The sequence below is a fragment of the Macaca fascicularis genome, chromosome 5 (assembly GCF_037993035.2).
Source record: "Macaca fascicularis isolate 582-1 chromosome 5, T2T-MFA8v1.1".
NCBI lineage: Eukaryota > Metazoa > Chordata > Mammalia > Primates > Cercopithecidae > Macaca > Macaca fascicularis.
Window position 1 is genome coordinate 148,624,027 of NC_088379.1, and position 288,358 is coordinate 148,912,384.

The 288,358-nt window shown below is 38.2% G+C and overlaps 2 protein-coding genes and 1 pseudogene across 3 annotated transcripts; 2 read left to right on the forward strand and 1 right to left on the reverse strand.

Moving 5' to 3' along the window:
- Nucleotides 1–324: 324 nt before the first annotated feature.
- Nucleotides 325–41,510, forward strand: SMARCA5 (SNF2 related chromatin remodeling ATPase 5). Its single transcript, XM_005555991.5, has 24 exons — nucleotides 325–724; nucleotides 4,025–4,099; nucleotides 8,381–8,547; nucleotides 11,263–11,363; nucleotides 12,348–12,448; nucleotides 13,179–13,358; nucleotides 14,779–14,934; nucleotides 15,500–15,631; nucleotides 17,415–17,483; nucleotides 21,448–21,557; nucleotides 23,050–23,276; nucleotides 25,478–25,599; nucleotides 25,672–25,824; nucleotides 27,220–27,352; nucleotides 30,312–30,460; nucleotides 30,654–30,773; nucleotides 31,533–31,643; nucleotides 32,260–32,373; nucleotides 32,711–32,833; nucleotides 33,576–33,708; nucleotides 34,183–34,301; nucleotides 34,768–34,980; nucleotides 37,130–37,237; nucleotides 40,257–41,510. Exons 1-24 carry the CDS (start codon nucleotides 548–550, stop codon nucleotides 40,320–40,322), a joined length of 3,159 nt encoding a protein of 1,052 aa, XP_005556048.1. The 5' UTR covers nucleotides 325–547; the 3' UTR covers nucleotides 40,323–41,510.
- A 5,035-nt stretch (nucleotides 41,511–46,545) lies between these two features.
- On the forward strand, nucleotides 46,546–47,225 carry LOC135970820 (beta-glucuronidase pseudogene; annotated as a pseudogene).
- A 29,602-nt stretch (nucleotides 47,226–76,827) lies between these two features.
- On the reverse strand, nucleotides 76,828–191,748 carry FREM3 (FRAS1 related extracellular matrix 3). Of its 2 annotated transcripts, XM_005555992.5 has the most exons (8): nucleotides 186,032–191,748; nucleotides 183,702–183,791; nucleotides 119,896–120,042; nucleotides 116,396–116,626; nucleotides 113,337–113,462; nucleotides 103,542–103,790; nucleotides 85,057–85,206; nucleotides 76,828–77,377 (listed from the first exon to the last, which is right to left on the reverse strand). In XM_005555992.5, exons 1-8 carry the CDS (start codon nucleotides 191,220–191,222, stop codon nucleotides 77,136–77,138), a joined length of 6,426 nt encoding a protein of 2,141 aa, XP_005556049.3. In that variant the 5' UTR covers nucleotides 191,223–191,748; the 3' UTR covers nucleotides 76,828–77,135. The 2 variants fall into 2 exon arrangements, with proteins under 2 accessions (XP_005556049.3, XP_065401613.1); XM_065545541.2 differs by lacking the exon at nucleotides 85,057–85,206.
- Nucleotides 191,749–288,358: the final 96,610 nt, after the last annotated feature.

Consider the following 288,358-nt stretch of genomic DNA (forward strand, 5'->3'; position numbering starts at 1 on the left):
GTGAGGAGGAGGGGCCAAGGGTAAGGAGGACAGTATGAGCATGCGCACTCAGTACCCAGTCAGTGAACCAATAAGGAATCTCGCGAGGGTTGAAAGTCGGTGGCGTAGGTAGTCGTCCTGGATGCTGGCGAGATAGACGATATCTGCCAGAGGAAGAGGAGGAGGAGGCGGCGAAGCGTTTTCCCAGCCTCAGTCTCTGTTTCGTTTTCCTTTTCCCTTCCCCCAACCCTCCGCCCTTCTCTAAATCAGCCCGCCTTCCTTGACCTCAGTGACCCGTCTGGCCCCGCCCATCCTCGTCGACGTGATTCCCGCCGTGAGGTAAGCGCCGGTGGAACCTAGAGCCCCGCGGAAGAGCAGAACGTCTGGGAGTGTGTAGCTCCTGGGCCCGGCTCAGGCCCGTCGCGGAGGCGCGGCGCGGGGGAGCGCTCGGGTGGGAGTCTCGCTCCTCCACCAGTTTATTGCGACGTAGCCACCCGGGCCTAGGCCTCCCCGTCCATCCCCGCCGGACTCGGCCTCTGGCAGCAGCGGGTGACGCAGACGGAACATCATGTCGTCCGCGGCCGAGCCTCCGCCACCCCCGCCTCCCGAGAGCGCGCCTTCCAAGCCCGCAGCCTCGACCGCCAGCGGCGGGAGCAACAGCAGCAACAAAGGCGGCCCCGAGGGCGTCGCTGCGCAGGCGGTTGCGTCTGCGGCCAGCGCGGGTCCCGCAGACGCCGAGATGGAGGTGAGGGCAGCTTGCGGCGTGGGGAGCGGGCGCAGCGGGGAGGAGGAGCTGGCTCCCTCGCCGGATCGTGGCGATCGGACGCAGAGCCGGGCTTCTCTCTCTGCACCAGACTCAGCTTCACACCCTGTGGATACGAAATGATGCTCTCACCCTTGCTCCCTTGTTCTTAACCTATTGGAGCCAAGCAAAATGGATTTCCGGCTCCTCACATTGAAATTATTTGTCTCTTTCGTGAATCTTGACAAATCTTTGAATGCTCTCAATGAACAGATGTTCTTGGTTACCGTGGCCCAGGGGGACCCATCTTTTTTTCGCACTAGACTCCCATAATTCCCTCTCCTACCTCTGAATGTGGTTTTTAGTTTCCACCAAACTTCGGGGAAGGGCGAGGAGATGACCCCTTAGGAGCGGGATGCACGGGCAGGGTGAAGGAGGCATTTAAAAGCAGCGCGTCCGAGGACTTGGGCCTCTTTTTCTTCTTCCCGGTCTTTGCGGGGGCGGTATCTGTTCTGGGCAGAAACAATGGCGAGAGCTGGATGGCCGAGTGCGCAGTGGGGATAAGCGGGGCGCAGCTGCTTCTGTGAAGGGAGAGGAAGCCCCTCCCAGGCACTGTTCCACTGGAAGGGAAGCAACCAAGGCAGCAGCAGCTGTCTCGGATCCCCCATCGAATTTAGGGGGGATGAGTAAGTGTAGGAATGAATTAGAGAACCAGGCGCAGTTGATTGGCTCTCAGTCCGGCACTTTTTCTCTTTTTGGCGTCTCGCCTTAAAAAAAAAAAAAAATTAGTACCACTCGGCTCCCGAGACTTCTGGGTTTGGGTTGTCCAGAGGATGCTGACGGTACTTAGGGGGCTGGAAAGATGGGGAAGCTGCCAGGCGGGTAAATTGGATATGCCTCCAGGCTTTGCAATATCTGGGGAAAAAGTAATTGCTCCTTCCAATTGTTATTCTTGGCCTTCGACCTGTTTTGAAATATTTTGTAAGTCGGAGCCCAAAGATTTCTGGGATTTTCCTATCCTTAGAATGAAGGTAATACTGCTCCGAAGATGAGTCTTGACGCACAATCGTTGTACAGTGGGGAAATGGGAGCGTAGTTTACCATTGAGGCATTTGGCACAGTAGTTTTATTTGGGTAGCTGGGGTTAGGTAACATTAATGTTAGTAATCTTTTAAAGAACTTTTAGTGTGAGGGTAGGTTTAGTGACATAGGAACTCCTGATGGTTCCTGTAGTTTTGAGTGATTAGGATAAGATTTCTTTCAAATTAAAATATATTCAGTGTTGCCTTTTTTCCCCTTAAGGAAATGGTTCTCTTGGGTTACCAGGGCTCTTTAACTTGAATTCGGTTCCAAGGCTTAAGGGGTTTGACACAAAGCAATTGTGTGTAAATGTGCAGTTCTGGACAAAAATCTGTTCATAGTTATCCTCAGCCTCTCAAAGGGGGGTCTGCCATCCAAACTTTGGAAAAATAAATTTTCACCAGAGGTCTTGTTAATATCTGAATACAGTAATTTTAAGCCAAAAGCAAGTCAACTTTTTTGACTTGAAGTTGTTATTTTAAATGAAAATTGATTTTAAGTTTAAATGTGAGTATAGATGATGTCACTACCGTATTAAATTAGTGATATTTTCATTTGCCAGATGGGGAATTTGAGTTCTGCTAGGTAGAACCTGTGATAAAACTCAGGTCTGCCTTTAAAAGTGAGCCTTTTCCCACCCATCTTACTCTGCCGTGTTCTTACCAAAAAAACGTATTTGGCAGTTCAATTTATTGAATAACATAGTTATTTTTACCTTCCTAGTATAGAAGTATTAGGAATTTTTTTTTTATCCATCTTATCACTGACTCATTTTGTTGTTGTTGTTGACAGTGTGATTTTTTTGTCTTAAAATGCACCGTCAGTTTCCTGTTCAGAATCACTGCAATTCATGATCAAAACTAAGTTTGAGCACACATGCCTAATATATGTCACAACTTAATCTGTTTTGCACTTGGAAAATGAATATTTTATAAATGACTTTTTCTTGTTTGGAAGTATGATCTAAGGTGTTTTTCTAAAATCACAGAATAAACTCAGCATTCATGAATTTTGTGTGTGTGTGTGTGTGTGTGTGTGTGTGTGTGTGTGTGTGTGGCAAAGCTGATTTTCCCAGAAATAGCCTGCCTATGTATTCAGTTACTTTTTTTCTTTTTGCATGATACTAACAGGTCAATGGAGCAACTTGTTTTTTAGTTATCCTTTTGGCAATGTGGAACTCTTCTGTGTTCATCCTCATCTTTATTGACTAGATTGATATGCCAATAATGATGATGTCAAAATGCCTGGAAGTCAGGTTTTTTGGTTTTTTTTTTTTAAACTGTGGAAGAAATAATGACTACCGTTGGAAAGCACATTTTATTTTTGTAGGTTGCATTTCATGACATTTTGGAATTTTGTAAACGACTGGGTAGGTGGCTTTGTCACTTATATATGGAGACCAGAGATTTATGAAGAGCATAGGGTCACACAAGTGCCAAGGGTCTTAACAATGAAGTTAGACTTCACTTAAGGTCATTTTACCTTTTATTCCAGTACCATACCAGGTCTCCTCCCCACAACCTCTTGGTCACAGATAGTTTTATTATAGTATGTATTGCTAAGCATAGATTTGTGCATCATTAGTGAAGATTATACTTCTGCCAATTTTTTTTAGTGGATGAATAGAACTTTGCAGTGTAGAAGTTGTTGATTTTGTTGCTTGTCACATATGAATGTCAGGATAAATACATTTGCAAGAGTAACATTTATTACTAGTTTAGGACTCAGACTGTAGTTAGAGTATTCAGTGTAGGCTGGGAGAAAAAGTTTTTGTAATATTCCAGATGGAAATCAGGGTAACTAATCCTGATTTCTTTGTATACATTTGTGTAGTAGCACAGTAGATACTGTAGTTTTGTGACAAAAAGGGAACTTTCCCCCATATTTTATACTGTTTAATTTGGTTTCATGGTTATTACAGAAAAGAGAAACAGATTGGCTTGTATTAAATGTAGTTTTCTTTTAGGATGATGAAGATAATTTTGTGTTCTAATCTTGGCAACAATCATACAGTTTATATAGGTTAAATAGGTTGTTATCCCCATAGTATCTAATATCATTTTATCAGTTTTTCTGTTAGTTTAGATGACAACCATTTAAGTTTCTAGGAAGTTTGAGGTGAGAATATATTATTAGAGATGTGGTTTGGGCAGAAATTGGTCTATAATGGTAATGTTTACTATTTTTGAAGACCAATTCTATTTAATGTTTTCTTTCTACCAGGAAGTATTTGATGATGCATCACCTGGAAAGCAAAAAGAAATCCAAGAACCAGATCCTACCTATGAAGAAAAAATGGTATGTTCTAGGCTTATGAATAGAGTCTGTAAAGAAAACTTTTTATTAGGTGATTAAATGTACTAAACGTCTATCTTAGTCCATTTTGTGTTACAACAGTACCACAGACTGGGTAATTTATAAAGAAAGGAAATTTATTTCTTAGAGTTCTGGAAGTTGGGAAGTCCAAGGTCAAGGCCAGCATTTGCTGAGGGCCTTCTTGCAGTGTCATTGTATGGGGGAAGGCCAAGAGAAGAGAGCAAGACAGGACTGAGCTTTCTTTTATAACAAGCCCATTGGTGATAACCTTCTCCTGAGATAATGACAGTAATCTTTTCCTAATCACCTCTTATTAGGCCCTACCTCCCAACACTGTTGCACTGGAGATTAAATTACAACGTGGGAGATTTGGAGGGGGACACAGTCAAACCATAGCAACATCTGTTCAATTTTATAATTAGGGCACAGATATCCATTTGAAGTATGTGTAATGTGGAATACTATAACTTCCATATCTTGTGTGTCTATGTAAACCAAATGGAAGTATTGTATGAATTAACATAATATGATGTTATTATCTGGTTATGTTAACAACACCTTTGAAAATTTAACCTTGAAAGTGAGGTGACCAGAATAGTTACTCAATGTATGTTTATTCTGCACCTGGCTAGCATTATACTCTGCTAGTTACCAAAAAAAGAAATATGCTCCTTGCTCACAGCATTTTTACATTATAGATGCGATCTTTACAAAAAGAACATGACATTGTACTGGAATCATTCAAGTCCCAGTTCACATTCCGTATCGTCTAAGAAACTTCTCAAAACTATGACTTGACTTAAACAGTACCTACACAGAACTTTAAATTTAAATTCAGTTTTAATAATAGTAGTAGTGGCTAACAGTGAATGTATGCCGTATCTGGCCCTGTTCTGAATGCTTTATATGAATTAAACTCATTTAATTGTATTGAAATCTTAAAAAAGTTAAAATAACAATGTATTAAATAAGAATACCACTACACAGTGTGCTCCTGTAGGGTAAGAACAGTGTCTTAATCTTTCTGTCTTCAGTACCCAGAACAATATCTGGCACATAGCTGATCTTACGTATTTTTTAAAACATACTTTTTTCTTGTCCTTTGACTTTCTCTTCCAAATCAGTAAATATTTTTGAATCTCTTAAATAACTTCAAAATCTTAAAATTATGATGTATATTCTATGGGCATATAATACTATGTAAATTATAAATGATTTATCTTTAGGTTTGATTTGTTACGTAGTTTACATATGTATATATGTAACTGTCACCTTTTTTGCTATCAAACTTAGAGAAAAAATAGATTTGCCTCTGTTTTTTAAAGTGAATACGATTTTGAATACAGTCTACATATTTTAATACTGCTTTAACTTTTTATAGTTTAGATTCTGACACTATGCCAGTGAATCTAATTGCCAATTCTGAGGCTTAGTTTTAGTTTCTTGATTTGTGCTTGATATTGTTGACCATTCCTCAAAAATCTTGACTTGCCTTGAAAGACGTTTTTTCCCTTGATAATATCCTCTTTGCTTTTTTATTCCTTTGTCTTTCCTTATTAAAATTTGAATGTTTCTTCCTAGACAGTTTGATTCTTACTGGTTTTTACCTGGTATCTTTAAACTGAATATTTTCAAATACTTAACCTCTAGCCCAGAAGCCTGTAATCAATATTTTCATTTACTTTAAAATCCTATTCATACCTCTTACTTGAGAATATCCAAAACTGTATTCATAATTTTTACTTAACATACCTTAGCGTTACCTCAGTGAATGAAAGCTCCTCTTCAGGTGTACTCAAGATGTCCATGACATTACTGCATACTTTTTAATAATAAGTTTACTTACAAGTTTATTCTCTTTTCCATATCACCCTCGTTCATTATTTTTCTATTATTGCATAGATTATTTTGTGCTTCTTTATTTGCCCCCTTTCTTATGATCTGGCCCCTTCCGAGTTTCTTTTTTGTTTGTTTTTTTTTGAGACGGAGTCTCGCTCTATCGCCCAGGCTGGAGTGCAGTGGCCGGATCTCAGCTCACTGCAAGCTCCGCCTCCCGGGTTCACGCCATTCTCCTGCCTCACCCTCCCGAGTAGCTGGGACTACAGGTGCCCGCCACCTCGCCCGGCTAGTTTTTTGTATTTTTTTTAGTAGAGATGGGGTTTCACCGTGTTAGCCAGGATGTTCTCGATCTCCTGACCTTGTGATCCGCCCGTCTCGGCCTCCCAAAGTGCTGGGATTACAGGCTTGAGCCACCGCGCCCGGCCCCCTTCCGAGTTTCTTAACATTTTTGCAAAGTATTATTTGGGACACAAATTTGACTGTGAAATGGAGGTTTTTCAGTGGTTTTCTACAATGCTTTTCGTTTTCTTAGTGGCCTTTATTGGAACTTTTCTCATTTCTTCCAGGTTTTTCAGTCTCCCAGCATCATTTCGTTTTTTGACATCATGATCTTCACCTGAACAGTTTTTTCCTAAGCAAACTCCCTTGTCATCTGCTAGTTCCTAACCATAGATAAGTTCACTATCCACTCTTCATTCTTGAACCCAGAATGCTGAGTACTACTTCAGAAAACTAAATACTAGTGCTGATCGGTGTCAGAATAAGTTTATGGTTTTTATTTTCTTGGACTTTGAGTATTTATTGCCTGTCAATCTCATTTAGCCATTCTAAAATGTGCCCACTCTGATCAGTCTTCCTTCTCCATTTCTCCCATGCCCTCATTTTCAGTCTTCCTCCACAAAGAATTGCAGGCCTGTCTTTATTTTCTTTCTCTTTTCAAACATATGTATAGCCTCTGCTGTCCTACCTCATTTCTTCCTCTCTCAGAGAAAGAAGCTAATCCAAAGCTATTCACTTTAATTTCCATTTGATTTTGTAATTGATTTCTTCCAGGTTGCTAATCATTCTCTCTTGTTTATGCTTTTTAGGTTCTGTTAGTTTTTCTCCCTCAAGACATTTCAGTTTTAACCTTTTAATTCTCTCAAACAGTTTGTCTTGATTCCAGACATAATCACAATAATTATTTTTTCAGTCCAAACATCTTCTAGATGCATGCTCTTGGCTTATCTTTCATTATCTATAAATTAAGAAATGTAATTATGTAAAATTTGGATTCACATATGTATCTTGTTCAGTACTGTAAAAACAGTCCGTAATCTTGGGAAACATAAATAGCGGAGGCTTGTCATCTGTAGGACATTACAGGGGTTCTAGCATGTTCACAGTCTTGTTATTATGCAGATTCATTTGCTGCTGTGACTGCCATTTGTGACCCAATGAAACACTATAACCATGTGCCTTCCTAATAGCAAGTTGGGTTTCAGTTTTTACATTGGTGTGACCTTAAAAAATGATTGTGTTCCTTTTAAAAATACATGGTTGTTACAACATTATGGCATTTGGATACTTCTTGTGTTTTTAGGCAAATGTCTTTTTGTAATTCATTCCCAAACTGACATTTTAGACATTTATAGATGGAGATGTTGAGTAGTTGGTTTCCCTGTTTATTGAGCTTTTCTTGTCTTGCTTCTCCTTTGTTTCATCAAACTATTATTGTTTCTGTATAAAGGCTGCCTGATGGCTCTCAATTTCATTATTTTTATGAAAATTTGTCTTCAAGACTCTTAAGGGTTTTTTTTTTTTTTACCCAAGTAAATGTCTTCCATTCTCTTGGTTTTATAAAAATAGGGAACATTCAAAGGGGCAGATGGCAGATACAAAAGGAAGGAATAGTATCAAGCCCAATATCATTTTAAAATTTGTCACATTTTTTCCAGCTTGTGAATAAATTCACTGTGTTGCACAATGCCTCTTAATATTTTAAAAATTGTTCCAATCAACTATATTGAAGTATAATTGACATAAAATAATTTTAAGTTTGCAATTCAATGAGTTTTAGCAAATATTTATTTAAATACTGTCACAATCATGATGCAGAGTAGTTCCATCATCCCCAAAAAGTTTGCTCCTGTTCCTTTGTAATCAGTTCTTGCTCCCACCTTCTTGCCACTTCTGATCTGCTTTCTATCACTAGTTAGCATTTCATTTAAGTGGAATCATACAGCATGTAGTCTTTTGTGTTTGGCTTCTTTCACTTTGCATAGTGCTTTTGAAACTCATCCATGTTGTTGCATGTATCTGTAGTTCCTTTTTTTTTTTTTTTTTTTTTTTGCTGAGTTCATTGTATGGAGGCATGCTGAAACTTTTTGATTTCTGAAGTTTTAATTGATACTCTGATAAAATGTATCTTAAATTTTTTTCCAGCAAACTGACCGGGCAAATAGATTCGAGTATTTATTAAAGCAGACAGAACTGTTTGCACATTTCATTCAGCCTGCTGCTCAGAAGACTCCAACTTCACCTTTGAAGATGAAACCAGGACGCCCACGAATAAAAAAAGATGAGAAGCAGAACTTACTATCAGTTGGCGAGTGAGTAATAGTTCCAACTTCATAGTTCAACCAAACTTATTTTTGATTGTCTTCAGTAGAAGCATAAAATCACTATGATAAATAACTTAAAAAATTATTTTAGTGCCATTATTTATTTGGCCCTGCTTGGCTTGGCATGATTTAGCCATAAGTGCATAAGTATATAAAAATATGCATATTGGTTAGAGCACAGTGGCTCTTGCCTGTAATCCCAGCATTTTGGGACGCCAAGGTGGGAGGATTGCTTGAGTTCGGGAGTGTGAGAGCAGCCTGGGCAACGTAGGGAGATCCCATCTCTACCAAAAAAAAGAACAGTAAAACTGTATAACGTCTTATTTTTTGTAGCATTACATAGTTTATGAATTGTAACAATCATATGGAGTATGGAATTTAGATGTCATGTCATTCCTCAGAGAGGAACCAAATGCAGAGGTTAAGTGGCTTGTTTAATATCACATTGAAAAATGATCCAGACTTGAATTTGAATCTGACTTGGGTGTGCTCTAGGCTCCTCCATCACATACAGATGTTGACGATATTTTATCTAAAGTATGGTGTATGGGATATTGTGATGACTTACATCACAGCAGCTTGTTTAAACTTTTTGTTACATACTTAGTTGTTTTTATATAAATTGAAGTGTCAGGTTGTATGCCATCCTTTGGTGGTGGTTGAAAGTAATTCTTAGATGTTGAATTTGGAAATTCTCTAGAATTTTTGTCCTGGTTGGATAAATAAGATGTTTAATTAGTAATAGTAGATTTAGGGCAGTCTTGGCTCCCTGAAATGGCTTTGTGTAAAATTCCCAAAGTGAAAACTGTGATCAGTAATTAAAATACAAAAGATTGTCTAAAATATCAACAAGGTTAAATTCACTACACAGTTTGTTGAAAGGAAAGTACGAGCTTCATCTTGAAGGGGTTATCGTTGTAAGCATAATACCTTTTATTTGGGGTATTCCACTCATTCAGTATATCTTATTTCTCATCCATTGTGACCAAAACACTATTTTAATACTTCTTAAAATATTTCAGACTTCAGAAGTTTGCAGATATTTAAATATCATTAGTGTCATGGTGTGAAACTGGAAACTAATGAATATTGTTATGGGATAGTCAATATGATGTCTCGAAAAGAAACACTTCTGTTATTCTTTTCTATTTTATTATTATCCTAATTTATCTTTTTTATAAGATAAAAAAGATTCTATTGGAAATACATAATACATTGTTCAGCTTGATGTATTAAATGGTGTTATTGGGGAAAAAGAGTCCTAGTTAACAGATTTCTTTACTCTTCAAACCATTTTAAATGGGAAGCTAATTTACCTAAAGTAATGAGGGTGATAGTATTGTCTTTGAGTATCAGGAATACATTTTTAAAAATCTTTTTGTTGTTTGTTTATATTGAGACAGAGTCTTACTCTGTGACCCAGGCTGGAGTGCAGTGGTGTGATCTCAGTTCACTGCAACTTGTGCCTCTGGGGTTGAAGCGATTCTTGTACCTCAGCTGGGATAACAGGCTCACGCCACCAAGCCCAGCTCATTTTTGTATTTTTAGTAGAGATGGGGTTTCACCGTGTTGGCCAGGCTAGTCTCGAACTTCTGACCTCAAGTGATCCACCCACCTCGGCCTCCTAAAGTGTTGGGATTACAGGCATGAGCCACTGTGCCTGGCCAGGAATACATTGTTTGTTTTTTTTTAAGGCATTCACAATTATATTCAGTTTTTAACAATAAATGACAACTCACCTTTTAAGTTTTACAACTGTAATAAGCATTTTGAGAGTAACTATAAAGGATATTTTATAAAAATGTTAAAATTATCTCCCAGTTTATGGAGAATAAATTGGGGATGGAAGTAGATCTTTGTACTCAATTTCATAGGCTCAGAATGCAGAGAAGTACAAGGAATAACAGACTAGGATGTACTGATTATGATTAGAAGCATATATAACAAACAAGAAGGCCCTTGAATTTCTGAGGAATGCTTCTATCTTGGAAGGCCAGTTATCCTTTTACCAAGCATGTAGTTTTGGTAGAAATGAAGTTACAAATTAGATTCAGGGGTCTCAGTAGGGGCATAACCTGCCTTTTTCTAAATAAGATGAAAATATTTGTTGAAAGTGTCAGAATTGGGGAGTAAGTATTAATAGTTTTATTGAACCGAGCCCTTTAGAGATTAATTGGCAGTATTAAAACTTGAGAAAATCAGTTTTTAAGGGGGTATGTCTGATTCTCTTAGGATGTAGAATTTAGATGTGTATTTAAAAATATTTTTGATTAATCCCTGGTCACTGCTTAAATTTCTGAGTCCTCATGGTGCCCCTTTTGCTCAAAGTTGCAGTTTTAAACATGTGGTTTCTGGAACTTTTTTTCCTTTGGCAGAAAGATTTTTAAAAAGGTACACTTTAAAATTCAAGTATTGAGATTTTCTGATTACATAGTTCTTGAAATTTGACTATCACATTTGAGTTTATTGGGTTCTGGTTAATCTATAGTACTGCTGTATTTTAATAACTAATGTATATTTTAAATAATTATCTGAAATGTTGGAGATTTAAATTTACTCATATTTTCTACTGTGCACTGGTTGATGCCTATTAGAAATTTAATTTTGTGGAATCTTGGTCAGCCACTTGACTATGATGTTGAAATAGTAGCTGATAATTAAAACCAAAACTCAAATCAGGTAATTTTGTTTTCTTCTTAACAGTTACCGACACCGTAGAACAGAGCAGGAGGAGGATGAAGAACTACTAACAGAAAGCTCCAAAGCAACCAATGTTTGCACTCGATTTGAAGACTCTCCATCATGTATGTTAAACACAGTTTTTTTTTAAAAATTGCCCTTTGAGACATCCTTTGGTTAATGTTTTAGATTTGTGTAGGCTACTATCTGTGAAGCAGATTTTTAGTAATCTTAGATGTTTATTGGTTGTGAAATAAACTTCAGATTTTGATGGAGATGAGAGCATATTATAGGACAGTAGTGCTATGTTTCAAAGTTACATAAAATGTCATTGTGTTTGTTATTGCCCTGAAGTATATGTAAAACTAGGGATCATTTTGCTTTATATTTGTCCCAGATAAGAAAACTAATTTATTTTTAAAAAGGTACTTCATGAACACATCTGCTTAGTTATTTTCTGATGTTTTTATATTAATTTGTTTTAATATTTTGTGAAATGTATTTGTTTGTTGGTTAACTTTTTATCCTCAAGTGTTTTTCAAAAGGAAATGGGGGGTACGCTGTGTACATATTAAAAAAGAAAAATCAGGTGACTGTTATGTATATTTGGTAATTATTCTGGGGAGCAAAATAAGTAGTATACCCTGAAAGAGAGCACATTGGAATGTATAAGATATATTGGAAAAGTAACTTAGGAATTTCCTATTTCCTTTTTTTATTAGAAAGAAAATAAAATCTGCAGATAACCTGTATCTGGTCTTTATGAAAGCTGAAAATACTTGGTTAGGAATACTTGGGTTGTCATTAAAAAGACAAGAGGCCAAAGAGTCTCTTGGACCAGTATATGGGTAACATAAGAACTGAGTTGTTGGAGTGGGTACTCTGATTCCTGCAGTCATGTTTCCCGTACTTGGTTATCTTCCATGTCCAGCGTATCTACTTCAGACCATGGCAGCTACCTCTAGTAGTTTGGAACTTGCAGAGTTCCTATTCTTCAAGAATCCCTTAGTAATGAAAATGAAGTCAGTATATATGTGTAGGCCCAGATGAAGAGATTGCCTTGTATTTCTTGTCTTAAAATGCATATTGTGCTTTTCTTTTATTCTTAGATGTAAAATGGGGTAAACTGAGAGATTATCAGGTCCGAGGATTAAACTGGCTCATTTCTTTGTATGAGAATGGCATCAATGGTATCCTTGCAGATGAAATGGTATGTGTTGGTAGATTTTTTGAAGGGTATGTTTTGTATTTAAAATATCTTATACATTAAATTGACAAAAGTTTCTTACAGTCTACAACTGTTAGCAAATGGATCCTCTCTGGAACTAGTGTAAGCAGCTTGCCTTAATTGCGTGTGATCTGTATTTTAATTGTGAGAAATTTCCATCTGTGAAAATATAATAAATTTAAAAACAATACATTTGAGAAACATGTTTTTGGATGACTTTTATAGTACACTGATTTATTTCCTTCCAGTTCTGTAAAACACAAGTGAGGTCATTAGTTGTTTATAAATGATAAGAATTTTTTCCAGGTGGTAGCTTGTACAATTCTTATAAAACATTTTATCTTTTGTTAACTGCTAGTTATGTAATGAATGTTTTAAAAAGTTTCCTTATTGCTATAGTGCTAAAACGTTTAATTGGTTGGAGAAAGTATGAAGTCAAAAGAAACGTGTTTCAATGCTAGCTGTGCTAGATGGCTTTGGGAATGTCACTTCAACTGGGCCTTATGCGGGTGATAATAATACCTCCTTTAGAGACTTGTGAAGATTATATGACATAACACAAACTTTGACATATGTTAAGTTTTTGCCATTTATTAACTATTATAAATATGTGGCATTTCTCTTAAATATTTATCTCTGTTTGTTGGGAGGTATAATTTTGAAATAATGTTTTTGTTTTTCATTGCTTCATGGTTATTTTGAAATCTTTTAGGGCCTAGGAAAGACTCTTCAAACAATTTCTCTTCTTGGGTACATGAAACATTACAGAAACATTCCTGGTCCTCATATGGTTTTGGTTCCTAAGTCTACATTACACAACTGGATGAGTGAATTCAAGAGATGGGTACCAACACTTAGATCTGTTTGTTTGATAGGAGATAAAGAACAAAGAGTAAGTTTCTAGTATTTCATTACATTTTTGATGCTAAAATAATTTGAATTCAGGCTTGAGTATGGGTATAATGGGAGGAAGGATAAAAGAGACGGGATCTTCGCAAATATTAGTATTTACAAATGTAGCATCATCTTGGTGGATAAAAAACAGCACTTCGGGAGGTCGAGGCAGGCGGATCATGAGGTCAGGAGATCGATACCATCCTGGCTAACACAGTGAAACCCTGTTTCTACTAAAAACATAAAAAATTAACGGTGTGGTGGCACGCGTGGCCTGTAGTCCCAGCTACTTGGGAGGCTGAGGCAGGAGAATCTCTTGAACCTGGGAAGTAGAGGTTGCAGTGAGCCGAGATGGCGCCACTGCACTGCAGTTTGGGCGATAGAGCAAGGCTTCATCTCAAAAAAAAAGAAAAAAAAAAAAAAAGAAAATCATACTGGAAAGAAGACACTAGAAACTGTAGAAAGCTGTAAGAATATATAGTGTTTCCCTTTTGGGAGTGGTTGTATAAAATCAGTGGTTTTGCTCTCATTAGAAGTATTTTCTCGTTTTTAAAAGATGTTTTGAAATGTGAGTTGGTTGGAAATTTAAGGAGCCACATTTTTAGATGAACGTGTGTAGTGGTAATAGTCACAGAATTACGGTTTTTAAAGACAGTTGAGTCATATATAGTTATTTGGTGATTTATTATGATAACTAACAAAATAAGTTAAAATTTCGATCAGTTAACAACATCCTTGTGGGAAGAAGAGATGGAAATAATAACATTAGTATATAAAGCTCAGATTTGGAAATTTATTCAGACTCTGCTGAATAGCTGTGTACTTGTTTTTTATTTCCCGTTCGTTTACCTGTGAGTGAGAAGTCTAGATTTTTTTCTTTCCTTTTCTAGTTACGTTGGGTATTTTAAGTTATCAATTTTTGTTTGTTTGTTTGGGAGCCCAGAGAGTGGTAATTACTTAATAACCACTCTTTGCTTCAGTTTTCTTACCTTTAAAATAATACTATTAGGAATGTGTTAATACATTTATAAACCTGAAAGGAATGCAGATGCCTACTACTGCTAACTATCTTTCCGCCCTGTTCCTTTCTTTATGTTAAAACCTCCCTCTTTTTTGTCTAAACCTGTCTCCTAAGGATTTCCATATCTAGTGGAATTGCAGAAAGCCATTTTAAGTGTCTATTGAATTTTGCACGGGTTAACTTTGTCAGTTTTTAAAAATTTAATGGTTCTGACATTTAAATGATTAATGATGTTACTTTAGTGTTAAGAAAGCTGATTCTAAACATTTGCATAATATAGCTACTCTACTCCTTTTTAATATTCCCACCTCCTTTTACATATTAGATTACTTGTCATCAGTAAATTTAATGTGTGGTTTATTCCTGTGTGATGTAATTTTTTTCTCTTGTTACACAGGCTGCTTTTGTCAGAGACGTTTTATTACCAGGAGAATGGGACGTATGTGTAACATCTTATGAAATGCTTATTAAAGAGAAGTCTGTGTTCAAAAAATTTAATTGGAGATACTTAGTAATAGATGAAGCTCACAGGATCAAAAATGAAAAATCTAAGGTAATTTGATACTTAGATGTGAACAGCCTTCATGTAAGAATTTGATTGAAGTACAGATTTTTTTTTCGTCTAACTTTGAGTTATGAGATACACGTGCAGAACGTACAGGTTTGTTACGTAGGTATGCATGTGCCATGGCGGTTTGCTGCACCTAGCAACCTATCATCTAGGTTTTAAGACCCGCGTGCATTAGATATTTGTCGTAATGCTCTCCCTCTGCTTTCTCCCCACTCCCCAGCAGGCCCTGGTGTGTGATGTTCCCTTCCCTGTGTGCATGTGTTCTCATTGTTCACCACCCACTTATGAGTGAGAACATGCAGTGTTTGGTTTTCTGTTCCTGTGTTAGTTTGCTGAGAACGATGACTTCCAACTTCATCCATGTCCTTGCGGAGGACATGAACTCATTCTCTTTTATGATTGCATACTGTTCCCTGATACATATGTGCCGTATTTTCTTTATCCAGTCTATCATTGATGGGCATTTGGGTTGGTTCCAGGTCTTTGCTGTTGTAAATAATGTAATATGCAGAATATTCTAATGGTGTATTTGGTTCTTTTCTTTCAGTTGTCAGAAATAGTGAGGGAATTCAAGACTACAAATAGACTATTATTGACTGGAACACCTCTTCAGAACAACTTGCATGAGCTGTGGTCACTTCTTAACTTTCTGTTGCCAGATGTGTTTAATTCAGCGGATGTAAGTATTTCCTGATGCTTTCTGGTAATAATAATATTTTGCTTAATGCTATATATTTTTGTAATAAAAGTGGCCTGTCTTTTAGCGTGGCTTGAGATTATTATTATTTTTTTATGCTTTTATTTGTATAGTTAGCCTGGTGTTATCTCCTAGGTTGTCTCTGTATAATGGGAATTTACTTTTGTGCCTTTAGTTTCAATCTTACTTTATTATTATTATTATTTTATATTTTTTTGAGACATAGTCTCACTCTGTCATACAGACTGAAGTGCAGTGGTGCGATCTTGGCTCACTGCAACCTCCACCTCTGGAATTTGGGTGATTCTTGTGCCTCAGCCTTCCCAATAGCTGAGATTACAGGTGTGTGTCACCACGCCTGGCTAGTTTTTGTATTTTTTGTAGGGATGAGGTTTTGCCATGTTGTCCAGGTTAGTCTCAAGCTCCTGGCCTCAAGTGATCTGCCTGTCTCGGCCTCCCGAAATGCTGGGGTTATAGGCGTGAGCCACCACGCCAGGCCTCAGTCTACTTTAAATCATTGTTTTCTCTATCTGAAATGGCATAAATTGTCACTTCTATTTGGTAAGTCATGTTAGCCTGATTTTGTTTCAGTGGCTCTAGGTTGACTGGTTATGGTTTTAAGGTGCTGCGACTGGTTATGGTTTTAAGGTGCTGCTCAAGGTATTCCTGAAGTGATTTGTATACCTCACATTGCTTATGTTTTAAGTGCCAAGGGTGACTGTCAAATTTAGTGAAATCCGTCTGGCTTTTCTTTTACTATAGTCTAACAAACAAATATAACCTAATCTTTATGGATTATTTGTAGTCATAGAAATGATAGCAGTCGTTAATTAGCTATTTGAACTGTTCATAGTAATATAATAGCTATGTCAAGAGTTTTTGCTATTAGAAATTGCAGTTTTGTTTTGTTTTTTTTGCTGGACCAGCGTTTATTTTTGAAACTTTGTTTGCATAGCTGGCATCTTGTGTGTGTTGGAGGGATTTGAAGAGCACCACGTTAGTATATTTTTCTACAGTTAAGTTATAAAAAGGTATTAATTTTGTTTTTTTCTGTTGAAGATTATTTTGAAAGAATAGTGATTTTGTGTTGTAAAAAGATATTTAATCAAACTCGAAAAGCAGTTTTAGTTTCGATTTTACATATTTCGATGTTCTTGAGATAATTCCTTTTTTCTCACTACATTGACACTTTCATTTACTTTAGTTAAAGCAGTGAATTCTAAGATTATGTTTACTCAAAAACAAAGCACATATATAATACATATTTTCAAGAGATGAGGTTAGAGAAACTGTCCTTGTATCCTAACCAAATATTAATGAAATGCTGGTAATTTCAATTTCATTTAGTAAGTTTGATTAAAATTGACATTGTTCTGTAAACTGGTATTTGAGAAGTCTGAATGGTCTTAGAGAACAAACTATAAAATGTTTTAATTTTCAAGCTTTTATGAAAATTGAAAGATATTTTTCAAGAATATTAATTTTCTAATTCTATAGAACTTGCTTTCCAAGTTATCTTTTTACTGTGAAACTTGTTATTTTGATGTTTTTGAGAAGAATATTTAGAAGGTAGTGTGATTTCTGATCTACTTGTTTTAAAATTTGTTGATAACAGTGACACAGGAGAAATGGGGTTGGACTAAGTGTTTTTTTTTGGTGGGTTACAATTAAAATTACTAATTCTAGTAATCATTTCTGTATCTGGTATTATAGGGTATTTATTAATATTATCTTTGATCTGAGTATTTTTTTTTTGTTAATCTAGGACTTTGATTCCTGGTTTGATACAAACAACTGCCTTGGGGATCAAAAACTAGTTGAGAGGCTTCATATGGTAAGTATTTTGGAGTAGTGTTAAAGCATATTTCTGATGGGAAAAAGGATAAAGGTTTAAATTAGTAGATTATTTTCCTGCTCATAAAAAGCTCAATGGCTTAAGAATCAGATCTGCTTGAATTCTGACACTTAACTGTTACATCTTACAATCAATGTAGGGGATGATGTGTGGTTGTTCAGTGTTAGAACCTAGAGTGGAATCCTGACTTAAGGGAAAAAGTAATCTCTTACAGTTATACAAAGTACAGTGGGGGAAAGAAGAATTGCATAATAATTAATATAGACAAGTTTTTGTTGTTGTTTGATCTTGGCTCACTGAAATCTCTGCTTCCCAGGCTCAAGCAGTTTCTCCCCACTCAGCGTCTAGAGTAGCTGGGATTACAGACACTCGCCACCATGCCCAGCTAATTTTTGTATTTTTTGCAGAGACGGTGTTTCACCATGTTGCCCAGGCTAGTCTCGAACTTCTGAACTCAAGTTATCAACCTGCCTCCCAAAGTGTTGAGATTACAGGCATGAGCCACCACGCCTGGCCTTATAGACAAGTTTTTAAAGCTTAGTTCAATTAACATTCCGTAGAAGAATCTAACAGGTTCACTTTTGAAAGGGCGAAAGATCCATCTGTTTTTTCTTAAATCTAGTGACATTGTGTGTAAGCAGCTGCCTTGCATAATGAGCAGAGTTGGTATGTTTTTGCTTTGCTGTGTAGCTTTGTTTTTACGTACAGCTTCCTGGGACGGTTCACAGGTAAAAGTTGGTAGGTAGAGAAACTTCTCTAACAGACCCCAAATTAAAATACCCTGGTCAGCAGGTTAAAGCAGGAGCTTGTAAGAATGTTATATAAAGCCCTTAATGACCTAACTCAGGAATTTTCAGCCTCCTTTGACATTTTGGTCTGGGTATATCTTTGAGAGGGGTAAGGAGAGAGGGGAGAACGTGATTGTCCTGTGTGGTGTTGTATGTTTAATAGCATCCCTGACACTTCTACTCACTAGATGGCAGTAGTAACATTCCTCCAGTTGTGACAACCAAAAATTTCTCGACATTGCAAATGTCCCCGGGGGAACAAAATTGTGCCCTTCCATGACCTAACCTTTTTAACGTTCTTTGGCATCTGTTTTACTTAATATATTGAGCTTTAATTTGATAGATTGCTGACCCCACTGTCAGTTTTCTGTAAACATTGTGGTAATTTTAATCTATTTTTGCTTATCATTTTTGCTACATCTAGAATCCTTTTTCCTGGTCTCTTTACTAATACCTAGTCCAAGACTCAGTGACATCACCTCCACTGAACCAGCCAGGCTGAGGCTGGCCTAGTCATCTGTGTATTCCATCTTTAACAATCTGAGCACCCTAACGTTATAGGACTTTGCAGAGGATATTGAGATGATTCACAAGTGTTTTCTATACTGGATTGCAAGCACAAAGGCAGGAAGCGCATATTTATTTGTCTTTGTATACCTGGCACAATGCCTAGTTAGAGTGGATATTTGAGCAGGGAAAAAAAATTAAGTTCATAATTGTTCAAATATTTCATTATAAAGTACTTTAAAATTCTTAAATACTGAGCGTTTTGTTAAATATTTGAAGGTAGTAATTTCCTAGCTACCTTTATTTCAATTCAGATGGCATTCATGCGTCTGAGCACTCTCTTCGTGTTTACTTAGACCAAGGATTGTGGAGTGTATATGTAATCTTGGGGGTAGAAAAGGAGGCAGAAGAACATGATTTTTTTCATGCATTTTTTTTCCCCTTATTCTTCTGCTCTTGGCTTTCCTGTAGTAAATACGTAGGTACATCTAGGTAAAGCAAACAAATAACCCACAGAGCAGAATCAACCAGATTTGGAAACTGTTTTGTTCAAAGGGTATTTTGAAAATGCTTATGAAGTCAGGGAGAAGAGGTCTTGTAGCTCCCTCTCTATTTTCTCCTGCTCTTTACTTTGAAGTTTCTACAGTAGTACCTGTGGTCTCATAATGAAAGGAAGGTTTAGAAGTCAGTATGGATATGCTTAGGAATGAGATAACTCTTATTTGATGCGTTAGTTATCTAATGCTGCAAAAGAACCCCTTATTCCCTCCACCCCCCAAAAACACCTTAACCCCCCTTTAGGGGTAAATAAGACTCCCTTATTTCCCCCACCCCCAAAATACTTAATAGTTTATTAACAACCCTAGAATTTATGGGTTGACCGGGTGGTTTCTTTGTGGGTTACACCTGGGTTTATCCAGTTAGATTTATTTAGCTGGACAATGCCAGAAGAGAACCATTTGGAGCTGAAGGTCTTCACTTACACATCTGGCAGTTGTTGGCACCTGTCAACTAGGGCTAAACTAGCTTTTCTACATGGTGATATTAGAGAGATGTTGATGATACTTTCCCCAGTGATATCTAATTTGTTTTGTGATATAGTCACTGTTTTTAAAAACCAGTGTAGATAGAAGAGAGGTACAAAAAAGTGTATCTTTAGTTGTATAGTTAATTTTAAAACTTACTGTTTTATGAAAATGAGTGAACTACTACTACATATAACGTGGAAATGTCTCATTGTTTAATAAAAGAAACCAGATATAAATGGGTGCTTATTGAGTGAGTCCATGTATATAAAGTTAAAAATGATAGGCGAAATTAATTTATGGTGTCTAAAAGTAAGAATATTGCTTACCCTTGGGAAGGAGAAGAGGGAATAGTGACTGGAAGGGACACAAAAATGATTTCTAGAGTGTTCTATTTAGGTAATAACATGGGTACTTTTACAGTACTTGAATAAAATTTCTAGAACTGTACACTCATGATTTATTGAAGTGTATACTTGTATATTCCTTCCGTAAGTTAGGACAGTAAGTTTAAAGACCAACCATAAAAGAGATCTTAATGAGACCCTTGCCCATTCTTAAGCAATGTTAGACAGTCTGCATGCAAGTAACTAGTTTTAGACCTGAAAGGCAGCGAATTGTTGAAAACATCATTTTAAAAATTTACTACTGTTTTTAGTATTTTATGGTAGTATAACAGGTACATACTCATTATGTATACAGGCACATCTCATTACGCTTTGCAGTGCCTCACAGATACTGTATTTTTAAGAAAAATTTACTTTTCAAAACAAATAGATGGTTTGTGGCAATCGTGTGTCAAGGAAGTCTATCAACACCATTTTCTCAAGGCATGTGTTTACTCTGTTTTTAAAGCAATAATGTGTTGCTTTAAATAATGTATCACATTTTTAAAGTAATAATGTATTTTTAAACTAAGGGATGTACTTTTTTTAAGACATAATGCTATTGCACACTTAATAGTGTAAATGTAACTCTCAGGTACACTGGGAAATGTGACTTGCTTTATTGAGGTAGTCTGGAACTGAGCCTACAATATCTCTGAGGTATGCCTGTATTGAATAAGTAATGATCTTGTATTATTACCCTTCAGGAACCCTGTAGTAATAAATTATATACAGTTAGCCCTTCATATCCGTAGGTTCCACATCCATAGATTCAATCAACTATGGATTGGAAATATTTGCCCCCAAAAAAGATAAAAATAAAATGGATGGTTCCATCTATGTTAAAGATACTGACCTTTTCCTTGTCATTATTCCCTAAACAGTATAGTGTAACAAGTATTTACATAGCATTTACATTCTATTAACTGTTATTACAAGTAATCTAGAGATGATTTAAAGTATATGGAAGGATGTTTGTAGGTTATATGCAGATACTACATTTTATATAATGGACTCGAGCATTTGTGACTTTTGATATTCAAAGGGAAGGGGAGGGGAACTAGTCTCCCAGAGATACTGAGATATGACTGTATTTGCAGGAAGAAGTCCTAAGAAATCACTTGATACTCATAAAGAGAAATTTCTTTTTCATATATTTTATATACAATTCTAAGATGCTGAAATATGACCTTATGTGTAATATTGGTATTACCTATTTATTTTTGTCCTTTTTAAGGTTTTGCGTCCATTCCTGCTTCGTCGAATTAAGGCTGATGTTGAAAAGAGTTTGCCTCCAAAGAAGGAAGTAAAAATCTATGTGGGCCTCAGCAAAATGCAAAGGGAGTGGTATGTGTTCTCAGATGTAGTTGATAGCACTATTGATTCTTCCCTAAATTTCATTTGTATTTTGTTTTCCTCATTTGTGTTTTCATGGAATTGCAGTTTGCTGGATTGAACTCAACCTGAAAAGAGGTTTCTCGTCATGTAGTAGAGGTCTTGCTCATTAAGCTCATTATAGAAAATTTTGAACTTACTAGATGACAGAATCAGGATGGAAGGCTTATAAATCCAAAATTAAAATTGGGATTTAAATCAATGGGTTTCATATGAAGCCATCTATTTGGGTTTTTTACGAAGGAAACTGTGATAGCACAGTGTGGGAGATACACAGTTCACTTAGTAGTTCATAAATACTAGGTCAGCAGTGTAAAGTGGCTGCAGAAGAAGATACTGTTATGTAAGTTTTGTGTTCAAAGGAGGGGAAATAAATTTACCCTTTTCTTTAGTGGTCTCATTATATTTCATGTATATTTAAGTGCATACTTAAATTTTGATAAGTATTTGCAAGAGACCAGAGTTGTTTGGTTAAAGGACTTAATATCATATAGAGAACTGGGCATGTTATCTGGGTAAGAGGTTATCTGTAGAAGGTGGTCGGTCCTAAATGTCCTCAAAACTTTTGAAAGAGTAGCAGATACTAGGCTTAGCTTGGATGGCTCTAAAACAGAACTAAAATGAGTCAATGCTAAGAGAAGACAAATATTTTTTAGTTAAACATTTGAGTGAACTTTATATCAGAATTGAGATGGAAAGATCTGCCTTGTTGTTTAAGCATAGATTGCTTAGGCTACTTATTTTGTTCAAAGGATCCAAGGCTCTAAAACTTTAGTGCTTAGACAAATTACTCATTCTTTCATAACAATGTCTAAATTCTTAGTATACATTCAAGGCTTTTTATAATCTGGCCTTAGCTTATGGCTGTAGTAGCTTCACAGACCTACCTCACAGACATAGCTCCCTCCCCCTATGTATTTATATATATATGTAAATCACGTTGTATTCATATTATTCTCATCATCATGCCTTACCATTTCATTAGTCTTCTTGTCTTCTCAGATGTTAGGGTTCTTACCTAAATACTGCACTAGCTATGGGGTATATAAAAATCGAATAGTGGCACTTTCTGTTGCAAAAAACTACAAACTAAAATTATGTTTAAAACTTACATTTTTTAAAGTTTTGCTTTATTACTTAAAGATATAATATCTTACTGCTTTGTTTTAATTCTACCCAAGGGAACTGTTTTTGTACTTTTAAAATAATATCCTCAAGGCCCAAGGCATAAGTGTGAACATTATAACACTATGTACAATAAAGAAAAATGGAAGCAAAAAGAAAGAGGTTACAGATGTTAAATTCCTAACCATCCCTAGAAGTTGATGAGTAGTTTCTTACAGATATTTGGGGGTTCAGGTGGGGAAGGGGATTAAGTATGTAAAGTGGCAGGGGTTGATCAAGGAACATTTAAGCTCTAAAAATATTTTTCTTCTTTGAATAGGTATACTCGGATATTAATGAAGGATATAGATATACTCAACTCAGCAGGCAAGATGGACAAAATGAGGTTATTGAACATCCTGATGCAGTTGAGAAAGTGCTGTAATCATCCATATCTCTTTGATGGAGCGGAACCTGGTCCACCTTATACAACAGATATGCATCTAGTAACCAACAGTGGCAAAATGGTGGTTTTAGACAAGCTGCTCCCTAAGTTAAAAGAACAAGGTATCTATTACCCGTATCAAATTATCAAAACTGTTTTAAAATGCTCATGTTAAAACAAAGGAGCACTATACTTTGAAATGACTGCTCTGATGCTTTCTAAAGTTGAAGTGTAGAACATTAAAAAAACCTATTCATTATCTGAGCTCTAACCCCCACTCCTGATTTTAGGCCTTAAGTCTCTTAGAAGGTAAGCAATAGTTAGAGCAACCATACTCCCTTGATTTTGGAAAGAGTTTACACTTTATATATACTTCCCTAGAAATTACAGCTTTCTGTCATAAAATGTGAAGATTGCACCTCCCTCCCACACATGGTTCCCAGATCCATTGTTAGACAGTGGTGGTGTGTTCATGATATTGTTTTTTAATTATTTATGTGGGGTTTTAATTAGGTACCATGTACATGGACCTGAAACATTTTTATCTATAGTATGTTGACTTTTTATATGAAAAGGGGTATGTCGGCCGGGCGCGGTGGCTCAAGCCTGTAATCCCAGCACTTTGGGAGGCCGAGACGAGTGGATCACGAGGTCAGGAGATCGAGACCATCCTGGCTAACATGGTGAAACCCCGTCTCTACTAAAAAAAATACAAAAAAAAAAAAAAAACTAGCCGGGCGAGGTGGCGGGCGCCTGTAGTCCCAGCTACTCGGGAGGCTGAGGCAGGAGAATGGCGTAAACCCGGGAGGCGGAGCTTGCAGTGAGCTGAGATCGGGCCACTGCACTCCAGCCTGGGCGACAGAGCAACACTCCGTCTCAAAAAAAAAAAAAAAAAAAGAAAAGGGGTATGTCTGTGGTGTGTGTTTGGGTATATTTAAATTACACGAATGTAGAAAGAACTTAGAAGCCAGCTTCCAATTTTAACTAATAAAAAATGTTTTTAGTCTACTATACTTTTCCTCCTCCCAGATTATTTGAAGCAAACGCCAGACACTATAGCATTTCATAAATTATTATCTGTCTCTTAAAGATAAGAAATATCACTGATACAGTATTAAGTATACAGATTCAAGTTTGTTTGTTTCTCTCTGTATTTTAATAAGAATGACAGTTGTACCAGTAGATGAATCTCCTCTATGATACTATCAAAAGCATATTGTAAGAGTTGTCAGTGAATGGGTTTACTTTTTCCTTTTTATACCTTTTTTGTAGAGATAGATTTTTAAAAAATGCTTTCCTTGAAAGCAAAGTAATTAAAGGAATTGAATTGGTGGAGAGGAGTGGCAGGAACTTGGTGGGAATATTCAGATATTAATGTAAAGTATATTAAACTCTGCAAGGAAAATGGAGACTATTAAATGTTCTCATGTTGCAGTACTTTTTGGAAGGCTGAGGTGGGCAGATCATTTTAGGTCAGGAGTTCAAGACCAGCCTGGCCAACATGGTGAAACTCCATCTCTACCAAAAATACAAAAAATTTAGCTGGGCGTGGTGGCATGCACCTGTAGTCCCAGTTACTTGGGAGGCTGAGGCAGATGAATCACTTGAACCTGGGAGGCAGAACTGAGATGGCGCCACTGCACTCCAGCCTGGGTGTCAGAGCGAGACTCCGTCTCAAAAAAAAAAAAAAATATTCTTACACATTTGAGGTGCAGGAACGTGTGACAACAGCAGATTGTCAGCCTCCACTTATAAGACGGGATCATTTCATAATCATTACTTTTCAAAATGATCCTTTGTCTTGATGCATTCTACTGAAAGTATTATGTAGTTGCCTAAAGAAGTGGAAGGCAGTCAGATAGTTTGAATCACGTCAGATAAGTGAAGGATAGTCATTGTAGATATATGAGGTACATATTATGGTCCTTTGATCTGGAATGGGTCTTCAGAACCAGGTTGAAACCTGGAGTATTAGGTGTGTGTTGGGGGTTTGGGGAGTCATACGCATTGAAGAGGAGTTGTGGAGTAGTGGAAGGTTATTTTTAAACATACGTGAGGTAACAAGATAATGATTATCTTACCCTTTGAGATGGGAAAGCCTTCCAGACCAGAGGCAAATATGCTTTTCTGTACAAATGTTATCCTTTTTTATTTGTGCCATGGTGAGAAAAAAGTGGGAAATGACTGACTGGGATGATAATGTGTAGATTTTTTTGCCCCCTTGTAACCAAGTAGGTAACTTTGGAATTATAATTGGTTAGTCTTACTTTTGGTTACCCTTAAATTTTTCTACTTTTGAATATATTAATATATTCACTAACAGGTTCACGAGTATTAATCTTCAGTCAAATGACAAGGGTATTGGACATTTTGGAAGATTATTGCATGTGGAGAAATTATGAGTACTGCAGGTTGGATGGTCAGACGCCCCATGATGAGAGACAAGTGAGTAAAATTTGGGGAGGGAGATAAAAAAGAATCATAAATTTTTTGACAATCATTTTATTTTATCCGTAGGACTCCATCAATGCATACAATGAACCAAACAGCACAAAGTTTGTTTTCATGTTAAGCACACGTGCTGGTGGTCTTGGCATCAATCTTGCGACTGCTGATGTAGTAATTTTGTATGATTCTGATTGGAATCCCCAAGTAGATCTTCAGGCTATGGTAAGAGATAACAAATAAATGTATTCTGTGCTTAGTAGATGAATTAGTTAGGGTGAGGTAATTCTTCAGATACCAGTGACTTAACCCAATAGAATTTTATTTTTCTCCAATCCAGTGGTTCAGTGAGAGTATATTGAGTTGATGTTCCATCTAAATAAGGGTATTTCCATCTCAGAGATCTGCCATATCTTAGGACCCTGGAGTCCTCTGCTATATCCTCTGCATCCTATTGGCAGAAGGGGGAAAGGATAGAGTTGGGGATTTTCCAGGAAATTTATGGGTCAGACCTTGAAAGAGCCTCCTTGTCTCTCCACCCTCTTGATCAGACAATTGGACAGAACTCATCATGTAGCATAACTGACTGCAAGGGGATTGGTAAATTATATTGTTGTTGTATCATAGGACGAAAGAGAATTGAGTTTGATGAGCAACTAGCCTGTCTGCCACTTTAGATATTTAAAAGATACACCTGTGTGAAAGTACCAGTCAGATCAGGAATATTATTTTTAGATTGAGAGAATTGATACTGCAGATTGGCCTGACCCGTGATACTGGTGACCATAAACCCAACTGTAATTAGTCACTTTCTTTCTTTCTTTTTTTTTTTTTTGAGACAGAGTCTCACTCTGTTGCCCAGGCTGGAGCACAAGGTCCGCCTTCCGGGTTCACACTGTTCTCCTGCCTCAGTCTTCCAAGTAGCTGGGATTACAGGTGTGCACCACCACGCCTGGCTAATTTTGTATTTTTATTAGAGATAGGGTTTCACCATGTTGGTCAGGCTGGTCTTGAACTCCTCACCTTCAGGTGATCCCCCCACCTCGGCCTTCGAAAGTGCTGGGATTACAGGAGTGAGCTACTGTGCCCAGCCCGTTAGTCACTTTCATCTTGTGCTCTTACTAAGGTTGACTGGGGAAAATTGTCCGATTATTAGAAATAAAGGAGTTTTTTAGGAATGTAGTTAGCAAAAGTGAAACAGAAATTCCTATTCAAACTAGTTTGACTACTTGTATTTAGTTAATTGGGTAATATTTAAAGATTAGAATTTTTATGTTTGATAAGTTCATTGTTTCATGTCACTTTTTTGCCTGATACAGTAACAATTTGGGTTTGATATAGATAGAAAAACATTTTGAATTTAAACCTAGGGAAAAAGACTTAAAATCTTTTCTCATCAGACTTAAAAATTATAATTTTGTATATTGTTTGGAGACATTGTGTGTGTTTTATCTCTGTAACCTAGCAGAATTCATCTGATTCTTACAGATTCATTGTTACTACAAATTTTTAAAAGTTTTATACTTCAGAATATTTTAATTTTGTTTCTCAATGTACCCATTTCAGTGTTATTTATGTGACTTTTAAACTCAATTCAAAATAACATGGTAATTTATTTAGGACCGAGCACATAGAATTGGACAGACCAAGACAGTCAGGGTGTTCCGCTTTATAACTGATAACACTGTAGAAGAAAGAATAGTAGAACGTGCTGAGATGAAACTCAGACTGGATTCAATAGTCATTCAACAAGGTAAGCCATGGAACTTTAAAACTTTACCAAGCTGGATTGACACAACCTGTTTTTGTTTGAACATCGTCTTAGAAGATTCTTGTTACTAAGCATCCATTGAGTCAAGCTTGCAGCCAGTAGAGATTACTTGTATTGCAAATACAGTAAACTTTAGTTTTGTCCTTAAGATTTATTTGGGCTCAGGACAATTGAGTTTTGAATAATGACTCTGCCAGTTAGCAGTTCTCTCTCGTTACATGAACCCATTTCCTCATCTGTTAAGTGGGGATAAAAATACACTTAAGGATTTTAAAGGATTAAAGGGGATAATGTATATAAGATATCTGATATTCAGTGTGGTGGTTAATGATTTATATGTACTAATTACTCTTGATTACTGTGGGGAATACTGAAGAAATAAAAATCAAAGAGCCTGATTTTATTCTTTTTTCTTGTCTGCAACTTATTGAGTACCCACCAGATGCTAGGCACTGTTCTTGGTGTTGAGAATTCAGTGGTAAATGGAACATTCAAGTATTCTTACTTTAAAAGAGTTTACAATTTAGTTGGGAGGGCAGATGAAGTAAACAAGGTATAAGTAGGAGTAGGGGGTGAGAGTGGGATTTTATTTTGAATCGATTGAAGGAAACTTAAGTTCTCATTCCAGATCAACTTTTAAGGATGACATAGTTTATGTTTTCATGAAACTTACTGTAAAGTTGATGATGGGAAATATAAAATTCAAGAAAAGGGGTGGGAAACTTAATAACTTCAAATGTTCATTAGTTTCCTTTGTAACTGCATTGTGAGCATATATTTACTATCTGTCTAAAAAGCTGAAAGGCATATTGTTACATTGTTTACTGATTATGTAGGTGTCTTGATTTTGTCAGTCTCTTATTTCCATGTAAGAGAGTATTTTTCATGTCTTTGGTATCCCTAATGCTATTGCATACCTAAAGACAATAAATTATTGCTTATTTTTACAAATTGTTTCCGTTAATAAAGTGTTTACTTTGTGCCAGGCAGTGTGAACATTTCATTTTCTCCTTTAGTCTTCATGCCAACTTGAGATGTTAGCATCAGAGGTAAAGGCTTTTGAGAGGTTAAATTACTTGTTCATTGTACATACAGCTGGGAAGTGACTCAAGGGGACCAAGAACTTTGTTAACTATTAAGTATTTAATTAGGAAGGCCTTTGGGGGCTTCTCGAGGCTACCAACCCATGAGGTTATCTCATGGGTGATAAAATGGCTAATGTTTTATTTTTCTTCACACATCTGTGTGTTTTGAAAAACACCTGCCATGTGCTTCTTGTTCTCAGTTATTTTCATCCATTAAACACTTTTTTTTGAGGTGGAGTTTTGCTCTTGTTACTCAGGCTGGAGTGCAATGGCACGATCTTGGCTCACTGCAACCTCCACTTCCTGGGTTCAAGCAATTCTCCTGCCTCAGCCTCCTGAGTAGCTGGGTTTACAGATGCCCACCACCAGTGGTGCTTGGCTAATTTTTTTGTATTTTTAGTAGAGACAGGGTTTCACTTTGTTGGCCAGGCTGGTCTCAAACTCCTGACCTCAGGTGATCCACCTCAGCCTCCCAAAGTGCTGGATTACAGGTGTGAGCCACCACGCCTGTCTGAAACACTTTTTTTTTAAAGATTAAAAAACCTTAATTGATTCATAAATTTAGAAATCTTGAGGTTTTTTACTTCATATTTACTGTGGCAATTTTTGGAGCAAACCTTCAGGCTAATAGCTTTCTTGTGCCATTTGTAGACATGTTAGTCAAACAGCAAGCCTTAAGTACATACCTCTGTGTTACTGTTTTTTATTTGAGGAACATAATTGAAAATGAGAGTACACAAGCACTTTACATCTGAAGGTTCCCTCTCTGCCCAACTTGGAAGTAGCTTGTATAAGCATGAGACCATTTTGGTAGCAATGGCAGCATCCAATCCAAAGAAACGTACTTTCTGGATATTGCCTCACTTTCAAAGTCACAGATGTTTGGTTGTATATTCTGTTATGGGCCCCAAACCATGATACAAGTATTTAAAGAAGTTGTTGAAAACTTGGATCTTTTTCCACTTAATTACAAGTTGGTTGGCGTATAAAAATCAAAGCTTTGTTTAGATGTATGTGAGTGACCCTTGAGGTGGGTGAAAACAAGTCTTTCTGGGTTTTTGTTTTTGTTTTTATGTCTGTATTTTTGAAAACACAAATTACAAGGTTGTCCAAATTCCTGCCAACTGAAAATCTTTAGTAATTTATTAATGATGAGTTTCTTTGATGATCCAGATACATTTTCTCACCAGGTGTGGTAGTGCATGCCTTTAGTCCTAGCTACTTGGGAAGCTGAGATAGGAGGATGGCTTGAGCAGGGAGTTGAAGGCTGCAGTGACTATGGTCCTGTCATTGCACTCCAGCCTAAGCAACAGAGCAAGACTGCATCTCAAAGAAATAAACAAATAAAATAAGTTTTTAGGAGTTCCAGTTCTTCTGGAAGTTTTCTTTAAAAAGAAACTGATGTTACATATTTCAGTTCTGTGTAAAGTTTGGCCTGTGGGAAGGATTTTTCACTTTTCTAAGGAGAAAAAGCTGATTTGAGGAGTATTAGTAATAACACCTTTCTGCTCATCAGAAACTTGTGTAATACATAATGCTTCCATCTGTTGAAACTTGTAGGTTTTTGAAAACTTCATCATATGCAGCTTTCACAAAAGATATTTCATTGACACAGTATACAGTAGGGTTCATTATATAATATATCAGCTTTAGGAATGTTTTGTAGCTTACCAACTGAAAATTTGGCATTAAATTTAGTGCAAAAATGAAAATTATCAGATGTGAATAAACAGTAAACAGAAATGATTGACATTTGAGACAGAATTATAAGGCATTAAACCTTACATTTAGAATTTCAAGTTTCCAGTAAAATAAAGTCTGTTCAGTTAACATTATACAACACAATCTTTTTTCAGGGAGGCTTGTGGATCAGAATCTGAACAAAATTGGGAAAGATGAAATGCTTCAAATGATTAGACATGGGGCAACACATGTGTTTGCTTCAAAGGAAAGTGAGATCACTGATGAAGATATTGATGGTATTTTGGAAAGAGGTGCAAAGAAGGTGAGATGTAGATTAAATAATGCTTTTAATATAGAATGTTTTAGACCAGAAACAGGAAATATTTGTTACATTGATAAATAATTTTATTTCCCTAACAAAAAAGCTTTTGTGTACCTGAAGTTAATTTATTTTGACTGCAGGTTTCATGCTTTCTTTGTTGTGAATCTAAGAAGTTGATTGTTTTGTTCTCTAGACTGCAGAGATGAATGAAAAGCTCTCCAAGATGGGCGAAAGCTCACTTAGAAACTTTACAATGGATACAGAGTCGAGTGTTTATAACTTCGAAGGAGAAGACTATAGGGAAAAACAAAAGGTAATTTAGAAATAGGTTTGGGTTACATGAAAGCTTTATTTTACTGGAAACCTGGAATTTTAAGTGTTACTGTAATGTCTTGTAATTTTGCTTAAAACAGCAGTCATTTTTGCTTATTCACATCTGAATATTTTCATCATTATGTAAAATTTAATGCCAGTTTTTCAGTTGGGAAGCTCTGAAATATTTTTAAAGTTTTTGTAATGAAGTTTGTGGTGTATGTTTACAGTGAAATATATTCTTGTATGAGATGAATAGTAATGTGGGATGGCAACCTGATTCATTTTATTTTAAACAGCAGAAGTGGCTGGTAATAAACGGAAAATTTTCCTAACTTCGTAAGTAATACTTGGTAATATAGAGATAAATTGAAAAATACCGATAGAGTATAAGAAAAAAATAATTCTACCCAATGTTTTTCGTGTTAACATTTAGGTCTATATCTTCAGAATTTTTTCTAGGCTAATTTGTGTCTACACTTTTCTCCTAGTTTAGATTTATACGAAACAGTCAGTAGCGTTTCTCCCTCATTTAACAGTTGTTCCTTTAAGCAAGAAATACTGAATGCTTACACTGTTGACTGGACACTGTCTCATGTGTTAATTATATACATAATATTGAGCAAAGTATCATATTCCCCACCCTCATAGCTTATAGCCTAGGATTTTGTGAATATCTTTCCATTTACAAACATCCTTCTTGATGATGATTTGTTACTGTGGAATAAGTCGGTGATCTGAGTTGTTTCCCATGTTCTAGATTGCATTCACAGAATGGATTGAACCACCTAAACGAGAAAGAAAAGCCAACTATGCTGTTGATGCATATTTCAGGGAAGCTCTTCGTGTTAGTGAACCTAAAGCACCCAAGGTGAGTTGACTGACACAGCATAAAAATATCTAAAAGTTTTGAAAATGTAATTTTTTTCTTATATTCTTTGGAAAAGATTGATAATTACATTTTGTGTTTCTTTTTTTTTTTGAGACAGAGTCTTGCTCTGTTACCAGGAGTGCAGTGGCGCAATCTCAACTCACTGCAACCCTCCACCTCCCGGGTTCAAGCAATTCTCCTTCCTCAGCCTCTTGAGTAGCTGGGACTACAGGCGCCCACCACCACCCCTGGCTAATTTTTGTAATTTTAGTAGCTATGGGGTTTTACCATGTTGGCCAGGATGGTCTTGATCTTTTGACCTCGTGATCTGCCTGCCTTGGCCTCCCAAAGTGTTGGGATTACAGGCGTGAGCCACCGCCTCTGGCCTACATTCTGTATTTCTTTGGAGTGTACTCCCTTCTGTTTTTAGTTATCATTTTTAAAAAATTAATTTTGAATCTGTGCATTTAAAATTAAGATATCAATTCAGTTTTATTGAAAGATGCATTCAGTTACTTGCAGAATTGGCTCTCATGGTTTCTGAAGTGAGGACTAAGAATACATTTAAAACAAAATTTCTTTTTTATGGATAACACTTATTTTTATTTTTCTTTAGGCTCCTCGACCTCCAAAACAACCCAACGTTCAGGATTTCCAGTTTTTTCCTCCACGTTTATTTGAGTTACTGGAAAAAGAAATTCTGTTTTACAGAAAAACTATTGGGTACAAGGTAATTGAAATTATCCACCTTTCTGTTCATTCCTATCCAGAAATTACGGAAAGTATAAACATTAGTTATAAATATTTAATTTGGACCTAGTGGGAAAAATAATTGCTTTAGCCTAACCTAGTTGTATATGTGAAATATGTAAACTTGGGTCTGTTATTCTTTAAAAAGAAAAAATAAGACTTCATGACTAATCTAGTTTGTTTTTAATGTCATAAATGCAATGTATCAGTGTATTTTCTCTCCTGGTTGAATTGAAACTTGTGAAATGTCAGTTAGTTGGTTTATCACATGCTCTTTAAAATTTACTGATTTAATGGCATAGGAAAATATCTTTTAGGTACCTCGAAATCCTGAGCTGCCTAATGCAGCACAGGCACAAAAAGAAGAACAGCTTAAAATTGATGAAGCTGAATCCCTTAATGATGAAGAGCTAGAGGAAAAAGAGAAGCTTCTAACACAGGTATAGCCTTTAATCAGTACAAACTTTAGTAACAGTTTGTTGTAAAGGACTGTGTTAGGTTATGTTGGGGCATACACATAAATAAGTTTGTGCTTTTAAAGATGGAATAATTGGAGACAATTATGGGCATGTGGATATAAATGCTCCGTTTGATTGTCACTAGTTGAGGTAGTTGAGAAGACTATGGATTTTATTACTTTGGCCTCGGTAGAGTGGGTATCCTTTTTATCACCTTACTTTGAATGTTCCCATCTTTCCTATGAATTTTCCACATTGCTACCCAGTCACCATTTTCAATTATAAATCTTGGCTTGGTATTTTTTAAACATCCTTTGGTGTTCATCAAGGTCTTTCAGAATCTGGCCTTTGACTTACCTTTAAAGCTTTATTTTCCTTCCATTTTTCTACTTGCTCATATTTTTGCCCTTTATGTTTTTCACTCTTTCTGGCCAACTGCTAATAATCCTTCAAAGCTCAGTGAAACTGTCACCTTTTCATACAGTGTTCCTTACTCTCTCCCACTCATATTTAATTGCTTGGGTATTTGAGCAATGTATAATGTGTTGTCAAAAGTGTACATTTATGTACACGAAAAGTTACCACTCTAAAAGAACTTAATAAATAAACTAGCAGCAATTGAAAATTTGTTTTTGTAATATTTAGAAGGATTGCTAAAGTTTTCATAGCATGTTTTCCAGTTTAATGTGCTGTGATTAAATATTTTGTTTCTGTTCCTGTGAAGGGATTTACCAATTGGAATAAGAGAGATTTTAATCAGTTTATCAAGGCTAATGAGAAGTGGGGTCGTGATGATATTGAAAATATAGCAAGAGAAGTAGAAGGCAAAACTCCAGAAGAAGTCATTGAATATTCAGGTAATAATTTTAACCAGGCTGTTGGAGTTTAGTAAGAGCTGTTGGAAGGTTCTTGTTTTCTTACTCTGAATTATGTTGTGATTAACTAATTTTGTCACAACGTAATTAGTACCTTCGTTATTTTTTACAAATTAGAAAATGTCCCCTTCCCAAAAATAGCGTAATGGTTTCCTTTTAAAAAATTTTTTAACCCTAGCTAACTCTAGCTACAGCAGAGAAAATCAGAATAAGTCACTGGATAATTGCCCTTGCATTTTTATCTTAATTTCTCTCCATAACTTCAAGTATTATGTGCTGTGTTTCCTGAAGTCTGTTGTATTATCAGGTTAATATGTGAGGGTATGCTGTGGTGAGTCTGCTTAGAATAGCAGAAATTTAAGAATTAGAAGATAAATAATCTAGTTGATCCCATTTTTGTTTACACTAAAGAAATAAAAATATAAATGATTTGTTTACTTTGTCCAATTTTTACAGCTGTGTTCTGGGAAAGGTGCAATGAGCTCCAGGACATAGAGAAGATTATGGCTCAGATTGAAAGGGGAGAGGCGAGAATTCAAAGAAGAATAAGCATCAAGAAAGCACTTGACACAAAGGTAATTTGCTTGTTAATAAGTTAGGGTAGTTAATAAAATAACTCGTAGCTGAGAGTTACTTTTATATAGTGTGTTGTAGTCAGTGATACAGTCACTTAGAGAGTGACTTTTTATAAAATGAAAAGAGGTAAGGGTTCACAATTTAAAATTTCTTTGAGTAGCATTCAAATATGGTGCTGTCAACAGAATTTACCTATATGCTAGACTAATAGATCTGAGTCAGAGGCACTAAGATTAGCTTTTTACTAAGTAGAATCAGAAAGTCTTAGTCTGTATTTCTCTTTATAATAATAATAAAGACTATAAAGGTCTTTCAGGACAAGGGTTATATAAAGCAATTGAGGTGCTCTGGATAAAAAATTCTGATTTGAAATGCAACATTTCAGCTAATTATACTAAAGCTGCGTTTGAAATACAGATTATATAGCGTTTGTATTTTATATAATACAAAATCTGACTTTCATAGATTGGACGGTACAAAGCACCTTTTCATCAGCTGAGAATATCATACGGTACTAACAAAGGAAAAAACTATACTGAAGAAGAAGATCGTTTTCTGATTTGTATGCTTCACAAACTTGGATTTGACAAAGAAAATGTTTATGATGAATTACGACAGTGTATTCGCAACTCTCCTCAGTTCAGATTTGACTGGTTTCTTAAGTCCAGAACTGCAATGGTGAGTGCTCAGGGCTTTTTTGTGTACTATAGCCAAGTTCAGAGTAAGTGTCATCTTTGGTATTCTTTAAGGTGACCTTAAAAAAATCTATGAAGTAGACATTTGTTACAATATTGTTAGTATCATAAAACCTAATAGCAGGGATAACTTACAAGTTTATTGATCCCATCCTGTAATGTCTTACATCTTTAAACGTCACTATATGGTAAGACTAGCTTTTCAAGTTCTAAGTGGGAGGAAGTATCAGTTTCAACTTCTGAGTGTTACGACTTTTTGGTTTTTCAAACGAACATATTTCTATAAAGAAAAATGGTCCTTGCATTCAGGCATCTGCATACCAGAATGCTGAGTCTGGATTATTTTAAGATGGCTTATTGTAGTAAACACTATTTTTGTACTGATTTAATGCTAGGTTTTGTTTTTATTCCCAATGTCTGGCTAACCATTTCTGACCAAATAGCCCCATTTCTAATAACCTAAAATTTGAATACAGAAAAGTTTAGCTTTGATGGATTGCTCCTTTTCTTCCTTATTTCACCATCATTGAACTTTGAGCTTCAACTTGTTTTCTGCCAGATGAGGATAATGCTAATAAGTTCTGTAGTCTTAAGTTTGGGATATTCTGGGATAAACAAAGTTTAAACATCTTTTTGTTTATAGTAAGATTTCTCTGTATGTTTAAAGTAAAATGTCACTTTGTAAGACAGTGGATAGTAAGCAGTATTTTCGTGTTTGACCACTGAAATTTTTATTTCACTAGACATCACTATTTTGTGATACCCAGGTTTGGGAAATGTACTAAACTTAAATACATGAAGCTACTTTGAAGATAAAACACTGTGTAAATATATAATTAGAGAAAAGATCCAGTTGCTGAAAGCTTATTTCTTAAGTGGGAACAGTTATAGAGTTAATAAAGAATAATTTTATAGTGATTGTAACAAGACAGTGCCATGTTAATTTACCTAGTACAGTACCATAATTTAAAACTCTGTTACTTCTTAACATGTTCCATGTTAAGATGCACAAAAAATGATAATGTACTTTTCTATCTCTATATACTATTTCTAAGCCTTGTGTGGTGTATTCTATAGAGTAGTATTTTATTTTATTTTTTTTATTTTTTATTTATTTATTTTTTTTTTTGAGACGGAGTCTTGCTCTGTCGCCCGGGCTGGAGTGCAGTGGCCGAATCTCAGCTCACTGCAAGCTCCGCCTCCCAGGTTTACGCCATTCTCCTGCCTCAGCCTCCCGAGTAGCTGGGACTACAGGCGCCCCACCTCGCCCGGCTAGTTTTTTGTATTTTTTAGTAGAGACGGGGTTTCACCGTGTTAGCCAGGATGGTCTCGATCTCCTGACCTCGTGATCCGCCCGTCTCGGCCTCCCAAAGTGCTGGGATTACAGGCTTGAGCCACCGCGCCTGGCCAGAGTAGTATTTTAAAATTATTTTACTGTAGTTGTGTGTGTAGTAGTATCACTTACTATAAGAAAAAAATAATTTTGCCCTATAAGAAAGGGAGCTGCTAACCATGCTAGCCATGCAAATGGACTTCTCTTTCTTTCAGGGTTATCTGCTACTTCTAGGTTATACTTTAAATCTTTTCTGGAGACTGTATGTCCAGTTTGCCAGAGAGAGATGAGGTAGAACTCATCGTAGACTTCCATGGCTGGTTTTCCAAAATTGGGAAAGGTGCCATGTGATTGATTGACCACCATAATTCTAGTGATACTTTGAAGGGAAAGATTATACACACCTGTTAAAGTTCTTGTTTTTGACCCTCACATACGTACGCTATTAATCTATTTAAGTTTTGGATATGAGTAGCACAGTACTTATCAGACATAAACACTAAGTAGCAGTATTGCATATGTTATGAGATGTTCATTTTTATTGCTTTAATTCCTAAGCGAAGGAAGAATTTTTGAAGAACACACAGTAGTTTGGCTTTAAAGAATGGAGTAAAAACATTATTTACAAATATCTTGCTTTTAATCTTCATAGCATGAATTGTGTATGAAAATCGTTTTTTTTTAAATTAGGGTATATTAGTGGTTTTATACTATCCTATTAAAACATACTTTGTTTTAAAATTGAAATCATGAAACTTGTAGATGGAAAGTACATGTACTCTGTTTGTTTATAATTTAGGAGCTCCAGAGGAGATGTAATACCTTAATTACTTTGATTGAAAGAGAAAACATGGAACTAGAAGAAAAGGAGAAGGCAGAGAAAAAGAAACGAGGACCAAAGCCTTCAGTAAGTATTCATGAATATGTAAATATGTGGATAATGTAAATTTCTCCTTTCTAAGTATTTAACACTGCTTGGCTGTCATTGATGTGTTAGTCCCTGTTGTGCACCCCATCCATTGCCTTTAATTTTTTTTTTTCCCTTAAGGGGGAACCCAAAGTCATAATTTGAGATTCTTCCACTTTCAAATTTAAGTAGTGGTATTACATTTTTTATTTTTAGTTGTTATGAGTAGGTATATGTATTTATAGGTTACGTGAGATATTTTGATACAGGCATGCAATAAGTAATAAGGACATCGGGGTAAATGGGGTATTATCATCTCCAGCATTTATCCTCTGTTACAATTTAACTCTTAGTTATTTTAAAATGTATAATTAAATTATTTATTGCTGTAGTCACCCTGTTGTGCTATCAAATACTAGGTCTTAAGTCATTCTTTGTATTTATTTATATCCATTAGCCAGCCCCACTTTCCCCCACCCCACTACCTTTCTCAGCCTCTGATATCCATCCTTGTACTCTCTGTCTCCATGAGTTTAAATTATTATAATTTTTAGCTCCCACAGATAAGTGAGAATATGCCAAGTTTGTCTTTCTGTGCCTCGCTTATTTCACTTAACATAATAAACTCTGATTCCATCCATGTTGTTGCAAATTATAGGGTCTCATTGCTTATGGTTGAATAGTATTCTGTTGTGTATACATACCATGTTTTCTTTATCCATTTGTCTGTTGATGGACACTTAGGTTGTTTCCAAATCATGGCTACTGTGAATAGTGCTGCAGTAAACATGAGAGTGCAGATATCTCTTTGATACACTGATTTTTTGGGGGGTGTATACCTAGGAGTGGGATTAGTGTATTGTAGGGTAACTATATTTGTAGTTTTTTGAGGTACCTCCAAATTGTTTTCACAGTGATTTGCATTCCCACCAACAGTATATGAGGGTTCCCTTTTCTTCACATTCTTGTCAGCATTTGTTATTGCCTGACTTTTGGATAAAAGCCATTTTAACTGGGGTGAGATGTTACCTTATTGTAGTTTTGATTTGCATTTCTCTGATGATCAGTGATATTGAATAGCTTTTAATATGCTTGTTTGCTATTTGTATGTCTTCCTTTGATAAACATATGTTCAGATCTTTTGCCTATTTTTAAATTGGACTGTTAGGATTTTTTTCAGTAAAGTTGTTTGAGCTCTTAAATATTCTGGTTATTAATCCTTTGACAAATGGGTAGTTTGCAGATATTTTCTCCCATTCTGTGGGATGTCTCTTCACTTTGTTGATTGTTTCCTTTGCTGTGCAGAAGCTTTTTAACTTAATGTGATCCCATTTGTCCATTTTTGCTTTGGTTGCCTGTGGGGTATTATTCAAGAAATCTTTGCCCAGTCCAGTGTTCTGGAGAGTTTTCCCAATGTTTTCTTGTAGTTTCATAGTTTGAGGCCTTGGAGTTAACTCTTTAATACATTTTGTTTTGATTTTTGTATATGATTAGGGATGGGGTCAGGTTTCATTCTTCTGTTTGTGGGTATCCAATTTTCCCATTACCATTTATTGAAGAGACTGTCCTTTCTCCAGTGTATATTCTTGGTACCTTTGTCAAAAATGAGTTCCCTGTAGATATATGGACTTATCTCTGGATTCTCTGTTCTTTTCCACTGTTGCACTGATCTATGTATCTGTTTCTATACCAGCACCATGCTGTTTTGGTTACTATAGCTCTGTGCTGTAAGTTAAGTCAGGTAATGTGATTCTTCCAGTTGTATTCCTTTTGCTTAGGGTGGGTTTGGCTATTTCTGAGTGTTTTGTGGTTCCATATAAATTTTAGTGGTTTTTTTTTTTTCTATTTCAGTGAAGAATGCCATTGGTATTTTGATAAGGATTGCATTGAATCTGTGGATTGCTTTGGGTGGTATGGACATTTTAACAGTACTGAATTTTCTAATCCATGAACAGGGAATATCTATTTTTTTGTGTCTTCAATTTCTTACATCAGTGTTTTGTAGTTTATCGTAGAGATCTTTCGCTTCTTTGATTAATTCCTGGGTATTTTATTTCATATGTAGTTACTACTTTTTATTTTTCACATTTTTCACTGTTGGCATAGAAATGCTACTGTTTGTTGTATGTTGATTTTGTATCCTGCAGTGTCACTGAATTTGTTTATGAGTTCTAATAGTTTTTTGATGGAGTGTTTAGGTTTTTCCAAATGTAAGATTATGTCATTTACAAATAGGGCAATTTGACTTCTTTGTTTCCAATTTAGATGTCCTTTATTTCTTTCTCTCGTCTGATTGCTGTAACTAGGACTTCCTTGAAATACTTAAAAAGTACAAATTTAGCTTGACTGGGTTGTGTGGGAAAAAATCACATCTTGATGATATGGTAGTCCTTAATACGGGGCTTCATAAAAATCTGGGAATGTATGTCTCGTAAATGCCAAGTGTGTACACATCTCATTGGGAATACAAGTTATAATTTTAGAATAGGAAACATTGGAAAAGCAGTGGTATTATGACTTTTACTGTTAGTCTCTAAGCTTTGATTGATTGTTTCAGTGATGTTTTAGCAACGTGAAGGCAAATACTTTAAGGGAAAAAATGTTATTTAATAATAGTTAATTTAATAAAAAATGGTTACTTTATAAAGTCATGAGTAAATGAATATCTCTGGATAATATTTCATATTTATGTAACTGCCTTTTAAAAACTCAGGTGTTTCTTATTACTCTTTTGGGAAGTGTGCATTTATTTGATGCTGATTTACTACTGTTAATTGTGCATTATTTTTATAATGTCATTATTAACATTAAACTTTTTTATTCTGTAAGTAAAATAAGTAGGTAAGATTATTTCGAGGCTTTATAGTTTGCTTTGAAAGATTTATATAGCCTGGGAGAAAAATCTCATATACCTATTACTTTGTAGTAGTTGTTATTACTAAAGTGTTATAATGTGTCTGCAACTATATTTCATGTTTATATGAGTCTTGTGAAAAGTAATCCTTTTGTCTGTTTGTAGACACAGAAACGTAAAATGGATGGAGCACCTGACGGTCGAGGAAGAAAAAAGAAGCTGAAACTATGAATATGTTTTTGTTTCATAATCACTAACTTTAAACCAGTAGTTCTTTAATTTACGGGTCTTCATAAGATGTACTGTACAATGCTCAATTGTTATGTCATTTAAAGACATCAGGTTCATCTGTTTACTGAGCTAGAAACATAGTATGTAGTTTCACTTTTTTAAATGCAACAGCTGTGCTGAAATTTTTTTATCATTAACACTTGAAGTAATAAAATAGGCTTCATTTATTACTAAGTGTTTCATTTGATTTATTTTTCTGTTGTAGTTCCATTTGTGAAGATTGTGACTTTTTGTTTATTAGCTATAATTTCTATACTTGTAAGGTTTAAAAACAAGTTAAAAAGAAAATTGCAAATAACATTTGTCCCTTTCAGTCTTCATTTAGTTGTATAATTATTTTAATTCACTTTGCCTTTGCAGAAATTTGGGTATTTTCTTTGTAGTGCTATTGAGTCTCATCTGGAAAGATTATATAAATTGCATTCTCCTTGCTTATGTGGGTAGAATGGGAAGAGAAGGCAAGACAAAGTATACTTAAATTCTATGCATATTTCTGTTATGCTTTCTGTTTTTTTAGTTGATTCTGAAATGAATACGCCCTATTCTTTTGAAAGAATGGCCTTTTAGTTGTATAGCCAAAGACATTTAGTATTTTCCGGTTCCTTAAGGTATTACTGTACCATTTTGTAAAAGGAATATTATTATTATTATTTTTAATTATTTGGTAAATATTTTGTCATATGACCTTCTGAAGCAGCCACAACTTAGATAATGTCAGAACTAAGGTGATTTTTTTTTTTTAATTTTGAAAGAACCAGCCAAAATGAGGTGTGAATTTGTCATACTGTTACATTGAAATTGGTAACAAAATGTATCCCCTCCCATTTTGAGTTTTAGGGTAAATGAAAATTTTATTGTATTTTAAAGTAATTTCTAAGTGTTAGCAAGACTGACTGTAATTCCAGTTTCTGTTTTCTATGGACAGACTTGATAAACTGGAGACCCTAAAGCAGGAATACCCAAATTATAGTGTCAGGATTTTAGCTGTACCAGAGGCCTTTATGTGCTACACATAATTTGTATAAAATTTTATATGTGCAGATTGGGTACATAAACAGTTCTCCATTTTTCTAAGGGAATGCAATAAATGTAGCATCGTGAATAAATATAACTTTTATAATCTGTAAAGTGGTCTTTCCATTTCTTTAATTTTTTTCTCAATTTTTATTCACTTTTTCCTTTAGGACACATTTCCCTTAATTGGATATCTTTCCCTTAAATTTCTATTAGTAGTAGTTTTCATCTGCCCACATGTAATTGAAGATTTTTAAAAAAATTTGATACCTGCAGTATTACTAATACTGCTTAATTTCTTGAAATGTGGAATTGCTGCTGTTAATGTCAAGCAAAACGTAGTGTTAAATTGTAATTTGAATTTAGTGCTCCCTCAAAATTAACTTTTTAAATACTGTGTTAGATTCTTAACAGTTAAAGGTCTAATACATGTGTGAGGAATGGTTACCTTTTTCATGAAAGGAAGAATTTGTACGAGTTATGACCTCAGTTTGGAAGAAATTGAAAAAATGTAAGGCTGAAGAAAACTTAAACGGAGGTCACAAAAGTGATGTTTTCAAGAAGAGAAACTGGGAGGGAGATACACAGGGGAAATGCAAAATGAATCAAGTGTAGTGCTAGCCCTGAATGCTTAGGGACTCAAATGGAAACTGTGTGAAGGGAAACTAACTCGAAAAAAGCGTGAACTAGCTAGGCCCTGCCACAGTGTTTGACCGAGTTCACAAATCTGTTTTAACCTGTCGCTTCCCTGTCACCTCTGGCTTTCCTCTCCTGCTAAGCTTTGTTTCCTGGCAGTGATTAAAATCTTCTGTCAGTGCCACAGCTACTACTGCTGCTGGAACTGCCATAGCCACCTTGGTATCATGGTATGGCAAGGTATTGGCCTCTACCACCATAGGGGCCAGAGCTTCTGCCTCCAAAGTTTCCTCCCTTCATGGGTCCAAAATTTGAAGACTGATTGTTGCCATTGCCAAAATCATTGTAGCTTCCACCACCTCAAAAATTGCTTCCATCATTACCATATGTATTATAGCAATCCCCACTGCCACCATATCCACCACGACCACCATGGCTGCCACCAAAGCTACCACGATCACAGAACTTGATGGCTGTATTTGTGACTAATTATATAATAGATTAGTCTCTGTTCTGTGGAAAGTGTAAAGCATTCCAACACACGGCTTCAATGCAGAATTTTTTGTTTTGTTTTGTACCCATGCTGTTGATTGCTAAATGTTTTAATAGTCTAGTCATGATACTGAATAAATGTCTTTTTTTTTTTAATTTAACAAAGCATGAAAGATTGCTTAATTGTACATCTGACAAAGTGCTGGCGGCTCTTATAAAGTATAATTACTATTACTACCTTTTAAGAGACAGGGTCTTGCTCTGTCACCCAGGCTGGAGTGCAGTGGTGCGATCACAGCTCACTGCAACCTCAAACTTCAGGGCCCAAGTGGTCCTCCCACCTCAGCTTCCCAAGTAGCTAGGACTACAGATGTGCACCACCATGCCCAGCTAAGTTTTTTTAGTTTTTGTAGAGATGGGGCCTTGCTATGTTGCCCGGTCACGTCTCAAATGCCGACCTCAGGCACTCCTCCCTCTTGCCTCTCCCTCCCAAAGTGCTGGGATTACAGGTGTGAGCCTACATTCGGAAGTGCTGGGATCACAGGTGTGAGCCTACACCACACCTGGCCTACATTTTAATTTTTTCATAAAGTTGAGAGAAGCAAATCCTAAGCATAGAGTACAGGTTGAGCATCCCTAATCAAAAAATCGAAAATCGGAAATGCTCCAAAATTGGAATGCTCAAAGGAAATCCTTATTAGGACATTTCTGATTTTTGGATTAGGGATGCTGAACTGATAAGTATAATGCAAGTATTCTAAAGTCTGGACAATGCTAAAAACTGCTGGTTACAAGCATTTCAGATAAGGATTGCTCAATTTGCCCTTTGAGTATTTAATATATGCTGTTTGTTTAAACTGATCAGGATTTAATTACATAAATGATCTTTGGCTTAGTGCCTTTCTTAAAAATTTCAATTTTAAAAAGCATTATGAAACACCCCTGTGGTTTTTCAGAAAAAATTGAGTGAAAAAGAAATTTCATCTTGTTCTATCCCTTTTAATCTAAAAACAAATCTTTTTGAAAGAATGTGCTACTATATTTCAAGCCAGTTGTTTTGGAGTAGAACATTGCTAAAAAAACAGGTACTAAGGAGGGTAATTTAAACAAAGTAGATTAATGACACAAGGATTGATGAACTCATAAATCCTAATGAATGGAATGCTAGAAGACATGTATTAACAGTAGAAACTTTGAGGTACATAGCTGTTACCAAAATATATCCTTGCTTGTTGGAATCTGACGTGAAGATCAAAGGTGATGGCATCCCACAGATGACAGATAATGGGCAAAATATATTCTTGGTGTGGAGCAGTGCTGCCGAATTAACTTCCCTGTGTACATCCCAGAATCATTTTGGATCTGCTAAGGTTTTTATTAGAATGATTTAATAGGCTTTTGCAGGATTAACTTCACAGTAGTTACCAGAAAAGGCTATGCTACAAGAATGAAAATTGAAGAACAAAGACCGAAATGATATGATTCTAAATGAAAAAAATAAAGAAGTGGAATAGTTTCTCCAAAGGCATAGGAGGCAAAGCATTGTTTCAGAAGTGGACTGGCACCTCACCTGAGATACTCAAGACTGGCAACATGGGTCTTCATTCTTTGTTATCACTGAGGTTGTGTCCTGAGAGATTTCCCTAGCTCTAATGACAGATTTTGGCGGGGGGGGGGGGGGGGGGGCGGGTAATGAGGCTATGAGAAGATTGAGGATCTAGGTGCTTGCCTCTAATTCTACAGCATAAAGGTGTGTCGCTCTTATCTCTAGGACACCAATATTTTTAATGTTGCATATCATGTATCTCCAGTACGAGAAGAAAGTTTATCAGAATTTAGTTAATGTTGGAAACTTTGTAATACAAACAATGTAAACACTACATTGACAAAAATATTAATAATTATGCATATAGTTTGCTTACTATAGAAATTCTTGTTTTTGATGTTGGATACAACCCAAAGGAGTTTTTATGTATAGAGATGGTGAATAAATTGGGAAAAGAAATAGAGATAAGCAGAGATTATTTCATTTCGTTAAACTTTTGAAGTCCTAATTTAGTTCATGTGATTATTTGTAAATTTTTCTTTATTAGTCTTCCTCAATCATTGAAGAACCCAGGATTCAAATACAATACTTAATGGAAACACTTTTTCATCCCTAACTAAATCCTGCCCTGAAAGCAGAATTCACTGTGAAATCTGAGATGAAACCCCAGGGCTATTATGCTGGCCAGTGGAAGGTTGGTTCACCCCTCAAGAGGTGACATTAGGGTGGTCTGCAGACATCACTGGAGTGGACAAAGAGATGCCTGGGCGGCTGGGGAAAGGATAGATCATAGACAACAGCAGCCTCTTTCTAGAGCTCAGTTGCAATAAACACCACGGTTACTCATCAGACACACTAAGTTCTACTTCTTCCCGTATTTCAAAACTCTAGAGAATTCTAGCGTGGACTAAGCACTGCTTCTGTAGACCATGGGTATTTCTCCATGGCTGTTTGAATTTTGGGGAAAGCTTCTGTGTCTCATGCAGACTAGTGATTTTTGAGACAGAATCTTACTCTTGTCACCCAGGTTGGAGTGCAGTGGTGCGATCTAGGCTCACCACAACTTCTGCAACCTCCGCCACCCGGGTTCAAGCAATTCTGGCTCAGCCTTCTGGATAGCTGGGACTACAGGCATGCACCACCACACCTGGCCACTTATTGCATTTTTAGTAGAGAGAGGGTTTCACTATGTTGGCCAGGCTGGTCTCGAACTCCTGGCCTCAAATGATCTGCCTGCCTCGACCTCCCAAATGTTGAGATTACAGGTGTGAGCCACTGCATCTGGCCTGATGCAGAGGGATAATTTCTTGAGCGAGGCAGTGCTGTTGTCTAGAAGCAAGGCTTAGCTGGGTGAGACAGTACTAGCTGCCTTCAGAAGAGGATCTCTGCCCTGAAGTTTACCACCAGCCTGCTTTCCTTGATGCGCATGCTGGCTGGGTGTAGGGATGCTGAGTGGAGGGAAAAAGAAGAATATAGATGATACAGATTTACTGTGCAAAGGCGGAGTTCTTACCGGCTCTTCCTCACAAACAGGCTGGTGATTAGCTGACTTTCAGACTCCTTTCTACAAGGTGGCGAGGGGCCATCTGGTCATCCTAGCTTTGCAAGGAATAACTTTTTTTTTTTCTTTCATTTTGTATTCCCTTTAATCCCAGTAGATGGATAGGTCTGCTTTCCTAGTATGCTTTCCAGTTGTAGAAAGGTCTTTTCTCTGGTTACTGGCTTTCCCCCAGCCCCCTATTTTTTGTGCTCCCCCTCTTCCCCAGTCACCTCTTTCCCTGGGAGCAAACTTGAGAAAATTAATGGCACAGGTCTTGCAGAATACTCCTACCAATCTAAGTGCTGCAGATGCCACAGTGCTTTCTTACCCATAATAGTCATAAGTTAGAGGGAGCTCCTTCAAGAGCACGCTGAGTTTAGTTTCTTCATAGCAGGAATTAATCTTAAAAAAATTATCTTTGGGCTCCTTATTGTACCTGGACAGTACTGGGACTGGGTGCTTGATAAGAGAATGAATAGTTTAGGTAGTTACAGTGAAACCACAGGCACCTGTAGAGGTCTCCCCAGGCTCACCTTGAAGCTCTGATTGGAGGCTGCAGACGAATGGCGGTGTTATGAACAAAGGTGAGCTGCAGCTCCCACTGCAGGTCAAACGCTGCCAGCTACCAGCTGCAGCTGGGAGTGAAAGACTAGAATACAGAGAGGCACAGGCAGTCACTTAGGACGGGGCCGGGTTTAACCTGAACAGTGGTGCTAGAAGGTCAGAGTCTTCTAGGTATGTGTTGGAAACATCCTTGATTGTCTAGCACCAAGACTTTTAAACACAGGGGAACAAATCATCCCTTTGGGTATTTGTAATTGTTCCTCAGTTCAAATCTCTTGGTTTTTAAAAAATACTTTTCCTCGGCGCGACCGGTGCATCACGTCGCGCGCGACCAGTCCGCAGGGCTCCTCCTGCGCTGCTCATAGCCCGGCAGACGGCGGCCCAGCGGAGGAGCGGAAAGCATGGTCTGGGGGGCGGCGGACGCCTGGTCGGCGCTCTGGCCACTGTTGTGGGGCTGCGTGCTGGCGCTGCAGGGCGGGATGCTGTGTCCGAGAGGCCGTCGCAGGAGCGCAAGAAGCTGGACGGCCTCTGGAGGAGCTTCTGCGCCGACTTCTTCGACAACCGGTGCCGTGGCTTCTAGGAGCAGTGGTATCCGCGTCTGCTGCGAGAGTCGGACCCCATCCTGGACATGCCGGTTCCCTCCAGCTTCAACGACATTGGCCAGGACTGGCGGCTGCGGCATTTTCTAGGCCAGACGTGGTACGAACGGGAGGTGACCCTGCCAGAGCAATGGACCCAGGACCTGCACACAAGAGTGGTGCTGAGGATTGGCAGTGCCCACTCCTATGCCATTGCGTGGGTGAATGGGGTCGACGCGCTAGAGCATGAGGGGTCTACCTCTCCTTCGACACCGACATCAGCAGCTTGTTCCAGGTGGGGCCGCTGCCCTCCCACCTCCGCATCACTATCACCATAAACAATATGCTCACCCCCTCCACCCTGCCACCAGGGACCATCCTCGACATGGCCGACACCTCCACGTAGGTACCATCCTGCCTCCACCGCAGGCGCCCACCTTCCTGCCCCATCCCGTGGGGCATTACATTAGGGTAATGTAAGAACATATCAGTGACTTACAAATTTTGTAAGTAATTAAGACATTTTCAGTGAGAAGTATGGAGCTGAATATTTACATGAACCCTTCAAAAAGTGATAGTTAATAGAATAAATGAAAATAACAGGAGTGACTTTGTTGAAAGAAGACAAAATAGTCAAGGAAGTGATAGAGGATACAAAAGAAAGATGAAAACTTACATTCATTTAATGTCTACCATATGCCAAAGACAATATTATTATTTAGTTTTTATAACCACAACATTTGGTGGATATGATGACTTCCATTATATAGGTTAGGAAAGTAAAGCTTAGAGGTTTGTGAACCCACTAGTTTGAAGTTGTGTAGCGAATAGGTGGCTGAGTGAGAATTCAAAACTGGAACAGATTTGCTTGATCCAGAATGGTATGACTTTATTTTCCATGCATTTTATTCTACATTGTACTGCCTGTAAAGTGGCAGTCAGTTATGGGAGGAGACCCAGAATGTCACAAGTTTTGAAAGCTGTTGTGGAAAATTTGGAAAGAGGCATTGGTTTTAATGACTGATACAGGTGAGTGAAGAATGACCTTGGAGAGAACAGTTTTCTTCAATGGCATGGTAATGTTCAAAACAGAATTTGATGGTAAAAAAATGTAGAACCAGTGTGTGTAGACTCATCGATGGAAAAGTTTATTTGTAAAATATCAGAGGAAAATTGTAATATAGTTTGTCCATTCAAACCCCACCCCCCCCACCACAAAGTCCAGATTCTTACTACATTCTTTGATGTAGCCAATATACAGCAGTTGAGTTCAATTTTGGCCCCTGTTTATGTGTATGCCAAAGAAAAATAACAATCCTAAATATATGCCACTTAAACAAGAGGATGTGATTATACTATGAAACACTTTTGACCATAGGAATATAGCAGTGCTAAGGCAAGATAGGTCTTAACTCTTGCTGTGATTTGCTGCCATTGTTTGCCAAAGGTCTAGCACCCATCTTTAGAGGAAAGTCAATAAATTAGTGCTCAGCTGGTGGGATGAATTCCTGAATCACTGTTGGCTCTAGCAGTTTCTTCAGATCAATTTTATAGTTTCTTTAAAACTAGAAAATTAGTTCTCAGAATGGCACTTGGCCACCCAATGTGTATAATGCAATTACTCAACCAGCTGCTTGAAAGCAAGGGGCAACAGAGAAGTCAGCTACTGGCTGACCTCAGGCAACAGGAATTTTGATGATACTCCTTGGTCAAATCCTTCATTTAACATACATTTATATAGAACCTTTCTGTCAGGCACCATTCTAGGTACCATAGATACAACAATAAAGAGAACTGACAAAACCTCAGCCTTCATGGAGTTTATATGCTAACACATATGCATAAACAAACACATATAAAAATCCAGAAAGTCATTACTGCTGTGAAGACAAACAACACAGAGTAAGCAGATACTGATATTGGGTTGTTGCCTTAGGGTGGTCAGCAAAATTGTTTCCAGGGAAGTGACATTTGGATGAAAAACCGAATAATGTAAGAGAGTTAACCATCAAGTATCTGTGTGAAGATCTTTAGGAGGAGTGGGGGAACAGCAAGTGCAAAAGCCCTGTGATGGGAAAGTGCTTGTTATGTTTGAAGAACAGCAGTAAGACACCATGGCTGGAGTGTAGTGGGGGAGGGAGAGAGAGGTGGGAAATAATAATGGAGACTTAGTGAGGGCCACATCATGTGAATAGAGCTTTTGCAATCCTGTAGACAGGAAATATGTTTTGATTTTTCCCTAAGTCCACAAAATAGTTTATGATAGAAAGCCATCGAAAGATTGAAAACAGGGGAGTATTATCTGTAACCTCAGTTGCTGTTCCATGCAGGCATAGGAAAGAATAATGCTTCCTTGCTCCATATCTATTGCTGAAACAGTTCTCCATGATCTCTTTAGTCTGAGGACAAATTACATTTTTCTGGTTACAAGACAGAGGGCATATGTCATCCTAGGCATTGAGATTGGGAAATATCAAGCATGCATGTGACTGCCAAGTATTAAAACCCATTTTCTGATGACCACTAGGATTCCAGGTATCAGCCCATAAAGTGAGCTTTTTCTGAGAAGAATGAAAGATGGCAGGCAGAAATGATTGAGCTAGTAAAGAGGACTGAGGCTTATTGTTAAAGTCTGGGACCCAAAAATGTCAGGGTTCAAAGTGATCAATTTGGAAAATAAAGAGATTTGGACCCTCCTCTGAAACCAGGGAGTAGGGAATATGTGGAGTCAGAATGTAACTGCAAATTCTGGAGAAACTGTGGAAGCAGCATTTTGTAGGAGGGTGGGGGAAACAACACCCTCAACTAGTATTCCTACCTTCTGGTAAATCTATAACTTTACCTCTGCCAGTCAATAAAACGTTTCATGTTTTGGTACATTTAAATAAATACTTTTCCTCTTTCTATTACTTAAATTTCACCTTAGAGCTTGATGTTGGCACCCAATGACAGCATGTACGGACACATTTTTCTACTGTGTGGTTAACTCTGCTTGGTATCTGACTTGTTACAGATCTTCTTGTTAGATACATATCTTTAGGAACAGAATTAATCTTTTTTCCATTTTAGAGGCCAGAAAACCCATGAAGAAAGGTAATAAGAAATTTGAATCCTGTTTATATTATACATTATTGAAGGTAATCTTCAAGGTAGCCTCTCCCTTCACAAGTCCAGAGGTCTAGGAGGAAAGATGATTTCGGGAACCAAGCCTGGAGCCCCTCATTACCCTGTACAGAGTCAGGACACTGTTCCCCGAATCCTAGCTGCTTTGGCTCCAGCCTCAGCTCAAAGGGCCCCAGATACTGCTTGGGCAACTGCTCTGGAGAGCACAAGCCATAAGCCTTGTAGGCTTCCACATGGTGTTAGTTCTGCAGGCGGGCAGAAGGCAAGAGTGGTGGAGCCTTGGCAACTTTCCTGTAGATTGCAGAGGATATAGTGGAAAGACTGGGTGCCCAGGAAAAAGCCTCCTGCAGGAGTCGAGGCCCTGTAGAAAGACTCTATAGGGCAGTGCTGAGGTGAAATATGGGGTTGAAGCCCCCCATGGAGAGTCCTCACCGAGGCACTACTAGTGGAGCTGTAGGAACAGGCCACTACCTTCCAGATCCCAGAATGGAAGAGCCAGCTATACCTTCAGCCTTGAAAAGCCGCAGGCATTCGACTCCAACCCATGAAGGCAGCCGTGTGAGCTGCACCCAGCAGGGTCATAGGGGTGGGGCTGCCCAAGACCTTGGGGGCACATCCCTCGCACCAGTGTGGCCTGGATGTGGGACATGGAGCCAAGGGAGATTATTTTGGAGCTTTAAGGTTTAATGTCTGCTCTACTGGATTGCAGATTTCTGTGGAACCTGTTGCCCCTTATTTTTGGCCTATTTCTCGATTTTGGAATGGAAATATTTATCAATCTTTATTTCATCATCGTATCTTGGAAGAACATAACTTTTTTTTTTTATTTTTCAAGGTAATATTCTCAATATTATTTATTATTTATTGATAGCACATGACTTCAAGAGAGTTAACACATTTAAGTTTAAAAAATGATTTGCTTATAAGTAAAAAATAGAATGTAACATACAGAATAGAAATCTATATAGAGAAAATCATATACAGTAAAGATAACTGAATTAATTTAAAAAGGCACATAATGAATAACAAGTACTACTTTTAAAAAGAATGTTTATGCTTTTGGTTAAATATTATAGTGAATGTATTTTTATTACTTTTCCAGAATTATGAATAAATAATACCCCATCATATTTATCATTTTCTAAAATTATGTTTTATATTCTAGAATAATTTTTATGTCAGGCAATTCTGTCTTTCTATACCTGTCTTTGTATCCCTTGCTATACAATTCTATCTTTCATATCAGATGAAAGATTAAATTTATCTAAAGCCATGTCTACACAGGTTCAAGATAGATAGATATTTGATATTTGTGTAGTTAATTACTGAAGATAACCTATATTCTTCCAGGCTGTATTTCACTTTGTCCCTTCTGTTTTCACCTAAATATTGAGGGAAGAAAATTACTTTTTGGCAGATAACCATTTTCCTCCAGGTTTTTAATCTAAAGGTGGTTATATGCTAAAGACAATATGATATTAAGAAAGCACAATGTGTCATGTTCTTACTCAAATGCGAAACCTTTTCTTAATGGAATGAAAATATGTAAACTAAATATATAGTTTCTGAGACCTGAAGATTATAACTTTTTAAATGTATTTCAGTCTAAAAGGTTAGGATCCCATGTATAAACATGGCAGTGCATAAGACACAACTGAGAGGCGAACTGCTATACTATATAGAATTGTTAGCAGTTCTTGTGGCTGGTGTATGCTTCAGAAAAAGATCAGTAAGTTACCACACTTTTCTTGCAAAATTGTATATAAATTAACCTGATAATCCTTTTATACCAAATCGTGGTTACTAAATATTGCTATTCTGTAAAAGTACCTAGGAATCATTATTTTCAACACTATCACCCCAGAAACAGTAAGAGAAACAGGAAAGTGGTAGGAGAGAATGAAAGGCCTTATTAGTCATTGAAATTATAAGTGTTCTTTTATGTTGTTAATGTGGACATTGTAATTATAACTCAGTATTTTCTTTAGGTCCCTGACTCATTGTTCTTCACTCACTCTTACTAGGACCTCTGGAAGATATAATTTATCCTATTTAAGTGAGCAGGATTTCCCCCTCTAGACATACTTTATAAGCATTTTCTCATTAGAAAACCAGATGTGCTATAACAGTAGTTTGATTTGCTCTTTACAATATCAACAGATACTACTTGTTTTTGTTTGTTTGTTTGTTTGTTTTTTGTTTTTGTAGAGACAGGGTTTCATCATGTTGATCAGGCTGGTTTCGAACTCCTGACCTCGTGATCCGCCCACCTTGGCCTCCCACAGCGCTGGGATTACAGGTGTGAGTCACCATGCTCAGGTCATTTTTGTTTTCTTATTTCAATAGTTTTGGAGGAACAGGTGCTGGTTGGTTGGATGAAAAAGTTCTTTAGTGATGATTTCTGAGATTTTTGTGCACCTGTCACCCAAGCAGTGTACACTGTACCCAAGGTGTACTCTTTTATCCCTCACCCCCCTTCCCACCCTTCCCCTAAGTCCCCAGAGTCCATTATGTCACTCTTATATATGCCTTTGCATCCTCATAGCTTAGCTCTCATTTACAAGTGAGAACATATGATGTTTGGTTTTCCATTCCTGAGTTACTTCACTTAGAATTATGGTCTCCAATTCTATCCAGGTTGCTGTGAATGCCATAATTTCATTCTTTTTTAGGGCTGAGCAGTATTCCATGGTATCTGTATACCACATTTTCTTTATCCACTCATTGGTTGATGGGCATTTAGGCAAGTTCCATATTTTTGCAATTGTGAATTGTGCTGCTATAAACATGCATGTTCAAGTGTCTTTTTCATATAATGATTTCTTTTCCTCTAAGTAGATACCCAAGACTGGGATTGCTGAATCAAACAGTAGTTCTACTTTTCACCACATCCACACCAACATCTGTTATTTTTTGATTTTTTAATTATGGCCATTCTTGCGGGAGTAAGGTGGTATCGCATTGTGGTTTTGATTTGCATTTGCCTGATCATTAGTGATGTTGAGCATTTTTTCCCATGTTGGCCATTTGTATATCTTCTTTTGAGAATTGTCTATTCATGTCCTTAGTCCACTTTTTGACAGGAGTATTTTTTTTTTCCCTTGGGGCTGTTTACTCTGCTATTTCTTTGCTCTGCAGAAGTTTTTTAGTTTAATTAGGTCCTACCTATTTATCTTTCTATTTGTTGCATTTGCTTTTGGGTTTTTGGCTTAAGCCAATGTCTAGAAGAGTTTTTTTGATGTTATTTTCTAGAATTTTTATGATTTCAGGTCTTAGATTTAAGTTCTTTTCCTGTTTTTCTTTTTGTTGTTGTTTTTTTTCTTGAGACAGAGTCTCGCTTTGTCACCCAGGTTGGAGTGCAGTGGCACAATCTCAGCTCACTGCAAGCTCCACCTCCCAGGTTCATGCCATTCTCCTGCCTCAGCCTCCCTAGTAGCTGGGACTATAGGTGCCTGACACCACGCCCAGCTAATTTTTTGTATTTTTTTTAGTAGAGATGAGGTTTCACCGTGTTGGCCAGGATGGTCTCAATCTCCTGACCTCATGATCCACCCGCCTTGGCCTCCCAAAGTGCTGAGATTACAGGCATGAGCCACCACGCCCAGCCAGATTTAAGTTCTTGATCAATCTTGAGTTAATTTTTGTATAAGGTGAGAGATAAGGATCCAGTTTCATTCTCCTACTTGTGGCTTGTCAATTATCCTAGCACCATTTGTTGAATAGGGTGTCCTTTCCCCACTTCGTTTTTGTTTGCTTTGTTGAAAATCAGTTGGCTGTAAGTATTTGGCTTTATTTCTGGGTTCTCTATTCTGTTCCATTGGTCTACAAGCCTATTTTTATACCACTACCATGCTGTTTTGGTAACTATATCCTTGTACTATAGTTTAAAATCAGGTAATGTGATATGTCCAGATCTGTTCTTTTTGCTTAGTCTTGCTTTGACTATGTGGGCTCTTTTTTGGTTCCATATGAATTTTAGGATTGTTTTTTCTAGTTCTGTGAGGAATGATGATGGTATTTCTATGGGAATTGCATTGAATTTGTAAGTTGCTTTTGGCAGTATGATCATTTTCACAATATTGATTCTTCAAATCCATGAGCATGGAATGTGTTTCTATTTGTTTGTATCATCTACAATTTCTTTTAGCAGTGTTTTGTAGTTTTCCTTGTAGAGATCTTTCATCTCCTTGGTAGGTATATTCCTAAGTATTTTATGATTTTTTTTTTTTTTTTGTGGCTATTGTAAAGGGGGTTGAGTTCTTGATTTGATTCTCAGCTTGGTCATTGTTGGTGTATAATAGCAGTGGTACTGATTTGTGTATATTGATTTTCTATCCTGAAACTTTACTGAATTCATTGATCAGATCTAGGAGGTTTTTGCATGAGTCTCTAGGGTTTTTTAGGTATATGATCATATCATTGGTGAACAGTGACAGCTTGACTTCCTCTTTACCGATTTGGTTGCCCTTTATTTCTCTTGTCTGATTCCTCTGGCTAGACTTACAGTACTATGTTGAATAGAAATGGAACAGAAATGGTGAAAGTAGTCATCTTTGTCTTGTTCCAGTTCTCAGGTGGAATGATTTCAACTTTTCCCCATTCAGTATAATGTTGGCTGTGGGTTTATAATAGATGGCTTTTATTACTTTGAGGTATGTCCCTTTCATACCGATTTTGCGGAGGGTTTTGATCATAAAGGGATGCTGGGTTTTGTCAAATGCTTTTTCTGCATCTGTTGAGATGATCACATGATTTTTGTTTTTATTTCTCATAACTTGTTTTTGATCGTACAGGCTTATAGATGGAAGGAACTTTCCTTGAGTCTCAGATTGGACTTTTAAAATTTATTATTATTATTATTATTTGAGAAAGGGTCTCACTTGGTCTCCCAGGCTGGAATGCAGTGGCACGATCTCAGCTCATTGAAGCTTCTTCCTCCTAGTTGCAAGTGATACTCTTGCCTCAGCCTCCCAAGTAGCTGGAATTACAGGTGTATGCCACCATACCTCACTAATTTTTATATTTTTAGTAGAGACAGATTTCACCATGTTGCCCAGGCTGGTCTCGAACTCCTGACCTCAAGTGTTCTGCCCACCTTGACCTCTCAAAGTGCTGGAAATACAGTTGTGAGCCACCATGCTCAGTCTCAGATTGGACTTTTAAGCTGATGCTTGGAGTGAGTTAAAATTTTGGTGGACTATTGGGAAGGGATGATTCTTTTTTGCAGTGTGAGAAGGTCATTAGATTTGGGAGGGAAGGGGTAGAATGATATAGTTTGGATATTGGTTCCCTCCAAATCTCATGTTTAAATTTGGTCCCCAGTGCTGAAGGCAGGGTTTGGTTGAAGGTGTCTGGGTTATGGGGCGGATACTTCAAGAGTGGCTTGGTGCATTTCTTACAGAATGAATGAGTTCTTGTTCTGTTTTTTCACAGGAGAGCTGGTTGTTTAAAAGAGTGTGGCACCTCCATCCCCTTTGTTCCTTTCTTGCCATGTGACACACCAGCTCCCCTTCACCTCCTGCCATGGTTGAAAGCTTTCTGAGGCCTCACCAGAAACAGATGCTGGTACCATGCTTCCTGTACAGCCTGCAGAATTGTGAGCCAAATAAACTTTTCTTTATAAATTACCCAGCTTCGGGTATTCCTTTAGAGCAACACAAATGGAATAAGACAGCAATTTTCAAAGCTTTATACATTTGGCTGTATGTCTGTTTTCTCTTCTATAGCTGTCTAACCTGCTTCTTATTTGCCCCAAAGGAGGATATAGAGAAACTTTGGGCTCATGTTAATGCTCATAGGTACATGTCAGTAATGATACTTCTGGATCAGGTGAGGCTATCCATTGACTTTTACACTTGAACCCATCAGAAAGCTTTACTACTGTGTTAGTCCATTCTCATGCTGCTAATGAAGACATACCTGAGACTGGGTAATTTATGAAGGAAGGAGTTTAATGGACTCATGTTCCACATGTCTGGGAAGGCCTAACAATCATGGTGTAAGGCGAATGAGGAGCAAATTCATGTCTTACATGGCAACAGGCAAGAGAACTTGTACAAGGGAACTCCCATTTATAAACCCACCAGATCTTGTAAGACTTATTCACTACCGTGAGAATAGTTGGGGGAAACTGCCCCCATGATTTAATTATCTCCACCTGGCCCCGTCCTTGACACATGAGGATCATTACAATTCATGATGAGATGTGGGTGGGGACACAGCCAAACCGTGTCATTCTACCCATGGCCTCTCCCAAATCTCATGTCCTCACATTTGAAAAACAATCATGCCTTACCAACAATCCCCCAAAATCTTAGCTCCCTTCAGCATTAACTCAAAAGTCCACAGTCCAAAGTAATCGCCCTTGACACATGGGGATTACTACAATTCAAAGTGAGATTTGAGTGGGAACACAGCCAATCCATAGCAACTATCAACATTAAATCACTTTTAAAAAGGTGCCAAGAAATCTGATACTTTGCTTTACATTTAAAAGAAGAAGATAAGAAGTCTAAAAAGGCTTTAGGAAAAATCTTTCAAATCACCCTCCATTAGGTGGAGTAAGCACGGGGCTAGCTAGCAGCCAGGAGAATAGAGTTATCGTCTCAGCCCTATCACAGCCAATGTGATGCTGGGAAAAATAATTTGCTGCATGGAACAGGAGCTCATCTATTTTTTTTTTTTTTTTTTTTTTTTTTTTTTTTTTGAGACAGGGTCTCAACTAGGCTGGCTGGAGTGCAATGACACAATCATAACTCACTGCAGTCTTGAACTCCCAGGCTCAAGAGATGCTCTTGCCTCAGCCTCCCAAGTAGCCAGGACTACAGGTGTACAACACCACACTCAGCTAATTTTTACATTTTTTTTGTAGAGATGGGGTCTTGGTTTGTAGCCCTGGCTGTTACTGAACTCCTGGCTTCAAGCCATCCTTCTCCCTTGGCCTCCCAAGGTGCTGGGATTACAAGTGTGAATCACAACACTCAGCTAGGGGCTCATCATTTTAAAGCACTTTTGCTTGTACATTTCAGTTGAATCAACTCAAGCCTCTGTTTCCTCAGGTTCCATGATTCTTTGTATAATTCTATACTTACCAGCTATGAGTATAAGCACATCAACAAATCACAGGTACTTCAATTCACGCTTTTATGGCAAGATGTGGAAGAAATGTAAAATTAGGAGTCAGGTGATGTGGGCTCGAATCTTAGCTCCACCCCTTGATACCTGAATGACTCAGGAGTATTTTTGTTTCTATTATGGGATATTAATAAACACCTCATATTGGACAAAGGATGATTAAATGAGAAAAGGATATGAAGGCATCTTGTAAATTCCAAGTAAGGAAACTGTTGACAGTGAATATGATGGTATCTAAAGCTCCATTTGAAATTTCAGATGTGGAGCTGCCTCTTCAATTACTTGATTTATCTGGAGTTCATTCACATTTACACTCACATTTAGGATTGCTCTAAGCCTTTAATGGATTATTCTCTCCCCAGTTAATGAGTATGGATTGCTGCTCTGCTCCAGCTGTCCCCCACCATCCATCCCTATCAGTCCTCCTGTCAGAAGCATACCTGGCCATCAGTGCCAAAGGAGCCACTGGAGCACACTCAGTCAGCAGTTTGGGCATGTCATAATATCTGCTGAATTCACAGGGGCAGGCCTCCAGGTTGAGGTTCTAGTGAAAGCAAAGGGTACCATCAGGTCTTAGGGAGGTACTGCACTGTTGTGGGGGGCTCTGCCTGGGCACTTCCAGGTGCTTGGCGTGCTTTGTGGTGAAGCCATCCTTGGTGTGGAGCTTGCTGTCACCACAAGATTGGAGCACTGGGTTTGCCCACATGGGAGGAATCTCAAATATACTTAGTGTCTGCCCAAGAGAAGGAAGCTCAGGTATATTTAGTGTCTACCATGGCCTGCCATCAGGGCTGAGAGGGAGCTCAAAATTGGCAAGAGGCCATGCGGACATGACAGGCAGCATTCTGGGAACCCAGGGAGACAAGCTGCCTAGGGCAGAGCTTGGGGATGGGGTGACTGGGTCCTACTTGTACCTTCAGTTGTTACAGGGGCCTGAGGCATGGCCCTGAGGTCCCCCTTCTCCTCACAGAGAATGCATGCTTGTGCCTTTTGTCTTGTGGTAACACCTATCATTCATGTGTGGTATCATCACAGTGATTTTGATAAAATTGAGGTAAACAGTATCATCGGGCACCATATATTGAATCTTGGCTGAGAAAGGCTCAGCTCCCACTGTGTCAGACAGATGAGACTGACAGAAACCTGGGACAACAGATGCTAATGAAAACATAAGGGACTGGCCATTCCAGGATAATAAGAATAAAACAAGGAACAGTAATTACAGTTGGCTGAGTGCCTAGTGAACACTAGTGTACATATATCATCATATTGATTCTCAATAATCCTGTGAAGGAGATATTCTCATTTTGCAGGCGAAAAACTGAGTCCTTGACACAATTATCTCTGTAAATTATTGACTTCTATATTATAAGGGAAAAAGACTTGGAATAAATTGATTAATAATAATCAATTACTGATTTTTGAGATATCAATGTACTTCTCTCAAAAAGCTCCTTGTTCAAATGTGGCCTAATTTCTTGTTGCTTCAACAAGGTGAAAACATATGGAGCTCTTCCTTCAATGGTTGTGCTTAGGAGACCCTCTGATGAGATTTATTTTAGTCCTTGGAAGATGTAATTGTGGACATAAAAAATCATAAACACACACACATGCACACAACACATATTTAGTGAAATTACTTCATATTTGTTAACTATTATGTTAAAAAATACAATACATTTTTACTTATTCAGAATGGCCTAAGAAAATAAAGAAGTGGAAGCTCAAGTATACTTAGTGTCTACCATGGCCAGCCAGCCGGGGAGAGCTGAGGCGGGGTCTGGACCCAGTGAAAAACATTCATTAGGGCTAATGAATGTTAGCACAGGCTTCCTCCTCACTGGGAGCCCCACTCCATTCTGCTCTGACTTGGGCCCTGTCTCACCAGTGGGGTGTTCTGTCTTAGAAAAGGTTGCTGTCGACCTCACTCAGCGACACTAGGAGTGCATTCTATGAGGGGATGTGCCTATACCTTTGCTTTAACATTCTTTGAATGAGTATAAGAGTTGCTTAATTTCAAAGTTCTTCCTTAGTTAGTATATTTCTTGTAGCATTATGTCTATGTAAGTTAAGCACTTCTGTTCAAAACAGATACTTTTACAATTCAAGATGCCTCTTAATATGCATATTATATATTATGTAATATATTAAAATATACATGAGATATATATTGATTCAGATATTGTAAGAGCAATAAAAATTATCCATAAGAAGGCACTTATGGATCTTACAGTACTTGGGGGACATCATTACATTTGCTTTTTATTATGGCACAATACAATATCGAGGACCAGAGTGATCCGGAAAGAACTGGAGCTTTAGAATGAGACAAATCCAATGTGATAAAATGGTCACGGTGCTTAATCCAGGGAAGTATATATATATGATTTTTATTACATTTTGTTACATTTAAAATATTTAAAATGTATGAAATTAATGGGGGTATGGTGGAGAAGGTAAGCTCTTGTGATGATTCATAACTTCCTATCATACTTTTTTCTTGTCGATGCTCTATTGTAGAATCAAAGGACATAGCTTTGTAAAAAGTCCAACATATTTGTGCTTGCTCTGAATTAAAATTCATTTGATCTACTGTAGTGTCAATATATGCCATAATACCGAGAATGGAGGAGTCTGAGGCCCTGGTCCATCAACTGACGGCGTGAACTTCACGTCAAGAAGTGAGATTGGTGAATAAGTGAAGACAAAAGGAAAATTGGAGATACAGCTGCATATATGGACCCTGCTCTGAAAATACTCTTTAAAGGTATAAAGATTCTTATTAACAAATTTTATTTGTTCTTTATCTGATCATTATTTTATTTTGATTTATAGAGGAATATATAGAGGGGGATATCTATCTATAAAGACACACACGCTTATGTGTGTATATATAAATATATATGTGTGTGTGTGTGTGTGTATATATATATATAGAGAGAGAATATATATATATTCTCTAGTCATGCTCCAAATTTGGAGTCTTTTTCTATAGTCTTGAAATTATTAGTGCGATATTGTGATATAATAAGAAATATCATTTAAGGTCTTTGTTCCTGATTCCTGTCATAGAGCTAGTAAAACCTTTGGAATTTCTGAGTGATAGAAGTAAGTGGAGAGTCTTTTGCTATTCCTAATACACCCCTGTTAACCATATATGAGTTTATGCTAATGAGGTGACTCTTATTTTTTCTTTTTTTTATACTTTAAGTTCTAGGGTACATGTGCACAACATGCAGGTTTGTTACATATGTATACATGTGCCATGTTGGTGTGCTGCACCCATTAACTCATCATTTACATTAGGTATATCTCTTAATGCTATCCCTCCCCCCAACTCCCTCCCCACAATAGGACCCGGTGTGTGATGCTCCCCTTCCTGTGTGCAAGTGATCTCATTGTTCAGTTCCCATCTATGAGTGAGAACATGCGGTATTTGGTTTTCTGTTCTTGCGATAGTTTGCTGAGAATGATGGTTTCCAGCTGCATCCGTGTCCCTACAAAGGACATGAACTCATCCTTTTTTATGGCTGCATAGTATTCCATGGTGTATATGTGCCACATTTTCTTTCTTTTTTTTTTTTTTTAAATTTATTTATTATTATTATGCTTTAAGTTGTAGGGTACATGTGCATAACGTGCAGGTTTGTTACATATGTATACTTGTGCCATGTTGGTGTGCTGCACCCATCAACTCGTCATTTACATCAGGTATAACTCCCAATGCAATCCCTCCCCCCTCCCCCCTCCCCATGATAGGCCCCGGTGTGTGATGTTCCCCTTCCTGAGTCCAAGTGATCTCATTGTTCAGTTCCCACCTATGAGTGAGAACATGCGGTGTTTGGTTTTCTGTTCTTGTGATAGTTTGCTGAGAATGATGGTTTCCAGCTGCATCCATGTCCCTACAAAGGACACAAACTCATCCTTTTTTATGGCTGCATAGTATTCCATGGTGTATATGTGCCACATTTTCTTAATCCAATCTGTCACTGATGGACATTTGGGTTGATTCCAAGTCTTTGCTATTGTGAATAGTGCTGCAATAAACATACGTGTGCATGTGTCTTTATAGCAGCATAATTTATAATCCTTTGGGTATATACCCAGTAATGGGATGGCTGGGTCATATGGTACATCTAGTTCTAGATCCTTGAGGAATCGCCATACTGTTTTCCATAATGGTTGAACTAGTTTACAATCCCACCAACAGTGTAAAAGTGTTCCTATTTCTCCACATCCTCTCCAGCACCTGTTGTTTCCTGACTTTTGAATGATCGCCATTCTAACTGGTGTGAGATGGTATCTCATTGTGGTTTTGATTTGCATTTCTCTGATGGCCAGTGATGATGAGCATTTTTTCATGTGTCTGTTGGCTGTATGAATGTCTTCTTTTGAGAAGTGTCTGTTCATATCCTTTGCCCACTTTTTGATGGGGTTGTTTGTTTTTTTCTTGTAAATTTGACTGGGTTCTTTACAGGTTCTGGATATTAGCCCTTTGTCAGATATGTAGATTGCAAAAATTTTCTCCCATTCTGTAGGTTGCCTGTTCACTCTGATGGTAGTTTCTTTTGCTGTGCAGAAGCTCTTTAGTTTAATGAGATCCCATTTGTCAATTTTGGCTTTTGCTGCTGTTGCTTTTGGTGTTTTAGACATGAAGTCCTTGCCCATGACTATGTCCTGAATGGTATTACCTAGGTTTTCTTATAGGAGTTTTATGGTTTTAGATCTAACATTTAAGTCTCTAATCCATCTTGAATTAAATTTTCGTATAAGGAGTAAGGAAAGGATCCAGTTTCAGCTTTCTACTTATGGCTAGCCAATTTTCCCAGCACCATTTATTAAATAGGGAATCCTTTCCCCATTTCTTGTTTCTCTCAGGTTTGTCAAAGATCAGATGGCTGTAGAAGTGTGGTATTATTTCTGAGGACTCTGTTCTGTTCCATTGGTCTATATCTCTGTTTTGGTACCAGTACCATGCTGTTTTGGTTACTGTAGCCTTGTAGTATAGTTTGAAGTCAGGTAGTGTGATGCCTCCAGCTTTGTTCTTTTGACTTAGGATTGTCTTGGAGACACGGGCTCTTTTTTGGTTCCATATGAACTTTAAAGCAGTTTTTTCCAATTCTGTGAAGAAACTCATTGGTAGCTTGATGTGGATGGCATTGAATCTATAAATTACCTTGGGCAGTATGGCCATTTTCACGATATTGATTCTTCCTATCCATGAGCATGGTATGTTCTTCCATTTGTTTGTGTCCTCTTTTATTTCACTGAGCAGTGGTTTGTAGTTCTCCTTGAAGAGGTCCTCTACATCCCTTGTAAGTTGGATTCCTATTCTCTTTGAAGCAATTGTGAATGGAAATTCATTCCTGATTTGGCTCTCTGTTTGTCTGTTACTGGTGTATAAGAATGCTTGTGATTTTTGCACATTAATTTTGTATCCTGAGACTTTGCTGAAGTTGCTTATCAGCTTAAGGAGATTTTGGGCTGAGACAATGGGGTTTTCTAAATATACAATCATGTCATCTGCAAACAGGGACAATTTGACTTCTTCTTTTCCTAACTGAATACCCTTGATTTCTTTCTCTTGCCTAATTGCCCTAGCCAGAACTTCCAACACTATGTTGAATAGGAGTGGTGAGAGAGGGCATCCCTGTCTTGTGCCAGTTTTCAAAGGGAATGCTTCCAGTTTTTGCCCATTCAGTATGATATTGGCTGTGGGTTTATGAATAGCTCTTATTATTTTGAGGTACGTTCCATCAATACCGAATTTATTGAGCGTTTTTAGCATGAAGGGCTGTTGAATTTTGTCAAAAGCCTTTTCTGCATCTATTGAGATAATCATGTGGTTCTTGTCTTTGGTTCTGTTTATATGCTGGATTATGTGTATTGATTTGCGAATGTTGAACCAGCCTTGCATCCCAGGGATGAAGCCCACTTGATCATGGTGGATAAGCTTTTTGATGTGTTGCTGAATCCGGTTTGAAAGTATTTTATTGAGGATTTATGCATCGATGTTCATCAGGGATATTGGTCTAAAATTCTCTTTTTTTGTTGTATCTCTGCCAGGCTTTGGTATCAGGATGATGTTGGCCTCATAAAATGAGTTAGGAAGGATTCCCTCTTTTTCTATTGATTGGAATAGTTTCAGAAGGAATGGTACCAACTCCTCCTTGTACCTCTGGTAGAATTCAGCTGTGAATCCATCTGGTCCTGGACTTTTTTTGGTTGGTAGGCTATTAATTGTTGCCTCAATTTCAGAGCCTGCTATTGGTCTATTCAGGGATTCAACTTCTTCCTGGTTTAGTCTTGGGAGAGTGTAAGTGTCCAGGAAATTATCCATTTCTTCTAGATTTTCCAGTTTATTTGCGTAGAGGTGTTTATAGTATTCTCTGATGGTAGTTTGTATTTCTGTGGGGTCGGTGGTGATATCCCCTTTATCATTTTTAATTGCGTCGATTTGATTCTTCTCTCTTTTCTTCTTTATTAGTCTAGCTAGCGGTCTGTCAATTTTGTTGATCTTTTCAAAAAACCAACTCCTGGATTCATTGATTTTTTGGAGGGTTTTTTGTGTCTCTATCTCCTTCAGTTCTGCTCTGATCTTAGTTATTTCTTGCCTTCTGCTAGCTTTCGAATGTGTTTGCTCTTGCTTCTCTAGTTCTTTTAATTGCGATGTTAGAGTGTCAATTTTAGATCTTTCCTGCTTTCTCTTGTGGGCATTTAGTGCTATAAATTTCCCTCTACACACTGCTTTAAATGTGTCCCAGAGATTCTGGTATGTTGTATCTTTGTTCTCATTGGTTTCAAAGAACATCTTTATTTCTGCCTTCATTTTGTTATGTACCCAGTAGTCATTCAGGAGCAGGTTGTTCAGTTTCCATGTACTTGAGCGGTTTTGATTGAGTTTCTTAGTCCTGAGTTCTAGTTTGATTGCACTGTGGTCTGAGAGACAGTTTGTTATAATTTCTGTTCTTGTACCTTTGCTGAGGAGTGCTTTACTTCCAATTACGTGGTCAATTTTGGAGTAAGTACGATGTGGTGCTGAGAAGAATGTATATTCTGTTGATTTGGGGTGGAGAGTTCTATAGATGTCTATTAGGTCTGCTTGCTGCAGAGATGAGTTCAATTCCTGGATATCCTTGTTAACTTTCTGTCTCGTTGATCTGTCTAATGTTGACAGTGGAGTGTTGAAGTCTCCCATTATTATTGTATGGGAGTCTAAGTCTCTTTGTAAGTCTCTAAGGACTTGCTTTATGAATCTGGGTGCTCCTGTATTGGGTGCATATATATTTAGGATAGTTAGCTCTTCCTGTTGAATTGATCCCTTTACCATTATGTAATGGCCTTCTTTGTCTCTTTTGATCTTTGATGGTTTAAAGTTTGTTTTATCAGAGACTAGTATTGCAACCCCTGCTTTTTTTTGTTCTCCATTTGCTTGGTAAATCTTCCTCCATCCCTTTATTTTGAGCCTATGTATGTCTCTGCATGTGAGATGGGTCTCCTGAATACAGCAGACTGATGGGTCTTGACTCTTTATCCAGTTTGCCAGTCTGTGTCTTTAATTGGAGCATTTAGTCCATTTACATTTAAGGTTAATATTGTTATGTGTGAACTTGATCCTGCCATTATGATATTAACTGGTTATTTTGCTCGTTAGTTGATGCAGTTTCTTCCTAGCCTCGATGGTCTTTACATTTTGGCATGTTTTTGCAATGGCTGGTACCGGTTGTTCCTTTCCATGTTTAGTGCTTCCTTCAGGGTCTCTTGTAAGGCAGGCCTAGTGGTGACAAAATCTCTAAGCATTTGCTTATCTGAAAGGATTTTATTTCTCCTTCACTTATGAAACTTAGTTTGGCTGGATATGAAATTCTGGGTTGAAAATTCTTTTCTTTAAGAATGTTGAATATTGGCCCCCACTCTCTTCTGGCTTGTAGAGTTTCTGCTGAGAGATCTGCTGTTAGTCTGATGGGCTTCCCTTTGTGGGTAACCCGAGCTTTCTCTCGGGCTGCCCTTAGGATTTTTTCCTTCATTTCAACTTTGGTGAATCTGGCAATTATGTGTCTTGGAGTTGCTCTTCTCGAGGAGTATCTTCGTGGCGTTCTCTGTATTTCCTGGATTTGAATGTTGGCCTGCCCTACTAGGTTGGGGAAGTTCTCCTGGATGATATCCTGAAGAGTGTTTTCCAACTTGGTTCCATTTTCCCCCTCACTTTCAGGCACCCCAATCAGACGTAGATTTGGTCTTTTTACATAATCCCGTACTTCTTGCAGGCTTTGTTCATTTCTTTTTCTTCTTTTTTCTTTTGGTTTCTCTTCTCGCTTCATTTCATTCATTTGATCCTCAATCGCTGATACTCTTTCTTCCAGTTGATCGAGTCGGTTACTGAAGCTTGTGCATTTGTCACGTATTTCTCGTGTCATGGTTTTCATCTCTTTCATTTCGTTTAGGACCTTCTCTGCATTAATTACTCTAGCCATCAATTCTTCCACTTTTTTTTCAAGATTTTTAGTTTCTTTGCGCTGGGTACGTAATTCCTCCTTTAGCTCTGAGAAATTTGATGGACTGAAGCCTTCTTCTCTCATCTCGTCAAAGTCATTCTCCGTCCAGCTTTGATCCATTGCTGGCGATGAGCTGCGCTCCTTTGCCTGGGGAGATGCGCTCTTATTTTTTGAATTTCCAGCTTTTCTGCCCTGCTTTTTCCCCATCTTTGTGGTTTTATCTGCCTCTGGTCTTTGATGATGGTGATGTACTGATGGGGTTTTGGTGTAGGTGTCCTTCCTGTTTGATAGTTTTCCTTCTAACAGTCAGGACCCTCAGCTGTAGGTCTGTTGGAGATTGCTTGAGGTCCACTCCAGACCCTGTTTGCCTGGGTATCAGCAGCAGAGGCTGCAGAAGATAGAATATTTCTGAACAGCGAGTGTACCTGTCTGATTCTTGCTTTGGGAGCTTCCTCTCAGGGGTGTACTCCACCCTGTGAGGTGTGGGGTGTCAGACTGCCCCTAGTGGGGGATGTCTCCCAGTTAGGCTACTCAGGGGTCAGGGACCCACTTGAGCAGGGAGTCTGTCCCTTCTCAGATCTCAACCTCCGTGTTGGGAGATCCACTGCTCTCTTCAAAGCTGTCAGACAGAGTCGTTTGCGTCTGCAGAGGTTTCTGCTACATTTGTTATTGTTTACTGTGCCCTGTTCCCAGAGGTGGAGTCTACAGAGACAGGCAGGTTTCCTTGAGCTGCTGTGAGCTCCACCCAATTCGAGCTTCCCAGCGGCTTTGTTTACCTACTTAAGCCTCAGCAATGGCAGGCGCCCCTCCCCCAGCCTCGCTGCTGCCTTGCCGGTAGATCACAGACTGCTGTGCTAGCAATGAGGGAGGCTCCGTGGGTGTGGGACCCTCCTGGCCGGGTGTGGGATATGATCTCCTGGTGTGCCTGTTTGCTTAAAGCACAGTATTGGGGTGGGAGTTACCCGATTTTCCAGGTGTTGTGTGTCTCAGTTCCCCTGGCTAGGAAAAGGGATTCCCTTCCCCCTTGCGCTTCCCAGGTGAGGCAATGCCTCGCCCTGCTTCAGCTCTCGCTGGTCGGGCTCCAGCAGCTGACCAGCACCGATCGTCCGGCACTCCCCAGTGAGATGAACCCAGTACCTCAGTTGAAAATGCAGAAATCACTGGTCTTCTGTGTCGCTCGCGCTGGGAGTTGGAGACTGGAGCTGTTCCTATTCGGCCATCTTGCACACATACCATGTGCCACATTTTCTTAATCCAGTCTGTCACTGATGGACATTTGGGTTGATTCCAAGTCTTTGCTATTGTGAATAGTACCACAGTTAACATACATGTGCATGTGTCTTTATAGCAGCATGACTTATAATCCTTTGGGTATATCCCCAGTAATGGGATGGCTGGGTCAAATGATATTTCTAGTTCTACATTCTTGAGGAATCGCCATACTGTTTTCCACAATGGATGAACTAGTTTACAGTCCCACCAACAGTGTAAAAGTGTTTCTATTTCTCCACATCCTCACCAGCACCTGTTGTTTCCTGACTTTTTAATGATTGCCATTCTAACTGGTGTGAGATGGTATCTCATTGTGGTTTTGATTTGCATTTCTCTGATGGCCAGTGATGATGAGCATTTTTTCATGTGTCTGTTGGCTGTATGAATGTCTTCTTTTGAGAAGTGTCTGTTCATATCCTTTGCCCACTTTTTGATGGGATTGTTTGTTTTTTTCTTGTAAATTTGACTGAGTTCTTTATAGGTTCTGGATATTAGCCCTTTGTCAGATATGTAGATTGCAAAAATTTTCTCCCATTCTGTAGGTTGCCTGTTCACTCTGATGGTAGTTTCTTTTGCTGTGCAGAAGCTCTTTAGTTTAATGAGATCCCATTTGTCAATTTTGGCTTTTGTTGCTGTTGCTTTTGGTGTTTTAGACATGAAGTCCTTGCCCATGACTATGTCCTGAATGGTATTACCTAGGTTTTCTTATAGGAGTTTTATGGTTTTAGATCTAACATTTAAGTCTCTAATCCATCTTGAATTAAATTTTCGTATAAGGAGTAAGGAAAGGATCCAGTTTCAGCTTTCTACTTATGGCTAGCCATTTTTCCCAGCACCATTTATTAAATAGGGGATCCTTTCCCCATTTCTTGTTTCTCTCAGGTTTGTCAAAGATCAGATGGCTGTAGATGTTTGGTATTATTTCTGAGGGCTCTGTTCTGTTCCATTGGTCTATATCTCTGTTTTGGTACCAGTACCATGCTGTTTTGGTTACTGTAGCCTTGTAGTATAGTTTGAAGTCAGGTAGCATGATGCCTCCAGCTTCGTTCTTTTGACTTAGGATTCTCTTGGCAATGCGGGCTCTTTTTTGGTTCCATATGAACTTTAAAGCAGTTTTTTCCAATTCTGTGAAGAAAGTCATTGGTAGTTTAATGGGGATGGCATTGAATCTATAAATTACCTTGGGCAGTATGGCCATTTTCACGATATTGGTTCTTCCTATCCATGAGCATGGTATGTTCTTCCATTTGTTTGTGTCCTCTTTTATTTCACTGAGCAGTGGTTTGTAGTTCTCCTTGAAGAGGTCCTTTACATCCCTTGTAAGTTGGATTCCTAGGTATTTTATTCTCTTTGAAGCTATTGTGAATGGGAGTTCATTCATGATTTGGCTCTCTGTTTGTCTGTTACTGGTGTATAAGAATGCTTGTGATTTTTTCACATTGATTTTGTATCCTGAGACTTTGCTGAAGTTGCTTATCAACTTAAGGAGATTTTGGGCTGAGACAATGGGGTTTTCTAAATATACAATCATGTCATCTGCAAACAGGGGCAATATGACTTCATCTTTTCCTAACAGAATACCCTTGATTTCTTTCTCTTGCCTGATTGCCCTAGCCAGAACTTCCAACACTATGTTGAATCGGAGTGGTAAGAGAGGGTATCCCTGTCTTGTTCCAGTTTTCAAAGGGAATGCTTCCAGTTTTTGCCCATTCAGTATGATATTGGCTGTGGGTTTGTCATAAATAGCTCTTATTATTTTGAGATACTTTCCATCAATACCAAATTTATTGAGCGTTTTTAACATGAAGGAATGTTGAATTTTATCAAGACCTTTTCTGCATCTATTGAGAGAATCATGTGGTTTTTGTCTTTGGTTCTGTTTATATGCTGGATTACGTTTATTGATTTGCATGTGTTCAACCAGCCTTGCATCCCAGGGATTAAGCCCACTTGATCATGGTGGATAAGCTTTTTGATGTGCTGCTGGATTCGGTTTGTCAGTATTTTATTGAGGATTTTTGCATCGATGTTCATCAGGGATATTGGTCTAAAATTCTCTTTTTTTTTTTTGTATCTCTGTCAGGCTTTGGTATCAGGATGATGTTGGCCTCGTAAAATGAGTTGGGAGGATTCCTTCTTTTTCTATTGATTGGAATAGTTTCAGAAGGAATGGTACCAGCTCCTCCTTGTACCTCTGGTAAAATTCGGCTGTGAATCAATCTGGTCCTGGACTTTTTTTGGTTGGTAGGCTATTAATTATTGCCTCAATTTCAGAGCCTGTTATTGGTCTATTCAGGGATTCAACTTCTTCCTGGTTTAGTCTTGGGAGAGTGTAAGTGTCCAGGAAATTATCCATTTCTTCTAGGTTTTGTAGTTTATTTGCATAGAGGTGTTTATAGTATTCTCTGATGGTAGTTTGTATTTCTGTGGGTCGATGGTGATATCCCCTTTATCATTTTTTATTACATCTATTTGATTCTTCTCTCTTTTCTTCTTTATTAGTCTTGCTAGTAGTCTGTCAATTTTGTTGATCTTTTCAAAAAACCAGCTCCTGGATTCACTGATTTTTTGGAGGGTTTTTTTGTGTCTCTATTTCCTTCAGTTCTGTTCGGATCTTAGTTATTTCTTACCTTCTGCTATCTTTTGAATGTGTTTGCTCTTGCTTCTCTTGTTCTTTTAATTGTGATGTTAGAGTGTCAGTGTTAGATCTTTCCTGCTTTCTCTTGTGGGCATTTAGTGCTATAAATTTCCCTCTACACACTGCTTTAAATGTGTCCCAGAGATTCTGGTATGTTGTATCTTTGTTCTCATTGGTTTCAAAGAACATCTTTATTTCTGCCTTCATTTTGTTATGTACCCAGTAGTCATTCAGGAGCAGGTTGTTCAGTTTCCATGTACTTGAGCGGTTTTGGTTGAGTTTCTTAATCCTGAGTTCTAGTTTAATTGCACTGTGGTCTGAGAGACAGTTTGTTATAATTTCTGTTCTTGTACATTTGCTGAGGAGTGCTTTACTTCCAACCATGTGGTCAATTTTGGAAATAGTGCGATGTGGTGCTGAGAAGAATGTATATTCTGTTGATTTCGGGTGGAGAGTTCTGTAGATGTCTATTAGGTCTGCCTGGTGCAGAGTTGAGTTTAAATCCTGGATATCCTTATTAACTTTCTGTCTTGTTGATCTGTCTAACGTTGACAGAGGGGTGTTAAAGTCTCCTATTATTATTGTATGGGAGTCTAAGTCTCTTTATAAGTCTCTAAGGACTTGCTTTATGAATCTGGGTGCTCCTGTATTGGGTACATATATATTTAGGATAGTTAGCTCTTTCTGATGAATTGATACCTTTACCATTATGTAGTGGCCTTCTTTGTCTCTTTTGATCTTTGATGGTCTAAAGTCTGTTTTATCAGAGACTAGGATTGCAACCCCTGCTTTTTTTTGTTTTCCATTTGCTTGGTAGATCTTCCTCCATCCCTTTGTTTTGAGCCTATGTGTGTCTCTGCATATGAGATGGGTCTTCTCAATACAGCAAACTGATGGGTCTTGACTCTTTATCCAATTTGCCAGTCTGTGTCTTTTAATTGAACCATTTAGTCCATTTATTTTTAAGGTTAATATTGTTATGTGTGAACTTGATCCTGTCATTATGATATTAGCTGGTTACTTTGCTCGCTAGTTGATACAGTTTCTTCCTAGCATCGATGGACTTTACATTTTGACATGTTTTTGCAATGGCTGGTACCTGTTGTTCCTTTCCATGTTTAGTGCTTCCTTCAGGATCTCTTGTAGTGCAGGCCTGGTGGTGACAAAATCTCTCAGCATTTGCTTGTCTGTAAAGGATTTTATTTCTCCTTCACTTCTGAAGCTTAGTTTGGCTGGATATGAAATTCTGGGTTTAAAATTCTTTTCTTTAAGAATGTTGAATATTGGCCCCTACTCTCTTCTGGCTGGTAGAGTTTCTGCTGGGAGATCCGCTGTTAGTTTGATGGGCTTCCCTTTGTGGATAACCCGACCTTTCTCTCTGGCTGCCCTTAACATTTTTTCCTTCATTTCATCTTTGGTGAATCTGACAATTATGTGTCTTGGAGTTGCTCTTCTCTAGGACTATCTTTGTGGCATTCTTGGTATTTCCTGAATTTGAATGTTGGCCTGCCTTGCTAGGTTGGGGAAGTTCTCCAGTAATATCCTGAAGAATGTTTTCCAAGTTGGTTCCATTCTCCCCATCTCTTTCAGGTACACCAATCAGATGTAGATTTGGTCTTTTCACATAGTGCCATACTTCTTGGAGGCTTTGTTTATTTCTTTTTACTCTTTTTTCTCCACACTTCTCTTCATGCTTCATTTCATTCATTTGATCTTCAATCGCTGATACTCTTTCTTCCAGTTGATCGAGTCGGTTACTGAAGCTTGTGCATTTGTCACGTATTTCTCGTGTTATGGTTTTCATCTCTATCAGTTCTTTTAATGTCATCTCTGCAATGATTATTCTAGTTATCCATTCATCCATTCTTTTTTCAAGGTTTTTAGTTTCTTTGTGCTGGTTACGTAATTCCTCCTTTAGCTCTGAGAAGTTTGATCGACTGAAGCCTTCTTCTCTCAACTCATTAAAGTCATTCTCCGTCCAGCTTTGTTCCCTTGCTGGCGATGAGCTGCATTCCTTTGGAGGGGGAGATGTGCTCTGATTTTTTGAATTTCCAGCTTTTCTGCACTGCTTTTCCCCCATCTTTGTGGTTTTATCTGCCTTTGCTCTTTGATGATGGTGCTCTTTACTGATGGGGTTTTGGTGTGGGTGTCCTTTCTGTGTGTTAGTTTTCCTTTTAACAGTCAGGACTCTCAGCTGTACATCTGTTGCAGTTTGCTTGAGGTCCACTCCAGACCCTGTTTGCCTGGGTGTCAGCAGAGGAGGCTGCAGAAGATAGAATATTGCTACCCAAATAAGTGTTGCTGTCTGATTCTTGCTCTGGAAGCTTTGTCTCAGGGGTGTACCTCGCTGTGTGAGGTGTGAGGTGTCGGTCTGTACCTAGTGGGGGATGTCTCCCAGTTAGGCTACTCAGGGGTCAGGGACCCACTTGAGCAGGCAGTCTGTCCGTTCTCAGATCCCAGCCTCTGTGCTGGGAGATCTACTGCTCTCTTCAAAGCTATCAGACAGGGGCATTTACCTCTGCCAAGGTTTCTGCTGCTTTTTGTTTAGCTATGCCCTGTCCCCAGAGGAGGAGTCTACAGAGGCAGGCTGGCCTCCTTGAGCTGCGGTGGGCTCCACCCAATTCGAGCTTCCCAGTGGCTTTGTTTACCCACTTAAGCCTCAGCAATGGCGGGCGCCCCTCCCCCAGCCTCACTGCCGCCTTGCAGTCAGATCTCAGACTGCTGTGCTAGCAATGAGGGAGGCTCTGTGGGCGTGGGACCCTCTGGGCCAGGTGTGGGATATAATCTCCTGATGTGCCGTTTGCTAAGACTCTTGGTAAAGCACAGTATTAGGGTGGGAGTTACCCGATTTTCCAGGTGTTGTGTGTCTCAATTTCCCTCGGCTAGGAAAAGGGATTCCCTTCCCCCTTGTGCTTCCCAGGTGAGGTGACGCCTTGCCCTGCTTCAGCTCTCGCTAGTTGAGCTGTACCAGCTGACCAGCACCGATTGTCCAGCACTCCCCAGTGAGATGAACCCAGTACCTCAGTTGAAAATGCAGAAATCACCCGTCTTCTGTGTCAGTCACGCTGGGAGCTGGAGGCTGGAGCCGTTCTTATTTGGCCATCTTGGGCATGCCCTATGAGGTGAAGGATGGGCTGCTTGCCCGAGGAGCCAGCCATGTGATTACAGGGCTGGAAATTTCAGTTCCACTTCCCAACTTCGAGGGAGGCAAGAAGAGCTGGAGATTAAGTCAATCACCAATGACCAATGATTTAATAAATCATGCCTATAAAATAGAGTCTCCATAAAAACCCTAAATGACAGGGTTTTGAGAGATTCCAAGTCAGTGAATGCATCCACATGGTAGGAGGGTGGTGCATCCCAAACTCCAGGGGACAGAAGCTCCTGTGCTCAGGACTCTTTGGGACCTTGCCCTATGTACCTCTTCATCTGGCTGTTCATTTCTTTTCTTTTTTTTCCTTTTTCTTTTTTTGAGATGGACTCTTGCTCTCTCACACAAGCTAGAGTGCAGTGGCGCAATGTTGGCTCACTGCACCCTCTGTCTCCTGGGTTCAAATGATTCTCCTGCCTCAGCTTCCCACATAGCTGGGATTACAGGCACATGCTACCACACCCGGCTAATTTTTGTATTTTTACTAGAGACAGGGTTTCACTGTGTTGGCCAGGCTGGTCTCAAGCTTCTAACCTCAAGTGGTCTACCCACCTTGGCCTCCCAAAGTTCTGGGATTACAGGTGTAAGACATTGAGCCTGGCCCATCTGATTGTTCATTTCTATCTATTGTAATATCCTTTATAATAAACCAGTAATAGTAAAGTGTTTCCCTGAGTTCTGTGCTGTTATTGCAAATTATCAAAGCTGACAGGTGATTATGGGCATCTCCAATTTGCAGCCAAGTTGTTCAGAAGTATGGTGTCTGAAGTGGGGCAGTCTTGAGGGACAGAGCCCTTCGCCTGTGGGGTCTGATGCTAACTCCAGGTAGGAATCGTAGGGTACCCAGTTGGTATCCCAAGAGTGGGAGAATTGGTTATTGGTGTGGGAAGAACCCACACATTTCATGTAAGAAATGTTGTGAATAGAGGAATAGAATCAGAGTTTTATCTTTGTTTTGTTGTTTTGTTTTGTTTGAGACAGGGTCTTTCTCTGCTGCCCAGGCTGGAGTGCAGTGGCTCACTGCAGCCTCAAACTTCTGGGTTCAAGTAATCCTCTCACCTCAGCCTCACAAGAAGCAGGGACTACAGGCTCAGGCCATCACACCTGGCTAATTTTTTGTTTTCTATAGGGACAGGGTCTCACCGTGTTGCAGTGGCTTGTCTCAAACTCCTGGGCTCACGCAGTCTTCTCGCATTGGCCTCCCAGTGTGCTGAGATTACACCAGCAATGTGTGAGCCACCATGCCCAGGCAAGGAATACTTTTTATTTCATTAGATTTCTTAATTATTACATTATTGGTAGATTAGGCTAATGCCGGACTGCCTACAGCTTCTTTCTAAATATAGGTCTACTAAAGCCTCAGATTGGAATTCCCATTGCTTTCAGGACATTGTATATTTGCTGATGCTGCTTCCAAGTATTACCTCTGTCAGATGAACCACATTATGTCTTCAGGACAGGGCCTTGAATCTGTACAGAAAGATCCCCTCACAGCAGACACTGAGTGTCGCCTCTGTCTGTATTCTCTGAGCGTGCTTTCTAGTGTTCTTCATTTTACTTCGTTGCCAATACCAGCAAACTCTCCTGATCTCTCCCTGCCTGTGGTACTAGTTTCCTATGGCTGCTAAAACAAATTACTATAAACTTGATGGCTTAAAAAAAACAGAAATTTCTCCTAGTTCTGGAGTTTAGAAGTCCAAAATCAGTATTACTGGAACAAAGCCTAGGTGTTGGCAGGGCTGTGCTGCCTCCAGCAGGAGAATCTACTTCTTGCCTGCCAGCTTCCAATGGCTGCTGGCCTTCCATGGCTTGTAGCCCCCTCACTCCAATCTCTGCCTTTCATAGTCACATTGCATCCTCCTCTTCTGTATGTAACCTCCATCTCACGTCCTCTTATGAGGACTCTTGTGATTACATTTAGGGCCCATTCAGGATAATCTTCCTATCTCAAGATCCTTAATTACACGTGCAAAGATGCTTTTTCTATATAAGGTAAAATCCATAGGTTCCAGGGATTAGGACAAGTCAGCACTAAACATTCCTGCAGGGACTCTATGAGACTTCATCGCAAATTGTGATAATAATAACAGAATGAGGTCATTATAATCTGTTTAATTTCCTTAATTTCATAAATAGCAACAACTTCCTAATGAGCACATATATTTACCGATAAATAACTTTAGAGTACATTCACAAAAAAAATGACTGATAATCTCATTACCCTAATAGAAAGTTATTACCATTTCCAGGCATTTTCTTTTAGTGTTTTCCATATGTTTAAGGATTGCAATAGCCACATGGTTGTGGATACTCTAGAATTCATACTATTCTATCACGTAGATATCCTATAATTCAGTTAACCATTTCCTGAGTACTGGGCTGCTTATAATTATTTATTATTATAAATAAGGTTAGGAGCAGCAACATTGTGCTGCCTTAGTGACGAACACATTTTTGAATGCTTAGTTGGCAGAAAACCAACTGTGGAGTCATCAGTGTTGGGTTGCTCCCCATAGTTCAGTCTCCTGGGCTGAGCCCTGGTGGGTACAGCATTTCACCAAGGACCTATGGCTGGTGTCTCTGCTCCAGTAAATGATGGCCCTTAGCTGCCTCTTTCATTCACCCTGTCAGTGGACCCCTTAAATTGGGCCCTGGGTACTGAAATAAAATATACAACACATTTCCATTTAAAGTTTACACAAGAATAGCAACATCTAGTATATCTCCATTACACTTTCCAGCTCTGAGAAAACTAAAATATTAAGTGAGAAAAAAATATTTAATTTTTCTATAAAAATGTTAGCCTAGGGAAGAGTATATAAGGGATGACAAATGAGCCCAATTTTCAATAGTGTGCAATTCCATTCTTGGTAGGAAATCAGGTATTTTTTCACTCTTTCAGGACACTAGATTACTTTCATTACTGAACTGTAGAATATGCTGTAAGTCATAACTAGAATATACCAGGTTTTATCCTAGAAGCCTAAAAAATGTAATTTTGCTTCTCTGGCACGTCTTAATGGGTAGAAACTGGGAATGAAACAGACTTTATAAAAAGCACTGTTTGTGATATCCTCCCTCCAAAAATATGAATGCCTAAACACTGCATTCATCTGAATGTACCTAAGTAACAAAAAATACAGTGAGAAAGAAAAAGAGTGATTTTCTGGAAAACACTGAAAGAATGGAAATAATTTCGAGTTCAAAACAGATTCCTCCATAACGCTGACAATGTGTATTTCCCCTGGGCACACACGTACTCAGCAGGAAATTAAATTGTGGCTTTATCTGGGGCCCGAACCAGGGCATCTGTGGGGTCTCTTAGGTATATCTGAGAGTTATCTTGGTCCATGTGTAGTTTTTCTATTACTTTTTTTCTAACGCATGTGAAGGGGACATATCTCTTTGACCTGAAGAAGCAGCCCAATAACTATTTGTTGAATTTGAGTTTAAAAGATTTTTGACTCTGGGAGTTGGGCAAATTGCAAGGTGAGGGAGGGTGATTTTCTGTTGGTGGATATGCACTCAGACAGGAATCAGACAGAACTGGAAGAGATCTTAACAGAAATCGAGTCCAAATTTCTCATTTTACAGAGCGAGAAGTGAGGTCAAGAGTTATAAGGTAGTTTGGAAAAATATTTTCTCTGATTGGGAAAATGAAAGTCTAGCAAAGAAGCAAAACCTGGGCTAACAGTAGACAAGGGCTTCTTGGCCTATATATGCAGACTGTATTACAGTCAAGAGCCTTGTCATCCCCATTCAACATTTGGAAAACATGCATCTGGGAATGGTTTCTATCATACACTATGTTGGCTTGAGAATAAGTTAATGTCTGAAACACAAATTTTAAAAAAAGACTTGCACAAGAAATACCTAAAAAGTAATGATGGGGCACAAAGATGTGGTTTCAAAATAATTTGGGAACTTTGGTTTATGTGGTATTAGCCATATCTATATATATTGTCAATTTAACATTAGTTAAGAACTAACTGGGCAGTTTGTGAACTACGCAAATCTTCAACTCTTCTTTCTTCTCCTTTCTACTACTTACATTTTCATCACTTTACTGTTTATTATCCTTTTTTTTTTTTTTTTTTGCAAAAGAGTGCAAAGGAATAAAGAGTTGAAAAATATTCCTACCAAGTAGTTCTGATAAAGAGTTGTGAAGAAAAATTGAAGAATTCACTAAAAGAACTTTATATATGGAGAGACAGTTGAAAAGTGTTTCATATGCGGCATCAATCAGTAAAGAGAGGTTAATCTTTTGATTTTAACTTTTGATTTAATTGATCACAGTGGATTTCTTGCTTGCCTCAGAAACAAAGTAAAACAAAATAGAAAAAGAACATGAATACGGTCTAATTCTTTGTGGGCTCAATGTTTTCTATGTATATATATTTCTATTTCCATGCAGTCACATAAATTACATTTCCACATATCACCAGAATATAACACCAATGATGGTACAATATCACTGATATCCCAGAATTGCTAAGATCTATAAACAGTAGAGTTTCATTCTGTTGTTAGGAGACATATCTTGACTCTTTTTTTTCCCTCTTAAAGTCTTTCAATCAAAGGAACTACAAGCACTCTGCTTACAGTCAGTGATGGTATCCTTGATGAAAACAGTAGTTTTATTTGGTTCTCCAAGCACTGCACCGATAGGCATCTGAAGAACTAACTCAAACTTCTCTGGGCCTTCCAAGGTGGGCTGTCCCAGGTCATCAAGGATGGTCACGCGGAATGTCTGCATGCGCACGCCTGGAGCAAAGTCCAGATTTCGGCTGATGCCAACATAATCTGTTCCAGCTAGTGGAAGAGGAAAAGGCACTAGTGAGACAGCAGAATTTGTCATAAGTTTTCCTTCAGAGAAAAATGATCATCATCAACTCTGCGGCATTCTCCTTTGTACCCAGCACTCTCAGGATCATATATTTTGGGTTTGATCCCCAGTAGGGGGAACTTCCATATTCTGCCAAATGCCTTGTAGGCCCTTGTGCCATGCCCACCTGCCATCCTCACCAGGGCTTTACACGTCTAGACCAGGCACATCACCTTCCAACTACTTCCACCAAGATTCTGCCAATTGATGGAAGGATCTCTGAAGGTAGCTTCAATTTGAAATGAAAGGATGTGCCTTTTTAATTTTTAATCTTGAAGATAAATATGATACATTTTATTTTGATTAGGTTTCACTCATTCGCTTTTGCCAGACATCTGTTTTAATCTCACAACATTCTGCTCAATGTTATGAAGCCGTGAAGTTCTGCCATTCTCTGCGTTGTTATTAATCATTTTTTCAAGCTGGTCCACCTCACCATACAGCTTCTTTGAGACTTATTTGGAAAGCCATTAAATGTAATGATTGTAACATATGATAATCAATGGAATTAAATAGAAGCCCCTGAGTGATATAAATATAAAAATAAATAGAGGAACAGAATATTTATATTGTCTCAAGGTACTCCTCCATAAAATATTAATTGCAAAGGAAAAAAGGGAATATAATGAGGAACCCTGGCAGATACTACCTTCCCCAAGTGACCAAAGTTAACACCACCATAATGGGACAAATGGAAACTGTGTGCCATTTGACAGAATACAATGAAAGGATAGTATCATCTTTGTGATATTCCTGCTGAAAATGCATTACCTGAATCTAATGATGAAAAACCATCAGACAAACCCAAATTTGGAAGACATTCTATATAGTATAATAACTGGGTTATAATCTTCAAAAACATCAAGGTGTTGAGAGGACTGTTGTAGACTGAAGAAAACAAAAGCAGACATGACAGCTAAATATAATGCGTGATTTAGAACTGGATTCTTTTGCTGTAAAGAATGATTTGAGGACAACTGTTGAAATTTGAATGAGGTCTGAGTAGATTATGGAAGTGTATCAAGTTAATTTCTCAGTTTATGCTTGTTTTGTGGTTATACAAGAGAACGTCTTTGAAGGAATTACATTGTAAGTTTTTGGAGACATGGTTCCAAACTTACTCTCAATAGTTGATGAAAAAGAAAAGTATCTCATTCTACTTGTTACTCTTCTGTAAGTTTGAGATTACTCCAAAAATTTTTCTAAAAGGCACCAAATAGTGACATTAAGAAAACAAAACAGAGCCGGGCCCGGTGGATCATTCCTGTAATCCCAGCACTTTGGGAGGCCGAGGCGAGCAGATCACTTGAGGTCAGGAGTTCCAGACCAGCCTGGCCAAAATGGTGAAACCCATTTCTACTAAAAGTACAAAAATTAGCAGGGCATGGTGGTGAGTGCCTGTAGTTACAGCTACTTAGGAGGCTGAGGCTCAAGAATCAATTGAACCTGGGAAGCAGAGGTTTCAGTAAACTGAGATCACGTCACTGTACTCCAGCCTGGGTGACAGAGCGAGAGCCTGTCTCAGAAACAAAAACAAAAGCAAGGTTATAGTGAAAATTACTAAGGCAGGAGAGTAATGGATAAGGTTTTGTAACTCATGGACTTCGACTCAAATCTTGGTTTATTGCTTACTTATACTAATTCTTTAACTTCTTTGAGTCTCAGTTTCTTTTCTTCAACTGCAAAATGGGGATAATGATAGCTACCTTATAAGGTTTATTGTGAAGATTATAGATAGTAGAGCAAGGATGCTAACACAATATCTGGCAAATAGTAGGCATTAAGAACACAGAAGTTATAATTATTAATGTAACAAGGTATATCTTATACATATATACATAAGATTAATATAGTTAACTAACCTGAGCAGATATCAACTATTTTGTAGGTTCAATAGATTATCAAGTATAAACCTTACTTCTACAACTGTACTTGTTAAACCCATGAATCACCACCCCAAGCATGAACATTACTTCTATTAGTTCATCCCTACCAGAGAGCTAGCAGAGGCATCATTACTTTTATGCCAAGAGGTTTATTGAAAGGAATCTAAATTTCTCTTTCAAACCACAAGCAAAGAAGTCCACCTAACCAAATTGGTTTCTTCACTCTTGTTTTCATGGATACACACAGAGTGATAAATGACCCTGTCTGAAAACTTAAAAAAGAATGAAAGAAAGGGGAGAGGAGTGGCAAGATGGCTAACTAGAAGCAGCTAGTGTGTGCCGCTCTCATGGAGAGGACAGAGAGTGGTGAATAAACACACAAGCTCTGCAGCTGGATTATCCAGGTGGACAGGTTGAGACTCATCAAGGAAGCAACATGACCCACAGAGAACAGAGAAGAGTGAGACAGGACAGCTGCCACCTAGGACTGGGGCGAAGCCAGGGGAGGATCCCCACCGTGGGTAAATGGTGAGTGAGAGCTTCCTGGGACCCACAGTTCTTCCATGAGCTTTTGCAACCCTGGGCTCTGGAAATCCCCCATGACCACCCCCACCACTGGCGCCTGCAGACAGACACAGGGAACCGTGCGCAGACTGGGCAGAGCTAAGGCTCAGACACGCATGGAGTCCCAGGGCCCCTGGGAACCCTAAGCTCCTGCTGCCTCACATGCCCCCAGGATAGGGGCTGAATCCACAGAGCTGAAGAGCAGATGGACTATACACCTTGCCTCCACTGAACTCACTAAACAAAGCCCACTGGCTTGGGACCCCAGTGTGGCCACTTGAGCTTACAGGCTGGTAGCAGCCCTGTATTTCCTTGGGATGGAGATCCCAGTGGTAGCAGGCAGGCCTGTTGGTTTTGCCGGTTTGCAGCTCTGGCCCCTGCAGTCTTCAGGCTCTGGAGAGAGCAAAAAGATTGAGAACTAATGTAACCCCCAGCACAGCACAGCTGCCTTATGGAGAAATAGACTGTTTTCCCCATGAGTCCTGCCTCTGCTACCTCTTACTGGGCAGGGCCTCCCGACCTGGGACGCCGGCCACCCCAGCCCCACCTAGGCTCTTGGCTGGTAGCAGCTCTGCACTTCCTTGGGACAGAGCTCCCAGAAGTAGCAGTGCCACCATTTTTGCTGCTCCACAACCCCCACTCCTGCTGAGCTCAGGCTTGGGAGGGAGCAAAGAGATTCAGGACTAACTCAGGCCTCCAGCCCAATGCAGCAGCCTTACAGAAAAGTGCCCAGGCTGTTCTCCATGTGAGTCCCTGCCACTGTTACTCCTCACTGGGCAGGGCCTCTCGACCTGGGAATCCAGCACAGCCACCTTGTCCCCACCTGAACACTTTAATCATTGGTGGCTCTGCATTTCTCTGGGGAGGAAATCCCAAAGACAATGCAAAACCTCTCTGCCATTGCAGCTGCAGTTGTACTGCCCTTACTGCCCTCAGGCTGGGGAAGGAACAAAGGGCTGGTCAAGTTACCAGCACCTCCAGCATGCCACAAACACCATACGGAGAGGAGCTCAGTTTCTCTTTCCTGGGAGCCTCTACTGTTCACCAGGCAGGGCCCTCAGCTCAGGACTGGCTGAGCGGCTGCCCTGCCCCTGGCTGAGCATTCCCACTGGTAGTGGCTCTGTGTCTTCCTGGGCTGGAGCTCCCAGTGGCAACTCACAGCCCCTCTGCCACTGCCACTGCAGTGGTTCTGCCAGTGCTGCCCTCAGACTGGGGAAGGAACAAAGAGTCTGAGGGCTTTACTCCCACCTCTACCTTTCCAGTTGCCATATGGAGAGGAGCCAAGTCTGTTTTCCCTGTGAGCCGCCGACCTTCTGCTCTTCACCAAACAGGTCTCCTGGCTCAAGCCCACAGCACAGCTGCACTACCTCCTGACTGAACATTTCCATTGGCAGTGGCTCTGCATTTCTCTGGGGTGGAGCTCCCAGAGGCAACTGAAAGTTCTTCTGTTACTGCCACTGTAGTGGTACTGCCCTTGCTGCCCCCAGACAGACAAGAAGAGGAACAAAGATTCTGAGTGCTTTACTCACACCTCCAGCTCTTAACTGCCCTAAGGAGAAGAGGCCAGTCTGTCCTCCCTGTGAGCCTCCTGCATCCCCTGCTCATCACCAGGCAGGCCCTCCCCAGTCCCCCAAGCTTGGGCTCAGAATGCAGTCACTCTGATTGTAGTAGCTCTGTGTTTCTCTGGGGTGGAGCTCCAAGAGACAAGTGGAAAACCCTCTGCCATTACCACGGCTAAAGGTCCCTGTCCTCATCGCCCCCAAGCAGGAGAGGACATGTAAAACCTGAGCTTGCCTCAGGGCTGTGGTATATAGCTTAGGAATGCAAAGTCAGGATCTGCAGCCAGCACTCAAGTAAGAGAGGAGCCCACACTGTTAGAGTGCTGAGAGGGAACATGGCTGCAAATGCACAAAGGAGCCATTTGGCTGACAGCCTGCCTACCAGCCATTACACTTACACACCATCTTCTAGATCACAGCCCAAATTTCAAAACCAACAATACTGTGCATATAACACCCTGTGAAACCAAGGACAAGAATTCAGCTACAAATGAAGACCCTGAACAAAGCCTTGGCCCTCTGAAAACATACAGAAACAAAGTCAACTGACTATACTAAAATTACATCACAGTTAAAGGAATATAAGCTCACACAGATGAGAAAGAACCAGCATAATAACTCTGGCAACTCAAAAAGCCATAGGGTCTTCCTTCCTCCAAATGACTGCACTAGTTCCCTGGCAATGGTTCTTAACCAGGCTGAAATGACTGAAATGACAGATATAGAATTCAGAATATGGTTAGGAATAACGATAATTGACATTCAGGTGAAAATCAAAACCAATCCAAGGAATCTAGGGATAACAATAAAATGATGTAATAACTGAAAGATGAAATGAAGAAAGAACCAACAAATTTGATAAAGCTGAAAATATACTACAAGAATTTCATAATACAATTGAAAATATTTATTATTTTTAAATTAATTAATTTAATTTTTTTTTTTTTTTTTTTTTTGAGACAGGGTCGAACTCTGTTACCCAGACTGGAATGTATGGCTCACCACAGCCTCAACTTCCTGGGCTCAGGGGCTCAGGTGATCTTCCCACTTCAGCCTTCCAAGTAGCTTGGACTACAGGTGCATGCCGCCATGCCTGGCTAATTTTTTTGTATTTTTTGAAGAGATGGGGTTTTGCCATGTTGCCCAGGTTGGTCTTGAACTCCTGGGCTCAAGCAATCCCCCTGCCTAGGCCTCCAAAAGTGCTAGGATTAGAGATGAGAGCTACTGTGCTGGGCCAATTGCAAGTATTATCAACAGAATTGACCAAGCTGAGGAAGGAACCTCATAGCAAAAAGGTTCTCTGAATGAACACAATCAAAAAGAGAAAAGAATAAAAAAGAATGTGCAAAACTTCTTAGAAATATGGGATTATGTAAAGAGACAAAATCTATGACTCATTGGCATCCCTAAAAGAGAGGAAGAGAAACCAAACAACTTGGAAAATATATTTGAAGATATTGTCCATGCAAATTTCCCCAACTTCACTAGAGAGGCCAATATTCAAATTCAGGAAATGCAGAGAACCCTGCAAGATACTGTATAAGACAACTATCCCCAAGACACATAGTCATCAGATTTTCCAAGGTTGACATGAAAGACAAAAATATTAAAGGCAGCTAAAGAGAAGAGAAAGGCAGCAAAGAGAACCTCATCAGGCTAATGGCAGACCTTTCAGCAGAAACTCTACAGGCCAGAAGAGATTGGGGGCCTATATTCAGCATTATTAAAAAAAAAAGAAACTCAGCCAAGAATTTTATATCCAGCTTCATCAAAAAAGGAGAAATAAGATCTTTACAGACAAGAAAATATTAAGGGAATTCATTACCATCAGACCTGCCTTACAGGAGGTTTTAAAGGAGCACTAAATATGGAAACATAAGACCGCTATGGCCACCACAAAAACATACTTAAGTACGTAGACCATTGATACTATAAAGCAACTACACAACTGAGTCTGCATAATAAACCAGCTAACAACAAGACGACAGCATTAAATCCTCACATATCAATATTAACCTTGAATGTAAACAGGCTAAATGACCCAATTAAAAGACCATAGAGTTGCAAGTTAGATAAAGAAGAAAGATCCAACCATATGCTGTCTTCAAAAGACCCATCTCACATGCAATGACAGTCATAGGTTCAAAATAAAAGGATGGAGAAAAATCTACCAAACAAACGGAAAACAAAAAAAGCAGGGGTTGCTATTCTAATTTCAGACACAACAGACTTTAAGCCAACAGTGATTAAAAAAAAAAAAGACAAAGACAGGCATTATATAATGGTAAAAGGTTTAATTCAACAAGAAGACTTAACTATCCTGAATAATATTTATGTGCCCAACAGAGGAGTATCCTGATTCATAAAACAAGTCCTTAAAGATCTATGAAGAGACTATAATCATACAATAATATTGGAACCATACAATAATAGAGGGAGACTTCAACACCCTATTGACAGCATTAGACAGACCATCAAGGCAGAAAAGTAACAAAGGTATTTGGGACCTGAATTTGACACTTGACCAAATGGACCTAATAGACATTTATGGAACTCTGCACCCGGAACTAACAGAATATACATTCTTCTCTTCTGCACATAGCACATACTCTAAAATCGACTACACCATTGGCCATAAAAATTATTAGCAAATTCAAAAAATTCAGAAGTATACCAACCACATTCTCAGACTATATAACAATAAAAATAGAAACCAATACCATGAACATCACTCAAAACCATACAATTACATGGAAATTAAACAGCCTGCTACTGAATGACTTCTTGGTAAACAATGTAATTAAGGCAGAAATCAAGAAATTTTTTGAAACCAATGAGAACAAAGATACAACATACCAGAACTTCTGGGACACAGCTAAAGCAGTAGTAAGAGGAAAGTTTATAGTGCTAAATGCTCACATCAAAAAGTTAGAAAGATGTAAAAGTAACAACCTAACACCACACCAAAAGGTCACAACTGGAAATGAGAAAATGTGGGCATCAATGTACATAGAAGTGTCCTTTTCTTTTCCTGTTGGGTCCTGTTCTTTTTCTGATAAAGCACCTGACAGGTATTCTACAGGAAATGGTATCTAGAATTGTGCCATGCTGTCAGCTAGGCCTTGGTCATCCATGTCAGGAAATGCAAAGGTGAGCAGGGCATGAACACATGCTGTTTGAAGCTAAGGCAAATGCCTGAGTCTGAAGTGGAAACCTCCTACCCTTCAAAGGTCTAATATGTGATGGGATTCTTCCAGGAGCTTGGACTTGCTTGGCCATTATGGGGGTAATTTCATCTGAAATATTATTTATGAGCAGCTTAAGTATCTATAAATATTCTGAACTTTGGAAAAATTAATTTGAGCCCATGACAAGCAAGTGGGTAATAAATGAATCATAAAGGCTGCTGTTTGAATAACGTATTTATTTCATAACTAGCAGAAGTCATTACATATACAAACCACCTACGTGCTGAAACCAGAGAAACTTTCATTCAGAGTCCATCAACAAAGACTAAGCGTGCTTACACTTAACAGACTAGATCCCACCATAAACATGTATCCTGATAATGATATGTTCTTTGTGTGGCCCTCTCACCTTCTGCTGACTCCTGCTCTGACTTTCTGGAACGCACGATGATGGATGATGGTTGGGAAAGATCAGTGCCTCTTCTCCAAACACAAACCTCCACATAGCCAGCACTTTCATTGACGTGATATTCAGCATCCCCAAAGTGCAGGACAGGTTCTAGAGAGGCAAAAAAAGATAAACTAAGAATGCTTCAGCTTGCCTGGTGTACTGTCTCCTTTGGCCCTGTGTGAGCCTGGGCATTTGTCATAATTGTCAGACATGACGGATCCCATAGGTCTTGTTTTTTTATATAGCTCAGGGAGAACAAAAACAAAAACACACAAAAAACCACATCAGAGTCACATGCCATGACTTTGACTCCAGGAAATGCCATGAGATGAAGTCAGTTGGGATGCTATTCATTTTTCTAAGAACTTTCCATTACATAGAAGAGATTTTCCTACTAGGGAAAATTGGCCAATCAGCTGTAACTCAGGCAAGTGTGCTATTGTTTGGGAAAAGATGGTGGAGAAGTTAGAGAGGCTTTTTTGGCAGGGAGAAAATTGCTCTTCTTGTGGAAGGACAGTTGAGCCAGAATTTTGAGTTTGATCACGATGGCTATGGCTTTTCTTAGGGCATTTGCTGATTACAGGGACAGATGGAAATCCTGGGGCAGTGAATGAGGGGGAGGAGAGATCCTGTTAGCTGAGATGCCAGAAGCACTTCCCCAAGAGGCCAAGAAGTGGCTTCATAGAAAAAGAAGGCTGAAGCAGACCAACCAGCACAGACACCAGGCTTCAGCGGTGGGTAGAAGGGGATTGTACATCTTCTAAAAGGAGGAAGAGGTTGACAATGCGAATGTTGCTTTGGCCAAGCAAATACACCTATCCATACCCCGTTTGCTCTGTTCTAAAAAGTAGCTATGAACTTAGGTGATTATTTAAAGCATATACAAGACTTAGCTGTAACAGTACCTACTATATGTACTGTCATGAAAAAAGTTTTGAGATGAATGCTTTTGTTGGTTGTGACATCTGGAGGCAAAAAATGTAAATATTAGGAAGCAGATTCATCATGGAGGGACGACCCCTTGAGCTTGTCGAATGGAAAATTAGTTATGGAGATGACACCTTTGCAAACATATTGCAATGCATCAGGAGCATATCTGAATTTAAATTCAAATTTTGGAGGCTAGAAATCAGATTTAGTAAATATTTGCTTCAAGGTGTATTTTAGTAGATCTCTTAACTGCTGAGGGAGTAGTAGTAGTAAAAATGCTGAAAGCTTTCCCATGGCATACAAGACCTCTCCCAATCTGATTTGAGTCCATTTTTTCTGGAATCATCTGGTGCCGTACCCCACTCTGTGGCTTGTGTCCCGGTTATGCCAAAGAGCTCCCAATACACTGAACACAGCATGCATTTATGAGCCTCCATCTTTGTTGGTGTTGTTCTCTGAGCTGGAATGTGCCAATTTGGCAAATGCCTACTCATTTTTTTAAGGCTTTGATAAAGAGTTGCCTTCTCTGGGAAGCCATATTTATTTCCTCAAGAAATAATCATTCTTCACTCTGTGCTTCCCTAACATTTCAAATAGTTCTATAACTGTAGTAATGGAACACACTTGCAATTTGCTCACCTCAGGCATACAGCAGGCAGATGGCCTGCACTCAGAAAAGGGTGGTGGAGTCATTCTTTCTTTTCTTTTTAATGAACATGTAGTAATTGTACATATTTATGGGGTACATAGTGGTGTTTTGATATATTTATGGCATAGTGATCAGGGCAGGGTAATGTGCATATCCCCTTCTTTCTTCTCTTACCAATAACTTTCTCCTCATTATTGCTAATGGGTGTTTCTGATGCCTCCACGGTTGGGACAGGACAGAAGGCGGAGAGGCAGGAGTAGCAGAAAAGTTATTTCTTGAACACTTTCATGGATGTCAGTACTCTTTGGTCTCGGAAGATGGAAGAAAAGCTGATTCTGTTTATCATGGACACTTTTGCAGGTTCTTTGGCGATCTCTCACTCCCACAGTTGGGTATCTCTTATCTGCAGTTCTCTTGATCAGGATGAAACAGCTATATTCTGGCTGGTGACTTAATCATTCCTCAACCTATTTAGCATTTGGCAGTACCTCTGTTCAGCCTCTAGATGGCACCTTTGGACGCGACCTAAGACAAGTTCATTCCGGCTCACTCTTGTATGCATGGCTAACATGTGGTCCATGCCAACCTTCCTGCATCCTCTGCCTTGATAAACTCCAGGAATACTGCTTAACCCCAATGCAGTCCCTCTCTTTTGTTCATCCACCAAAGCAGCCAACCAGTTTATCTCCCACATTGAGATTTTCCAGGCAGAGCCAGATCCCAGTTCACTGGGTTCTCCACATTGCAGGTGGCACGCATACCTCCCAAATGGTCTCCTTCGAGCCCCCTCTCTTGATTTAGCATCTCTTTAAAGTGCAAAAATGTTAAATACATTCTAACATGCTGTCCTGTGTTTTTATCAGAGCCTTATGAACTGTTCTCAAGGTCAGGGACCATATTCTATATGCCCTTGTATTTTTAGTGATGCAGTGGCTAGCATATTGACAAAGTCTCAAAAATTCGTCAAATGGACAGTTTTAACTCTCTTCTGATATATTTTGAACTTATTAAAAAGTTTTTTGAAAAAAAAGTCTGGACAAAGTTACCTGCATTTTTAGCAGAGGAATTATATTGTGTGGCATTGGGGAAGGGCAAGAAGTGAGAAAAGTAAAAAAACATTTGCATCAGTTATACTGTTGTTCAGAGAAAAAAATGTCAGAACTCAAGCCTCTGAATACACTAAGATATAAGACATAAGAGGAGGATAGTGACACTTGGAAAAAATGTCATGAAATTATTTCTAGATGCTCTAGGTATTGAGTATCAGGAGATCTGTCAGAATAGAGAAAATAGCTCCTCCATGTAGCACAGAAGAGTTTCCAAGTACTCTTTACCTTAGCTCTGTCTGAGAAACTGAGATGGTAGCAGTGATTCTAAAGGATGGGCAATTAGGAGAGTATGATGCTTTGACCACACCATATTTATGTTAAATGGATTCCACAGCCATAGATGAGTTTTAATCTCCTTTAAGAGAGAATGTCCTTTACATGAGAATAGGAAAAATAAATACGATGTCAGAAATTAAGCTCTCAGAGAGATAAGATTATCATTTAAAATGAGTTCAGTGTTCATATTCAGAGACATTTAATGCCAAGTTTTGCAGGTGAGGTAACAGAAACAATGTTGGTAAACTGAGAAACCATACAGAACAGAATGGATACCAACAGATGGAAGATAGAAAAATATTTTTCCAGTTGCCTCAGGATAGAAAACAGGTTCTAGAAACAGACTGGTAGGCTTAATCTTTAGAAAAATTCTAGAACTGCTTATTTAAACAGGTTTTGAATTCTGAGAAAAGAAATATAATGCCCATTGGTTAGTATTGGTTCTTTAATATCAGATTTGGCAAAGTCAATTCAATGTTTTTTCAAAAAAATATTTTTTAGTTCAGTTCAATAAACATTTATTGAGCATCCCCTATGTGCTGTAAGCATGGTGCTAGTTACTGGGAATGTAAAGAGATATACAGTCTTGTTTTCGAGATATTTTTGGTATAACAGGGCCTCCACACCAGTTCCTTCTTTAGCAGAAGGGGGCCAGGCACGGTGGCTCATGCCTGTAATCCTAGCACTTTGGGAGGCCGAGGCAGGTGATCACGAGATCAGGAGATCGAGACCATCCTGGCTAACACGGTGAAACCCCGTCTCTACTAAAAATACAAAAAAATTAGCCGGGCGAGGTGGCGGGCGCCTGTAGTCCCAGCTACTCCGAAGGCTGAGGCAGAAGAATGGCGTGAACCCGGGAGGCGGAGCTTGCAGTGAGCTGAGATCGCGCCACTGCTCCAGCCTGGGCAACAGAGCGACACTCCGTCTCAAAAAAAAAAAAAAAAAAAAAAGAAAAAAGAAACTGCCTTTGAGGCTCAGGAGTCCTGGAGAAAATAAGGTGCTATGTCTTTAAAAATTAATGAGAATTGACCAATGAGAGAGGTGGGAAAAATAGGTAGAGTGGCTAGTAAGAACAAAGACACATAAGCATGAAAAACATCTAGCATTTAGGAAGGGATGCAAGAACTCGTTTATTGGTAGTGTGTAAGGTGAGAACAGAGGAATGGTTGGAATGAATTTAGAGAGAAAGAGAATCATTTTAGGTAGATGGCACGTGACATTTTAGATTGGATAGAATGTGGAAACCAATTTTAGGCAGTGAAAAGGTGTTTGGGTTTTTGTTTTCTGTATATCTGTCCAGTGTCAGTGTGGGCCATGAATTTAGGAGGAATTAGTGTAACCCATTAGAAAGGTATTGCAATTATTCATGTGAGACATGATGATGATACTACTAGTAGGCAGTAGTATTAGTGATGGAGTGGAAGAGGTGAATGTAAGAAGTGCCCCGAACAGCACACAGTGACTAATGCAGCGGCTTCTAGGATGCCCTGCAAATTTCTAGTGTTTGTGGGTGGGAGTGGGAGGCACTAGCTCAGCTGGGAATAAAGCAGGTGGAACAGTGTTGACTGAGGGTAAGAGAAAGAAAGATGATGAGTTTGATTATAGGTGTGTTGAATTTGAGTGGCCTGTGGTGCATTTAAGTAGATATTTCGGAAAAACCCTTTCATGCATGAATCTAGAGTTCAAAAATCAAGCCTCACAGTGGCTCATGCCTGTAATTCCGGCACTTTGGGAGGCTGAGGAGGGGGGATCACTTGAGACCAGGAGTTCGAGACCAGCCTGGGAAACATAGCGAGATCCCATCTCTACAAAAGAATAAATAATTAGCTGGGTGTGGTGCACATGCCTGTAGTCCCAGCTTTGTGGGAGGCTGAGGTGGGAGGATCACTTGAGCCCAGGAGATTGAGGCTGCAGTGAGCCATGACTGTACCATTGCACAGCAGTCTGAGCAAAAGAGCGAGACTCTGTTTCAAAAAATAAAAAATCAAGCTAGGGCCGGAGATAAGATTTGGAAGTCTTAAGCATACAGATTGGGGTTAATCCTATATTAGATGGTATGATCGTCTACTATGGCTGAATAAAAAGAGGATCATAGCGGAGAGCATCAACCCTTGGGGAGAAAGACCGAGTGACAGGAGCCCCAAAAAGAGACCAAAAACAAACAGATGGAAAAATAAGCAAACAAGCAAAAACAAACAAGCAAAAAATAGTTGGCAAGATGGAGAGAGAGGAGTGTGAAACAGGAAAATCAAGAGTAAAGAATTTTGAGAAGAATGAGTGGTCACAACGTCAAACTCAGCAAGCATATCCAGAAAGATACATGTAAGCCAACAGTGGATGTCAATGGCAAAATCCTAAAACACATCATATGAAACTTTCAGCTGCATAAAGGAAATTAACTAGAGTGCCCATATGAAAGAAGATAGAAAATCTACTCAGGAAGACCTGCTTAGATAAGCACAGTTTTTATGCCAGTATCTTATAATTTTGACTACTGTTGCTTTGTAAATATTTTGAAATCAGGAAATGTGATGCTTCCAGTTCTGCTCTTCTTTCTCAGAACTGTTTTGGCTTTTAAAATCAATAAATAAATTCAGTACAGATGGAAAATACAAATCAACATACAAAAATCACTAGCATTTCTTTACACTAATAACAAACTCTCTGAAAAGAAAATTAGGAAAACAACCCCATTTACATTCAAATACTATCAGAATAAAACACTTAGGCATAAACTTAACTAAGGCAGGGAAAGACTTGTGCACTGCACTGAAAACTACAAAACATTGATAAAATAATTAAGAAGACATACATATGGAAAGACATCCTGTGTTCATTAAAATATCCATTCTACTGAAGGCCATCTATAGATTCAAATACCATAAACTGAGTAACTTATAAACAACAGAAATTTATCACAGCTCTGGAGACTTGGAAGTCTAAGATCAAAGCATTGGCAGATTCAGCATCTGGTAATGGTCCACCTTCTAATTCATAGATGTTGCCTTCTTGCTATACACTTACACGACAAAAGAGGTGAGGAGTCTCTTTTAGGTCTCTTACATAAGGGAACTAGTACTGTTCGTGAGGGCTCTGCCCTCATAATCTAATCACCTTCCAGAGTCCACACCTCCTAATGCTATCATCTTGGAGGTTAGAATTTCAGCATATAAATTTGGGGGAGACACAAACATTCCGTACACTGCAGTGGCCCTCAGCATCTAGAGTATGGTGGGTTACATCAGTGGTCTGAGGCAGGTAGACAGAAGCCAGTGACTTGGGAAGGCCTCAGTAAAAATCAGAACATTTATGTGTGGTTACATCCTTTTCTTCCCTGCCCAGGTACAAGCTGTAATATCAGCTTGGAGCTGTTTTCTTTTCCCCTGCCCACTCACTTTGCACTGAGCTGGAGGCTGCAGCTGTGGCATGTGCTAGCTTGCTATTACGAACTCTAGTTTTGTTCTCAGTAGTAGCTTCTGGCCATCTATGGTATGTGAGGTTGTTAGTGCTCAGTGAGAGGTGACACAGAAGCCAGTGTTTTGTGCATGCCCCAGAAAAGTCAAGGCATTAGAGGTATGGTGCTTCTCTTCTCCTCCTTCCTCAAAGAAAAGCTTGGAGCTCCCAATTGTATGGCACTGTGCTTATCTTGCCCTTGATATAGGACTATGGGCTCAGAAGCACCTTATCTGAAGAGAGAAATATAACTTGGGGAACTACTTAAAAATCTAGTGGTTAGTCTTCACATTTTCTGAGTCATGCTGGCATCCAGCATGAGCTGGAGAATAGTCTGTGCCCTGGAGCAGAGGCATCAGAATTTTTAAAGAAGCCCTTAAATCTTTCCAACTGGTTGTAGTGGTCTTATTAAATCTGACAGTGGCTAGCATAAAAAGGAACAAAGTAATGGCATTTGCAGCAACCTGGATGGAATTGGAGACCATTATTCTAAGTGAAGTAACTCAGGAATGGAAAAGTAAACATCATTTTGTTCTCACTTATAAGTGGGAGCTAAGCTATGAGGACTTTAAGGATACAATGGACTTTGGGGACTCAGGAAAAAGGGTGGGAGGTGGGTGAGGGATAAAAGAATACTCATTGGGTACAGTGTACACTGTTTGGGCGATGGGTGCACCAAAATCTCAAAAATCACCTCTAAAGATCTTATTTATGTAACCAAACACCACCTGTTCCCCAAAACCCTATTGATATAATAAAAGAAATGACAAATGCATTAGTTTAGACCTTAACCTTGTGTGCTTTCTATATAAAAAATAAAAAAGTTGTTTTGAACTTTGCAGTTGCCATTTAAACTATAATATGCTGTCAGCATAATGAGTCTAACAGTCAAATAATCCTAGGTCTACTTCTCCCAAGGTTACCTTCAAATATAAAAGTTGCGAAACTTCATAAAAAGATCTGACAATGGTTAGGAGAATATAATCCATTTTCTTTAAGATTCAGCATAAAACCTAAAATAAATGTAACATAACTAACAAATATGAACTGTATGTGATTAAATATCTTGTTTACTAAATACTAAATGCAGAAGAGCTTAAGATATCACAGAGGCTGAAAAGACCACGCACAGCCAACATCTCTGCCTGATAACTACTTTTTATCAGTGCTATCATTTCTATCTCAAGCAGGGGTGGTCACTGGTCACTTCATTCTGGGAATGCTCTTTTCTCCTTTCTGTTTCTAAAGTTTTTTTTTGTTTGTTTGTTTGAGATGTTGGGTAATGGCCTCTAAAATATTTTCTTTCATTAACTTTAAACTAAAAAATAAGGTCCAAAATTAAAATTATGATATTTTAAAAACCTGTAGCAATTGTTTTATTATACAACTAGCCCTAGAAAGCATAATGGTTCTATTTCTTCTGAACAGTTTCCTGGGTTTTTACAGCATAGCAATATATGCCTTTCACATTTTAAAAACTTTTATGTGTTGAAGTTTATCTTGGTCTATAACCATATTTTCAAAAAGTTGAATGTGCTGATATCACCAAAATGACACTTCGTTTATGCACAATTTTTTCCTTACAATGTTTTCTTAAATCTGTCAACATTCTGTTAGATGCCAAGACACTAAACTAGCTGGTAATATTTGTAGGCAAATTTTATGCAAGTTTTCCAAATCCTACTGCCTCAGGACAAAATATATAACCCTCTGTGAAACTGGACGATTCTTTTTGTGGCAGGTTACTAGAGTTTTCAAATCACGTACTAAAAATTGAAAGAAAGTCTTTAGTAGTTGAGCGGAGATAGTATAAAGTGCTTATACATAGGACAGACACATTTTTCAATTTTATCTTGCCCTTGATACAGGTCCAGTGGAAGTTAGGTTCTAAAGCCAGGTGAATAAATGTGAAGTTGCCATTCATTCAGTCAGCAAACATTTATTAGGCGGATACCATGGCCTCCACTCTCATGGAGCTGATGCTTTTATAATGGCTGTCTTGGCAGTGTGGGCCAGGGAGTCTGTTGTCCCTGGCCTGGGGTAATGTTAGTCTGTGGTTGCTCCTATACTTTTTCTTTTCTTTGTCTTACTCCATGATAGTTGTCCTTATAAAAGTATTTCTTCAGGTGATCCATTTGACAGGGGATATTCAATCTCTGCTTAAGGAAGCTAACATTTCCTGGAGTCCAGCAAAATAGAATAAAATTCCCCAGCTCCATCTGGAAAAAAAAAAAACTTGCCCTTGAACAACTTGGGTACATCTTCAGGTTGCTAGATATTGTGTCATCACTTGGCCTAAATGAAAACATGCTTTCGTTACAAGATGATGTATTTGACTCTCCTCAAAAGGAAGCATTATTGGTATCTAACATGTGCCTAGACTGGTAAACTGTATGTAAAATCCTAAACCTGGGAAATGAACGTGTGCTTTTCCCAGTATTTTCTCAAATAGTCACTGTTGAAGGACACATGTTTTATTTCTGACTGAAATGACAACTAAACTACTGCTGGAGACACACCACACGCAGGAATTTGACAGGTGGCTAATGCTTAGAAACTCAAATTAACAGAATTATCATTTTATGTCATTATTCTTTAAAAATTATAATTATGTGGGGAGTGCACTAATAACGCTTGTGGTTGCTTCCTCAAGGCCAAAATAAAATGATACCATTCAAAGGGATCATTAGACTCACGAGTGGCAAAATCTGAATATCTCTAGGGTAGGGACTAAAGCAGAAGTATCTCCCACAAAAGTCATACACTGACAGCTGCCAAATGAGTGCCCCATGGGGGACTTGAAGATGGGAGGAAGTCACACCTCAGAATGTTACAAACCAATACCTGCTCAAAATATCATTAACTCTGACAGGAGATTCTGTCAGAGTTAAATATCATTAACCCTGGAGATTGAGCTGTTTTAGGGCACTCAGTAGACTCAAGCTTGGGCTTAAAGGAATGTGACCAAGTGTAACTTCAGTAGAGTCAGGCTGGGTTAGCATGGTTACATCTGCAGCATGGCCGACTGTTTTGTGCTGTATTTAAAGGAAAATGGCTTTAGCTGAAGTTAGCTCTGCATGAAACCTAGAAAAGAGCAAGCAGCCAAAAGAAGGAAAAATGGGTTACCTGTTTCTAGCCATCTTAAGACGAAAGGTACTCTGACCTTGGATGTTTACTCTTCAGGACCCTCAGCATTTATTTGCCCAGGATGGAGATGGCTGTATTGGCTTGATGGGGTTTCTCAGATCCCATCATCATCAGTTTCCTGCTTATGAAGTGGTTGCCCCGTAGAGCCTCCTTTAAGGAGAGAATCTATTAACCAGGGGACTCTGCTTTTCAGTTTTCTTTGACTTTGGTTTTCACTGTAATTTATAATTTGTCATTTTGGCACATACATCATGTCTCTTGTGGGTCTGCATCCTGTCTCTGTGCCCACAGACAAAATTGAGCTTCTAGACCTCTGACTCTGTCAGGCCATGGACTGCAGTGACGAACCAAGGAACTGCTTCTACATGGCTGGGAGACATCTAGGTAGTTTTAGAAATCTGAAAAGAGTGTTACATCACTTTGCTTTGTAAAGAGATTGTGCAATGTACATCATCTTATGAATATCTAACCTTAAAATGATTTTGATATGTTTTCTCAGATTTCTAGGATAAAAATCAGTGGCAATCAGCTGTTATTGTTTGTCTCATTTCTTTTCTCCCAGTTGTCTCTGACTGTGATGACCTCATATGTGAAATGCCAAATGCAGTCTGCACTTTAGACATAGTTGATCAATTTAATACATTCTGTAGCCTCAGTAGAATGACATATTTCTGAATGAGGAATGCCAGATAAAGGAACAACTTAATGAGAATATGTTGATTCAGAAATAATTTGTATATTATCTATATGAGAAAGAAAAAAAACCTTTTTATCTGAGAAATGTTAGTCCCTTTAAGTTATCCAGCCCAGAGAGGCATTTAAAATGTAACACCTGTCACATCCCACTCCCCCTTGAGCTAAATAATATACTTCTTGAAGTCACTTGCTATGGGGACTCTAAGCAGCCATAAAATGTCATACACCCTATAATTCAACAGTGTATAGCCAACCACCAACCAATGTTATTTCTGTAAACCAATGAGAATTCCTGACAAACAACTTTTTGTAATTGCCTTCTGATACAGTTTGGATATTTTTTCCTTCCAAATCTCTTGCTGAAATGTGATCCTCAGTGTTGGAGGTGAGGCCAGGTGGAAAGTGTTTGGGTCGGGGGTTGGCTCTCTCATGAACATCTTGGTGCCATCCTCAAAGTAATGGGTGAGTTCTTGCTGTATGAGTACCCACATGATCTGATTGTTTAAAGAGCCTGGCACCTCCTCCCCTCTCTCTGTTGCTTCTCTCTTGCCATGTGATCTGCACATGCCAGCGCCCCTTCCCCTTCTGCCAGGAGTGGACCTTCCTAAGGCCTTCACCAGAAGCAGATGTTGGCACCATGTTTCCTACAGTCCACAGAACCGTGGCCCAAATAAACCTTTTTTCTTTATAAATTACCCAGCCTCAGGACTCCTTTATAGCAACACAAATGGACTAAGACACTCCATCTCCTGATTTGCTCCTTTTTCTCTAAAAACTTGAGCCTCTTCTTCACTCTCTGGAACACTCTCCAGGGCAACCTGGACGTTGTCCCGGGCTGCAGTCCTTAACCTTGGCTCGGATAAACTCTATATTAATTTTGCCTCAACTTCTTCCTTTTAGGTGAACATATTCAGGATACTAATAAAATACTTAAAAGTTATCTATTTTTCATTAATTATTAATATCTTAAGTGATAAAAATAAGGGCAGATCTCAAATCTCAGGGGTGCTGAGAACTTAAGAGCACAACCAAAATCACTTAGGAAGCTCCTGAAAGGTAACTGGAAGCCAAAACTTGAGAACTTGCCTCCTTTTAAAATTAAATAATATTAATAATTTTAATTAATAATATTATCAATATTTTAATTTTAATAATTATTAATAAATAATTATTTAATAATTAATCATTAATTAATTAATATGTAATATTAATATATAATATATATGATTAATATATAATGTTAATTAATATATAATATATATGATTACTCTATAATATTAATTAATATATAATATATAATATATAATATTAATAATATTAAATAATATTTAGTGTGACTTCATGAACAAATCACACAGATGACCATGTATGTGGATTCTAGCATTACATTTTAAGCTTTGCAATGTGCTTGATCCTCAATAAATGTTACAGAATCTGAATGCAAGTTCCCACAATCCAGTAATTATAAATAATGATTTGCTCAGATAAGTATATAGCAATTCAGATTGTGAATTCACTGAACTATGAATCTTCCATCATTATTTCTGTGCATATTTTTTTCCTCCATTAAGAAGGCTTAATTCATTCAAGGATAATCTAATTAAAGATCGAATTGGGTAGGATAGAAGGCAGAGATAGACTTCGTAGTCCTGTACTAAGCAAGTGGCAGGTCACTACGAATGTCTCTTGAATGAATTATCTACCTGTTAAGAGTCTACTAAAACCATTTCAAATAACATTGTAAATTAATCATTGGATCATATACTGGATTTTGTGTAATTTTCTTCCTTTCTCTGTTTTTTCCTTCTTTTTTATATTTAATACTGGAAATTTTCTCAAGTTCTCTTCTGAACATTGGAGGATTTAAAACTACCAAGTTTTAAGTAAAAATTAAGTAGGAATATGGCAGGGCGCAAGGGTATAATATTTCTTCAAGAAATAGATATTAAGACTTCTACTTGTTTTTACATATCCCTGTATAAATAACTACTCTCACAGTTAAGTACAATGTAGCTCATCTTATTAACTTTATTGTTCACCTGATGGCTTTGTTATTCATACAATGCTGTGGCACTAACAAAATTCAAGTGTTTTGGTTTCATTTTTGGAATTTAATTAGTGTTATTCTATTGTTTCAGTGGCCACTATGATTCGCAGATGTAACTTTACTATTTGAAATATAAACAACAGAGTCAAAGAGAGAGAAAAATGTAGCCAAAGTGGTTTGCCAGGATATGCACTGGATTAATTAAGAAAGTGGTGATTACAAAGAAAGCCATTTACATTCTTTATTCTCTTCCTTCCTCTGACTTTCATGTGCAGCCAATAAAGACACTATCATTTCAAATTCCTACCACTTAACTCCAAATACTGAGAGGCAAATAATTTACTACTTTATAAGTGAGCAAAAAGTCTCCTTTTATTATCTTACAATGTTTATTTACTTGCTACTTCATAAACAAAGTGGTAATTTAATGCCATTTCTATTTTTCTGAAAAGTCAAGCATACCCAAATGTGTTCTTGGGTAAGTTACTTATACTGGCTCATGGTTCTTTTTTCCCTTATGGCCATTTTTCATTTCTACACAGACATTTGCTCAGCCTATGAGATGACTGGCAGAATGTGCCAGCCCCTTTTATTTCAGATTTTTGTTCACTTATTAAGTAGCACGTTGTTTGCATCTCTTTCTTCAAAATTTTTACCGATGAACAATTGGATTCTTTGTTCAGTTGTACACACACAGCCAGCAGGTCTCCACATAAAATGAGACAATGCTACAGAGCCCACAGTATTTAAACAGGATCAAGGTACATTACAAAATCCTGTTGTTCACCTGTGTGGAGACAGCCAACATCAAAGGGCTGGCATCTGCTCCAAAGTATCTACTTTTTGACTATGTGCATATGAAAACATGTTCTTCAAGGGTTTGCTTGCTAAATGGTACCTGTGAAATTACTATATTATGGAATATAGTAACTTTTTTTTTTTTTTTTTTTTGCAAACACTTGAAAAAAGCTGCAACCCTTTTAAACTAACAATGGGGTCAAACTTTGGTGACTGGTGATTTCCTGTGGGTTTTGAACATGAAGGTAGCTTTTCGTTATCAGAAACACTAGATGGCCACCAGTATCACTGCAGTTAGTAACTTTAAAAGGAAGAAAATATTATTTGTGGAAGATTTGGCCATTTCTTAGGGGTAAATGCATCCTACAACCATATCACTGAAGGATCATAGTAGAGTGCAAAAGAGTTATGGACTCAGAGGCAGAAATCTGGGCTTTAACTGACTGGGCAAATTGGAAAAACCACTTAGTGCATTTAGCCTCAACAATGAGGAGGCTGAACCACATGATCTCTAGGTCCTTTTTTATTTCTAAGATTTCATGCTTCTATGAATCTAGAAGGATTTTTATCTATTTCTTGTCCTTAGCAAGATTTACATACAAACAACTTAGGTAATATTATATTGTATATTCTCTTCTTAGAAGTATTCCAAAAATTATCTCTCCACTGTATATTTTGATAGCTATAACTTTACCAGAAAAATTTTCTTAAGTTTGAACCTGAGTTGCAATGGCTGAAAGTTATTATTAATATCCTTTATTTAGTCTCTAGGAAAACTCCAGAATAGTGTTCCCCCCTCGATTATATAATGGTTGTATTCTTTACTGCTGCATCCTCTGTGCCTAGCAGAGTTCCTGACACATGGTAGGGGCTCAACAAATGCTTTTGGAACTATATACATTAATAAACAAGTAGTTCTTCATAAATGTAAAGCATGAGGATTATTATTAATCCTACTGAATAAAAGAATTGGCCTATGGCATTCCTGCACAGTCTTGAATTGCATTCTTGATATCTCCTCATTTATGACTTTGCTCAAGCTGTTTCCTCCACCTGAAATGCTATTGTCCTTCCTATCTCTATCCTCAAGTTCCACCTACCCATCCAGACACAGCACAAATGGTACTTTTTTTCTTGAGTTCTTCCAGCTAGAAGAAATCTCTGCTTTTTCTTGATTCCCTTTGTCCTTCATCTGAGCCTTCCTTGCCTTAATCACTTTTTACCTTGCTCTGCAGTTGGTTCACAGTGTTGCTAGAAGAGGAATTGAAGATTTAGGAAAAGGACATGCAGTCAGAAGGGGGAACTCAATGATTAAGAGTTAGGTTGAGCATCCTTGACTTACACTCAAATGTTCAATACTCTTGCAGGATTATGAGTGTAGAAGAGAAGGCTGTATTTGCTTAATGACAAGAAGAGATCATCTTTTCATTTCATTTCCACACCAGTCACTAAATTTTCTAATTATAAACTGGTTTCTTATATAGATGTTTCCTCCAGAAACAATACTGATGGCATTAATTTCCTTTTGTTGCTGTAATAAATTACCACAAATTTAGTGGCTTAAAACAACAAAAATTTATTCTACTACAGTTCTGCAAGTCAGAAGTCTAACTAAAATAAAGGGTGTTGACAGGGCTGTGTTCTAACTGGAGGCTTCAGGAGGAAATCCATCTCCTTGCCTTTTCTAGCTTCTACAGGCTGCCTGCATTCCTCAGCTTGTCATCCTTTCCTCCAGCTTCAAAGTGCATCACTCCAACCTCTGGTTTCAGTCATCAGCTTCCCTTTTTCTCTGTGATTCTCTTGCCTCTCTCTTATAAGGACCCTGCTGATTACTCTGGGATCACTTGGGTAACTCAGGAAAATCTCTCCATCTCAACAGCCTTAACTTAATCAGATATGCAAAGTCCCTTTTGCCATGTAAGGTAACACATTCACACTTTTGGTGGTTAGAATGTGGATATCTTTGGGGTCCATTATGCAGCCTATATTAATGACCAAAGAGTTTGGATGTCTGCTCTTTTGACAGCCATTCACTTGTTATTATATAAACACTAATATTTTGGTTAAGGAGCTCTCTCATTCTTTTGTAAGGTGGTCCCCAGAGTCACTTGAGTTCTGAGCATACCAACAAAGTCATATAATGTCACCTCACCTGAATCCCATTAAATTGCTTGTTTAGATTTCATATATGTTGGGTGCTTTATGCCTGTCTCTAGTTTTTGTAGTTTTCAAGTAAGCTCTGGTGTTTGAGCCTATTCTAATTGTTAGGTAAAGAGCTTGCAGAAAACATACTTCTTTTTTTTTTTTTTTTTTTTTTTTTTTGAGACGGAGTCTTACTCTGTCGCCCAGGCTGGGGTGCAGTTGCTGGATCTCAGCTCACTGCAAGCTCCACCTCCCGGGTTTACGCCATTCTCCTGCCTCAGCCTCCTGAGTAGCTGGGACTACAGGCGCCCGCCACCTTGCCCGGCTAGTTTTTTGTATTTTTTAGTAGAGATGGGGTTTCACCGTGTTAGCCAGGATGGTCTCGATCTCCTGACCTCGTGATCCACCCGTCTCGGCCTCCCAAAGTGCTGGTATTACAGGCTTGAGCCACCGTGCCCGGCCAAAAACATACTTCTTATTGAGGAAGAAGAGATAGAATAATTGAAGGTCAGACAACCTCATCGTGTTTGCTTAAAATTTTCAGGATAGTTTTAAAAGAAATTTCCTTCTAATTATCTGGGTAAAATCATATAATACACTTGCTTATCAAAATGTAACTCAATATGTGCTTGCAAAATGTTAGAGCATGTCCAGCGTATAGACATATCACTTCAGTTATATGTCTTCTGGCACTTAGCTTGGAAAGAATAGCATGAATCAAACAGGGGTAGGCCTTGGAAAAATAAAAGTCAAAATGGATAGCTTAAAACGCGAGACCATTCAAGTTCTTGCTTCACTAATTAACTCCCTTTTTTACTTGTTTAGAGCAAAACTTTGACATATATTTTTCTAAGTTCATGACAAAATTTTAATGGAAAAACTCAGCCTACAGGATGCATCATTTTTGTGTATTGGTGGTGTTTATTAACTAATGCCTTCTTCTTAGAATGACTTAAGAATCATAGAATTATGGAGTGAAAGGGTTCCTAGAGACAACCTAATCAATCCCCTTATTTCATGATTGGGAAACAGAGCCCCAGATAGCTTGACGTAGCCAAGGTTACCCAGAGAGAGTGTGTCTCAGGCTTAGAAGCCAAGTCTCCAGGCCCCCAGCGCAAGCTTTTCTGACTCTGTTGTTCCACTTTTGATTCTCTTCCTTTTCTCTACCATTTCCTTCATTGTGTACCTTGACCTATTACTAGCTCCAGTAGAGAAGAATAACGGAGACTGTTCTGACGCCAATCTTTCTGGCTAAGAAAAGGTGTGGTAGTGAAGGGAAAAGAGATTTGAAGCTATGTGTTTACAAATTTCAACTTTTCATGTTAATTCTTCATCATCATGGAAAAGCAAGCATTGATTATAAAAAGAAGGATATACTGTGAAGTAGACTATGTAGAAAAATGTTAAATAACTTTCTCTTTCTCCCTTCTCACTCTGCCTGGCTAACACCTTCTTGGTCTGTAGTACTCGGTGTAGGTAAATCTTTCCTAACGGCTTGGTAAGAGATAGTCACTTTAGCAATATCCTAATCGTAGCCCTGTAATTAAAAAAAAATTCTAATCTTTTAAGCAGGCTTCAGAAACCACATAATGCCATGTCATCATTTTTTTTCTTTCAGAGTGTCCTCATTTCTCAATTTGTTTTCCATATTAATCAACTAGACTTGACCATGTAGGGATTTTTCAGATGTCTCAACCAGACAAATTTACTCAGATTCTACTTCTCTTCTGTTGGCAAATCAGCAGATACTTTTTATAAGATAATGTGAGTAGCGTTTCTCTTTCCAAAACAACTTCTTTCTAATGAAACTGGAAAATCAAGGCTAATTTTCCTATTGGACACTTCTTCCTATCTCTTTGGTTTAACAGAAAATATATACAATTATACATTTCCATAAAGGAATATATTGAAAATTTATTCAAATTATTTTAAGAAAAACAATCTTTGTTTTAATTCCAATGAAGAAATTTTTGAAAAGTACATGATGAAGAAAGCATGGATCTCAGGGCCTATCCTTATCCTTAGCTCTTGATACTTGTAAAGATGTGTTTCAGAACTGAAATTAGTCCTTGAAAATTCTTTTTTCTTTATAATGGAGCAAAACTAGTCTACTGAAAATTTCAGAGATGTGGTCCACAGGGTGAAATATTCCCAAGCAAAGCCATTTAGGAGATTAAACAACAAACAAACAAACAAAAGGCCACTTTCAATCTTGCTCATATTTTCCCTTGTTCTATGGTTGTTATGAAGACATAATTTTAAACAGAACACAATAGTACATGATAAATTTACCGTACCTACCTGGAGAGTATAAACTGTTCAAACTTTACAAATCTGTGTTTATCTCTTGGCACAGCTCTCAGTTTAATGGAAGCTTTGTGATGCATCCATAAAGCAGTCACATTAATTTTGGGTCTGTAATAACAGCCCAGCCTAACCCTTCTTAGATCTGAGCTCAGCAGCTCACAGCCACTCAAATCCTGACAGAAGCATGGTTGAGAGATGAAGCAGTCAAACTAATTTGAGAGTAGTAATAAAACAGTCTGATCCTGGCCCTGTCTTTATTACCATTTTCTGTTAAAAGTGCTCCTTATAGAAAGGGCAGGTGAGACCTAGGAAAATCATACTGGGCTTGATACTTTATGTCGTGTCTGGGAGGGGAGGGTTGGTGTTTAGGAATGAGGTGCCCCTCTCTTCTCTGGCTAAATTTCAGCTGGGATCCCCAGGGACTGGAGCAAACGCCCTGCTAGGTAACCATAAAAAGAGGTCCAGATGCTGACACACTGGGCTCCATCTTATCCTTGTGCTGCTTAACAACTCATGCACTTGCTGTGAGGGATGATCCTTGTGCTGCTAAGATGAAGGTCCTCTTGGGGTAGTCCTGGTTGGGTAATTAGACACTTGACTTAGGTCCTCTCCCTGGCTTCCTTCTAAGTCTTAGGTCACCTCCTTGGGCTGTGCTTTTTCTTTTGTCAAGTTAAGTCATACCCAAATATTTAATCTTCCTGCATGGCTGTTTTGTCATTGGTGTTGGTGATGTCTATGTATTTGAAGAGCTACTCACAGTTTTTGGAGATAAAAGAACATCGAATATTCTTTTAAAAGATAATTTAAGCTACATTGGCCTTTCAACTGTTGGGGGAAAGTGTGAGAAGGCAGCCACTGCCAAAGGTTGGGAAGCAAGAAATGGACTTACCATCATAACGATCAGCCAGAATAGTGACCTTAGTGGTGGGGAATCTGGCTCCCAGCTGTCCTCCCACTGGCAGCCTCAGTGAAACACTGAAGGATTCCTCCTCTTCATAAAGGGAGTCATCAATGATCAGGATCCGGCAGGTCTTCTGTGTCTCGTTCTTGTCAAAGTGGAGGATGCTGGTGTGGTCTTCTGGACGTGAGATGTAATCAGAGAATAACACTGTGGAAGAAATCGTACCTGTGGCAGAACCTACAGCAATGTGAGAAGGAACAGGGAAGTTGAGAAGAAATGGAATTCCAAACAAGAAGCCTGTTTGTTTTCTTTAACGCATTTTTAGATAATAGCTATCTGAATGATCCAACACACTTACCTCTTATGCTCACAAATATTAATATTGTAAGAAGAAAGCTTTTGGAATAGACTGTGGTATTTTGACATGATCTAGATTTAGCAATTTTTAAATAGAGTATATTGAATAAGGTTTGTTTATATTAGGGGCTAAACAAACAGGATCACAGGATGCTAGGGCTGGCTTAGCTCAATTGTTTCATATTACAGATGAGAAAACTGAGGTGTAGTGAAATTAGGACTAGAGAATCCACAGCATGAAAATAGTATAGATTTTTTTCCTGCTGTGCTCTACCCACAGTGGCATAGCTGTGAGCAGCATCTATGTAATCTGATCATCACACACCCTAACTAGAGTTCTTTGTATCACACCATAATAGAGCCAGAAAATTATATCTTATTTTACAAGGAGTGCAAGATTGATTAGAGGATTTCAGTTTAGAATCAGTGTGTTTTAAATGTTATTTTAATAATTTACTTACATTAAGATTCATCAACGTAAATGCACAGTTTGAAGAGTTTTGACAAATGCATATAATCATGTGACCACCACCACAATCATAAAACGTTTTTATCCATCCACAAAAGTTGACTTGTGTTTCTTGCAATCCATCTCCTTCCCTGTCTCTCAGGCCTTGGAAATCACAAATCTGCTTTGCGTCATTATAGATTTATTTGCCTTTATGAGAAATTTCATACAAATGAAGCATATGTTTTGATTCTTTCATTTAGCACAATGCTTTTGAGATTCATCCATGTACCGTGACATGTTTTCCCTTTTATTGCTGACTACTGTTTCCCACTGTGTGGCTATACCACAGTTTGGTTATCCATTTACTGGTTGATAATTTGGGTTATTTCTAGTTCTTGGCAATTGTGAGTAATGCTTCTATGAATATTCAAGTACGAGTCTTTGAGTGGGTATATATGGGTTGGTGCAAAAGCAATTGCGGTTTTCCCATTACTTTTAATAGCAATAACCACAATTACTTTTGCACAACCCCCCAATTTTTTTTTCTAGAATACTTAGGAGTAGGATTCCTAGGTTTTGATGCATTTTTGCAGTTTTAAAACAGTAACACATAGGCTTAGGGCTAAAAGACTGAAAAGTATTCTTTGTAATTTAAATGATTTAGGCAGACCAGATTTAGGCAGAACAAAGACTACGAAATAGTAACCTATTATACCAGATAGGAAGTTTTTGAAAAGTATAAATATTTCCCACCATACCTCACTTTAATAAGAAGCGATAAGGAGATGATAGTGAGATTCTGAACTGGATGCTCCAGTCTTGTAAGAGTCTTTCTTGCTTATAGCTATGGTACATGCATATATGCATGATGACCCCAATGCCCACTGTCATCTAAACATCAGTACAAGTTGGTGTCCATCACTGCATGTTGCCTGTATAGATCTAAGTTGCTAAAACATGACAGTGGTCTCCAACTGACTTCAGATGCTTTGCTCGAAAGGGCACTGACTCACAAAGTATTTCAGAATGTTTTTTTATTTGAAAGAACAAAAATTTTAGAATTATTCGGAAGTAACAAATGGACTGTTTTGTTATTCTGGAATCATAAAAATTGTTAGAGCTGGCGAGTTGATGAGAATAAAATGTGTTTGCTAGGTCAGAGGGCAGAAACTGATCAAAATGGACAGGCACAAGGGGGACTATCACTTGGTGGGGAGGCTAGCTGAGTTTCAGTGGTAGTCTATGCTTTGAAACCTTATTATTTCATGAGATTCCTTCTCTGGGGAAACCTATGCATGAAAAAGTTCTCCACACTCAAGTCAACCAGGATAGGCTGGCTCTTGGGATGTGAGACATAGCGCTATCACTGAATGCCTAAGACAGGCACTCTCCAGTTAAATGGGGAAAGAGATAAGTGGCTAGCAATATAGAAAGGCTCTCAAGATGAGATGATACACTGTCAGGGAGACTTTCTGTGTTCTCCGGCACACAGACAAAGGGAAAAGGTCTTAAGCTCTTACAACAATCTGATTAAATAGCAAACAACTTTTGGAATGTCTTTTTAAAGAGCCAGATGTTTAAAAAGAACTATACCTTGGAGAACACAGTTCTCAATTTTGCCTAGCCATCAAGTGTGCATTATGCTGGCTGACAGGCAATATGACAAAGAACCTTGTCAGAAACTGCATGTTAACTCCTCGAGAAAAATGTCAAAAGCAGATACTGTACACACTAGACTTGCATGGTAACTAACACTGTCTTCACCGAATACAACTATCTGTATTAAACCTCTTTCTCAATATATACCACCTAACGAATATTCAAATAATGATTTATTTGTAGTTCATGAAACAAAAGCAATTGAGATTTTTTCTTTTTCTGTTAAATTTTTTTTTATATTTGACCAATCCACTGGTCAACATAGATATGACATTTAAGTAGGTTGATTTCTGGGTTAAATGAAAGACTGAAATATAATACTTCTTGAAAATCATTTGGCAATTGAACTTTTCTAAAGCAGAAATCAAGACAATATGTTTTAGCAAGATTTTTAAACAAGAGCTGGTGAAAAAAGTTGTCTAAGTAAATTGTATTTAATAAAAAAATTCAGTTGATCTAAGTGGAACATTCCTTTTAGGATTCTAGAAAATTTACTTTGGGCAACTCTTTCAGCAGTTATATTCAATAGTTAAGAATGTGAATACTGACATTCATTTACGTAAAAAACAAACAATATTTTATCTGTAGCAAGTTAAGAATCCTCAGGACTGGAAAAATTCTGTTCTGAAAACATCAAGTATATTCTGAGATAAAAGATAAGGTCCCTGGCGATGGTCTGTATATATCCCATATTTAACAGTGAAGAGGCTTCAAGGGGTATAAATGTATGATTTCCAGGTTGGTATCAAAGACACTTATTGGGTCTCAAGCCTTGTTTGGGTGGCTTGACCAGTGGTAGTGCATAGCATCTTTGTGAGAAATATTACAGAAGATTCATTTTTTTGCAGGGGTAGATTATGAGGCATGATGGATGACAGTTTTAATGGGTATGGGTTTAGTTCTCCAAAATTAAGGGTTAGAACCAAAGACTCATTTCATGTTAACCTAGGAGTTCCCTCCCTTAGCATGGCGATGTGCTCTCCAAACAAGGCACATGAAAGCTGATTTGCAATAATTGCTGATTTTTGTTGTATTAATATTCCCACCATAGCCAACTTCAACTATCAATGTGAAGTCACTGAGCACAGAGTAGGGAAGAGGTACACAGATTCAGCTTTTAGGAGCAGTTACTGGCTGGATCCAGCATACCACTCTATCCATGATGATGATGGCATCGATTTTCTCTGTCCAGGCCTCCCTCACCTCACTGGCAGCCTGAGAATTTGTGAAGTTACTTTACAAATTAATTATTTATTTACAAAAGAGTATTTATGGCTCAGTCTCTGTGGCTACATATTACACTTGCTTTACAAAAATCATAAATGTTAAAATCAGAGAGAAAGTCCTATTAATGCACTACACTAAAGGGTAATTAAATCATTATATTATGCTGTTTGATTATGAGGTGGCCAGGGCATTTTATCAATGAGAAAATTGAGGCAGAGAATGCCCCATGATAGCCAAGGAGTCAAAGACCCATCTCCTGACAGTCAGCCTGGGGCATTTTTTACTTTCTCACATTGTCTTTAGTTATTTGATGACTTGATTATAAATTCTTTTAAACACACGATTTTCTTTTAATATGTACATTTTAATAGGACAGCAAGACAAGCAATTTTTAAAGCACTCTTTAAAGTGCAGCAGCTAACAGCTGGTTGGAGCAGGAGGCTTTTGGAGCCCCAGGCACAAGTCACTTCATGCCCCAGGAGTGCTGATGATTCAAGGGAGATGGGAGAACCAGAGGAGAGAGGAGGAGGGTAGCAAAGGCTTGACTGGAGCATCCTGGGAGCATCTATCTAGAGGGGACTTTGGGACTTTTGTTTCCAGCAGACTGGCCAGTCAGGTACTCTGGGATGCCTGTACATTAAAAAACAACTAGAAAAAATAATGATTCTGGCTTTTCTGTTCTCATAGGAAGTAGGGAATATCGTCGAGTGTAAAAAAAAAACAAAACCCACAAACAAAACAAAATTGAAATTAAAAATACCTAAAACGAACCGTAAAAACCCTCCCCCAACCTGAAATCCCATAACCCCACAGAAGGGATTCTCATTCAGAAGGTGGTATCCCCCCAAGAGCAAGTGCACTATCACCATTGCAGGTGGAGACAGGGCTTAGGCACAGGGCACCTCACAGAGCTGACCCGGAAGCTATGGTTACGCCTGAGGATACAGGGCTGCAGGAGTGTGTCTGGAGCAGTAGTACCCTCTGAATCCTGGAAAGCGAAGCAAACTTTTCTTGGAGGAAAACATTTTCAAGCGAAGCCCTCAGATCTTTCACAGATTCAGATCAAATACATGTAAGATTTTAGATGCATAGAAAAAAAAATCTCTACAAAGACGACTTTTAGATGAAAAACAAACTTCTTAACAATGGAAGCCAGAATATGCTGGAATAATAACTTTAAAATGCTGGGAGAGAATTACTGCCAACCTAGAATTTCGAGACTGGAGTTGAAATAAAGACAGGTTCTGATAAACAGAAAATGGTGAGAGTTTACCCCCAGAAAACCTGCAGTAAGGGAACTTTTAAACCATGTGATTTGTACTTCAGGAACAGAAAATGATAATCCCCGCAAACTGTCTGAGATGCAAAGTATAACCTCTATAACCTATGAACACACCTACAACTAAATAAATCAACACAGAGAATCTTTTTTAAAAGGAAAGAAAGAAGAAAGTCTTTCACCTGGACATGCTTGGAACCCTTTAAGAATTAGCCGCTTTTGGCCGGGCGTGGTGGCTCATGCCTGTAATCCCAGAACTCTGGGAGGCTGAGGCGGACGGATCATGAGATCAGGAGATCGAGACCATCCTGGCTAACACGGTCAAACCCCGTCTTTACTAAAAAAAAAAAAAATAAAAAAATAAAAAAAAAATAGCCGGGCGTGGTGGCGGGCGCCTGTAGCCCCAGCTACATGGGAGGCTGAGGCCGGAGAACGGTATGAACCCAGGAGGCGGAGCTTGCAGTGAACTGAGATTGCACCACTGCACTCCAGCCGGGGCAACAGAACGAGACTCCGTCTCAAAAAAAAAAAAAAAAAAAAAAAAAAAAAAAAAAAAAGAATTATCTGCTTTCTACCTCCATCTTAGGAGATGACCCAGAGAAAAAGTCCAATCAGAGAAGTGGGGCGGGGTCCATGGCTTGTGGTTTACTACGCAGTTCTTTTTTAACTGGGTAGAGTAGTTGAAAACCTCAACATATTTGACTTGGGCCTGACCAAAAACCACAGGATGATTCAATGCTGTTCCTACTCATTTGGTTTTCGGTTCTGTGGTTTGCTCTTCATTGGCTGTTCCTTCCAAGAAGGCAATTTTTTAACAAGAGAGTGACTAATGAGAAGAAAAAGATGAATGAGATTTTTCTTAAGAATGAAACAGGGCCAAGAAATGTCTAATTTGCAAGTCTTTACTTAAAGAATCTTTGTGCTTAAAACATTTCATTATAGAGCAATAGTTTTGAGTTGGGCTGATTTTACCTGCTGGGGACACTTGGCAATGTCTGGTGACATTTTTGGGGGTCACAGATGGAAGTGGGGGATGCATCTAGATGCTAGATACTTGCGTCTAGTATATAGAGAGCAGGGATGCTGCTTAACATTTTACAAAGCACAGGACAGCCCCCACAATAAATACTTATTCAAAACATTAATGGTGCCAAGGTTGAGAAGAGGAACAAGAATAAATTCTCCTCTGCCCTGGAAGACAGAGGATTTGGCAGTAAACAGATTATTTTAAGATATTTAAAACCACTACAAGGACAAACCTTTGTAATGCATCTTCAAGATCTTCATGTTTGTTGCATTTGGCTATATATCCAGAGACAGCCTTATTGCCTGTTCTTTAACTAAGATTTCCTCTTGAAAGCACCAGATATAGCCAGCTCCATATAATGTTAGCAACTCTTGTGTTTAAGCTAGTTTTCCTCTGTTTGGGAAGGAAAAAGTGAAGAGGAGAAAAAACAAGCTAGGTGAGGTACTCCTTGAGGCCTTTCTCCTTAGCTAGCTGATCACTGAAAGGATGTGCCAAATTCTTTCTTCCACTGGTGCACTGGGGCTCTAGTTTGGGTTTTGCAATAATGGGCAAGTGCGTGGGAGCTAGGGGGTGTGGTTGAGGCTGGACAGACTAGCTATTATAGAAAGTGTACTCATGCTTTGCTCTGGGCTTCAAGCTGGGCTTCTTCTTGTATTAGTGGCATATTCTCTGTCTACAACCAAAGTGTCCAGCAGACAATGGTGCTAAGGTCTCTTAGATGTGAATGAAAGAGATGAGATGGTGAACAGCCCAGTTGGATAGATCATATGTCATTGCTAAGCTGGAAGAATTCACCGAGGGTCTGTCTGTTCTTCCCTCGGGAAGAGCTATGCTGCAGAAGGACCATCCAAATGAATAGGGAGGCTCAGAGTGTCTGGCAGGGAGTCAGCTATGATGAGGCGGTGCCGCTTCCCCACGTGGGAGGGCTACACCTAACTTTAGCTTCTCATAGGATTCCCTTATGTAATCCAACTTCCCACATGATTTCCAGATGTGAAAGCTGGCATGCCTGGAAAACTCCCTGCATGGCTGGTGCACAACTCAGACTGCTTGACACCTGAGCCTTGACCCCCAGATCCCCACATAAGAAGGTATTTTCATGTTTGTGGTTAAAAAAAAGAAAGGAAAAAGAAAAAATAGGATATTACAGGGTCGGGGCCCTTCCTGGAACACTAAGCCACTGTATGCATGGTAGCATCTTGACTCTTGCATACCTCTTGCTGGAACTGAAACTGAGGGCTAAGCTGATTAAGTTTGCCAAATTTAACCTGCCTTGCTTGCTTTTAACAGCTTACTTATCGCTTATCTTAAAACTCCCTTTAGCAGCCAAGTAGGGTGGCACACACCTGTAGTCCCAGCACCTTAGGAAGCCAAATCAGGAGAATCGCTTGAGGCCAGGAGTTTGAGACCAGCCTGGGCAATATAACGAGAACTTCGTCTCTACAAAAAAATTTAAAAATTAGCCATGCATATTGGTTGGTGCCTGTAGTCCCAGCTACTCCAGAGGCTGAGGTGGAAGGATGGCTTGAGCCTAGGAGTTTGATCCTGCAGTGAGCTGTGATGGAGTCACTGCACTCCAGCCTGGGTGATAGAGTGAGACCCTGTCTCAAAATCCTCCCTCCACCTACCAAGAAACCAACAACAAAAAGCTCCCACTTGCAAATCACTTAGCCAAACAATACATAACTAAACTCCCACTAGCATCCTTATAGATAACATCTCTGACTGGGGCACTAGAGTAATGTTGCTTAAATTGTTTTTCAGGAACTAGGGGGCAGCTCTTGTCCATTTCAAGCTGTTGAGACCACTGACCCTTTAACTGGGCCTGCTCCAGTGCCCAAAGAGTGATCTTCTTATGTCAGAGGGTCAAAAGCTGTAACCTCAGATTATGCTAACACTGCCATTTTGTGCATACGTGTCCTATGAAGAACCATGTAGCTTGATTAGTTTTGCACAGAAGCCCCAATTGCCTCACTTTTCCTACTTGCCAATCACCTTTCCCCATGCTTTAGAAGACCCTGCTTTCTATTCCATAAGTACTCCCAAACCCTCTTTTCAAAGAGATGAATTTGATTCGTTCTCTTGTATCTTTGTATGGTGGCCTTGTGAAGGAAATTGTTTTCTCTTTTGCAAAACTTGTCACCACAGTGATTGGCTTGCTATGCACAAGCAGAATGAACCTGGCCAGTAACAGAATTACAAACATGAATGTTGTAAATCTTCTTATACTCATATCGTGTGCCATTGTGGTATTTGTCCTCACCTACTCACCATGTATAGGATGAAAGTTCAATTCGGTTACTTAAACTCTCTGGAAGTCATGTTAAGGTAAATGTTTAACAATTACTTATTTTCACAAATAAAATGAACATGAGCTACATACACAGTGCAATGGAAAGCAGACTCATGCTTTGTATGTTACTAATAATTCACAAATACTAAACATGGCTACAGGTAAGTGAAGGAGGCAACTAGTTTTACGCTGTGTTTTGCTGGGGATCTCAAGGTCCTACCATTAAAGTTTCCATCTACCAAGGTACTGCCTGCCCCTGCTAAATGATTAGCGCCCCATCAGTGTTTACAAACAGTGTTGTGGGGGTATTACTTAAAAAACAAAAAAACAAAAAACAAAAAACAAAAACATTGTTTGGGAGAGGAAGAAAAGCTGGAGGAATAAATTCTCTCTTGCTGACATATCAACAAGTAGGAGCATTGATTTTGAGAGACTGAATATACAGAGGGACAATGGCCATACCATACATAAAAAGAGAACTCCGACCCACAGCTGCAGCAATGAGTCCAGGAAGCCAAGCCACCACCTCTGTAGCAATCAGCAATCAAATGGTCAAGACTTACTCAATAACTGCCAGTTTCCCTGATTTCTGCTCCCACTTCTAATTTAAGACCAAGCAGAGAGAGCCAAATATGCCCTCCTAACCAATCATATAGGATGCCTGCTTCTACTGGGCCAGTCTCCAGATTCCCAGGCCAACAGCTTCCAATCAGGGCATACCTGATACCTTTCCTTTTTCCACTATAAAGCTTTCTCATGCTTCTGCCTGCTGGCGAGTCTCTGCCACATGCAAGTGATGGTGGCTGACATACTACAGCAAGCTCTAAATAAATAGCCTTTTCTTGTTGTCATTTGAGTGGTCTTCATTTATTTCCGCAATTTTAGTTTTCTACATAGTTACTAATGAGATGTTAGAGAATATGATCCTGAGGGGATGAGACATGAGACAGCTAAATCTGGCTGTATAGAGGTGGTCAAAAAGAATGGAACCTTGTTTTGGTTGCAAAGATGCCTGAATTCATGGTGGGGGGTTATCTGTGGTTGTGAGATAGGGAGAGAGGAGGAGAAGAGAAACTGAGTAGTATATACAGACTATTTTATAATATTGCCCAGAGGCAATACTATTACAAATAAGAATCTTTAATTTATAATTTTTTGACCAGCATATATAAACTCTTTTGACACAAGATGTCTCATCTGACTTTCACAAATGTCTCATTTGACTAGCCCCTTTGTGGGTTAGTTAAAATAGTTATTTTAATCCCAATTTTGAATAAAGTGTTATCCCTGGTTGAGGAGACCGGCTAAGAACAGTAGGGCACCTGCACAGAGTCAGCAAAGGGGGTTCGCAGCAGGGCGTGCATGATGAGGGGCCCACACATCCAGCATCTTAACTCTGCTTTGCTCACCCCCTGTGCTACTCCCAGCATTACCACAGTCCTGTTCTCATCATCTTATTCCTGCAAACAGGACCCCACAGAGCCTCATACCTTGACGTGTGGAGCAAATGACGATTAGTTCCTGGCTTGCATCTCCAGATCGTCTTACTGGAATCAAAAGTTCCCCAACGTCCTCTTCTATTTTGTATTCTGCCTCTGGAATATAAACTGTTGATTCTAGAAAAGACAGCAGAAGACTTTTCACCAAGATTTAGATTTGATCGGTGATATTTGAACACACCTGAGCAGAAATGTACAAAGTCTTTGACCCTTATATTTTCCAACAAGATTAACTGCATTAAATGTAGTGAGAATGGGAAACATTATTTATTATTGAGTGGAGCTGGAGAGGCAGTGGAATTGGGTTTAGGAGACCTCTTTTGAAAGGTTAAAAAGGATAGCCAGCATTAAAAAGGAAAACAAAAATCCTGCAGCAATTTCATGTCTTTTTTTTCTTCTGAGATCAAAGTTTAAGTCTTCTCAGTGGAGATCACATATTTCTGTCCTTGCTTTACTTTTACTGTTTATTTTAAAATATTTTAACAATGAAGTAATCTAATTCATTAATGAAGAAAACTGTTTTCATGCTTCATTCAACAAACTGCTTATTTAATATTTATTAAGCAGACACTGTGCTGGTCATTTAATAGGCTGAGAAAAATAAACTACAGGTCCTTCCCTCAATTTTAAAGATCATATTACTGCTGAAATTTACTGAGTTGTGTATATGTGCACACACGTTTGTGTGTGTGTATGTGTGTGTGTGCATACACCTAGACATCATCGAAACATTCACTGAAATATCCATATGAATATAGGTCATGTCTTGTTGATGGGATTATGTGTATTATTTTGGTGGGGAGAGATTTTAGATGTTTTCTAAGGCTTTTTATTAAGCATGCATTGTGCAATTAAAATATAGGTGTTTGTTTACAAATAAAATTTTAGAGGAGGTTGTTCCAACTCATAGTGTGAAGTGGATAACTGCAGTAACTATCTATGAAACCACATTTTATTTCCTCAGTTCTTTTCCTTATGTTATATATACACCTAGATTCTTCCTTTTAGTGATGCAAGCTAAAAGGGAAAAGATTGTAGGCAATCATATATGCATACGTATTTTTTTGAGACAGGATCTTGTTCTGTCACCCAGGCTGGAGGAGTGCAATTTCGTGATCTCAGCTCACTGAAACCTTTGCCTCCTGAGTTCAAGCAATTCTCATGCCTCAGCCTCTTGAGTAGCTGGGATTACAGGCATGCGCTACCAGGTCTGGCTAAATTTTGTATTTTTAATTGAGACGGGGTTTCACCACGTTGGCCAGGCTGGTCTCGAACTCCTGGACTCAAGTGATCTGCCTGTCTCAGCCTCCCAAAGTGCTGAGATTACAGGAATGAGCCACTGCACCCAGCTGGCAATCACCATTTTTTTTTTTTTCATTTTGGAACTATTACTAAATGATAATTCAGAATTCAATGTTAAATTATCTAGCTATTATATATTAATTTTTTTCTTTTTTACTTTTCTGCCTACATTAGCTTCAACAGATACAAGTATCAACCTCCAGGAAGACACTGACCCTGAGGCACAGGGAGAAAAGACCAGTGATAATTTTCTTTCCTCCATTTTACCTATATGGTAGTCTACTATCTTGACATCTTTCAATTCAAAACGTTGGCATCATGGAAGAAGCTAAAAGTAAATTAAAGTTATCAATGTCGTATGAAAAAAATTGATACAATAGGACTAAGTTATTCAGTCATGCCCTCTGTTTTTTCCAATCTGGAAAGCCTGTTTCTATCTGCTCTTCTAATCAAAATCCCATTTATTTTTCAAGATTCAGCTCAAACCCTGCCTCTTTCATAAGCCTTAATTACTTGGGACCATGATGACCTATATTCTTCTCCTTGAACTCTTAGTGTTTCTCCCATGTGTCTTACATTTACTTCATAACTGATTCATGTATCGAAGTGTTGTTCTCAACAAAACTGGTCTGATACCTTGTTCATTAGGTGGTGGGGGCAATGTTTTCTACTTCTTTTGTACCTGCCAAAGTGCAGAGCATATGAACACTACTTCTCAAATTATGTTTTAAGAAAACTGGAACTTAGAGATTTTAAAAGACATTCCTTGGAGATGATGAAAAAAAAAAATCCACAGTTCAAACTAACAAAACTAAACTAAACTAAATCGGTTTCCTTATAGGAGAGTTTCTCAGAATCTTAAATATGCTAACATGAATTATGATGCCTAAAAAGAGGGATGAAGTTTGAAATAGTTCCTAGACTTGTTTGACCATGGAAAGCTTTCCATCCCCTGTAGATGTCTATTACACTAACGTTCTCTTATGTAGTTCAGAGCATGTTAATGCAGGGATTCTTCACTGCGTCTTGTGGAACTTAAGGCCTGCTCCCTGGTTGTAAGCTACGCACTTCCAGGTGCTACATGACCTCTTTTAACTACTGTGTGTAATCAATGTACTTAATTAAAATTCAAAGATGAACACTAATCCCCACCCCCCTTTAGGGAATATTCTTCTACTTCCAAAAAAGGGGCAGCAAGCAGTATAATTACTGCTTAGATTTTTTTTTCCTTTTAATTTATCTGGGGAGATATTTGCTGAAAGAATGAATCCATAAAATGAACCAATGAATTCAAGGACATTATGTACAATAATAACAGAACTTCAGGGAACACATGTTGAAACAAATGAGTTGGCTCCAGGAGCCACATCTAGGACAATGGATATCTAAGTTCTCATTTAATCTGGCTGTGAAAAGATGGTGGCCCTGGAATGAACCCTGAGGATTAGCCATCTGGGAGCAGAGCTGCTTGGTACCTATGGTGTGTAGAAAGCCTGCAGTAAGATCTTGTATATATATTACAGGAATGCTGGTACAGATCCTCCTCATTTTAATCCTCCTGTATTCTCTTTCAAAAATCCTGAGAGCAAACGAAAAATTATTGTCTATAAAGTAACTTACTTCACTTTAAATCCTAAATGGATATGAACACATCTAGTGGCTTACAGAGCCTGAGGGAAGTGTGAATGCTGGAAATGGAGCCAAGAACCTGTACTGGTTAATAAAGCAAATCAATCAGTATCACATACCATCTCCAGGGTCCACAATTTCAACCGTTGCCATTTCAGGAAACTCCAGTACAGCCATGAGAGGTTCCGACAGAATGATCTGGAAGGTCTCTGAAGTCTCATATTCATTGTCAGGTATGATTCTCACCCTCCATGTGGCTGTAGTCTGTCCAGGATTGAATTGGACCTGTTTATTGGTCTTCCATTTGAAATCTTTGTCTCTTTTTGCAGTTTCATCTTTGGTACCAATGCCTGAATAAAAATAAAAAAACCTATAAATATAAAGTCAAGTGACTGAAGGCATAGTCTCCTTTCAAAGTGGTTTCTATTGTTAACAAAAGTAGATAACATAGAAATTGTTTCTTTTAATGCTCCCAAAAGACACCTGTAAATGATCTTTCTTGGCTAAGAGAGTATAAGTAAGCAGAATTGAATAGAATTGAGAAGAAAACATGGAAAGGGGATTGACAGAAAGAACAGAGAACAGTCTTATTTAACTTATTTATTCTAGCACATGCTTATGGAGATCCTCTGATGTGCCAAACTCTACCAGATGCTGGGGATTCAGAGATGAATAAAAAATTGTCCCAGCCCCCAGAAAGTTCATAGTCTCAAGAGAAAGATAGTAGAATATGAGCTCTATGGAGGTAGAGATCTTTGACCTTGTGTTCACTGATGAATTCCTGGGAATTAGGACAGTACATGGCATGTAGTAGGTATTCAATAAAAAATTTTTGAGTGAACATTTTGTATCTGATAATTTCAATTTCTGCAGTCTTTGGAAGAATGACCCCAAAGGTTGTTTTCTCTTGCTGATTCTTACTCATGGCGTCTTGTTTCCTCATATGTTTAGTGATTTTTTGATTGTAAGAGAATGCTTAGGAATTTTTCAGGCAATTAGTGCAATGTTGGTGAAAATGGAGAGAGGTGAGAGATTTGAGCTCTGTTAGGAAATAGTAATTAGTAACTTACTGAAGATACTAAACAACAACAACAACAAAATAGTGTTAAAATATCCAATGTGAGATACAATGATGAAAGATGCTATCCCATCAAGACTAAACAGACCTTCTTCTTAACCCAAAGTGTTCAAGCAGCATTCTAATATTGTTTGGTCTTGATTTTAACACACCAAGAAAACAATACCCCTGCCTCACCACTGTAGGTCTCAATATAAGGGTTAGTTACATTCTGCAGTTGTGTGGATGTGTGAAATCAAATACGGTAACTTGACACCAGCTCTGGTGAAAACTTGATATAAAATAAGATTAATAGCCCCCTCATGCAATTCCTTGGCCTCATTCTCAAATAATCTGAAACCTTGTAAAAGATACATGAAGCTATAGAGCCTGAAAATAATTTCAAAGGTAGGATAGCTCGTGTTGCCTTTGCAAATCTGCTGAAGAAAGCCTGCATTAATATCAATTTTGTGACCGAGAGTGAATGTTCAGTATTTAGGAAGAGCCTCCTTTGGCCACATGTTGGAAGTGGAGAACATAAAGAAGAGTGAATGGTATCCTCAGCCAAAGCTTAGATAGAGCTAAGTGGCGCTGCTATAGGAATGAAGCAGGCACATGGCGTTTACTTAATGTTTGGTGAACATTGTCTCTGTGTGAAGTGCTGAGGATGTCACACAGAATTAGGCACAGCCACCACTACCCTCAAGAGGTTTTCAATTTTGGAAGAGGCAAACAGATAAACAGGTGATTTTAATTGTGTTTGATGAGTGCCACGGAATGGTATTTATCACTTATTGAGCATTGGCGGTATGCCAAGAACCGTGCTAGATTGATTTATAATCATTATTACAAATTCCCCTTAAACACATCGTGAGGTGGATAATTTACTTACACGTAAGGAAACTGAACTCTTTTGAAAGTCACAAAAAAGAGTAAGTGACAGAGCAGGAGGTCAAACTCTACCATTTTGTTTTTTTCTTCTGGATCTTGTGGTTCGACTATTAGCCTGGGGTGGAGTAAGCGGGGGCATCAGGAGGACTTTCTGGATTGTCTGAGTGAGATGCTTTAGAGGTTCCTGTCTGTGATGTTGAGTAGTATTGTGCTTTTAAAGAGTATTTACCAAACAAAAGGCCTGGCTGTAGTTTACTTAACAACAAATATTGGTGACTACCATATGCCCCATGCTGTTCTTGAGGTTGGACATAACCCAAGATGTAGTTCCTGACCTTATAAAGCTGAAATCTACTTGGGAAGACAAATAGACACATGATCCATGCCAATTATGGTAAGTGCTATGAAGAACCATACAGCAGTGCATGGAGATAGAGTATGGCAGGGGTGCTGCTTTGGACAGGGTGGCCAGAAGGATTTCCAAAGGGTTCAGTTAGGGCAAACATTGAAATGGTTCTGAGCAGATGAACTTTTTTTTCTTGGGTCAGGATATAAAAATGCTTCTTGACATTTTAACCCAAACTCACAAGAAGGCCTTGAGATAAAGAATTGTGGAAGTAGGGCCTGACAAGAGGAGGGAGGCATATTTCAGCTGACATTCCTGGCAGCGAGTTCTACCATGTGTTGATGTAGTAACCTGGAATGTAGGCCGAGGCTGAGGGCCACCCAGAAATCAGGGTGCTCTTTGGCTGACCCCTTCTCCTAGGAGAACAGTCCTATTTTAGGAGCTCTGGGCCTGGAGCGGAGACTAGGGAAAGTCTGCCTTTTCTTGATTGCTTGTTTTCTCCCCAGCTCATTTCTTCCCTGGCTTCTCTCCAACAGTTTTGATATACTGCCTGAGCTCTGGGGTCCTGCATGTCAGGGAAACTCAATGCTTATTTATAAAATGAAGACAATATACTCCTATCTGTCTTCTTAATAGATTATGTAAATAAAGGCAAAATGATCTCTGAAAGTTCTGGCAGCTAAAGATGTTATGAAAATGCAATGCCTTATTAGAACAACTACTGTTAATTATTAATGATGATAATGAGATATATTATGCACGCACTATGTATGTGTTTACTCCAAGAAGACATATTTCTGTACTAGGTCCTTGTAGAACATAAAGAAATTCGACATAGTACATGTCCTCAAGGAATTTATAACCTACTAGCAAGGTTAAAACAATTATACATAATCAAAAGAAATATATAGAACTAAACACAGTAATGGATCATGTACTCATAAATAATTTTTCAAAAGAAATAGCTAGAACTAAGGCTAAAAATATATGCTTAAAACAACTTTGAAGGAAATTGAGTGACTTGAAGATTGTGGGATGGCTATGAACTGTCTTAATTTTCCTGGGGACTGGTGAGTTATAAAAGAGAGAAAGATGTAACTTGCTAGAAAGAGAAAAACAGGGAAAGGATGATAAAAATTGATATATATCTAAGCCCCATAACTCACATGGAGCAAAAACCAACGCATAATTTCACAGACACTTTTTTAGAGATTTCTCCAAACCAGTTATTTATTCTCTTTCAGTATACTTTCTTATAATTAGGTTTAGTCCTAGATTTCATGTTTCCATGACGTTTTACCAACAACCAATCCAAAGTTACTTACTGATAAATGATGTTTCTCCAAGGTATCCTCTGCGTGTAAGTGTCACTTCTAAGAATGTGGAGTCTTCATCCACAATATAGTACTCTTTCTCCAAACAAATCCAAGCCCAGTTTAGATGGAAAGGTTGATTTGTTAGTTTATTTCCTCCTGTAATTGATAGGGGCAAAGGAAAAGTCAGCTGGAGTATTTGATGGCAAAAGTCAATGATCAAGGTGTGCATTTTGCTTCTGAAATCAGGGGTTTCAAAACATACTCTTGTTTTATTTTATTTTATTTTTTTGGTGGAGAGAGGAAATGTTCTTTGCTTTGCTAGAGGATGTCATGAGCGTCATCTTAACCCCTATTCCCCCTGCTTAATCTAGAGGGAGCCAGATGCCTCCTGTTCCCAAAGGGTCTTGTGCATCAGGGTTCCAAAGAGCCAGAGCTTGGTAGTTTTAAATTCAGGTCATACTCAACACCTCTATCCTTTTCTCCCTGCCTGTCTTGTTCACTTCCACTCTCTCTGCCTCCTCAATTTTTTCTCTGCCCTTAACTTACTCGTTTGTATTATTTGAGCATCCATTTGATCTCATATTAGTCTGGAAGTTCCTTGAAGATAATACCGACATTATATTTACTTATTTTATCACTTTCAGGACATAGTATGATGCATTGAACCTATACACTCTAACGTTTAAAAACTACCCATGAAGAGGACAATAGACAAGGGATATAAGAGCTCTATCTTATTTCCTCTTGTCCACACCAAGTCACTGGCCTCTTTCTGAAAGATCAACCCAGCCCCTTATTGTGGCTGTGTAAGGTTTGTGTATTGGTAGCAAGAGAAGGTCTCCCTCATCTGTGGAGTGGTTGCTGCAAATAATCACCTCTGAAAAGATGTTGAAGTAGAAATCTTTATGACTGAGTTTCAACTGATGGGCCAGTATGATAGATATCAGATACCAAAGTGACTGTGTATGAACTTTATCAAATAGAGCTTTACTAACCAGTGCCACAGTTACTGGACCCCTTAATCAGATCAAGCATATCAAAATGGGGCAGCGTGTGGAAAAGAAAAAGAATTTGTGAAGAGAATACTTTAGAAAAAGCTGATGCTCTGGTGGAAATCCCTATTATGACCAAAAAGGATATGGGTATGAGATGGGGCTACAGCCTTGACCTTCAGCCTACAGGGCTTCAGGGAACCTCCTGGAGGGCTTGACATCTCCTTCTACAGTTGGAGTCTATGTGACTTACTCATTTCCAAAAAAGATTGGCAGGGTAAAGGAGTGAGTGGAGAACGCTGCATTGGGAAGCAATAGAGTAGCTGTGAAGAGCAGGACAAAGAAAGCAGGTGTATGGACTAGAGGTGGGTCATCCGCCCAATAGGGCCAGTTAAGGAGGCAACAGGATTTCCGCAGAAAGGAAGCTGGGAGCCAACCACCAGATTCCCATGGGTTGCACAGGTGGTAAGAGACAAGGAGGCTCCAAAGATAGGAATCTTCAAGGAACCCATGAAAACACTAAGTAAAGGGGTCCCCCTTTAAAGGGCTGCCACCCAGGGACCTCCAAGAGCAGATGGCAGTGATACTCTCTATACTAGACTGTGCTCTGCCTACCTTATCTCCTCTCTCTCTAGAGTCAACCTGGGAAGAGCAAGGCCTTGGTAGTAAGGGAGGGGAACCATGAGCATGGAAAGAGGGAAGCTGGCCTCAGCCCTCCTTCGCACTGCAGGTTCTGATCTATAGTTGCAAAGAAGGATCAGTAGAAAACAAGCACTGAGATTTAATCCTACTTGGGCTTACAGGAACTCACTGATGTGTAACTGCAAGATAAATGTGTATGTTGATTTTCATGTTTACTCTCTGTAGTTTTCTCTCTCTTTAAAAAATAACATTATTGATACTATTGTGGATATTCTGATAAATACAGAAAAATGTAAGACAAATAAGACAAATAAACGTGCCCCAAATCCTACTGCTATTTTTTAAAAAACCATATTGTTTACAGTTAGAAAACACTTTAACTATTTATGTATGTAGTCCTTTAGATTTTGAAATCCTGTGTCTTGGTAATAGTTTATATTTACTTTTTTTGTGTCTTTTTCAAAGTTCTTTTATATACTGTCACATGTTTTATTCTACAAACCCATTACAGAGTATGGCAAATATTAGTCTCAATTTATAACTGGACAAACAGTTTCAGGAGGATGAGGCAATTTGACCAGGTCCCCACAGGTGAGTGGTGAGGCCAGTTTTGCAGTCTGCTACTCCAGTGCTCTGTCTTTCACTCTGAGCTGCCATTCCTATGGGTTAGGGATCAATGCAATGCAAACACTTCAAAAGCAAAGTAGGAAAAATCGATTGCAGATCAGACCCTCTGAATAAAAACATGCACAGTGAGAAGGGTTTAACAATTAGAGACAGAAACGTTTCCAGATTCCAAACAGCTAATTTGTAGTCTTGTGATGAAGAGCACAGGTTCCTGAGTCACATGGACCCAGGTTCTAAGCCTGCCACTTATGAGCCATTTGATCATGAGCAAATTATGGGTCTTCAGTTTCTTCATCAGTAAATGTGATAATAGCATTATGTGCTCGATCGGATTGTTGTGAGAATCAAAGAAAATAATGCTACCAAATGCCTGGCACAAACGAGGTGCTCAATAAATGTGGGTTCTAATCATCATGGTTTTAAAACAGCAGAGGATTGATTTACGCCAGGCTATATTGCTTCTTTTGACTTTGCTTTCACTGCTGACTGGTTAATACATCTTTTAACAAGTGGCTAGTTTCATTGGAACAGCCTGTGTTAGAACTTGAAACTCTTCTTTTATTATAACATTTTTCTTTTTAAAGCACTTTCCTGTCACATTTCATATTCCTTTGCAATCTGCCTATATTTTGCCTGCCCCCATACCAAACAACACTATTGTTACATTTTGTTGAAATTTTAGTATGCCTTGGGCAAGTTAAGAAAATATGAAAGCATCATCCTCTTCAAGCATGAGCTCCTTAGTCACTGTAACCTGATATCACTGGCTAATCAATGCTTTCTGTGACCACATGCTTGCTGTTAGGCACCATATCAATTCACTTCCTAGAGAAATGAGAAATATAAACATGGTCTGGGATAAATAAGAAATATTCTATGTTTCAAAACATTTAAGGGGAACCTACTTTAAATCAAGTATGTTAGGAGAAAGAGGCTGGTAGGAATTGTTTCTAGTTCTAGATGGATCCAAGAAGGTGAAGACCATCTACAGATGTTTTAAAGCTCTATTTATTATTATTCCTTAAAAACATTAACCTTAGAAATAAAGAAATTAATAGCTAAGGAACAACTCAATGGGGTTTTGGCCTAAAGATACCAGTGGCTAAAATGTAGTAAGTACATGTATTGGCCAGAAAAAAGACTGTCTATCAGAAGTCAAAATAATTAATGGTGATGCTAGAGCAGAAGAGAGTTTTCATTAAAGTATTTTCTCTTTCCCCTTCTCTATAAAGCAACACAAATCAGAGATAAATGGCTCCCTGATGTATTGGTCATATCCTACAAATTGATCCCAAATACTAACTTCTTGCTCTCTGCTAAAAATGTTATTTTATTCCAATTAAATGCAAATTTGTGCCAAAGACAATACTATTTGATTCTGGGGCTGGCTTAGTTCCTAATGCTTAAATCTTGAAGGAGCTACCATTGCAATTGCCAGTTTACTACAGACATAAACATCCGGAAAAGCTGTGTTATTGTAATGCTGTATTTATTTATTTAGACAGAGTCTTGCTCTGTCACCCAGGCTGGAGTGCAGTAACGCCGTCTCAGCTCACTGCAACCTCCACCTCCCAGGTTCAAGTGATTCTTCTGCCTCAGCCTCCTGAGTAACTGAGATTACAGGCAAACATTACCACGCCTGGCTAATTCTAAATAGTAGAGATAATATTTATACATTTTTATTTCCCTAGTGTGGGCATTGACCTTCAGGATTCTCTAATCCAACTAGAAAATAAGACGTGTATATGAAACTGTTAAATTACAACACAAGGGCAATATGATTGTGGATAGAAATGAATGGAGCAAAATAAGTAGAAAGGAAGACTTCCTGGGATGACTGGGCTAGGAGAGATGGGTAGAATTCTTTCTGCAGAGAAAGAGGGGCCATTTTAATATGGAGGGAGAAGAAGGTAGACTTAGGGGAAGCAGAATGAAGGAAACTTACACGGGGCATGGTATGTTCTTGAAAATTTGTAACAGTATTCTTTAGTAAAATGTACTGTTTCTAAGGCATGACAAGACCACTTCAGAATAGATTCAGGAAGATTTCTGATTGTCAAAATACATACATGCATTTACCACAAAAAGAGTAATTCTGGTAACCTAAAAACATTTCAGGCATCCTTTCAGTTTGTTTGGCTTGATAATTAATAAAAAATGTGTTAATGCACTCCAGAATTCTCTTGTAGGTCTAAGTTATAGTCTAGGTTTCTGAAGGAGGATTGATGAAAAGTTATAATTAATTAATTAAATCATCCATTCAGTTATTCCACCAATATTTATTGAATACCTGTTATATGCTATTGACTCTTGTAAGTGTTGAGGATAGAACAGTGAAATCAAAAAAATCCTTGTTCTTGTGTAGCTTACTTTCCAGTGGGCCAATAAGCAAATAATGTATAATATAGTTGATGGTGAAAGTGCTATGCAAAAATCAGGATAGTTGGATAAAGCATAACTGGGAGAATCAGAAGGTGATATTTTATATAGAGTGGTTAGAAAAGGCTTTTCTAAAGGGGTAGTATTTGATTAGAGAATGGGAGAAAGAATATTTCAGTCAGAGGGAAAACAAACACAACAATAAATATTTCCATATTTTAAAACTAATCAATATTCTGTCATGACCAAAGGCTACTTGGTCTCCATTCCCTTCTGGTGCCCTTTTTATTCCTATGAATCAGTACCTATTAGTCAGTACTTAAGAAGGTGGACTGGCTTTTTCTGGCCAGTAGTATTCATTAGGTCACATGATTTTGTTTTGTAACTATTCTGCAGCTTTTGAACTTCCTGTCCATAATTGGAGGATTTAGGATTTGATGAGTCCCATCTCCTATAGCAGGGGTGTCCAATCTTTTGGCTTCCCTGGGCCACATTGGAAGAAGAAGAATTATCTTAGGTCACACATAAAATACACTACACTAATGATAGTTGATGAGCTAAAAAAGTGACAAAAAAACTCATGTTTTGAGAAAGTTTACGAATTTGTGTTGGACCACATTCAAATCCATCCTGGACTGCATGTAGCCCATAGGCCATGGGTTGGACAAGCCTGATCTACTGGAAAGAATTAGAAAATATCATTATGCAGCCTCTCTAACAGCTAGGGCATAAGCTTGTGACTTAGGCTCTGCCAATGTAGCTTGAGACTTTGATTTAAAAGTGTACGATATGAGGAGGCTGCAGGTCAACTGCATAGAGCCCATATTGGTGAGGGTTGCAGTGGAGGCACTTGGTTTTCATGGACATTGGGAGCAGAGATCTAGTGTCCAGGGACAACTGTACCTAGTGGCAATGGTCATCCACAGAGTGCTGTTGGCATTCTTTCTTGCTGCATGTCCTGTCATTCTGTCTCTCTGGCCTCCTAGAGATACTACTAAAGCTTATTACTATGCCATAATAAGTTTCTTTATTTAAATAGCAACGGTATTTAATAGGACTTAAATAGCAATTGTAGGTTTGCAACTAGGAAAATTCTCTTGTAGATCTAAGTTATATTCTAGGTTTCTGAAGGATGATTGATGAAATATTATAATTGACTAAGCCATCCATTCAATTATTGCATAAATATTTATTGATCATCTGGCATATGCTGTTCCCTCTTCTAAGTGTTGAGGACAGAACAATGAAAACAACAAAATCCCACAGCAATGAACTTATTTTTGTCTTAGTTGGGTTTGTAAAGGAATAAGAAGACATTGAATAGTGAAAGTGAAAATGATTAGCATAATGCCTGGCATGCACTAGGCACTCAAGACACTGGGCCCATTAAGGTTATACTGATATCAATGCAATGCATACATTTTAATGGACACACAGGAGAAAATAAGTACAAATTGCTGTTTTGGAATGCATAAATCAATTATTCACAGAGAACTGTTTATTTGCTCATTTACACAATATGCAATTACTTTGAAGTCAAACCATACATCAGGCACAGTGCTAAGGGTTTTAGATAAAAAGACATGTCAGGTAGGAGCTCTTCAGAGAGGATGTTGACAGGCTTCATGAAATAATAAGAGCTTAAGTATTAAACAGTGACAGTGGAAAGGGAAAAGATGGGTTAAAGAAAAATGAAGTAAGAACCATCAGGCTGTAGGAGATGACCAGCTCTGAGAGTTACGGGGACTGTAAAAAATGACTCATAGAGCCCAAACAGGGCAGCTGGAGGAGTTGTGTAGGTACAGTAGTATGGCAGTATAGATATAGCAATAGCCGATTTAGAGAAGCCAGGAAGGAAGATAGCTTGGGAGTTTGGTTTTAATTTGGCTTTGATGTGATGGTAAGAAGTCCAAGTGCAAAAAGCTCATCAGATATTTGGATATATGGGACAAAGTTTTGGGGACAGCCAAAGGCAAGACATGTAAATTCAGGAGTAGTTATTATGCAGGAAGTTTCTGAGAGAGAGGCTGAAAGTCGGGTTTCTGAAAGTTTAACAATAGAGAGCTAAATATATATTGTACAATCTTTGTATTTTGTTAGGCATTACTCTCAAAGGATCTAGGCAATTGTGGAGTTGCATAAGAAGATTTATAGCGAGTGGGACCCCAGCTGCGTATCTGTCATAAGATACCCCGGGGACTCTGAATTAGCTGATTCAGCCACCACCCTTTTCCACCCTCTCTCAGACCTGCTACTGGGGTCTTGATGGACAGCTGGCCACCCCTGGACTTTGATACTCCAAGCCAGAAGCAAGCTGGAGGAAAGGGCTGCGTCTTCATGACACATCCTGCCTCCTCATGTGTGGCTCTGACTGAGAGTCCCCTTCTGGCTGTGCATAATCACTTGCTGGAGAAAGGGTGTGAGAGGAAGGAAATGAAATATTAGAAAGGGAGAAGGTGGTCTGGGCCAGGGAAACCCTGCTAAGACGGAGACTCCTCGTGTGAGGGTCAGTTACAGGCTCCCTGAATTCTGAAGTCAGGGAATTGTGAGGGGGTATGGAGTGGGGGATGTCACTGTGGTCCTTCCAAATGGAGGCCAGAGAGATCATTGCCTAGACCTTAGCTATGCCCCCACAGGCTTCAGTTGGGAGCACTCATCGTCCTCCCTCAGACCCAGCAGCAGGCCGTCAGCCAGATGATGCATTAACAATTGTATTCTGTGTATGAGAGGTGGTTTAATGTGTAATAAATAAGAGTGCAGATTCTGGAGTGTATGAAAACCCAATTTATGTAAGTCAGGGACTTTGTGTAGCGGACACTATGCAAAAATCATGAGGGAGATGCTGTAGAAAAAGAGAACCAAGAACTAAACTTTGAGGACAGTTGCATTTGGAAACCAGTGAAGAAAAAGAAATCAGTTACAGAATAGAAAATAAGAAATTTTTGAATTAGTTTTATCACAATGTGGAAGTCTGGTATAAAATGATCACCTAGAAGTAAAAAAGAATAGCTTGAAGCGTAAGTATAATTTTCACATCAAAGCATGACACTTTGTTATTTGCTAAATTAAGCTGTTGTAGCTATGTATCTAGTTATACTCTAGTGCGTGATTTCCCATCTCAGTACTACTGACATTATGGGCTGGATAATTCCCTTGTGACGGCAGCCCTGTGCATTGCAGAATGCTCAGCAACGTCCCTGGCCTTTACCTCCTAGATACCAACAGCATTCCCTCCCTGCTCCTCCTCATCCTCAATTGTGACAATCAAAACTATCTTTAGACATTGCCAAATGTCCCCTGGGGGGGAAATCACCATTGATTCAGAACTACTGGTGTAGGTGAAATGAAATAATTTTACTAAATCTGATACAAATCTTCATATATCTCACATACCTGTGTTTTACAAGAATGATAAAACATTTTAGATTTGAATTTGGCATAGAAAATCAAACACTCTCTGTTGAATTCAGAAGGTAGTCTTAGCATTGCCTAAATTAATCCAAGGAAAATCATAATATAAAACTATTTTCCATGTGAGAATATTAGAGTTTACAAGTCATGAAGAAGAGCCATTTAGTGGGGTTTGATTTACCATCATACTTTTTTCAGACAGTATTTTAAAGTGGAAGCATCAGGTTGTCAAGTTCAGTTGGCGAGACCTGACAATCTGTTCACTCACATAGTAGCTCTCTGGCCTTAGGCAACTTCTCATCTGCTCCCTCATCTGTAAAGTGGGAGTAAAAGAGGTGCAAAGAAGTACTGTGTGTGAGAGACCTCAGAGGCAGGGGAGTGCAGGACAAATATCATCTTTATAACTTAAGCTTTTATTATTAAATTCCTTTCTTCACATCAAAAAACAGTAGAAAAAATTGTTTTTTTTTTTTTTAAAAAAACTACATAGAATAAAATTGATGCCCTAATGTTCTAAAAAAAATAAAGAAAGGAAAACATATAACCTCATACTGGGAAATGAGAGTAAAGAGGGACCAACATGTACCAAATGCCCATTATGAGGCAAACATTAGACTGGACACTGGGCAGCCTGACCAAAAAAAAAAAAAAAAAAAAAAAAAAAAAAAGATGGAGAGATGGTCAAGCTGAAGGAGACAGGAGTCAGTAGACAGGCTCTGATAGGACCAGCCAGGATGAGAAAATGATTTGAGTGTACAGTAAAGTGAAGAAAAATAGAAATTTGAGGAAAAGAAATGGCTTAGAAAGTGACTATTAAAGTAATACTAGAGCAAAACACCCAACTGCAGATTTTATAACTTACCAAAATGTGAAGAGTATAATGACATTTATGTTTTCACAATTATTTCCCATTGGGTTAAAAAATATGGGAAAAAGACATCAAGTATTTTACCTAAATACTATATTTAGGAAGACTTAATTTTGATATAACTTAATTACTAATTCTAATTTCTAATATAATCTCCTCTTTTAAAAATGCAATAATTTAAAAAATAAACACAAAAATAAAAACAAAATAAAAAATATGATATACCACTAAAGAAATTTTGAAAATCCATTTAATAAATGCTGACTCTCAAATAGGTAAAGTCATTTACCAAATGATAAAGTGGCAGTCATTGTCAAATGTTAAATGTTTATAACTTGAAGTTGGAAAAAATTTTAGTTGACTAGGATATTCTATCTTAGGTGCTTAAAAAATTAAAAGAAAAATTAACATTATATATACTTATGTTTTCTAATACTTCATAGATTTTTAAATAGCTTCATTGTCATAAGCATTTAGCTTCTACAGCTCACACTGTAATATCATTTTAAAGTGTATTTGAATTCCATAAGAACCCACTCATCATGCATTTGGAAACAATACCTTTACTTAGCAATTGTCGCATAGTGTCAGTTAGTATCATTGTCATTTGGAAAATGCTTTACAGTGAGAAATGTGTTACTCTGACTTGTGACTTCACATGCACAGGTCCAGTTACATGTCTATAGATAATAAATAAAATGGTCTTTTTTTTTCCAGTAGAGCTATACATTTAAGGAAAAGAAAGTAACCTGGAATAGAAGAATTGGCAAATTAGGTAACAGAAAAAGCCAAATTGTATATCAGCTAGGTCTCCATTTTCTTCCTCTGGCTATCTCCCATGTTCCTGGATCTGTTGGTAGCAATTTAAAAAATGTGTCTTTTTGGTTGAAATTTGCTCTATGCCCTTCCCAAATAAGGGTATTATTCCACTTGATTGTCTACTTCCATTTCTCAGGCTTTTGCTTAATTCAATTCTATTTATTCAACTGTTTCCCAGGTCTCCCTGATTGTGCCCTCTTAGTGCTTCAGGGTGCCACCACCCACATCCTGGAGCTTAGAGGGATAGGTGGCCCTCTTTTTGGAGTCTCCAACATTACAGGCTCATATCCATTCTCTTGTTGAGGAACAATAGACTATTTCGTGAAACCATACAAAATAGCCCATAGGTTTTTCAGAAAAGAGGGAAAAACCAAAAGAACAGCAAAGAGATGAGATTTCTGTGGTCCTTTTCCTAGTTGTATTCTCCTAAGCTGCAGAGATGCTACTCACAGACAATGCTCTTAAATCCACCGCTGCAATCTTTGGACATGTAGGACAGGTGGTAGAGGGAGAGGTGTTTGTGCTCATGTGGTTGGTGGGTGGGGAGAGCAGAAGGTGGCAGGTATCAAGCCTGCTAGCTCTAATTCTGTTCACTGAGAGGTGTTTGGTGTATTCTTTTTGGAGATGTCCCCAAACTGTCTTGATAATATATTCGGCTCTCCGTTTTGGAGAATAAAAACCCAACATGTAGTGCTATGTATAACAATACAAGTTTTTCATGCCCTTTTTCTCCTTCTTAAAATAGTGTTCTTCAATATAAGAACAGTAGAAACAGTGTGAAATAATAAAGACCCCAATCTTTTCTTAGATTCTTTTGCACGCCTCAATAGGGACACCACATTCTGCTTTTGACACAAAATAAAACTACTCAAAGAAGTCTCAAAGCAAGACATTAGTTTTTAAAAACAGTTGTATTAGCAGAAGCTTTCAATTAGTAGCAAAGTAGAAATACGCTGCATGCCCACATGGGCCATCTCTTTTTGGGAGTTGAGGCTCCACATGGCTTAACTGGAAGGCAGAAGACATTGTACCTTCTTCTCAGGAGGATGCAGGATTTAAGGAGGAGGTTGAAACAAACTCTTTCTTCCAGAAATGTAATATGATATAGTTAGTATAACAACTTATTTAGAGATCAAAAAATCATGCTAATTTTCGGATACAATTTTGAGTCCAGAGCAAGTGACTGTGTACTTTCATGTACTGAACTAGAGGGTCCTCTTCTCCTTTTGAATCTCACTCTGTTTTCTTGCCCTTCCCTATTCGTGGTAAAGACTATGTTTGATCCCTATGCTCTAGGGCCAGGGACACCAGGGTTTGCTGTGTCCTTAGCAATCTAGCAATTAAACATACTGTCCAGAACATAGTCTTGATTTATCGTTATTGAGAAGACACAGATACAGCGTATTGCGACTCTGCTTGTAGACTAAATAGGGCTCTGAGGCAGTGAAAGGAAATGTGGCCATCAGCATCACAGAGAGCTCATGACTGCCCAGGTGAGTGCCACACCCAAGTACGTCATCTGTCCTTGGTATCACTTATTTCATAGTTGATCTTGTGATTGCTGTGTGAAATAATTTACGTTTGCTTTCAAAATATTAATATGGTGGTATCTTAAATTTTTTCTTCCAGTGATTCTTACCTTTTGTGCTATATAAGGATCCTTCTGTGCCATTACAAGGATCAAATATGAAGATAGATGTGGAAGTTTTAGAAAACAGAATATTCCTAAACCTAAGTTTGCAGAGTTCTCAGTAAGAAGAGAACAGTTCTTCACCCGCAGAAATCATAGAAAGAGATAGCATTTGGGAGGGAATCAGTAATGAGTCCTTCTATTAGATTGATCCAGAGGAAATTGTTATTTTCTTCAGGTCAAAAATGGGTGAATGTTCAGCAATTTCAAATAGTTCAACTTGACATATGAGTGGTGCAAGGTGTCGTGGGAACAAAATTGGACTGAGTGAGGAGATCTGGGCTGGAGTCTTGGCAACACCACTAACTAAAGGTGTGGTCCTGGATGAATCGCTTACTTCTCAGGGCGACCTTTCCCCACCTCTCAGATGAGGGAGTGAAATTAGAACCTTTCTGAGTTCCTTTTCAGGTTTAACATTCTGTGACTCTTTCTGTACCCCTCAGCATGTGGCACCATTACAGAAATCCAGAAAACAGATTAACTTATTATGTCCCATTTTGGAGAAACAATAATATTACTCAGCAAAAGTTGTTGTAACTTGATATATTAAGTGAGCTTTAAGCTTCCTGGAGGTCTAAGCAGTGTGAGGAGGGTGAACTCCCCAGAAGGCATACAAATGGTCTGGGTACAGAAGTGCACTGGCAAATTTAGAGGTGTAATCTTAACATTGACTGCATATTATCACCAAGTCTTTTCATATCCATTATCTCATGTGCAAATCCAATCCTTACAACAACTTTCAAGAGTGGGAACAGTCATACTCGACATTTGACAAATGGAGTACCTGCAGTTCAGTAACTGTGCCTTTCCTGAGGTCACAATGCTAGTAAAAAAATGTAAAAATAGGCAAAACTCTCTACAGCCTGGATCCTTTCTACCTCTCCATTGTCTCCTACCTCTCTTACTGACTTTGGAGCACACAGGCCAGCGATACCAAGTTCTCATGCTGTTTCACAGCTCTGAAAACTCTTATTCATCCTTGAAGGCCCCGTTTGAATGTTGCTCCTCAATGAAGCTTCCCTGGGTAATGGTTTATCTCTGCTACCCTTGCACATACTTCCTTTTTGCAGTTCTCAGGCTTCTGTAGTTAATTGTCTACATATCGGTCTCTTTCCAGATTTGGAGCTGATTGCTCCAAATTACTCCAAGTGTCTTTTCACTTTGGAGTTCCTAGTACACAAGCACAGTTCTTGGCAATTGACAGGGGCTTAATCAATATCTGTTGAATGACAATGCTTTCTGGAGAAAAAAATGACCTAAATGTAGACTTAAAGAAGAATAGAATGAGCACTGCTAATAATTTAACCTATGTATAGTTTGTAAATGTATTACTTTTATTATCTTGTTACATAACTATGTAGATAATGGGTTAAAAATTTCTGGTAACCAGCCTGACCAACATGGAGAAACCCTGTCTCTACTAAAAATACAAAATTAGCTGGGCATGGTGGCACATGCCTGTAATCCCAGCTACTTGGGAGTCTGAGGCAGGAGAATCACTTGAACCCAGGAGGTGGAGGTTGTGGTGAGCCGAGATTGTGCCATTGCACTCCAGCCTGGGCAACAAGAGTAAAACTTGGTCTCAAAAAAAAAAAAAAAAATTCTGGTAATATAGTATAAAACCATTTTTTTTCTAGTTAGCAAGAGCCAGTACCTTTACTCAGGCTTTTAGATTCTTAGCTTAGAGTTTCTACAAAATACTGTATGTACAGCCAGGCTGTGAACCAATCTTTAAGTATAAGGGTCGAAGATGGCCGAATAGGAACAGCTCCAGTCTCCAACTCCCAGCGCGAGCGACACAGAAGACCGGTGATTTCTGCATTTTCAACTGAGGTACTGGGTTCATCTCACTGGGGAGTGCCGGACGATCGGTGCTGGTCAGCTGCTGCAGTCCGACCAGCGAGAGCTGAAGCAGGGCGAGGCATTGCCTCACCTGGGAAGCGCAAGGGGGAAGGGAATCCCTTTTCCTAGCCAGGGGAACTGAGACACACAACACCTGGAAAATCGGGTAACTCCCACCCCAATACTGCGCTTTAAGCAAACAGGCACACCAGGAGATCATATCCCACACCTGGCCGGGAGGGTCCCACACCCACGGAGCCTCCCTCATTGCTAGCACAGCAGTCTGCTATATCACGGCAAGGCAGCAGCGAGGCTGGGGGAGGGGCGCCCGCCATTGCTGAGGCTTAAGTAGGTAAACAAAGCTGCTGGGAAGCTCGAACTGGGTGGAGCTCACAGCAGCTCAAGGAAACCTGCCTGTCTCTGTAGACTCCACCTCTGGGGACAGGGCACAGTAAACAATAACAAACGTAGCAGAAACCTCTGCAGACGCAAACGACTCTGTCTGACAGCTTTGAAGAGAGCAGTGGATCTCCCAACACGGAGGTTGAGATCTGAGAAGGGACAGAATCCCTGCTCAAGTGGGTCCCTGACCCCTGAGTAGCCTAACTGGGAGACATCCCCCACTAGGGGCAGTCTGACACCCCACACCTCACAGGGTGGAGTACACCCCTGAGAGGAAGCTTCCAAAGCAAGAATCAGACAGGTACACTCGCTGTTCAGAAATATTCTATCTTCTGCAGCCTCTGCTGCTGATACCCAGGCAAACAGGGTCTGGAGTGGACCTCAAGCAATCTCCAACAGACCTACAGCTGAGGGTCCTGACTGTTAGAAGGAAAACTATCAAACAGGAAGGACACCTACACCAAAACCCCATCAGTACATCACCATCATCAAAGACCAGAGGCAGATAAAACCACAAAGATGGGGAAAAAGCAGGGCAGAAAAGCTGGAAATTCAAAAAATAAGAGCGCATCTCCCCCGGCAAAGGAGCGCAGCTCATCGCCAGCAACGGATCAAAGCTGGACGGAGAATGACTTTGACGAGACGAGAGAAGAAGGCTTCAGTCCATCAAATTTCTCAGAGCTAAAGGAGGAATTACGTACCCAGCGCAAAGAAACTAAAAATCTTGAAAAAAAAAGTGGAAGAATTGATGGCTAGAGTAATTAATGCAGAGAAGGTCATAAACGAAATGAAAGAGATGAAAACCATGACACGAGAAATACGTGACAAATGCACAAGCTTCAGTAACCGATACGATCAACTGGAAGAAAGAGTATCTGCCATTGAGGATCAAATGAATGAAATGAAGCGAGAAGAGAAACCAAAAGAAAAAAGAAGAAAAAGAAATGAACAAAGCCTGCAAGAAGTATGGGATTATGTAAAAAGACCAAATCTACGTCTGATTGGGGTGCCTGAAAGTGAGGGGGAAAATGGAACCAAGCTGGAAACACTCTTCAGGATATCATCCAGGAGAACTTCCCCAACCTAGTAGGGCAGGCCAACATTCAAATCCAGGAAATACAGAGAACGCCACAAAGATACTCCTCGAGAAGAGCAACTCCAAGACACATAATTGCCAGATTCACCAAAGTTGAAATGAAGGAAAAAATCTTAAGGGCAGCCAGAGAGAAAGGTCGGGTTACCCACAAAGGGAAGCCCATCAGACTAACAGCAGATCTCTCAGCAGAAACTCTCCAAGCCAGAAGAGAGTGGGGGCCAATATTCAACATTCTTAAAGAAAAGAATTTTCAACCCAGAATTTCATATCCAGCCAAACTAAGTTTCATAAGTGAAGGAGAAATAAAATCCTTTACAGATAAGCAAATGCTTAGAGATTTTGTCACCACTAGGCCTGCCTTACAAGAGACCCTGAAGGAAGCACTAAACATGGAAAGGAACAACCGGTACCAGCCATTGCAAAAACATGCCAAAATGTAAAGACCATCGAGGCTAGGAAGAAACTGCATCAACTAACGAGCAAAATAACCAGTTAATATCATAATGGCAGGATCAAGTTCACACATAACAATCTTAACCTTAAATATAAATGGACTAAATGCTCCAATTAAAAGACACAGACTGGCAAACTGGATAAAGAGTCAAGACCCATCAGTCTGCTGTATTCAGGAGACCCATCTCACATGCAGAGACATACATAGGCTCAAAATAAAGGGATGGAGGAAGATTTACCAAGCAAATGGAGAACAAAAAAAAGCGGGGGTTGCAATACTAGTCTCTGATAAAACAGACTTTAAACCATCAAAGATCAAAAGAGACAAAGAAGGCCATTACATAATGGTAAAGGGATCAATTCAACAGGAAGAGCTAACTATCCTAAATATATATGCACCCAATACAGGAGCACCCAGATTCATAAAGCAAGTCCTTAGAGACTTACAAAGAGACTTAGACTCCCATACAATAATAATGGGAGACTTCAACACTCGACTGTCAACATTAGACAGATCAACGAGACAGAAAGTTAACAAGGATATCCAGGAATTGAACTCATCTCTGCAGCAAGCAGACCTAATAGACATCTATAGACCTCTCCACCCCAAATCAACAGAATATACATTCTTCTCAGCACCACATCGTACTTACTCCAAAATTGACCACGTAATTGGAAGTAAAGCACTCCTCAGCAAATGTACAAGAACAGAAATTATAACAAACTGTCTCTCAGACCACAGTGCAATCAAACTAGAACTCAGGACTAAGAAACTCAATCAAAACCGCTCAACTACATGGAAACTGAACAACCTGCTCCTGAATGACTACTGGGTACATAACGAAATGAAGGCAGAAATAAAGATGTTCTTTGAAACCAATGAGAACAAAGATACAACATACCAGAATCTCTGGGACACATTTAAAGCAGTGTGTAGAGGGAAATTTATAGCACTAAATGCCCACAAGAGAAAGCAGGAAAGATCTAAAATTGACACTCTAACATCACAATTAAAAGAACTAGAGAAGCAAGAGCAAACACATTCGAAAGCTAGCAGAAGGCTAGAAATAACTAAGATCAGAGCAGAACTGAAGGAGATAGAGACACAAAAAACTCTCCAAAAAATCAATGAATCCAGGAGTTGGTTATTTGAAAAGATCAACAAAATTGACAGACCACTAGCAAGACTAATAAAGAAGAAAAGAGAGAAGAATCAAATCGACGCAATTAAAAATGATAAAGGGGATATCACCACCGACCCCACAGAAATACAAACTACCATCAGAGAATACTATAAACACCTCTACGCAAATAAACTGGAAAATCTAGAAGAAATGGATAATTTCCTGGACACTTACACTCTTCCAAGACTAAACCAGGAAGAAGTTGAATCCCTGAATAGACCAATAGCAGGCTCTGAAATTGAGGCAATAATTAATAGCCTACCAACCAAAAAAAGTCCAGGACCAGATGGATTCACAGCTGAATTCTACCAGAGGTACAAGGAGGAGTTGGTACCATTCCTTCTGAAACTATTCCAATCAATAGAAAAAGAGGGAATCCTCCCTAACTCATTTTATGAGGCCAACATCATCCTGATACCAAAGCCTGGCAGAGACACAACAAAAAAAGAGAATTTTAGACCAATATCCCTGATGAACATCGATGCAAAAATCCTCAATAAAATACTGGCAAACCGGATTCAGCAACACATCAAAAAGCTTATCCACCATGATCAAGTGGGCTTCATCCCTGGGATGCAAGGCTGGTTCAACATTCGCAAATCAATAAACATAATCCAGCATATAAACAGAACCAAAGACAAAAACCACATGATTATCTCAATAGATGCAGAAAAGGCTTTTGACAAAATTCAACAGCACTTCATGCTAAAAACGCTCAATAAATTCGGTATTGATGGAACGTACCACAAAATAATAAGAGCTATTTATGACAAACCCACAGCCAATATCATACTGAATGGGCAAAAACTGGAAAAATTCCCTTTGAAAACTGGCACAAGACAGGGATGCCCTCTCTCACCACTCCTATTCAACATAGTGTTGGAAGTTCTGGCTAGGGCAATTAGGCAAGAGAAAGAAATCAAGGGTATTCAGTTAGGAAAAGAAGAAGTCAAATTGTCCCTGTTTGCAGATGACATGATTGTATATTTAGAAAACCCCATTGTCTCAGCCCAAAATCTCCTTAAGCTGATAAGCAACTTCAGCAAAGTCTCAGGATACAAAATTAATGTGCAAAAATCACAAGCATTCTTATACACCAGTAACAGACAAACAGAGAGCCAAATCAGGAATGAACTTCCATTCACAATTGCTTCAAAGAGAATAAAATACCTAGGAATCCAACTTACAAGGGATGTAAAGGACCTCTTCAAGGAGAACTACAAACCACTGCTCAGTGAAATAAAAGAGGACACAAACAAATGGAAGAACATACCATGGTCATGGATAGGAAGAATCAATATCGTGAAAATGGCCATACTGCCCAAGGTAATTTATAGATTCAATGCCATCCCCATTAAGCTACCAATGAGTTTCTTCACAGAATTGGAAAAAACTGCTTTAAAGTTCATATGGAACCAAAAAGGAGCCCGCATCTCCAAGACAATCCTAAGTCAAAAGAACAAAGCTGGAGGCATCATGCTACCTGACTTCAAACTATACTACAAGGCTACAGTAACCAAAACAGCATGGTGCTGGTACCAAAACAGAGATATACACCAATGGAACAGAACAGAGTCCGCAGAAATAATACCACACATCTACAGCCATCTGATCTTTGACAAACCTGAGAGAAACAAGAAATGGGGAAAGGATTCCCTATTTAATAAATGGTGCTGGGAAAATTGGCTAGCCATAAGTAGAAAGCTGAAACTGGATCCTTTCCTTACTCCTTATGCGAAAATTAATTCAAGATGGATTAGAGACTTAAATGTTAGACCTAATACCATAAAAATCCTAGAGGAAAACCTAGGTATTACCATTCAGGACATAGGCATGGGCAAAGACTTCATGTCTAAAACACCAAAAGCAATGGTAGCAAAAGCCAAAATTGACAAATGGGATCTCATTAAATTAAAGAGCTTCTGCACAGCAAAAGAAACTACCATCAGAGTGAACAGGCAACCTACAGAATGGGAGAAAATTTTTGCAATCTACTCATCTGACAAAGGGCTAATATCCAGAACCTACAAAGAACTTAAACAAATTTACAAGAAAAAAACAAACAACCCCATCAAAAAGTGGGCAAAGGATATGAACAGACATTTCTCAAAAGAAGACATTCATACAGCCAACAGACACATGAAAAAATGCTCATCATCACTGGCCATCAGAGAAATGCAAATCAAAACCACAATGAGATACCATCTCACACCAGTTAGAATGGCGATCATTAAAAAGTCAGGAAACAACAGGTGCTGGAGAGGATGTGGAGAAATAGGAACACTTTTACACTGTTGGTGGGATTGTAAACTAGTTCAACCATTGTGGAAAACAGTATGGCGATTCCTCAAGGATCTAGAACTAGATGTACCATATGACCCAGCCATCCCATTACTGGGTATATACTCAAAGGATTATAAATTATGCTGCTATAAAGACACATGCACACGTATGTTTATTGCAGCACTATTCACAATAGCAAAGACTTGGAATCAACCCAAATGTCCATCAGTGACAGATTGGATTAAGAAAATGTGGCACATATACACCATGGAATACTATGCAGCCATCAAAAAGGATGAGTTTGCGTCCTTTGTAGGGACATGGATGCAGCTGGAAACCATCATTCTTAGCAAACTATCACAAGAACAGAAAACCAAACACCGCATGTTCTCACTCATAGGTGGGAACTGAACAATGAGATCACTTGGACTCAGGAAGGGGAACATCACACACAGGGGCCTATCATGGGGAGGGGGGAGGGGGGAGGGATTGCATTGGGAGTTATACCTGATGTAAATGATGAGTAGTTGGGTGCAGCACACCAACATGGCACAAGTATACTTATGTAACAAACCTGCACGTTATGCACATGTACCCTACAACTTAAAGTATAATAATAATAAATAAATTAAAAAAAAAAAGTATAAGGGTCTTATTCTAGAACAATGTTTAAAAAAAATGATAAAAATGATTTACATGTCCATAGTATATATTATTTAACTTTTTATTCTAAATCTAGCATTCTCATGTTCTATAAATTGATCATGTCACATTGGTCATATAGAGTTGTACTTGATTGGCATTGAAATTAGATAGTATAATAAATAAAAACAAATATTTCCTGAAAGCCATAATGCACTGCACATCTTAGAAACACCTGGTCCCAATCAAACCAAGCCCCTTTACTTCCTTATACACACAGGAGACAGCCCAAGTGTGTTTTTGCTAATGTCAGTAAAATAGGAAGTGTAAAAGCCAGAAATACTTATTTTTCTAAGAACACAAAGATAAATGTTACATCCCTACACGGCTTATGCACACAGTGTACTCAAAGGAGAAATAAGATGATTCCAAGAGCAATTTGATTCATAGATGTGAGGAAAAGGGAAGCCACCTGAAGGTCTACATGAAAAAAAGGAGATAAAAAAGAAGCCTTGTAGAGGCATAAAAATGAAGTTCTACTGATCACAGACTAAGTTTTAGAACCAAGTGTATTCACTAACAATTGTGAGTTTGGCTGAACCTTGGATCTATCTAACAAATCCTTAAGTGAATGGGGGATGGATGACCTCTGGTTGAGACTTCTTTTTGAGGTTTGATAAAACAATAATCAGGGAGGAAAGGTTGGAAGTTAAGTAAACCACAGCACAGCTCTGTAATCATAATCTCCATCGTTAGTCCACACATTGCAAAAATAGCCAAACCAGAGATGTAACAGATGTCATTAGCCAAGTTCTTGGCCAACACTTATCAGGCTAAGGATACAAGCTGAGCTTTTCTTTTCAGGGGAAGCATTCCATTTGCCAGAAATTCCTTCCTGCCAGACCACAAATCAACAATTGTCAGATAAATAAGAAGCTTCCACTTAACTTACAAACTCTTGGGTAAAATATTCCTTTTTCTAGAAATAAAAATGCCCTTTACACAGCATAAGCCATAAATGATCCCAAAGTGTTCCACTAAAGCAATAAACTGTCAAATTCATAAATCTTATATACCCTTAAGGAAAACAGAACTGAGTCTGTTAGGCATCATTTTGAATTATGCTACAGAGAGAGGCAAACATTTTAAAGATGGCAGAATAGTCATAGATGGCAGACTAAACTTGGATACTACCTTCAGTCATGTTAAACAGAAATTCAGTTCAAAAACCATTTATAATACCTAGAAAGAAGCTTACCCCAAAAGGTGTAAGACCTCTACACTGAAAACTATAAAACATTGTTGAAGAAATTGAAGAAGACACAAACAAATGGAAATATATCCTGTGTTTCTGGATTGTAAGTATTAGTATTGTTAAAATGGCCATACTACCCAAAGCAATTTACAGATTTAATACAATCCCTGTCAAAATGCCAATGACATTCTTCACAGAAGAGATAACAATAATATAATTTATATAGTGAGTAGCCGAATAATCCTGAGCTTAAATAACAAATTTGGAGGCACCGCACTACCTGATCTCAAAATACACTACAAAGCTATAGTAACCAAAACAGCATAGTACTGGCATAAAAACAGACACATAGACCAATTAAACAGAATAGAGATCCAAGAAATAAATTCGTGCACCTGCAGCCAACTTATTTTTAGCAAAGGTAACAAGAACACACATCGAGGAAAAGGGCCTCTTCCATAAATGGTGCTGGGAAAATTGGATAGCCAAATGCAGAAGAATGAGGCTAGACCTCTATTTCTTATCATGTACAAAAGCAACTCAAAATGGATTAAAGAATTAAGTGTAAAACTCAAAACTATGCAACTACTGGGAGAAAACATAGGGGATAAACTTCGTAACATTGGGCTGGGAAAGGATTTTTTAAAATGAGGCCTTAAAAGTACAGGCAATGAAAGCAAAAATAGACAAATGGAATAATACCAAACTAACATGCTTTTGCACAGCAAAGGAAACAATCTACACAATGGTAGGAAGTGTTTGCAAACTACACATCTGACAAGGAGTTAATATATAGAATATATAAGGAATCTAACAGCAAAAAAACACAAACAAGCAAACAAACAAAATAATCCAGAAAACAATGGGCAAAAGACCGTAATAAACATTTCTCAAAAGAAGATACACAAATGGCCAACAGGTATATGAAAAAGTGTTTAACATCACTAATTATCAGGGAAATGCAAATCAAAATCACAATGGGATAACACGTCACTCCAGTTAGGATGGCTATTATCAAAAAGACAAAAGTCAACAAGTGTTGGTGAGGATACAGAGAAAAGGGAACACTTACACACTGCTGGTAGGAATATAAAGTAGTACAGCAATGATGGGAAACAGTATTTTGGAAGTTCCTCAGAAAATTAACAATAGAACTACCAAAGAATCCAGTAATCCCACTGCTGGGTATATATCCAAAGGAAATAAAATCAATATGCTGAAGAGGTATCTGCACTCCAGTGTTTATTGCAACACTATTTACAATAGCCAAGATATTGGATCAGTGTAAGTGTCCAACAACAGGTGAACGGATAAAGAAAATGTGGTATAGAAACACAATGTTTATATTATATAATATATAAAGTATATAAATATAAACACAATCATAGAAAAGAGGAAAAATGTTGTCATTTACAACAATATGAATGAATCTGGAGTACATCATGTTAAATGAAATAAGCCAGACACAGAAATGCAAATACTGCACAGTCTCATTCATGGGATTTTTTTTAAAAAAGTTCATGTGGTAGAAACAGAGAGCAGAACAGTGGTTACCAGAGATTGGGGAAGACAGTTGGGACGGGAGGATGAGGAGAGGCTGGTCAACAGGTAGAAAGTTACAATAAGGTAGGATAAATAAGTTCTGGTATTCTGTTGCACAGTAGGGTGACTATGGTAAATGGTAAGGTATTGCATGCTACCAAATAACTAGAAGAGAGGCTTTTGAATGTTCTCACCACAAAGAAATGAGAAACTCATGAGGTGATGGATATGCTAATCACCTTGATTCGATCAGTATTTAACCCATACATTATGGAATTATCAAATTGTACCCTATAAATATGTACAAGTACAGCATATCAATTACAAATTATTTAAAATATATTTTATTAAAATGAAAATAGTTTTGGGGACTTCGGATTGTATATACTGTTTTATGAATTATGCTGCTGCATAATTTAACATAGGATACTGTTAAATGATGATCAGGAGCATCCAAACACAGACAGAAATTGACAAGGGAACAATCCAGGCACTTGGTCTCTGTAACTTTCTGTTAATCTTATTCCCCTCCTGCTCTGCATGTGTGTGTGTGTGTGTGTGTGTGTGCATTTGCACTCGTATTTCTTTTCCCAAGGCCCCTTTCTCTTTATTTTATCTTGCCCTTCTCCGTATATCTGCATCATCATCTTCTTTTTTTTTTCTGAGATGGAGTCTCGCTCTGTTGCCCAGGCTGCAGTGCAGTGGCGTGATCTCCCCTCACTGCAAGCTCCGCCCCCCAGGTTCACGCCATTCTCCTGCCTCAGCCTCCCGAGTAGCTGGGACTACAGGTGCCGCCCAGGCGTGGCTAATTTTTTTGTATTTTTAGTAGAGATGGGGTTTCACCGTGTTAGCCAGGTTGGTCTCAATCTCCTGACATCGTCATCCACCCGCCTCAGCCTCCCAAAGTGATAATCTTATTTCTACTTCTTTGTCTTTATGCATACGTGAGCTCTTTCCAGTTTCCAGAAGGTCATTTAGTTTTTGTATATACTATCTTTAAAAAATCTAAAATATAGAGAATGAGTACCTAATAATCAGCATCCACAAAGAGATATCTCAATGTATCTGTTTCCTTTACCATGTCTCTAGAGTCAAACCTTGTAGATCCCTGGAAATTTGTGATAAAATCTCAAGGTAATGCTTCACTTCCACATCTTTAATTGAACACAGACACAAAAATGGGCATGATCTCTGAGGTTGTTTCCAGTCTTTAGATCTATAACTTTGAGTATAGTAATAATTATAATAATAGTTTCTATAATTTTACCTTTTTGAAAAATAAGAAAAGGCAAGTTCAACCTACAAAGCATGTAACTTTTTACTTAGAGTTTATAAGGAAAATAAATATTTTCTCACTAAGAACATATAAGCTTTACAGTACAAGCTGTACAACAAAAATATGACTGCCCTGGCAAGCCAAGGTCCTCTGCCCAGCCATAGAGGTTCCATAGTTATATTAGAGTAGGTGGCCTTTTGGTTTCCCAAGGAAAGTCCAGGCAGAAGTTATAGGTTGAGGATTAAAATGCACTATTTCTCCTCAAATCTATCCTTTCCAAAATTATTATTATCATAATTTTTGATTCTGGCCTTCTTTCTATGTATTAATAATGGGTGATAAATCAAACTGGGGATAAGCATCACTAATGAAAAGATAACTATTTCTTAAGTGAAGACATATGAATCTTCTTTACTCATGCAGCTTGTACATGTGAGAGTCCAGCGGGTTTGTGGCCCACCTTAACAGAAGAGGAACTGTGTCCTCTGTGAGGATGGTGAGATAATCAGTGAAAGCCTAGGGGCTTTGCTAGTGCAGGGCGAAGACATTCATGGTCTGTAGAACTGTTTCGTAGCTCTTGCAAACTCTCTACTTGTGCCTGAGAAAAAGAGGCACCAATTTACTCTGATTGAATTTTCATTCAGGGTATCTCTACTTGCTTCAAGAATGGTGGCAACTTTTTGATGGAATAGTCACTGGGATAGTTAATTTCATGTGTCAATGCAGCTAGGCTATGGTGCTCAGTCTAGATGTTGCTGTGACGGTATTTGGATATGCGATTAACATTTATAATTAGTTAACTTTAAGTAAAGCAGATTATCCTCCATAATGTTGGTGGGCCTCATTCAATCAGTTAAGAGCCTTATGAGCAAAGACTAAGGTTTCCCCAGTAAGCAATCATACCTCATGACTGAAACATAGAAACCTTGCCTTACTTTCCTTCCTGCTGGCTTGTCCTGCAGATTTCAGACTCAAGACTGTAACATCAACTCTTAACTGAATTTCTAGCCTTTCCTATAGATTTTGTATCTGCTAGCCCCCACAACTGTGTCAGCCAGTAAATATCTATGTTTTATCTGTCTATCTATCAATGTATCTACTTATCTATCAATATATTGGTTCTTTTTCTGATTCTCTGGAGAATCCCAGCTAATATAGCTACTATGATATTCACCCCTTGCCTTTTTCTCTTCCTCTGTGAAAGTGCTAGATACAGGCATCTTATGAAATCTCGTATCTTAATTGCTTTTAATTTTTATTTACATGTTTGGACCCTGTCTTCATGTTTTGTTTGTTTTAATTCAGTAAGGAGCATTTTGTATGTAGCCTTTGCAACAAAAACCCTTTGTAGGGGGAGATTTGCCCCTTCCTCAGTGAGAGAGATGAAGTATTTTAATGTTAGCTAATTTGCCTAAAGCACTTTCATGAAGATTTAAGCTCAGATCCTTCACTGGAGAATACAGAATAATAACAAAAAAAGAAATCCTCTACATTTATAAAAGTTGCCCAACATTTAAAATTGTTGGAAAATATGAGGAAGAATAAGACATACAACATGAAAGCTTAAGAATGTTTTACATAAAATACACCAAACATTCATTCAAAGATCCTTCAGAGGAAAACCTGAGTTGCAAAATTGATGCATTAGCAAACATACTTAAGGTATTAGGACATGCTGTATTTTCATGTACTAAGGATTAGTTGGTTTTCTTTTTTTTACAGACAGAGTCTGATATGATTTCGTTCTGTGTCCCCATCCAATCTCATCTTGGATTGTAATAACCCCACGTGTCAAGGGCAGGACAAGGGGGAGATAATTGAATCATGGGGGCACTTTCTGCCATGCTGGTCTTGTGATAATGAATGAGTTCTCACAAGATCTGATGGTTTTACAAGGGGCTTCCCCTTTCTCTCAGCACTCACTTCTCCTTCATGCCACCAAGTGAAGAAGGACATGTTTGCTTCCCCTTCCACCATAATTGTAAATTTCTTGAGGCCTCCCCAGCCCTGCAGAACTGTGAATCAATTAAACCTCTATCAGTTATAAATTATCCAGTCTCAGGCAGTTCTTCGTAGAAGCATGAGAACAGACTAATACAGTAAATTTGATACTACAGATAGTGGGATGCTTCTATAAAGATACCCAAAAATGCAGAAGTGACTTTGGAACTGGGCAACTGGCAGAGGTTGGAAGTTTGTAGGGCTCAGGAGAATATAGGAAAATGTTGAAAAGTTTAGAACTTCCTAGAGACTTGGAGGGCTCAGAAGAAGACAGGAAAGTGTGGGAAAGTTTTGAACTTACTAGAGACTTGTTGAATGGCTTTGACTAAAATGTTGATAGTGATACGGACAACTAAGTCCAGGTTGAAGTGGTCTCAGATGGAGATGAGGAACTTGTTGGGAATTGAAATAAAGGTGATTCTTGTTATGCTTTAGCAAAGAGACTGGTGGCACTTTGCCCCTGCCCTAGAGATCTGTGGAACTTTGAACTTCGGAGATATGATTTAGGGTATCTGGCAGAAGAAGTTTCTATGTGGCAAAGCATTCAAGAGGAAACAGACTAGAAAACTTTGGAAAATTTGCAGTCTGACAATGTGATAGAAAAGAAAAATCCATTTTCTGGGGAGAAATTCAAGCCTGCTGCATAAATTTGTATAAGTAATGAGGAGCCAAATGTTAATCACCAAGACAATGGGGAAACATGTCTCCAGGTCATATCAGAGAACTTCGTGGCAGCCCCTCCCATCACAGGTCCAGAGGCCTAGGGGCCAAAAATTGTTTTGTGGGATGGGCCCAGGGCCTTGCTGCTTTGTGCAGTCTTGGGACTTGGTGCCCCGTGTACTAGCTGCTTGAACTCCAACTATGGCTAAAAGGAGCCAATGTACAGCTCAGGCCATTGCTTCAGAGGGTGCAAGCCCTAAGCCTTGGTGGCTTACATATAGTGTTGGGCTTGTGGGTGCACTGAAGTCAAGAATTGATGTTTGGGAACCTCTGCCTAGATTTCAGAGGATGTATGGAAGTGCCTGGATGTCCAGGCAGAAGTTTGCTGCACATGTGGAGCCCTATGGAGAACCCCTTTTAGGGCAATGCAGAAGGGAAATGTGGGGTTGGAGCCCCCACACAGAGTACCCACTGGGACACTGCCTGGTGAAGTGGTGAGAAGAGGGCCACCATCCTCCAGTCCCCAGAATGGTAGATCCACCAACAGCTTACACTGTGTGCCTGGAAAAGCTGTAGATACTCAATGCCAACCCATGAAAGCAGCTGGAAAGGGGGCTGTACCCTGCAAAGCCACAGGGCGGAGCTGTCAAAGGCCATGGGAGCCCACCTCTTGAATCAGCATGACCTGGATGTGAGATATAGAGTTAAAGGAGATCATTTCGGAGCTTTAAGATTTGACTGCCCTGCTGGATTTTGGAATTGCATGGGGCCTGTAGCCCCTTTGTTTTGTCCAATTTCCCTCATTTGGAACAGGTGTATTTACCTAATGCCTGTACTCCCATTGTATCTAGGAAGTAACTAATTTGCTTTTGATTTTACAGGCTCTTAGGCAGAACGGATTTGCCTTGTCTCAGATGAGACTTTGGACTTGGACTTTTGGGTTAATTCTGGAATGAGTTAAAACTTTAGGGAACTGTTGGAAAGGCATGATTTTGTTTTGAAATGTGAGGACATGGCATTTGGGAGGGGCCAGGGGTAGAGTGAAATGATTTGGCTCTGTGTACCTACACCTTGAATTGTAATAATCCCCATGTGTCCAGGGCAGGACCAGGTGGAGATAAGTGAATCATGGGGGCAGTTTCTGCCATGCTGTTTTCATGATGGTGAGTTAGTTCTCATGAGATCTGATGGCTTTACAAGGGACTTTACCCTTTGCTCGGCAGTCACTTCTCCTTCCTGCCACTAAGTGAAGAAGGATGTGTTTGCTTCCCTTTATGCTATGATTTGTTTTCTGAGGCCTCCCCAGCCCTCTGGAACTGTAAGTCAATTAAACTTCTATTTTTTGTAAATTACCCAGTCGTGGGCAGTTCTTCATAGCAGTGTGAGAATGGACTAATACAGAGTCCTGTTCACCTGCGCAGGCTGGAGTGCAATGGTGTGACCATAGCTCAATGCAGCCTCAAACTCCTGGGCTCAAGCTGTCTTCTGCCTCAGCTTCCTGAAGATCTGAGACTACATGTGTGCACCACCACACCCAGCTAATTAAAACATTAAAAAAATAGAGATGGGGTCTTGCTATGTTGCCTAGGCTGGTCTCAAACTCCTGACCTCACGTGATCCTCCTGTCTTGGCTTCCAAAAGCACTGGGATTGCAGGTATAAACTACCAAACCTGGCCAGCTTTTTTTCTTTAACTGAAATTCCATGGCTTGAAAAACTTAATTTTATAAAATAAAGCCAATTTAATTTTAATAAGGATAGTAGAACAGAGAATATCATTTACCAAAAATGTTTATATGAATAAGATTCCATATCTGTTAAATTTCACTATAAAGTTTTAACTGGATTCTATTGCAGTCATAGATTCTGCCTTACCCGTATGGAAATCCTGAAAGCATCATCAACTCTTCATCATCACTAAGTTCTCCTTTGTCACACATGCTCCACACCTTATGTTCTTCTCACCTTGTGCATCAGACAACATTTGGATCAGTGCTTCGGCTTTCTGGAAACCTCTGCATTCCTCCTGATTCCATTACAGACTGCACAGACTCTTGTTTGTTTTTCCTTTGTGAAAATTAAATATGCTCATACCAACCCAGGGAAAGAAAAATGTTAACCTGGGAGTGTTAATAAGATCCTTCACAAGGTTGAAATTTCTCTTTAGGCATTAGTAATACCTATTGACTACATTTTTGATGATAGGTAGACCTTCCTGGAAGAGTTGAAGATATTCATGGCTTTCAGTGGGACTTTCTTCCTTGGCTTGGACTACTTGCCTTAGAAAGCTGTATACAACTTTTTTTCTCACCTTGTCTGTCATTGCAAATGAAACTATATTTGCATTACAGGCTTTGCAAATGAGACTCTATGTACTTGCTACAATGGTACTAGATAACAGAATTGCAGATTATTTATGAAAAATTAAGGTCTGTTGACACACTGGTTAACACCTTCTGTTTCCTCTGAATGAATGTTTCAGGACCAGTTGAGAACCCTTTGCATTAAATTTAAGAACAAATCAATTGGTTGTTCAAATTGAATAAACCAGTCTGTGACATCTACTCTCACAGTTTGGGTTTGGCAAAACAGGAGTTTAGCTGGGGAGCATTCTATAAATATTAGTTATGCTGTTTCTATCTTTGTTCCCATTCATTGCTTTTGTCATGTCAATTGTTAACAAAATCATAAATGCTATGCACAGTCAGCATTCCACCAGTTCATACATCTGATGATTCTATAGCAAAAGAAGTCTGAAACAACACTGAAAAGACACTAATAGTGTGTGAAATCCTCTCTTCAAACCAAGGTAGTAGTGTAGAACTAAACATCTGATAATTTGCCTATCTTATTGTACGCATGTTGTTTTGCTTGAATAGATGAAAACCAATAGAAGGCACTGTAAAAGCAGTTTTCATTCACAAAGCTCTTGTTCAGGAGATATAAAAACTGGATGCTATATTTGCCCTTCCCCACAGCTGGTTCTAACCAGCCATACCTTATAAATGACAATGAACTTTCAGCCAAAGATGATCAATGACTGTGGTATCTAAAACACTCACCAGGCCCAGTTGAAGAGTCTTCTGTGAATGGTGAACATGGAACTGGCACTTATTTACTTATTTATTTATCATAGAGAATTTGCTCTGTCACCCAGGCTGGAGTGCAGTGGCACGCTGATAGCTTACTGCAGCCTTGGACTCCTGGGTCCAAGCTGTCTGCCCACCTCAGCTTCCTGAGTAACTGGAACTGTAGACACATGCCAACATGACCAGCCAATTTTTAAAAGTTTCTGTAGAAACTCTCCACCCCAAATCAACAGAATATACATTCTTCTCAGCACCACATTGTACTTATTCCAAAACTGACCACATAGTTGGAAGTAAAGCACTCCTCAGCAAATGTAAAAGAACAGAAATTATAACAAACTGTCTCTCAGACCACAGTGCAATCAAACTAGAACTCAGGACTAAGAAACTCAATCAAAACCGCTCAACTACATGGAAACTGAACAATCTGCTCCTGAATGATTACCGGGTACATAACGAAATGAAGGCAGAAATAAAGATGTTCTTTGAAATCAATGAGAACAAAGAAATGAAATACCAGAATCTCTGGGACATATTTAAAGCAGTGTGTTGAGGGAAATTTATAGCACTAAATGCCCACAAGAGAAAGCAGGAAAGATCTAAAACTGACACCCTAACATCACAATTAAAAAAACTAGAGAAGCAAGAGCAAACACATTCAAAAGCTAGCAGAAGGCAAGAAATAACTAAGATCAGAGCAGAACTGAAGGTGATAGAGACACAAAAAAAGCCTTTCAAAAAATCAATGAATCCAGGAGCTCGTTTTTTGAAAAGATCAACAAAATTGGTAGACTTCTAGCAAGACTAATGAAGAAGAAAATAGAGAAGAATCAAATAGATGTAATAAAAAATGATAAAGGGGATGTCACCACTGACCCCACAGAAATACAAACTACCATCAGAGAATACTATAAACACCTCTATGCAAATAAACTACAAAACCTAGAAGAAATGGAAAAATTCCTGGACACATACACTCTCCCAAGACGAAACCAGGAAGAAGTTGAATCCCTGAATAGACCAATAGCAGGATCTGAAATTGAGGCAATAATTAATAGCCTACCAACCAAAAAAAGTCCAGGACCAGATGGATTCACAGCCAAATTCTACTAGAGGTACAAGGAGGAGCTGGTACCATTCCTTTTGAAGCTATTACAATCAATAGAAAAAGAGGGAGTCCCCCCTAACTCATTTTATGAGGTCAACATCATTCTGATACTAAAGCCTGGCAGAGACACAACAAAAAAAGAGAATTTTAGACCAATATCCCTGATGAACATCGATGCAAAAATCCTCAATAAAGTACTGGCAAACCGAATCCAGCAGCACATCAAAAGGCTTATCCACCATGATCAAGTGGGCTTCATCTCTGGGATGCAAGGCTGGTTCAGCATATGCAAATCAATAAATGTAATCCAGCATATAAACAGAACCAAAGACAAAAACCACATGATTATCTCAATAGATGCAGAAAAGGCCTTTGACAAAATTCAACAGTCCTTCATGCTAAAAACTCTCAATAAATTCGGTATTGATGGAACGTATCTCAAAATAATAAGAGCTATTTATGATAAATCCACAGCCAATATCATACTGAATGGGCAAAAACTGGAAGCATTCCCCTTGGAAACTGGTACAAGACAGGGATGCCCTCTCTCACCACTCCTATTCAACATAGTGTTGGAAGTTCTGGCCAGGGCGATCAGGCCAGAGAAAGAAATAAAGGGTATTCAGTTAGGAAAAGAAGAAGTCAAATTGTCCCTGTTTGCAGATGACATGATTGTATATTTAGAAAACCCCATTGTCTCAGCCCAAAATCTCCTTAAGCTGATAAGCAACTTCAGCAAAGTCTCAGGATACAAAATCAATGTGCAAAAATCGCAAGCATTCTTATACACCAGTAACAGACAAACAGAGAGCCAAATCAGGAATGAACTTCCATTCACAATTGCTTCAAAGAGAATAAAATACCTAGGAATCCAACTTACAAGGGATGTAAAGGACCTCTTCAAGGAGAGCTACAAAGCACTGCTCAGTGAAATAAAAGAGGACGCAAAGAAATGGAAGAACATACCATGCTCATGGATAGGAAGAATCAATAATGTGAAAATGACCATACTGCCCAAGGTAATTTATAGATTCAATGCCATCCCCATTAAGCTACCAATGACTTTCTTAACAGAATTGGAAAAAACTGCTTTAAAGTTCATTTGGAACCAAAAAAGAGCCCGCATTGCCAAGACAATCCTAAGCCAAAAGAACAAAGCTGGAGGCATCATGCTACCTGACTTCAAACTATACTACAAGGCTACAGTAATCAAAACAGCATGGTGCTGGTACCAAAACAGAGATATACACCAATGGAACAGAACAGAGCCCTCAGGAATAATACCACACATCTACAACCATCTGATCTTTGACGAACCTGACAAAAACAAGAAATGGGGAAAGGATTCCCTATTTAATAAATGGTGCTGGGAAAACTGGCTAGCCATAAGTAGAAAGCTGAAACTGGATCCCTTCTTTATACCATATACAAAAATTAATTCAAGATGGATTAGAGACTTAAATGTTAGACCTAAAACCATAAAAACCCTAGAAGAAAACCTAAGCAATACCATTCAGGACATAGGCATGGACAAGGACTTTATGTCTGAAACACCAAAAACAATGGCAACAAAAGCCAAAATTGACAAATGGGATCTAATTAAACTAAAGAGCTTCTGCACAGCAAAAGAAACTACCTTCAGAGTGAACAGGCAACCTACAGCATGGGAGAAAATTTCTGCAATCTGCTCATCTGACAAAGGGCTAATATCCAGAACCTACAAAGAACTCAAACAAATTTACAAGAAAAAAACAAACAATCCCATCAAACGGTGGGCAAAGGATATGAACAGACAATTCTCAAAAGAAGACATTTATGCAGCCAACAGACACATGAAAAAATGCTCATCACCACTAACCATCAGAGAAATGCAAATCAAAACCACAATGAGATACCACCTCACACCAGTTAGAATGGCAATCATTAAAAAGTCAGGAAACAACAGGTGCTGGAGAAGATGTGGAGTAACAGGAACACTTTTACACTGTTAGTGGGACTGTAAACTAGTTCAACCATTGTGGAAGACATTGTGGCGATTCCTCAAGGATCTAGAACTAGAAATACCATTTGACCCAGCCATCCTATTACTGGGTATATACCCAAAGGATTACAAATCATGCTGCTATAAAGACACATGCACACGTATGTTTATTGCAGCACTATTCACAATAGCAAAGACTTGGAATCAACCCAAATGTCCATCAGTGACAGACTGGATTAAGAAAATGTGACACATATACACCATGGAATACTATGCAGCCATAAAAAAGGATGACCTCATGTCCTTTGTAGGGACATGGATGCAACTGGAAACCATCATTCTGAGCAAACTATCACAAGAACAGAAAACCAAACACCGCATGTTCTCACTCATAGGTGAGAACTGAACAATGAGAACGCTTGGACACAGGAAGGGGAACATCACACACTGGGGCCTGTTGTGGGGTGGGGGAAGGGGGGAGGGATAGCATTAGGAGATATACCTAATGTAAATGACGAGTTAATGGGTGCAGCACACCAACATGGCACATGTATACATATGTAACAAACCTGCACATTGTGCACATGTACCCTAGAACATAAAGGATAAAAAAAAAAGTTGAACCAATTCCACAAATCATAAATACTATTTAAAAAAAAAAAAGTTTCTGTAGAAACGACAGCTTTCCATGTTGCCCAGGCTGATCTTGAACCGCTGGCCTTAAGCTATCCTCCTTCCTTGGCCTCTCAAAGTGCTAGGATTGCAGGTATGAGCCACCACAGCCAATATGGGATTTGTTTTAATCATTTATATCAATACTGTGGATTCATCCCACTCTCTCCAGTGTACAGGCGTCAGTCCTTACTTAGCATAATCACAATAGACTTTTCTTTTCTCGAGATATAGTCCCTGACCTCTCATCTTCAGAGAACTACTCTGAATTTTTTCAATGATGCGATTATCTTCCTGGCAAGTGAACAAACTCAGTGCTCATTTATTTGATCACTGTAGTGGTCTAGGTGTTCCTTTTAATGATATTCATATGTTTCTATTTTACTTACTATTTAAATATGGGATAGTAATTCTATTTGGTTTTAGTCAGACAAGTAATATATCTACAGAGTGCTAACCAGGACTTAAGAAACAATGGGATTCCTGAGTGGTTTTAAAAACACATATCTCCCTGCTTTTTTAAATGGTTGCTCATTTTACCAGAAATGTCACAGAATCTATAAACAAATAGTTAATGCTGGTCTATCAGATGATTTCTCTAACTACCATTTGCTAAATCTCGTCAGCATTTGGCTTGTTGTACAATAATCAAGCAAGATAGAGGCTTCTGATTTCCTATGAATTCAATAGGAACTCAGGATGGGTGGAAAGAGATTACAAAAGACTGAAATCCCAATTCTTAAATATTGAAAGGTTTCAGATAAGATGATTCAGAGTTTCACTGGTGAGCACTCCAGGGCCCTTGATGGGGACATGGAAATGCACACACAGAACAAAATGCTGGCGTCTGGAGGGCCTTAGAATTCATTTGCACTATCTGCTCCTTCCTCAACAGATGGTAACTTTGCTCTAATTTCAGTGGGTGCAGATTAGTAAAGCGGTCAGCTGAAATGCTATAAGTTGGTTTCTTTTATTAATAAGTTAATCTGACCCTCAAAACGAGTTGGCCTACACACTCCCATATTAGTTGAAATTGTGCAAATCCAATGTGGACATCAGGAAATCCTAATCCTTTAACCTGTGAGAAAATAATAAAGCCCACCCTTAAGTCATTTCTACTTCTTAATAGATGGAAAGAGAGAGGGAAGTAAAGATGACATAAGGTCACTTTCATATAAAATAATCAGTTATGTGCTGGATGGAATAGTGTACTTTAATTCAGCATTACTATTATTTCTTTTCAATGGACTCATTCTTGGAGCTGCATTTTTTGTAATATCTGAAGAACCAATAGTTCAAAAGATTCTTCTGTATGTTGTATTTCTGCACAAGTCCCTAGCTGTGAATAATATCTTACCATTTTGTGCTTAATGTTACATGCTGCCAGTTTCCTCCCTGTTCATTTGGTTTTCCTGGTGTGTCCTAAAGATATAACTTTAAAAGTAACTCAACTATTCACTCAAATGGTCTTTTTCCTTTCTTTTTTTTTTTTTTTGAGATGGAGTCTCGCTCTGTCGCCCAGGCTGGAGTGCAGTGGCCGGATCTCAGCTCACTGCAAGCTCCGCCTCCCGGGTTTATGCCATTCTCCTGCCTCAGCCTCCCGAGTAGTTGGGACTACAGGCGCCCGCCAACTCACCCGGCTAGTTTTTTATATTTTTTAGTAGAGACGGGGTTTCACCGTGTTAGCCAGGATGGTCTCGATCTCCTGACCTCGTGATCCACCCGTCTCGGCCTCCCAAAGTGCTGGGATTACAGGCTTGAGCCACCGCGCCTGGCCATTCCTTTCTTAAAAAAAGAATAATACATAAAGAGTTTAAAAATTCTTAACTAGCAATAGAAATGAAAGTGGCAAATGAAATGGAATATAGAAAAAAATCCCATTCAGTCCTTTTGGGTCTTGTGAGTCGGGTAAATTGAGGGGAAGACTGCATGCTTTCCTGCCTTTCCTCTTTCTGTTTTTTCAGACAGGGTCTGGCTCTGTTGCCCAGGCTGGAGTACAATGCGATCTCAGCTCACTGCCACCTTCGCCTCCTAGGCTTAAACCATCCTCCTGCCTCAGCCTCCTGAGTAGCTGGGATTACAGTTGCACGCCTCCATGCCCAGCTAATTTTTGTATTTTTATAGAGATGGGGTTTTGCCATGCTGGCCAGGCTAGTCTTGAACTCCTGAGGTCAAGTGATCTGCCTGCCTCAGCCTTCCTAAGTGCTAGGATATGGGCCTTTTCTGCCTTCTCTTAATGGCAACATGCAGAACTTGGAGAAAAAAGCTGTACAAGTTTTTGATACCAGAATGCAGCAAATAATAGGGCTTGACTCTATTTTTTTATGTTTTGGGCAAACTCTAAAAGGCATAAAGGAGCAACACAAACACAAATGGCTCTGATGTAATTATTAGAGAGTGGTTCCTATTTTGTATTGCCATGTAAAAATTGCCATGACTTTAGCAGCTGAAAAAACATATATCTCACAGCTTCAGTGAGTCAGAAGTCCAGGCCCAGTTTAGCTAGAGCCCCTGCTGGGGGACTCAAAAGACTGAAGTCAAGGTGTTAACCACACTGCATTCTCATCTAGAGTCTCAGATAGGAAAGAATCTACTTCCAAGTTCATTTAGATTTTTGGCAGAATTCACTTACTTGTGGTCATTCAACAGCGTCTTACTGGTTTTGACTGGAGGCTGCCCTTAGCTTTTAGAGGCTTCCTGCAGTTCCGTGTCATGTGGATCTTTTAACAGGTAGTTCATATCGTGGTTGATTCCTTCTTTAAGGTCAATAGAGACTCTCTCTAGTGTGTGCCAGCCAGCCAGAGATGCACATACACACATACACACAGGTATGTACATGTGTAAATCTAAACATAGAAGTGGTATCCATCACCTTTGACATATTCTATTGATTAGAAGCAAGTCACAGGTCCCACCTACACTCAAGGACGAGAGGTTATACAAGAAGTATACACGGGACTTATCTTAACATTTTGCCAACCATTGTTTCCAACTTGGCTGCACATTAGAATTGCCGGAGAAGTTACTCAAAACACTGATGTCCAGTATTTACTCCAGACAAATTAAATTAGAGCGTTTAGATGGTTGGGCCCAGATTTGTATTTTTAAAAAACTTCCCAGGTAATGTAATTATAAAACAAATACTTCCACAAGGACCATGTGTGCCTATTCAGTAATTCTGGAATTAGGGAACTCTTCTTTTGATTACCAGTATAAAACATGAGAAAAAAATTTTAAAATTAAGCTCTTTTTAGTAGGAGGTTCATAAAGTGAGAATTCTTAAACAAGCAAAACAATATTAGGCAGTTGAACTAATACCTTTAGGAGGACTACTGGTCTAAATCCAGTACAACAAACCAAGGGATCTTTCTATTTTTTTTTAATTTAAAAAAAATTTTTATTTTTGAGACTGAGTCTCACTCTGTCACCTAGGCTGGAATGCAGTGGTGCGAACTGAGCTCACTGCAACTTGTGCCTGCTGGGTTCAAGTGATTCTCCTGCCTCAGCCTACTGAATAGCTGGGATTACCGGTTTGTGTCACCATGACCGGCTAATTTTTGTATTTTTAGTGGAGACAGCGTTTCACCAAGTTGATCAGGCTGATCTTGAACTCCTGGCCTCAAGTTATCCGCCTGCCTTGGCCTCCCAAAGTGCTGGCATTACAGGTATGAACCAGCATGCCAGGTCCAAAGTAAAAAATCTTTTTGTCTAAAATTTAACATTAATAACTTGGAGTGTAATAAAAGAAGTTTTTGAAATGAGTGAGACATATCTGCTAGGAAAGAATTTTCATGTAAAGTGCACTTAGGAAACAAGACTCAGTAAAAAAGATTCACTAAATGCTCTGGAGAAAATGATTGTTGGTAAGAATAAAAAGAAGCACTAAACCAGAATGAATCCAACTCCTTCCCATCTTCTTGCTGCACTTGTTTTCCACTAAATGTATTTTATATATTTTGCTACGTTTTGCAAGTTTTTCCTAAGCAACTCTGACTAAAGCAATGATATCTACTAATCTGGAGGGGCCCCATTTTTTTTTTTTTTTGACATTTGGAATTCTTGGCTAAGGAAAGGGAAGACTCATCTTTCCTGAACTTGTCATGCAATGACTCTTAAACTGTATTTGCAAACTTGTGTTCATTCTATTATGTGATGCTACTTTGTGGTGAACTGTAAAGTAAGAGCATGTTAGACCCAGTAAGGAAACAAATTAGAGTTGAAGACAGTGAGCAAATGAAGGAATCAGAGTAAGCATGGAGGAGCACATGGCTGGCAGGAACAGTCGAAGTGGAGCTGTTTCCTCCATTCTCCATTTCCACACCAGGATGCCCAGGCAGGTAAGTGAGGACAGAGGCGTGGGGGTCAGGGAGGGGTGCAAGGCAGCAGAAAGGATCTGTGTTTTGCATAGAAATCTGTCAGAAATCCCTTCCAGATATCTTCATTATACTGTGCACCAGTATTCTCCTCCTTAGGACTTTTTTTCCCTGACAAATAAATTCAGGAGAGGGAAAAATTGAAGCTGTAAAGGCAAAAATCAATTTAAAGCATGAAAGGTGAAATTATGTAGAAAAATCTCACCCTTTTATGCCTAGTTAATCACAGAAAATGTGTCTGCCAGCCTGAAGCCATTTTATCAGAAAGTAGCCCAGGTGAAACAGGGAAATAACATTGCCAGGCTCAACTTGGCTACACACGACAAAATGAGAGAAGAAAAACATTGCAGGTGAACAAAACTGTATTCAGTGGTTAATAAAATTAGAATGTTTTACACCTAGAGAGTACCCTGTCATGAATCTCTTCTCAGTACTCTAAAGCTAACATTGGAGATGATTTCTAATGGATAGTTTTGGTCAATTTACAATTCAACTTGTGAAACAAAAGGCAGCATCTTTTAATGTAGCATCTCTTAACTGCCAGCTCCATATGGCTCCTTGAGGAAATACCATGTAAATTATTTTGAATTCGTATCAAAAACCATGTGAAAAAAATAAATTCATTTCATCAGTGCTTCTCAAACCTTACAGCCAATACCCTAAGGGCAAATCGGAGTGAACCTGTCCCTACAAGGGGCAAGGACCAGGGGCCCGGGGCATAGCTAGAGGCTATGAGCTTTGAAGTCACAGCGATAGCTTAAAAATTCACTGTGAATTTTGTATTCAGTTTCATCGGTGTTTGTATTAATATGAAAGTAAAACTCCTCAGAGGATATGTAATAAATTTATCAAATTTTCCACATTCCCTAGCTCATAGGCATAACCCCCGTATTAGATGACCGATATTACTTACAACAAGTGTTATTGAAGTTGTGAAGTCTCTTAAGAAAACAGATCTCAGGCATAGGTTATTGAATTTGTCTAATGCATTGCAGTAAAAATTTCTTACCCCACAGTAATTATAAATTTGGAAACAAGTAATTCATGCATAATTAGATAAACACCAAAGCCTAAATATGTTTTCAAAAGATATCCAATTGCTTTCCTATCAGTTGCCCCTCATTACTCCTCTTTCTACTGAAATAAAGAGTTCCCCAGGCAGTGATGACAGCAGATATCAGGTCCTGAGTTCTAAAAACCGAGGGAAAATCTTTCATTTCTAGGTGTATACTCAAGAGAAATACCTCCATGCAAAATTTATATGCACACAGAAACTTGTTTGTATGAACGTTCAGATAGCACTAGTCGCAACAGCCCCAAAATGGAAACATCCAAATGTCTATCAATTGATGAATGGGTAAATAAAAAGCACTACCACATACACATACAATAGAATATTATTTGGCCATAAAAAGTAATGAAGTACTGATAAATGCTACAACATAAACCTTGAAAACATTATGCTAAGTGACAGAAACCGGACAAAAGACTACATATGGCGAGATTCTATTTATGTGAAAGGACCAAATAGACAAATCTTTACAGAGAGAAAGTAGATGAGTGGTTGCTAAGGCCCAGAGTAGGGAGATGGGTGGGGGAAATGGAAGTGACTGTATGAACTTTATTTTTGGGGAGAATAAACTGTTCTACAATTAGATTGTGGTGATGGTTGCATAATCCTGTGACTATACTAAAAACCATTCAATTGCACACTTTAAATGGGTAAATTGGATAAGATGTGAGTTTTTCTTCAATAAAACTGGTAAAAATATGACATTAAGTATGTATTTTCATGTAAATGAATAGATTTTATTTTAAAAAAACGCAAACAAAAAAAGGAAAAACTAAGGGGGAAGGCAAAGCCCAGGAGTGTCTGATTGTTTACATTCAACAACATAGAACATAAAATAATGAAGGAAATTGTTTAGGGTTTTACATACTTTCTGCTCTTTGCATCAATGGCATGAGAAAAAAATCCCAAGCATTGTTTATGCATTCACATTCACAAAATGAAATTTAATAGGAAATGCTAGAATTATTTCGTATCTTTCCTGACCATTGCAGCAAATAAATCACATTTTACCATTTCCTAGTCATACTCAATTAAACTGTTTCTGTAACACATTCATATTTATCAAGTAACCTATTAATCACATATGTACTTGTTTGTATAATAATAGTTTCTCAGAAAGCCTAAGCTTTCTTTTCTCCATAAAGTAGGTTAATGGTGACTGAAAATTTTTCTTAAAATGCTTTCCATAAGAATAATCCACCTAGACCTACTGAGATCATGCTGAATATTCAATGGAACAGTCAATAGCATTTTTAGAATTTTAGGACTGGAAGGGCCTTTGGAGATGAGCTGTTCAACCTCTTCATTTTGCAAGTCAGGACCTTAGATCCCAGAGCCAGCAAGCAGAAGAGCTGGGACTGACCCTTAAGTCTCCTGATTCCTAGGCCTGTATTTATTTACTTACCTAAATGATAATTCATGATAGTAATGATGATATTGCAGAAGGTTTTAAACAGTTACTGGAACAGTGATCTGAATTATAGCACTTTTCAGTTGTACAGTGGTTAACAGTTTATAAAAGACTTCCACATACATAATTTTATTAGTGCTCCATCACACCATATGAGCCAGGCAGGAATTAGCATCTCTATTTTAGAATTAGCTAACTTTTAGAGATGCTAATTTTAGGTTAAAAAAGGTTCTAGGATTTGCCCAAAGCCATAGGGATAGTAAGTGTTAGATATGGAATGAGAACTTCATACCCAACACTTCCCAAGCTAAACTCATTATTCTCTGCCACCATGTCACTCAGGACCCATGCCAGAAATCTGGGTGCTCCTCCTGACTTCCTCTCTTTACCTCCTCAAGTTCAATAACTGTCATTTCCAACTCCTACACATTTATTTAATAAAAAATCAATCCACTTCTCTCCACTCTTGTTGCCACCACCTAAGTTTCTACTAACATCAATCTCACCTTATTTTACTGCCATCTCCTCCTTTCTAGTTTTGTCTCTACCTGCACAATCTAGTCTTCGTAGTGCAAACAAAGTTATGTGTGCAAAGCACATTGTGAGTACTGTGGTCTGAACATTTGTGTCCCCCTCAAATTCAGATGTTAAAATTCTAACCCCAAAGGTGATTGTATTAGGAGACATGGCCTTTGGGAGGGGACTTGGTCATGAAGGCTCTGCCCTTACAAATGGGATTAGTCCTCTTATAAAAGAGGCCAGAAAGAGACTCCACCCCTTCTACAGCATGAGGACACAGTAAGAATTTGCCATCTGTGAACCATGAAACAGGCCTTCACCAGATACCAAATCTGTTGGCACCATGATCTTGGGCTTCCCAGTCTCCAGAATGGTGAGAAATACATTCCTGCTGTTTAAAAGTCATCTAATTTGTGGTGTTTTGTTACAGCAGCCTGAATGGACTGAGAGAGTGAGCATGTCACCCACCACCTTGTCTAAACCTTTGCTGTTTCCTCAGTGTCCTCACGGTGAAGTCTATCGACATCAGTTAGAACAAGCTTTGAATGTGGCCCAACAAAAATTTGTAAAGTTTCTTAAAACATTATGAGAATTTCTTTTAAACTCATCAGCTATCATTATCATTAATATATTTTATGTGTGGCCCAAGACAATTCTTCCTCTTCTGAAGTGGCCCAGAAAAGCCAAAAGATTGTCACCCCTGATTTAGAATATCCTTCATGGTCTGGAGCGTGCTCATTACTTCAACTCTGGCCGCAGCCTCTGCAGTCAGGTTTACAAAGTCACAGTGAATTCAGGCAGTGCCCCAAATCTCCTTTGCTCTTCCTCTTTCTCCCTTTATACATCTCTTTCACTTGGCTAACTCCTACTCATTCAGGTCTCAGGTTATATGGGAAGCTTTCCTTGAGTCCTCAAAGACGAATAAGGTGCCTTACTTACTTATTCTCATAGTAACTGAAGCTTACTCTTACCATAGCATTTACTCTGCCTTGTTAACTTATCTCCCATTAGACTGTAAGTTCTTGAGAGCAAGGATTGTGTCTTTTTCTGTGTCATATCCCAGTTGCCTAGCATATAAGAGGTACTTAATAAGTATTTGTTAATTATAAAATAATGCTACAGTAAATTCAGAATAGTATTAGGCCATTTCTGAAATTCAGCCCAAGTTCAAGGTAGGTGTTCACATATTGAGGACAATCCTATTCTGAATCCTAAACACTTAAGTTGGGCAAGAGGTTAAACTATTTTCTTATTATAAAACACAAGATTTAAGTGTCTTTATAAAAGACACAGTAATGCTAACCATAATGAATTTTGAGATGTTTAAATTGAATACAGTTCTATGCAAGAGATGCAAATTGTTTCCCCTCTACCTTTTCAGAACTCCAGTAGAAGTTGATTGATTAAATCAACCATGTTTCAAGAACTATCTGGATTTCAAAGTGTACTCATCTAACTAGCCCTTACGTTCTAGGATATCAAAGGCCTGATTTATCATAATTACCCACTGAATTGCATATTATGTTTTCTCAACATGTTTATTGTTAAAGATATTTCTTACATTATCAATCCAGCACATTTTGTTCTGAAAGCATTTTTCATTTTAGTCATTAGTCTAGCTTATTTGTACTAACCTTCTAAGATCATGCAAAATCACTATTTTTATAATGATTGCTCTTCTTAGTTTCATTCTTTAAATACCTGCCAGGGTTTTACAAATTTAAATTATTTTGTCTTAGATAAAACAGAAGATAGGTGCAGAAGTTCTTGAACATTTTTGTGCCATGGAGTACGCTGGCAGTCTGGGAAAGCCTACGATCCCCTTCATAGAACAATATTTCCACATGCATAAAAGAAAATGCATAGGATATGCAAAAAAATTATATTACAACACAATTATTAGAATATTAAAAAAACTCTGCAACTGCTATGGAAAACAGTTTGGCAATTTCTAAAAAAGCTAAACATACAATTGCTTAATGATATCCAGAAATTCTACACTTAGGTATATATCCAAGGGAACTGAAATCAAGGACTCAAAGATACTTGTATGCCAGTGTTCACTGCAGCATTTTTCACAATAGCCAAAAGGTAGCAATAACCCAAATGTCCATCAACAGATGAGTGGATAGAAAAATATGATATGTATATACAATGGAATATTATTCAACATAAAATGAAGTGATGATGCATGTTAAAACATGGATGAACCTTGAAGACAATATGCTAAGTGAAATAAGTGAGACACAAAAGGAAAAATATTGTATAATTCCACTTATATGAAATATCTAGAAAGGTAAATTCATAGAGACATAAAGTGGATTAGAGGTTACCAGAGGCTGGAGAAAGGGGGAAGATTACTGTTCAATAGATAAAGGGTTCCTGTTTGGAGTGATGGAAGGTTTTGAAAACAGTAATGACAGTTGCACAACATTGTAAATGTAATTGATGACACCGAATTGCATACCTAAGAATGGTTAAAATTACAAAATTTATGTTATATATATTTTACCACAATGTAAAAAAATGTATAATATACTAAAAACCATTGAATTATAGACTTTAAATGGGCAAATTGCGTGGTATATGAATTATATCTCAATAAAACTGTTAAAAAATTTGAATAAAATTATTACCAAAATTTAAAGTAATAATGACTCTGAAGAATATTTTGACATCTCTGCAATACCTGTAATTTGATATTAAAGTATCTGTAATTTGATATTTCTAATAGTTGCAAAGTCACAAGTAATGCTAGTAGCATTTTTGTTACCAGCATATATTTATAATTGGAGGAATACTATATTTTATGTGGAAGTTACTAAAATTAACAGAAAATTTAAATTCCATTTCACCACTATATTCTATATACAGATCTCTTAGATTAAGATCTATAGATTTATTCTACTGAAAATAAACTACTTAAGGAAAAAATTGATTTATCTTTTCTCTCTTTAATCTATCTGTATAAATAATTTTGTCAACTGAGAATCTAATGCTGGGCAGTGTTTATTAAATTAACATTGCATAGTAATTCAAACTACTTTAAAAAAAGGAACTGGGAAATCGATTACAAGTCTTCCCTCAAATAATCATTTAACTCCAACATTATATCAGTGGCTTGAAAAGACTAGAAAGTCATTGTCTCAAGAAACTCATTTTCTTTTCTCCCAGTTCCTTGCCAACTGGCACATATTCCGCTTTGTTTTAATCAGAGGAAGTAGAGACCACATGCCATTTTCAATCCATCATAACTTTTTCAGTTGAGTAACTCAGTTGGCTCTCCTAAGCAAGAATGCTTCCAGCTGTAACCCTGCCAGAACTACAAAATGTCTGCCCCGAGTAGGGTTTAGTGCCTTCCCCGATAAGTACAGAGGATGTCTAGCTGCTTGAAACTCACTGTGTGAATGAGATATTTTACCTAGCTAGTCTCAAAGGAAATTCAATTTTCCTCTCTTTAGTAGAATTTTCTTAGTTTTCTGATGTTCTTAGCTTTTTTTGAGTAAACATCATAACAAGTCATTCTGTTTCAGAGAATTTATACTTATAAAAATAACAAATTCCACACCTTCTTCAGTGCATTTATTAGATATGACGATAGATATAGTAAAAGTTGCTTATTATAACTTATGAAACTACTTTAAAAATAAATTGTTATCTTATGAAAACACTCTTTAGTAAATAGATGAAAGTGTTTTATATTTTCTAAACACTATTTTGCAGAATGAAAGATAAGGCACTAAGTAATGTAAATAAAGTCCCAGGTGGAGTATTACTACTGGGCTGGAAAATAACTCAAGAACCAGAGAACACAATGAACACGATGAGTATCCAGAGCTCATTCTTCAAGCTGGGCCAGATAAATAAAAAGCAAATGAAGAGAAGATGGAAGTAGAGGTAGAAAGAAGAAAAAAGTAAAAACAAAGAACTGGAACCTCAATGGCATCACTAACAATGATCTGGAGGCCCTAAACCTTCCTCTGTTTTTGCCACACTGCATAACAATACATTCCTATATTCACTTTCTTAAACAACTGTCAAAAAATAAAAGCAAAAGCAGAACATTCTGTTTGCATGTCTATATCTAATAACACACCTAACTAATAAAACACTGTGATCCTTGATTACTTGATTGGCACATCCTCGCCCTTAATGTTGGCTTGTTTGGCTTCAGTTCATGAAAGGGCTGAAATTATATTGCCACTGACTTTCCAGTTTGGTGCTATTGCTAGGGCATGGGCCTCTGAAAACCTGACAAGGTTAGATACCAGGTGTGCCTTCCATGTTTTACTATATGGTCTCCTTCTAATGAGGCCAGGGTTTGATATCTACTCCGTGCTTCATACATATATTTTGTTTCTCTGCCAATTTTTCATAAACATAGGCTAAAAGAAAGTGTGCAAGTGGGCATAAGCATAGTCATTCCTACTTTTTTGTAAATTACGTTAGAAAAACCTGAATCATTCTCATACATGGATACAGCCCAGTATATCTGTGCCTTGATAGGAAATTGTAAGCAAATGGCTCAGAAGCTCAACTTAGTTGAAGCTCAATTAGAATGCAATCTATAGGTAGTTTTTCTATTAAAAAATACCATCTTCAGTTCAGCAGACACTGAAGAATGCCTGTCTTCTGTGACTCCAGACAATGAAGAGTATACAGTGAAGTCATTTACATATTGAAACTGATTTTTGGTTTCTAAAAGTGGCAGTGGTTTCATTCAGTTGTTTGTGCTACTTGCTTATTCAGAGGCAAAAACTCAGAGGAGTGGCTTTATTTTCTCTAAAATAAAAATGAATCTAAGACTGAGAGGCCCATGAACCAGCAAAAATAATCACATTAGGAACTAGGATGCTTTATGAATTCTCTACACAGATCATAACTCTATTCTTAGCTGTGCTTTTAATTCATAATTAATGGATTAATAATTAATTTCTTTAGAGACAGGGTCTAGCTCTGTCACTTAGGCTGGAGTGCAATGGCTTGGTCATAGCTGACTACAGCCTTGAAATCTTGGGCTCACTTGATCCTTTTGCCTTAGGTCCCTGAGTAGCTTGGACTACAGGCGTGAACCACCATGCCTGGCTATTTTTTAAAACAAGTTTCTTTTTTTGGTGGAGACAGGGTCATCCTTTGTTGCCCAGGCTGGTCTCGAACTCTTGGCCTCAAGTGATTCTCCCACTTTGGCCTACTTTGGGATTATAGGCATGAGTCACTATGCCCGGTCCCTAACTCTTCATTCAATTTTATATGAAGTTTTACATACCACAAATAAATGTATTCAACTGCTTTTTTAGTTCAGAAAACAAAAAACAAAAACCAAAAACCCAAGTCACCTAAGGACTTGTCTGTGTGCATGTATTGTATACAAACGTCAGCTTCCAGATGTTTGCCTATAGTTTTTGCTTTAAATTAAATATCTTTTGCATTCTACAGAAACATGTTTTTTATATATATATATATATTTTTTTTTTTTTTTTTTTAATTTCATCTTTTATTTTCGACATAGGGGGTACATGTGTAACTTTGTTACGTGGGTATATTGCAGCCAGATAGTGAGCATAGTACCCAATAGGAAGTTTTTCAACCCACACTCTGCTCCCTTCCTCCCCTCTCAAGTAGTCCACTCTGTCTATTGTTACAAGAACTATGTAATTTTTAAAGTAAGAGTAGATGAACACATTTAAAGATAATTTTGATATTGACTTAATTTCAAAGGGATTAGAATTTTGTGATTTTCCTGTCCTTCCCTGTGACTGCCTAGAATGTAACCATTCACTCAATCTCATCAAAATTTAGTTTCTTCATCTAAAAAATAGAGGATGATATCTATCTCCTGATGGTATTGTGGAGATTCACTGAGAAATTAGGTACATCTAGCACAATACCTGGGATGAGATATGTGTTCAGTAAATGCTGAACTTGAATTTGAGAATGAAGAATTAGAAATATCCTGAAAAATGAAGTATTTTACTTTACTACCAATAGGAAAGATACATGCTAACTAGCCATTCCAAATGAGTAAAAATATTTTTCTCTTTTGAAGAGTTGTATATACATGCCTCATATATTAATATACACACATGTACTTGTTTATTTATAATTATCTACTTACTAGGCACATGTGTGTGTACATGGAATTTAAGACTTTATCCTGAGGTTGAAGTTATATTTTAAATTTATCTGTGAATTGATTATTTAATAACCTGTTTACATAAAGCAAGACAAAAACAGCTTTGACTTTTCAAGCAATAAACTCTTTTTTCAAGCAAAATGATGTTTTTAAAATTGATGTATGTGGTAATCAGGATATTTAGCAACTGGAAAATGAAAGGCAAGAAATACACAATAATGCAATCTAAAAGACACAATCTGTGAATATAGTAGGTATTGATTTGCTAGTTGAGAATGTTTCAAAAAATCATTCATAATATTCTTTTTCTTTCCAAAATAGTTTTTGATTAGCCAGGTTTTCTGAAGTGTGATTATTTTCTTATATCAGAGCTTTCTTAGGTTTTTACATGATCACACCTCCTAAAAAGCCTAGGAGTACTACGGGAGACTGGGGCTTATTTCATCCCTTTGTCTTCGACTGTAAAAGACAGCTGCCACCAAAATGGCCATTTTAGAGGCCTACTCTCAGGGGCACATTCTCTTTCTCAGGGATGTTACTTGCTGAGCAAAAGAATTCAGTGATATTTCTCCTATTTGCTTTTGAAAGAAGAGAAATATGGCTCTGTTCCGCCTGGCTCACCGGCAGTCAGAGTTTAAGGTTATCTCCCTTCTTCCCCGAACATTGCTGTTATCCTGTTCTTTTTTCAAGGTGCCCAGATTTCATACTGTTCAAGCACACATGCTCTACAAACAATTTGTGCAGTTAATGCAATCATCACAGGGTCCTGAGGCGACATACATCCTCCTGAGCTTATGAAGATGATGGTATTAAGAGATTAAAGTAAAGACAGGCATAGGAAATCCACAAGGGTATTGATTGGGGAAGTGATAAGTGTCCATGAAATCTTCACAATTTATGTTCAGAGATTGCAGTAAAGACAGGCGTAAGAAATTATAAAAGTATTAATTTGGGGAACTAATAAATGTCCATGAAATCTTCACAATTATGTTCTTCTGCCATGACTTCAGCTGGTCCCTCCGTTTGGGGTCCCTGACTTCCTGCAACATACACCGACTTTCTATTTTTATACATGGAATTGCATGATTAAAAAAATAAATTATAGTGAAAAAATAAGCCTGTGTTTCATTTTTATGGAGAGAAGCATGAACACAAATGTTTTCATGCAAATACTAAAAGATAAAGAGACCAAAGCTATTTTTCTTTGAAGCTATTTGTTCTGGTTCAGAAACTCCACAATATATTCATTTATTATTTTCAAAAAGTCTCCCTCCAAATCATCCACAATGATAATCAATATTACTTCAAAAATCACAATTAAATATTGAGCCTCTACAAATCACAAAATGAACTTGAAATTCAATAATTTTTTCATTATTTTGACTGTTTCTTCTTTTATTCAACCAATATGATTTGATCACTTATTATATGTCAGGGAGGCATTTCAATTCCAACATAGATTATGATTAGGAGTATATGATTTGATTGACTATGTCTAACCAGATTATCTCCCTCTCCTCTTTAACTCATATACACAGCCTGAGATATAATTCTAAACAGCATTCTCTTACAAAAAGATAAATATTTATGCTATAGATAAATAAAATATAAATGAGTTCATCTATCATACTTCCAGTTTTTAAAAAATTAATGGGAGATGTAGTTACAGCTACAGCTATGTGTACTAGTTAGACACACACTTATACATATTTGTTTATATAAAAGCAATTTTTTCTCTCTGGAATAGGACTACAGATGGGGGCAGGAAAGAAAACTTTTGTTTTTTAGACTCTTCTGCACTAAAATTCTCATTTTATTTGTGTATATATTATTTTTATTTTTTAAGAGTATGGTGAAAACCACAGGGATGTTTCAGAATAAAATACAGAACTGAGATAATCATCTGGAAATCATCCCACTTTTGACTCAATATCTAAAAAACTTTCACCTCAAAACCCCATTTAATTGTCTATGTGGAAACTAGGTGTGAAGAATTCTAACTGTTAAAAATTAAAATTGATACATCAGAAATGCAGCTACTTTGTAAAAGTATGGGCAAGTCTACATCACACAAAATGAATGTGTGGGCAGGATCTAAAATTAGAAGATTTAAAGCCATTGGTTCCTACATTCTGAATGAGATTTTATAGTCAAGCACTGGGGATGGATGTAGAATATTTGATAAAATGCTGAGACGACACCCAGCTCTGTTATGTGACATACAGTGGGCAAGGTTCCCCTCTCTCTCACTATGCATCACTATGCATTGTCACTGCATAGTGATGTTTGGCATTCCACTGGCTAGCGAGCTAGAAATGTGTACTCAGAGCAGCAGTATATCTTCAGGCAGTTCAGTGTAAGTGTAGACTTGATTCTAAATTGCAGACTTAATCCTTACAAGTTCAGCATAAATAACCTCAAAACCCCAAAGGTAAAGAATCCACCATAGTTCAACCCCTCTAAAGCCAAAGAAGCAAGAATGCTGACAACTCAGTTTACTATTCAAGGAGTTTCTTGGAACATCTACCAGCAAGAGATTCTGTTTGTTTGGTTGTTTCTTTGCTCATACTATTTTTACTTCTAAGGATTAAAAGCTAATCTTGGAATAAACTGCTGTCATACTTTAGACCTCAACCACATGTCTGTCTTGGCATCTTTGTATGAAAAAGTCTATGTTTGAAGCAACTATGGAATTTAGGAAAATGCTAGAATGTTTTAGACATTCAAATATTCAGGTTAAATCAATATTTCTGGTGCTAAGAAAAAGTATGCAAGCATGTACCACAGTCAGCTGAGATTAAAAGTTCAAAACAACATTGAAAATGAAAGAGAAAAATGCCTTTTATTAGATAACAACTTAATTAAACTTCAGTATAGTCATAAAATGAAATATACACTGTTTAAAAAGAATAAGGCAGCTTAGGTAAATCCATTTGTGCTAGTTTATTATATATATGATGAACTATATTTCGAGTAATATATTAAGAACATATTTTAAGTAGATGCGAGTAAGGTTTAGACACAAACATAAAAAATCTCTTTTGCATGTATAAAAAGGATGCACATATATATATTCTGCTTTGTGAATAATTTTCTTTCTGTAAGAAAACGTAAGAAATAATTTCTCTTTTGGAAAAGGAATTAGGTGTCAATGCACAGTTTAATTGTTGTTATTCTTTAATCATGTATACACATTTATTTTATTTTCTAAAAATGTTGATAGCAGTCTTCTGGTCTCCACCAGAAATTATAGGTCATTTAAAATTTCTTAGACTATTTAAAAAATACCACCAAATTCAGGTATTTATGTGCAGGATTTTAGACTTAACACTTTCACTTGGAAGTACAATTAACAATGCTAAAAACAAGTTTACCAGTGTGCCCATTAATTTTCAAAATATTGTTCGTTACCATTGTCTCATTCATTGAATTCTCTTCTAAGACTGACTCAATCTTGGATGGTGTGAAAAAGTATTGCCTTTTAGAAAAGAGCAATTTGTAGCAAAAATTGCCTACAGCAACGGTTGAACTCCAGGCCGGGCCTTCATAGTAAAAATAGAAAATATGGCTGAGCTGACTCCCTGGATAACTTATTAGATGATCAAAAGTAAATAGAAAATATTTTTTCATCTTTATATAATCAGCGGTTTCAGCATAAAAGAAAAACAGAATAAAATTAAATCATACAAAGGGAAGATTATCTGGCATATCTCATGTGGGAGAGTGGATGATGTCACTTTGCTCAGCACAGGATCTGCACATCCAGCCCTCTGCAGCAATTTCCTATATTTCACAGCTCTGAGCCAGTTCTTCCACAGATTGGCTTTATGGAACCTGGAAATGCTGTTGGTGAGCCTTGTCTGCTCCATTGCCTCTCATTGCCTCTGGAACTATCTTGCTTAGAGCTAGTCCAGGGCGAGCAATTCATTTTTGTTCACCATGTATGCAGGAATAAAAGAACCAAACAAGAAGGACTCATGAGGAAACAAGTTAGCAACAAGTCCAATTGCTGATTCCTTCCTGCCTGAGATAAATCATCCTGATTCCCTTTTGTTTGGATTTTTGAACCCATTACATTATTATAATGGGGACATTTTTGAGGTATGTATAAGCCAGAATAATGTGGTTAGTCATATTAATCAATATTATTGAACCAAGCTGGTTGTGATGTATTCAAGTATTCTTTTTTTCTTAAATGGAAATTGCCTTCTTCTCATAATATTGCCTTCTTCTAATAATAATAAAATGGTCATTGTAAAGCATTTACACAAGAAAATGTAAAGAAAAGCAAAGGGAAATATTAATAAAAACAATTTATAATCCATCATTGCCATTATAAACCAATCTTAACATCTTGCTGTATATATTTTAGACAGCTATATATATATATATATATGGAATAGGGAATAATGCATATATATGGAATATATAGCATATCTATCTCTATATATCAGAATGTAATCTCCTTTACATTGTTACACACTGTTTTCCACTTGTTTTTCTTCATTTAGCAGTACATTATGAACCTTTTCCAATATGAACAAATATAGGTTTATTATTATATCATCTTCTAAGGCCCATAGACTTGTTTTACAGACTTACCACACTTATGCCTTCCTCTATATTATAAGGAGCTATAGAAATATGTTGGGCATTTTGTCTCATCACTACATTTACATTGCTTCCCGAATTCTTTATCTGCTAATTTTTACCTTGTCTATATTTTGTAACTGTCTTTGCCTTTAACACTTATGCTTTTCTTACCACTGTTTTTGTTTAAAATATAATTAGAGTCGTTTGAAGAATAAGAGCAAACAGACTTCAAGCATTTTTGAGTCAGGTGTGAAAATTCTGGGCCATGGATCTCATAATTTGACTACCCAGAGACATTTCTAACTTGCTTTTGAATTATCATATGTATTCTAGAGAGTTCAATGTTCTAAGTAAGTGTGATATTACTTTAACTGCATGGGCAGACTCATTGAACTCTTGGTTGGTTCTATCCCTGTCACTGTCCTGATAAATATTTTAAAAATCTCTTATTACTTTATTTTCATAACTTGCTTGAAAAGGACAGCCCACTTAAACAGAAAATTGGAATTCATATGGACCGTGAGGCTAGTCAAATTCCATCTGGTCAAATTTAAAATCAAAATGCACAATATTAATCACATGAGTTTTAAACACCAAATTATTTGAGAGAAAATTGAACAATCTGTTTCTAGTCTTAATAGGATAGTTAAATATCTATAGTACATCACAAAATTATAATAGTCTTACTTGCATATAGCTAGCTATTCAGTATGGCTTGTTAGAAGGTGTTGACTTGGTTCCTCTAAATTGTTCTTTGTATAGATGACTTTTATTCCTTAAGCCCATTTTGTCATCTTAAAATGGCAAATGAAATAATTTTGTGGTAAGGAGCAAATGAAATAACTCCTATAAAACACTTTATTGATATATTAAGTACTATATAAGTTTAGAATAATATTATTATATGGTAAGTGGAAGAGACCCATTTAGTGTTATATATAGTGGAGATGTGAAAAATTTCAATACAAATCTGTGATTCTATGAGTATAATGACCTAGGGAAGGAAAATTAATAAACTTGACAGTATGCTTAATTGGCACAGTTCAGAGCTTTAGAAATCTGAACTGTTCCCCTATTCTGCCAGTGGCTTTCATAGTAATCTTGAATGTAATGAAATTTATCTTTAATATTAAAAAGTAGACTGATCTCTCATGGTGAAATAGCCCTAGTCTGGATTACTCAAAAACTGCAGAAATGGATGAAACACATAAATCCACCACATTGTCAAAAATTTCCATTTAAATTGCCAGTTAAACTCTATACACCAGTATGGTTATGTCCATAACTATGTGGGAGGAAAGAAGAGAAGAGACGAAAACTCATATTTATTGGGAAATTGATATATGCTAGGCATCATATTACATTTTTGGTATATGTTAGTTAAAAGAAAAAGGCAAAATTGATAGAGACAACAAGATATGGATAGGTAAGATATTCACTCTGCATTAGCTCAGTAAGTAGCATCAAAGACTGAAACACTGGACTGAGTTACTTCCTCTCCTTCTTTTGTCTACTTGTTGGACATCTAATAAATATAAAATCAGTTTATAAGTAGGCAGAGAAAAAGAGGTGAGAAACCAAGGGTTTCAGGCAATATCCCAATAAAATAATTCACCAAAATAGTCTAAAAGTTGACCTCCTATAAAGAGGAATAAGTTAAGAAACTCCTTTTCAGCTAGAAGAAGAAAAATACAAAATTTCGTATCATGGTGAGGCAAGAGAATAGGGTCTGGAGGCAGGGGATCTAAGCCTGTTTCACGCCAACTTCCTAGAACTAAATTAAGAGGAAAATCCTAATTTTCCAGGCCTAAGTAACAAAAGGACCAGAGGCTACTGCCTTTGACCTTTTCTGCCCATCAGATGGGAGATTGGCTATCTGCAACAAATCATGAGTGAGGTTGAGTCTTGGTTTGCAACTTTGTAACTTCATTCCAGCCTCTGAATAGCTACTGTCTGCAACCAATCAGACTGATAGTGGGCTACCACTTCCGTTACATAGGGTGAGCATGAAGTGGCCAAAGAGAAACTTCTAGCAGGTATTGGGACCCAAGAAGATTCTGTATCCAGCCCTCGAGCCACTGCTTGGGTCTGCTCCCACATTGTGGAGTGTTCTTTTGTTTTCAGTAAATCCCTGCTTTTGTTCTTTTGTTGCTTCATTCCTTTGCTTTGCTGGGGGTTTTGTCCAATTCTTTGTTCAAAATGCAAAGAGCCTGGACAACTTGCAGTAACTACCCTTTACCATTAACACTAGCTGATAATTGTAAAGATGGTATTTACTGAGTGCTTATTATGTGTCAGACAGTCTTCTAAGTGCCTTATGTGTGTTGATTCCTTTAATACTTGTGGTAGAGAACAATGGTTCAATGTTTCCCAAAAGACATCCACATCTTCATTCCTGGAATCTATGAATATATTGCATGGCCAAAGGGAATTTTCAGATGTGATTAAAAGAAGGCTCTTGAGACAGGGAGATTATGCTGGATTATCTGGGTAGGCCCAATGTATCACAAGGGTCCTTACTAGTGAAAGAGGGAGGCAGGAGAGTATCAGAGTGATGCAGCAGGAGAAAGATTCAGCCACTTCTGGCTTTGAAGATGAAAGAATGTGCAATCGCTAGAAGCTGGAAAAGGCCAGGAAATGGATTCTACCCTAAAGTTGCATAAGAACATGCGGTCTTGAGGTTTTAAAAACTAGGCTGGAGAGAGGCGGGACATCATGGCAGATGGGAGGCAGGATTAGATTGCAGCTCCGGACAGAGCGAGCAGGGGCTCGCATTGTGAATTTTAGCTCCAGATCGACTGCAAGAACAAACTAGCAATCCCAAGAGGACCCACAGACCCTCTGAAGGAAGCAGAATGTTCCTGCAGGACCTGGGAGAGTCCCCCCAAACTGTGAGTGCCCCAACTATGGAAGTGGTAAAGGGAGACCCTCCTCTCCTGAACACACACCCCCATTGGAGAAGCTGAAAGTCTGTTCGCAGGAGAAGTTTCCAACTTTACCTGCAGCTGAGTCAATTTGGAGAGCTGAACAAAATTCAGGGGTAGAGGAAGCCGCAGAAAGGCCCGGGAGCTCGCTGGTTCCCCTAGCAGGCCATTCCTGCCTGGCATCACAGGGATCCAACAGGAGAGGAGCAGGCGGAGAACTACACAGGGACAACGAAATCGCTAGCTGAACTTTGTAACAATTTCAACGGAGTGAGAAGCCTCCTGGCCAGAACTCAGGGAGGGAGCAAATCCAGTGTGGAGAACTCCACAGGTGGGGAAAGAACCAAGCCCCTTTCTTTCGCAGCTGGGAGGCATATAGCCTGAGGCAGGTTTTCAAGCCCGAGTGGTTCTCTGCCTGGAAATGGTCTGGGGGTTGTTGTGGGGGGCATGGTGAAGGTGAGAACTGCCCTTAAGTTTGCGAGGGAGCTGGCCGAGGCCTGTGACTGCAGGCTTTCCCCCACTTCCCTAACAACCTGTATGACTCAGCAGAGGCAGACATAATCCTCCTAGGTACACAACTCCAGTGACCTGGGAACCTCACTCCTATCCCCCACAGCAGCTGCAGCAAGACTCACCCAAGGAAAGTCTAAGCTCTGACACACCTAACCCCTCCCTCACGTGATGGGTCTTCCCTACCCACCCTGGTAGTGGAAGACAAGGGCATATAATCTTGGGAGTTCTAGGACCCTGCCCACTGACAATTCCTCCCCATACCACCACAGCTGACGCTCTTTGTAAAGTGTGACCTCCTAGCAGGAGGTCAACTGGCACAAAAATAGAGCATTAAACCACCAAAGCTAAGGACCCTCATGGAGTCCACTGCACCTCCCGCCACTTCCACCAGAACAGGAGCTGCTTTCCATGGCTGAGGGACCCATAGATGCTTCACATCACAGGACTCTGTGCAGAAAACCCCAGTACCAGCCCAGAGTCTGGTAGACTTGCTGGGTGGCTAGACCCAGAAGAGAGAACACAATCACTGCAGTTTGGCTCACAGAAGCCACATTCATAGTAAAAGGCAGAGAGTACTACATCAAGGGAACACCCCGTGGGACAAAAGAATCTGAACAGCAGCTTTCAGCCCTAGACCTTCCCTCTGACAGAGGCTACCCAAATGGGAAGGAACCAGAAAATCAATCCTGGTAAAATGACAAAACAAGGCTCTTCAACACCCCCCAAAAATCACACTAGTTCATCAGCAATGGGTCCAAACCAAGAAGAAATCCTTGATTTACCTGAAAAGGAATTTAGGAGGTTAGTTATTAAGCTAATCAGGGAGGGACCAGAGGAAGGTGAAGCCTAATGCAAGGAAATCCAAAAAATGATACAAGAAGTGAAGGGAGAAATATTCAGGGAAATAGATAGCTTAAAGAAAAAACAATAAAAAATTCATGAAACTTTGTATATACTTTTAGAAATGTGAAATGCTCCGGAAGGTCTCAGCAATAGAATTGAACAAGTAGAAGAAAGAAATTTAGAGTTCAAAGAAAACGTCTTCAAATTAACCCAATCCAACAAAGACAAAGAAAAAAGAATAAGAAAATATCAACAAAGCCTCCAGGAAGTCTGGGATTATGTTAAATGAACAAACCTAAGAATAATCGGTGTTCCTTAGGAAGAAGAGAAGTCTAAAAATTTTAAAAACATTTTTTGGGGGAAAAATCAAGGAAAACTCCCCCAGCCTTGCTAGAGACCTAGCCATCCAAATACAAGAAGCACAAAGAACACCTGGGAAAATTATTGCAAAAAGATCTTCACCTAGGCTCATTGTCATCAGGTTATTCAAAGATGAAGGAAAGAATCTTAAGAGCTGTGAGACAGAAGCACCGTGTAACCTATAAAGAAAAATGTATCAGATTAGCAGCACATTTCTCAGCAGAAACCCTACAAGCTAGAAGGGTTAGGGGCCTATCTTCAGTCTCCTTAAACAAAATAATTATTAGCCAAGAATTTTGTATCCAGCAAAAGTAAGCATCATATATGAAGGAAAGATACAGTCTTTTTCAGATGAACAAGTGCTGAGGGAATTCATCATTACCAAGCCACCACTATAGGAACTCTAAAGGACCTCTAAATCTTGAAACAAATCCTGGAAACACATCAAAACAGAACCTCTTTAAAGCATAAATCACACAGGACCCATAAAACAAAAATACAAGTTAAAAAGCAAAAAACAAAAACCAAAGTACGTAGGTAACAAAGTGCATGATGACTGCAATAGTACCTCACATTTCAATACTAACATTGAATGCCAGTGATCTAAATGCTCTGCTTAAAAGATACAGAACCAGCTTCATTCATGTCCAAACTAACACAACAACAGAAAACCAAACACAGCATATTCTCACTCATAAGTGGGAGGTGAATAATGAGAACGCATGGACACAGCTGCGTGGGGCTCATCACACACCAGGGCCTGTCGAGGGGTGGGGGCCTGGGGGAGGGATGGCATTAGGAAAAATACCTAATGTAGATGATGGGTTGATGGGTGCAGCAAACCACCATGGCATGTGTATACCTATGTAACAAATCTGCATGTTCTGCACATGTACCCCAGAACTTAAAGTGTGTGTATATATATATATATATATATACACACACACACACACACACCCCAGAACTTAAAGTGTATATATATATGTACACACACATATATATGTACACACACATATATATATACTTTAAGTTCATATATATATGTGTGTGTGTATATATATATAAAAGATACAGAACCACAGAATGGATGAGAACTCACCAACCAACTATCTGCTGCATTGAGGAGACTCAGCTAGCACATAAGGACTCACATAAACTTAGAGTAAAGGGGTGGAAATAGGCATTTCATGCAAACAGATACCAAAAGTGAGCTGGGGTAGCTATTCTTATATCAGACAAAACAAATTTTAAAGCAACAGCCGTTGGAAGAGACAAAGAAAGACATTATATAATGGTAAAAGGCCTCATCCAACAGGAAAATATCACAATCTTAAACATATATGCATCTAACACTGGTGCTCCAAAATTTATAAAGCAATTACTAATAGACCTAAGGAATGAGATAGACATCAACACAGTAAGAGTGGAGGACTTAAATACTCCACTGACAGCAATAGACAGGTCATGAAGACAGAAACAAGGGATTTAAACTATACCTTGGAACAAATGGACTTTAACAGATATATACAGAACATTGTATACAACAATAGCAGAATACACATTCTATTCAACAGTACATGAAACTTTCTCCAAGATAGATCATATGATAGGCCATAAAACGAGCCTGAATAAATGTTAGGAAATTGAAATTATATCAAGCACTCTTTCACACCATAGTGGAATAAAACTGGAAATCAACTCCCAAAGGAACCTTCAAAACCATGCAAATACATGGAAATTAACCTGCTCCTGAATGAGCATTGGGTCAAAAACAAAATCAAGATGGAAATTAAAAAATTCTTCAAACCGAACGACAATAATGACACAACCTATGAAAATCTCCGGGATACAGCAAAGGCAGTGCTAAGATAAAAGTTCATAGTCCTAAACACCTACATCAAAAAGACTGAAAGCACAGATAGACAATCTAAGGTCACACCTTATGAAACTAGAGAAACAAGAACAAACCAAAGCCAAACACAGCAAAAGAAAGGAAATAACCAAGATCAGATCAGAACTAAATGAAATTGAAACAAACAAACAAAAAATACAAAAGTTAAATAAAACAAAAAAGCTGGTTCTTTGAAAAGATAAATAAAATTGATAGACCATTGACAAGGTTAACCAAGAAAAGTAGAGAGAAAATCCAAATAACCTCATTAAGAAACAAAATCTGCATGTAACAAATCTGCATGTTCTGCACATGTACCCCAGAACTTAAAGTGTGTGTATATATATATATATACACACACACACACACCCCAGAACTTAAAGTATATATATATGTACACACACACATATATATACTTTAAGTTCATATATATATATGTGTGTGTATATATATAAAAGATACAGAACCACAGAATGGAGGTTTTACAAATGACACCAAATGTAAGGAGATATTACAAATGACACCACTGAAATAGAAAAGATCATTCAAGGCTGCTATGAACACCTTTACTCACATAACTAGAAAACCTAGAAGAGATGGATAAATTCCCGGAAAAATACAACCCTCCTAACTTAAATTAGGAAGAATTAGATGCCCTGAGCAGACCAATAGCAAGCAGTGAGATTGAAATGGTAATTTAAAAATTACCAACAACAACAACAACAAAAAATCCAGGACCAGATGGATTCACAACAGAATTCTACCAGACATTCAAAGAAGAATTGGTACAATTCTTTTGACACTATTCCACAAGATAGAGAAAAACAGAACCCTCCCTAATTCATTCTACAAAGCCAGCATCACCCTAATACTAAAACCAGGAAAGGATATAACCAAAACTGAAAACTACAGACCAATATCCTTGATGAACAATGGATGCTAAAATCCTTAATCAAATACTAGCTAACTGAGTCCAACAATATGTCAAAAAGACAAATAATCCACCATGATCAAGTGGGTTTCATATCAGGGATGCAGGGATGGTTTAACGTCCACAAGTCAATAAATTTGATACACCACATAAACAGAATTAAAACAAAAAAATCACATGATCATTTCAATAGATGCAGAAAGAGCATTTGACAAAATCCAGCATCCCTTTATTATTAAAACTCTCTGCAAAATTGGCATGCAAGGAGCATACTTTAATGTAATAAAAGCCATCTATGACAAACCCACAGCCAATATAATACTGAATGGGCAAAAGTTTAAATCATTCCCTTCGAGAACTGGAACAAGACAAGGATGCCCACTCTCACCACTCGTCTTCAACATAGTACTGGAGGTCCTAGCCAGAGCAATCAGACAAGAGAAAGAAATAAAGGGCATCCAAATCGGTAAAGATGAAATCAAACTGACACTGTTTGCTGATAATATGATCATTTACCTTGAAAACCCTAAGGACTCCTCCAGAAAGCTCCTAGAACTGATAAAATAATTCAATAGAGTTTATGGGATACAAGATTAATGTACACAAATCAGTAGCTCTTCTATACACCAACAGCTACCAAGCAGAGAATCAAATCAAGAACTCAACCCCTTTTAAAATGCTGCAATAAAATAAAATAAAATAAAATAAAATACTTAGGAATATACCTAACCAAGGAATCAAAAGACCTCTAGAAGGAAAAGTACAAAACACTACTGAAAGAAATCACAGACAACACAAACAAATGGAAATACATCTCATGCTCATGGATTGGTAGTATAAATATTGTGAAAATGACCATACTGCCAAAAGCAATCTACAAATTCAAGGCACTTCCCATCAAAATACCACCATAAGTATTCATAGAATTAGGAAAAAGAACTCTAAAACTCATATAGAACCAAAAAAGAGCCCGTATAGCCAAAGCCACTAAGCAAAAAGAACAAACCTGGAGGCATCACACTACCTGATTTCAGACTGTACTATAAGGCCATAGTCACTAATACAGCATGGTACTGGTACAAGAGTAGGCACACAGACCAATGGAACAGAACAGAGAACCCAGAAATAAAGCCAAATACTTCCAGTTAACTGATCTTTGACAAAGCAAACAAAAAACATACAGTGGGGAAAGGACACCCTTTTCAACAAATGGTGCTGGGATAATTGGCTAGCCAAATGTAGGCAAGTGAAACTGGATCCTCATCTCTCACCTTATACAAAAACCAACTCAAGATGCCTTAAGGACTTAATCCTAAGACCTGAAACTATAAAAATTCTAGAAGATAACATTGGAAAAACCCTTCTAGACGCTGGCCTAGCCAAGGATTTCAAGATCCCAAAAGGAAATGCAATAAAAACAAAGATAAATAGCTGGGACCTAATTAAACAAAAGAGCTTTTGCATGGCAAAAGAAATGGTCAGCAGAGAAAATGCACAACCCACAGAGTGGGAGAAAGTCTTCACAATGTATATATCTGACAAAGGACTAATATCCAGAATTTACAACAAACTCAAACAAATCAGTAAGAAGAAAACAAACAATCCCATCAAAAAGCGGGCTAAGGACATTAATAGACAATTCTCAAAAGAAGATATACAAATGGCCAACAAACATGAACAAATGCCCAACATCACTAATAATTAGGGAAATTTAAATCAAGACCACAATAAGATACCACCTCACTCCTGCAAGAATGGCAATAATAAAAAAATAATAATTAAAAAAAGCAGTAGATTTTGGTGTGGATGTGTTTGTTAATCAGGGAACACTTCTACACTGCCAGTGGGAATGTAAACTAGTACAGCCACTACAGAAAACAGTGTGGAGATTCCTTAAAGAACCAGAAGTAGAACTACCATTTGATCCAGCAATCCCACTACTAGGTATCCACCCAGAGGAAAAGAAGTCATTATTTGAAAAAGATACTTGCACACGCATGTTTATAGCAGCACAATTCACAATTACAAAATCATGGAGCCAACCCAAATGCCCATCAATAAATGAGTGGATAAAGAAACTGTGGTATATATATACAATGGAATACTATGCAGTCATAAAAGGAATGAATTAACAGCATTTGCAGTGACCTTGATGAGATTGGAGACTATTATTCTAAATGAATTAACTCAGTAATGGAAAACCAAATATCATATGTTCTCACTGATATGTGAGAGCTAAGATATGAGGATGCAAAGGCATAAGAATGATACAATGGACTTTGGGGACTTGGGGGGAAGAGTGGAAAGGCGGCAAAAAATACTGTATACTGCTCGGGTGATGGGTACACGAAAATCTCACAAATCACCACCAAAGAACTTACTCATGTAACCAAATACCACCTGTACCCCCAAAAACTTATGGAAAAAAAAAAAAGAAAATGCAGCCTTGTCAAAACCTCGATTCTATTCTATTAAGGACCATTTTGGATTTCTGAACTCCAGAACTGTAAGATGACAGATTTGTGTTGGTTCAAGCCACTAAGTTTGTGGTAATTTGTTATAGTAGCAATAGGAAACTAATAAAATCCTCATAATAATTCTAAGGGGCACATGCCATCATTATCTTCAGCTCATAGGTGAGCAAACTAAAGCACAGGCAGTTTCTCAAATATGTAAGACTACAACAGTTGAGCTGAGATTTGGACACAGACAGCCTGGGTCCAGAGCCTATTAATTAGAAGCCTTCATGGTATCACTCTTGAGATTTTAGCAAAGTTGGAGCGTGAGGGTCATTTTTGCCAGTATTTCCATTCTTAATACCCCTGAGCTAAGCTGCAGCATACACCTAATGTCAGTTCTGGAGGCAGGGCAGGGTCTTCTTTTAACAGTTTGAATATTGGTATGGAAACAACAACAACGACATCTACTTCAGCCCGACAGTGAAAGATCTATTTCTAGAAGGATATAATACCTTCTGTTAGTGCTATGTGCCATTAGGAAAAAAAATTATTAATAGATCAAATGGAAATGTTCAACATTCCATTTGGGAAATCTTTTTAAAGTGAGGGCATTTTGAAAGAAAAAAGATTAAGTCAGCTACTGTAAAGCAATGGATTCATAATATTTCAAAATCACAGATAATAAAACGTTTAAAGTGAGTCCTTTATCAGCTGTTCCAGGGATGCCCATCATCAGCAGACATGGATCTTAGCTCCATGCACAGTACGTGGAAGGCAACTGAAAAATTCACTGGTTGGGCATGGCAGCGCATGCCTGTAGTACCAGCTACTTGAGAGGTGGATGTGGGAGGACCAACTTGAAGCCTAGAGTTCGAGCCACTGCATTCCAGCCTGGGCAACATAGAGGGATCCTGTTTCTAGAAAAAAATCTTAAAGAAATAATTTTTAAAAATTTCAGTTTGTCCCTGGATCCAAGGGAAAAAAATTCACTGGATAAATGAATGTGCAAATATTTAATTAGTTTATGTATACATGCTTTAAGATCCAGCTATGAACAAATGTATCCTCAAATATTTTGGACTCTGTGTTTGATCATTCTTATTACTTTGATTCTCAAGGCGCTTCTTTGTCAGGTTAAGAAGTGCAGTCTTGTCCCTGTTCTCTAACTTTTGTCTGTGGCTTCAGCTTCCCAAAGCAGGGTGAGTGTAGCATTAGCAGTTAAGAACCCTAGCTTTGGAATTGGCAAGACCTGGATTTGATTCCAGTTTACTTGCCTGTTACTTGTATGACTTCAGGCAAGTTATTTAACCGTGGTGTCTTCATTTTAAAGTGGGCATCATAACATTTACTTTTTATTTTGTAGTGAGGATCAAAAGTCATAATGTCTTTAAGGACAGCCTAGCTCACAGAAAAAAGTTAAAACATGGTAGCTACATAAAATCCACCTTACAGTGTCATCACAGACTGATTTTTGTTTCTAACATTGTTCACAAAGCATAGTGTCAGAGTCAGAGGTACATCTTTTTAGAGTGACGATCGTTTCAAAAACAGAAAGGAAAATATTCAAGATAAAGCATTTGTCTTACATTTATTTATGAGCCTGTTTAAAGGCATACATTCATCTTTTCAGGAACTTATGGTTCTTGAGAACTTGGGAAAGGGAAAGAAGATTTGGTTTTAAACTTTAAGGAAGGAAATGGGGAGGAGAGATCAGTGGTTTCAACTGTAGTTAGTCTCCTCAGAAGGCGAGAAAATACCTAGTTAATGGGCACCTATTTTTAAATTAAATTTTTTTAAAAAAATGAACAAGAATCGGGTGAAAGCACCTACTTTTTATGAAGTGCTTTACATTTATGATCTTAGTCAATCCTCTCAGTAACCCTTTGACATAGGTATGAAGACCACCGCTTTATACATGGGGGAATGAATGAAGAGGACAAGGTCACTTACTCAAGGTCACACAGGACAAGTTGGGATTCAAACCCAGTCAGTATACCATACGGCCTCTCATAGAGGACTACTTTACAATAAATTCAATTCTTGACTGATTACACATGATTTAGGCAGAAAATGCAGGTTACTTACTGGGAATGAGTAATGATTTGTACTGAAAGAGGTTACTGAGTGGCAAGCAACACACAGAGATAATTTCTACTATTATCCTGTCATACTGCAAAATGATTTTTCTGCTGACCACATAATCATTGAATCCCTAGGTGTGTAAAGAAAGTGGCTTCTGTTAACTAGATGCTGCCCATTATTCTACTTTGAAGTTAATAGTACACAGACCAAGCTGCAGCATAAACAGGCGGTTTTAAAGTAAGCTTTCCTCTATGCCGGGAGATGTGTGTGTGTGTGTGTGTGTGTGTATATGTATGTGTATATATATATATATATATATATATATATTTACCCCATCCAGAAGGATTTCGAATCTAAGGTCAGGGAGCCATAAGATTCAGTTCTGCAAATAAAAATCTCAACAAAATCTGAAGATGTATTTTCTAATTTGTTTCAGAATGATAGAAACCACTAGCTAGATTCACAGAATCTCTTGAAGGTGAGATTCACTTGCCTATATGATGTCACACATGATCCAGATCAGATAAAATACTTCACATTTCACTCATCAAATCCCTCATTGCTTTCTCTTCCTAAAAAGTTATTTATCAAGAATCGTTTGGCACAGGACCATAAGAGAAACAAAAAGAATTAATTTGTTTGTATTATGACATTATTGATTGTGATTACTTGCTTATATGATACCTATACTTGCCTATATGATACCTGTACTTGCCTAGAAATTATTTAATTTTTTTCCTATTTTATGTTGATTTTAGTTAACCACGAGTCCTTTTGAAGGTTTTATTATTGACTTACCATTGTCTTCAACAGAGAAATAGAAGATGTCCTTTGATGCATTGCTGCCCTCATTCAAGACATAGGATATCTTCATCTCATCAATGTCAGCTAAAAAAAAAAAAAGAGCAAATGTCACACACAGTCATATTGGCACAAATGAAAATGAGTATGTTAACAGCTTCAAAGTTTTAATTAGGCATAGAAATACTCCAATTAATAAATTTGAAAATAATGATTAAGTGAACATGAATCTTCTTAAAGCTACAATGTCAAAAATAAAACTTTAGTTTGAAACTTTATCACAATGAGGTACCATCTCACCCCAGTCAGAGTGGTGATTATTAAAAAGCCAAAAAATAACAGATGCTGGGTGAGGTTGCAGAGAAAAGGGAACATTTATACATTGTTGGTGGGAGTGTAAATTAGTTCAGCCATTCTGGAAAGCAGTGTGGTGATTCCTCAGAGAACTAAAAGCAGAACTATCCTTCAACCCAGCAGTCCCATTACTGGGTATACACCCCAAAAATATAAATCATTCAACCATAAAGACAAATGCATGCAAATGTTCATTGCAGCACTACTCACAATAGCAAAGACACTGAATCAACCTAAATGTCCATCAATGATATTTTGGATAAAGAAAATATATTACATATACACCATGGAATACTATGCAGCCATTAAAAACTAGATCATGTGTTTTTGTTGTTGTTGTTGTTTTTTCAAGAACATGGATAGAGCTAGAGGCTACTATCCTTAACAAACTAATTCAGGAACAGGAAACCAAATACTGCATATTCTCACTTATAAGTGGGAGCTAAATGATGAGAACTCATGAATACAATGAAAGGAACAATTGACAGTGGGGTCTTCTTGAGGGTGGAAGGTAGGAGGAAGGAGTAGAGCAGAAAAGATAACTACTGGGTACTGGGCTTAAATACCGGGGTGATGAAATAATCTGTACAACAAACCAGCATGACATGAGTTTAAATATATGTACTTCCAAACCTAAAATAAAAGTTAAGAAACCCTGACTTTGTCACAGTGCTACTATGTGCATATTCTCTGGGTGCTAAAGCCCAGCAAGGAGGGCGTTCTAGTTACCTGTGCTTTACAACATCCTGGCCCTCTATGGAGAGCCAGGTCTATCTGGTTTTGAATCTTCTGCACAAGTATAGAGCTTGACATATTTGTGGATACTCATGAACTATTTGTCAAAATGAATTTAAACAAGAATAATTGCTGCATCCTAAGAAAAAGGAAAATTAGAATAAAATCATGAGTTTTTCCTATTGCCTATTCTCTTGGGTAATAATTTGTTATGAAGGTCTATAATTATGTTTTTATATTGGTAATTATTAGTATTTTAAAAACAATTTGCTCTCGGAGGTGTGTGTTTGTAGAAATAATTCTTATAGAGTCATATGATTTTATTATTTAAAAAGTTTATAAAGTTAAATATTTGAAAATGTTATCACTGTTGTGATTGCATTATTTCTTTTTCTGTTATACTTTAAGTTCTGGGATACATGTGCATATCATGCAGATTTGTCACATAGGTATACACATGCCATGGAGAACCACATATGATTTCATTTGCTTTAGAAGAAATTCTGAAAATGTAACCAAACTATTTTTTAAACATGTGTAAGTTTTCCTCTGAGTTTGCATCTAGGTTTACATGTATCATGTGTGGGACATTTCACGCACAGAGCTATCTAAAAAAGTTATGACAACATAAAGAGCATTTAAAAACCAGCAGGTATCACATCACCTGGGAAAGTAGAGGGACCTGCCTCTAGTTCATAATTAGTAGTAACACCAAATATAAAAGAAAAAAATAATCTCAAGCAAACATAGTTCTGTGCTTTTATTAGATGTAGAAATTACATTTGAATAGTATAATAAAAATGAACAATGTAGGAATTTATATCCAAAATCTAGATACCAAACATCTTCAGAAATCTGGACTTACTAATAACTATGCAAATGATTTCTATATGTCGTTCTTAAAATTCAAAATCAATCTGATATTATCAGAATTAATATAAGGTTATCTTATAATATTTCAGAAGTAGAAGCTGTCCTCCTGTGTTTAGCAGTTTTAAGGTATAACTACAACTTTATGAAATACGTGTGAGTTCCTGTTAAATAGGCATTCTGATGAAATTGATGAAAAAGGACTTGTTGCTTTGTTTGTTTTTAGAATAATTTCATACTTTACTGTATTTTATTAGAACAAGAATCTTAGTGCAAATGTCTGAGGTCAGGACAATTTTACACAAAGCTGAGAGATCTGATCCAATGAAGGGGAGGGACAGAATAGTCAGGGAAGAATGCATACTAACCTTGTGTAAACACTCGAGTGCTCTGGTTTCCAAGGCCAGTTCTGATAATGAAGCCATGCTCTGGTCCTCTGGTAACTTTATACTTCAGAAGCCTGTGGGGACTGTCCTGATCTTCTGCCTTCAGAGACTTACTGGTAATCAAGAAGCCCATATGTCCAGTGTGAAGGTGCTTCAAGGTTAGGGCACCCCTGTTGATAGTAATCTGGGGAAGCCTATTGTCTAATGATCTTATCTGGACCCTCATTACTTGAGGTTTGTGTGTCTCCAGGGCAGTGTCTGGGAGGACATAGAAATCAGTGTGAGTGCCATCTGTCACAGTCAAGGAGAAACTATCTTCAGTGGTCTCACTGCCGTCGTGCTTGTAGCTAATCATGTTCTTGTTCAAGTCTTGCTTGGTGAAAGTGGTCACAGGATGGCTACCATTGTACAAAATCTTGCCATGCATGGGGACCTGGGTGATGGTAAAGAGAATAAGATAATCTGGGGTATCCTTGTCTTCCACTGTCAACTCAAGGGGAGTGATCAGTTGGCTAGCCTCTTTCTGTAGTGTTAGTCTATGGATGATCAAGATAGGTTTCTTATGATCCACATCAGTGATGAAGATCCTGAAGGTTCTGGACACAGGGTAGAGTTCACTGATCACTTGAAACTCAAAGCTGTCCATCTTTTTCTCATCATTTGAAGTATGGACATAGGATATTTTGTTGCTAGCCAATTGAAGCTGAGTGAAAGAGGCAATGGGTTCCCCAGCATGGTCAGAACTTTCTAGGTGACCCAGGCTTGGAGCCCGTGTAATGTTAAAGTGATGTTCATCAGAGCTGTTGATATCACTGTTGCTAAGCAGACTGTTGGTAAGGGTCACTCTGGCACCTTCTGTTAAGGTGATCCTTTTGCTGATTAACTCAGGGAAGACCTTGTCTAAGTTGCCAATAGTGACATAGAAGTAGTGGTCTGTCAAAGTGTTAGCCCCATCAGTCACATCAAACTTGATAATATCAACAATCCCTTCTTGGCCTGTGTGGATATAGCAGATGAGGCCTCTGTCAATCTCATCCTGGGTAAAGTTCATTCCCAGAGTAAGATTGTTCCTCACTTCTCCTCTGGGTTTTCTCAGCCTCTGTAGAAGCCCTTGTTGAGGCCCAGAATGGAGGACAAAACTGAGGCTCTTATCATCTGAGTCAAGATCTGTGGCCTTGAGGATCTGATTTGTGATAATCTCAGAGTGTCCTTTCTCTACTTTCAGCCCATTGTTGACAGTCAGCTGAGGAGTTTCATCATCCACTAGTGTCACTACAATGGGTACCTTCCTGTGGGTGGTGTGCTTGCCATCACTTAGCCAGACCTCAAAACTGTCCTCTTTGGTCTCTGAGTCATCATGCTCATACACAATGGTGGAGGCCTCCTGAATCTCCTTGAGGGTGAAGCTGTGGATGGGCTGGCTGCCCGTAGCCAGCTGCTCTATGATTTGTCCATGCCGAGGGAGGACTGTGAGTTGAAAGTGGAGCTCATTCGGTGGCAGGTCAGCATCTGCTCCATTGAGCAGCTGAGTGTCTATGACCAGGCTCATCCCCTCTAGTACCTCAAACTCATGGGCAAAAAGTTTAGGCTGCTCATCATTGGTGGGTAGGATGATTATAGGGAAGAAGACATTTGGGGAGAAGTTGATGCCATCAGAGCAATAAAAAGTGAATTGATCCTCTTGTGGCTCTACTCCCTTGTGAATACTCTGTACATAATTGATATGCCTCATTTGGACATCTCTGAGGGAGAAAGCACTGATGGGGCTGCCAGACTGGGACATTTTTGAACCAGGAGCTGGTGCAATATTTTCCAGGTAGCCAGAGGCTGGCTGACTAGTCACTGTGCAGAGGAGTTCATCTTGAGGAGTGTCCACATCTTCAACATGGAGATGTTGTAAGGTCAAGGAGTTCTTCTCACCTTCATAGACAATGAAGGACTCCCTCACCAAGACCCTGGGCCCCACATTGTCCACAGGCAGCACAGTTACTCGTACCTGTACTCTCTCTATTATGCTATTCCCCACTACCCATTGGTAAGAATCATTGGAGAGGATGAGGCTGAAGGCATCGTGCTGCTTTTGAAAACCAACTTCACCTCCAGTGTGGACATAGGCTACTCTCCCACTGATGAGGTCCTCTTGGGTGAATCGTTCTGTGGGCAAACCATTGACCAGAATAGTGCCCAATTTGGGGCTGTCCTTTACAATGAAAGACAGCATCAAGTGATGTACGTCCTTCCTTTTGCCATGGGTGACACCCATGGTAATTTCAGTGGCTTTATTCTCTAGTACATCTATAGAAACATCCAATAATGAACTACTTGTGATAGAGATCCTAGGACTTTCGTTAGCCACACTGGGATGCACGGAAATTGGGATGGTGATGGGTATATGGTGCACCCCATCACTTACTTCCAGATGGAAAGTGTCACTGGTAGTTGTCTGGTCTCTACCATGCTGGTAAGAGACACTCCCATTAATAATATCAGCTTGCGTGAAAGATTCCCCTGGGACCATACATTTTTTAAAGTACTGCAAGCGTCCATGTTGGGGACCGCGGACTAATATGAAGACAATTTGGTCAATGTCTGTGTCTGGGTCTGTAACATGCAGCTCATTACTGCTGAGGTTAAAGCTGCCTCCCTCTAAGACAGTAAAGCCTCTGTTGGTGACTTCTGGGGGCTGGTTGTCCACAGGTTGCAGGAATAATGTAAATGTGCCTGGCACGCTATTGCCTGCAGCATCTTCCACCTGGTAGGTAAACTGCACAACCCGTGGTGCAATACCTAACTTCTGTGGAGGCTGGTAGGCAACTTCACGCTGATTTACCTGGGCTTGGGTGAAGTGCATGATGAGTGTGTCTGGTGAATCAGTGAGCACAATTTCTCCAGCCCGGACTTGGTGGTTTCGATCTGTGTCAGTCGGGAGTGTCAGTAGGGTGTACCATAGGTTCTGGTCATCAGAGTCCTGGTCAATGTATCGGAGGAAGTTCTTCTGGAAGTGAGTGAGTTGGTATTCTTGTACAGTCATTTCTAGTGTAGTTCCTGGATACAGCTGTGGACTCAGTATATCCGCTGGCTGGACCTTGATGGTGAAAATGTGCTGGTTGGAGAGATTGGGTGGGTCATGGTCATCCTGCACATGGAAAGCCAGCTGGACCATTACAGTTTGAGAGCTGTGTGGTCCAAGATGGCGGTAGAAGAGTCTCCCTTCCATTATGTCTCTCTGTAGCCACTCAGTCACCACTTTCTCATAAAGCCCTTCCTTTTCCATGTAGTGCCAGTCCCCACCTTCGGTGGAAAGAGGCAGTTCAGCCTGCCGCAGCAACATGTCCCCCAGGTAGTGGCCTGAGTGGGAGGAACCAGGGGCCAGCTCCCACTGTGGCTCTTCCTTATTTCCTTCTAAGAGCTGGTTCTCTAGCACAAAGCGGATGGTTGAGTCCTCAGAGTCAATATCAGTAGCGCTCAGTACAAAGGGAGAGATCTGGACCACCTGCCCTTCCGTCAGTGAGAGTCCTGTGTTAGTATTGACCATTGGTGGTTCATCATCCACAGGTAGGATGGTGACGGGAAAGAGAAATTCCACTTGGTGGTGTCCGTCCTCCATCCGGAAGATGATGTTGTCACTGTAGGTGTTGCTGCCATCATGCTGATACACCACTCGCCTTGCTGCCAGGTCCGCAGGTGTGAAATACTTGCACCCAGCAGGTGCCCCAAACACCACCAGCTGCCCATGTCTCAAGCCCCTGACTGCAGCCATTTTCACCTCTTCCAGGTTATCTTTATCACTGATAGGAACGCTGTGGGTGCTGGACAAGGGCCTTGACTGACCTTCAAAAAGCACAAGTCCCCTGTTATGGCTAGCCACTGGGACCAGAGTATTCATGGATTTCACTGTCACCATGAAGGTAAAGGGGTCTGAGGCGGCGCCGTCTCCGTCCACCACCTCCAGTTCCAGCTGAAAGAGGCGCTCTCCATGGGAGTTCTCTGTAGGGGGCTGATAGGCAATCTTCAGCTCCCGCAGCTCCTGCTGGGTAAAGAAGGAGACTGGAAGGCCTAGAGGGTCGTCGGTGCTGACCACGTAGCCCTGCTGCCCTGGATGCCCTGGTGCGGGAGTGGGGGCGTTGAGAATGTTGAACACCAGGTCGCCAGGGTCTGACTCGACGTCCTCCGCGGCTAGTGCGTCAGGTGTCAGGGCTGTCAGCACAAACGGATCCACCTCCATCATCATCGTGGCCATGAAGCTGGGTCTGGGCGGTGTGTTCTTGGCTCCCCCGAGGATCCTCACCAGCAGCTGGAAGTGCTCGCGGACCAGCACACCCGCGGACCCAGCGTCCTGGCCCTCAGGCCCCAGCAGCTCCACCATCATTGGCAAGTAGTCCCGGTTGGGCGAGGAGGCAGCGGTGTGCTGATAGCGCACCCCAGCCCGGAGGAAAGCTTCACAGTCTACGCGCTTGCCCCTGGGGAGAGGGGCCCCCATCGCGTCCACCAAGCGCCCGTACTTGGGCAGGGGGCCGTCCTCGTGAGGAAGTGGGGTGAGCCGGCACCTGCGGGTGGCCGTGGCTCTGGACTTCAGGGAGGCGAAGTCCAGCACTCTCCTGTCGATGGCACGGCTCCAGCCCTGCAGCTTCTCCACTACCAAAGGCCTGTTGCGCGTCACCAGCTCCAGCTGGGAAAAGACCACGTCCACCGCCAGCGTGAAGGGCAGCACCAACGTGTGAGTCGGGGCGTCGTAGCGCAGCTGCAGCAGCACCCGGGCGCGTCCGGGGCTGTGGGAGCCGAAATGAGTGTACTGGACCTGGCGGGGCCCGAAGGCGCAGGGGAAGCGGCGCGGGGAGAGCGCGCCCTTGAGCAGCGGCAGGGCGTCCAGTACCGTGACTTCGCACCGGTCCCCCGGCTGCACTCCAATCACCAGATCACGGAGCGGGTCGAGCCAAAGGGAACGACCCAAGGGCACCCGGAGTCCAGGGTTGGCAATCAGCACGCTAGGGCCGTCGGGGCGAGTGCCTTCAAGTGCACCCCAGGCGTGCAGGTAAAGCACCGGGTCGGGCTCGGTCCCAAGCGAGGATGCCTGTCCCTGCAGCGCAGGGCGACTCAAGAGCAGGCAGGCGAGCGCCACAAGGAGCTGGCTGGGCGTCCCAGTCGGGTGCCGAGAAGCCCCCGTCATGGCCATGGATGGCTCCTGGCGTTGGGATTCCCGGAGTGGGGGTGCCCTGTCCAAAGAGGGATCCTCTGAGTCGCAGGTGCAGGCAGTGGAGGCGGTAGCTGCTGTCCAGTCGGCAGCCCACGCGCGGATCCAGCAAGAGCCAGCGGCTGCGCTTCTGCTGCTGCAGGTAACGGCAGCGGGGGAACGGGCTCTGCCCACCTCCTGCTCTGCCCGGGCCCAAGTCTGCCTCTGCTGGTTTCTGGGGCCGCCCAGATACGCGCCCAGCGCGGCTAGACTTAGCGAGGGTGCAGCGCTCTTCCCTCCGCTCCTGGGTGCTTCACCCCGCCTACCTTACACACCTTCGCGCCCGGAGCCGTGGTCGCCGCGCTGCTGCCCACGCTGCCAGACTCCGACCAGCTCGTTTGGATACTCTCTTTCCCGGGTGCCACAAAGGGATTGTCCCCCCTCAGGGTTGGGAGAGAGACGGTGACTGTACTCGGGTCAGTCCTGCGTCTGTGAGACTGCGCTCCTGCTGTCCATTCATCCAGGGAATGGTGTTTCTGAAAAGGGGGAGAGACACCATTCCTCTTCCTTACCGCTGACAGGAGTGTATTTTCTAGCCAAAAACTGAGTCTCACTTCGGACATAAAAGAAACTGGTGGGAGCTATTTTGCAAATAGGATTTTCTAGTTGGCTGTCTGGATCTTGTAATTCGGTGCTTCCAAACAACCCTGACATTTTTCTTCTGCTCAGGTTTTGAAAAAGAAAATCAGCACCCAAACTTGAATAGCTTGTAATCTTTTTTTTTTTTTTTTTTTTTTGTCATTGGGTCTCACATAACACAATCAGGTGTGCGGCTCGGCTTCTTTCCGTTTTCTTAGAATGTGATTTCCATATCTGATCAACAGTGACTTGCCTGTTAGTTTATTAGACATGCTGTTTTCTAATTACTTTCTTCGTAGACAGTAGCCAGAGGGGAGGATGTCAAGGGAAACAGTAGCAGAGAAAATATTTAACACAGGTACTTGGATCAATTTCTGTGGCTCAATCTATTTGACACCCGGAATCAGGCTCTTCGTGGCTCTCAGATGAAGATGACCATGAATGTAGTGTTAGGTACTTAACAAAATCCTATTAACTTTTTAAGTTTTAAAATAGCCAATTTAGTTACAGTGCAGAGTAATCTTTTTCTATAAATAAAGTAGTAATAATAGTAACTTGCTTCCTTATAAAATTAATGTGAATGTGAGAGACCTTTTGATGGCAGTAAAAATAGATGCCTAAAACTATATTGATAGAAATGGCTTCAAGGGGGACTAGAACTCTTTAAATGTCATCCCCAAGTTATTCTTTTAGTTTTTTACAGTGTTACAAATGCCTGTTTTATTCACTGCAGCAACAGCATCAGCTGATTTCCAGGGCAAGAATAATCTGCTAGTGACTTGAAAGATTTAATTTTCTCTCTAAACATTTAAAGTAATCATCCAGTGAAATGCTATGTGTCTATACAATTCACTTTAGTTGAATGTTAGTGTGCCCCATTAGCACACAGATTTGTTCATATAACAGAATTTTGAGATAATAAGTTTGAATCAATATGTGTTTAGCCTAATTATACCATATTCAGTGTATCTGGGAAAATATTATTTTAAAATATATTTTTAATTGAAACACCAGTAAAATTTCATTGTAAAAATGAGTCATTATATTATATTTTATAAAGATGCTGCCTTGTCCAAAGGATGGGTTTTCATGGTAGAACTTTTATTAGTTTGCATATATTAAAGTTACCTAATGAATATTCCTATAAGAGTGCAGCTTTGGTTCTTTTTCAAGCACACTCACTCACTTTGGGACAAGTACCTTTTTTTCCGTGCTATTTTCACTGGAAGTAGAGATGGATGTGGACAGCTGAGATAACAGAAAGCTAAACTACTATATTTATATTTTTGTCCTCTGACCCTCCCTCTTAAGCATATATTCCCTTCTCCTCTTCTTCACCATTAAATGTCTTGAAAGGGTTTTTTATTTCGTTACTGTCTCCATTTCTTCACCTCTCACTCATTGTCTCTTTAGGGCACTCCCAGTCTGGTTTCCACCTTAGACACACCAACAAAACTTTCGCTAAGGTCATTAGTAACTTCCACCCCGCAAACTCCTATAGCTATCTCTCATGTTGTTAATGTTGCCACACCTTTCTGATTTCTCTTCTACCTCCCGGTTTAAGTCCCATTTCTTCAGGAAGCACTTTTCATATGCTCTTCAAACCATGTTGCAAAATCTCTGTGATTATTTATTCATGTACAGGTCGATTAGCGTCTGTCTTCCCTGTTTGGCTTTAAGCTGTAGGAGAGCAGGGAGTATGTAATGTTCACCATTGATACTTAGTGCTTATGCCAAGTACTGGCACATAGCAGGTATGTAATAAGTGTTTGTTGATTGATTGAATGAATGAATGAATGAATGAATGAATAGAAAAATGAAAGAGAATCAGAAGTAGTGATCGACATACTATGCAGTCTAGGTGTCAGGCAGGAGAAACCAGTGCAAGTGTAGGATGACTTCTTTTTTTTTTTTTAATTTATTTATTATTATTATACTTTAAGTTGTAGGGTACATGTGCATAACGTGCAGGTTTGTTACATATGTATACTTGTGCCATGTTGGTGTGCTGCACCCATCAACTCATCATTTACATCAGGTATAACTCCCAATGCAATCCCTCCCCACTCCCCATGATAGGCCCCTGTGTGTGATGTTCCCCTTCCTGAGTCCAAGTGATCTTACTGTTCAGTTCCCACCTATGAGTGAGAACATGCGGTGTTTGGTTTTCTGTTCTTGTGATAGTTTGCTAAGAATGATGGTTTCCAGCTGCATCCATGTCCCTACAAAGGACGCAAACTCATCCTTTTTGATGGCTGCATAGTATTCCATGGTGTATATGTGCCACATTTTCTTAATCCAATCTGTCACTGATGGACATTTGGGTTGATTCCAAGTCTTTGCTATTGTGAATAGTGCTGCAATAAACATACGTGTGCATGTGTCTTTATAGCAGCATAATTTATAATCCTTTGGGTATATACCCAGTAATGGGATGGCTGGGTCATATGGTACATCTAGTTCTAGATCCTTGAGGAATCGCCATACTGTTTTCCACAATGGTTGAACTAGTTTACAATCCCACCAACAGTGTAAAAGTGTTCCTATTTCTCCACATCCTCTCCAGCACCTGTTGTTTCCTGACTTTTTAATGTTCGCCATTCTAACTGGTGTGAGATGGTATCTCATTGTGGTTTTGATTTGCATTTCTCTGATGGCCAGTGATGATGAGCATTTTTTCATGTGTCTGTTGGCTGTATGAATGTCTTCTTTTGAGAAATGTCTGTTCATATCCTTTGCCCACTTTTTGATGGGGTTGTTTGTTTTTTTCTTGTAAATTTCTTTGAGTTCTTTGTAGGTTCTGGATATTAGCCCTTTGTCAGATGAGTAGATTGCAAAAATTTTCTCCCATTCTGTAGGTTGCCTGTTCACTCTGATGGTAGTTTCTTTTGCTGTGCAGAAGCTCTTTAATTTAATGAGATCCCATTTGTCAATTTTGGCTTTTGCTGCCGTTGCTTTTGGTGTTTTAGACATGAAGTCTTTGCCCATGCCTATGTCCTGAATGATACTACCTAGGTTTTCCTCTAGGATTTTTATGGTATTAGGTCTAACATTTAAGTCTCTAATCCATCTTGAATTAATTTTCGTATAAGGAGTAAGGAAAGGATCCAGTTTCAGCTTTCTACTTATGGCTAGCCAATTTTCCCAGCACCATTTATTAAATAGGGAATCCTTTCCCCATTTCTTGTTTCTCTCAGGTTTGTCAAAGATCAGATGGCTGTAGATGTGTGGTATTATTTCTGAGGACTCTGTTCTGTTCCATTGGTCTATATCTCTGTTTTGGTACCAGTACCATGCTGTTTTGGTTACTGTAGCCTTGTAGTATAGTTTGAAGTCAGGTAGCGTGATGCCTCCAGCTTTGTTCTTTTGACTTAGGATTGTCTTGGAGATGCGGGCTCTTTTTTGGTTCCATATGAACTTTAAAGCAGTTTTTTCCAATTCTGTGAAGAAACTCATTGGTAGCTTGATGGGGATGGCATTGAATCTATAAATTACCTTGGGCAGTATGGCCATTTTCACGCTATTGATTCTTCCTATCCATGAGCATGGTATGTTCTTCCATTTGTTTGTGTCCTCTTTTATTTCACTGAGCAGTGGTTTGTAGTTCTCCTTGAAGAGGTCCTTTACATCCCTTGTAAATTGGATTCCTAGGTATTTTATTCTCTTTGAAGCAATTGTGAATGGAAGTTCATTCCTGATTTGGCTCTCTGTTTGTCTGTTACTGGTGTATAAGAATGCTTGTGATTTTTGCACATTAATTTTGTATCCTGAGACTTTGCTGAAGTTGCTTATCAGCTTAAGGAGATTTTGGGCTGAGACAATGGGGTTTTCTAAATATACAATCATGTCATCTGCAAACAGGGACAGTTTGACTTCTTCTTTTCCTAACTGAATACCCTTGATTTCTTTCTCTTGCCTAATTGCCCTAGCCAGAACTTCCAACACTATGTTGAATAGGAGTGGTGAGAGAGGGCATCCCTGTCTTGTGCCAGTTTTCAAAGGGAATGCTTCCAGTTTTTGCCCATTCAGTATGATATTGGCTGTGGGTTTGTCATAAATAGCTCTTATTATTTTGAGGTATGTTCCATCAATACCGAATTTATTGAGCGTTTTTAGCATGAAGGGCTGTTGAATTTTGTCAAAAGCCTTTTCTGCATCTATTGAGATAATCATGTGGTTCTTGTCTTTGGTTCTGTTTATATGCTGGATTATGTTTATTGATTTGCGAATGTTGAACCAGCCTTGCATCCCAGGGATGAAGCCCACTTGATCATGGTGGATAAGCTTTTTGATGTGTTGCTGAATCCGGTTTGCCAGTATTTTATTGAGGATTTTTGCATCGATGTTCATCAGGGATATTGGTCTAAAATTCTCTTTTTTTGTTGTGTCTCTGCCAGGCTTTGGTATCAGGATGATGTTGGCCTCATGAAACGAGTCAGGGAGGATTCCCTCTTTTTCTATTGATTGGAATAGTTTCAGAAGGAATGGTACCAACTCCTCCTTGTACCTCTGGTAGAATTCAGCTGTGAATCCATCTGGTCCTGGACTTTTTTTGGTTGGTAGGCTATTAATTATTGCCTCAATTTCAGAGCCTGCTATTGGTCTATTCAGGGATTCAACTTCTTCCTGGTTTAGTCTTGGAAGAGTGTAAGTGTCCAGGAAATTATCCATTTATTCTAGATTTTCCAGTTTATTTGCGTAGAGGTGTTTATAGTATTCTCTGATGGTAGTTTGTATTTCTGTGGGGTCGGTGGTGATATCCCCTTTATCATTTTTAATTGCGTCGATTTGATTCTTCTCTCTTTTCTTCTTTATTAGTCTTGCTAGTGGTCTGTCAATTTTGTTGATCTTTTCAAAAAACCAACTCCTGGATTCATTGATTTTTTGGAGAGTTTTTTGTGTCTCTATCTCCTTCAGTTCTGCTCTGATCTTAGTTATTTCTAGCCTTCTGCTAGCTTTCGAATGTGTTTGCTCTTGCTTCTCTAGTTCTTTTAATTGTGATGTTAGAGTGTCAATTTTAGATCTTTCCTGCTTTCTCTTGTGGGCATTTAGTGCTATAAATTTCCCTCTACACACTGCTTTAAATGTGTCCCAGAGATTCTGGTATATTGTATCTTTGTTCTCATTGGTTTCAAAGAACATCTTTATTTCTGCCTTCATTTCATTATGTACTCAGTAGTCATTCAGGAGCAGGTTGTTCAGTTTCCATGTAGTTGAGCGGTTTTGATTGAGTTTCTTAGTCCTGAGTTCTAGTTTGATTGCACTGTGGTCTGAGAGACAGTTTGTTATAATTTCTGTTCTTGTACATTTGCTGAGGAGTGCTTTACTTCCAATTACGTGGTCGATTTTGGAGTAAGTACGATGTGGTGCTGAGAAGAATGTATATTCTGTTGATTTGGGGTGGAGAGTTCTATAGATGTCTATTAGGTCTGCTTGCTGCAGAGATGAGTTCAATTCCTGGATATCCTTGTTAACTTTCTGTCTCGTTGATCTGTCTAATGTTGACAGTGGAGTGTTGAAGTCTCCCATTATTATTGTATCGGAGTCTAAGTCTCTTTGTAAGTCTCTAAGGACTTGCTTTATGAATCTGGGTGCTCCTGTATTGGGTGCATATATATTTAGGATAGTTAGCTCTTCCTGTTGAATTGATCCCTTTACCATTATGTAATGGCCTTCTTTGTCTCTTTTGATCTTTGATGGTTTAAAGTCTGTTTTATCAGAGACTAGTATTGCAACCCCCGCTTTTTTTTGTTCTCCATTTGCTTGGTAAATCTTCCTCCATCCCTTTATTTTGAGCCTATGTATGTCTCTGCGTGTAAGATGGGTCTCCTGAATACAGCAGACTGATGGGTCTTGACTCTATCCAGTTTGCCAGTGTGTCTTTTAATTGGAGCATTTAGTCCATTTACATTTAAGGTTAAGATTGTTATGTGTGAACTTGATCCTGCCATTATGATATTAACTGGTTATTTTGCTCGTTAGTTGATGCAGTTTCTTCCTAGCCTCGATGGTCTTTACATCTTGGCATGTTTTTGCAATGGCTGGTACCGGTTGTTCCTTTCCATGTTTAGTGCTTCCTTCAGGGTCTCTTGTAAGGCAGGCCTAGTGGTGACAAAATCTCTAAGCATTTGCTTATCTGTAAAGGATTTTATTTCTCCTTCGCTTATGAAACTTAGTTTGGCTGGATATGAAATTCTGGGTTTAAAATTCTTTTCTTTAAGAATGTTGAATATTGGCCCCCACTCTCTTCTGGCTTGGAGAGTTTCTGCCGAGAGATCTGCTGTTAGTCTGATGGGCTTCCCTTTGTGGGTAACCCGACCTTTCTCTCTGGCTGCCCTTAAGATTTTTTCCTTCATTTCAACTTTGGTGAATCTGGCAATTATGTGTCTTGGAGTTGCTCTTCTCGAGGAGTATCTTTGTGGCGTTCTCTGTATTTCCTGGATTTGAATGTTGGCCTGCCCTACTAGGTTGGGGAAGTTCTCCTGGATGATATCCTGAAGAGTGTTTTCCAACTTGGTTCCATTTTCCCCCTCACTTTCAGGCACCCCAATCAGACGTAGATTTGGTCTTTTTACATAATCCCATACTTCTTGCAGGCTTTGTTCATTTCTTTTTCTTCTTTTTTCTTTTGGTTTCTCTTCTCGCTTCATTTCATTCATTTGATCCTCAATCGCAGATACTCTTTCTTCCAGTTGATCGAGTCGGTTACTGAAGCTTGTGCATTTGTCACGTATTTCTCGTGTCATGGTTTTCATCTCTTTCATTTCGTTTAGGACCTTCTCTGCATTAATTACTCTAGCCATCAATTCTTCCACTTTTTTTTCAAGATTTTTAGTTTCTTTGCTCTGGGTACGTAATTCCTCCTTTAGCTCTGAGAAATTTGATGGACTGAAGCCTTCTTCTCTCATCTCGTCAAAGTCATTCTCCGTCCAGCTTTGATCCATTGCTGGCAATGAGCTGCGCTCCTTTGCCGGGGGAGATGCGCTCTTATTTTTTGAATTTCCAGCTTTTCTGCCCTGCTTTTTCCCCATCTTTGTGGTTTTATCTGCCTCTGGTCTTTGATGATGGTGATGTACTGATGGGGTTTTGGTGTAGGTGTCCTTCCTGTTTGATAGTTTTCCTTCTAACAGTCAGGACCCTCAGCTGTAGGTCTGTTGGAGATTGCTTGAGGTCCACTCCAGACCCTGTTTGCCTGGGTATCAGCAGCAGAGGCTGCAAAAGATAGAATATTTCTGAACAGCGAGTGTACCTGTCTGATTCTTGCTTTGGAAGCTTCCTCTCAGAGGTGTACTCCACCCTGTGAGGTGTGGGGTGTCAGACTGCCCCTAGTGGGGGATGTCTCCCAGTTAGGCTACTCAGGGGTCAGGGACCCACTTGAGCAGGGAGTCTGTCCCTTCTCAGATCTCAACCTCCGTGTTGGGAGATCCACTGCTCTCTTCAAAGCTGTCAGACAGAGTCGTTTGCGTCTGCAGAGGTTTCGGCTGTGTTTGTTATTGCCCTGTCCCCAGAGGTGGAGTCTACAGAGACAGGCAGGTTTCCTTGAGCTGCTGTGAGCTCCACCCAGTTCAAGCTTCCCAGCAGCTTTGTTTACCTACTTAAGCCTCAGCAATGGCAGGCGCCCGTCCCCCAGCCTCGCTGCTGCCTTGCCGGTAGATCACAGACTGCTGTGCTAGCAATGAGGGAGGCTCCGTGGGTGTGGGACCCTCCCGGCCAGGTGTGGGATATGATCTCCTGGTGTGCCTGTTTGCTTAAAGCGCAGTATTGGGGTGGGAGTTACCCGATTTTCCAGGTGTTGTGTGTCTCAGTTCCCCTGGCTAGGAAAAGGGATTCCCTTCCCCCTTGCGCTTCCCAGGTGAGGCAATGCCTCACCCTGCTTCAGCTCTGGCTGGTGGGGCTGCAGCAGCTGACCAGCACCGATCGTCCGGCACTCCCCAGTGAGATGAACCCAGTACCTCAGTTGAAAATGCAGAAATCACCGGTCTTCTGTGTTGCTCGCGCTGGGAGTTGGAGACTGGAGCTGTTCCTATTCGGCCATCTTGCTCCGCCCCAGGATGACTTCTTTCTTCTTTCCTCAGAATATGCCAGTTCATTAGAGGTCAGTGGAAGCTCTGTTTAGAAAATTCAAATTTGATTTCTAGCCAAATATTTATATTACCAAAATTTTCTTTTCACAGGGCAATTTCACTATCCATATTGTACTTCAGTCTCTCATTAATCCAAATTTATTCTTTAAACCTGAGCTGCATCAAGTCTGTCATTATGTGGGAAGGAAAGTGGGAACTACAAACTGTATGCTATGCCCAAGGTTTTCTTTTTTCTCTTTTCTTTTTTCTTTTTTTATTTTTGAGACAGAGTCTCGCTCTGTCGCCCAGGCTGGAGTGCAGTGGTGCTATTTCGACTCACTGCAAGCTCCACCTCCTGGTTTCTCGCCATTCTCCTGCCTCAGCCTCCTGAGTAGCTGGGACTACCCCACCACCACCACGCCTGGCTAATTTTTTGTATTTTTTAGTAGAGACGGGGTTTCAACGTGTTAGCCAGGATGGTCTCGATCTCCTGACCTCCTGATCTGTCCACCTCGGCCTCCCAAAGTGCTGGGATTACAGGCGTGAGCCACCGCACCCGGCCCCAAGGTTTTCATAAGCCCTACATTATGTGATCATTGTGAAAAACCTCTGCAAGCTGATTATGTGTTGTATTTCTAATTTATATGTAATAATAGATCCCACTTCATACAGCTATCATAAGAATTAAACAGATTACTACACATAAAAGGCTTTGAATAGTGCCTGGCACACAGTAAGCACTCAATAAATGTGAGTAATTATTATAAATATAGATAAGAAATTGAGACTTACAGGAGTTAGGTAGAAAAATTTTACCTTGTGAATTAATTCCACTATAACTAAAAGTATGTCCTATTGGGAGGGACTTCTTACATATCCCTGTCACTTCAGGGCAACTTTCCATCATGCTGCACTTCATAAATAACTGGCTCTGCCCTGAGGTACTTAGAATAAATGGCATTAAATAGGTCATAGAAGGGAGACTATGTGTCCAAATATCCTGAGTGTGCTGTGGCAGAGAGTCCATTTTTAGAAAAGTCACATCCAGCTTTCAGAAGTTACTGGGAACAGGTAGGAAAAGTTCTCACCTCATGAACCAGGAGGTGCTAGAATAGCAGCCCCATTCCCTCAAACTAATGGAGCTGAGATCAGCTATCTAACCTGATCTTTGTGGAAGTTATTTTTTCTCTAGCAGCTGGAGAAACAAAAGATCTTAAACCCCACATGTCACACCATGAATGCCTTGAATCAGGTTGCTTGCAAATGTTTAGCATTGATGTACTTCAGTAAAGCCTATCTAGAGGCTTTGGTCTAATTGAATCACCAGAGGGCTCTTAGAATAACATGCTCCAGGGAGACTACAAGTAAAACAAAACAAAACAAAACAAAACATTAAAATGGCATCCAAACCATTTGTAACCTGTGGGGACTGCATCTTCAAGACAAGTTAACTGAAGTCACACAGCCTGTCAGTGGCGGAGCCACCTTTGCCTCCATTACATATAGACTCAGTGGGGCACCTTCATTTTCTGTGAGTCTCTCCCAACCTGAAGAGTGCAGTAGCTGCAGCCCCACCTCACTAACTACATCTCAGGGCCATGTCTTTCTTGCATAAATCTGGGCTAGGTTCTCCCTGCCCTCTGGGATGGGCACTATTATTCTCTGTGCCTCTACACATGATGGGATGTTGGTAAAGGCAGGCTCCATACAACGGAGCAAGGAGAAGATCATCATACCCAATGGAATAATCACTCAGCATTGTGATGCTGCATTCATTAACTTCTAAAACATTCCCAACCAACTACTAGTTATCCTATTTTGCTTGCCTTCAAAAAGGTGGTTGAAAGTCAAAGTACAGGCCGGGTGCGGTGGCTCATGCCTGTAACCCCAGCACTTTGAGAGGCCGAGGTGGGTGGATTACGAGGTCAGGAGATTGAGACCATCCTGGCTAACACAGTGAAACCCCGTTTCCACTGAAAATACAAAAATTAGCCGGGCATGGTGGCAGGCGCCTCTAGTCCCAGCTACTCTGAAGGTAGAGGCAGGCAAATGGCGTGAACCCGGGAGGCGCAGCTGGCAGTGAGCCAAGATCGTGTGCCTCTGTACTTCAGCCTGGGTGACAAAGCGAGATTCTGTCTAAAAAAAAATTAAAAAAATTAAAAAAAAGAAAGTCAAGTACGTTGGTAATGTCAGAGCCATTTGAAAACTGAATGGTGTGAAAAAAGAGGGAAGAGGGAAATGAATGTTTTGCCTATTCTTCTGAGACATCAACTAGCATCTAGAAGAGAGCAGGTGTCAGTAGCTCTCTCATGCTGGAAAGAGCTATCCTTTAGGCTGTTGGCTACATGATCCCTGACTCTGAAAGTTCCTGTTCAGGCTGTCATTACTCAGAGAAAATGATGCACAGCAAGGCATTCAGAAGAGGGCAGCATGTATGAAGTAGGTGAAGCCGGCTCTATCTTGCTCTGGGCCATCACAAAGAGCTGATTCAAACTCTCAATATTGGCTGAAAATAAGACCTTGAAAGAACAAAAGGGGTTATTCAGCACTAAATTAAAACATGATAATTGATCATCTTCCTTTAAATCATACAACATATAAAACAAGTAACTTTTATTTCAAAGAAAAGCACTAGGAACAGGTGTAAAAAAAGAATGAAAGCTAAAAGATTGGGTAGTTTTCTAATGTACTTGATATTCTTTGCTCTATTTATAGTACATACAAGTACAATGCCTATTTAAATAGATTTCTTTTTAAGTAGTTTCAAATTTTAGGAGAAAAAGCTCTGATGATGAAGAAAATGATAGTACTTAATTGGCATTGGGTTTTTTTTGAGAACTTTTAGTTGAATCTACTCTCAAAATGACTTAAAGATAACATTACTTTGCACATTATTTGGGGTCTCCATTAATTCAATTTGAATGAGTTAGTGAAAGTCTGGCTTTTAGGCATAGTCCTGTTTATTTGTCTACAGGTTTTGTCTGATGAAGAATTGTGTAATTTTACTAGATTAGCTTTTGTCTTTCTTAAAATACGATCCATTCCATATTATAATCATGACTTTAGCACTGAAGTTGAAAGCTCAGATAAATTCTGAAAATGACTTGTTAGTATATTTGTCAGTTAGATAAAATTACAATTACTTCTCAGTTTTTTTTTTTTTTTGCATATCCTCTCAGAGCATTCCATTGTGATGTTTCCCCTTTTGATCAATAGTAAAAGTGCAGAATATGGGTAGGAAATACATGACTATTGAAATATGATTCTACCTTCATTAAATGTTTTCAAAGAGAATTGGTGTCTTCAGCAATATCTTACTATATGATTTTACATCATACAGTATGTTGTTATTATACCTACAAAATATGACTAGTAGCTATTGAATGGACGTTCAAATATCATATAAATGTTATCATTTAAACATTAATATATTTTTGGAAGATGTTGGTTAAAGGGTACAATGTTTCGGTTCTGCAGGTTTAATAAATTCTAGAGATCTAATGTATAACATGGTGCCTATAGTTAATAATACTATCCTGTACACTTGAAATTTACTAAGATCTTAAATATTCTCACCACACATACACACACAAAGTTAACTCTGTGAGGTGATAATTTAATTACTTTAATTGTGGCAATTATTTCACAATGTCTTTGTATACCAAAACATCATGTTATGCACTTTAAATGTAAAAAGCATTTATTTGTCAATTATATATCAATAAAGGTGGAAAAAACATTAATATATTTTTATGTTAATTTTTTAGAAAATAATTTCAACTTTTATTATAGATTAAAGGGTACATGAGCAGGTTTGCTACGTGAGTATATTATGTGATGCTGAGGCTTGGGATCCCAATGATCCTGTCACTCAGGCATTGAGCATAGTAAAACAAAGTAAAACAACCACTTTGAAGAATCAACAGGTGGTCTTCAGCCCACATCCTTCTCCCTCTCTCCCCTAATAATAGACACTAGTAGTCCCCAGTGTCTATTATTCCCATCTTTACACTCATGTGTATTCAGTGTTTAGCTTCCACTTGTAAGTGAGACTGTGTGATATTTGATTTTCTGTTACTGCGTTAGTTTGCTTAGGATAATGGCCTCCAGCTGCATACATGTTGCTGCAAAAGACATAATTTCATTCTTTTTTATAGCTGTATAGTATTCCATGGTGTATATGTACCACATTTTCTTTATACAATCCAATGTTGATGGACACCTAGGTTGATTCCAAGTCTTTGCTATTGTGAATAGCACTGCGATGAGTGCAGGTGTCTTTCTGGTAGGGTAAACTATTTTCCTTGGGGTATATACCCAGTAGTGGTATTGCTGGGTTGAATGGTAGTTCTGTTTTAAGTACTTTGAGAAATCTCCAAACTACTTTCCACAGTAGCTGAATAAGTTTGCACTCCCACTGACAGTGTGTAAGTGCTCTCTTTCCTCTGCAGTTTTGCCAGAATCTGTTATTTTTTGGCTTTTGAATAATTGCCATTCTGATTGGTGTGAGATGGTATCTCATTGTGGTTTTAATTTGCATTTCTTTGATGTCTTTGATGATTAGTTATGTGGAGCATTTTTCATATGTTTCTTGGCTGCATGTACGTCTTCTTTTGAGAAATGTCTGTTCATATCCTTTGCCCATTTTTTCATTGAACTTTGATTTTTTTTTTTTTTTTGCTTGTTGATTTAAGTTCCTTATAGATTCTGTATATTAGAATTGTGTCGGCCAGGCATGGTGGCTCACGCCTGTAATCCATGCACTTTGGGAGGACAAGGTGGGCAGATTACCTGAGGTCAGGAGTTTGAGACCATCCTGGCCAACATGGTGAAACCCCGTCTCTACTAAAAATACAAAAATTAGCTGAGTATGGTGGACCCTGTAATCCCAGCTACTCAGTAGGCTGAGGCAGGAGAATTGCTTGAGCCCAGGAGAAGGAGGTTGCAGTGAGTCAAGATTGTACCACTGAACTCCAGCCTGGCCAACAGAACGAGACAAAAAACAAACAAACAAACAAAAACCAAAACTGTGTCAGATGTGATGCATAGTTTGCAGATATTTTCTCCCATTCTTAAGGCTTTCTGTTAACTCTATTGGTAAGTTCTTTTGCTGTGCAGAAGCTCTTTAATTAGGTTCTACTTGTTAATTTTTTTGGTTGCAATTGTTTTTGGGAAGTTAGACATAAATTCTTTGCCAAAGCCTATGTTGAGAAGGGTATTTCCTAGGTTTTCTTTTAGGATTTTTGCAGATGGAAGTGTTATATTTAAATCTTTTATCCATCTTGAGTTAATTTTTATATGTGGTGAGAAGTAGGGTCCAGTTTCTTCTGCATATGGCTAGCCAGCTATCCCAGCACCATTTATTGAATAGGGAGTCATTTCCTCAATGCTTATTTTTGTTGATTTTGTCATAGATCAGATATTTGTAGGTATGCGAGTTTACTTCTAGGTTTTCTATTCTGTTCAACTGGTCTATGTTTGTTTGTTTGTTCATTTGTTTTAAACCAGTGTCATACTGTTTTGGCTGCTGTAGCCTTAGAGTGTAGTTTGAAGTCAGACAATGTGATACCTCCAGTTTTGTTATTTTTGTTTAGGATTGCTTTGGTTATTTGGGCTCTTTTTTGGTTCCAAATGAGGTTTAGAATATATTTTTCTAATTCTGTAAAATGTTCTGTGTTAATATTAAATGGTGTGATATTAGTTTTCCAGGACTGCTGTAACAAGGCACTACAGTTTTAGGAGTGGCTTAAACCACAAAAATCTATTGTCTCATGGTTCTGGAGGCTGGAAGTCCAGAATGAAGATATTGAGAGGTGGCTTCTTCTGAGGACTGTTGGGGAAAGAATCTCTTCCAGGTCTTTCTTTTTGACTTTTAGATAGTGGCTCTTTCTATGTCTCTTCACATTGTCTTTCCTCTATCTGTGTTTCTGTCTCTAAATTTCACCTTTTCCTAAGGGCCCCAGTAATACTGGATTAGGGCCCACTTTAGTAACCTCATTTGAATTTGATTATCTCTGTAAAGACCCTGTCTCTAAATAAGGTCTCATTCTCAAGTACTTGGGGTTAGGACTTCAACATATGAATTTTAGGAGATGTAATTTAACCCATAGAGCTCTCACACTACCTCTGTAACTCGTGCCCTCTTCACATGACAAATACATTCACCTTATCCCAACCATTCTGGCATCAACTCTAAGTCCCAAATATCATCTAAATATCATCTTCATCAATTATGGATGAGATATGGAGAATGACTTACGCTGGGGAAAAATCCTCTGCAGCTGTGAACCTGTAAAACCAGACAAGTTGATCTGCTTCCAAAATACAACAGTGGGACAGGCATAGGGTAGAAATGTCCATTCTGAAAGGGTGAAATCAAATCGAAAAATTGGGTTATGGGTCCTAGGCAAGTCTGAAGCCTGGCAGAGCAAATTCCATTAGATTTGAAGGTTTGAGAATCCTCTTTGGCTGGTGCTCTGTCTACTCCGTTCTCCAGGCCCACCTGAGTGGCAACTCTGCCCCTCAGCCCTGCTTGAATATGTGGTAATATTCTTAACTAGTTATAGCTATAAAGAATGTTACTATGATAGGAAAATTTTTGTCAGGCAAGTTTTAGGGAGGGGAAAAAAACATCTAATTTGAATTCTACCTGATTAATAAGGGGCTGATTTGTTCAACTTTAGAATCAAGGCAGTGCTTAATGAGAATTCATATTTAGGTGGTAAGGTAGGAAATGAACTTTGGAAACTTTTATATGTGAGAGCAAATTATCACTTTATTGTTAGATTCTTTCCAGAAATAATGATAATAAAAACTATCAATGATATGCCATATAGTCACGCCTATTTTCATAATAATTTATTTATATAGACCCAAATTATTAAGCAATATCAAACTGACCTATGGAAAATACTGAGATTATAGCTATATATATTTTCCTCGGATATGATTACAAACTGTAATTTTCTGATTTAAACTGATCCAAGGATGTGGTGAAAAGGGTATCATATAAATGTCGCTTCAGTAATTGACCTATTGTTTTTGAAATGCCATCCAGGGTAACTGCAAGGAGATTTTAACTATTATGTTTAGAATGTTTTAAAAACAGTGCAACAGTCAATTTTAAGTGTCAAGTTGTCTGCACCATGGGGTGCCAAGGTTAAACATTATTCCTGGGTGTGTCTCTGAGTGTGTTTCTGGATGGTATCAGGTTGGCATTTGAATCAGTGGACTCGGTAAAGTAGACCGCCCTCCCCAATGTGCTGGGTATCATCTAATTTGTTAAAGGCTTGAATAGAACAAAAAGTCAGAGGAAGAAGGAATTAACTCCCTCCCCAATGCGCTGGGTATCATCTAATTTGTTAAAGGCTTGAATAGAACAAAAAAGCAGAGGAAGAAGGAATTAACTCCTTTCCCTTCCTGCCTGATTGCTTTAACTGGGACATCAGTCTTTTGCTGCCCTTGGTGCTCTTGGTTGTCAGGCCTTCAGGCTTGGACTGAATTTCAGCATTGGTTTCCCTGGGTCACCAACTTGCATACAGCAGATCGTTGGACTTTTCAGTTGCATAATTGTATGAGCCAATTCCTTATAATAAATCTTTATATATATATATATATATATATATATATATATATATATATATATATATATATCTCTTATTGGCTCTGTTTCTTCAGAGAACTGATTAATACAACTAGTGAATCTATTTATTTACTTTTGACTTTCAAGGGCATTTTAAATACATTCAATAAACTTGCACAAAGTTTATTAAATATTTTCTATTAACAGTTTCAAAGGGCTGGAAGTGGTGGCTCACATTTGTAATCCCAGTGCTTTACAGCACATCTGTAATCCCAGCGCTCAAGCGATTCTTGAGCCTAGGAGTTTGAGACCAGCCTGGGCAACATAGCAAGACTCCTTCTTACAAAAAATAGAAACAAAATTAGCCAGGCATGGTGGTGCATGCCATAGTCCCAGCTACTTGGGAGGCTGAAGTGGGAGGATCGCTTAACCCACGAGGTCAAGGCTGCAGTGAGCCCTGGCTGTACACTCCAGCCTGGACAACAGAGTGAGACTTTATCTCAACAAAAAATAAAAGTTCCAAAGGAAAGGGACTTAATCATTTGTTAAAAATTAATTTATAAATGGCATATTAAAGGCACTTTTAAAAGAAGATTCTAATAGTAGTAGGATGGTCACATGAGATTAAATTTGCATCTGCATATGTGTATGTATTCTCTGTTCTCAGCAAGGAACAGACTTCTACTTGGTAAAGGCAGACTAACTTAGAATAGTAATCAGGGCTTCTTGGAGTCACAGCAGGTAGTACAACCTTTCATTCTTTTCCCCCTCCCCTAAAAGATAGGTGTGAGCACTTTGGAGTCACTTCCAAAAATTGGCTTAGAAAAGAAATACATTTTTGAGTCATTAAAGCCAAGTTGCATTAAGAATTTGGAGGGTTGGCAAGATTAATGGTTGTAGTAAGACTCTGTATGGAAAATGTGAAGGGGCTCTAAATTCAATTACTTACAAGGTTAGACAAGTGACATATATTAATTAAGCCATAGGGTGTAAGAAAAAAAAGGAAGGGACTACATCTCTGTCTCTACTAGTAATCACGACGTACATACTTTACGGTCAAGCATCGTTTTCATATATGAAAGACATGACATTGTTTCACAAAGTATCTTTTGCCTGCTAAGATATAAGATTTTGGGGGAAGATAGTTCATCTTTTAGGCACTAAAGGAACATTTAGACCACCGTGGTATATAGCGTGGCATGGGCTAGGAAGAAAGGACCTTTGTACATATTCAATTTCATTTAAATAAAGATCATAAGAAGTGAGTCCATAGTAGGGATGATAAAGAAGCCACGCAGGCATCCAGTTATTGCCCCTGGTGGACTGTGATGCAGCAGGGATATTGAAGCCATGAATGGGCTCCATAGGGGGATCACTGTGGATTGATCTGAGTTAGATTTTGTATGCAAAAGGAACATCCACTTATGCCTCATTTTTCTATTTCAGAGGATGTGTGGGGAAAATTAGGATGTTTTAAGGAAATGAAAAGAGAAGGGAAAGGGAAACAGAGATGAAGAAGATATAACAAAAGGGAAATGAAAGCTCACGGGGAGAGAAATGCTGAAGGCACCGGGACCAACCAGCGGGTGTCAGAGTTGAGTGAAATGACACATGGGAGTGCCTGGCATCATGGCCTCCCAGCATCTGCTATTTCTCTGCTCATTGCTCTCATTTGGGGTTAAGAACTGGCTTTGCATTTCTATGTCTTCCTAGGACCCAACACACAGTAGATGTCCCATAAGTGGTTTTCTTTTAAGTGAACCATTCCAAAGTTTATGTCTGGCTGTCACATTTCACATAATAATCTGGTATTTTGAATAAAGATCTCTCTAGGCTTGGCTTTAGTTTCTATGTAATATGTAGAGGAATACAGTTGTGCTTTGAAGATTGTGTCTATTTTTCACTTCACGACTGCTTGAAACACAAGTCTTGTAAACAGATGTAAATATGCAGGATGTGAAGTTTATGAAGCTTTTGGCCCCATCTGTTTCCTGTATTTGAACATGTACACCCTTCATAATCTGGAGATTAAAATTCATGTTTTTAAGTTAAAAAACTTGTGTCTTTGAGTTACAAGAAATAAATTTAAGGTAATCTAAATGCACACTGTGTTTTAAGAAGGCTAGATTGCTTTTGAGTCAGTTGCAAAATGGGAAATTTTAATAACACAAAAGAGCTGTGGTGGGAGTGGGGTGATCACCCCAGTTGCTTTCCTTTTTGGTTATTGTTATTGAATGGGTTTATATTTAGTAATGTAATGTGTTTACTATTCATTTACAGTGATTGTAAAATCAAGTTTTGAATAGATGCTTTAAGCATGTGTGTAAGTTCTGTGAGTTTTGTTATTGCACACATTATCTTGAGAAGTATTTTTATTGGAGTATTTGTTATCCAGACGTTTATAGTGTTCAATACCATTACTTTAACTTGTATACCTTATAACATCAGACACTCTAAATTAAGATGCAGTTGGTAATTCCATAGTTCTTTGAATTTGTGAACTAAGTTTGCAAACTGTGGTCTTTATGAGAAAGAATTCAATATTTTCAAACTTGGAAGAACTAGAGAATGTCCTTTTCAGTACAAAGACCCACGGGAGCATTAATAAAAAATGATGAACAATTGAAAGAATAATTCTAACTAAATAATTTGTTTTTGGAACACAAATTTTTTTTTCTGGTCTTAAAATAGCTAAATCCATGAGTAGTGCTCATTGGGTAACAGTTTAACCACTACTTTTTGTACTTGTGATACAATCTAAGGCATGCCGGGTATATCTCATGTTTGGCATAATTACAGGTCCTTAATTCTGAGATTTGTAGTGTCGTTGCCAGGGTGATGTCTTATCCCCCTGGTTGTTTAACATGGCCAGACAGCCCTCTTACCTATTGAATCTTTATGGTGCTGCAGTTTCAGGCAAAGCACAATTTAATAGGTGCTGCCTATATATATATATATATACACACACACATTTATGTATAATGCATATATATGCACATATGTGTGTGTACACACATAGATACTATTTAAACTGTGACATAAAAACAACAGACATATTGAGTTGAATTCTGTACATTAACACATTGGAGATGATCAGTGGTATAATTTGTGCTGCCAGCTTAACTCATTTTTGCACAGCTATTGGAAAAATGCTTTTCCTGCCATCTTTGTTTAGTTGAAATTTTCCTGAAATTACAAGGCAAGCTTATAAAAACCAGTTATTTATAATGTGTATCTGTTTGAATCAGACTTTCTATACACTGTGCAATCAAAGGAGAATAAAGAAAGAATCTGGATCCCAAGCTGATGAAATATGGTGAAATGTGTATGCTAAGTAAGTGAAGTTGTTGTAGTTGCTTGCAGTAAGTAAGGCCTGGTGCCTCTGGTTTTGGTGACTCCAAATAGGAGGTACTGGGGGGAATGCTGACCTTGTGGTGTGGAGACCTGGACTCTGCTTATTAGTTACGTTTTCTTAGGCAAGAGCCACAACTCGTGTACATGAGCCTTCTGAATCTCTGCTCTCCTGCCTGCAATATGTACTTAATAATACCTGCCTCTCCTTCATGAGGTGTGAATAAAGCAATGGATGTGAAAGCCCGTTGCAATATGTGAAATCCTCTATAATGTAAACAACAACCACAAACAGAACAGGTTCTTGGCTGCAGATCTGGTGCCCCATTTTCTGCATTCCTTCCCAGAAGTGTTGTTCTACATCCTTCCCATAGCAAACTCACTTTTGTCCTCTGGGACTGTCCTCTGTCCCCTGGCTTGACCTGGCTGTTGGGAATTTCTTTGTTACTTTTGGTGCTCTTTCCCAGACCCCTACCCCCTTCACCTGCAGGTAACATCTGTGGTGGGCTTTTAATGTTGAGCTGTGGATTTTTGGCATGAGATGTGTTATTTTCCTGAAATGAGGGGTCTGGTAAAGGGCTGTGAATTAGATGTTGCCCTTGCTATGTGCCTTATTTGCCCCGTTATAGAAAACAAAACATCCAGTTTCTACATTAGTGTTTCAATGGTAAATGCAAGGAGAATTTGTCTCTGGGTCACCAATGTCTGGGACTGAAATTTTACCCAACTCCAGAAAGTCTGCTGGCAATAGCCCATTCTTTCTGATTATTAAATGCAGAAACACTTCTTTTTTAAGCACTTCAAAAATTTCTGTTTTCAGTGGAGCTAAAGGATTTTAGTTCATCCAAATGTAATGTCACTGATAACAATAGAGAAGACAATGTTGTCTTTGCCTCAGTTTCTATGTTTGAAAAAATAAAAATGAGTTAATATTTTCACTATATATTGAGAGACTTGTATTTACTGTTTAAAAAGAATAAAACTCAAGTTTTCTAGAACCTCAAGCAAGTAGGAGAAATTATATTTTGAGTGTTTGCTGGAGAAGAAATTTTATCATAATTATCTCCTCAGTGTGCTATTGCAAAAAAAAAATTAAATCTTTGGGAATGGATAGAAAGACCATATTTGATCTTTCTGCCACAGAATATGGGACTATGGAATAAAATTAAGATATCTGTAGTTGGGAGTAGATCCTTCATATGGTATTTGATCATTTGTGTTACGTTTGTAATATGATCTCTGATGGATCTGTGAAACACTGAAGTTGATTTATTAATAAGAGTAGAATAGTTTCCCTAGGGTTACACCAGTTAATTTGGCAAAACGTTGTCACAAGCCAAATGTGCTAGAGAAAATATCTGCCTTTCAGTATTGTGTGCACTTTTGTTTGTGTATTAGTTCAATTTGGCTACTGGAGGAAAGGGGGTTTATGGTCTCTATTTTTTAAAGCATTTTCCCTTGTTTTTAATACCCTTTACTCTGCCAAAAACATGCAATTTTATTTTTCTGCTCAACCATGTTCGACTTCCTAGTATTATTCACTTTGGAAATACCACAAAGATACTATCAGTTCTGTCTTTTACGACTTCAGGAGATTGAGTTTCTTTTTCTCTTCTAAAACACTTTGCAACACTAATAATGATTTCATTAATTATTTGGAGATCTTTCATGATCTATTTTCTGCAGAAGTGTAAGCTTTATGACAGCAGGAAGCTGGTGTGCATTGTGTACACAGGGCTTCTGGTGGATTGTACAGTATCTGGAACATGGAGAGTGGCCAATAGAATTTTATTCATTGACTGAAATGGGGGATAAAACTCTGGCTTCAACACTTTACTGAGATAACTAATACCTAAATCTCACTTTGTGTGAAGAATTGGCAAGGATGCTTAAATAAGTTTATTCATCATGAGATAAAAATGATTGGGTAATAGAATATTCATATTGATGTGTATATTGTTACAAGATGAACCTATTAAGCACACAGCAAATCAGACAGAACAATAGTCAATATTTTAGGAATCCTGTTACTTCATGGCCTAAGCTTTTGGAAATCCACATACGGTAATTAAAATGCAGTCATAAGTAGAATTTGAACCTCCAAAGTCTCAAAGTCATAGAAAAAGGTAATTTGTGGAAATAAAGATAATTTATCTAACTGATTTAATCTGATCAAAAACCTTTGTTTTTTTAATAGCTATGTAACCCATTGTCTTCTGTCTATACAGCAAAATCTTAATATTAAAATTGAGTTTAGTATAAGGCAATTTTGCTTTGACCTCCTCCCAAGAGTTTAAGGTATTCTGATTATGAGAAATGACTACAGAAGACTTGGTGTGGCACCTACGTAATTTGTAGAATTAATGGCTCATTTTAAAATTAAAATTTTGTGGGGAGGGGAGAGAAAGTACTAAATTTTGGAGCAGATATATTTATTATGCTTCATTTCCATTTGAAGCAAGATTTCAGAGAATTGACTCTCATAGGGTATGGAAAGTCTTTATTTCCTCTGAATATTAGTGGAGTAATTCCTTTGCAGGTGGTTCACTCTCCAAGTACCACACAACCTGTACACAGACTATGAAATAGTCACTTAGTCTCCCTACGACACTCTGGGATCATTCCCTCCTGGAGGTTTTTACTTTGAGATTTTTCCATTGTTCCTGTGTATTGAACAATCACACCTGAATCTAAACCTTTCTTTCTTTTAAAAATATCTCTCACTTACTTTTTATCATGAAAACTTTCAAGCATGCAGAAATGTAGAGAGAACAGTATAATGAACACTGATATCTGCAACACTTGGATATCACAATTATTAACGTTTTGCCATATTTGCTGAAGTATTCCGAGGAAACAATATAACATCACCTCACTCTATGTTCAAATATCCCAGCCTGCATTTCCTGTAATAAAGACTCCTTCTTTCACAATCACACCACCACCACCACCACCACCGCACCAGAAACTCCCCGAACAAACAAAAAACAATACAGAAAACCAACCACCCTATAATGCCACTGAATGCAGTCTTTATTTATATTTTTCCAATTTTTTCAAAATGTCTTTTTTAACTGTTTTGTTCAGAATCCAATCAAGAACTACTCATTGTGTTTGATTGTTATGCCTTTTAAGTCTCTTATAAACTCTGGTCTAGGATCTGAATTTTAGGTAAGGGGACTTGAGAAGGTTGAACTGGGACCTTTGGTAAGTCTGCTAAGCTCAAGTCTCCTGAACCCAAGTAGGATCTCGATAAGGAAGTGATGGGACTCTGAGACCTGGGATAGGAGCATCAGGGTAGATGTAGGGGAGAACAGATTCCCCCAAATCCTCTGGGCCTGCAGAAGCCACCTGCATCTTTTGCTAGAGGATAGCAACCAAGTCTCAACTGAGATAGCTGTCTCATAAGATAATATTTGTCCTTCTCAAGATTCATCCTCCCACCTATCCTCCTGACTTCCAGACCAGTAACTAGGGTCGAGTATCAGCATGGCTCTCTAGGAAAGTGACTGCCATGCCAAGGGAGAAAGAAATGACCCACAGAGGAACTGTGACCTGACTGAAATATACTGAAAAACACTGAAGAACATGCCTGAAAATAGATCTTCAGGATGCTGGCCTGGGGCATGGAGACATAATGTAAGGCTGAACAGGGATCAATTTATTAATGCAGGCCACTCTCCAATAATTTGGGATGTAATGCTCTGGCAAGGGCATCTAGAGACATTCATATACTGCTAGGTTGGTTTCTAAACTCAGAAGAAATGACAGCCCTTGTCAGATGAAGTGGAGCTGCCATAATTCCCTTGGCTAAGAATTGATAGAGGAAAAAAAGGCTTATAGAAATAGAAATATTTGACTGAATCTTTTCTATAAGACCTGAGAATCTATCAGATGACTACATTCTTCAGAATGGTCCAGAAGACACTCTCTTCACTAAGATGTGAAGAAATTTGCTGGTAACATTTAGATTCCTGGCATCATTTAGAAACTCAGAAATCGTTGTCTTCTGTAGGCTATGGCTGTTAGTAGGATTTTCTGTTATGGAATTTGAATTTTTAGTGTACCAAAAATGATGAGATTTCAGAGAAGAAGAGGCCAAATGATAGCACTGAATCATTGGAGGCAAAATGGAACTAAGTGTTGGACAGCTTGAGTCAGAATGGCAGCCCGGGAGCTCTGACCTGTAGAAATACATGTTAATGGCTAATAGAGCATGAAACTCTAGGGGCATTTGAAAAAGGTATTATTTACTATATAGAATCAAAGATCACAGAATGGGTGAATGTAAGCAAAATGTCAGCCACACTAGTGGGTTTTAATAAATGAGCCAGTTATCAGACACAAAGTTCATGGAATGAGTGACTGCATCCCCTGGAAAGAAGGATGCTGCAACATCACAGCAAATATGTATGACAGCAATTCCCCCAGTATTTCCCCAAAGGGATCTGTGGTTTTTTTTCCAGCAAGAGTGCACCAGCTGGGCACTAGATGTTCTGAGGGTTGCTGGATGAGGGTCTGAGCTGACACTGATACCAAGGGACCCCAAGACACTAATATGACTCCCTTTAAGAATAGAGGAATGTAGAGTTCAGCTGATCAATTGGACATGGGTTGGACATGTTTGGCAGCTGGAAGAACTCTAATTTTGATTCATTGACTCATAAAATAAAAGTTATCATTATAGTAAAAGACTGAGTGATAGCTCCCAAACTGACTTCCCTTTGCCCCACAGCCTTGAAACTGCCAAGACAGGAAAACAGTCCACCAAATAGTGGAGGTATGAATCACCTCACCATCGTTCACAGTGTCCCCTTTGGAGGAATTTTTGCTTTCTGTTTCAATAGCTTTAGGTTGTATGGATGGAGAGATTTGGTTCCCAGAGAGGAGAGCCAATAAGAATCCTACCAAGCCTAAAACTCCAGTTATTATTTAGTCATTTTGGTCACTTCATGCTGGCAATTTATTTCATTAATCTTGAGAGGTGTAACTGCTGTTACAATAATTGCTTGGCATTTTGCAATTTGTGGGATCCACAGGGGCATCTGTTGGTACTCTTATATTTAAATTTAGTTGTGAGTGGCCAATTAGGCAACTACTACCTGAGAAGACTATGATAACCATCAATCCCACAAAGACGAAGGCCAAAGTCACCCCATCAGATGAACAACTGATGACAGGAGAAGTCTACCCAATGATGAGGAAATGTAGGGTTGGTGGTACTTACTCCATTTTTTGTGCTGCTATAACAAAATACCTGAGACTGAGTAATTTATAAAGAACAGAGATTTATTTCTTACAGTTTTGGAGGCTGGGAAGTTCAAGGTCCAAGAGTCCATATGTGGTGAGGGACTTCATGCTGCATTATCCCATGGTGGAAGGTGTGAGGGCAAACAAGTGAGTCAGAGTGCCAGAGAGAGACAGAGGGAGAGAGAGAGAGAATGGAAGGGAGATGAACTCGTTCTTTTACCAGGAACCTACTCTCATGATAACTAACCCACTCCCGAGATAATGAGGGCAGACCCCTCAGGACCTCATCGTATTTTAAAAGTTACACCTCTCCACACTGTTGCATTGGGAATTATGTTTCCAACACATGAACTTTGAGGGGCCCATTCAAAGCAGGTAGTATAATGAATTTTTGCCTCAAAGCCAATCATAGCAGTGTGGACTATAGTTTGTTCTAGTAATCTTTCTCTTCTAATTTTTCTCACTAGAAATTATGTCTTTTTGTGAACCATGCAATTGGGTAAACTGAAATAGAGTGCATTTGAGAAGTTCATGGAGTGGACCATAGCAAATAAAGTCCATTCTCTGTTCAAATGCTTTTGATAGCTGTTTTACCATTTCTGTGCATATTTCAGGTTTAGCATTCTCCTCTCCTGCTCCCCAGAAGACTGACTTGAGCTGTGTAGTCCACTTTATTTTATATCCTTCAGACAGCCAGAAATGCCTGGAAATGTGTCACTCACCAACCCCTCACTGGCAGTCATTAATGAATGACTGATCGGTATAGGAGTATGAAGTCTCAGCTCTCTTACCTGAGAGCTCTGAGACACAAGTCACTTTCTAGAGAAAAGTTTCCTGACCTTGACACTATTGACATTTTGGACTTGATAGTTTCCTGTTGTGAGGGGCTATACATTGTAGCATGGTTAGTAGCATTTCTAACCTCTACCCCCTAGGTGCTGATAGCACCCTCACAATTGTGACAATCAAACAATATCTCCAGACATTGCCCAATGTTCCCTGGGGGTCAAAATCACCCCTGTTGAGAAACACTTCTCTAGGATTTTCTGACAGATCAGGCTGAAGCAGCTTTCCGCAGGACTTTGCCTGAATTTATACCTCTTGTTGGCTTTTTCACTTTTCTTTCTTCCAACTCTTCTGCTGGCTTTCTCTGGAAACATGTCCTTAATGAATCACCTGCACAAGAATCCTCATTTTAGGGACTACTTCCAAAGCACTCAACCCGAAACAGCATTTATTCTTAAATGGTCCAGATTTAACTATATAAATGAAATGACAAAACCATAAACTGTTTTTTAAAAAAATTATAAAAATGTATAATTGTGACCCTGTTGTAGGCAAGGTTTTCTTAGACAAGATGCGAAAATAATTTTCTGCAAAAGAAGTGACTGATACATTTTAGCAAAGTGATATTAAGAACCTCTGTGAATACAAGAAGCCATTATAGGGCAGGGCACTGTGGCTCCTGCCTGTAGTCCCAGCACTTTGGGAAGCTGAGGCAGGAGAATTGCTTGAGGCCACAAATTCAAGACTAGCCTGATCAACATAGTGAGACCCCGTTTCTACAAAAAAATTAAAAAATTAGCCAGGCATGGTGGTGCATGGTGGTGTGTCCTGTAGTCCCAGCTACTCAGTAAGCTGAGGTGGGAAGATTGCTTGAGCCCAGAAGTTCCAGGCTGCAGTGAGCTATGAGCGTGCCATGCACTCCAGCCTGGGAAACTGAGTGAGACTGTCAAACACACACACACACAAAAAGAAAAAAGAAAGAAAGAAAATAAACCACTATAAAAAGAAGGAGAAAAGACAAGTCACAGAATGTATGAGCATATATACATAACATATATAGCCAACCTATGTTGTATGTTCATAAATATATATTGTTAGAGTATATCAGGAATGTTTATAAATTAACAAGGACAAGACAGATACTCCAATAGAGAAATGGGCAAAGGACTCAAGTAGGCACTTTATGAGAATCTAGCTTCAAATAGGCAATGGTCATACAAAAAGATGTTTAGTATCACTAATAATAAAGACATTGAAAATTCATATGTATTTCGTTACATTAAGTGCCAACCAGATTAACAATGTAAAGAGTCTGACAACTTTTTAAAACCTAAGTGTTGGTGAGGGTGTGAAGCAATACAAATTCTTAGACACTGCAAGTGGGAGTATAAATTGGTAAAATCACTTGGCATAATCTGCTAAAACACACATATTCTGCCACCTTCCAATTTCTTTACTAGTTATGTGTACTCGAGAAATCCATACACAAATGTACCAGAGTACTTAAATGAATATGTTCATTGTAGCATTCTATTAACAACCCAAGCTGGAAATGACCCAATGTCCTCAACAGTACAAATGAATAAGTTAATTACAAAAATGTGCCTATATATTACAAACATAAGGAAAAAACAAAAGAATATCAGTTACAATAGAATACATGTAACATGACTTTATTTATATATATATACAATAGTTTTAAAATAGACAAAACCAAACTATATTGTTTAGGGAAAATATATTGATGGTAAGATACTAAAGAAAATAAAAAAATAATTTCATAAATGTTAGCAGAGGGAAAGAAGAAATATCAAAAGAAGAAAGGAAGAAAAGTTGAAGGGAAGGGGATTTGATCAAAGGTGGGCACATGGGGCTTCTGGTGTTGGACACTTTCTATTTTTTGACATGGTCGTTCATTTTATAATTATTTTAAAAATCTTAACTTTCATGTGCATTTTTCTTACCATAAAAGGATTTAAAAGAAATCTAATATTTTACTCTTTGTCCACAGTTTTTTACATGACCGACTTTTTCATCTCCTTTCCCCTGTGTCTGATTCCAACTTCACCTCAGTCCTTTGATTCCTTTATCATTTTTTTTCAAAGCCACCAACCTTGTCCTGACTACTTCCTTCCCCATAGAGACCCCTGATACATCACATTTGTCATTTATGTTAGCACTTTGAGCTCCTTTGGTCCTTTGCCTTCTCTGCATTTTCTCAGCAAGCTGCCAAGCAGGGAATGCTCAGTCATGTACTTTCCCACAGGCACTGGACTCTAAGTGATATCGGGGTGAGCACCCATTGAAACAGATTCATAAATGAAATCATTCATGTTATGTAGTCTAAATTAAGCTGTCAATCTCTTTGGAATCAATTTCATGAGTCCAGTTTGCTTTCTCTTCCAGTCTCTCAAGTGACCACGCTATAACTTTATCACCTCAAGTTCCTTGTCAGGTTTTTGCTTAGTTTCATACTGTTTTTATAAATATCCCACTGGACATCTTTGACTGAAAATCCCATGAACACCTCAAATTCAACGTATCCATGCTGAAGTCATCATCTCCCTCTGCCTTGGAGAATCTGCTCCCTCCATTATGTTCCCTGGAGTACACACTCCCTAGGAATCTCAGCTAGATGCCCAGGACTCTGTAGGAGTCCCTCTTCCTTAATACCACCAATTCTTCATCAAATCTCATAGTCTACATATTCAGTAGACTATATCTTATATTTCTTCTTCTTCTCTTGCTTCTCTGGCACTGCCTTAATCCAATCCACTATGATGTCTCAATTAGATAACTGAAGAACAGTCTGTACAGTCTTCCTCTCTCCAGTCTCAGACTGTCCAGCCCAACCACTGCATGCAAATTACTCATGCAATTATGTGGCTTAATATCCTTTAGGAGCCCCCAACAAATACAGAGCATTTGTGCTGCAGCAGTGAATGAAATGTCTAGATCCGAAGAGATAGATAAAAATCTACAGACTTTCAAAAGAGTTCATTTATTTTTGTGCCCAATTTGTAGAAGAGATTGCTAGATGATTACTCAACTCATTCTCTTCCCCTGGGCATTTTGGCCATTTTAGCCCACTTCTCTACCATCAGATATGGCCGCATGACTCAGTTCCACCAATAGCTTGTGACTGGAAATGATATGCACTATGCCATGGCTAGGTTACAAGATCCTCTCAAAATAATCTTTCACACTCTCTTCCATTTCTAGATGGTAGGAATATAACTGACTACTGTGGCAACCTTGGAAAACTGCTATTGAAGAAAAGACCACAAAATGGAAAGAAATCTATGCCCCTGACACTGTATGGAGAAAAGCTACCTGACCGGAAATATACAGATTGAACTCTTTTGTGAGCAATAAATAAACTTTTATTGTGTTAAGCATTGAATGTTGGGGTTAGTTTGTTAAATCAATTAAGTGTCACTCTAATGTATACAGAAAAATATTTCTTTTCTCAAATATTTGTTGGCCAATTTATTTCTTTTGAATTATTTGGTATGTCAGGTAGAATCGGACCACATCTTCCAGCTCTACTGTCTTCACAGGGAAAACAAAAAGAGTTTCATCTACAGTCAAGCTCTTCTGTGGACACAATATTTCACTTTTTTGCTTTGCCATCCAATATAGTTTGTTCTTGTTTGAATGGTTTGGGCAGATGCACTTACTTGTCCACTCTCCTGACCTCGGGAAAGGGAAGAACAGAGTCCAGGGAAAGTCACTTTTTAGTGAAAGAGATGATGCAGAAGTTGAACACAGCACTGCCTCTCATATTTTATGGACTTGAACCTGGTTACATGGAAGGAGAAGCAGGAAAGGTTGCTAAATGGTAGACCTGTGACTATCTCCAATTACTAAAAGGAAGAAAGTGAAAATGGGTACTGGAGGACAAGGGGTAACTCTTAGGACTACAAAAGTAACTATATGCACACTTATTCTCACTCTCTCTCTGCATAGGATACATTCACACTCTCTCCCAGGAGACAATCCAGTGTCTCATTAAGTTTCTGCATCCAGTTTAGAGTCCAGGAACTCTAAGTGATGAGCCGTCCTTTCTATCAGCTTGCAATGTGCTTCTTTGTACTCTAGTGATCTAAAAGGTAATACATAAGTCATTTATAACCAAATTCCCATATCATCATCTATTACTGTGTAACAAATTAGTAAGCAGAGAGCTGAGACTGGAGACTCATTGGGAAATGAGCCCTCCTCCCTTGTCTTCATCCCCACATTTAGTGTCAACAACTTCTATTTGATGCAATCCTCTAAATCTCTCTTCATTCTTTAAATTTATCCACTTACTAGGTTGGTGCAAAAGCAATCACAGCTTTTGCCATTTCTTTAATGTAAAAAGCAAACTTTTTTTTTTGATAAAAAGTAAACTGCAATTGTTTTTGCAGCAACCTAGTATTTCCATTCCTGAGCTCTCTGGGACCTGGATCCAGTGCAGATCTCCAGACTCATCTCTGTCCACTCTCAGGGACACTGGGCCATTAGCCATCTTGAACTTAGTCACTTACTTAAGGAGGTCTTGCTTTTCTTGCCTTTGGGCCTTTCCACACCTTGTGTCCTCCATATGAAGTAATTCTTCTCCCTCTCCTTTCCTAGCAAACCCTTACTCATGCTTTACATTTTAGCTTAAATATAAATTCTCTGGGAATTTGGCCCGAATCTTGGATTAGATGTGGTCTCCACTGCTCTATGCTCCCACAATGCCCAGTATTAATTCCTTAGAGATGTTATAAGAAAATACGACAAATTGGGTGGCTTAAAACAACCAAACTTTTTGTTTGGTCACAACACTCATTCCCTGTATTGTAATTATTCAACGTTCACCTTCCCTGATAGACCATGCTTTCTTTTTTCATTGTCTCACAGTTCTTAAGACTAGAAGTGCGAAATCAAGGTGTCAGCATGACCATGCTCCCTGAGACTCTGGGTAGAATCCTTCCTTGCCTCTTCATAGCTTCTGGTGGTGCCTGCCAACTCTTGGTTCCTTGACTTGCAGCTGCCATCACTCCAGTCTTTGCATCTGTCAGCACATGGCATTCTCTGTGTGTCTCTGTCTTCATGTGGCATTTTCCTCTTACAAGATCATCAGTCTTACTAGATTAGGGCCCATGCTAATGACCTTATCTAAACTTTATTATATCTGCAAATACACTATTTTCAAATAAGCTTACATTCACAGTTGCCTAGGGTTAGGACTTCAATATATCTTTCTGAGGGATACAATTAACCCAGAATCTTCTCCCCTAATTTCCTTTTCACAATACTCATTCCCTGTATTGTGATTATTCAACGTTCACCTTCCCTGACAGACCATGCTTTCTTTTTTCATTGGATCCCCATTGTTTATGTGAATGGAGCACTTGTTGAAAGACCAGCTATGAGCTGGGAGAAAAAGTAGTGAGCTAAAGACTGGAGAAGCAGGCCAACCGAGAAATCAATGCTGTAAAGTTCTAAGCCTAAATAAACAGCAGGCTAGAATAGCAGAATTACAGCTACGGTTAGGCATAGAGTGGGTAGAGAAGTGGGGGAGGTAAAGAAGGGTCAACTCAAGAACACATTTTATAAGAACAGAATTCCAGTTTGTTCCCTCTCTTCTGCATGAAGTTTGCCAGTCTTCTGGGAAGGAGGCAGAGCTATAAAGTTTTGAACTTTTCTCCAGAGTTGCTGAAATGCTTTCTCACATCCTCACTCTTCTCTTAGTCTAAGGGATGTGATTATGTTCCCACAAGGTGGGTTCCTCAAAAGAAATTTTATGATCCACAGGAAAGAAAACAGGACACAGAGAGCATACAAAATATTTATGGATATATTGCTACATTTTTAAAGGTTTTCTTTATTCCCTTTTCCTGAATAGACAATTTTGTGTATATGATTCAATGGCTGACTATCCATTCCCTTGAGTCTCTGCTTCCCAGCCCACATACAGTGTAGCCCTCAGTTCACTACCACTTTATGCAAATCACAATCAAGGTTTCACAGTACATGATATGAAAACCTTTCAACTTGGTAATTTAAAAAACTTTTATGAAGGTATTGATAAAAGTTGATGTTAGTGGCTAAAATCAGTGAAAATAGTCTGTGTGCTTAGTTTATGCGTATTTCCTTTTACTTTTGTATTAGGGATGTGTTAGTTCCTTCTCATGCTACTGAAAAAGACATTTCCAAGACGGGGTAATTTATAAAGAAAAATAGGTTTTATGGACTCATGGTTTCACATGGCTGGGGAACCCTGACAATCATAACAGAAGGTGAAAAGCATATCTTGTTTGGTGGCAAATAAGAGAGAAAATGAGAGCCAAGCAAGAAGTGAAACCCTTATCAAACCATCAGATCTCGTAAGACTCATTCACTACCACGAGAACAGTATGGAGGAAACTGCCTCCATGATTCAATTATCTCCCTCCGGGTCCCTCCCACAACATGTGGGAATTATGGGTGCTACACTTCAAGATGAGATTTGGGTGGGGACACAACCAAACCATATCAAGGGGTAATAAGAGTCTTGGTGAAAGTCCAGCTTTTTATTAGTTGTAACAGATTCTTTTTGGTTACTTATTTTCAATAAGGATATTTTTAAGTCTAGTTGTGGAATATATGGGAGAAAGAAGGTGTGATTTGAAGAAAAACTTCGAGATCTACTGGTTTACTTAATTAAGATCTACTGGTCTAACATTCTGTGAGATAATTCTAATACATGCTTGCATACATACATTTATATTTAAATTATTTGTCATTTATTTTAAAGTTCTATAAAAATGATTTTAGAGAGTGGTTCTCAAGCAGGGGTGATGTTTGCTCTAAGGAGACATTTTACAGCTTTTAGAGACATTTTTGGTTGTCATACGGGGTTTGGGGGATAGTGCTACAGACACCTAGTGGGTAAAGGCCAGGGATGTTGCTAAATATCCTGCAATGCACAGTACAGTTCCTGCGACAAATAATTACCCAGTTCAAGACGTCAGTAGTGCTGAGGTTGGGAAACCCTGGTTTAGAGAAGAAACACTTAGCTGATGGGAAAAAAATTTGATTTATTTTTCTCAATTTCTCCTTTTTTTCCCTTTTAATTCTGTCCTATTCCATAATCTCACTACAAAGTCTTAAGTACTAATTCATGACATGGAAAAGTAAAAAGAAAGAGAAGATGAGTTCTCTTCTTAATGCTAAATAATTTTCTAGTAGGAAATTAAGTAGTAATACACACTTCTCAAAGTAGCTAAGCCAACTATTAGAGAGCCCTGGTATCCTAATTGAATCAATGTGATGGGGACAACACCTGTTTACTACTAGGAATGAGAAATATTCTATCTGTAAGCTATTGTTGAAAATGAGGCTATCATCTTCACTGGCTATCACTGGCTGCTATCATTTAAGAAAGAGAGAGGGAGTTTAGAGAAGAAACACTTAGCTGATGGAAAAAAAAAATTGATTTTTTCTTAGGGGTCTGATGAGCCCCCCTAAACATAAAAATGAAGAAAAATCTTGAGTCTTTTCAAGAAAAATTTCAGATACCTAACTAGCCTTCAATAATAAACAGTTTAATACAAGAAGGTAGTAATAATTTAAAGCCATGGCCACCCAAACCAGTTAGAGCCACAAGATGTTTAGTTCCCCATAAAAACTAAAGATAACATATTGATCTATGTCCCTGAGTTGTTTTTAAGAAACCTGGACCCCTACCAGATGAAAAATGCTGATTGCTATCACATAAACCTTTGATAAGAAAAGCTGAGGACTGAACTCTAATTAGCATTCTGTATTCTAAATCTCTTCTGGAGGATCCTAGAAAGAGTCATGCCCACAGGTCAGACTTTAATGTTCATTTCTGCTGACTCCAAGCTGTCAGACAGTCTTTCTTGCTTTACCAATTGCAAATCAAAAAATCTCTGAATCCACCTATGATCTGTAAGCCCCTGCTTTAAGATTTCTTACCTGTTGGGGCCAAGCCAATGTATAGCCTCTATATATTGACTTATAACTTTGCCTGTAATCTCTGCCTCCTGCCTTTAAAAATCCTTTGATGTGAGCTCTCAGGAGTTTGGGTTTTAAGCATTAGCTTCCCAATTCTCCTTGCTTGGCACCCTACAATAAACACTTCACTTTGCTCTTGCTGCAAATTCTGATGTCAGTGTTTGGTTTTGCTGCACTGGGCAGGTAGACTCAAGTTCAGTTCGATAACAAAACAAATCTAACTCTAATATTTATTCAGAAACAAAAAGAATCTACCAATGGAGAGAAGTCCCATTCCCTGCTCTTCTCCACCTCCACCAACAATCCAGAAGTAAAGGACCTTCTGAGATACAGTCATGGGTTTGGATTCCTAAGAACCAGGGTATAATTATGGTAATGTGATGCTTCTGGCATTTATAGAACAGAAGTATATGGCAGCATTTACACCTGACATTTAAAACTATATAAATCTGAGAATAGATACTAGGTTGATTGTTTTAGAGTTTTCTAATTGTTGCCTATATTTAGATTTCTAATAAAGGCAGTATAATTAATACCTCTGTCATAATGACAAGTTCTGTTATGCAAAAAATAAATTGAGAATAAGACTAATAGTGATATTCAAAGAATGCATTATTATAAATGTTTAAGGATGATTGTTCTTAACTTCCACATGGCTTACTCTCGCACTTTATTCACCCCTCATCTTGTCAGAAAGGCCTTTCAGGTCCGCTTGCTCTAAAATAGAAGTTCTTGGGCCCACTGCATCACTTTCTGCTTTCCTCACTTAATTTTATTACAGAACACTTATAATCTCCTGAAAAAGTTTGTATTTATTCACTTAGTTTATCTGTTGTCTTTCTCTGCCATTTCATCCTCTCTATGATGTAAACTACATGATAACAGAAATTTTGATTTTTAAAGCTGTATTCAGCAAGCACCTGTATGGTACCTACTATTTGCCAGGTACAATTCTAAGGACTTGTAGGACTCTGAAAAGTTTAACTTATTTAAGCTTCATACAACTCTTAGAAGTAGGTTATGCTGATATTCTCATTTTCCAGATGAGGGAACCAAGGAACAGAAAACTTAAGTAATTTGCCTCAAGTTACCCAGCTAGATAGTGGCAGAGTCAGGATTAGAATCAGACCTTCTCATTTCAGTGTCTTTGCTCTTAATCATCATATTACTGTTGTGTCTGCAGATCCTAGAACAGTGTATTTTTCAACCAGGCTTCATAAGTGTTTTTTAAAAATACAAGTGTGGGTAGAAGTGCAGGTTTATTATATAGGTAAATTGTGAGTCATGAGGGTTTGTGTTCAGATTATTTCATCACCTGGGTAATAAACATAGTACCATAAGTAGTGTTTCAATCTTCACCCTCCTCCAATTATCCACCCTCAACTGGGCCTTGATTTCTGTTTTCTTCTGTGTTCATGTGTACTCAACATTTAGCTCCCACTTATAGATGAGAACATGTGGTATTTGTTTTTTTGTTCCTGTGTTGGGTTGTTTAGGATAATGGCTTCCAGCCCCATCCATGTTGGTGCAAAGGACATAATCTTGTTTTTTTTTTATGGCTGTGTAGTATTCCACGTAGTATATGTACCACATTGTCTTTATCCAGTCTACTGTTAATGGGCATCTAGACTGATTTCTTGTCTTTACTATTGCAAATAGTGCTGTGGTGAACATACATGTGCATCTGTCATTATGGTAGAATGATTTACATTTCTTTGGGTATAGAGCCAATAATGGGATTGCTGGGTCAAGTGGTAGTTCTTTTCTAAATTATTTGAGACATTGCCAAACTGCTTTCCTCAATGGCTGAACTAATTCACATTCCCACTAGTAGTGTGTAAATGTTCTTTTATTCTCTGCAACTTCACCAGCATCTGTTAGTGCATTAGTCTGTTCTTGCACTACTATAAAGAAATGCCTGAGACAGGGTAATTTATAAAGAAAAGAGATTTATTTGACTCATGATTCTGCAGGCTGTACAGGAAGCATGAGTGAGGAGGTCTCAGGAAACTTACAAACATGGCAGAAAGCAAAAAGGACTATGACAAGAACAGCATCAAAGGAGAAATCTGCCCCCATGATCCAATCACCTTCCACCAGGCCCCACCTGCAAGATTGGGGACTATACTTTGACCTAAGAGTTGGGTGGGGACACAGACCCAAACCTTATCATTCTTCCCCTGACCCCTCCTAAATTGCACGAACTTCTCATATTTCAAAACACAGTCATGCCTTCCCAAATTCTTAACTCATTCCAGTATTAACTCAGAAGTCCACAGTCCAAATTCCAAAGTTTCATCTGAGACAATGGTAGACCTTTCCACCTCCGAGCCTGTAAAATAACAAAGTGGTTACTTTCAAGATCCAATGGTAGTATAGGCATTGGATAAACACTCCGTTTCCAAAAGGAAGAAATTGGCCAAAAGACAGAGACTATAGACTCTGTATAAGTCCAAAACCCAGCAGGGCAGGCATTAAATTAAAAAAAAAAATTTCAGTAGGGTTTTGTGGAACAGATGGTGTGTTGTTACATGGATAAGTTCTTCTGTGGTGATTTCTGAGATTTTGATGCACCCATCACCCAAGCAGTGTACACTGCACCCAATGTATAGTCCTTTATTCCTATCCCCTCTCCCACCCTTCCCACAGAGTCCCCAAAGCCCATTGTATCATTCTTATGCCTTTGTGTCTTCATAGTTTAGCTCCTACTTACAAGTGAGAACATGCAATGTTAGATTTTCCATTCCTCAGTTACTTACCTTAGTATAATGGTCTCCAACTCCATCCAGATTGCTGTGAATGTCATTATTTTGTTCATTTTTATGGCTGAGTAGTATTCCATGATATTTTATATGTATAATACTGTCTTTATTCACTCATTGATTGATGAGCATTTGGTCTGGTTCCATATTTTTGCAATTGCGAATTGTGCTGCTATAAACATGCATGTGCAAGTATCTTTTTCATAAAATGACTTATTTTCCTTTGGGTAGATACCCAGTAGTGAGATTGCTGGATCAAATGGGAGTTCTACTTTTAGTTCTTTAAGGAATCTTCAAACTGTTTTCCACAGTGGTTGCACTAGTTTACATTCCCACCATCAGTGTAAAAGTGTTCCTTTTTCACCACATCCATGACAACATCTATTATATTTTGATTTTTTGATTATGGCCATTCTTACAGGAGTAAGGTGGTATCGCATTGTGGTTTTGATTTGCATTTCCCTGATAATTATTAGTTGAGCATTTTTTCATATGTTTGTTGCCTATTTGTATATATACTTTTAAGAATTGTCTATTCATGTCCTTAGCTCACTTTTTGATGGGCTTATTTGCTTTTTTCTGGCTAATTTGTTTGAGTTCCTTGTACATTCTGGATATTAGTCCTTTGTTGGAGTCATAGTTTGCAAAAATTTTTGTCTGTGTACTCTGCTGACAGTTCCTTTTGCTGTGCAAAAGCTCTTGGGTTTAAGTAAGTCCCATCTATTTATCTTTCTTTTTGTTGCATTTCCTTTTGGGTTCTTCGTCATGAAATCCTTGCCTAAGACAACGTCTAGAAGGAATTTGTAGCTTGGTTTTAGCAGTATAGTCATTTTTGCAATACTGACCCTACCAATCCAGGAGCAAGGGATGTGTTTCTATTTGTTTATGTCAATTCATGATTTATTTCAGCTGCATTTTGTAGTTTTCCTTGTAGAGCTTTTTTACCTCCTTGGTTAGATATATTCCTAAGTATTTTATTTTTATTTTTTTGCAGCTATTGTGAAAGGAGTTGAGTTCTTAATTCGATTTTCATCTTTGTCGCTGTTGGTGTATAGCAGCACTACTGATTTGTGCACATTGATTTTGTATCCTGAAACTTGACTGAAGTTTCAGTTTCATTTATCATCAGATCTAGGAGCTTTTTGGATGAGTCTTTAGGGTTTTCTAGGTATACAATTGTATCATCCACGAAGAGTGACAGTTTTGTATACAAAACTGTGAGGGGCAAGAGGAGGGATAGCATTAAGAGAAATACCTAATGTAGATGACGGGTTGATGGATGCGGCAAACCACTATGGCATGTGTATACCTATGTAACAAACCTGCACATTCTGCACATGTATCCTAGAACTTAAAGTATAATAATAATAATAAAAAAATGTTAACACACTTCCACATCAACATTTGTTAATTTAACAAATATTTATTGAGTGCTGTGTGTCTGAGACACATCCATGAGAAAAGATAAAATCTAAACACCAATTAAAATGAAGATCCCTGTTTGTACAATAGTTAAATTTTAGCAGTCAATATTTTATTGTTCATTCTTCAGTGGTAAAGCTAGTGTAGTTTGTTTTTGAATACTCGTAAGTAGTCATAATCCCTGAACATTATAGACTGCAGAGTTCAACAGTAACTTTGAGAATAACATAATAATTGAGTCTGGTTCCCTGGTGGAAGGAAAAATATTAAGGAGAATAAAATTTTAAAGAATAAATATATTACAGGAAAAAAATTTGTAAGTGGGAACTAGCTTTATTAATCTACATTTATTGCATCCGCATATAAGGGATATGACATGGTTTGGCTTTGTCCCCACCCGAATCTTATCTGGAACTGTAATCTCCATAATCCCCACATGCCAAGGGAGGGACCTGGGGAGAGGTGATTGGATCTTGGGACAGTTTCCCTTATGCTGTTTTGGTGATAGTGAGTGAATTCTCATGAGATCTGGTTGTTTGATAAGTGTGGGGCTCTTCCCCTTTCGTGCACTCTCTCGCTCTTTCTTGCCACCTTGTGAAGAAGGTACTTGCCTCTCCTTCCCCTTCTGACATGATTGTGAGTTTCCTGAGGCCTCCCCAGCAATGCAGAACTTTGAGTCAATTAAAACTCCTTTGTTTATAAATTACCCAGTCTGGAGTAGTATCTTTATAACAGTGTGAAAATGGACGAATGCAGGACAGATATAATCAAGAAAGATGAGTGCTATGACTGAAGGATGATCACTATATTGCAGAGACCCATAAGAGAGCTCCAGGTTCTGCCTAGGGGCATGAGAAAAGGCTGTAAAACATTTGCCCATGGAGGAGAAGCAGTTCATTCCAAGAAGAAAGAACAGCTTTTTCTAAGGCACACATAAATTTCAAAAATTAGTCAATTTAATGCAAACATTTAATGATACAAATTAATATTTTTTCTACCATCAGTAAGTGATGAAATGCATGCTGTGCTTATAAATGTATAATAGATTTTTGTGAGTGTGTTTTGATTTTTTTCCCCATTGTATCAAGTTGAAGATTCTGCATACACGCTGAGGGCTCAATCAATAAAAACTGAGAGCTGCTGGCTCCTCAGGGTGCCTGTGACTGCAATCCCTGGAGAGCATGCATTTTCTCTGAGCTTCTCTAGGAAAATTTTCTCCACAAAATGGACCAATTAGTAACAATCTTGTCTACCCCACAGGGCATTTCTGAAGATCCAATAAGACAATTTGATGCATATCTGTATTTGTTAATATGGTACCTTTTGAGATATTTATAATAGATATAAAGTTGGTTTATAGTAATAACTCAAGGAAATATAATAATACACTATAAATACAAAATTGGGGCAAATAAAAAGAAAATAAGAATCTGAATCATGAAAGACAATATTATTGTCGAGTCGGACCTTAAATTTGATGAGACGTATTAAGGCAGCCAAAAGAAAGAGTGACACATAATTGATGATTCTCACATTAAAAGAATCATGCCACACAGTTTTGCAGGGAAAGCAGGGCTTTTCCTAAAAGGAAAGAAATCAAAGGACATGTCCTTCTTTTGAAATTTTGGGGATACAGTGATAGACGTAGTGAACGATCTCCTCAACGATTATTTTCAATAATGGTATCAACATTAATATGGACTCTGTTAGGGCTAAGCGATTGCTCCAAGTATGTAATATGACATCTGCTGATTCAATGTGATCCCAGGATAGAATTCAAAGTATGGGTAGGAGTGACTAGATTATGTTGTCTTTAAATGATCTTCAATAATGTCATTTTCTCTTAGCCAGTGATTTGATACATTTGCCATAGCAATGAGGTAGTATTTTCTGATCAGATTCTAGCTTTAAAAAATTATAAACTATCTCAAGTATAAAAATATATATGTAGAGATTAGCATGCACCTATATACCTACCACATAGAATTAACAATGATAACATTTGCTTTAGATGAAAAAAATTATAGATAAATTAGAAGACCCTCTGGTTTGGTGCCCAGCCCTTTTTCTGCTTCCTCTTTTCATGAAGTTGGTTTGTATCCCTTATGTACACATTTTTGAAACATTTACCATATCTGTATGTATTCATGAACAATGGTATCATTTTGTTTTCTCAGCAGTCATGTAAGTGACAGAACTCTGTATATATAATTTTAAAATTTGATTTATTTCCACTAAATATTTTTACTTTAAAAAATAATTTTATGTATTATTTTAAGTAAGTGCTACATGCATATGATACCAAGAATACAAAAGGGTATTTCATGAAATGTATGTCTTTCAAGAATATTGATCCTCAAGCTACACATTCCACTTTCCCAGAGGCAAAACCATTAGTTCTTGTGCACTCTCCAGATATATACTATGTATGTACTTTTATGTAGTTTAAATTTCAAGTTTTCTTTCTTGTCTTTTCAGAGTTGGGATCTTGCTCTGTTGGTCAGGCTGGAGTGCAGTGGCGTGATCATGGGTCACTGCAGCCTTGAACTGCTGGGCTTAAGGGATCCTCTCACCTCAGTCTCCTAAATAGCTGGGACTACAGGCTCAGGCCACCATGCCTGGTAAGTTAAAAAAAATTTTTTTAGAGACAGAGTCTCGCTATGTTGCTGAAGCTGGTCCCCAATTCCTGGCCTCAAGCCATTCTCCTGCCTCATTTCCCTCAGTTGCTAGGATTATAGGTGTGAGCCACTGCACCTGGCTCTAATTTTTCTTATTATGAGTGAAATTAAACATCTTTTTATATGTTTAATAGTCATTTGTAATTCTCTTTCTATGAACTGTGTTTTTAATATATTTTGACCACTTATCCGATGGATTTTCCCCTTTGGTTTTTAAGAGCTCTTAGAAGGCCTATATAAAAATTTGTTTTCTAAGCTTATTTTCCTGGGTTGTTATTTCTGTTTGTCTTTTTTTCCTATGGAGAAATTATTAATTTTTATTCCACTGGAATGAGGGATCCTTTTCTTTTATAGCTCATGGCTTTTTAGTGGCATGCTTGGAAAGGCCTTCCCTGTGCTGAGGTTAACATTTTTTTTTTCATTTGTTTCTCATGTTTTTACAGTTCTGTATTTCATTCATGTAAATCTTTCAGCAGTCTGGCATTTATGTTGGTGATGAAGGAGAAATCTAACTTTTTATATATATATATATTTAGATTACCACTCAGTTGTCTGAACATCTGTTCAATGTTTTAGGAGGCACTGATTTGGGAGGCACTTTTATCATATCCTGAACTTACCTGTACTGATGGATCTATTCTGGACCATTCATTTTCTTTCATTGTTCTGTCTATGCCTGTATTTCCATCTTATTTCACTGTATTGCTTTAATTATAGCACCTTAATAACCTATTTTAATATTTGGAAGTGTTATAATACACTTGGATATTTGGTTATTCTTACTTGTTTATTTTTTAGATGAGCACTGTAATCACCTTGTCCACTTTCTAAAAGAAGCATGTTGGTATTTTTCATTGAGATCATGTCAAATTTTTAAGTAATTTAATTAATTAATTATTAAAATATTTTCAACATTTATGTTAGATTCAAGGTGTACATATGCCAGTCTGTTACATAGGTATGTTGCATGATGCTGAGATTTGGAATATAAATAAGCCCATCACTCAGATAGTGGGCATAGTACCCAACAGTTAGTCTCTCAATCCTTGCCCAGCTCTCTCCCTAGCCGCTGTAGTTGTCCCCAGTGTCTATTGTTCCTGTCTTTGTGTCCATGAATACCCAGTGTTTAGCTTCCAATTATAAGTGAGAAGAAGATCAAGCTAAATTTATAGGTAAATTTAGGGAACCTTGATATCATTATATGATGTTAGGCCTTTATATACAAGAACTTCATTTGACTGGACACTAGTTCTTATTTTTATTCATTCCCTTTTCTTCTTTTTTGTCACATTGTAAAGTTTCCTTCATGTATATTTTGCATTTTTCATGATCAGTGTTTTTAATCTTTTTTGTTGTGCTGTTGTTACTGAATATAGGGTATTTTAATCTATTATGTTTTTAACTGGTGATTGCTTATGTACACATAGGCAATTGATTTCTGTACATTAATGTCTCCTCTACTGCTCTGTCACATTGTCTTAATACTTAGAATAGTTTTCTTAGGTGAATCTCTTGGATTTTCTAGGTGCACAATTATATTATCTATAAAATAATAATTTCATCTGTTTTCTCCCCAGTTTTTATGCTGATTATATATTTCCCTAGTTAATTGCATTTTTTTTTTTTTTTTACTATTGGCGATAGTGGTATTTTTCTTTTATTTTTAATTGTACATTTTAAAATGTTTTTTCACTGAGCAAGATGCTGGCCAATATCATTATGTTTAGGAAGTATTTGTTCCTATTTAAAAATCTGTATTTTTATTTTTCAACATGAATGAATAAATGTTGAATTTAAGAAGTCCCTTTTCAGCATCTACTGAGAGTAATAATATGTTTTTAAATAATACCAGGATGAATTATATGATTTTCTTATAAGTGAATCATTCTTGAATTCCTGATGAACTATATTTGCTAACATTTTATGCGTAATCTTGTTTCAGCAGTCATGTGAATGTGGTTTATAATTTTGTTATATGGTTACGTTGGTTTTTAGTATCAGTATTATTCTAGTTTTGTAAGAATAACAGATATCTTTTTCTATGCTCTGAAACAGTTAAAGAACATTGAGATTTTAAAGTTTTAAACATTCAATAAAACTCCACAGTAAAATTATCTGATTATGTTGCTTTCTTTGGGAGAGTGGTTGTTATTTGACAGTTGTCTCTGTTTTTAATGGTAATTCGTCTGTTTAGGTTTTTATCTTTCTGGATTTAGTCTTGGCAATTTATATTTTCACAAAACATGAGTCATGCATGCAGGTTTTCAGATTTAGTTTTTTAAAATTTAGAAAATTATCCTCCATTGGTTTTGCAATTTTCTTCATATCTGTGGTTTTTGATGTCTTTGTCATTTTAACTTTGTGTGTTTATGTGCTCCCTTTTCTTGCTTAGATTATCTAAGAGTTTATCTATTTTATTAACTCCCTCCTTCCCCAGAACTCAGTTCTAACATATATTCATTAGCTCTATCTTCATCTCTGTTTTCTCATTCACTAATTTTCCCTTTGATTTTTTAAATTTCTGTTTTGACTTATGTTCATTTTATTCTTTTACTAATGTTTTCAGTTTAATGTTTAATCCATTTATTTTTATTCTTTGTTGATTAATATATGTATTTAAGTTGATGAATTTTTCTTTTCGGTACATCTTCCTCTGTGGCAGGAATAATAAAAACTAACATTTATTAGGTGCTCATCATGTCTTAGGGAATGTTCTAAAAGTTTTCAACAGCACTACAAAGTGGTTTTGGTTATTATTATTGTAGTAACAATAATAATCAGTGAAAAAACTTAAGCCTTGAGGTTTCAAACAATAACAACAATGACAACAACAACAGCAGCAACAACTACAAAACAAAGAACTTCCTTTCCTAAGGCCAGGCCGTCAATAAAGGTCTCTAGGAAGACAGAAAGCGGAAAGTGTACCAGGATTTTGTTAGCTTTTCTGATCTCTGACTCTGATTTGGCAGTAGCCAAGCTTAGTTTTTATATACCAAGCAAAGAAACAATAGCATCTCTCTCTGCTGGCTTGTGAGGAGCAGAATTTGCCTTTGTTTAATACCAGGAGTTTGTTTGATAGGCAAGGATAAGTACGCAAGAGAAGTTTGGAGACAGTAAGATGGCAAATAGAAGGAGGGGTTGTTCTGCGTTTGCCTCACCATTGATAGCTGTATCACTAGTGTAGAGCGGAAACGTCAGGATAACCGGATGAACATCACACCGACATTCCTTATTGCACTCTGCACAACTGTACTTTCCTGTATCATATTACATCTATCGTACACCATTAGGCTTTCCTCTGTGGATTCTTCAATAGCTTCTAAAAAGTCAAAAATCAGTACTTGGACAAGTAGTCAAAACGGACCAATATGTTGGTTTCAGTAATACTAACCATAGAAAGAACACATATTTCTGTAGATTTATATCTGTATTATTAGTATATGCTCTTTTTAAATACACATAGTAACACCTTTGTAGATGATCTACACACATCTCCTTCTTTGTAGGACATCTGAGTTCGTCACACTGGCCACAGCTGATTGGAACAGGTATGGACATCTAACTCAAAGTGGGAGAATAAATTTTTCTTTCCTAGAAATTGAAGCACAGGGACTTCAGTGAATTTTTGTTGGATTTGCAACTAGAGAGGCTATTTAAAGTGACCTGGGGTAATCATGTGCATACTAAAATAGAGAAAATTAGGTTTGGGAAATAGAGAGAGACAGACAAGGAGAGGGAGGGAAATTTAGCGTTTATGGAGGCTCAGTAGAAATGGACGGTTCTGTGACTCCAAAAGAGAGAAAGTGAATGGTGTCATTTATTGACTGGTCCCACTTCTTTGTGACACCTAGCTGTATCTCCTACCACTGAGTTCCAGGAGACATTCTTGTATTCTATCTTTTGCTTAAACTCAGTCCAAGGAGTTCTGTTTCTGGCAACCAAACAATCCCCTCACTACGAAAATAATGTTAACATCAAACAATTTGAAAGTATAGAAATACACTGTAATGCCGAGGTTATATACATATACAAACATACACATACGGAAGGACCAAAACAAAATATTAAAATCTTTCCTACATTCCATGGTATTCCCTGAAATATGTTTATTCATGACCAGTATTGAAAAAGATGATAATACATGCTAATTTAAATGGTGAATTTTACATAATCATAAAACTATAGTGCTTAAAAGGAGAGCAGATGATTATCAGTTTATCTTAATTTCCCTACCTATTCCTTGGAGGGCTATGCCACTATTATATGCCATAACGCTTAGATGGGAAATGTTATTAGAGATGAAAAATTTTTAATTTAATATAGATTTGGTATTTTCTCTTCTTTTTAAGGTTTTCTAGCAGCAGTTATTTCTCAAGTGTTAGAATCTTCACGTAGATGAGACGTTGAAACTTTTAAGATAATTTTGTGAATAGGCTGTATTCAACAAATATTTATTGAATTCTATTTTTAGCCAAGCATATAGTCCTAAACCTGTCTGTTGTTTAATAGGTTAGGCCACAGAAAGTTGTTTCCAGGTAAATGGGAAGCTCAGGAGGAAGCCTGGGAAAACAAGCATGAATTGTTCATCTATTAGGAGCAAATTCAGGTCAGACGCTATCTGGATTGAGACAATCTTCTCACGTCTTGTTCAGCTAGTGAGGTAATCTCTGACATTGAACTCCATGGGACCCAGGAAGACTTTCATGAGCCCTGGAGATGCACTGCAATTTTCAGGAAGAGGAAATGGAAGCATTGGTTCAGAAAAACCCAAAAGCCAACTATGGCTTTTCTTATTGAAAAGTCAGCTGGAAATGTGCCTCACTTAAATAGAGTCAAAATGCAGATTACAAAATATAGCATCATGACCAGTAAGATAGAAGAACTGTGGGATTCAGGTATGGTTAAGATATATGTAAATGGACTATTTAAAGTCCAAAAAAATTTCAGAGTGTAATTTATCGAGATTAATGCAGGATATCTTATCTCCTATAGGATATAATTCTTACTCTGTTTTGGTTGTAATCATGTGAGTAAGCGAGAATTGGGAATAGGTATCAGAAGACCACTTTTTTTTCTTTTTCTTTTTTTTATGACAGTCTTGCTCCATCACCCAGACTGGAGAGCAGTGGCGTGATTTCGGCTCACTGCAACCTCCACCTCCAGGGTTCAAGCGATTCTCCTGCCTCATCCTCCCAAGTACCGAGTAGCTGCGATTGCAGGTGTGCCACCATGCCCAGCTAAAGTGGCCTCCTCCTCCTCCTCCTCCTCCTTCTTCTTCTTCTTCTTCTTCTCCTTCTTCTTCTTCTTCTTCTCCTTCCTCCTCCTCCTCCTCCTCTTCCTCCTCCTCCTCCTCCTCCTCCTCTCCTCCTCCTCCTCCTCCTCCTTCTTCTTCTCATTAAATTTCAATAGGTTTTTGGGGAACAGGTGGTGTTTGTTTGGTTACCTGAATAAATTCTTTAGAGGTGATTTCTGAGATTTTGGTGCATTCATCACCAGAGTAGTGTACACTATGCCCAATGTCTACTTTTTTAATCCCTTACCCCACTCCCACCCTTTCCCTGAGTCCCCAAAGTCCATTGTATCATTCCTTATTTTATTTTATTTTATTTTATTTTTGAGACAGAGTCTCACTCTGTCACCAGGCTGAAGTGCAACGGCATGATCCTGGCTCTCTGCAACCTCCCCCTCCCAGGTTCAAACGATTCTCTTGCCTCAGCCTCCTGAGTAGCTGGGACTACAGTAGCTGGGACTACAGGTGTGCACCACCACGCCCAGGTAATTTTTGTATTTTTAGTAGAGCTGGGGTTTCGTTGTGTTGGCCAGGATGGCCTTGATGTCTTGACCTCATGATCTGCCTACCTTGGCCTCCCAAAGTGTTGGGATTACAGGCGTGAGCCGCCGAGCTCGGCCCATTGTATCATTCTTATGAGAAGACCACTTCTTGGTTTGTACTTTCAAAACTACAGAGGAAAATACTTTATCATAAATATTGTTCAAGATCATAAATATTCTTGAGAGTTAGCATCTGATTCAGTTTCTGCATAAGCAAGTGTAGTCTAGATCCATCTATTTTCTATCTATTAATTTTCCTTACTTGCTCACTTTATTTTAAAATTCAAGGCTAATTAACAATGTGTGACTATTCATATGTGAATAATTTATCATATGCTAATATGATATGAATTTGAATGTAATAGCCACCTAATAATATGGCTTAATGTACTGGAACAGAGAAAAATTAACCAGCTCATACAGTGCATCTTGGTCACCTTCAGTGGTCTAATAATAATTTCTGTTTATTCAGCTTTAGACTTTTAAAAACAATGATATATTTTATAGAATAACAGGGATAAATGAAATTAAGTACTCTTCATTGCTCAGATTACATTCAATGAACATGGATAGATTTAACATAAGGTCAAAATGGTGAAAAGAGTAGAGGCAAGTTGGTAGCAAAAAAGAGAAAGTTTTTTAAACAATATCTTAAAAGGATAGTTAGAAAAATTAAAGAAAATTGAGTGTTGGCAGTGGCAGTACTTTTATTTATAACTGGTTCTGATTCATTAACTCTTGTTACCAGTCTGTAATAGTGTAAGTACAGAAGTTGAGGTTACGCAGTTAGAAATGCTTAAAACAATTTGACATTATCTTGATACTTTTATTGTATTTATTAAGAGCAACTCTTCCAAACATATTGGGGGAGAAAACTGGTTCTTCACTACAGGTAGTTTGAGATGTATGTACTGAACTAGGTAATTTTCAATATTCTTCTAACGCTGAGTGATAAGAGAACATAATTAGGAACCATGTTCATGTATACCTTTCAGTTAGAATAGAACTGAAAAAGATGTGTAATTTACCTGTTCTCATTTTCCTTCTTAAAAGTGTATCTTTAAATGTACATATTCTGATAGCCCAGCTTTGCCATTCAAGCACAGACTATCCAACCTAATAATAAGATAAAATTGATATTCCATGCAGATACTGGATATTTTTGCTGACTTTTGCAAATTAGCTTTTTTTCTTTTGCCCTACTAACTTCATGTATTACTTCTAGTAGTTGTTTTTTTACATTTTCTGTAAGTTTTCTGTAAGCAATCATATAATCTGAAAATAGAGACAGTTTTACTTCTTCCTTTCTTGTTTTTATGAACTTACATATTTTTCTTGCCTTCTTGAAAAGATTAGGACAAATAGTACAATGATAAATGGCAAGAGAGTGAACGTTCTTGCCCTGTTTCTATGTTAGGGAAAAATTATTCAATATTTAATCATTAAGTATGATTCGATGTTAGCTGTGGGTTTTCTGTAGATGATCTTTCTCAGATTAAAGAAGACTTTCCATTCCTAATCTTCTGAAATTAATAAAAAAGAATGAATGGATATTGAATTTTGAATTTTGTGAAATTCGTATTTTTAAATCTATTGAAATGATCATTTGTTTTTCAACGGTAAATTTCAATTGTTAATGGTAAATTACCTTGATTTTTTTCCCAGTTAAGATAGAAATTTATCATCACAATCAGTTTTTATTTATTTAATATAAATCTCATAAAAGATATATTCCTTCATTTAATTAATGCTAAAAGACCTACTTAACAAAAATAAAGTACATCTTTCATATATGTGTGTGTATGTGTATATATATATACAAGATGTACAAAGATGCCTAAAACAGCAGAACCAAAAGGTTTTCTTTTTGTAGATTCCATTAATTTATAATTATTTTAGTATAGATACATACAGGAAACTACTTCATTAAATACTTCATATCATGGAAATTGACCAAGATGTACAAAGGTGCCTAAATACAGCAGAAACAAAAAGTTTTCTTTTTGTAGATTCCATTAATTTACAATTATTTTAGTATAGATACATACAGGAAACTACTTAATTAATTAATTAAATAATTTATTATTATTATTATTTGAGACTCTGTCACCCAGGCTGGAGTGCAACGGCATGATACTAGCTCACTGCATCCTCAGACTCCTGGGCTCAAGCAATCCTCCTGCCTCAGCCTCCTGAGTAGCTGGGACTATGGGCACAAGCCACTGCACTTAGCTGATTTTTTTTTTTCATTTTTTGTACAGATGGGGCCTCGCTATGTTGCCCAGGCTGGACTTCAAGCAATTCTCCTACCTCAGCCTCCCAAAGTATTGGGATTACAGGCATAAGCCACCATGACAAGCTTCATCATTTATATTTAATATAAATAGCTTTATTAGAAATTTAGGGGCATATAGCAAAAATGTACATTTACTTAAGCAGTTACAGGAATTAGGCTGTTTTTAATTTTTTTACTGGCAACTTTATTTTATCCACAGGACACATTTTACTTAAGTTAATATTAAAACATTTAAAAATTAAATTTTAGACATGAAAATATGCAACAAAAACAGGAAGTATTTTCATTATGAAACAAGTTATTAGTAAGTTCTCAGAATTTCTGAGGCATATCAGAACTCCTGCATTAAAAGATGCATTCATTCAGAAGGTATTAATACATTTTCAGTGCTGAGAGTATTTACAGTACTTACAACATACTCAAAACAGCACTGTACTACTAGGGTTCACATCTGATAAACCCAAGTTTAAACTTCATGCCGCAAGTTTCCAATTCAAGGTACAGCTAATGCAATAACATTTTTTCATGTCATTTTTTCTTCTGAATCTGAATAAAGAAATAATCATTTAAGCACATGGAATAATGCCATCTTCTCCCTTATAGTAATAATATATTTTAAACCTCAAATACTTCATATCATGGAAATTGACCAAGATGTACAAAGGTGCCTAAATACAGCAGAATCAAAAATTTTTCTCTTTGTAGATTCCGTTGATTTATAATTATTTTAGCATAGATACATACAGGAAACTACTTCAGATTGTTGGACAATAGAAATCTTACTATGTCAAACAATGGTAAGTATATATTCTTGTCTCGTCCCACTTCTTGGAGGTTCTTTTTCAGGTTACAGAAGCTAGTTTATAAGGCTACAATAGTGTTTCAAACTATCTTTGAAAGTTTCTGTATTAGGAGTTTTGAAATATAACAGAACATTTATAAATCAGTTTTTTTCTTTTTCTTTTTTCTTTTTTTTTTTTTGAGACGGAGTCTCGCTCTGTCGCCCAGGCTGGAGTGCAGTGGTGATCTTGGCTCACTGCAAGCTCTGCCTCCCGGGTTCACGCCATTCTCCTGCCTCAACCTCCCAAGTAGCTGGGACTACAGGTGCCCGCCACCACGTCAGGCAAATTGTTTTTTTTTGGTCTTTTTAGTAGAGACGGGGTTTCACCATGTTAGCCAGGATGGTCTCCCTCTCCTGACCTCGTGATCTGCCCGCCTTGGCCTCCCAAAGTCCTGGGATTACAGGCGTGAGCCACCGTGCCCGGCCATGAGTCAGTTTTTTTCTTACTCTTTACTGAGTAGTTCAAATGCAATAGATAAGTGTTTTTAAATTGTTTGATGTACTTCTTTTTTTTTTTTTTAAGAACAGTTTTAGGTTGATAGCAAAATTGAGAAAAAGGTACAGAGATTTTCCATGTACCTCCCAAGAAGTACATGGTCTCTGCCATTATCAATATCCCCCACCAGAATGGTACATTTGTTACAACTGATGAACCAACAATGATGCGTCATTATTAGCCAAAGACCATAGTTTACATTATTTTAAAATTATTATTATTTTTTTTGAGACGGAGGCTTGCTCTGTTGCCAGGCTTGAGTGCAGTGGCTTGATCTCGGCTCACTGCAACCTCCCACCTCCTGGGTTCAAGCGATTACCCAGCCTCAGCCCCCTGAGTAGCTGGGACTACAGGCGTAGGCCATCACGACCAGCTAATTTTTTGTGTTTTAGTAGAGACACGGTTTCACCATGTTGGCCAGGATGGTCTCGATCTCCTGACCTCATGATCCACCTGACTCAGCCTCCCAAAGTGCTGGGATTACAGTGCAGTGAGTCACTGCACCCGGCCTATTTTTTAATTTTTAAAGCATCTTATCAGTGTTTTATTAAGGTGACTAATGGTATTCATAGTACCATTAACAGTAAGATGTAAACAAGAAATGCCTACATTTAGGAGCTAAAAGAATATTTTAGAGAGCATTTTTCCCCATAACTAGAAAAGCTATAGAGTTCACACTAAACACAGATATAATGAGATTATATGTTAATGTATGTAATGACAATAATATTTTATAACATCAGTAATATAGTAAGTGCATTGAGTATAGGAATGAAGAGAAAGAAGATTTCAGGACAGAAGTCTATCATTGACTTGAATTTTGGATATCTCAAACACAAAAGGATATTTTCTACAAGCAATATAATTATTTTTTCCCATACAAATAGCCCAAATCTCTAATGTCTTTCAAAGTGTTATCCAGAAAGAAAAGTTTCCAGTGTACAAAAATCTATTCAGGAAAATCTAACTCATTCTGTCATATATGTGTGTAAAACTTCAAGTAATTTATACCCAAGTAATTTCTTTCATAGCAACACATTTACAGACTGAGCTTCAAAGACAGGGGAAAATTTATTTAAAATAATGTTAAAATAATGGATATGCTTTTCTGTCCAAAGACATCAAACCCAAGATATAACACTGTAATCACAGAAGTGGTATGTAACAGAAAAAACAAAAAAAAAGAAAGAAAAGAAAAGAAAATAAAAAGGTTGTTCAATATAAGTAATGTTTTCTTTCAAAAAAAGAAACAAAAGCAAGACAGATTGCCTTAACACGTCCCCAGTCAAAAGATATGCTGAGATCTAATGGATGAAAGAAGAACCAGAGAAACTCCATTTTGAAGTAAAGGTAGAGCTGCTTAACTACATACTTATCATTGTTTTTGCTCTGTGCATAATAATTACTAGTGCTTGTCTTCTTTTCTGTAAAGTAATGCAAGTTGATACCAATAACAAAACTTTCCCCTCAGCATAAAACATTGTTAACTTTCTCTATCAATTTAATGACAGATTAATATTAAAAGCTTAAACCTAAATCACTTTGAAATACAGAATAAATTGTAGTATATAATAGAAATTTATGGCAAAAAAATCAAGTTACCACGTGCATTCTTATTTATATTACAAAATAAGGAATTCATGAAATGGTACAGAAGGCTTGTATGTAGTCTAAAAAGAAAATGTTTTCATAATTTTAAAGGTGAATGTTTCAAACTTTTAATTGAGCATGTTGAAGGAAATTTTCCTTTAAACCTGGAAGATTCATTTACATATTTTTATGAAGTTAAAATAGAGTTAAGATAAATATTTTAGTTCAGTAAAAATGGAAATAGCTATAATTAAAATATTACTTATATCTTTTCTACCCTTTACAATCCCGTAATTAACAACTTTATTTAGAGAAGCCAACTGAAATATGCTTCAGTTGAACTAAAAGGTATTATTTATCATATCTGATATGGTTTAGATCTGTGTCCCCAGCCAAATCTCATGTTGAATTGTTGGAGGTGGGGCCTGGTAGAAGGTGATTGAATAATTGGGGGCGGTTTCTCATGCATGGTTTAGCACCGTCCCCTTGGGGCTGTTCTTGTGATAGGTAGTGAGTTCTCATGAGATTTGGTTGTTTAAAAGTATGTAGCACCTTCCCTCTCTCTCTCGTTCCTGCTGTGACCTGCTTCCCCTTTGCCTTCCACCATGATTGTAAATTTCCTGAGGCCTCACCAGGAACAGAAGCTGCCATGCCTCCTGTATAGCCTGCAGAACTGTGAGCCAATTAAACCTCTTTTTTTTATAAATCACCCAGTCTCTATTTCTTTACAGCAATGTGATGGACTAATACAATATCTCTTGTATACATGGGGTTTAGACTCGCATCGAGAAGTATAAATTTCTAAGTTATTTTTGTAGAAAAAGGCTCATAGTTCTGAAAATAGGAAAGGGTCACACTTCAATTTGCAATTATTAAATTACATTTCTTACTTTGATTTAGTTAAGGATTATTACTCAAAGAATGGAGTTCTTTGAACAGTGTACTTACTTGCAAAAATTTAACCTCACAAAAACGTATGGCTAATTAAATTAGTAAAGAAGAAAAACCGTATTAGAAAACGGGAGGTTAAATATTAAATAAGTGCTAATATTAACATCAAACTGAAAAACCTTATTTCCAGTTCCTCTGTCATTCCACTGTGCAGCCAGAACTGTTGGCTATCTCCAGTTCAAATCCAAAGAGCTAGATTATTTCCTAACATACAAATGTCTACAAGAGGAGAGAATTCAAAACAATACGCAAGGTCGTATGCAAGATACAATTTGCACTAATTTACAAAATTTTATTTACACAGTTGTATATACATTCCAGAAAGATATAGTTGATGAGTCTTGTGCTCATATTGATCTCAGATGATCATGTGAGCAGTTTGATTTACTGTAACATCTCTTTGACTTCTAGAAAATGGTAGTAGCATGGTATTAAGAGGGAAAAATTAATCAAATATCACTGGCCGGGAAAGGCTGTACAAATAAGTAAGAAAAAAAGAAAAAAAGTGTTAAATTTTACTTGTTGATGCATCCAGGCCACTATGATCTATTGACTAACATATTGACTGACATTGAATATACATGAATACCATTTTTAATTTTTTTTTTTAAATTTTTTTTGAGGAAGGGTCTCATTCTGTTGCCCAGGCTGGAGTGCGATGTTGTGATCATAGCTCACTGCAGCCTAGACTTCCCAGGCACAAGCAATCCTCCTACCTCAGCCTCCTAAGTAGCTGGGATTACTGATGTATGCTACCATGTGTGGCTGTTTTTTATTTTTTGTAGAGATGAAATCTCACGCTGTTGCCTAGGCTGGTCTCAAATTCCTGGCCTCAAGTGATCCTCCTGCCTTAGCCTCCCAAAGTGTTGAGATTACAGTTGTGAGCCACTGTGCCTGGCCAAATACCACTTCTAATAAGCATTTTATATTTATAGATTGGTCTTACTACAAGTTGAGTTATCAGGTAAGACGCTCATGTTTCTCAGCTTAGCATAAAAAGACAACAAGCATCTCAAAAAGTCACAAGACAGATGTTACAGGGATGGTTTAAAATTATGTTTGGAGGGTGGGGCCAAGATGGCCAACTAGAAGCAGCAGTGATTGCAGGCTCCCACTGAAAAGAACCATAACAGTGTGTGAATCCTGCACCAGCAATGGAGGTATCCAGGTTCTGTCATCAGAACTGACTAGGTGGCTGACACACGGAGAGGAAGGAAGAGCAGTGTGGTGTGGTGACCCACCTGAGAGCCACACAGGGAAGGGGAGCCCCCACCCCCTAGCCAAGGGAAGCAGTGAGTGAGTGTGCTACCCAGCCGGGAAAACCATGGCTTTTCCATGGAACTGTCAACCCACGGATCAGAAGATCCCACTCATGAGCCCATGTCACGAGGGCCTAGGGTCCCAACCATGGAGCCACACAGATTCTCAACAACCACTAAACTAGAATCTGCTTAAGCCTGCCAAGCTCTTGGTGGGGAGGGGTGACCAGCATCCCAGCTGTGGCTGCCTACTGTCTAAGCCATTTGAGTTCCTTGGGGGAGGGGCGACAGCCAACACTGTGACTGATACCTACCTAACACACTAAGCTCCCAGGGTAGGGGAAGGGCAGCAGCCATCTCTATAGCTCCAGACCATGCTTGCTTTTCACCTGCTGAAGCCAAGGAGACTGGACGGCTGGGTCCCAATAGGTATCCCCCACAGTCCAACACACTGCTGTGGCATACTGCAGCCAGAGTGTCTCTTCAGGCCTGATGTTGACTTACCCTCCTCACTGTGCTGGGCCTCCCTGCAGGAACTCCAACTCCATCCAGGGGCTCAGGGACAGAACTCTGATCTCCCTGGGCCTGAGCCCCTAGGCGAAAGAAAGGGTGGCCACAGTCTCTGCAGACCAGCAAACTTAGTCTTTCCTCCTGCTAGATCTGAGGAATCCAGGCAACCCAGACGAGTAAGTTTCCCCCCAGTGAAGCACACCCCCTCCACCAGGGCACAGTCAAAGTGCTTCATTAAATGGGTCCTGCTCCTCATGCCACCCAGCTGGGTGAGACCCTCCAACAGGGGTTATCAGACACCCTGAACAGGAGCATTTCTATTGGCATCATGGTGGTGCCCCTTGAGGTCAGAAATCCCAGAGGAAGGAGAAGGCACTCATCTGTGCTGTTCTCCAGCTTCCTCAAGTGACATCTCCAGGCATGGGAGTGAACCAGATGAATAGGGCTGGAAGAGTACCCCCAGCAAACAGCAGCAGCACTACTGCTAGAAGAGGGACCTGACCACTGCAAGAAAAACACACAGAAAGAAACAATAGCATCAATAACAAAAAATCGCCACAAAAACCTCTTGGTTTAACACTAATATAAATAGAAAAAATCCCTTATGAGATTCTATTTATGTAACTAGAATTTACCATTTAAAATGGCCTTTAGTTATTTCTACTTCTATTATTAGTTTTAAACATCTTAAAATAATTTAAGTATTTTAAGGCAGTTGATTGAGAATATAAGCTATTTAGAATAACACAGCAAGCTCTCCAGAAGATTTTTCAGAGAAAAAATTTGTGGCTACAACTATGCAGATCCATTAAGCCAACTTTGTATCTAAGCACTTACATGACCAAAGTGTAAAGCTTGTCACACTAATTTTCAAACTAAAGCTAATTATAACTGCTAAACTCCAAATAGCAATTTTTGAAACTTGATGCTTACTTACCTACCCAAAGGGCTAACTTCCTTCCACAAGATTGCCTCCTTTCCATCCTGAAACATAATATAAAAATACACTTGAACAAAACAAAACAACAGAAGCCCCCTACCATAAGCATTTCTGTTTAATCCATACTTTGTTATAGCAGACTCTCAAGGTACAAGATCAATGCCGTAAATGTTCCTTATTAATCTTTTTCACAGTCTCAACATATTACTCGGAACTTACATGTATCAACTAGTCATTGTTACTTTAAATACATGAAACAACAACAACAACAAATCCCATGAAACCAAAATGCAAGAAATAAAATTGGAGAGGTTAAGAATAATATATCTAAATGGTAGTAAATGTCCCCAAGTGTGATAAACTTGCTACATTTGTTTAAAAAATTAGCAATAGTCCTACTAGCTACTATGTTATAGCAAGCAAAAGACAGAACATTTCAACAAAAATAATGGAAGCAATTTGATCCAGTAAAATTGTGAAAACTGAAACTATTCATGTAAATCATTATATTTACTATATGAAAACATTATTTAATATAGATTTTGGTAATATTTAATTATCATACACATTCCACGATATATAATATTTATACTTCCAGATTATGCAGAGAGAAGAGAATTTAATTTTAAGATATATTCTCCCCAAAGAAATGCTTTTCAACATTTAATTCAAAAATATGTTCAATCAACAGAGAAGGTAAATGTTTTTCACCCTCCTGAATGTTCATATTTTTATTTGAACATTCTAAGTTATTTATAGCAGTGACTAGCATTTCAAGAGTAAATGATTCATTTTACATACAGTGCCTCAAGATTAAAATATTCACACTGAACACCTAGAATGTTTATGAAAATTGATCTTATTAAAGTAGAACACAGATGAAACAGATGAATGCAGCTATGGAATCATGTTTAATTTTAAAAACTCACACATAGCATAGATTAAATGATCAAAGGAAGGACTAAACTGACATTTTTATAGCTCTTGGCAGATTTAACAAATTTCTGTTTTGCCATATACTGATAGAAGTAGGCATATTTCTTGACATCATTAAATCTGTTTTAAAAATAGAGACATAATTTGTAAAGCAAGATAACCAGTTAAATAACAGAATTAGAACAAATATTGGCTTTTCAGTATTGTTTTCTAGAATTCTTACGATATGCAAGTACTGCTCAGCTATTTAACAATAATTAAATCTCTTTACTTAAGCACTCTTGACGCAGCAATCTCAGGCTTTATTTTGAAGTATTGGTTAAAATGAACTATTGCACACCCAAGGAAATACAACTTAGTGTAGTATTTGGCTGGAATGAAAGTTCACAGTTCCAAAAGAAACTAGAGGCCAATGCAAACTGATTGACTTGAATAAAGAATATGTCTACCTTCTTTTTAGTAAATTTAATTCCAAAGTCCTTATACGTTTTGTAGACTTCAAGGTAAGAATGCAGCCATGGGCCCTGTAGTTCTTTGCCTGGATAGAGACTAAGGCTATATAAAGCACACCTACAAATGTATTAAAATGACTTCTAATATCATGCGCTAGGTAGTTGTATCTAGAATGTTCACAATCATCGAACTGTATGTCACTTTGTTTCTCTTTGTTGATTGCATTTGCGCAAAATAGGTCATTATGAAAAGCACAACTGATGAGCCCATGTTGGAGAGAATCTCCTTCAAATAAGTCATCACCTACTAATGAGAGCTTGGAATATCTCTTAGGAACATTTTATTAATGTCTTTGTATGCAAATTCTATGGGAATGAGAGAGAAATATTTTCCCATATGTAGTCACAGATTAGGCTTAGGAATCATGAGGATTAATTTTATGCATTAACTTGCCTGGGCTAAGGAATGCCCGTATAACTGATACAATATTATTTCTGCGTGTGTCTGTGAGGGTGTTTCCGTAAAAGATTAGCATTTAATTCAGTAGACTGAGTAAAAAAGATTGCCCTCACCCATGCAGGTGGACATTATCCATTTCATTGAGGGCCTACATAGAACAGAATGGTGGAGGAAGGATGAATTTTCTCTGAGTTGACACATTCATCTTCTACCATGCCTGGACATTGTGCTCCTGGTTCTTGGGCCTTTGAACTTGGACCAGAACTTACTTAGACCATTGGATTCCTTAGTTCTCAAGCCTCTGGGTTGTGCTGGAACTACACTGCTGGCTTTCCTGGGTTTTCAGCTTGCAGACAGCAGATTGTGGGACTTTTCAACCTGCATAATTGCATGAACAAATCCTCATAACAAAGCTCTTTCTAAGCTTCTATATATATCCTATTTGTTCTGTTTCTCTGCAGGACTCTGACTAATAAAGGAATCCAGTCATTGTGTGCATAAATAGCCAAAATGTTAACAAGCTGAAGAGCTATTAGCTTGAAAATGGCTGAGTTGCCAGTATGCTATGGATCCAGTGCTTCTCCCTGTTTACATTTACTGCATGGTCCATAAATAAAGGTCCAGTAGAACTGTGATAGAAGGTATAGTAGAATCTACAGCACTCTAAAACCCTTTACTTCCTTATCTCTTCGATTAGCAACTCAGTCTTATGCTATAAATTCTCAAAGTCTACATCCTCCTTTATATCACCCATACAATAGCCAATAAGTTTATTTGTGATTCCTTCTATCAAAAGCTTCAGAGTTACTTCCTGGATGGCCCCAATGTCAACACAGGTGTTGCAGAAGGCTCAGGGCCCCCTCCTGGAAGTGCTGCTCCTCTTGATCCTAAACCATGACATTCCACTTGGACACCTCATTCAATGAGGTGGACCTCAGGTCCATTTGATGTAACTGGCCATGGCCAAGGCAACGGTGGAGACTGCCATAACAATGATGAGATGGCAACCACAAGAACAGTGGCACTGGCAGCCTGGTGGAGCCATCCTTCCTGTGACTTCTTGACAAGCTGTATACAACAGATGCCTTCTGTTCAGTTATTTACAGATTACAGTTTATTGCATCACTGTAGTGGACTCTGAACTATTGCTACAAAGTGGATTACTGATCCACTTCTTCCTTCTGTACAAGATCAGTAGATTTTTTTTTTTTTTTTTGTCCTCAAATTCTGGGCTTTGGGGTTATGGCTCTTTTCTTGTTTAACTGATGATAACATATTCTTTGTTTTTCGTCATTTAGGTTGCTTATTGATTCTATGGATAAGAGAGGAATTTTTAAAAAACTTTATTATGTCTTCACTCAGAGGAAAATGTAGGTAATGTTTTCTTAGTAAAAAGCAATGGCTCTTAAATTGTGGCTGCACATTAGAATCACTTTAGGGAACTTGAACAATTCCAGGGATGAGATGACATGTCAGACTTTTAACCCACAATCTCTGGGGCTGCCTTCAGGCATTAGTCATGTTGAAGACTTCCCAGGTGATTCTAATATACAAACACTAATTCCTTCCCAGGTGGTCTTTTGTTTTGTTTTGTTTTTGTTTCGTTTTACAAATATGTATAAATTTACACAGATATCCATATAAATTCACCTTTGAAGAGCAAATTAAATTATTTTTGATGTGAGCAAATTTTAATTAAAGCTTATGATTGTAAAAATGTTTTCTTTTCAATTGAGCTAATATCAGATTAAGATATATACAATTATTTTCATAGTGATGCTGTTTTAGGAACTAATCATTATTGCTAGAAACTAATTACAAAATCATATAATATAGAGAATAAGACTGTAAAAGGTGCAGAGGAAAATGAGACCTCAAACTTAATCCATTGAATTTAAGGTTACCATAACAAAGTACCGCAGAATGGGTGGTCTAAACAACAGAAATTAATTTTCTTACATTTCTGGAGGCTAAAAGTTGAAGATCAAAGTGTCAATTGAATTGGCTTCTTCCAATGCCCCTCTCCTTGGTTTATAGATGGCTTCTTCTCCCTGTGTCTTCATAAGATTTTCCTTCTGTACCCACCTGTGTCCTAAACTTCTCTTCTTACCAGGATACAAGTCATATTGGATTATAGTCCATCCTAATGACCTCATTGAAAAAGCAATTACCTCTTTAAATATCTGCATCCAAATATAATCACCTTCTAAGATACTAATGGTTAGGACTTCAGTATATGAATTTTGGAGTAACACAACTCAGTCCATAACATATACATTAAATAGCAAAATTTGAGAATTTTATGGCTATGTCAGAATGTTAGAATTGCAAAATTAAAATATATAAAATATAATTAAGTCTGAAACCTTACCAAAAACTTCCATGTGTAATAGCAAAGGTAATTAAATACTCAGAAATTCTGGAAAATACAAAGAAGTGGAAAAGAGAGTGGAAAAAATATTGTTTTCCATCACTCACTTTAAATACTTTTTACACGCTGGTGCTTGTCCTTCTAGTCTTTTCCTTTTATAAGTTAAAAAACATATTTGACAAACATATATGTAATTATGCATTATGCTTTTTACATTCTTTACTCAGCAATATAACTTAAACATTTTATCCTTTATACATTTTATAAAAGTATTTTTAACAGGTAAAAAAACACTATAATGAACAGAAACAGTGTTTACTTAATTATTCTGCTCACTGTTTGACATCTGGATTAACAGTTAGTGTTCCACCAGGAAATAGATTGCACAATCAAAGTGGGTAATTTAGGAGATGTTTGAAAAATAAGCCTTATTTTTTAGAACAGTTTTAGATTTATAGAAACATTGAGAAGATAGTACAGTTTTCATATACCTTATCACCCAGTTTCCCTTTTGGTTAACATGGTATATGTTATTCATATGATACATTTGTTATGACTAATAAACTAAATGATACATTGCTATTAATTAAAGCCCATCATTTATTCAGATTTCCTTAGCTCTTATATCCTTTTCTATTCCAGTATCCCAGCCAGGATACCATATTACATTGAGTAGTCATATCTCCTTAGGCTCCTCTTAGCTGTGATACTTTCACAGATGTTCTTTATTTTGGATGACCTTGACAGTTTTGAAGGGCACTGGTCAAGTATTTTGTAGAATGCTACCCCAATGAAATTTTCCAGACTTTTGTTTTCATGATTTGACTGAAGTTACGGGTTTTTGGGAGGAAGACCACAGGTAAAGTTTCATTTTCATTACATTCTATCCAGGGTACATATATCAGCTAGATTTATCTTTGTTAATATTGACCTTGATCACCTGAATACCCTTCCCTTCCTTCCCTTCCCTTCTCTTCCCTTTTTTGCTGAATAATATTCCATTGCATGAATGTATCATATTGTATTTATCCCTTCATCTGTTGAAGGACATCTTGATTGCTTACAGTTTTTGGCAAATATAAATAAGGCTGCTGTAAACATTAATGGGCAGGTTTTTCTGTAGACATAAGTTTTTAGATTAGTTGAGTAAATCCTGGGAACATTATTGCTGTATCATATTGTATGAGTATTCTTAGTTTTGTGCAAAACTGCCAACCTAGCTTCCAAAATGGCTATACTGTTTTGCATCCCACCAGCAATGATAAAAGTTTCTCTTCCTTCATATGCTCACCACACAGATTTTTATAGAGGCATTCTTTATAATGATATGAGCAGGGTTTAAGGAAACAAGCAAGAAGCAGTATAATATCCTGGACTTAGCAATAGTACATGTGAAGGGAAGTAATAATGGAGAGAGTAGCTGTATAGAGTGAGCTACCTATCTGGAGTGAAGGCCTTGGGTAAAGGGACACAGAAAACCAGCCAATTCTTGTAGGTCCAAAGGGGAGAAATTCAGAGCAATAAACACCTCAACCTTATTTGTCTCCCGTGTATTGATTGTTCCTCTGCCCGTACCTCCCATTGACTTGACACAACTAGAAGCCAGAGCAGAAGGGATTCATGGCTGTAATCTAAGCAGGTCAGCCTCCTGCTGCACTGAGCAGAGTGGGAAAAGGTGAGCACTATCTTGTGGGTCAAATGAAATTTCACCAAAAGCATATTTGGGTTTGTGCAAATGTTTAAAAAAATTTTTATCTTGAAAACTTTAGATTATTTCCTTCTTGGATATACTTCCAATAGTGGAATTATTAGACCAAAGAAAATGAAAAATTTGAAAGGGGCTCACTTCTACATGCCACATAATTAATATCTAAAATTTCCCTATCATGGACTAAAATCTTATTATTTGTCTGTTTCATTGTTATTGTTGATATATATAAGACATAATTAATTTTATACATTTACATGGATATTAAGTTCTTCTTTCATTGGTGGTTGCTATTCTTATCACATAGAAATTTTTTTTTTATTATACTTTAAGTTCTAGGGTACATGTGCACAACGTGCAGGTTTGTTGGGGGAATAAGACATGTTGCAAGGGATCAGGCACATATTAGAAACAAAGATTCTTACACATTTTTCTTTCAAAAATGTGTAAACTACACATCTCTACCTATCTATTCATGCAGATTTTTTCTAAAGATAATAGATAAATCTGTTTTCAGAAACATAGTAAATAGTCCCACTTTAAATACATGCTAATTATCATTTCAAACATTTGTTTAAATTGTTTAGCTGTGTCTTTAACACTTGCTGATTCCTTATCAGAAGTACATTGTTTATGAAAACTAAGCATTTGTAGACTGTTTTTGTTTCTATTCACTTTTTACCCAATAGTGACTTTCCTAGTGTTACTCTGCGTTTCTATTTCCTTTAACCTTTCTTGACTACACATGTGCTTCAATCAGGAAACTGACAGTTCCCAGAGTTGCTGAAGGAAGTAATTGAGGAGGCAACACAATTTTCAAATTTTTCATTCTCTTTCAGTTTTTTTTAATCTCACTGAAATGCTCTTGCCAAAGTCACCATGACTCATTTTTCGCTATGGCACTTGTGAGTTTTGATTTAATTACTTGACCTTTCAGCAGTATTTGGCACTAACCATTACCCTGTTCTGAAAGCACTGTCATTCCTTGGCATCCAAGAAACTGTACTCTCATTGTTTTTCAGGTCTCTGGAGCCAGACTGTCGGGGCTCTACTGTTGTCTCTGTCGCTATTAGCTGCATGACTTTGTGTGAGTAACTTAACATCTTTGGGATCCAGTTTTCTTATAGTTGAAATGGGGCCAAAAATAGTACCCACTTTATAAGGTACAGGGGTACAGGTGAGGATTGAATGAGTAAATGTATGTAAAATGATCCAAACAATGCTTGGCATCTCAGCACCATTAAAGTAATAGCCGGCGGTGTGCTGATAAACTCACATTCTGAAAATTAAAAGTCCTGATTTGTAGTGTTTGCCAGTTTCTTTGGTGTAAATATTCTCATCTTTTTTTTTTTTTTAGATTCTCAATAAATGTATTTTGTATTATTATTACTATATTTTTTTAAACAATTTCAACTTTTATTTTAGATTCAGGGGTACATGTGCAGGTTTTGTTACCTGGGTATATTGTGTGATCTTGGGGCTTGGAGTACAGTTGATCTGTTAGACAGATAGTGCACATGGTATGCAATAGGTAGTTTTCTAACCTTTGCCCTTCCCCCACCACAAGAAGTTCCTGGTGTCTATTGTTTCCATCTTTATGTGCATGTGTACCCAATGTTTAGCTCCCACTTAAAAGTGATATTTAGTTTTCTGTTCCTGCATTAATTCACTTAGGATGATGGTCTCTAGCTGCAACCATGTTGCTGCAAAGGATGTGCTTTCATTCTTTTTTATGATTGTGTAGTATTCTGTGGTGCATATGTACCACGTTTTTTAAATGATATCCACGTTGATGGGCACCTAGGTTGACTCCATGTCTTTGTTATTGTGAATAGTGCTACAATTAATATACAAGTGCATATGTATTTTTGGTAGAATGATTTATTTTCCTTTGGATATATGTCCAGTAATGGGATTGCTGGGTCAAATAGTAGTTCTATAAGTTCTTCGAGAAATCTCCGAAGTGTTTTCTAAAGTGGCTGAACTAGTTGACATTTCCTCACCAGCATCTGTTATTTTTTGACGTTTTAATAATAGCCATTCTGGTTGGCGTGAGATGGTATCTCAATGTGGTTTTGATTTGGATTTCTCTGATTATTAGTGACGCTGGGTACATCTATTTTGGCCGCTGGTATGTTTTCTTTTGAGAAGTGCCGATTCATGTCTCTACCCACTTTTTAATGGAGTTATTTGTTTTTTTGCTTGTAGAATTGTTTAAGTTCCTTATAGATCCTAGATACTAGACCTTTGTTGGATGCATAGGTTTGAATGTCTTCTCCCATTCTATAGGTTGTCTGTTTACTCTGTTGATAGTTTCTTTTGCTGTGAAAAAACTCTTTAGTTAGGTCTCACTTGTCTTTTGTTTTTATTGCAATTGCTCTTGGGGACTTAGTTATAATTTTTCCCCCAAACTGATGTCCGCAATGGTATTTCCTAGGTTTTCTTCTATAATTCTTATGGTTTGAGGTCTTACATTTAAATCTTTAATCCATTTTGAGTTGATTTTTGTGTGTGGGAAAAGGTAGGAGTCCAGTTTCATTCTGCTGCATACGGCTAGCCAGCTATTCCAACAGCATTTATTGAATGGGGTATCCTTTCCCCATTGTTTATTTTTGCTCACTTTGTCAAAGACAAGGTGGTTGTAGGTATGTGGGTTTATTTATGGGTCCTCTACTCTGTTCTATTAATCTGTATGTCTATTTTTGTACCAGTACTGTGCTCTTTTATTTACTATAGCCTTGTAGCATAATTTGAAGTCAGGTAATGTGATGCCTATGGCTGTGCTGTTTTTATTATTATTATTATTATTATTGCTTGGGTATCTGGGCTTCTTTTGTTTGTTTCATGTGAACTTTAAGATTGTTTTTTCTAGTTCTGTGAAGAATGGCATTTGTACTTTGATAAGAATTTCATCGAATCTGTAGATTGCTTTAGACAGTATAGTCATTTTAACTGTATTGATTCTTCCAACCCTGAACATGGGATGTTTTTCATTTATTTGTGTCATCTATGATTTCTTTCATCAGTGCTTTATAGTTCTTTTTGTAGAGATCTTTCACCTTGCTAGTTAAATGAATTCCTAGGATTTTTTTTTTTTCAGGATGGCTATTGTAAATGAGATTGAGTTATTGATTTGGTTTTCAGCTTGAACATCGTTGGTATATAGAAATACTACTAATTTGTGTATATTTATTTTGTATCCTGAAAGTTTACTGAAGTTGTTCATTAAGTCTAAGAGTCTTCAGAGGAATCTTCAGGATTTTCTAGGTATATGATCATTTCATCAGTGAGCAGAGATAATCTGACTTCCTATTTTCCAGTCTGAATGCCTGTCATTTCTTTCTCTTGCCTGATTGCTCTGGCTAGGACTTCAGGTATTATGTTGAGTATGAGTGGTGAGAGTGGACATCCTTGTCTTGTTCCAGTGCTTAAGGAGAATGCTTTCAACTTTTCCTCATTTGGTATGGTGTTGGCTGTGGGTTTGTCACAAATGGCTCTTATTATTCTGAAGTATACTCCTTTGATGGGTAGTTTGTTGAGGGTTTTTACATTTAAGGGATGTGGAATTTTACCCAATTCTTTTTCTGCATCTATTGAGATGATGATATGATTTTTGTTTCTGATTTTGTTTATGTGGTGAATCACATTTATTGATTTGCAAATGTTGACCCATCTTTGCATCCCAAGAATAAAACCCACTCGATAGTGATGAATTATCTTTTTAGTGTGCTGTTAGATTCAGTTTGCTAATTTCATTTTTTTTGAGGACTTTTGTTTTTATGTTCATCAGAAATTTTGGCCTGTTTTTTTGTTTTGTTTTGTTTTTTGTTGTGTCCTTTCTGGATTTTGGATCAGGGTGATACTCATTTCATAGAATTGAGGAGAAATTCCATGAATTGAGTATTCTATGGTACTAACTAACTAACTATTCTTTGGAGTAGTTTCAGTAAGATTAGTACCAACTCTTCTTTGCACATCTCATAAAATTTTGCTGGGAATCCATCTGATACTGGGCTTTTATTTGTTGGAAAAATTTTTATTACTGACTAAATCTCATTACTTGTTACTCATCTGTTCAGCATTTCTATTTTTTCCTGGTTCAATTTTGGGAGGTTGCATGTTTTCAGGAATTTATCTATTTCCTCTAGTTTTCTAGTTTGTGTGCATAGAGATGTTTATAGTAATCTTTGATAGTGTTTTGTTTTTGTGTGGTATTGATCATAATAACACTTATTTCTGATTGTCCTTATTTGAATCTTTTTTCTTGATTAAACTTGGTAGTGGTCTATTCATTTTGTTTATCCTTTCAAAGAACCAACTTTTCATTTCATTGATCCTTGGTATTGTTCTTTTGGTCTCAAGCTCATTTAGTTCTGCTCTGATTTTTATTATTTCTTTTCTTCTGTTGGCTTTTGGGTTGATTTATTCTTGCTTTTCTAGTTCTTTGAAATGTGACACTAGACTGCTTTTGAGATCTTAATATCTTTTTGATGTAGACATTTAACAGTATAAACTTCCCTCTTAGCACTACCTTTGCTGTATCCCAGAGGTTTGGATATGTTGTGTCTCTATTTTCATTTATTTCAAAAATCGTTCGATTTCTGTGTGACTTTCATTGTTTACTAAAAAGTCTTTCAGGAACAAGTTGTTTATTTTCATGTATTTGTGTAGTTTTGAGAGTTTCTCTTGGTATTGATTAATAATTTTATTCCACTGTGGTCCAATAATATAATATAATTGTGAGTTTAAAAAATTTATTGAAATTTGCTTTGTGGCAAGGCATATGGTGAATCTTGGAGAATGTTCTATGCACAGATAGGAAAAATGTATATTCTGTTGTTTTGGGGGTAAAATGTTTGTTAAATATCTATGTTTCATTTTGTCTAGAGTCCAGTTTAAGTCTAGAACTTCTTTGTTGACTCTGCCTCAATGATCCATCTAGTGTTGTCAGTGGGATTTTGAAGTTCCCTACTACTGCTGAATTGTTGTCAATCTCTTTTCTTAGGTATAGTAGTATTTGTTTTATCAATCTGAGTGCTTCTGTGTTGGGTGCATGTTTATTTTATTTAGAATAGTTAAAACTTCTTGTAGTATTAACCTCATTTCATTATATAATGCCCTTCTTTGTCTTTCTTTTTTTAACTGTTGTTGGTTTAAAGTCTGTTTTATCTGATGTAAGAATGGCTACTTCTGCTAACTTTTGTTTTCTATTTGTGTGGTACACCTTTTTCTGTCCCTTTACTTTGAGTCTGTAGGTGTTTTTAGCTATTTGATGGGTCTCTTGTAGGCAGCAGGTGGTTGTGTCTTGTTCTGTAATCCAATTTGCCAGTCTATATCTTTTAATGGAGCATTTAGGCCATTTACATTCAAGGTTAATATTGATATGTGAAGTTTTGTCCTGCCAGAGATTTGTCAGCTAGTTGCCTTTAAGTGTCAATTGTGTATGTAATTGTTTTATAAGATCCATGAGATTTCTAGTTATATGTGTTATATGATGATGAATATCCTTTTATTATCATGTTTAGAATACTTTTGAGCATTTCTTGTAGGACTGGTCTAGCGGTGCCAAATTCCCTTAGCATTTGTTTGTCTGGGAAATGCTTTATTTCTCCTTCATTTATTAAACTTAGTTTGGCAGTATATAAAATTCTTGGATGGCATTTTTTTTTTTTTTTCTGTGAGAAGGCAGAAAATAGGCTCCTAATGTCTTCTGGCTTGTAGGGTTTCTGCTGAGAAGTCCACCGTCAGTCTGATAGGATTGCCTTTATAGGTGATTTGATAGTTCTCTCTTACTGCCTATAAGACTTTTTCTTTCACACTGGCCTTTGATTGTCTGATGATTATATGCCTTGGTTATAATTGTTTTACATAATATCTTCAAGGTCTTCCCTAAATTTCTTGTGTCTGCATGTATACATCTATAGCAAGATTGGAGATAATTTCCTCAATTACTCCCTAATATGTTTTTCAAACTTCTTACTTTTTCTTCTCCCTCAGGGATACCTGTAGGTCATAGGTTTGGTTGCTTCACATAATCTCATATACCTCAAATAATTTGTTCAGTATTTTAAATTCTTTTTTTTTTGTCTAAGTGGGTTAATTTGAAAATTTCCAGTTTTTCTAGTTAGTTTTTTTTAAATACATCTATCTCATCTGTCATCTCCTGCACTGTTTTTCTGTTTGTGTGTGTTTGTGTGTGTGTGTGAGTATGTGTCAATTTCCAACTTTCTCTGTATTCTCATCGAACTTCCTTAGAACACACATCTTGAATTCTTTATCTGTCATTTCAAAGTTTTTATTTTGGTTAGAATCTATGCTAGAGAGCTATTGTAGTCTTTGGGGAATGTCACAACATTCCGTTTCTTCACGGTGCTGGAATTCTTGTGGTGGTTCCTTCTCATTTGTAGAAGCTGTCACTTCTTACATGGGAATTTACTTTCATTTGGGTGGGATTTTTTTCTTCCACTAGGGTGTGATTGTTGCATATATGGGTAGGGTCCTTTGGTTTTCTTCTATATGCTTTTAGAGGACCAAGGCACTGTATGAATTCTTTGCTTATATTTGCGTTCGTGTAGTGGTTTTCTAAATGCTAGGTTGTAGTAGTGGTGTGCTGTGCATATGGTCAGGCTTGCTGTCTCCTACAGAGATGAGGAGATGGAGATCTCAGAAGAGTTATTTCATTCCCCCTGCTGTGCACTCCTACCCGTCAGTAATTATATTGGGTTGTGCAGTTCATCATACAGGCCAGCAGGTGGTGCTTACAGGTAAGAGTTGGCTGAGCACTGTACAATGATGTTGAGGAGATGCAGTTTGACCTCCCTCCCATCCATATGTGGTGCTTGCAGGTGAGAGGCGGCTGTGGTGATGGCAGTGGAAATTTTACTTGGCCTTTGTTTATCAGGGGAACTACCAGGGTGAGCCTGGTGATGGGGAGCATGGAGCTCTCAACTGTCGCATCCCACACTCTGCCACCAGTGGGAGTGGAGGGAGAAAAGCTGGGTGGGGCTGGGTTGGGCGAACCTACCTCCAGGCTCTCCAGGTTCATTAGGGTGGGAGCAAGCACAACCTTGGTAGGAGCTGAGGGGCAGCTCTCAGGCCACTGGAACAACCCAGGGAGGGGCAGAGGTGTTTCTCCTGTGCCAAAGAACCCATCAAGAGAAAAAGCGGCAGCCAGGGATTTTTTCCTGGCTGTTCAAAGTATGAAGGTTTACTTGATATTTTGGTTCCTCTCAGTGAAGAGGCACATGTCAGCTGCATCTAATCAGTCATCTTTATTTCTCATGCGCTTGAGAATCCTATGCAGAGGAACAGCAGCAGGAGAAGTTTCTGGCACCGTTGTGCTCGTGTCTGCATAGCCAGCCTCATTTCCACTTTTTGGCTGTTATTAATAATATACCTATAAACTTTTATGTGGACATAGTTTGCATTTCTCTTGAGTGTACATCTAGAAGTGAAATTGCTAGGTTCACATGGTAACTCTACGTTTAACTTTTCAAAAAACTGCAAATTGATTTCCAAAGAGGTTGCAAGATTTTACATTCTCACCTGCAGTGTATAAGGGTTCCAATTTCTTCAATGCTTGTTACTACATCCTTTTGATTATGACCATCCTAGTGCATATGAAATGATATGTATGTCATTTTCATTTGTATTTTCATGATGGCTAATGATGTTGAACATTTTTTTCATATACTTATTGGTCATTTGTATTTCATCTTTAGAGAAGTGTCTATATCTTTGTGCATTTCCTGATTGGAGACTTTTCTTTTTTATTGAGTTGCAATTTCATTCACTTATTATTACTTCAATTATATTTTTATTCTTATGACTCTGAAAATAATACCTTAAGTCTAGATTTCTAGTCTGAACTTCATAGATGCTCCATAGCCACCACAAGTTCAATATGATCCTCCAAACCTGCTTGTCTTTCTTAGCTATCTCATCGAAATGTCCCACTATTCACTCTGAGACCTGAGTGTCATCTGTTTCACCTCTTTTCCTCTCTAAATCCAACCAACAACAACAATGTTGTTTCTCTCTCTTACAAAACTTCTAAAATTTCTATCTCTATGGTCAAGTTTGTTCAGACCACAATAAAATTTTTTTTCTGATTACCTGTCTTTTGTTTTATAAGCTAATTACTTGCATTTCAGAGTGCATATTTTAAAATATAAATCTATGTTATTTTCATGATTAAAACCTTTTAATGGTTTCCTCTTGCTTCTAGGATAATATTTAAATTACTTAACATAAATACTATAGAGGAGATAACTTCCTTATAATTGTAGTTATTAAACATGTACTTGACCGGCTTAAACTGTAGAGTTCCTTGTCACAAGAAACATTCATACAAAGATTGAAAATTGATCATCTCTCAAGGGTAATGTGAACAGGATTCATGCTTTGGATGGATAGTAGAAACTGATCTCTACTAAGGCTTCTTACCATTATAAACTGCTATGATTCTAATACATGTATATTGTACATAAGATCATGGCACCATGATCTTGAACTTCCCAGCTTCCAGAACTGTGAACAATAAATTTCTGGGCGGTTGTTTATAGGCTACACAGTCTGTGGTATTTTGTTATAACAGCTCAAACATATAATTCATGTATATTGTACCAAAAGGTTTGATTTATTGGAAAGCCTCATATAAATATGAATAAATATAAAGATACAGTTTTGCAATTGTAAAGAAAAAGTTGTAAATATACTGTTGTATCCAAAACACTATTAGGCTTATAGGAAATGACTGAGTACACTACGAATTTGTCTTTGAATTTAAAACAAAAGCATATAGTAAATTATAGAAATGGTCAACATTATAATTTTGGGGAGTCAGAAAAAATGTCAGCCTAGAATAAGTAAAAATAAAGCGTACTTTTTTTGACAAAAATATTCTTATCTTCACATTTTTGAGTCACTGACATTTTTAGAATTTGATGAAAATTACAGAATCTTTGTGTTGAAAAATATGCTTACTGCTCCAAATTTTCACAGTGTTCACAAGCCCACTTAGGTCCATCCATGAACCCACAGTAAAGGATCCTAGATCTCCGGTGTGCTGAGATGAGGTTTGATTCAAAATGCTGTAAATAGGTGACAATGAGGTTTTTGGTGGTCAGCCTCACTCATTATCAAGAGGATTTTTAAAAATTAAAATATAGATAACATATAGAGAAAAGAACTTCAATAAAAAATATGTTCAATGCTCTTGTAAATCTGTACTTATTTCAGAAAGATGCATGACAAGGAATAAGAAGGTAGTCCAGAATTAGGAGTTCCCATATAGCTCAGTATCAAAATGAATAATCATTTGAATTATGGGGTGGATTTAAAATGAGTTAATAGACGTACAAAATTCTATTTACTTTTTTTTCAGGAAATATATGAACAAAAATTGATCTGGAGAGATTTTCTTTCATACCTTGAAGATTGATCTTGAATTTTTAGAGAACTATAATGCAATTTATTTAATTTGTTGTTTGAATAGTGTTTTAAAATACAATTGATCACTATTACAATGTGAAGATACACTATTATGGAACTTTTCATATGTTTTCAAAATTGAACAACAGGCTGATTTACTTTCAAAGGGTTGAAATGTACAGGTCATGATATGCTCTGGCAGACTTAGCTTCATGGATAAAATATGTTATTGCGCACCAGCAAAGCATCATTTATTAGCCTTGCCCCAATCAGTCTAAAGTATATTCTCAAGTACTGCCAACTGCTTTGAATTTGATGTCACCAAGAGGACATCATTAATTTATCCAACTGTTTTGTCTGAAGGCAATGAAAGACTGCCATGTTATTTTCCTGGGCTGAAAGAAAAATAGGAGGAGTCAGAAATAACAAATGTCTCTTTTGCTCACATTAATTCAGATATTTAAATGAGAATGAATGATAAAGGAGTGTAGAAAAGATACATTAAATTGCAGAGACAAACTGTATTGAACTTAGGATATATTTGGTGCATTTTTGCCCCATAATCCTTTAAGACCAATTGCCAACTTTAAGATTGCTAACCTCATTGCTATGTTCTAAATATTTAAGGCTCCCCACAATTCTTATCAATGCTAATTGCCAATGTGATGTCATTAACAAGTGGGGTTGTTGGGAGGTGATTAGGTCACGAAAGGGAAGCCTTCATTGGTGGGATTAGTGCCTTTATAAAAGAGTACAGAGAGAGATCCCTAGCCTCTTCCATAATGTAAGGATACAGAAAGAAGACACTATCTATGAACCAAGAAACAGGTCATCATCAGACAATGAATCTGCTGGCACCATGATCTTGAACTTCCCAGCATCCAGAACTGTGAACAATAAATTTCTGGGCAGTTGTTTATAGGCTACGAAATCTATGGTATTTTATTATAACAGCTCAAACAGACTAAAATACTCATTTTTTTTTTCCCATGAAGAATTAACATTTTAGTGATTTGCAATGACAGGGGGGATTTTCTAAAATTATAAGACATTTCAACGTGTTGGGAAAAGGACTTGTGGGAAAAGGGCTTGAGGGGTGCCTGTATAAACTGGTCATAAAAATATGGGACAATAAGTTGTGGAAAGCCACAAGAGGCCTCTGAGGAGGAAAGCCTCCTAATTTCCATCATGTTTCCATGCTCAGAGGGAGACCCGCTCTCTTATCTGTAAACACCATGTTCAAGGAGAAAGACACTCCTTTGAAAGACTGGAATGTGGACAGAGGTGCAGGCTCCTGGCTAAGCCCGCTCCCACTATCTCCTCTCCAATAAATTAAAGATATGCTGTTTGAGCACAAAGGAGATTCATTTAAACTGCTATTGCTACAGATTATGCCTATGACATACTGCTTCCTTTTCACTGTTTTGCCCTGAACATCTGCTTCTTAGACCTAAGTGACTGTACTCAATAAATAGTGTGGTGACCAGCTTGGGGCCTTTCACAGTCTCCAAAAGTGCAACCGGCCCCGTGGTTCCCCACCTTTCACTCTTAACTTGTCTCTTCTCAATCCTTCGTTGCCGCCAGACTTTGGGTACCCTGCGGGTGGTGTTGAGGCTGGTTCCCAACATCAACCTATGGATAGAATTCAATATTTATGTATATAGTAGTTGTTTTACTTGAGAAAAATACTAAAACACATACTTTCTGCAAATGCTTATTTAAGTCTTAACATTTTAAGTTTCAGAACATATGCTTGAATAAAACATAACAGATTTAAATGTATACATATACATTTAGATGTTTTTACTTCTGTGCTTCAGGTATTTAATATTTATAATTTTAAAATATTTTACATTATAGGCAAAATATTTTTCATGATATTAATAATTATTTAGATTATGGATAAGTAAAAGTAAAAATCATCTGTAATCCCACTTCAGAGAATACTTAAAATTTTGAATATTATTTAAGATTTTTAAGTTTATATGCAATCATATCAACTAAAATAATGACAATTAAGCATGACTTTTTTATATTTTTCTTTCCATTGTACATTGGTTAGAATTTATAGAATCATGTTAAACATTAATGATGATTGTGGCACAGTATGTTACTCTAATATTGCTGCTTTTAACATTTTACCAGTAAACACAATGTCAATGATTGAAGTAGTGTAGACACTCTTTAACTAGTTAGAGTGTTTTCTTTTCTAATTTATTAAGATAATTTTTGAAGCAGAAGATATTGATATTATGTGTATTTTCTACTTTATTAAATCATATATGAATAGATTTTGTTTGATATTATTGGTATTTAACTTGTCAAACAATACATACATATTATATATAATACATATATATGTGTGCATACGTACCGATACAGAAATAATTTAAGGACTTAAATAAACAACTGTCTCCCACAACAGCTTTTTCCCTCCTTGAGTTCGCTTTTTTAGAACTATCCACTTCCGGTTAGTTTAGTCCACATTCCAAATGGTATTTATTTCCATATTTTTTTTTCCATATTCCATCTTTTAACTTTCTTAGCTAGCTCTTTTAGTGATCAGAAGTTTTAAAAGTTTGATAAAGTTTAATTTATTGTGGTTTTTCTTTTATAGTGAGTGTCTGTAGTGTACTATCTAAGAAATCTTTGCCTACTGCAAAGTGGTAAAGATATTTCCTACTGTTCTAAAAGTTTAATAGTTATAGCTTTCTTATTCAGGCCTGCGGTTCATTTCAAATTTTTGAGTATGTGTGAGGTAAAGGTCATTGTTTGCTGTTTTCCCTAATGAATATCTATTTGCTTCTGCACAATTTATTGAAAAGATTTTCCTTTCCTCAGTGAACTGCGTCACATTTGTGTAGAAAGTCAAATTATATGTATATGTTGGTTTAATTTTGGACTCTTATTGTTCTGTTAATCTATTTATCTCTGCTTTTACTACTGCCACTCTGTACTGATTAATGTAAGTTAATATTAAATCAGGTAGTATAGGCCCACCAACCTTGTTCATCGACATTGTTTTGACTATTTTTCATGGGTTCATATCCATATACATTTACAAATCAAAGTTTCAAATTTTACTGAAATTTTCTCTGGGATTGTGATGACTTTAGTGAGCAATGTTTGCCGATGGAGAATTGAAATCTTAAAAAGATTGAACTTTTGCATCTTTGAATATGGTATAGTTTTCCATTTACTTTGGTTTTAAAAAATTTATCTACATCATATTTTGTAGACTTCTTCCACAATTTTTATTTAATTTCGTCCTAAGTGTTATAGGGCAAATTGTGTCTCTCCTAAATTAATATGATGACTCTCTAACCATTTGTTTGATGGCTTTCATTTATTTGATGAAAAGTTAACTATAACTTGCATTTTTTCCCTTTGAGTGTAACATTTTTTTCCTCACCCTGACTTAACAATTTTCCTTTTTTTTTTTTTTTCAGCATTATGTCTGTGATGTGCATACATACAGTTTTCTCTACGTTTATTCTGCCTGGTGTTTTCTGAGTCTCCTGAATTTTTGGACTGATGTATTTCATCAATTTTTGGGAAAAAATTAGCCATTTTCTCTTCAAGTATTTATTTGGTCCCATTTTATTCTATTCTCTCCTTTTGGTACTCCAATTGCACATATATGTTCAACAATTTGAAATTGTCTCAAAGGTCTGCTGAGTTTTTTAAAATGGTTTTTTCTGTCTGTGTTTTAGACAGATAATTTTTATTGATCTATCTTCAAGTTTAAATATCTTCTCTTATTCTGTGCTGGTCTGCTTTTAGGTGATTCCAATAAATGTAAGATATTTTATTTTTCACTTTTTGGATTTTCATTTGGTTTGTTTTTAGAACTTCCATTGCTTTGGCTTAATTCCCCCATCTAGTCATTTTTGTCTACCCTTTCCACTAATTTTTTTTTTTTTTTTTTTGAGATGGAGTCTTACTCTGTTGCCCAGGCTGGAATGCAGTGGTGTGATCTCGGCTCACTGCAACCTTCGCCTCCCAGGTTCAATCAATTCTCCTGACTCAGCCTCCTGAGTAGCTGGGATTACAGGCACACATCACAATGCCTGGCTAATTTTTTTGGTATTTTTAGTAGAGATAGGGCTTCACCATATTGGCCAGGCTGGTCTTGAACTCCTGACCTCAAGTAATCCTCCCACCTCGGCCTCCCAGTGTTGGGATTACAGGCATGAGCCACCATGCCTGGCCTCCACTAAATTTTTAACTTTTAAAAATATTTATTTTACAGTCCTTGTCTGTTAATTACAACACCACCTGGGTCATCTATGGGTTTTCTTCTATTGGCATTTTTATCATTATTGTGAGACACATGGAGAATAATGCATTGTAGAAGTGTTCTCTCATGTTACAATTTTCTAAATATTGTAGAATTCATAGTGTTGAATTCATTCTTGAAGGCAGTTAAATTACCAAAACACAAATGTTACCTTTGATAAAACTATAAAAATGGGCATATGGCACCATGTCTTGAGTAGAGGAATTTGCAGATTAGCATTCACCCAGATGTGAAGAAACTGAGAACCGTGTCATACAAGAAATGACAAAGAAAGCTTATTCTGGAAGGAAGGATGCTTACTCTGGAGCAGAGGAACCAGTAGGAGGCATAACAAGGTGGGCCTCTCCAATAATTTCAATCATCAACTCTTCATAGGAAAGTCTGAGTACTTTTTAAAGACAAACTTTCCAGTACTGTTTGCTTGCCTTACAATCAAAAATTTGGCTTAAAATAAATGACAATTTTCAGTCCTTTCACACTTGGCATTTAAGCTTAAGCTCCAAAATAGTTCATTAAATAATGAATCCACTTGACAGGGTCATATTCTTCTTATTTATTGACATCTTTGCAGAAGGTAGGCTCAGAGAAGATGCAATAAAATGATTTACTATACACTATATTTTGCTCTTCATAAATCTGTATCACATCTAACAATGATATATAATATACTTTGAGGTGAAGGGTTAGTTATCAGATTCCTGGACTTTGGTTCGATCACATAATTCAGTAAATCTGGAAGTACTAACATACAGGTCATGTGCCACTTGCCTGATATTTATGACACAGAGACAACAAAGAAATTCTATTTTAGAATTCATAGAATTAAACTGAGAAATTTTAAGAAGGAGCCACAGCTTTGTTAAAAAATACATTAAAAATGAGTAACAACATAAATTGATTTGAAGGATCAATATTCAATATTTTGGCTATCATGGAATAAAAAAAAGATATATGGGGCAGATTTAGGACAGAAGAATCTATGTGTGTAGACCATCTTTTAGGGTGTTCCCTGAAATTAAACATGTTTCTTTACACTGTGGTATATGAGTGAAGATGCCATTGCATGGATTTCCTGAAAGTTTAGGAGGAATCTTCCTGCATGGATGTGAGATGGAGAAAAGACAAGGTGTGTTGGAGTATACTGAGTTGCAATACAAAATGGCTGGTAGAGGTGCTGGGTCAAGGTTCAGCTTTTTATATTGGTAAATTATTTGGTAGTACCTATAAACTTTTATACAGGTTTACCTACATTTAATTTATTTTCAAATATGTGGCCAATGTTATCTTTCTTACCTCTTTATTCTCTTTTATGTACAGACTGATTAAGATATTATCTAGTCTCAGTCTTAAAATAATTAAATAAGTTGATTCCTTCGGTGTGTTTGCATAGAGCACCATGTCTCAGAGTCTCAGCTTTTCACAAAATTCAGGGAGATTTCTCTCCTGGATAGAAAGGTCAGGAAGTTAGCATCAATTACCAAATTTTCAAACTTGCTGACAGCTGGCTATATTTCAAATGGACACCCCATTTAAAAGGGCAGAGAAATCAACAAATATGCATTCTGTAACAGTCAAAACACGGTGTCCTAAAATCTGATTATATTTACAAAGAAGAAAGCATTTTATTCTGTGACTCACCAGTTCCCTGTCAGTTTTCTATAATCTCACTCTCCTTGCCCGTTTGACTATCTGCCTGGTATCACTCTGGGATGATGAACCATTATGTTATTCTTGGGTAACCTAGAGTTTTCTAACTCCAGCATATTCTGTGGTCCAGCAAAATTGGCATCATTTACAATCTTGCAAAAAATGCAGAACTTCAGGCCTCAGCAGGACCAACTGAATCAGAATTTTCATTATTGAAAGATCCCCTAGTAATTCACATGCCCATTAAAGACTGAGAAGCACTGTCTTAGATAGTGTCCATTCTTAGGCAATCTCCCAGGTGATCATAGCAAGTAGGCCACAGTCACTCTACTAATTTCCTGTCTAATCTGGATTTCAGATGTGAAACAGAATGAAAGAATCAAGCATTTATTCAAACAACAAACAAGTTCCAATCACTTATTCTGTGATAAGAACCATGTCAGGGGGTGGAAAGATAGAGACAGGGATATGTGTAATCCCTGTCTAAGGCGGCAAAATTTTAGTGGAAGATACAGTGAACTAGAGGTTACTCCACAAATCTTCCATCCTTCTGGAGTCCTGATGTCTTTTAATGATCAAACTAAATAATGAGACTCTACCTTATACTACTATATATAGTTCAATGCGTTCCTTAATATTTCTAAGGATTGCTGGGTGATATGGTTTGAATGTTTTGTCTCCTCCACATCTCTTGTTGAAATGTGACCTCCAATGTTGGAGGTAGCACTAGTGGGAGGTGTTTGGGTCATGGGGGCAGATCCCACATGAATGTCTTAGTGCTGCCCTCATAGTGATGAGTGAGTTCTCATTCTGAGTCTGGGCACAATATGGTTCTTTAAAATAGTGTGGCACATACCCCACCCCTCTTGCTCCCTCTTGCCATGTGATATGCCAGCACCCCCTTTGCCTTCCACAGTGATTGGAAGCTCCCTGAGGGCTTCACCAGATGGAGATGCTGGCATCATGCTTCCTGTATAACATACAAAATTGTGTGCCAGAATAAATCTCTTTTTTAAATACATTATCTGACATCAAGTATTCCTTTATGGTGATATAAAATGGACTAACACAGAAAATTATTACTGAGAAGTGGGACATTGCTATAAAAATACCTGAAAATGTGGAAGTGGCTTTGGAACTCAGTAAAGGGCAGAGGTTGGAAGAGTTTGGAGGACTCAGAAGATGATAGCAAGGTGAAGGAAATTTGGAATTTCTTAGAGACTAATTAAATGCTTGAGACCAAAATGCTGATAGCAATATGGGAGGCCAAGGTGGGTGGATCATTTAAGATGAGGAGTTTGAGACCAGCCTCGCCAACACGGTGAAACCCCATCTCTACTAAAAATACTAAAATTAGCTGGGCGTGGTTGTGGGTGCCTGTAATCCCAGCTACTCAGGAAGCTGAGGCAGGAGAATCACTTGAACCAGGGAGGTGGAGTTTGCACTGAGCTGAGATTGCGCCATTGCACTCCAGCCTAGGGGACAGAGCAAGACCTCATCTCAAAAAAAAAAAAAAAAAAAAAAAAAAAGAAAGAAAGAAAAAAAGAAATATGGACAGGGAAGTCCAGGCTGACAGGGTGTCAGATGGAAATGAAGTTATTGAGAACTAGAAAAAAAGTCCCTTGTCAAGCCTTAGCAAAGAGCCTGCCTGCATTGTTTCCATGGTCTGGGAATTTCTGGAAGGTTGAACTTAGGAGCAATGACTTAGGGTATCTGGTGGAAGAAATTTCTAAGTAGAAAAGCTTTTGAGATATAGCCTGGCTGCTTCTAACAGCCTATGATCATATATAGGAACAAAGGAATGACTTAAAGTTGGAATTTATAATTAATAAGGAAACAGAGAGTAAAATGCCCAGGAAATGTCATAACCTGGACATGTGGTAGAAGAGGAAAGAGCATTTTCAGGGGAAGAATCCAAGTGGGTTAAGGAGCAACCACTTGCTAGAGAGGTTTTCATGACTAAGAGGGAGCCAGGTGCTAATATCCAAGACAATGGGAAAAAAGGTAGCAAAGGCATTTAAGAAATCTTTGAGCTAGCCCCTCCCATCACAGGCCCAGAGGCCTAGGATGAAAGAATGGTTTTGGGGTCCAACCCCAGAGCCTGCTGCTCTGTGCAGCCTTGAGACACTGCTCCCTGCAACCCACCTGCTCTGGTTCCAGTCTTCATCAAAGGGCCCCAGGTACAGCTTGAGCTGCTGCTCTGGTGGGTATAAGCTGTAAGTCTTGGTCAATTCCACACGGTATTAAGTCTGCAAATGCACAGAATGCAAGCATGAAGTAGGCTTGGCAGTTTCCCCTTAGGTTTTAGAAGGTGTATCAGAAAGCTAGAAAGAGCCACAGAGGCTCAATTACAACCTTTGAAAGCAGCCAGGGGGCTGCACCTTGCAAAACAAAGGGGCAGAGCTGCCCAAGACCTTAGGACCCCACTCCTTGCATCATTGTGCCCTAGACGTGGGACACAGAGTCAAAACAGATTTTGGAGCTTTAAGATTTAATGACTGCCCTTCTGTATTTTAGACTTGTGTGGGGCCTGTTGCCCTTTCTTTTGGCCTGTTTCTACCTTTTGGAATGGAAACATTTATCCAATGTTTATACTACTGTTGTGTCTTGGAGGTAAGTATCTTGTTTTTAATCTTACAGACTCATAGATGGAAAGAACCTGCCATAAGTCTCAGATCAGATTTTGGACTTTGACTTTTGATTGAGTTGATGTTTGAAAGAGTTAAGAATTTGGGGGACTATTGGGAAAGGATAATTGTATTTTGCAATGTGAGAACATGAGATTTAGGGGGCTGGAGTTGACATGATATGATTTGGATATTTTGTCTCCTCCAAATCTCATGTTGAAATGTGACTTCCAATGTTGTAGATGGGCCTAGTGGGAAGTGTTTGCATCATGGGGGAAGATCCATCATGAATGGCTTGGTGCTGTCCTTGTGGTAGTGAGTGTGTTCTCATTCTGAGTTCACATGAGATCTAGTTGTTTAAAAGAATGTGATGCCTCCTCTCCATTCACTTGCTCCCTCTTGCTTTGTGATTCACCAGCTCTCCCTTTGCCTTCTGCCATGATTGGGAAACTTTGTGAGACTCTCATCAGAAGCAGATGCTGGCACCATGCTCCCTGTACAGCCTGTAGAAACATAAGTCAAATTAAACCTCTTTTCTTTATAAATTACCCAGCCTCAAGTATTCTTTATAGTAATGCAAAATGGACTAACATACTGGGGGTGCCACATTATCTTCCTCCAAAAGATGTTTCAAGACCTGTCCTCAATCACCTCTTTTATCAGAGCCCTGGTCCAGGGTGTGTGCACTGCCCACCACTTTGCCCTATATGAATTCATGGACAGAACCTCTTCTCATTCCTTCCCAGGGATGACTAACACAAGACCATCACATATTAAATAATTTTACTAAGGCTTTAGAGACAATAGAGAGGAATTCCAGCAGAGAGGAGAAAACAACACTGTGTCTGAAGTCTGCACGCCATCTTCATAGGGAATCCCCTCTTGGTCAGCTCTCTTCTTGGTCCTGGCCTGTCACTGTATTGCTATGATTCATTCCTCAGAATTGAATTTCTTTTTTTCTCACTTCCTCAGGACTCCAAACTTCTGGCTTTTCCTGTATGTTTCCTCAGTTGCTGAGGGAAAGCAGAAAATCCCCTAGTTTTTTTTTTTTTAAACCCAAATTTCTGATTCAGAAAGATACTCTCCTACTTTATTAAGCAGAGTAAAACATCTCTTTACTGACTATTTTCTAAAACAGAAGCCTTTTTTTAATGAAAAATCTATTGTCTCTGTACTCCAGTTAAATTCTACAGCCCCATCAAAGAGTTTTAAAAATATAATATTTTTTCACTTAGTCAGATAATTGCCTTTCAGTGTGTAACAAATACTACGGTGGAGGTAAGTGCAAAGTGAAAGCTGTTAGAGCTGGAATATAGGGTCCGAGGCCAGGCTGCAAACAGCTGGAAATGAGCCCCCAGCAAAGAGTTTCTCAATAATGTAATATGAATTTTGAAGGATATGTAAGAGTCAACAAATAAAAAGAGAGAGAATAGTGGAAGGAATAAATATGGTGACTAAATTTGGAATATGCCAGCTTTGAAAGATTATGGAATATTCAAGTGGAGTAAATGTCCAAATATCTATAATTGAAATCACTAGAAAGAGTGAGTTTAGCCAGAGTGAGAGGAAAGAGGGCTAAAATGTACACTGGAGATCTGAACAAACTATAGGAAGAAGAGTGGTTATGATGGGTTCAGAGAAGGAATGGTGTTGGAAAAAGGAGAAATACCAGAGAAGGGAGGTGTTCCTAAAATCACAGAAGGACAAGGAAAGAGGATTTTAAGAATGGAGAGGCCAACAGTCTTCAATACTGCAGAAGGACCAAGTAGGAATGATTAAGATCATCCACAGGGTTTAATACCAGTGATGTCATCCAGGTTCTTACATGATGAAACTCTCCTAAGACGGATCAGAGCTCTGCAACCAGGTGCTCAAACTGAGAATTTTCTTCTCTCAAGACTCAGATTTCTGCTTACAATGTTGTATACTCAGACATTCATTCTGAAGTTCCATACCTTGTCATGGAAGAAGAATACATTTCTTTCTGAAGTTTCTTTCTTGAGCAATAGGACATCTATAGCACTGACTCCTGTTGCCCTTGTTATCATTCAACAATACAAGTGTCTCTCCACCTAATAACTCCTTCTTACTAGTCTAGTCCTCAGTTGTTTTCCCCTTTACCTTTATTAGGAACTTAATGGGAATAGGCAAGTCATAAATGAAAATGAGTGTCTACTCCAGATCTATTAAAAATGTAAGTCAAGTCACAATAATTATTTGCTTGGAATCCTCTAATAGTTCCCCATTGTACTAAGAAAATCAGCCAAGGGCCTACACGATTAGTCCTTCCTACCTCTTTGACATCGTCTCTTTCAACTCTCCCCTTTAGTAATTCTGTCTTTTTTGTTGCTACTTAAACAAGTCAGACCTCAGGAACTTTTCACTTTGATGCATCCTTCTGGAATATTTCTTTGCTATATAATTTCTCGGCTCATGTCTCTTTTAAGATCTTTACTCAAATGTCACCCTTTAAAGATAGCTCTCTTGACTAACCTATTTTAAATTGCAACCAGTCCATGACAATCTTTTTCTTACTTCCCAGTTTTATTTGTTCTGTTGTACTCATGACCATTTAACATTGTATGTACTCTTTATCTCATTAGATGTAAGCTCCAGGAGAGAAGGATTTTTGACTATCTTTTTATTTCTGGATCTTCAGAATCTATAATAGCTTCTGGCACAAAGTAGACTCTAAATAAATATTTGTTGAGTAAATGAATGAATGAATAATAAGCTGGTAACTCCTCTCCACTTGCTCGGTCATCCCTGCAGGTCTCCCCACCTGCTAATAACCCCTCTCCACCTAACTAGGGGCCTCTGTGGCCCTGGGGACCTACAGTGGTCCTAAGACCATCTGACCAGTAGGGGATGGGAGAGTGGTAGTGGGGGGCATGAAAGGTGGGATGTAGGAGAGAACACAGAGGAGGATTTCAAAGTGGGAAGAGTTGGGGAGAGATCAGGCAGGTTCTATTGACAGCGAAATTGGAGATTAAAGCAAGTAAACAAATATTTATTCATAGGTGTAAGCATTTGTTTCAAGAAGGGGAATTTGAAGGGTACTGAGGGCTCCGGTCCAGTGGAATTGATACTGCAACTTTTCCCTCAGTTCCTTTGGCTCTGCTTTTACCGTTCACTTATCCTATTTTTCTTTCAAATTTCATACTTTTCTTAAAAAAATTCTACTGCCCTGTGTTGTCACTCTCTGCTGTCAGCTTGGTTGTTGAAGTAGAACATGCAGACAAATCACAGGAAGCTTTTTTTTTGTGCAAGTCAGAAGCTGAGATGAGTTTTTTTTTTTTTCTTCTATACATTAAATTCTGAGATACATGTGCAGAACGTGCAGGTTTGTTACATAGGTATACACATGCCATGGTGGTTTGCTGCACCCATCAACCTGTCATCTACATTAGATATTTCTCCTAATGCTATCCCTCCCCTAGACCCCCAGCCCCGACAGGCCCCAGTGTGCGATGTTCCCCTGTGTCCATGTGTTCTCATTGTTCAACTCCCACTTATGAGTGAGAACGTAGTGTGGTGCTTGGTTTTCTGTTCCTGTGTTCGTTTGCTAAGAATGATGGTTTTCAGCTTCATTCATGTTCCTGCAAAGGACATGAACTGAGATGAGTTTATCTATCTATACTTTACATATGACAGATCAGTAGGACATGCTTCCTTTCTGGGATTGAATGCAGTTGTTTGAGCAAGAGTTTTTTTGAATTTTGTCACAAGGGCAACTGTTTCTAAAACAACATTTTGACCCAATTGAGCTATGTTTTTAAAATCCCTTCAGTGGAGTCTCTCTCTCTCTCTCTTTCTCTCTGTCTTTTTTTTCTTCTCTGAAAGCAGATATTGACATTAGACACAGACTCAGTCCTCCCGAATACACACCAAAAAGGTGATCTAGCTGTTAAAACAAAACTGACAATTCTTCAGACAGATATTTCAAGGCTGAGTGTTTTTCCCAAGGCTGAGTATTTGATTTAAAACAACAAAACAAACTGGCAGTTACAGGCTGGACTTGAAACATTCTCAGTATCAATGATGAAGTGCATTGCGTGCTCTTGGGTTTTCTTCCCTTTAGGCATGTAAGAAGCAGCCAGCTTTCCAGCTTGTGTGAACCAACTGGCAGCCTGAGGAAGTGACAGCACTTACTCTCTTTTGCATCAGCAGTGGTCACTGAGTAAAATGAAGTGAGACCCAAATTTCCTCTTAATGAGAAAAAGTGCTACTTTATCAACTAAGTTGTTCTACCAGGATACACTTAATTTCCTATTTTTCTTTTAAGAAAGGTGAAAAAAAATAGATATGCTGCTAGATACATGACCTTTGCTTTAAATTAAAACCCACTTCCTTCCCAGAACCATGAGAGATGAAAGCTGAGTTTAAGTTCCCCCAACAAATTGGAGGGCACATTTATTTCAGAATTCAACAGAAGATAGGGAAAGACTAATGGGAAGGAAAAAAAAAAAAGAAAGACCATTATAAATAATTTTACAGCAGAACAAGAGATTTATGTCTTTTTCCATTGTACACAAGGTTGTTTCATAATCTCTTGTGAAAGATTAAAAACTGCTGAGCATACTAAGACACTTCTCTGTATTTATAAGCCATTCTCAAATTGTGATTTAGAACCCTGGGCCCTAATTAGTTAAGTGATATTGACAGCAGATGTGATACTTATGGAAAAATTTAACCTTGGGTGAAAGACTCTCTCTTTCTTTCTGTGTGTGTGTGTGTGTGTGTGTGTGTGTGTGTGTGTGCGTGCGCGCATGTGCGTGTATGTTGACCAGACAAATAATTATAATAGTTTACTCCCTAGACTCTTATTCAACTAAAATTACGCAAGGTATCATGCTTTCACATACATGGCTTACTGAAGGCAAGTCTCACAATAAGCCTATGAGGACAAGGGTGTTATTATTTCTCTTTTGAAGAGAAGAGAGCTGAGTTTCTGAGAGGCTGAGAGTCACACAGCTAGTAGGATAGGACAAGGTCACCTGAATGCAATGACCTTTTCACTGTCCCATAAGATTTCACCCACCCATCCATCCATTCAGCATTAAATCAGAACTTCCTACATGTTACGAGTTTTTAAAAATGGTGACAAAATATACATATCAAAATTAACCATCTTAACCATTTTTATATGTATAGTTCAGTACTGTTAAGTATACTTACATTATTATGCAACCAATCTCCAGAACTTTTTCATCTTCCTAAAATAAAACTCTACAGCCATTAACCAACTTCCCATTTCTCCCTCCCCAAACCCCTGGAGGCCACCATTTTACTTTCTGTTTCTGTGAATTTGACTGCTTTGGATACCTTATAGAGTGGAATCATACAGAATTTGTCTTTCTGTGACTGACTTATTTCATTTAGCATAATGACCTCGAGGTTCATCCATGTTGTAGTGTATGTTAGAATTTCTTTCGTTTTTAAAGAAGAATTTACAACATTTTGTTTATTCATTCTTCCATTAATGGACACTTGGGTTGCTTCCACTTTTTGGCTATTGTGAGTAATGCTATAATGAACATGGATGTGCAATACTTTCTTAATTCTTTTGGATATATACCAGAAGTGGAATTGCTGGATTGCATGGTAATTCTATACTTAATCTTTAAGAAACAGCCATACTGTTCCATAGTGGCTGCATCGTTTTATGTTCCCACTAGCAGGACACAAGGGTTTGAATTTCCTTACATCTTTGCCAATACTTATTTTCTGGTTTGTGTGTAATATATATATATGTATTATATATGTGTAATACATATATGTAGAATATATTTATATATATGTATTTCTGATAGTATCTGCTCTTATTTGAATGTGTCCCTTCCAAAATTAAGGTTAAAACTTAATCCCCAGTATCGTGATGATATTTAGAGGTGGGGCCTTTTGGAAAGTGATTAAGTCATGAGGGCTTCACCTTCATGAATGGATTAGTGCCTTATAAAGCGTAGGAGAAAACTACTTAGGCCCTGTTGCCCTTCCTCCTTCTGCCATGTGAGGACACAGTATTCATCGCCTCTAGAAGATGCAGCAACAAGGGGTCATCTTAGCAGCATAGAGAATGAGCACTCGCCAGACACTGAATATCAGTGCCTTGATGTTGGAATTTCCAGCCTCCAGAACCGTAAGAAATAAATACATATTCTTCATAAATTATCCTATTTGTGGTATTTTATTATTAGCAGCACTAATGGATTAATACAGTAGACATTCCCCCCACTTTTTTTTTTTTTTTTTTTTTTTTGAGACAGAGTCTCTCTCTGTCTCCCTGGTTAGAGTGCAGTGGCACTATCTCTAGCTCACTGTAACCTCTGCCTCCCAGGTTCCAGCAATTCTCCTACCTCAGCCTCCCGAATAGCTGGGATAACATGCAGATGCCACCACGCCCCGCTAATTTTTGTATTATTAGTAGAGACGGGGGTTTCACCATTTTGGCCAGGCTAGTCTTGAACTCCTGACCTCAAGTGATCTGCCCGCCTCAGCCTCCCAAAGTGCTGGGATTACAGGCGTGAGCCACCACGCCTGGCCCAGTAGCCATCCTAACGTGGTTTGGATTTGCATTTCCTAATGACTAGTGATGTTGAGCATCTTTTCTTGTTTCTTGGTCACTTGTATTTCATTTTTGGAGAAAATGAAATACAATATCAGAAGGTTTATGCAAGTTCTTTGACCATCTTTTGACTGGATGTGTTGCTGAGTTGTAGGAATTCTTTATATATTCTGATATTAACCCCTTAGCAGACATGATTAGTAAATATCTTCTCCGATTTGACGTGGCTGTTTATATATTTCTATAGTTTTTATGATAACCCTGCAAAGTGCCCACTTTATAGGGGAAATCATTGAGGTAGAAATCATTTCATGAACTTGTCTAGGGTTTCTCAGTCAGTGTCAGCGTCATATTGTCACTGTGGATTTCTGGTTCCAAAGCAGGTGTTCTTTCTACTACATCCTGCTGTCTGAACACATTTCTTAAAATATTTCTATCCTTTAAAAATGAAAGCAAAAAGAAAAAAGGAGAAAAACGATACAAGAAAAATAAACAAAAAAACTTGATGAAGTTTTAGACAAACAGAATTATAAGTAAAGGTACATTAAGCCATGTTTATAGTAGGACATCATAAAAATAAAGCTTATGGAGAATTCTGACCCTTACATGACAAGTGTAAGGTAGTTTTCACCTTTATTGTGCTACATTTAATGGTTTGTAAGATCCTATTTCAGTGAGCTTCCCAATAATGTAGTCATTACTGCAAGTTAACATTTTCCTTGACTAAGAGGCAGAGGACTCCTTACGCACTGGAGCACCTGTGAGCTGTTTGGTGGAGGGGAGGTTATCTCATATTTCCAGGTCACACAGTTAAAAAACAAAAAACAAAAAACAGCAGGATGATTGAAATTCTATGGGAGCATACTTTGTCTGATTCTTCAAAGTAAAATAAATGCTATTGAATGATACCAAGTCAGTTTTATATTCATTTAAAAGATGCTAAAGAACAAAAGATCAAGTCTAATTACTTAGATACCTAAAGTTCCATATTTTTAACTTCATTTGCTTTTGTAAAGCCAAGTATTTCCATAGAAAAATTTCTCTGCAGAAAATGCCAGTTTCCTGAAGGAGGAAAGTGATTCCTGAAAGCATTAAAAAGGTGAAGAGAGATGAGAAGGATTTTAAGAACAGTAGGCCATAGAACTAAATGGCATCTCCCAGAGACCTCAAGTTTTTTTGGGGGCCCCCACAGCCTTTTCTTAGAGATCAGATCCCACTCTTAAAGTTTTTTCTGACTCCCCAAGGGACTCCATCTCCTTGGGCCCAGAGTAGAGAGGGTGAGTATACTTAACAATAATTTATTTTGTATATTTCAAAATAAATAACTGTAAAAGTAGATTTGGAATGATCTCAACACAAAGAAATGATCATAAATGTTTGAGGTGATGAAAATCCTAATTACCAAGATTTGATCCTTACACATGGTATGCTTGATCAAAATATCACATGTATCCCGTAAATATGTACAACTCTCATGTACCCATGAAAATTAAAAACAAGAACAATGAATTGACTGTATTAGGTTTTTTTGTTGTTGCTCTAACAAATTACCATAAACTTAGTGGAATAAAACAAGAATTTATCTTAAATTTCTGGAGGTCAGAAGTTCAAAATGGGTCTCATTGAGCACAAATAAAAGTGTTGGTATGGCTGGGTTCTGTCTGGAGACTCCAGGGGAGATTCTGTTTCTTGCCTTTTCCAGGTTCTATAGGTCACTCACATTTCTCAGCTTATGGCCTCTTTCTCCATCTTCACAGTCAGCAATACCAGACTGAGTCTTTTCATGCTGTCATCTCTATGATTCTCTCCTTTGGCCTCCCTCCTCCACATTAGGGACCCTTGTGGTACATTGGGCCCACCTAGATAATCCAGGATCATCCCCCCTTCCCAAGGTCAGATGATTAGCAACCTCAATTTTATCTTCAGCCTTACTTCCCCTCTGCCACGTAACAACATATTCACAGGTTCTGGGGATTGGGATGTAGATCTCTTGGGGTGGGACATTACTCTGCCTATCATATTGACGGAATGAACAAAATGGAAAAAATAAGCTTGCCTATTCATCTTTTTTTTTTATTCAAACAATGATTTTGAATTTGATAATGTATAAAGACCTAAAATTTCAAAATACACCAACGTATGGAAATTGTATCCATCACTTTAAAAAGTTGATTAAGTATCTCATGACTTTAAAAATAATAAATTATAATGATAATGGGAGATAAAAAATGATTGATTTCCTAGACTATTTAGATCTCTATTCTGTAGAAATATAATCAAGCACTTTTACCAGAAGAAAAAAACACAGCTATCCAAAGGCTTGAAATCATTGTTTTTAGTTTATAACTGGCCTGCTGATCATGGCAAAATAACTAATATGGACTGAGGGAATGCCCCAAATCTCAGACATGTTATTTCCTATCATCTTTGGATAGAGATCCTCTGCTGGAGCAAGCCAAATGAACTACAATGTTTTATCATTATTCTGCTGGGAATCATGCTTAAAGATCTATGCTAAAAGTCCATTTAAAAAAATTTCTGTGACATACAACAATGAACTTTGTTCTTTCTACCAATAACCTCATTGACTGACACTTTGATAACCAATGTAAGCACTTAACTGATTATCCCCCAACATCCACCTAGAATCCATTTCACCCCACAAAGTAATCCAGTTTTTATACCTTTTTCCCATCAAAGAAATACAGCTCTACAGAAACACAAACTGTTTGACTCCAATTTGAAGGGCAGGTACCCTTATACTGAGATTTCAAAAGAGTTACTAATAGCAATTAGAATTTGACATTCTCTCATGTCAAAATGCACTTTGGACCAGTTTTCCCAAATCACATCCACAAGACAGTTTTGCATCCTGATGCCTGTTACATCTACATGACAAAAATGACCAAATCAGGGAAAGTAATAATCTCATTTGGAATTTATAATCTCACATTTCTTCTTCATTATAATCTCAGTCATAAAAGTTCTTATTTGTCAAGTTTTCTTTTGAGATAGCCCTACTGTGGATGGCTTCCAAGTTTTAAGGCACAGTTGAAAGCCATGCCCCTGAAAATAGATTTCTAATTCACATCATACTGCTGTATTTGTGGACACTTGTCATCTCTTGTTCATGCAACTATACATCAGAAAGCTGTCAATTCTGGCCAGCAGTTTCTTATTTTCCACATTACTCTTTTTAGTCTAAATTAGAGCTTCACATGCCTCATCTTACTTCAATGTTGAGAACATATCCCCATTTTACAGGTAATGAAAATGAGGCTAAGCCAAGTGAATATACCTAAAGTCATACTGCTAGAAATGGCAGAGTGGGGATTCTCACAGGCTCCGAGGCAAGCGTCCATTCTATACCCAACACATGTGCTGCCTCCTAGTGCATCTCTCAGGGAGGATGGGACCAGGGGAAGTGAGGAGATAAGGTGATAGTTTTTCCAGGACACCTGGCCTCTACTTGCTCTTTAAATCCTTCTTTAGAGGGTCACAGTCCACACTTGGGAAAATGGTCTGAAGAATAAGTATTCATCTAGTAAGATTTAGGCCCTGAATTCTTCTCTGTGTTTTATTAGTAGAAGAGCAAATAGGAGGCCTCTGATTAAGAGTTGGTCACACACACTGCTCACTCTGTCACAATATGGTGAAGTCCCACTCTCTGAAACATCTAAGCACTGATGTTAACTAAATGCAAACAATTGTTCAACATTCTATTATTTATATGTTTTTAAAACTTTTAATTATGGTAAAAAACACATATAAAATTTGTCTCATTAACTATTTTTAAGTGTACAGTAATCCCCATTTCTTCCTTCTCCCACTCCCTCTGCAACAACCATTCTACTTTCTATTTCTATGAAGGGGACTATTTTAGATCCCTCATATAAGTGGAATCATGCAAATTCATTTCTTTTGTGATGGACTTACTTCACTTAGCACAAGATCCTCAAGGTTCATTCATGTTGTAGTCTTTTTAAGACTGAATGGTATCTCATATATACCACCTTTTATCCATTTATCTATTGATGGGCACTGGGGTTGCTTCCACCTCTTGGTGTTTGTGGATAATGCTGCTATGAACATGGGTGTACAATATCTTCTTGACACTCATATATCTAATGAGTAGTTAATACTCAAATTAGATGAAAAACCCCAGTAACTCACAACAGCAGAAAAAGCAACTAAATAATGGGAAAAGAACTCGAATAGAGATTTCTCCAAAGATGATATACAAATGGCCAAAAGTATATAAGAAGATGCTCAATATTGTTAATCATTAAGAAAATGCTAAGGAAAACCACAATGAGATATCACCTCACACGCATTCGAATTTCTACTAACATAAAAAAAATCAGAAAATAACATGTGTGCTTATGTATTTTAACATTCATTAGTTTTTCATTGGTTTGATACACTAAAATAAAGCATTCTGCAAATTTATAATGTCATGCAAATAAAAATGTGCTCCAGTTATTGTTTGATGACCTCTGGTCATGGCTTCTCATTCACTGGGCAAGAGAAAGCCCAGAACCAATAACAGAAGCTCAACATAGTTCTGCAGCACCTTCACAAATTCTGTACTCAGCATGCTTGTCTTATTACTTTTCTGGTCTTTAGGTTGGAATCAGAAAGTAGTCTCATCCCTGGATTCTTTATGTCCTTGAAAGAGTTATTGACATATATTGTTTTCCTTTTTGGATTAGCATCATAGTTCATGGACTCTGCTAGGCTTGTAGGATTGGTTGCTTAGTTTATAATAAACAAAGGTCTAGCTAGCTCATATTGTTCTTTTGTGAAAATTAGAACAAGATGGCCTATTTGAAAAAACTCAGCCTCATGGGCCATGTCTTAGTAAGCAGAATGCGGGACTGAACTCAGCATCCACATACCCATTCACTCAGATGCCCTTTTGCAATGGCCCAGGAGAGTGATTTTAGACATTAATTCCTCTTAGAAGCTTTAAACAATGTAGTAGTTTGTAACATCATGTAATTAGATCTTAAAAAAAGCCTTCTGTATTAGTCCGTTCTCACATTGCTATAAAGAACTGCCTTAGACTGGGTAATTTGTGAAGAAAAGAGGTTTAATCGACTCACAGTTCCACAGGCTGTACAGGAAGCATGGCTGAAAGGCCTCAGGAAACTTATGATCATGGCAGAAAGTGAAGGGGAAGCAAATACATCTTACCATAACGGAGCAGGAGAGAGAGAGAGTGAAGGGGAAAGTGCTACACACTTTCAAGCAACCAGATCTCATGAGAACTCACTCACCATCATGAGAACAGCATGGAGAAAATCCACTCCCATGATCCAATCACATCCCACCGGGTCCCTCACCCAAAACTGGGAATTACAAATTGGCATGAGATTTGGGCAAGGACACAGAACCAAACTGTATAATGCTGTTCCTGGCCCCTCCTAAATCTCATGTCCTTCTCACATTTCCAAACAAAATCATCATGACTTCTCAACAGTTCCCCAAGTCTTAGCTCATTTGAGTGTTAACTCAAAAGACCAAGTCCAAAGTGTTATTGGAGACAAGGCAAATCCCTTCTGCCTATGAGCCTGTAAAATAAAAAACAAGTTAGTTACTTCCAAGATACAATGGGGGTACAGGCATTGGGTAAATGCTCCCATTCCAAAAGGGAGAAATTGGACAAAACAAAGGGGCTACAGGCCCCATGCAAGTCCCAAACCCAGCAGGGCAGTGATAAATCTTAAAGCTCCAAAATAATCTCCTTTAACTCCATGTGTCACATCAAGGGCACACTCACACAAGGCGTAGACTCCCAGAGCCTTGGGCAGCTCTGCCTTTATGGCTCTGCAGGGTACAGCCCCTGTGGCTGCTTTCTCAGGCTGATGGTGAGTGCCTGTGACTTTTCCAGGAGCATGGTGTAAGCTATCAGTGGACCTACTATTCTAGGTTCTGGAGGATGGTGGCCTTCCTCTTACAGCTGCACTAGGGAGTGCCCCACTGGGGACTCTGTGTGGGGGCTCCAACCCCACATTTCTCCTCTGCACTGCCCTAGTAGAGGTTCTCCATGAGGAGAAGTCTGCAGCAGACTTCTGCCTGGACATTCAGGCATTTTAGTACATCCTCTGAAATCTAGGCTGAGGCTCCCAAACCTCAACTCTTCCCTTCTGTGTACCTACAGGTTAAACACCATGTGGAATCTGCCAAGGCTTGAGGCTTGCACCCTCTGAAGCAGTGGCCCAAACTACCTTGGGTCCTTTTAGCCTCAGCTGGAGCTGGAGTGGCTGGGATGCAGGGTGCCATAACCTGAGGCTACACAGAACCTAGGCCCTGCCCACAAAAGCATTTTTCCCTCCTAGGCCTCCAGACCTGTGATGGGAGGGGCTGCTGTAAAAGTCTCTGAACTGTCCTGGAGGGATTTTCCCCATTGTCTTGGCTATTAACATTCAGCTCCTCTTTACTTATGCAAATTTCTGAAGCCAGCTTAAATTTCTCCTCAGAATGGGTTTTTCTTTTCTACAACATATTCAGGTTACAAATTTTTCAAACTTTTACCCTTTGCTTCCCTTTTAAACATTTGCTTATGCAAATGAGTGTAAGTTTTTAAAAGCAGCCAGGCCACATCTTGAATGCTCTGCTGCTTAGAAATTTCTTCCACAAGATACACTAAATCATCTTTCTCAAATTTAAAGTTCCAGATTTCTAGAGCAGGAACACAATACCACCAGTCTTTTCGCTAAAGCATAGCAAGATTGACCTTTACTCCAGTTTCCAATAAGTTCCTCATCTCCATCTGAGACTACCTCAGCCCAGACATCATGGTCCATATCGCTATCAGCATTTTGGTCACAACCATTCAACAAGTCTCTAGGAAGTTCCAAACTTTTTTTCATCTTCCTATCTTCTTCTGATCCTTCCAGTCTGTTCCAGCCTCTGCCCATTACCCAGTTCCAACGTCTTATCCACAGTTTCAGGTATCTTTATAGCAATGCCTCACTTCTCTGGTAACAATTATCTTTATTAGTTTATTCTCACACTGCTAGAAAGAACCACCTGAGACTGAGTAATTCCACAGGCTATATGGCAAGCACAGCTGGGAGGCCTCAGGAAACTTAAAATCATGGTAGAAGACAAAGGGGAAGCAAGCACATCTTACCATGACAGAGCAGGAGAGAGAGAGTGATGGGGAAAGTGCTACATATTTTTAAAAAAACAGATCTTGTGAGAACTCATTCACTATCACAAGAACAGCAAGAAGAAAATCCACCCCCATGCTCCGATCAACTTCCACCAGGTCCCTCCAGCATCATGGGGAATTAAAATTTGACGTGAGATTTGGGTGGGGGACGTAGAGCCAAACCATATTACCTTGTTTTATGACTTAATCCTTCATTTCCTTTTCTGACTAGAATCCCTAGGTGACTAATCTGAGCTACTTTTGTGCTGTGATGCCAGGAGGTGAATTTCTCAAAAGAAGCTGGCATCTCTGATTCAAAGAGCAACATGAGTGAGGATTCCCAAAGGGCTAGCTATGTAGCATAACATTTTAACTAATGGGGGAAGCTGTTCATTTGCTATGGCCAGATTACAACCTTGAGCAATCCTCTACTTGTTCAGAAAGCTTTTTCTTTCTCTGTATTTAATTTTTGTGTGTATCTGAGATCTTTCTATTATTTATTCCTGTGTCCTTGGAGGACATGATACAGACTCCTTCCCTGCTCAGAGAATTAAATATTTGAAACAACAAGCTAATGAACACTTTTTACATTGTGCTCAAGATGTTACGTGAAATGTAGGCCAAATAGATCTTGTTGACCATCTGACTTAATTTTATAAATGAAAGAAGTGTAGCTCTTGATATGAATGAGTGGAATTGAATCTTTATGCTTTGGTTATTTTTAATCAACATTTTATTCTAAAAGGCATTTCAGACCATATGTAAACAGATTAAAGAAACTAAAGTTCAAGACCTTGACTTCTTTCAAATAAATTGTCAAATATATTATAATACTCAAGTATTGAGTGTATCTGAAATTAATTTGAGGATTCTAGGTCACTCACTAAAACTAAAATAGTAACTTAAAATCGAAATTTTGAATCAGCAAAATTTATTTTATGTTTCGCTTCATATTTGCTATTTTAATCATTATTAAGATTTTACTTACATCTAAAGATTTCTTTGTTTACAGTAATATCACATTAAGGAATATAGACCAAATAATAAAGCCCATTCTTTAAATAACTCTATTGATTGCTACAACATACACTTTCAGTCTTTAAAGTATTGTTTCATGCTATGAAATCACTTAATAGCTTCAGAGAATGAGATAAAGAAGTTCAGTTGTTTCTCTAAGGTAATTCAAGGTTGACTCTATAAAATAAGCAATTGCATGTATAACAAATCTGTTTCTTTGAAGCAAGAGATGGTGTTAATGCTAAGACAGTCTAGGAAACAGACAGACTTCTAGTTAGAATGGTAATTATGAATTCTTAATATCATCTAATACCCATAAGATCTCACCATCCCAAACAAAAAATAAGTATCATTTCTAATGTGTATTTTCTTCTCTGCATGCTAATTATCTTCTTACCCAATCAACAGTTATTTCATCTGAATATCAAATATAGTTTTCCCATATTATTGATTGCAGACTACAAGTCAGATATTACTGTGAGGCTTTGGTTTTTACATCTTTGATAGAAGATATAATTTAACCTCAGTTTTACCTACTGGCTGGTGCCTGTCAACGTACTGCTTGAAGAACATTTAGAAGTATAGGCTGGGTGATTATTGATCATACTCAGCAAACCACTGGCCTGAGGTACACCTAAATCAATCTTCACACTTTCCTGCTTCAATTGACTAACAACTTCACCAAAAATAGACTTATTTACAAAGGAAATGAGATCTCTTGCTCTAAAGTTTTAGATTAACCTTGAGATAGCTGTGCCTTTTTGTGTTAAAGCACAATTATTTTATAAAGATCATGAAATGACTACAATATGTGCTCTGAGAACTAAGCATTAGAAGAGGGTACTGTGCGCTGATTTGTGTGGAGAAATATGCTTCTAAACACTCATAATGAAATAATATATTCACTGTAGGCATGACTTTTTCATAATTGATGTGGGTGGTGATGAGATTAATAAAAGAATAAAGCCTCCTAGAAATTTAACTGAGCTTGAATATTATTTAAAACATTAAATTATTTTGATTTGCAGCAGATTTATAAATTCTATCCTTTTGGCATGGTATTTTAAAGCTGAAAGAAACCATATAGTCTATTTTCCTTACTTTACAAACGAGAAAAGTAAAGGTCAGAAAAATAAAATAATCAATGACCAAGCCAGAATTGAAACTTAGGTCTCTGGCAGTGGAAATACTTGTATTTCAACCACAAACTTCAAAAATAGCAACTTGATATTGCTATTGCTGTGAAGTCCTTTCTGAAATCCCTCAAATATTACATGCTTTAATCACTCTGCCAGAACGATCCGATCATAAATCCTTCAGTCTCTGAGTTCTGTTGTCCAGTGATCTAAACAAAACATTCATGATGAGGCTGGGGATACTAGTTCATTTGGACCTTTTTAAGGATATACAAATGCAAGAGAAAGGGAAGCCAAAGGGAGTGGGCAGCAGATGACAAAATGAGAGAGGGACTAGGAAAGTAGGTGTTGGAGAAATTATGTAGAGAAAACCCAAGGACATGGGGTTGAATACGGGATTGAGGTTAATTTGAGGGCCTGAATCAATTCTGGGATTCAATGTGAGTTACCGTGTTAATTAGGTAAGTGTGGGACCAATCAAATGGCACTGGAGTGAAGAGTAAAATGAGCACACTTACCTGGAACCTCTTTAAAATCATCAATGTCAATTAATGCAATATTTGTGGTTTGAAGCTGAGCTGAGTCAACTCTTATATAGTTTGGCTATTGATACGGCCTTTCTTTAAAAGCACAAGTTCAGGAACCCAACATCATTTATTCCCAATTAAAACTGAGTAATTATTGTAAACTGTTGTAATTATTGTTTGTGTTGAGTTAAATAATATTTTGTAGCATCAATAATGGCAAAAAAGTGAATATAATAATTGTCAATTAATATGTAAATTACTCTAAGCAGCAAAAAGGTTTAATTGCCATTTTGTTAAATTTTACTAACTCTTATAGAATGAGGTAAGCTGTTTGATTGTCTAAAAGTTCACTTTATTAACAGAATGAAAATTTTAGGAGAATGTTTGTAAGTTGAAAAATTCAGGTTGAAAGAAAAAGGGAAAGGAAAATTCTATCTGTTTATCTTGATCTTTTCATTGGTGACCCTGTAGCCCTTTTTCCACAATCACTCTGACCATTGCAACACTTACTTTCCTAAAGTTTTTGAGGTATTTTGTGTGGACAACCTCTAGATAATTCGAAACAAAATGGCAATGTAATAAACGGCATACTAAATGGCAGTGTCTTGAGGAGTCATTGAGAATAAACTCCAAAGTGTGAGAATTGTGGTCTCTCAGGGAAATTGTTTTTAATTCTTCAAACATTTACTTTATTGAACTACAAGAGACAAATAGGTGCAACAACCAATATAGCTGTGTCCTTAAAATATAAAATAGTGTGGATATTACATACATAAGAGAGAAAAATCTTCCTAAGTAGAGCCCCATTAATTATAAGAGCTAATATGTAAATTGAATACTTACTATACTTTGCACTCCGTGTTTTTTATGCATTATCACCTTCAATCTTCCAGCTCTATGAAATATGTATCATTTTCCTTATTTTACATAAGGAAACTTAAGCTTAAGGATGTTAAGCAATTCTTCCAAGGCCACGTGAGCTGGGTTTCATGTGTAAACATAGTAATAAACTCTTGTGACCAAGATAATATCTGTGGTTATCATGAACTTCAATAGATGTGACATCTAGGCAACTTGAAATAATTGGAAGAGAATTATGTGACAGGTACTGTCACAGAGAAGCCTTAGATTCAAGGGCAAATTTGGGGCACAATCTTCAAAGGGTAAAGAGATGAATATGGGCCATTGTATAAATGTTACCATCTTTACTAATAGAGCTTCTCTGAAGTTCTTGGAGGAAAAAAGACCCCAGAAGGTATTACCGTCCCTAGAGTACTGCTTCTTGCAGTTTTGTGTAAAGTTGAAGGCTCTTTTGAGGGAAAACGAAAGGGAGAAGTCAAAGAGAGCTTTCTCTCATTCATGTCAGGGAGACATCCATGTTGCTACTCTCTCAACTTGATTCCATTATAATAGTGGAAAGAATGAAATTTGTTATACACTTCTGACACAGAAAATTGACTTACCTTGCCAAAAATTCTGGTTGGCTATGGTAATCATGTTCAATGGATCAACTGAAAACACCATACATCATTGTGTGTTTTAGCTCCAGAGTACCCCTTTGA

Coding starts and splice junctions, on each gene's coding strand:
- SMARCA5 (XM_005555991.5), top strand. CDS start 548: ATGTCGTCCGCGGCCGAGCCTCCGCCACCCCCGCCTCCCGAGAGCGCG. Junction 27,353..30,311: donor TTCAATAGTCATTCAACAAG/GTAAGCCATGGA, acceptor ATCTTTTTTCAG/GGAGGCTTGTGGATCAGAAT. Junction 31,644..32,259: donor GTGAACCTAAAGCACCCAAG/GTGAGTTGACTG, acceptor ATTTTTCTTTAG/GCTCCTCGACCTCCAAAACA.
- FREM3 (XM_005555992.5), bottom strand. CDS start 191,222: ATGGCCATGACGGGGGCTTCTCGGCACCCGACTGGGACGCCCAGCCAG. Junction 183,792..186,031: donor CACTCGAGTGTTTACACAAG/GTTAGTATGCAT, acceptor TTTTTTTTTTAG/CTGACATTGATGAGATGAAG. Junction 85,207..103,541: donor TCTGGCTGATCGTTATGATG/GTAAGTCCATTT, acceptor TTGCCTCTCTAG/AACCTGTCCTGCACTTTGGG.